The sequence below is a fragment of the Budorcas taxicolor genome, chromosome 2 (assembly GCF_023091745.1).
Source record: "Budorcas taxicolor isolate Tak-1 chromosome 2, Takin1.1, whole genome shotgun sequence".
NCBI classification, from domain to species: Eukaryota; Metazoa; Chordata; class Mammalia; order Artiodactyla; family Bovidae; genus Budorcas; species Budorcas taxicolor.
This window is the reverse complement of record NC_068911.1, coordinates 51,414,997-51,703,354: the sequence shown is the minus strand read 5'-3', so window position 1 is coordinate 51,703,354 and position 288,358 is coordinate 51,414,997. Positions and strand designations below refer to the sequence as shown.

The window sequence follows — 288,358 nt, the reverse complement described above, 5'->3', positions numbered from 1 at the left end:
AAATGATTCCAAGCTACAAGAATGTGTTGCTGATAAGCACATCTTTGTTATCAGAGGCTTTGGTCACCAGACAGCCCAACAATGTAATTCACGAAGGGGGCTTTAGACCACGCCATATTAGTTTGGACTTTGAAAAGAAAACTGGACATTAAAATATTGGCTAAACCTCTGGAATGAAGGGTACACTGGAGTTTAAAGGATCACCCATATGGGTAGTATGTGAGCTTCATTAAAATTCTGTATACCAAAGACTAGAGTGAACTTTTCTGATTAAAACACTCTGAGCAGCATCACACTGCAACACCATCATGCCATCACACTGTCCATGAGGACACCAGGAATTTCTTGTTCAACACCCTCTCAGATTTGACCTGTGTGTCTCTTTTTCAGTTAGTTCTAATTTATACACTTTCACGTAAAAAAATAGTATGATTATAAGTATAGTGCTTGCTCACATTCTGTGAGCTATCTAGCAAATTCTCAAACCTCAGTGGGGTTCTGGGAATACCTCAACTTGTAGTCAAGTTGGTCCAAAGTGAAGGTGGCCCTGGGGTCTCCAGACTTGTGGCTGGTGCCTAAAGTGAGGACGGTGCTTGGGGTATTATTCCTGGAGACTGTGCAGGTTGCCTAAACTCCATTAAAGTCTTGTTTTTAAAGTCATTAAGTTATTATATTAATTAGAATTTTAAGATGAATTCTTTCAATAAAAACTATTAGGGAAGGATCTAACTTCTTCTTAGGCTTTCATATTACAAACATATACATTTGTTTTTTGTGTGTTTGCTTATGTGAGCCCTCCAAAGCAGAGTGCCCATGGGAGGGGTCTCTCTCCCTAGTCAATGCATGATCGTGTTCCCAGGGCACCTGTGTACTTAACTTTGTTCATTGTGTGAATAACTGTATGCAGGTTAGGAGGCAACAGTTAGGAGGCAACAGTTCCATGGACATGGAACAACAGACTGGTTCCAAATAGGAAAACGAGTATGTCAAGACTGTATATTGTCACCTTGCTTATTTAACTTATATGCAGAGTACATCATGATAAACGCGGGGCTGGAAGAAGCACAAGATGGAATCAAGATTGCCGGGAGAAATATCAATAACCTCAGATATGCAGATGACACCATCATTATGGAAAAAAGTGAAGAAGGACTAATGAGCCTCTTAATGAAAGTGAAAGAGGAGAGTGAAAAAGTTGGTTTAAAGCTCAACATTCAGAAAACTAAGATCATGGCATCCAGTCCCATCACTTCATGGCAAATAGATGGGGAAACGGTGGAAACCAAGGTTGACGTTATCTTGCTGCTACTGCTGCTAAGTCGCTTCAGTCGTGTCCGACCCTGTGCGACCCCATAGACGGCAGCCCACCAGGCTCCCCCGTCCCTGGGATTCTCCAGGCAAGAACACTGGAGTGGGTTGCCATTTCCTTCTCCAGTGCATGAAAGTCAAAAGTGAAAGTGAAGTCTCTCAGTTGCATCCGATTCTGTGCGACCCCATGGACTGCAGCCTACCAGGCTCCTCCGCCCATGGGATTTTCCAGGCAAGAGTACTTTATTTTTGGGGGCTCCAAAATCACTGCAGATGGTGATTGCAGCCATGAAATTAAAAGATGCTTACTCCTTGGAAGGAAGTTATGACCAACCTAGACAATATATTAAAAAGCAGAGGCATTACTTTGCCAACAAAGGCCCATCTAGTTGAGGCTATTGTTTTTCCAGTAGTCATGTATGGATGTGAGAGTTGGACTATAAAGAAAGCTGAGCACTGAAGAATTGATGCTTTTGAACTGTGGTGTTGGAGAAGACTCTTGAGAGTCCCTTGGACTGCAAGGAGATCCAACCAGTCCATTCTGAAGGAGATCAACCCTGGGTGTTCATTGGAAGGACTGATGCTGATGATGAAACTCCAATACTTTGGCCACCTGATGAGAAAAGCTGACTCATTGGAAAAGACCCTGATGCTGGGAGGGATTGGGGGCAGGAGGAGAAGGGGACGACAGAGGATGAGATGGCTTGATGGCATCACCAACTCGATGGACATGAGTTTGGGTACACTCCGGGAGTTGGTGATGGACAGGGAGGCCTGGCGTGCTGCGATTCATGGGGTCACAAAGAGTTGGACATGACTGAGCAACTGAGCTGAACTGAACGTTATCCACATTCTCTCTTGTAAGAAATCCATTGTCTGTTGATCACTCCCACTAGCCCCTGCCATTTTCTGCACCTGTGTGTAGTTATCTTCTCTTTTTCTTTTTTAACAGCTTTAAATAGGAATAATAGACATACAATAAAATGCTTATGATTAAAGTTTAAAACTGAGAAGAATTGATATATGTATATATTTATGAAACTATTATCAAAATCAAGATAATAAGCAATCACCCCCAAAATTTCCTTTAGGTCTCCTTATAACCCCTCTCTCTGCTCTTCCCCACCCCCTCCATCCTAGAAAATCATTTATTTACTCTATGTCACTGTAGATGAATTTGCTTTCTACAGAATTTAATACAAGTGAAATTATGTATTACATAATTTTTTAATCTGGCTTCTTTTACCCAGTATGATTATTTTGATATACATCAAGACTGCTAAGTGGCTCAATAATTCACTGCTTTTTATTACTGAGTAGTATTCCATTGTATGCCAAATTCTATAATTTGTTATCCATTGATCTGTTGTTGGAAATATGGATTGTTTCTAGTTTGCGGTTATTAAAAATAACATTCATGAACAAGTATAAACATATTCTTTTATTTACAGTGAGTAAATACCTAAGAATGAAGTAACTATCATATTTTTAATTTAAAAACCTGAAATATTTTTTCTCAGAGCAGTTGTATTATTTTACATGTGTGCCAACCATGTATGAGAGTTTTAATTGTTATACATTATCAACACTTTAACATCTCATCTACACTTTAATTTTTGATTTTCTGATACATGTGCAGACTTATCTCATTGCTCTAATTTCTGATTCCCCAGTGATAAATGATGTTGAGCCTCTTTTCATGTGTTTGTTGCAATCCATAGATATCCTTTGATAAAGTGTTCAAATCTTTTGCCTTTTTAACTTGGTTGTTGTTTATCTTATTATTGACCTTTGAGAGTTCTATATATGTTATAGATACAAGATTCTTACTAGATGCATGGTTTACAAATATTTTCTCTCTATGTGTGATTTTTCAACTTCTCATCAGTGTTGTTCAAAAACCCAAAGTTCTTAATTCTAATGATATTCCATTTATCAGTTATTACTTTGATACCAAAGAAACCTGTACCAACACAGGTCCAAAAAATTTTATCTCATTTTCTTTGAGTGAATTTATGATCTTTGATGATACATTTAGCTCTATGCACCACTTGAGTTTTTTTCTGTATATAAAGAACACTATATATTTTATATAGTGAGAAAGAGAAAGAAATTGGTGAAGGAGATTAAGAGGTACAAACCTCCAATTGCAAAATAAATGAGTTACAGCTGTGAAATGCATAGTGTGGGGAATACAGCCAACAATTATATCTTTGTATGGTGATGGATGGCAAATAGACTAATGTGACCATTTTGAAATGTATAACAATATCGAATCTCTATGTTTTATAACAAGAACTAACATAGTGTAGGTCAATTATACTTCAAAAGCAAACAAACTTAGAAAAGAATGGGATCAGATTTGTAGTTAGCACAGATGGCTTGTGGTGGAGCACAACAGGAGGAAGGCAGTCAAAGTGTACAAGCTTCCAGTTATAAGATAAATAAGTACAAGAATGTACCGTACAAGATGATAAATATAATCAACACTGTTATAAGTTATATATGAAAGTCAGCAAGAGTAAATCCTAAATGTTCTTATAAGAAAATAAATAAATGTTCTATTTCTTTACTTTTGTATCTCTATGAGATGATAGATGTAACTGAACCTATTTTGATAATCATTTTGTGATGTATGTAGTCAAATCTATATGTTGTATGCATTAAATACATATAGTCCTGTGGATCACTTTTATCTCAATAAACCTTGAAGGAAGGAACAAGAAAAGATTCTGAGTCTACTGAAGGACCTTACAGATAGTTCAGTTCAGTTCAGTCACTCAGTCGTGTCTGACTCTTTGTGACCCCATGAATCGCAGCACTCCAGGCCTCCCTGTCCATCACCATCTCCCGGAGTTCACTCAGACTCACGTCCATTGACTCCGTGATGCCATCCAGCCATCTCATCCTTTGTCGTCCCCTTCTCCTCCTGCCCCCAATCCCTCCCAGCATCAGAGTCTTTTCCAATGGGTCAACTCTTCTCATGAGGTGGCCAAAGTACTGGACTTTCAGCTTTAGCATCATTCCCTCCAAAGAAATCCCAGGTCTGATCTTCAGAATGGACTGGTTGGATCTCCTTGCAGTCCAAGGGACTCTCAAGAGTCTTCTCCAACACCACAGTTCAAAAGCATCAATTCTTCGGCGCTCAGCCTTCTTCACAGTCCAACTCTCACATCCATACATGACCACTGGAAAAACCATAGCCTTGACTAGATGGACCTTAGTCGGCAAAGTAATGTCTCTGCTTTTGAATATGCTATCTAGGTTGGTCATAACTTTTCTTCCAAGGAGTAAGCGTCTTTTAATTTCATGGCTGCAGTCACCATCTGCAGTGATTCCGGAGCCCCAAAAAATAAAGTCTGACACTGTTTCCACTGTTTCCCCATCTATTTGCCATGAAGTGATGGGACCGGATGCCATGATCTTCGTTTTTGATGTTGAGCGTTAAGCCAACTTTTTCACTCTCCTCTTTCCCTTTCATCAAGAGGCTTTTTAGCTCCTCTTCACTTTCTGCTGTAAGGATGGTGTCATCTGCATATCTAAGGTTACTGATATTTCTCCCAGCAATCTTGATTCCAGCTTGTGCTTCTTCCAGTCCAGCATTTCCCATGATGTACTCTGCATATAAGTTAAATAAGCAGGGTGACAATATACAGCCTTGACGGACTCCTTTTCCTATTTGGAACCAGTCTGTTGTTCCATGTTCAGTTCTACCTGTTGCTTCCTGACCTGCATACAGATTTCTCAAGAGGCAGATTAGGTGGTCTGGTATTCCCATCTCAGAATTTTCCACAGTTTATTGTGATCCACACAGTCAAAGGCTTTGGCATAGTCAATAAAGCAGAAATAGATGTTTTTCTGGAACTCTCTTGCTTTTTCCATGATCCAGCGGATGTTGGCAATTTGATCTCTGGTTCCTCGGCCTTTTCTACAACCAGCTTGAACTTCAGGGAGTTCATGGTTCACGTATTGCTGAAGCCTGGCTTGGAGAATTTTGAGCATTACTTGACTAGTGTGTGAGATGAGTGCAATTGTGTGGTAGTTTGAACATTCTTTGGCATTGTCTTTCTTTGGGATTGGAATGAAAACTGACCTTTTCCAGTCCTGTGGCCACTGCTGAGTTTTCCAAATTTGCTGGCATATTGAGTGCAGCACTTTCACAGCATCATCTTTCAGGATTTGAAACAGCTCCATTGCAATTCCATCACCTCCACTAGCTTTGTTCGCAGTGATGCTTTCTAAGGCCCACTTGACTTCACTTTCCAAGATGTCTGGTTCTAGATTAGTGATTACATCATCATGATTATCTGGGTTGTGAAGATCTTTTTTGTATAGTTCTTCCGTATATTCTTGCCACCTCTTCTTAATATCTTCTGCTTCTGTTTAGGTCCATAACATTTCTGTCTTTTATCGAGCCCTTCTTTGCATGAAATGTTCCCTTGGTATCTCTAATTTTCTTGAAGAGATCTCTAGTCTTTCCCATTCTGTTCTTTTCCTCTATTTCTTTGCATTGATCACTGAAGAAGGCTTTCTTATCTCTTGTTGCTATTCTTTGGAACTCTGCATTCAGATGGGTATATCTTTCCTTTTCTCCTTTTCTTTTCACCTCTCTTCTTTTTACAGCTATTTGTAAGGCCTCCCCAGACAGCCATTTTGCTTTTTTGCATTTCTTTTCCATGGGGATGGTCTTGATCCCTGTCTGCTATACAATGTCATGAACCTCATTCCATAGTTCATCAGGCACTCTATCTATCAGATCTAGGCCCTTAAATCTATTTCTCACTTCCACTGTATAATCATAAGGGATTTGATTTAGGTCATGCCTGAATGGTCTAGCGGCTTTCCCTATTTTCTTCAATTTGAGTCTGAATCTGGTAATAAGTTCATGATCTGAGCCACAGTCAGCTCCTGGTCTCATTTTTATTGACTGTATAGAGCTTCTCCATCTTTGGCTGCAAAGTAATATAATCAATTTGATTTCGGTGTTGACCATCTGGTGATGTCCATGTGTAGAGTCTTCTCTTGTGTTGTTGGAAGAGGGTGTTTGCTATGACCAGTGCGTTTTTCTGGTAAAACTCTATTAGTCTTTGCCCTGCTTCATTCCGCATTCCAAGACCAAATTTGCCTGTTACTCCAGGTGTTTCTTAACTTCCTACTTTTGCATTCCAGTCCTCTATAATGAAAAGGACATTTTTTGGGGTGTTAGTTCTAAAAGGTCTTGTAGGTCTTCATAGAACCGTTCAACTTCAGCTTCTTCAGCGTTACTGGTTGGGGCATAGACTTGGATGACTGTGATATTGAATGGTTTGCCTTGGAGATGAACAGAGATCATTCTGTTGTTTTTGAGATTGCATCCAAGTACTGCATTTCAGACTCTTTTGTTGACCATGATGGCTACTCCATTTCTTCTGAGGGATTCCTGCCCGCAGTAGTAGATATAATGGTCATCTGAGTTAAATTCACACATTCCAGTCCATTTTAGTTCGCTGATTCCTAGAATGTCCATGTTCACCCTTGCCATCTCTTGTTTGAACACTTCCAATTTGCCTTGATTCATGGACCTGACATTCCAGGTTCCTATGCAATATTGCTCTTTACAGCATCGGATCTTGCTTCTATCACCAGTCACATCCACAACTGTGTATTGTTTTTGCTTTGGCTCCATCCCTTCATACTTTCTGGAGTTATTTCTCCACTGATCTCCAGTAGCATATTGGGCACCTAATGACCTGGGAGTTCCTCTTTCGGTATCCTATCATTTTGCCTTTTCATACTGTTCATGGGGTTCTCAAGGCAAGAATACTGAAGTGGCTTGCCATTCCCTTCTCCAGTGGACCACATTCTGTCAGACCTCTCCAACATGACCCACCCGTCTTGGATTGCCCCGCAGGCATGGCTTGGTTTCATTGAGTTAGACAAGGCTGTGGTCCTAGTGTGATTAGACTGACTAGTTTTCTGTGAGTATGGTTTCAGTGTGTCTGCCCTCTGATGCCCTCTTGCAGCACCTACCATCTTACTTGGCTTTCTCTTACCTTGGGCGTGGGGTATCTCTTCACAGCTGCTCCAGCAAAGCACAGTCGCTGCTCCTTATCTTGGACAAGGGGTATCTCCTTACTGCCGCCATTCATTCTTACTTAATCCCAGTACTTGAATAATATGGATCAAAGTTTGTTTTCTTTATAAATGGATATTCAATTATTCCTGCACAGTATAAGAACTGTTTTTTTTCTTTGTGAAATTGACTTTATACCTTTGATGAACATCAGTTAACTATTTACATGTATGTCTATTTCTGTAATTGTGATTCTATTTCATCAATCTGCTTATCCTCACACCATCACCATACTATATTGCCTTCTATAACTTATAAGTTCTAAAGTCATATCCCTGGTCATTTAAGTTTAATATTTTTTCAAGTTGTTTTGTCTGTTCTAGATCATTTGTACTTATGTACAAAACTTCAAATGACATTGCCAGTTTCCATGACAGAAAATCTGCTATAATTTGACTGAAATTACATTAAATCTATAGCTCAGTTTTGGGAGAACTGGCATCTTAACATTATTGTGTGATCCAATTTGTAAACAAGTCATATATCTTCATTTATTTAGATTTTCTTAGAAATCTTTTATTAGTTTTGTTATGTTGAGTGTACATAGGCCTTATACATGTTTTTAGATTTGCTCTTACATATTTTATATTTTCCTGGAGAAGGAAATGGCAATCCACTCCAGTATTCTTACCTGGAGAATGCCATGGACAGAGAAGGCTGGCAAGTTATAGTCCATGGGCTTACAAAGAGTTGGACATGAGTTAGCAACTAAATCACCACCACCAGTTTATAATTTATTGCCATTATATATTGTATTTGTTTACATTGCAATTTTCAATTAATCTTGCTAGCATACAGGATAAAATTAATTTTAGTATACTTATCTGATATTCTGCACTGTGCTAAACTCAGTAGTTCCAGTTTTTATTTTCCAAACTATATGCTTTTTATTTAGTTTTCTTACCTTACTGCACTATCTAGAACCTTCCACACAATGCTGAATAGAAGTGATGAGATGGAACTGTGTTTCTCTCTTGCTTATCTTAGGGGCAATGTAATCAGTCTTTCTTCACTAAGTGTAAGTTTAGCTGTAGATTTACCATAGAAGCTGTTCATCAGGTTGAGAAAATTCTCTTCTATTTCAACCAAACTGAAAGTTTTTAGTCAAGACTAGATTTGGATATTGCCATATGCTTTTTCTACATCTGTTGTAATGCTTATGTGTTTTTTCTTTTTTCTACTGTGTTAATATTGTTAGCTCTACTGATCGATTTTCAAACTAAAATTTTTCACTCCTTGGTTAAAACCCAGGTGGTCAGTATATTATACAGTTAAAAGCATTGTCAGATTCAATTTGCTATCATTTTGTTAAAATTTTTTGCACCTATTCACAAGGTATATGTTTGCTATTTTTTATTTGTGTATTATCTTGATCTGGTTTTAGGATCATAGTAACACTAGCTTCATAGAATGAGTTGGGAAATATTTCATCCTGTGTATTTTTCTCAGTGAAATAGAGTAGCATAATTATTATTTCCTCTTTACTGTTAGAATTCACCTCTTTTCTAGAAAAAAACTTTAACTGCAAAAATTTATGTAATGATTTTAACTGCAACTTAATATTTTTAAGTAAACCTATGACATTTGAGTTATCTGTTTTTATCTTGAATAAACATTGCAATTTGTGCTTTTCATGTTATTTGCTTAATATAAATTTTCAAATTTGCTGACATAAATTTTTCATAATATCACCTTCTTATCTTTTTAATAATTGTAACACCTGTAGTACTATCACCTTTATCATTCTTAATATGAGCAGTTGGGTTTTTTTCAGTATCTTTTTTTTTCTTTTCTTAATTATCCTGACTAGAGTTTATTATTAATTTTATTGATCACATCACAAGCAACATTTTGTTTCATATTTTTAAAAATTTTGTATGGTATGCTTATTTCCTAATACACTTATTAGGAAAGCTTATTTATTATCTCCTATATTTTGAGTTTCAAATAGGCAACTAGTTGAGTTTGTTTATTTGTCCCTATAGTGTGGTTATGATATTCAATTGAAATACGATTAGGTCCTTTTGATTCAGTGCTCTTTCACTTTTTGAGTTACTTATTTCCTTTCCCACTTATATTAATTTATATTTTAATAGCTATACAAATGGCCTATATATCAAACTAAAATTAGAGCTTTCAAATGTCAAAATTATATAAAAGCATACACTCAAGAAAGTGTTATTCTCTCTCCGTTATAACTTCTACTTCATTCTTCACTCAAGTTTTCCCATCACCTTGTCTTTTCACACTACTGTGAAAGTTCGATTCATAAATCAGAATATGATGGTTTTGACTCAAATGAACTTGAGGAAAATACAACAGTTGTTGTAATTATTAATTACAGTTGCTAATTATGAATTTGACTCCTGCTCTTTTCACTGTTCTCTTAGCTTAACTCAGTTAGAATACTTTCATTTGTTATCTAAAAGCTGTGAACATAAAGACAAGGACTATTGTTTGGCACCACTTGAAACACACTCATTATAAAGGATTACTTATGAACTGAAGAATGAGAAGAGATTCAATAATAATAATCAAATTATGGATATAAAATCGGGTTTGCCTTTTTTTTATTTTGTGTGCATGCTCACTCACTCAGTCATGTCTGACTCTTTTGTGACCCCATGGGTTGTAGCGGACCAGGCTCTTCTGTCTGTGGAATTCCCCAGGCAATAATACTGGAGTGGATTGCCGTTTCCTCCTCAGGAAATCTTCCCAACACAGGGACAGAACCCGTGTCTTCTGCGTCTCTTGCATTGGCAGGTGAATTCTTTACCCCTGAGCCACCTGGGAAGTCCATTTATTATTTCAACTACCCATTTTCTTAACAACTCTTTCTCCTTTCTTCTATTTCACTCCTAAGTGAACCAGGACTCTGATGCATACATAACAAACTTGCTCAATACTTTTTCCATCTCAAAATCTTACTTCAATCAATTCCTTTTCCAAGTTAGGCCATATTTTAATTTCAAATTCATTTGTCTCACTTCTCAGATCTCACTTTAACATACCAAGACTTGTTCATTTCATATTTCTAAGAATCACCATTCCAGTAAATTGACAGTTCTGTGGTGAATTAACATCTAACCTATTATTGAGTCATTTTAATTGTTGCAGTTAAAGCAGAAAATTGGGATGATCCCCTGGGGGTTTGGCAACTCACTAGAGTATTCTTGTCTGTAGAATCCCATGGACAGAGGAACCTGATGAGATATAGCCCATGGGGTCCTAAAGAGTCAGACATGCCTGAAGTGACTTACCACACAAACAGAATTAATAACCAATATCTGGCTTTAAATCATATTCGACAAGCTCTCATTTTCTTAGGTTAATACTTATCAAGTCCTCTCTCCCACATTTTACTCCTTTATTCAGTTAGGGAATGGTTATTATAGATATCTTATGTAAGCAGAACAAGCAAAGCATTACACTAAAATGTGGTAAACTCAGCAAAGAGATGGATTCCAAATCCTTGGCAGAGCTCTGAAAGATGGTAATAATACCTCGGCAAGGAAAAATCAGTACTCATGATGTTTACAGCAGTTTCAAGCTCAGATTGATTCCACCCTTTTTCTTCACCTACATTTCCAGTTTTGTTTCAGAGTGGTTATTATTGCAGATTTGAGATGAGTGGGCAGAGAATCCTTTTACTGGGCTATGAATGTGTGAGGGTCCACCTGGCCCTCTCTATAGCACAACTTCTAGGTCCAAGCAGATTGAATTTGATAATTATCTCAGTATGCTTGAAAGGCAAGAGCAGAAATACTTGATCAAAGTTAGGAGAAATGACAGGGAAGTTAATCATTTGGTGGTTTGGGTGGTTAAAGAAGTCTGGAAAGATTAGAAGTATTAGGCAACTTGGAAATTTTTGAATAGGTAGTGTTACAACAACTGAAAATATTTAATACTTCTCTGATAATTTGTGGAACTTGATTGCCTCAGGGTTGATGTTGTTTGAAGATGGAACAATTTAATAGCTATTTTGAGGAATATGTCCATAATAAATTATGGTTAGTTTAGAAGTACTTGATTAAAAATCCATCACATAGAGATGACTACTGAGAGGTCTCCCATTCCATTCGTTCCATGGAGTCACTATCATTTTCATGGTGAACTGGGCTGGGTAAACCAGGTCCTGGCCTGGAGAGCATTTTAAATGCTCTCACTAAAATAGAGTAAAAATTTACTAAACAAACATTCTGTGCACATTCACACAGATTACATCTTATCTGTGAAAAAACAATAGTCTTGTGTGTTATTTGTTGTTGTTGTTGTTCAGTTCCTAAGTTGGGTCCAACTATATGCGACCCAAAGGACTACAGCACGCCAGGCTTCCCTGTCCTTCAGTATCTCCCTGAGTTTGCTCAAACCCATATCCATTGAGTCGGTGAGATTATCCAATTATCTCATCCCTTGTCATCTCCTTCTTCTGCATCAATCTTTTCCAGTATCAGAGTCTTTTCCAATGAGTTGGCTCTTCACATAAGGTGGCCAAAGCATTGGAGCTTTAGCATCAGTTCTTCCAATGAATATTCAGGACTGATTTCCTTTAGGAGTGACTGGTTGGATCTCCTTGCTGTCCAAGGAACTCTCAAGAGTCTTCTCCAAAATCACAGTACAATAGCATCAATTCTGCAGCACTCAGCCTTCTTTATGGTGCAACTCTCACATCCATACATGATTACTGGAAAAACCGTAGCTTTGACTAGACAGATGTTTGTCAGCAAAGTGATGTCTCTGCTTTTTAATATGCTGTCTAGGTTTGTCATAGCTTTTCTTCCAAGGAGCAAGCATCTTTTAATTTCATGGCTGCAGTCACTGTCCAGTGATTTTGGAGCCCAAGAAAATAAAATCTGTCACTGATTCCATTTTTTCCCCATCTATTCACCGTGAAGTGATAGGACTGGATGCCATGCGTTTTGAATATTGAGCTTTAAGCCAGCTTTTTCACTCTCCTCTTTCACTTTCATCAAGAGGATCTTTAGTTCCTCTTCACTTTCTGCCATTAGGATGGTGTCATCTGCATATCTGAGGTTGTTGATATTTCTCCCGGCAATCTTGATTCCAGTGTGGGCTTCATCCAGCCGGGCATTTTGCTGCATATATGTACTCTACATATAAATTAAATAAGCAGGGTGACAATATACAGCCTCGATGTACTCTTTTCCCAATTTTGAACCATACTTGGGAAGTGTGTCCTTTACTAGATATTTATTTAGAAAATTTTATGGCCTGGGGAGCATATTGGGTTAAATAAAATAAGAGAGTGATTTAAAGGTAACACTTGTATGGCAAAACCAATACAGTATTGTAAAGTAAAATAAAGTAAAAATAAAATTTTTTAAAAAAAGAAAAAAGAAAAATCATGAATTAAAATTCCATCAGGAAAAAAAAAAGGTAACACTGAAACATTTTCTGCTGGATCCTAAATGTGTTTTTATTATCCAATTAAAATTTTTAAGAACATTTATCTCCATGGGCTATCTAAGCTAGTTTCCTTTTAAATACAGAATAAAGTCTAATTTCCCCCACCTCCTTCCTTTCCACACTTTTTTTATTCATTCTTTCTCTCTTTTACTTGCAACAAATAACAAATGCACACCATAAGCTAAGCACCATGCTAAGCTCTAAGGATCTGGATGTGAAAGAAACCAATGAGATGACCGTCTGCACGGCACTGAGACCCCAACAAAGGGTACAGAGGAATAAGCAATTTAAGCAACATGTGACAACTGCCTTGAGAAAATGCCAGTACTAAGGAAGTACTTGTTAGGAACAACTGGCTTTTTTTGTCCTTCACAGAAAATTTCCCAGGGCAAGAGTAACTGACCCTGAAGACTACATGAGAGTTAGGCTAATAGTGTGGATTGTGAGAAGAATGTGTCAAGCAGAATATACGTGAAGATCTGGAGGTACAAAAGAAAGTGATGAGTTGGAGGAAGTCAAAGTAGTTTAGGATGGTCAGAGTGAAGATTTGGAGTGTTAGACCTGAGAGAGCAGAGTGAGATGAGGAAAGCTAATCTGATTCTTCTTAAAATGTTGGCTTTTCTTCTAAAGGGTGGTGAAGTCCATTGGAAAACCATAAATTGGTGAGTGACAGGATAACATTTGGACTTTAAAATAATTTCTCAAGAGATAATATACAGAATAAATGTAAAAAGAAGAAAGCCTAGAATGCAAGAAATTAGAAGGGTGTTACCTGATCCAGGCAAGAGGTGGGCTATAGTGCTGATTTCCAGAGTAAAAAGGTGCGGCACTCAAGAAAGAGGTCAGAGTGAAGTAAATGTTTATGGTTTATTTAGTCATTCATTTATTTTTACAAATATTCATTGCATATCTACCTACTTTGTCTAATGCTTGGTACTTGAGTATTAGGTGCTGGAGTTATAGGAAAGAACAAAAGAAACAAAAGTCTTGTCTTCATGGGATTTATAATTCAGTTGAAAAGACAGCAGCCGAAAAGTAAGTGAAATATTTAGTCTACCAGAGGATCATAAGTGGTTAGAAGAAAAATAAAGCAGGAAAGAGATAGCAGGGGGCTGGTAAGGATATGAGATTTTAAATGAGATAGTCAAAGAAGTACTCATTGCTATTTGAGCAAAGATCTGCAGAAATCAAGGAAGCAAACCATGTACATGTTGGGAAGGAGTGATCCAGAATGAGGAGGAGAAGAAAAGGAAGAAAAACAAAAGATATAAATAAAATAAAATGAATATTTTTTTCAGTTTTATTTATTTTTACTTTACAGTATTGTAGTGGTTTTGCCATACATTGACATGAATCCGCCATGGGTATACATGTGTTCCCCATCCTGAACCTCTCTCCCCATCCCATTCCTCTGGGTCATCCCAGTGCACCAGTCCCAAGCATCCTGTATCCTACATCAAACCTGGACTGGCGATTCATTTCATATATGATAATATACATGTTTCAATGCCATTCTCCCAAATCATCCCACCCTCACACTTTCCCACAGAGTCCAAAAGACTGTTCTATACATCTGTGTCTCTTTTACTGTCTCGCATACAGGGTTATTGTTATCATCTTTCTAAATTCCATATATATGCATTAGTATACTGTATTGGTGTTTTTCTTTCTGGTTTACTTCACTCTGTATAATAGGCTCCAGTTTCATCCACCTCATTAGAATTGATTCAAATGTATTCTTTTTAATGGCTGAGTAATATTCCATTGTGTATATGTACCATAGCTTTCTTCATTTCTCCATTCCTCTGCTGATGGACATACAGGTTGCTTCCATGTCCTGGCTATTATAAACAATGCTGTGATGAACATTGGGGTACACATGTCTCTTTCAATTCTGGTTTCCTCTGTGTGTATGCCCAGCAGGGGGATTGCTAGGTCATAAGGCAGTTCTATTTTCAGTGTTTTAAGGAATCTCCACACTGTTCTCCATAGTGCCTGTATTAGTTTGCATTCCCACCAACAGCATAAGAGGGTTCCCTTTTCTCCACATCCTCGCCAGCATTTATTGCTTGTAGATTTTTGGATAGCAGCCATTCTGACTGGCGTGAAATGGTACCTCATTGTGGTTTTGATTTGCATTTCTCTGACAATGTGTACAAAAGATATTTTAAAGTAAATGACCAACTCAATGGACATGAGTTTGAGTAAACTCCGGGAGTTGGTGATAGACAGGGAGGCCTGGTGTCCTGCAGTCCATGGGGTCACAAAGAGTCCAACACAACTGAGCGACTGAACTAATAACTGAACTGAACTGATACAAAGACTATTCTAAAAATAGACGTTTAGCTAGAACTCTTTCTCCACTGTCTGGGGGTGGTCCTTGACCAGAGCCCTCCCCTCTCCCCTGTTAAACTCAGGGTTTTTAAGAGATCAGGCCTTGCTCTTTTGTGACATCCTAGGCCAACTTTCCCATTTGGAAGTGTCCCGATGCAGAAGAACAATAAAGAATCCTCCTGGAATTCAGGAGCCACAAGAGACTCGAGTTCTATCCCAGGGTCAGGAAGATCCCCTGGAGGAGGACATGGTAACCCACTCCAGTATTCTTGCTGGAGAATTCCATGGACAGAGGAGCCTGGCGGGCTACAGTCCAAAGAGTCACAAAGAGTCAGACGCGAATGAAGAGACTTAGCATGCAGGATGCAGAAGGATGAAGTGTTCTCTGAGCGTTTTTGCACCTTGCCTCTTCCCCACCCCAAGGCAAGGTCTCTGTCCTCGCACATTGATAGACTGTTCTGGAGCCTCTTTGATGGTTCCAGTCTTGGCAAAGGACTGCTCCTGGCTGGAGTCCACTAAGATCTTTCTCTGACACCTTTCTAACTGTGCCACTCCTCTGCTTTGAATGTGACAGCTGCTCCTGAAGACGGAGCTAATGCCCAAAGCACAGAACTGATTTTCAGAATGGCTGCAGCCTCCAAGTGCCAGGGAGTGGCTCCAGACTGAAGAAGAGACCTTCACATGTGAAGGCAAGGCTGAATAACCCAGTGCAGCATCGACTGGGGTGCCCTGGCCAGGGAGGATATGAATTTCGTACTGCAGACCCAGGAGGACAGAATTAAATCTCTCCAGCTTCAGAAGATTGTGGACAGGAAGAGAAAGAAAGAGCAGCCATCTTTGGAAAAATAAAGTGGAGATAGGATTCGCATGGATGTGGACCCTGGTGAGGAGCAGAAGGAGGAAAAGACAGGAGGTGACCCTCAGGCGTCAGGAAGCATCAACACCATCGGCATCCGCGAGGTCACCAGAGTGCCGGAGGGGAACAAGCTGTTCTTGGCCTTGGTGTGTCTGTCGGCCAAGCCAGCCATTGTCACTGCACACGTGAGGCAGCTGAGCCATCAGCGGAAGTACCACCATCTGCTGGATGCCTCAGCCCAGCCAGAGGCTCGCACCCCACCCGGGGCTTAAAATACCTCCTGAGCTGAAAATACGTCCTGGCCTTGGGATTCAAAAGAAATACCAATGCCTTTAGGGACCAACTGAGGGCCGTCATGCCCAGAGACCCCCGGTCTAAATATGCTGTGACCCAGAGAGTACCTGGAGACAGAATCTCTGGAAAGCCTAAGACAAAGAGATTTTGGACACTTCCATTAAAGAATTCTCTAAACCACAAAGAAAGCTCACTGAGGGTCAGCAAGCTGTAATGTTACACCCCTGAAAATAAACTGATTCCAAACCCCCAAAAGATAAGGAAACCACTCAAAAGAAAAAAAAAAAAAAAAAACCACCTTCAAAGTAATCTTGGATAAACTTGCCGCTTCATACTGTTGTAAAATGACACTTCATAAAGAAGTCTTGGGGATGCCTGGGTGGCACAGTGGTGAGGAATCTGTCTGCCAATGCAGGAGACATGGGTTTGACCCCTTGGTGGGGAAGATCCCCTGGAGTAGGAAATGGCAACCCATTCCAGTATTCTTCCTGGGAAGTCCCATGGACAGAAGAGCCTAGTAGGCTACAGTCCATGGATTACTAAGAGTTGGACACAACTGAGAGCATGCATGAGCATTTTCTCAAATGTGTTATAAAATTGCCTAATTCTTTTAATAGAATATAGAATGTAAACTCTCTCTTACTGGTAAGAGCTGCTGTAATAGTTCAGATGGTAAAGAATCTGCCTGCAATGCAGGAGACCCAGATTGAATCCCTGGGTTGGGAAGATCCCCTGAAGAAGGGAATGGCAACCCACTCCACTATTCTTGCCTGGAGAATCCCATGGACAGAAGAGTCTGGTGGGTTGCAGTGTTGGACACAATTGAGCAGCTGACACTTACTGGTAAATATGATTGACAATAGGATGGAATAGGGCTTGTTCCGGAGCTAATGGCTTTTATAGATATGTTTGCTCCAATCTGGAAATAAAGGATAACTAATCTGCCTTTTAGATTTATCTATCTTCTTTCCTACTTTCCTTCCTTAAAAAAAAGCTACTGGGATGCACAACCTGAATGCAAGTCCATTTCTTATCAAGGAGAGGGAAGGCATATTACAAAAGCCCTTTGCTTGTCAGAATCTTTCATTGCCCAATTTCACATTTATAAGAATTTTCTGGATGGTTAAGGAAGTTAGGAACAACACCATGTTCAATCTTTCCCTGATAGTGTAGAGGAGGGGAAGGGTAGCCAAACTGTTAAGGACAGGCCAAGGTTAGGATTTGGATATAACTTGGATGAGCCTCTTTGTGTGACGTTGGTGGAAATTAGAAGCAATGTCATTTTGAAAATTATTTGCTCTGGAAAACTCGTGACAGCTATAGATAGAATCATGTGGCCTTCACAAGTTTCTGTACCATCTTTTTCATAGTATTTATCACTCTGAGTTGAAATTGCTTCTTGTCAGCATTTCAGACTAGACTGTAGGTTTATTAAAGATATATATCAGGTCTCTTTCATCACTAAGTAATATGCCAGGCACAACACTTAGCACACAATAGGTATACATTTAATATACATTTAATACACATAAGTATACATAAAAGTATACATTTAATTCATAAATGAGGGCATAGACCAATTTAACGGCCATATTTCCCTGCTAAGATTGACTAAAACCTACCAACTATTTTTTTCACATCAACTACTAATACTCAACTACTCAGCTCTGTATATTCATTGGAAGGACTGATGCTAAAGCTGAAACTCCAGTACTTTGGTCACCTGATGCAAACAACCGACTCATTGGAAAAGACCTTGATGCTGGGCAAGACGGGGGCAAGAGGAGAAGGGGATGACAGAGAATGAGATGGCTGGATGGCATCACCAACTCAATGGAAATGAGTTTGAACAAATTCCGGGATATGGTGAAGGACAGGGAAGCCTGGTGTGTTGCAGTCCATGGGGCTGCAAAGAGTCAGACACAACTGAGAGTGAAATACAATGACAACTACTACTGGTACACAGCCATGTCTCTTCACCATATTCTTGGGCAACTGATTTTTAATAGATACTTTAATTTTTAATAGCATGTAATAAATGTTAATAGCATGTTATAAATACTATTACAATTATCTCTTACATAGCTTTGTTATGTTGATATCAGCCCACTATGTAATTAGCCCCAAATATGTAGACTTGTCCAATGGGAAGGTAGTAACGTTGAGATTTTTGTCCTATCATTTTAAAGCATATTTACTATTCTCTGCACAAACAAAGGTAACATTATTGTCAGTACTTTTCTAAATCAGAGAAGCTTTTGATTAGAATACCAAAAGAATACATGCTTGCAAGACCTTGAACTTTCTATAGGACAGTATGAATCTGACTCAATTGCTAAGACTGACAAAACAATGTGATGGCCAGATGAAGACTATGCTTGTCATAACTCAACAAAGCAGTCACAAAAAGGCTAACCACCCTATCTCTGGATCATGGATATTAACAGTTCCAATATTTCTTATTTTTAAAACTGCTACATATTTTCATGTGAATATCTTTGATATCTTCCTGTAAGAAACACTTCAGTTGGATTGAGAAGGTAAGTTTCTTTTCTCCTTTTTCTAGGTTTATTTCACTAAAATATATACAATAGAAAAAATAGATGCCACCTAGTAGTAGTGAGAGTTTGTAAGCTTATTGCCTCATTCTGAAGCATCTCATTCAAAATTTATACATCAATGAATCAGGCTGCCTCAATTAAAAACAAAATGAAGTCCAATGTAATTAAATAAATAACAGCAAAAAGAATGAAAAGGTATAATCCCCTATTTTAAAGTAAAAAAATTCTAACATGATCTTTAGGTGAAAAGCATCCATATATCAGTTCCAGAGAGAGCTTAAATAGCTCATAGAAACCACTTCATGTGCAATTAAAACAAAGTGTTTGGTTTTCTTTACCTGTGTCTTATAGTAATATGCTCTAAGAAAAAGAATGAGATACTCTGTGAAGTCCAGAGAAGAGATGCATCTATTTCAGTGGGAGCTATTTGGAAAACAGATACTGCTGTAAAAATACAAAACATATTACAGGAGGGAAAAGCAAATCTGAGCAAATAACTGACATTTTTAATTGGAGAAAAATACATAGTATATGATTTTTTTAAATAAATCAGTCAAATTATGTTTAAACTTATCACTTTATAAATGAATTTATTCTCTTAGAATAAAGGATTTTTTGGACAAAGTGTTTGTTGAATATTAAGTAAATTGTATAATCTTTATAAGCCTAAGAATTGTATTACTTTTCTGTTTATACCATAACAAATTTAGTGTTTTGCTTTGTATACAATAAGTATTTGAATAATGTAATTAATTAATTTATCATAAACTGTTGGAATCATCAAGGAAATACTGCAATCCACCAAGAGGCACTTACCAGAATTGTCGGAAAGTAATTTGGAAGAAAAATTGCAGAAAGTGGACAATCTTCTTAAAAATCCAAATTTATTAAGTGAGAGCAAGTAGCACACCTATCTAAGGGTTAAAGTAACATCAAATAAAAATTGGAATTTGTTAACTGCTTTAACTGTTGGTAATCCATAGTGTCCTCCAACTAACTGTTTTTTATGTTTTTCAATTGCTTCTTGGCACTAAATCAACATGTATGTCAAAATAACAATATTTGCATAAAACCTTTCTTTGCAGAAATTGAAAATTAATAAAGCTTTTTTTAAAAAAAAATGATAGAGAAATCAATAAAGAGAAGACCCAGCTGAGAAATGTTGCACAGTCTGTGAAATACTGTTGTAAAGACAATCCTATGATCCTTTTGGAAATATTTGTCTAAGTATGTCATCTCGGGACAGCTCCCTGCCACATATGTAAGTTTTGTTGGAAACTGTTCATTTCTGCACTGTCAGGATGGGATCATTTTGTACAGTTTACAACGTGGACAGGCCCTGAGGGGAGGGAAAGCCCAATTTTTCACTTTCTGGTTTTACTGGGCTAATCCTAGCTTAATGCTGACTGCAATAAAACTTGGGTTGTCCCAACAGATTCTGAAACAAACAAAAGTCATGTTAAAAAATATAATTTAATAGAAGAATGAGATTCTACCCGAAGATTCTGCTTTCAAAGGTACATTCACACCATCTCAATTCAAGACAATAGACTTTAAGGACTCTTCCACTGACTTTTAAATTCCATAAAACACTGAGAGATTTTTCTTTTATATTCTGTTTTTACTAATACAACAGAAAAAAATACACTTTTGACTACATCTTCAACTGATATATTATTTTAAAAAACACTTTTTAAATCTAATCTCTGGGATTGTCTTTAAAATCATTTTCTGAGACATGAAAAAAAACTGGAATCATTACCAATCATTATCACCATTTTGTTTTTTTATGCAATGTTACACAACTTGACTTGTTTAATCCTACTTTTTCACCAGAAATCGCAGCAAATTGTTTGTGGTGGTTAAAAAAAATTAAGTCTACTCTTAGTGAATTCATCAATGAAAACAGTGAAAATAATATTTCAAACAATATGCAATGAAGAGAAAAAAATGAACTAAATATAGCTACTCCAAAGTTTTCATTGAAGAGAAAAACACTCATTTAAATATACTGGTTCTAAAGATTGACAGCATTCAGGGCTACTAAATTGAACCTATTGTTAATATATGGGTATCAAAAGAATGGATCCTGGAATCAAATTTCCTGGGTCTGAATCTTGGCTCTGGGTTCACTAACCTTGTGATCTTCCGGAAGTCACTTTACTCATTTGCAAAACAAGTATAGCATTCATCATGCTCATGCGGTTATAGTGAAGATTAAATAAATTATATACATATGTATATGTTATATATTTATATATTATATTAAATATGTATAAAAATGAATACATGTAAATAAAACAAAATAATAATGCTGCTGCTGCTATTGCTGTTAAGTCGCTTCAGTCATGTCCGACCCTGTGAGACCCCATAGATGACAGCCCACCAGGCTCCTCTGTCCCTGGGATTCTCCAGGCAAGAATACTGGGGTGGGTTGCCAGTTCCTTCTCCAATGCACGCATGCACGTGAAGTCGCTTCAGTTGTGTCTGACTCTGTGTGACCCTATGAACAGCAGCCCACCAGGGTCCTCCATCCACAGGATTCTCTAGGCAAGAATACTGGAGTGGGTTGCCATTTCCTTCTCCAAAATAATGCTGATATATTCTAAACATTAAATAAAAATTGCTACTACTACTATTATTATTATTAAAGGCTTTGTTTATTGTTTTAATCATAAGACAATCATCCACAATTATTTTTTCACAAAAATAACCTTCTTCATACCAATTAAATTGAAACATGGAAACCCACTTCATAATTCATTTATTATGCTGGAATTTACTGAGCACCTTATATGCCAGGCAGGCTACAGCCCATGGGGTTGCAAAAAGTTGGACATGACTAAGTGACTAACAGTTTCACTTACATGCCAGGAACTGCATCAAGCATTAGATATTTAATATTTTTCAGATTCCATTTTGAGATGATTAAAACTCTCTGCATAACACTCTCTAGGATACGCTCATTTGCTTCAATCATGTCCAACATTTTGCAAGCCCACGGACCGTAGCCCACCAGGCTCCTCTGTCCCTGAGATTATCAAGGCAAGAATACTGAAGTGGGTAGCCATCTCCCACTCCAGGGGATCTTCCCGACCCAGGGATCAAACCTGTGTCTCCTGCATTGCAGGCACATTCATTACCTGCTGAGCCACCAGGGAAACCCCAACAAGTCTTTAAGGCTAAGGGTTTAAATGACACAATCAAAAATAATTTCTGAGAATATTTTAATTGTGGGAGGCACTCTTCCTCTTCCTGAATCCCATTCCTTGCCTTTGTCAAGGTAAACTAACATTTACAAGCCAAGTATTTTCTTATAAGCTTTAAAAAGAATTATCTTCTGGCTGGTGATTCAAAATAAAAATAAGATATTGTTTGGAAAAATGTTAATAAACTTCTATTTGAGTTTTCTTGCATTACTTTCATTTGGCAGGGATTTTATTTGGGGACTAAAAAAATAAGAAATGAAGAAAAATGTCATGACTTTACAGATGGATATTATTATTCTAAAGTAGTGATTATCTTATAAAACCACTATTCCACATTGAAAACTAGGAAGCCTTTCATTTAAATTTGAATTATATAAGTTACACTGGAAAATTAACGAAACCATCGGAAAGCTTAGAATCACTGGTATCGGACTGAATTCTCAGCATCTCATCTGTCAACAGATTCTCCCTGAGTACTTGTTCTTGGAGACTACCTGCAAGGTGCCAGAGAAACAGTGACTATCAGAACCCAGTCCTTTCCCCAAGGAGCTTTCATTTTTGCAGAAAATACAAAATAATAATTATGAGTAATCAAAAAGAAATTATCATAAGTGAATAACTACCAGAAAATGAGTCACTTTGGCAAGTGGCCAATCAATATGGCCCATATTTTGGCATTGTTTTTCAATATTTTAAAATCCTGTGTCTTAAGATTTCTTTATCTCAAACTCTTGATGCCCACTTCCCCTAAGTTCTAAAATTTTGACAAGAGGAAATGAGAAGTGTTCTCTTCACCTTTTTTTTAGCCAAGGAGAAGAAAATTTAATTGTACCAATGTAGTGCTGGAAAAAAATAGCTAGGAAGAGAGCTAACATCATGGTTGGTACACATGGGCACCCAAGGTGCCTGTCATCACTGCTGCTGTTTCTTCTAGTTCACTGGTCACCCTTTCTTCTTGTTAAGACTTCTTATTTAAGTCTTCCTGCTAGGAAGGACTTTGCTAACTGGTATGGCTGCAATCATTAGCAATTTGGTAAAATTCCAAAATATACAACCCCTAGAAATTTTCCTGGATTCCTTGCTTGGAGAAACACTGCAAGCAACTTACGACACACAAATCAGAAAGGTTGGCCTGGAAAACCATTTATGTAATTTCTCTGCTTTTGTTTTGGGGAATCTTCCAAATGAACTGTCTAGAGAATCAGATATAATTTTGAGCAGGGGATGGTAACGTGGCTTCAACAATGATTTTACTTTTCTCATAATTTTGCACTCGACATCATTTTTTCCAGTGATGTGTCATGCTGTCCCAGTTGACCGTCTGGCCATATTTTGTTCTGGTGTTTGTTGTAGCAAAAAGTGCAGATATAAAGTTACCTTCTTCAACTCGATGTTAATTTCAGTGAAATCTCTCAAGATGCATCATCTCCCCTTTTCCTCCACTAAATGTGTATGATCTCGGAGTCCATCCTTTTTTGATTATATTTCAAATAGGAAATAGTAACTCTGATTTTTTGAAATGATTCAAGAGCCTTATTTTAGCTCTGGATTTCTTCTTAATCAGTTAGTCATCACAACTAATAAATAGCAAATGTATTTATTTCTTATTTCTTCCCTTCCCCACCACAAAATGCGTTGTGTACATCACTTCAAATTGGGAGATGAGGGATGAGGAGGGTCAATGAATTTTTACACAACCCTTTGCAGTTTGATCACATCATGCCTCCAGCTATTAATCTTTAACTGTTGGCCTCCCATTGCCTGTCACACCCTAACTGATATTTTAGGAGTGACTGTTTCAGCTCACACCAGGCAGCAATCAAGAGTAATACAACCCTGATGCTGAATCTAGGTCAATGAGGCTTCTCACTTTGGAGCCGACCTTGATGCTAACTATATATTGATGCTTCTATATATTCCTAGGGATACTCAACTAAACCAACTGGCGTTTGCATACATCTCCAAGGAATTTAAGTCAATAAAGCAAGCATTCAACATTTGTCTTATGTTATGTGTGAGGTATCTGTATTTGTGAAAGAGAAGGGAAATTTCAGTCTTTTGATGACTTTACATTTTTTTTTCTTTTTAAAATTTGGACTGCAAGGAAATTAAGTCAAAGGAAGTGAAACAGTTCAAAAGTGTGAGAACTCCTCTTTAAAGTATTTTGTCATGATACTCATTTATATGCCATTTAAAATTTTTTATCCCCAAAATAAAACAGATGAAAATTGTGATCATTTCTAGCTCTATTGTTTAATTTTTTTAAATTAACCTGTCATTCTTTCTTATATTCCTTGGTAAATTACTTATATTTCTTTCCATTAAAAAATTATTTTTTTTAATGCTGTCTTACTTGTAATACTTGTGGGAAACACAGAATTCAACTGCTTTCAATTTGTTTGCTAACTAGTCCTATTGTTTACTTTTTTTAATTTTGGAAATAAATTCATAACATCTGTAAGTTTTAAAAACCCATTATCCAAAGACTTCCTATGCTGGAAAGAGTGACCTTCCTTTTTTCAGGTTGATGGAAATACTGCAAGTAATTAACTTATTAAAAATTGCATCAGTTCTAAAGAATACAAAGAAATAGATTACTTCACATGCATTTTGTTGGATTAAGTGTTTCATATTGTAACTCATGTGACACTTAACATTTACTAATGTTATTGCATATTGTATGTCAGACCCAGCAATCATTACTGTTGGGTATAAAGTGATGAATAAGCCTGAATATTGCCCTGGAGTAGCTTTCAGCCTAGCAAAAAAGATAAGACACTGTAAAAGAAACGAAGAGCCATGAGAAGGCTAAGGAAGATTAGAAGAGGAGGAGAAAGAGAGCAACAGGGAAGATCAAAGAGATTTCCTAAATCAAAGATCTTGAGTTGAGTGTTAAAAGTTGAATTGGAGTCAAGCATATAGAGATGAGGAGGGCTCATTTCAGACAGAAAGGCAGCATAAGCAAAGGCATGAATACAAATAAATATGTTAGGTATTGGAAAAAGAGAGCCTTCAATTTCTTAAGCAGTTAGTGTCTGAATTGGGATGAATTGCATATCAGAAATTATCTAAAAGAGTGTTGGGGTGGGGTTGGTCAATGGCTTCAGTAACTGGACATGAGAGAATAGAAATAAAGTAACATGAATCTACTCAGTATGATCATCCAAAGATTAACACTTTGAATAATCAGGATGGCATAATTTTTATATGGAAACCTTCTACTTGGAGTGGCTTACTTTCATTAGTCAGATGTTTGGACTTAAGTATTTCACGAAATGTAGTTAACATCTGTAAAATGGTGAAGGGCAGTGGTGGATTCCTGGTATAGGTCCTGTAGTTTCAAGAAATGCCCATATTATTAAACTCTAACTGCCCCCCCCCACCCCCGATACTTCCATTTATTTATTTCCAATAAGTTTAAAATCTTGAGGGGTACAGCATCACATAGATTCTGTGTCCAGTGGCTTGAGCAGAAGATTGCTTCAGAATTTGGCACTCACCATGCCACTGTTTCCATGAACACAAGTGAAATGACTTTTCCCCAGATTCTTTTGGTTTTGCTTGGTTTGCCACCAGGAGTCACTGTGTTCTTTGCTTTGTACACAAAAGAGCAATTCTTGTCTAAATAGAATTAAGTTTTATTTCAGGGATTATTATCTTCAATTTTTAGAAGAGCTGTGTGGTGTTCTGTCTGGCTCTAGAGATCCTACTTAAGCCAGGAGAAATGGTCTTGGACTACTGCCTTCCAGACATATCTGCATTTTAGAAAGTCTATTCCCAGCAGGCCTCCACAGGTCCCAAGATGGTGGAAAGAGAATGCCTAATATTTTAACTATTCCATACCAATCCATTCTCTTTTTTTTTACATTTATTACCTATTACCTATGATTGACACAGGAGTGGGTTTACTGCTCTGCATGATTTTTAAAAAGGGGGATGGAAGCAAAAAATAAGAATAGCCTATAAACAAGAATAAAATAAATAAATATATATATACACACACACACATAAAGCAAAACTACTAAAATGGGCATCATCACATGAAAGCCAAGACTCCGAAGTGCAACACTTCAACCTTTTCGGATGAAAGGAGCCTATTTACCACAGCTTTCTTCCATCAAGAATCTAATATTGAATTATTCCATAGACCAATAAAGTCTCAATATAGAGCTTCTCTAAACATGACTTAATGTATAGGCAAAAATGCAGTCTTCAGATAATCAAGCAGAATATTTTTACATGAACATTAATGCTGACCTGAAGAAAGGTTAGTTGTGCAGAGTAACAGTCATAATTTACACCTAGGAAAGCCACATTTACTTCCATTCATTTGGGGAGAGAGAAGCAGATGGCTCTAAATATCTTTGTCCTAAGAAACTATTGGATTAAAGAACCCTAAATATAGCCCCCCATGGAATATCTGAATATAAAAATATTGAAATAAATTAAAATTACTGTGTTTGAAGCATGTAAATCCAATGAGTTTGGCTTTGGCCTATCTCATGCTCCTATCAGAAGACTGTAATTTGGGTCTTCTTTTTATCTTCAGACAAAATTGGCTTCATTTGAAAAGCTATTGCAGCTGTGTTGGATACTGCTGAAAATTCCTAAGTATGACTCAGATGACAAATTCTATTTGATAGAGAGTCTAGCGGGATTTGCAGAGTGGAGCTTCAACCCTGAAAACAATTAAGTTAACTGAAGACCCAACAGAGAACTTCTGATGTTGCATCGCAGAATCTTTAAGACAAAATTTATAATTTATAAATTACAACAGAATGTATAAAATAAAATAAAATAATCACACTGTTTTGAGATGAGTCAGTATGTTAGGTAATTGATTCTAATTTTCTATAAATTTTCAAACATAATTATAAAATTAAGATGGTAAATATCACCAAAACATAAGTATATAAAGACTTCATTCTAGGAAGAAATAATTACATTTCATAAACTTTCACAATTCAAACATGTATATTAAGGCAGTTTCCATGAAATTTTACTTGCTCAAATTTTTGTCAAACTTTAAAAGCATATGTGAATATTTTTTAAAATATATGTTCATGTATATATACACAAAAACCGCGCGTATAGAAACACAAAAACATATGCAAATTCTCTTGAATGCCCTAAGATTAAACTCTATCATTCAGTATAAATTAATAAGGATTAACTCAAAACTTTTACAGTTACAGCAACACCAGAAATTAAAGATTAATGATGAGCCCAAATCAGAATATTCTTTTTAACCAGTCATTAACTCTACAACTCTTTCTCTTCTTTCCATTTTTTACAATCCCTCATTTAAAAAAATGTATTCACCAAGTTCCTAAATTGCATAAAAATATTGTTACCACATCAGTGACTAATTCAAGTGGAAAACATGGTGAAAAAAAATTTGGAAAGTGTGCTATTTAATTCCCATTCCAATTCCAATGAGTAATTCTGAGGGTCATGTAACCTCTTTGAACTTTCTGTTCAGTCTTGGGGTAATTTTCAGCTGAAAAATGCAAGGAGAGAAATGCAGGACCTCAGGCTTAACAACAAAGGAGATTAAAAAAAAAAAAAAGATAAGAACAGAGATACTAGTGTTTCCAAAATGAGCACGTTTCATTTTATTAAACATCAAGGAAATGTGAGTCCTGTACCAAAGTAAAATTTCTGTTAAAGAGAAGTGATTATCAACACAGTTCTATAGGAACAAAAATAAAGGGATGATTAACTGTACTTCAGGGAATAAGAAGACATTAAAGGGTCTTGAAGAACTGATCATAGTAATCATTCAAAAATTTGCCTGTTATATCACATTACCAATCTCATAGCCGCAATCTTAGATAAATCTATGGCTAGATACGCCCAAGTCCTTCACGGCAGCATGACATTTGCAATCACATTTTGGCTTTTCTATATGCATATTAGTATTTGTTTAAATTCTTTTTAAAGGAACACATGATTTCACCACTGACCCACTTCTCTAGGAGTAGTAGCAAAGAGAATTTATGTTGTATTTTACAATTCTATTGTAAATTATCATGTTTTAGGCTGCAATCCTGCTATGGATTCAGTATATTTTTAGGTAAATCTTCCCACAGATACATTTTAAGCATTTTATAGTGGTTTGACCTCATATAGAAAATGTCCATTAAAAATGCATCTCTTTTGCTTAAAGAAGAAAATCACATATGAAGCAATACAAGTGAGAGAGACAGAGAGATTTTCATGTGTTTTTCATGATGCAGGTAATTGATTTTCTTATTGCTATTATAGAGAGCACTGCTGACATTCACTGGTCTATTGAGTTCATCACAGCTGTGCTTATGCATCTCTCCCAAGCTCTGTTTTCCTCTGAACTGGAAAAGATTTGAATTTTTGTTTGATAATCTGCCACACCCTGGCTTTGCCTCATCTTTCTAGTCACCCTTTTTTGTTAAAGGAGAACCAGATTAATCAGTGCTTTAGTTGGTGTGGGTGTTTAGATTTGTGTTCAACTTTAGATGCAAGCCAGAAAGCAAAATGACATGTTCTGTTTGAGCTGGCTAATATCAGAGAAATCAGGGATGTATAGAAAGAAATGTGTGTCTAGGTTACCATGAGGACATCAACTGCTGGATTGCACAGTAGAATTCACCAGTGTATGTATTTCACTCAATCGTGACACCAACTGAGATCCACATCCATCTAGATACCATATTATAAAACATTTTGACTTAAAGAAGAAAAATAGAATCTGAGACATAGACTACAAAGGATCCTGGTGCAGGACCTCAACATGCTCGAAGTAGTGAAGAATGCTAAATCAGAAAATTTGGAGTATGCGATTTATCTCTGGATCTCTCATGGATATCTTAAAACACAATTTGTGTGTGTGTGTACAAAGTATCAGCTAACTTTTCTGATGAGCACATTGGTCATGGATTTTTCTTATGGGTATAAAAACTTTATTTGAATAGATATCAAACAGAATTTTAAGACAAAAATTACAGTAGAAATCATATATGTAATGCCTGAAATAAGGCATAAAAAGCATTATTTTAAAACTAACATATCCAATTTTTCCATATTAGAAAACAATTATAATTATAATGAAGAAATTTAATGCATTTCAACTTTTATTGATCATTTAAAATAATAAGATAATGTGTACAGATAATGTATTTTTTCACACATCAAAGACACCAGGAAAAAAATTAACTATGTTTCTGAATTGGTTTGAACACAAGGGGATCTTTTTAAAGTATAAAATAAAGATGATTGAGAGAGAGAATGATAGATATAACAATCTTTTCCCCCAATATGTCCTCTATGATCCAAGAACAGAGCTTGTTTTCATGACTGTTCAATCATTACCCTTTTTTTTTCCTTTAAGTGGTGACTCTCTGGTTTAAAATCAGAAGATGTACAAGAGATTGGTCCAACTGGTTTTCTTTTCCTGTCACCAGATGATGTCATCTATATTGGAACATCTGCGTGCTTTTTGTAACTGGGCCTATAGGGAGGCCTGTGTAGTACTCTCCTCACTTATAGCATGGATATAACCTGGGATTCTGCAGATATTATGTGAATTGAGTAAAAATTGAGTAACATGAACTGGCAGAAAGAGAAAGAACACGAAAACAAGTTTAATGGAAGAAAGTTTTGAACCAGGCATTAGAGGAGTTACTTCCATGAATTGCTGTGACGTGGGGAGAATTTTATGTGCACATACAGGCATGGAGTTGGCATGGTTAAGTTGACAGGGCAAAAATAAAATAAATGCATGTGATCGTGATTAGAATTGAGTAGCTCTACCAGAATACAGAGATAAATGAAGGAACTATGGGCTGATGATTGCGGTATAAAGAAATATCTTGATTGCTAGAAATAACTTGGTACTGTGGATGAGCATATTTTTCTTGCAAAGATTTATCAAAGACCTATAAATGGTATTTGCCCTTCTTTCAAATACAACCCAGAAGTTACTCCCCACATCCAGAAATAAACACATTGAAAAGCTATGTTAATATGGTCTGGAAATTAGACACATGGAAATCTAAATTTGGAAATATTTATACTAGTATTTATACCAATCCAGATAAAATGAGAACTTCTGGTACTATTTTGATATTTCACAGATAAGGTCTTTCTCTTTCTGTTTCTTACACAGTCAAGACATGAAGGGCTAAATTTTCCTCTGGAAAAATCCATTTCAGCTTTTATAAGCAGCATAAAATTTGAAATCTCACAAGGAATCCTCTTTGGCTGGCTAAAGAAATTTGTGAGAAATAGAAACAGCTCGAGATAAGCATCTAACTTTTCAGGTGTCATTCAAACATACCTTAGATACATAGTCTTTTGACATTTATTTAAAACTGAATTTCTGGGACTCAGAGTGGGTGGATGAATGAAAGGGAAAAACAGAGATTTTTCTTCCAGTTAATCTTTTGCACTTCCCTATTTAAATTGAGTTAAGGGGGATTCTGGCAAAATCCCAAGATAAAAATCTAGGAAGATCAAGGTTGCAAATTAGTCATGCTCAAAATATGGGCATCAGGCAATTTCTCAAAATTATGCAGCTGTTAATGAAGGGTTATTTTAAAATATACACATGTAATTCTTTTATTAAAACTCAAGGCAGAGCATTTTGATATATATTTTAAGTTATGCAAATATACACATGACTAAAATATGTAACAAACATATACATACTCAGATGCACACAAACTCCAGATGTGCCATTTTTCTTTGTGGGTTGTGTCTTCCATAAGGGAAAAAGGCATATTAATCATTTCTTTTACTGCTAAGGGGATGGGTGCTGCTCTCATATTTCAGAAAGGGGCTGGAAAGTGAGGGAAGCCAAACTTTTTCCTATTTAAGGCCAAAGCACAGGAATCTCAGTGGCTGAGTTTTATGACGGGCCCGGTGCTGAAGGGCAGGGAACAACTGATGGTGCTACTCTGACCTGCTTTTCTTTTCTCCTTTTTGCACAAAGAGTCTCATGTCTGATATTTAGACATGATGAGCTTTGTGCAAAAGGGGACCTGGTTACTTTTCGCTCTGCTTCATCCCACTGTTATTTTGGCACAACAGGAAGGTGAGTAGGTATTGCTTTCAAGAAACTTCACGGGGGTTTTGTCTTTACTTCTCCTTACAAACAGGTAGAAAGAGGAACTCTGCCTCATAAATGCTAATTTTGTCTGTCAGCTCCCAGCTGTGAAATGTAGAACTGACCAGGATGGTGCCTTTTATATTTGCTTAAAGAGAATATTGTCATTTCTGTATTTAAAAGTTCTCCAGTCGTTGAAGAAAAAGATGTTCTTGTACTAACTTGTTTTCATGTTAACGGCGCTGGAAACTCTTTAAACGGCTTTAAAAAGTTCCCCTCCTGGATTGTTAACATCTTGGAATGCTTCCCTAAGCAATCTGAAGTTATTGGTCTCTTGTAATACTTTTATGCTCTCCTTTGTATGCTGGGTTCTTTGTCAGGATAGAGTATTAAGCATTGTTTACCCAGTAAGATAAGATAATTTAAAAATAGCATGCTTTAAGTATAGTCTACAGGGAAATATTATATATTATTAGAATCACCGAATATATTTCTGTAAGATAGCAACAGTAACTTCAGTGTTCTTTAACCAGGTTCAAACTGCAAAGAAGTTCCATCATTTCTATTTTTTTCGCTTTCAAGCACTTACATAGTTGATTAACATGTATTTGCTAATACTTTATTGTTAAGGGTCTAGTGTTTTTGCATGTTCTTCATTTTAAGTGCTTTTATGTTGATAAGGAGAAGATTTATGAAAATATTTTCAATAGAATGTTTGACTTTTCTGCAAACAAGGTAAAGACGCTAGTGCTGTTTGACTTCAAAAAGTTGATTTGCTGTATATTCTAATAAGTGCAAGCAGTAATTTTCATGTTGTAATTTCCTCGAAGCCATGTTTGGTTCATTATTTCATTGTGTGAAAACACGTCTTTTAATTTACATGCTTCTCAGAGTCATGAAAATATCTGACATATTAGAATTAAAATTTTCATAGAAATAAATCTTTAAGTGCTAAATTTGAAGATACAAGAAGTTTTTATATCTACATTTCTACACACACATAATAAAAAAGTTTACATTTAAGCCTACTGCTTTGGTGAACATGTGTCTGAAAACAGCTTTTCAATTTTAATATCATGCCTTTAATGTCCTCACAGGTTGTGTATGTAAGTAAGGGGACACACCCAATGATCTCGCTTCAGTTATATTCAGCCCATGGTCACAAAAGAAAAGAAACACCCATATTCTTTGTTCCCTTTATTTCTTCTCCTCCTTTTCCTCTTCTCCCTTCCTTTCTCCACCCCTTTTGGCCTCTTTCGACCTCCTCCCCCTTGTCTTTCCTTCACTTACCACCCCACCCCCATCCTAGGCAAGCCCATGTCTCCTCTTCCCTCTCCTCTTTCTCTGTCACTCTCTCCCGCATCCCCAAGGGTCCTCCATGTGCCTCCATCTTTTTCCTCTCTTCCTTTCTCCTGTCTCCTCTGCCTTTCCTTCCCTTGAGTTCTCAACTCTCTTTCCTCCCTCCTCTCTTTCCCTCCCCATTCTATCCTCCCAGAAGATGTCACAACTCCCAGTCCTTGGCTAAAATACCAAATGACTTCTACCACATCCCCCACCTCAATCAAATCTTTTACCTTTTTAAAAATTCTTAAATTCTCCTAATTTCCAGGGGAAAAAAGATCACAAAGTTCTCATTTACTGGAAAGACTACAAAACTTTTGCATTTAGTTCAAAAGAGTGACAAAATATTTGTGGTTGCTTGGTGGTTACAATCTTCTATAATCATTATGGCTATTTTTCTTCTCATTCCCACTTTAGAGGGGAAAAAGTATCTAATACCTACAGTATCTTTATATCACATAAGTTCTTTTCATTTTTCCTTTAGTTTCAAAATATAGTAAATAGTCATGAAATTTTGCTTTTAGGCTTAAAAGAAGTTGAAAAAGATTTTGTTCAGCTTACTGTTTTTGTCATGAAAAAAATTGTTTTAAAATAGTATATCTTATTTTTCTTACAGGTTTAAAAAAATCTTTCTGATAGATTAGCTATAGGAAGGTTATAGGAGGTGGTTGAATGTTCAACACATTGAGAATACTCATATACAGTTCTGGGGTATGGGTTTCTTATAAATATCCTGAGAATACCAGATAGAAACGGAACAGCCCTAGTAAACACGAACTTCTAGTCAACTCACACGAATTTTCTGGAACATAAAACAGGTCCTTACAAAATTTTGGTCTTTTTACAAAGCTGTGAAAGTTCTATTTAATTCACATGTTTTCTTGAACCAGTGGAGAAATGTGATCTGTTTTATATTTCCTGTAGTTTATAAACATGCCAAGTTTTAAGTATTGATACAAAGACTCGCCACCTAGTGGCTGACAGACAGTTACAATAGTTGCATACTAATGCCAACATAAATTTTACACAGCTGTATTCCATAACTTAGAATGATATTTTAAAATATCACTTGTGAATTTTAAATATTAAATACTACTTTGCTAAGAAAATAGGTATGTTACTGATAAAATATTGTCAAGCACACATACACATGGTAATTATTCAAAGACAGGGAATGGACTTGCATGTTATGGCCATTTTCAAAATTCAGTATATAACTTTACACATATAACATATAACTATTTTTGTGAATATTTGTAAAGTTTCTGATTTTTTTAGAATATTTGACAAAAGTATTTTAGTTATAGCTTATTAGTTGGTAAATAAAAGGATTAAAAATTACTTATATTGATTTATTAGGGCAGGGAAATAAATTTTTATTTTAATTAAAAGTGTTCTAATGTTTCAGCTTATATTTTGTTACTCTGATAATTCCACTGTGATAATGAATTGTGGGCATTTAATTGTTTTAGAATTAAAGTCCACTGTAAATAGACTCAGAGAATCAATTCTTTACCACAGGTTCTGAGAGTCTATTTTCTGTTATGCTTATTTCCATTATGCTTTAAGAGGGCATTTATAACTGATCAATCTCGTTCAAGTTTTCTAGTTTGTGTTGCCCTTAAAATGAAACATGCCAAACTATTGAAAAAATGCAGCATAAAAATCACTAGAAACAATTGTACTTTTAAAAGGAAAGAATACATAATTGGTCACATAAATCAGTGTCAGTCATATAACATAGATTCAGTGGTTTAGCTAAGATTACACAACTAGGAAACAACTAGGGATTAAGACTAGAACAAAAATTCTGTTAAATCTTAGGTAATTAGAGGATACAAAACAAACATTTAATCCAGGGTATCTGAATTTTCTTGTTTTTTAACTGTCATTCATAGGAGATAGTAAAAAATTGTATATTGTCCTAGAAAACATATGAGTTAATGCACTTCTAAGGTTAAAAAAAAAGATAATTTTTTCTGTCTAACACTTTGAATTATTAAATCTACTTTTTAAATAGGAGCTTCCTTTATAATTTAACCAGAAATTATCTTCAGTTCTGTAAAAATACAAATTTCAAGTAAATAAAGTACTGATACAAAATTTTGTGTTTTTCATTCATGATACCTTGCATTTTCTTCCCATCTCTGGAGTATTCATCATCAGATGACCTAAATGCCTATAAGTAAACAGATTCTGACCAAATTCTGAAATTAAACCTTTCTATTATAAGAGAAAAGAGCAAAGCCACGGAAACAATTCTGGTAAAGAAAGAAAGACTGTGGTTATGTGCTTTTTACTAATTCAGATTCTTGGGTTGATGTCTTATCTACAGGCTCATTATAAAAAATCAAGAACTGTTGGATGTGAGTTTTCCAGGAGTAGAGTTGAAATTAAAAACCCTCACGAAAGTCCCCGTTCCACACCTACAGAGTTGCATGCAAGACTTTTTGAGTAGTCACTCAGGGAGAAGAGCGCCATCTACTGAAACCCCATGGTTTCCACGGGGGATGACTGGCGCAGAGTTCCAAACATTATGCAGCTCAGTCTTTCATTTTGTAACATCAAATGGTATCACCACCTTGAAGTGATTAAAGTGGATTGCTTAAGAGTTAAAGTTTTAAAGATGAAAGATGTTATTGCCTTTGCTGGACATGAAGAACATTTGTAAAGTTTCCAGGTCTACAATAACTTTTTGGAAACGTCTCAGAGGGCTGTTTCTTGTAAAACAGTTTTCCTTAGAAAAAAGTGCAGTGCTGTTGTTTTCCACATTTAAAAGAAAAAACAGAAAAAGAAAGAAAGGAGAGGGATAGTGTGGTATAACAAATATCTAGAGTTTTCAAAAGGGAAACTTGGCCTGTTTCATGTCACGATGACAATGGAAAAAACGAGATAGCAAGTCTTATACAAATCATTTGTTAACTGCAGTTTGGGAAGTTACATTAACCACTAGAATTTCTGTCTGCGCCTAATGAAAACACAGCAGAGATGGATTCCTTTCAGATTAACTAATACAACCCTTGTATTTTCCATGACTGAGGTCAAGAACTGCCGTTAAAATGTAATCTTAGTGAACAAAATGAAAAGTTCAAAGAAGAGTGCAAAACTTAGTGTTCCCCAAAGAAGTAAAAATTCAAGATAAAGGATCCAGACCTGTTAAAAGTTATATTTGCTTTGGAAAGTCAGATTAAGAAATTATTGCTTCAGCAAAATGGAATTTATTTTTTCAAAACTTTGTTTTCTATAATATTTGGGGTGGAGAAGAGCAAACAGGGACTGTTTCTCAAGTAAATTAAAATCAGACAAACTCTCTGGAGCTGCCTGATGTGTTCATCTGTGTCCACATACAGAAGGGAATCTCTTAATGAAGTTACAAGTTCATTAATATGACTCAGTTAGTTACTATATGTGCTGCCACTTAATCTTAGACATCTTAAATATATATATTTTTTTCTGCATGGATACATAAGCCTTATCTGTTCATTGTTGTGGCTGCAGATAGGATCCTGGTTTTCTGTATCAAGTAAAACATATGCTGAGTTCCCAGTGCCAGTTAATCCTGTTGGTGGTCTGGATGTCATTAGGGTGGTCTTGGAGATTAAACTCTTTTTCATAAGTTCAGAAGAAAATAAACAACAGAATTCAATTCCAGATGGTGTCTTCTCGTTTTGAGGCCAGATTGAAAAGATTTTCTGTAGAAAAATGTTATTCCTTTAAAAAAAGAGAAAAGAAACCCCTGATTTTTTACCTTCTGATTTCAAGTTTGCTGGACTTAGAAATTATAATGGGACAGAGCCTATCCTGCCCTTGAAACTATAGAAAGGGAATAGAATGTAGTAGCTAAGAATATCAAATTTAGAGAAACCTTCCCTAGGTTCAAATGTTAGCTTTACCTCTTACCATATAACCTTGGGGAAATCACTTCCTGTCTGCCTATCTCTGCTTCCTTATCTGTAAAATGAGTATTGTGATGGCACTCACCTCAGCAGGCTTGTGAGATTACGTAGGATAGATATGCGACACATATGGAACAGTGCTTGCAGTGCAGGAAAGACAGACACAAACTCTGCCTAGTATGAGCTTTACTAACACTGGAAAATAAAATTACTGTAAGGAAGGTGAAATTAAAGTACTTCATAATTCAGTGATAAGGAAAGTAAAGAAGAGCATTTTGGTCATCAGACATAAAATTTAAAGATGTTTGCTAACTGTAATTATGCAAGTAGAATATGTTTTATTCAGTATCCTTATAATTTGTCACTAATCAGATTATATTATAATGCAATGGCTGATTGTTAGATATATGATACTTTTAATTCTAATTCTTTAATTATTTTTATTTTTCACAGGACAAAATCTTAAAGGAAATTTCTAATTGGAGACATAAAAATCATATATCTATAAAGAATAAAACAAGAAAACATCTAGAAATGATTCATAAAATTTCTTGGTCTTTGGTTTTTTTGTAGGGGATAAGAATAAGAAGACTCTACCTTGTCCATGCAAAAACCATTTTAAAATTGAAATTATCCATCTACATAGGTCTACAGATATTTCTTTCAGTCCTTTTTGTTAACTCATCTAACATATTCTGATTAATAATAGCAGCCAAAACATATTTAATAAAAATGTATGTTTTCCAAACATTAGTATCATTTAAAAGCCAAATATATTTCAGTTGAAAACTATATGAACTCCTTTTGTTCACACTTACAAAATATTCAGCTTTCTACAGTAACAGGAAAATGTTATGATAGTTTGCATATCACATCTGTTATTTTTAGATGTTCAGATTAAAGAATACCTTTTCTCTGAGAAAGATTCAGTAAGAAAGGAAGAGGAAAAAAGACTAAACTTGCTACTCAAGCTAAATTAACAATTTGATTGGATGCTTCAAGGCATATAATTTTTACTCCAAAACTAGAATTAAGACAAAGATAACTTACAGTGTATTATAGTTTAGTCACAAGAGTAAAATTTTATCAAATCAGCATAAATTTACATGAAGAATGGAAACCAAAACAACAAAATGAAAACTTTTAAGAACATCTGAAAATGTAAGATTATGTTACTCAATTTTATTTTTCTCTAAAGTTCCAAAGCAAAGAGCTAGAAAATTAAAGAGGCAAAGAAGGGATTATGTCATACACTAGTTTCATTTTGTTTTATAACTTAGATGATGATTTAGTCTAATGCATTGTTGTGTGACCACAAAGAATTCATTTCAGGACTGTTTTTTGTATCAGAAACAAGTGACATGAGAGATGGGGTTTAAAATTAGTTATACATTGGAACAGGGAGACTTAGTTTAAGCAGTAACAATAAAGGAGGGAATTGGAAAATCTACTATTTGTGCAGTAGTAAAAATTAGATTATTTGCCTTTTCTTTAACATATTTGCAAAAGTATGTAACATTTCTTTTCATCAAAGCTTCTCTGAGTTTAGATATCTAGAAAAGAAGGGAATAATGTGAGATGACTATTGTTTCTGAATTCCATTTTCTATTTCATTTCTAAACACTGTAAGTGGCTAACTAGAGCATTTTATTCCTTTTAAAAACAAAACATTTTTTTTCCTTGACTCTGGCATGATTTTCTCACATACGACTAGGCTATGGTCCTAAAACTGAGGACTGTGAGATATTTGTGTAAGAGGTTTAACTTCTAAGAGAACATACTGCCAACCATATTTGGTCATACACAAAACGAAAAGTTAAAGGGAACTGCATAAAATTATCTGTTCTTTCAACAAGGGTGACTGAGATAGAACAGTAAAGAAAAGTCTGACATTCGGGTATAAGTTTCTATAGGAACTGACTTCAGGAGAGCCAAATTTCTTTCAAATGGATGAGAGATAAATTATGGCAATAACTAGAAGTGCATTAATTCTTACTGTTCAACCATTCCAACTTTCTTTTTTGTTTAGAACAAATCATATTTTTTTAAAAGTACACCAAATTAACTCAATCTTTATATTGAGACCTTTATGTTATAAAAAGCATAACACACATGTATGACTCCAAATAAAATTTGAAAACAAAAAACTAAATAATTTCCATTTATGTAACATTGGGCTTAACCCCAATTCTAACAAATTCATTTACAAATTTAAATATCAATATTAGGCTTATTTGTTTACTGGTTTGCAGAGGGAGTAGAAAATACTATGTTTCTAGGTTTGATGATACCTTCAATGAGACACAAACATTGGAGTATGAATACATAAGGGAAATTTTTTATGTTAATTTTAAGGCAGATTATAAACATAGGAAGAGAAGATATTAAAAATATGAGATGCTTGACCCTAGCTCTGTCATCTTCATTTGTCTTTAATACATCATCAGTATCCAGCACCTAATTTTTATAACACAGGCCCTTTGTTAAATACAGAAAGATTACCTTGACCCAAAGGCAAAGAGCTAAAAAAATTGTTAGTATAAACTGATGGTGTCTTTTTTTTCTTTCCTAGCTTGATTGAAGTGTAAATGACAAATAAACTTGTATATATTTAAGGTGTACTTCTTTGATAGCTCAGTTGATAAAGAATCCACTTGCAATGAAGGAGACCCCTGTTCAATTCCTGGGTTGGGAAGATCCTCTGGAGAAGGGATAGGCTACCAGCTCCATTGTTCTTGGGCTTCCCTTGTGGCTCAGCTGATAAAGAATCTGCCTGCAATGCAGGAGACCTGGGTTCGATCCCTGGGTTGGGAAGATCCCCTGAAGAAGGGAAAGGCTACCCACTCCAGTATTCTGACCTGGAGAATTTCATGGATTGTATAGTCCATGGGGTGGTGAAGGGTCGGACAACTTTCACTGAGCAACTTTCCCTTTCAAGGTTACAACATGATGAGTTGATATGTATACACATTGTGAAATGATTACCACAATCAAGTCAGCTAATACATCCAGCATCTCACAAAGTTTCCTTTGTGTGTATGTGTGGTGAAAACACTTAAAATCTACTCTTTTACCAAATTTCAAATACACAATACAATATTGCTACCTGTAGCCAATGTTCTGTACACTAATGATATTTCCAAAGAAGCTGAGAAGCCTGAGAGCCATATTATTTATGAGAAAAATTTTGAACTAAAACCAATCTGTTGAAATACTTCATATAATTCTAATTTAAAGAAAGTTTTTAAATAATTCATTTAAGAAAAGGGAGCCACTGTAAACATTGAAGAGTGTATTTCATGCAATTTTATTAAACAATCTTTCATCTCATCAAAACTTTCAGACCTTTTCTGAAAACCAGTGTACTTAATTCTAAGTATAAGATGTCAGTTCTCCTTAGAGAAAAAGTTTAATGTCTGGATCCTTACTGTTCATAAAATAATACGAAAAAAGATTGCACTCCTCTTAAGCATGTCTTTCAAAACACCATTTCGATAGGCTTACTTCATTCACATTAGGTAAGCATTCTGGTATTCAGCTTTTATGCTCACAAAGTATAAAGGAATGCTCCTTTAAAGCTGAGACAATATTTCTTTCCAATGTTCTCATCTGTTTCAAACATGGAGGAGAAACTAAAATAACTTTTTAAAATAAACAGATTCTTTCTTGCCTACTTAAAATTACAATGAAAAAAATCATGCTTTCTTTTATTAGCTGTAAACCACATAGGGTAATTATAACATGTAAGAATGGACTTTTAAGCCTCTTGAATCCATCAAAGGTGTAGCACAAGATCATTACAGTTGTATGTACACACACAGATGGAAATGAGGAATGGAGGGATCCTGTACAGTCCATAGTTTCTAAAATTCTACTTTTTTTTCTAAATTTTTACTGAGTCAGTTAAACCTCTAAACCCAAAATATTGGGTTGGTCAAAAAGTTCATTCAGGTTTTTCCATAACATCTCATGGGAAAAACCCAAATGAATGTTTTGGCCAACCCTATATTTAAAATTAATTCAGGTATGGAGAGGATACAAAAATGGGAACTTGGAAAAGTTTGTTTCATGTCTGTATGTAGTATCCAGAAAGAAAAATCTAGGATACTCCCAAAGGCTTTTAGGCCATAAGTCACCAAAAAGTGTACTCAAACTACTTGCCTTCTCCCAAGCAGGCCTCTTTCAGCAGGCATTTTAAAGATTATGGCTCTGAGAAAATAAAATTTCACTGTTTCACAAAAACACAAATACTGAACAAGTATATGATTCGTTTGCAAAAATTTTTGCAGATATTTAGTAACTTCTGATTTATTTACTCAGTTACTGGCAAGTTATCATAGTAGCCCTCAAGAGCTAAAGTTGTATTCAACCACAATTCAGAGCCACTGCTTTAAAAATTGAGACCAGTTTTTAGTTTGGCAACCCTTAAGCCGATTCATTGTTAATTGCTACTGAAATTTCAGTACCCTACATATAATTAGGAAACAAGTCTAAAATTTTGGTCAAAGTGAATTTTTGACCATTTTAAGCCACAAATACACATGGTCATGATTCATATTTTTCCCTATTATTTTAACATATTCCTTGCCAATATTTGTTTAAAAAAGTTTAGTGATTTGGAGACCACTTTACATCCATACAGGATATGCAATATATTGTTAGCATATCATATTGACCTATTAATGCCCAACAGAGCTAGTAGTGATGGTCAATACATACAATGAGACTTCCTAAGGTTTTCCCAGGAATCTGGAAGAGTTTTATGTTGCCAAGAGTAGCTCAGTTTTCCCCTGAATTTCTCAACTAGGTTAATAAAATCCAGAAAGTCTTCAGAGTTAGTGACAGAACCATCTTTATAATTTAGTACTTCCATCTCTAGCTAAGGCAAAGAATAGCAATTAGAAAAACTGCTTTTCAATTGCACAATTAATAAATAAATGCTTAAGTGAGCATGGGATTTCCACTGGTGTTAGATTCTTACTACAAGCAAAATTAAAATATCTACTGGCCCTAAGGCACTTTTATCTTGGTGTGCTACTCTGATGTTAATAAACAGATTTGGTATTTTAATTATTACTACATAATTAATTAAGACTACTTAGCAAATTATGTAGGGAGAACATAATATTCTTGATAGTTTAATTTTTGGATTTTTTTTTATGTGAAATATCACACCATCTCTCTCATTTTCCAGCTGTTGACGGAGGATGCTCCCATCTCGGTCAGGCCTATGCAGATAGAGATGTATGGAAACCAGAACCGTGCCAAATATGCGTCTGTGACTCAGGATCCGTTCTCTGTGATGACATAATATGTGACGACCAAGAATTAGACTGCCCCAACCCTGAAATCCCGTTTGGAGAATGTTGTGCAGTTTGCCCACAGCCTCCAACAGCTGTAAGTTTAAAGAAAATCTGTACATATTCATGATTCTTATTTAAACATATGAGTAGTTCCTATGTCATAGGAGCCAGAAAGGAAACCAAGGTAATATCTGTCAAAGAGTCAAATGGGCATTACCAGTAAAAGGTGAACCTTCCTATTTAAAACCAGGGGTTAGATATGATTTAGGGTAAGAAATTGGGACATATTTCATGGAAAAGTTTTCTCTGTGTTTAACCTATATCTTTTCCATTTATTAGCCCACTCGCCCTCCTAATGGTCAAGGACCTCAAGGCCCCAAGGGAGATCCAGTAAGTAAACAGTGAAAGGAAATTAGTTCCTTGATGAGTTATTTTTTTTTTCTTCCTTCTAATAACCTTTCCATACTTGAACTTTTATCATTTATACATTTCCTTTAGCACCACATATTTAAATAGTAACACATGATAGCTCAAACTGAGAATCCGTAACTGTGCATGTAAGCATTTGATCTCCCAAACTTTGTCTAATGTCTTCACTTCTCTTATCAGTTTGAAAAATAAAATAGAGGTCAATATACAAAGGAATAAATTACACTGAAATGATTTACATCATTTGCTTAAAAATGTATAGATTCCCAAGAAAATATATCACATATATTGATTTCTTATAAAGCACAGAAGCTACAATTTGATAATGATTCTAAGTCACTAAGACTTTTCAGTGTTTTCTCTATTTTTATCTCTATTTTTTTAGGGTCCTCCTGGTATTCCTGGGCGAAATGGTGATCCTGGTCCTCCAGGATCACCAGGTTCCCCAGGTTCTCCCGGCCCTCCTGGAATCTGTGAATCATGTCCTACTGGTGGCCAGGTAATACATTCTGGGACTAAAAGATCACCCATTTAAAACTATCTGATTCATTTTCTCTTCTTTAGTCTATATTACATCTCATTTTTGTGGCATCCCTATATCTATTCTCTGATTTTATGTATTTATCAAATTGTTATTTAGTGCTTATGTTTGTGCTAGGCACTGTCCTGTTTTATAAATAAATTCACTTTCTTCATAATTCTAATGCCATTGCTACTATATCTTTACAAAATTTCCCAACTTCTCAGCAGGCATATAATATACGCACTATGTTTGACAAATGAGCAGTCAACTACCCAAAGAATTAACCCTGAGAATTTAGGAAGTGCTGCAACTGTGCCTTGTTCCCCTTATAATCCTCATGGTAAAGCCTCTGAAAGTCTGTACAAAAAGCAGTTGAGGAGTTATGAACACTCCTTAATGACTTCAGGTCAAAAGGATTATAAATGACTAGGCAATTACTCTTGCCCAGGCTTCAGAGCACACCCTGCTCCTCTGGGAAAGCATGGCAACCCACTATCTCTGCATGTAAACTCTACACGTAACTCTGCATGTACACAAATAAATAAATAGGACAATGTTTCTGCTGCATGGAATTAGAAAGAATTAGAAAACACATACACAAATCACTGTGGGTTGGGGAAAAAAAAGAGATTTTAAAAAAATCAATTCAACAGGAGGCAAAGGACAGAGTCTAACTTATCCTTATCATACTAACAAACAGAATCCATTGCTAGGCCAAGAATTCGAAATAAAATAATCTCAAAAACAATCCACAAAAATATAAACCTTTTCATTATTCTTGGGCTTGTTTTCCATGGGGATGTCTATTTTTTAGTGAATCTGCTAGGCATTAACCAAAAACTGGAGACATAAATCTTACTTGTATCAGTAACTTTTGGACAAGTAATTTAACATCTTCATTTTTTCTGCTCAAAGTGAGAGTCAGGTTATTTGATCCCAAGGCCTTAATCTATGATCCTATGTTTCCAAAGCTGTGGATATTACTTAGAAATGATATGCCTGGTAAAAGCATATAAAAACAAATTATTTAGAAAAAAATTGCTTACAGTTAGTTGAACAATTTTTGCATTGCATAGGCAAGTATTTCTGTAGGACATCTAATATCTAAAGTTACAGAGAGAATGAGAAACATAATTAAATCATACATACACTCTCCGGCATGCAGAAAACTTTCTATCAATGAATAGATGTTGCATGCATTTCTACTAAATGCTTTTGAAAAGAACTATGATCTATATAGCAACATGATCCTATCTATCTGGTCTCTTTGCTACAGAACTATTCTCCCCAGTACGAAGCATACGATGTCAAGTCTGGAGTAGCAGGAGGAGTAGGACTCGCAGGCTATCCTGGGCCAGCTGTATGTACAAGTGTTTGTCGGCATTTCTGAGAATTATTTAGCCTTCCATTCTGTTAAACCCTGGTTGTTCTTCTAGTTACACGGTGTTACAGCAGAATTGTACAAAATAGCTTATTTTTGTTAAGGTTGGGAAAGATAACGGTAGGTTTACCATGATCTTTCTATCCAAATTCATTTTTTTCTTCACTGACTCATTTCACACCTGTTTGGCCACTCCTTTCTTCTTTACACAACCAGGGAGCACGCCTGCCTTCATGCGTAGGTCTTACACTCTATTTCCCAGTTTTAACCAAATTTTGTTATTTTTTGCTTCCACTTTTCTTCTTTTTTCATCTGAGTTGTTCAGAATCTCCTTTTAGTGTCTGTTCATTATTTAAATGCTCCTATCTAGACGACAATCCACAGGATAACAATCCATTATCACACTTCATCTTACTTCAAATCCTGAAATCAAATACAAATGTTTCCAGAATTTATCAAGTCGTTAAGTTCATCTACTGTAAGTGGTAGCAATTCACATTGTACCCAAAGGGTTTTCTTCAATGTAAATGACCTAGAGTTTTGATAGAAAATAGCAAAAAAGCACTGAAACGTGGGCATGCGTGCTTGAGGCATGGTGTCCCATGTAAATGATCCTTTTCGAAGAACAGCTCTTAGAAAGAACAGTGCCAGGGAAGGTAATCATTTTACTGCCAGAAACAGATAAGTCTGTGTAAATGAGACATGGAGCTGGATTGCCAGGGATCATGGAGGATTGCTGCCCAGATCATTGGACCCCGTATTTCTAAAACTTCTAACACCAGAAAGTATAAAACCTCAGCTATTAGATCCAAATGATAATTTACAGAAAGCTGCTTAGTAGGTAAAAAGTAAAAAGAGAATTTTTAAGTTTTAGAGCCTGGGTTTTGTTTTATTTTTATTTTTTGTATCTTTTAAAACCAGAATGATAATTGCATTAACTATATAAATGTCATATCTCGTGTTTCTCAGCTACATTCACATTATGAATCCTATTTTTCAGTCAGACATACCATTTTTACTAAAAAAACAAGCAAACAAAAAAAGCTAAAAAAAACTAATACTTATTTTTAAATTACAACATAAAATTTAAGAACTCATTTTCTAAATTTATTATCAGTATTTATAAATAGTATGCTAGAAAACTAAAGATTTTTCATTTAATCTGTATTTATGAATAATGACAAATCATTTATAATTATAATTGATTGTTGCCCCAGGTACAGTGAGTCTTATATACACATCTAAATCTTCATATCAACACAACTCAGTGATATTGGGTTGATTTACATCATTATTTTTAGAAACTTGTGTTTATAGTATGCAGATTAATATTTTTCCACATTGAGTTGGGCTGCCAGGCAAAAGTGTTCTTCTTCACTAGTTGTAGCATCATCTTAATGTTGCCAAGATTCTCATAGCATTTTATGTAGATTTTTCCAGATTTGGAATGCCCCTTTTGGAGAACTCAGGTCAATGTTTTATAACATTTGCCTATAATTTTTATTGACTCTGAGAGAATTTCATTTAAAATGTTTTTGTGATGAGATTTTCATTTAACATTAATAAAATAAATTATATCGATGAATAGTTACTGCATAATGAGGTATGTTGTTCTCATTTTTAAAGATGTCAGCATCATTCCAAACAGGGGCATCTCTGATGCCTGGATAAAGTGTATTTCAGGAACATTTGCTTTGTATTTATCCTTCGAATTTGTGTTACAGGGTCCTCCTGGCCCACCCGGACCCCCTGGCACATCTGGTCATCCTGGTGCCCCTGTAAGTAGAGCCATTCGTGGTGATTTCTTTCTCATGAATATTATATGAATCAAGTTAATACAGATCTTGCTGTAAATTTGCTATTCCAGCAGACATAATCCCAGTTAAGTACAGAAGTAGCAACCAAGAAACTATCACTCCTTTAAAGTTGGAATTTCATGCTTAGTTCCTTTCCACCAACTGTTAGCACTTAAAAGCTTGGCAAAATTAAATCATATTCTTAATTTGTATGTTGTATGGCTTCAAGTCTGAAACAATGCAGTTTCAATAGAATTAAGTGTGTAAAATGGAATGAATGGACTATTCTGACCTGAAAATTTTGGGTTTCCATCTTTACAAACTGAAATAAAATTCACTGACTACATTCACAAATTCTAATTTCATACTATCTTCAAGATGTCAATCAGTTCAGTTCAGTTCAGTCGCTCAGTCATGTCTGACTCTTTGCGACCCCATGAATCGCAGCACGCCAGGCCTCCCTGTCCATCACCAACTCCCGGAGTTCACTCAGACTCGCGTCCATCAAGTCAGTGATGCCATCCAGCAAATCAAGTTAATGTAAAAATATTTACATATTATTCTATCCACTAGGGCGCTCCAGGATACCAAGGTCCCCCCGGTGAACCTGGGCAAGCTGGTCCTGCAGTAAGTAACATTTATAGCTATACTTAATAAATTGACAGTTTTAGATAGAAACCACCTTTATATTCTAAAACATAACCTACGAAATATTTATCAAATTTATTTAAAATAATAAACTGTAATTTTATGAAGTTGAACTGGTTCCAAAGATCTTTTGGACTCAGTCATTTTGATATCTTAGAGACACTATTTTAATCTAGGAGTTTCTTGGCTAATTAGCCACCACAACAGTCCACTTCCTAGTATGAATACAAATCCTCTTTCTGTTAAATATAGATTAATTTTCCTATAGGAACTCAGTTCACCTGCATGTCTACTCTTTTGAAATATAATTTGTAAACTTAATTTTGTTGAAATGAGCATACTGTAAAAGTCCACCAAGAAAACATGCTGTGTAAATAAGATGAAGTTAGTTTAAATTAATATTTCAAAATACCTATATATTTAAAAGTTCAATATCTCAAAAAATGTACAAGTGTATTTGTGTTATATATATATGATGTATTAATATATTTATAATTATAGATATAAATATATATAAAACACAGATACATGGTACTTTTAATTTTCATTAAAAATAAGTTTAATAAACAGTAATAATTGGATTTAATATAGGTAACCTATTAACTCAAGGTGTCATTTTCATAATGAGACACATTGAGAGTATTTTCTAAAAGAATTTTTTTCTAGGAATATGCCTAATTATAATAATAAATTGATTGTAACAGAAAAATCTACAGATATATTTGTTTTTTATTTCCTTTTCTCAGGGTCCTCCAGGACCTCCTGGTGCTATAGGTCCATCTGGCCCTGCTGGAAAAGATGTAAGTTTTTAAGAAATGCATGGGGATACAGTACAATTCAAGCTGGAATGTTCTAAATAATATATCCAATGTTCTAGAATCTCAAAGAAAAACCTTACTCCAAAATTTGTTACTATCTTAATAACATTTAAGCTCATGTTAATCTCTGAATATCTATGCTCTATTTGTATAGGTATATATACCATTTTTAAAATTCAAAACTAACAAAACCCCTCATCCAATGAATATATCACTTAACTAAAGATGTTTCTTCTCTTTGTCTCTTGTAATAAAGAAACTGGTATCAGTGCTTTATGAACTCGAAAACTTAAAAAACAACATTAATATTATTCTATTCTCTTCTTCCTTTTAATTTCCAATGGCAAATTCTTCCCACTGGATTGAGAGTTGGTCATAATATTTGCTTGGAGTGATGCCTCAATTTTTAATAAGTTCATGTCAAGGCGGGAGAAACACGCCTCATTCCTTTTGCTGAGGAAGCTTTTCTCACAACCATATGTTTAGCCTAACCATGTTATGAATCCTCAGTGAGAGAAATACAAAGTAATCAGTTCACTAACTGGCTGCAGTGAGTTTTCTCTTACACAAGCTCCCATATATCCTTTTCTCCTCCATTTAGGGGGAATCAGGAAGACCCGGACGACCTGGAGAGCGAGGATTACCTGGTCCTCCTGTAAGTCTTCAGTATAGAATGAGTTAGTTGCAGTAATCACAATGGTCTTCAGTTGAAATTGTATGATTAAATTTTACTTTAAAATAGAAGGCATTTTACTACTGGTTTGTGAGTCTATTTGAAAATTCATTAATATCTTTTTTCTTCCGTTTTTTTTTAGGGTATGAAAGGCCCAGCTGGTATGCCCGGATTTCCTGGTATGAAAGGACATAGAGTAAGTACAGTTTCTAAATTAACTCTTAAGTTGTTCCATTTGGCTATGTTTATTTACCTAGCCAACTTTATTGGGCAATTGAGTGTGTGCCAAAAATGACTGATTCCCACTAGTTCTTTGTTTTTTCATTTTCTAAATCTATCAACTTTGTTGACCAAGTCAACTACTTATTTTACATTAAGCAATAAAGCTGAACTTAAGTACATGGAAAATATTTGTAAAAGAATAAGTGTCTCATCGCCACTGTCAGAAAAGATGAAAATGAACTATTCATAACTATTCTTGACTTAGTCAATATGATTTACAGATCAAATCAAATGACTTTATCCTATGGAAAATATTAGGTAGAGTCAAACAACTAGATGGAAATTCTATCAACTTCATAGATATAAAATTTATGACACAGGTATTTGCTACTCTACAGTGAAGGCAACTTCCTAACTGAACTAAATTGTACTTTTTAATTAGATCACATTTTTTTTTTACTGTAAAATCAATGTCTCAGTTATTTAGTGCACTTAACAGAGTTTTAAAACGTTTATGTCAGTGTTGAAAAGAATGCTATGTGCTAAAGCTAGCTATAAAAATTTAATGTAAAGTTTTTAACTATTCTGAATTGTTAACAGCTCTTAATATTTTTACTACTTTTGTATATTTCATAGGGCTTTGATGGACGAAATGGAGAGAAAGGAGAAACTGGTGCTCCTGGATTAAAGGTAAATCACAACAAACTCACATTCTGATAAATAAATTTATTTAAATGTTATAGCTATATTTAATGTTTATATTTTAGGGTTTGGATTTTTCTAAAACCTACCTGAGTTTTGCATTTTAGGAGCTAAATAATAGGGAAATATAACTGATGTTCTGTTAAAGCTTCCATAAAAGCTGATAACTTAAACTGTTTAGATTAGAAATGACTAAGTATCCCCAAGTAACACGTTGACTTCTTCTGTTTAGTCTTCAAGTTTTTAAAATGCAAAAATTGAGATTTACAGTATATAAGATTGCTACAAAATTTGATATTGCTTAATGCAATCTTTTTCTTCAGTTCCATATGTTTTTTATAACATACTGTGTTGAAAAAATTATAAATTTTTTTCCTGTTATACAAAATGGTGACATATTTTACATGTTTCTAGGGGGAAAATGGCATTCCAGGTGAAAATGGAGCTCCTGGACCCATGGTAATTATGTTTCTTATCATACAACTTTCAACTTTACTATTAATTTCCATCTAATGCAGAACTTGCTTCCCTGCTTCCCCAGCCATTCTTACATATGTCTTGTTGAAAGTAAGATCACACTTCTAACTTTATCCTCTAGGGTCCAAGAGGAGCTCCTGGTGAGAGAGGACGGCCAGGACTTCCTGGAGCCGCAGTGAGTATTCCTACTGACTCAGTCAGTTTTCAGGCTGTGACAATCTGCAAAAAGTTTTTTATAAAGTTGCATTTAAAGTCACTTCCATAATAAACAATAATTATAAGCAAACAAGTAAGTGTTTTATAGTTATTATCTGGTAAGGATTTTTTTAATGTATTAACTTGCATTCAGTTCTTAAAACACAGAATCCAATTTTTCTACATCAGATCACTGCTGTACATATCAGAATTTTTAATAATTTGCCTTTAAAAGTATATCATTAAGCAGATTTTAATACACTAGAAGAAAAGTCGACTCAGTTGCATCAGATTTTTAGTTAAAATATCACTTCACTTGTGAGCAGTCTTTCAGAAAGAGGAAGATATTTGAGACCAAATTCTCTTTTTAGGGGGCTCGTGGTAATGATGGAGCTCGAGGAAGTGATGGACAACCGGTAAGCAACTTTTTGTCAAACCCTGATGTGCTTAGTGTAACGAGAGATTATGGGATTGGATATTGGAATAATTCGGATTGTGAACCTAGAACTCAACATTTTTCATAAATATCTGATTCAAACTGACACTAATCCCATAAACAAAATCTAGAAACAATTAATCTAAAAACTCTAAGTCCATAAACAGAATTCTGATACTCCTTATTATACTTGGCCAGTTGCTAATATCTGTATGGTGCTTAACAATGTTAGTTAAGAGCTAATATTGGATATGGGACAATTAAGAGTTTTGCAAAGATAGATAATGATGCTATCTCTATTTTACAAATGATATTTCAATGCTAAGCAACCTATACAAAGTCACAGAATTCATGGCATAAATGGTAGGGAAAGGGGGATCCAAATTTTCATTTTATTCTGCCATATTATTTCTCCACATAATAGTCATCTCTGATGATAATACTGTTTTTATCTATACAATTTTCCTCCGTATTGTGTATGTACCCATTCATTATTTACCAGTGTATGAGTTTTCCTTTACTTAAGAGATCTTGAAATGTTTTTTTCATTCTTTAGGGCCCCCCTGGTCCCCCTGGAACTGCAGGATTCCCTGGTTCCCCTGGTGCTAAGGTAAGCATGTATTTCCATAGAAGAATGCAAAATATATCTTGAAGACTTCAGAAAATCATTGGATTGCTTCTTGGAAATGATTTTTTAATAGTCAAGTGGATTTCTTTGATTTATATGGATGTTTGAAGCCCTGTCCTTGACTCCAAAGGGGATGTTATCCCTGACTTTCAGTATTCTGATCTCTTCCGATGTCTTTTCTTTTCTCCCAATCTCTTTCTGTGAACAGAGATAACACAGTTACATACACATTTATGATTTTTTTCTGCCTCTATGATTAATGACACTTCACTTTAATTTTCATACTACTCCAGCCTTTGGAAGATGGATTTAAGCAGGACTGAATAATAAACTAGCTAAGAGATTAGAGGAAATGGCAACCCACTCCAGTACTCTTGCCTGGAAAATCCAATGGACAGAGGAGCCTTGTAGGCTACAGTCCATGGGGTCACAAAGAGTCGGACACGACTGAGTGACTTCAGTAACAATAATAAGAGATTAGAAGTGGAAAGGGAGACTGACTACTGGGGGTTTTATCTCCTAGGGTGAAGTTGGACCTGCAGGATCTCCTGGTTCAAGCGGTGCCCCTGGACAAAGAGGAGAACCTGGACCTCAGGGACATGCTGGTGCTCCAGGTCCCCCTGTAAGTACCAAAAACTATTGAGAGGAAGAGTAGCAACACTTGAAAAGCATGTATTTTAATGTTGCTGTCAATTAAAGTTGCTTTTTGGGGGAAAAAAAAATGCTTAGTGTTCTGCAATGCCTCTATAAGATAAATATTGATTTGATTGTACTGAAATTAATTTTTGAGGTCAGTGCTTTTCTAGAATCTATGAATGTTGTGGTTATATGACACCAAATGAAGCAGAGGATGAATAGCTATCTGATACCTTGAAGACTATGCCCCAAACTAATCACCAATCAGAAAAACTCAGAGAAGAAAACAAGACCAAAAAAACCCTCTTCTTTTTATGTACTTATTTAATAATTTAGTCCAAGTGCATATTATCTTTAATTTATTCAGATAATGATCAGTTTTTGCTACTTTTTATGTGTTGTCCTGTAGTTGGAGGAATCAGCTAATCTCTATAAAGCACAACATGTGTGCATGCTAAGTCGCTTCAGTCATGTCCAACTCTTTGTGACCCCATGGACTGTAGCCCACCAGGCGCCTATGTCCATGGGATTCTCCAGGCAAGAATACTGGAGTGGGTCTTCATTTCCTACCCCAATAAAGCACAACACCCATCAATAAATTTATTTGACAGTTCATATAAGCAACTTCAATGTAGGTGCACTGTTGGCATTATTATGAATATGCTCTTTTCCCCCTCTAGGGGCCTCCTGGGAGTAATGGTAGTCCTGGTGGCAAAGGTGAAATGGTAAGATGTCCCCACAACTCACCCTCATCTCAGTCCAACACACATTACTGGCTTCCTTTGTATTTAGCATGATAAGACATTTAAGTTGGTTATTTAGAAAAGAAAGTTCAAGTCTGGCTCATGTTAATGTCCTTGGATTGTTTCTAGGGTCCTGCTGGCATTCCTGGAGCTCCTGGGCTGTTAGGAGCTCGTGGTCCTCCAGGGCCACCTGGCACCAATGGTGCTCCTGGGCAACGAGGTGCTGCAGTAAGTTGTTTGTTTTCCTTCATTATCTGAGAGCTGCAGCTTCTTTCTCACAATAAAAACAGGCTCTTTGTTCTTGTTCCATTGAATTTATATTGATTTCATTGTTTTTGTAATTGAATCAGCTGTGACTGATGATGATTTTGCTAGTCTATTCTCCCTGTTTACTAAGCCACAATTATGTTCCATTTAGGGTGAACCCGGTAAGAATGGAGCCAAAGGAGATCCAGGACCACGTGGGGAACGGGTAAGTATTGCCTCAACAGATTCAGTTATTTCTTAGAAATATAGAACATAGTTAAGAACTAAGCAGGTAAAAAAAAAAGTGCTTAAAGTTCAGTCATTATTTCTGCCATTTCACAGGGAGAAGCTGGTTCTCCAGGTATCGCAGGACCTAAGGGTGAAGATGGCAAAGATGGTTCTCCTGGAGAACCTGGTGCAAACGGACTTCCTGGAGCTGCAGGAGAAAGGGTATGTCTCCCATGGGCATGGAACACAAAAACAATCATAGAACTTCACCTTCATGGTGAGGCCACCGTGTTTGTTATTAATCTGAGTAGTACTCAATCCCAAAGATTATTTTGAAGCATCTCATACTATGAGAATTATGAAAAAGTTTTCACATTTTGGACTTGAATATTTGCCTTTCACTATGTCCAGGGTGTGCCTGGATTCCGAGGACCTGCTGGAGCAAATGGCCTTCCAGGAGAAAAGGTATAGAAGATTAGTTTCAGTTTTCATAAATGCTTGTGCTATCTAGAGATATATTCTTCTAAACAGTTTCCCATTAATTAAAACCTAAATATCTGAAAGAAATATATTGGAACTAAAAATAATGATAATTCACAATGTAAAACAATGATTCCAGCTCCTGTTCAGCCATTCTCTTAGCTTTGTAACTAAGGTTACTCAACCTCTGTGAGAACTCTTTAACTTATCTTTCAACTAGGAATTATTTATCTCAATATCATTACAAGAATAAATTAAAGTGCCTGAAAGTTCTTTGAAAACTCTGAAGTGCAACATAAATTGGATTTTATAACATCAAAGATAATTGATTTATATGCACCAATATATATTGCTAAGCCCACTAAATAGCAGTTCCTTCAGCATGTGATGTTCATCAAAGTTACCTTAAAATATTACCTAAGCTAATAGATAATGTGCTTTATACTGAGCATGTCGGCAATGTCCCATCTCTCTTGAAGGGGCCAAAAGAAGTTCTCTAGCTGCAACCCCAGTACCATCAATGTCCAGGTCAACAAAGGCTCTTTTACATACATGTTGGTTTATTTCACTACATAGGGTCCTCCTGGGGAGCGTGGTGGCCCAGGCCCCGCAGGGCCCAGAGGAGTTGCTGGAGAGCCTGGACGAGATGGCCTCCCTGGAGGTCCAGGATTGAGGGTAAAGAGAAGCACTTGTTTGATCCACACTGTCATTTAGTAAGAGGAAAAGCAAATGAAGAGCATTCAAAAATAACTTAAGTCAGACACTATGTTTTGTAGGCTTAGATGAAACAAAATTATTTTATGAAAATTTAAGCTGGTATAGATTGAAGAACATAAAATAGAATGCTTCAGTAAGATATTTAAAGACAGAAAAATGTGTGTAAATATGAGGCTGCATATGTCAGTGGAAATCTCAAAATTTTATAGATAGATTTTTTAGTTTTTCTTTAATTATCATTTTTAAATCAGCTGACTGACTGAATTTTTCAATTTAGGGTATTCCCGGTAGCCCCGGAGGACCAGGCAGTGATGGGAAACCAGGGCCTCCCGTAAGTACATTTTCAACATGTCATTTTACAAGTCCAGAGAATAGTTAAATGCACAATTTGGACTAGCCTTCATGTATATTGTATAGCTTTCGTATGTACATTGCATATTTTATCAAATTTTTTGAAATTCCTGTTAATATAATTTTTTCTTATTAGGGAAGCCAAGGAGAGACTGGTCGACCTGGTCCTCCAGGTTCTCCTGGTCCGCGAGGTCAGCCTGGCGTCATGGGCTTTCCTGGTCCCAAAGGAAATGATGTGAGTTCCTCCCTTCTTCAATAAATAGTTAATGGAAGTCCTTTTATTTTCCATATGGGGGTACAGATGGCCCCAAACTTATTTCCACTTCAAAGCACAGAAGAGTATATGAGAAAGAAGCTTCCCTCTACCGTGTGAGAAGGGAGCTAACGTTTTTTTTTTTTTTTTTTTTTTTTTTTGAGTTCTGGGCAAAGAGCAGAACACTTATAGAAGCCTAGTCTAGAAAGGAGTTTTCAGTTCGGGATATATACGTGTGTGAGTAGGGAGCAGATCAAAAACACGAGAGAACACGATAATGAATAATTTCCTTTTGAGATTTAGTAAATACTGGCTACTTCTTTAGGGTGCTCCTGGAAAAAATGGAGAACGAGGTGGCCCTGGAGGTCCTGGCCCTCAGGTATGTAGCTTTTATCCACTTATTTCCAGTCCTCTGACAGTACTCCCCAACCTTTTTGGCCCCAGGGACCAGTTTCATGGAAGACAATTTTTTCCAAAGACTGAGGGAGAGGGGATGGTTTGGGGATGATTCAAACACACTGAATTTATTGTGCACCTTATTTCTATTATTATTACATAAGCTCCACCTCAGGTCATCAGGCATTAGATCCTGGAGGTTGAGGACACCTGTTGTATTAGAGGCATTTCTCTCCAACCCCACGACTTCTGTTTTCTTTATCTCTGCTTCCATAACTGCTTTCTTTTAGGGTCCTGCTGGAAAGAATGGTGAGACTGGACCTCAGGGTCCTCCAGGACCTACTGTAAGTTTCCTCGTGTGAATTGGAAATGGAAGTGGATGGGAGTGGGCCTGAGGGAAGACTTTGGGAATTATACAGCCTCTGACACTGTATTGTTACAGTTCACCAAAGCAATTATGAAGATTATTTATTTAATCAGCTAGCTAAATACTCACATTGAGTAAAGTTTATGTCATATATGTCTTCCTTACATCACTTCCGCAAGCCAGACTCTGCCTTCCGTCATACCATTAATTTTTAAATTAAGCAATTGGCCTGATGAGATGAAAAATATGTGGATAAATATGAAAGGATATTTTATAGTGAAGCATCTCGTTGTATGTTTTTACATAGGGGCCTTCTGGTGACAAAGGAGACACAGGACCCCCTGGTCCACAAGGACTACAAGTAAGAATTTGTTAATTAAATGTCATTGGGCCCCTATTTTTATCAGTAGTTTCGTTTGATAGCTATATTTGTTAAGTTAATCAACACTTCAATATTTTTGTGACACTGAAAGATAATTCATCTTAAGCTTAAAATGTGTGCATCTGACTTCTACTTTGAAGTTCACATGATTCAATATGCTTATATTTATTTTTATTGTAATTTAAATGTATATAGCTAAATTCACCTAATCATAATTCATTTTTATATACAACAAGAGAAAGAATAGAGGGAGATGAACATAAGTTTCTAAGATATGAATATCACCTCTCTGTCACAGGATTTTGAGGGCTACAAATTTTCTACACCTAAAAAGACTGCTAGAACTGTTTTTTGAATACTCTGCAGAAACATACTTTCTTAAGAGAAGCTTTCCTATAATCAACGTTTGAAGTGATTATACAATACAAATATGATTCTTAATAGGGCTTGCCTGGAACAAGTGGTCCTCCAGGAGAAAATGGAAAACCTGGTGAACCTGTAAGTTGCATGTCACGTTTTCAAAACTCAGAAGCCAAAAGAATAAACAGTAATCATTTATAAATGATTAGCTTTCACATTTTCATGCCACAGTATCTGAGTTTTAACATTTAGTTTTGAAATAACAAATGTTATTTGTTAGTTCTTTAACAAAACAAAGAACAATTATTGAATCCTAACTATTCCATGAAAAGTTTGAATTTTATCTAAAAGGACCTTAAAAAAGAGAATATAGCTCATGACTGGATAAACTGAACGAGTCAAGTGTGTATTTTGCTTATTTATTTATATAACAAATATTCTGATAGAAGCCTAATCATGCAATGTCAACACTGTCCTAGGGTCCAAAGGGTGAGGCTGGTGCACCTGGAATTCCAGGAGGCAAGGTAAATATTTCAACTTACTTTCTCATTTCTTCAGCATTTTTAGTATATCAAACCAAAATATTCCTTTTTTAGAAACACAACATTGAAAATGTTTGATGAAAACATTTAGGGTAATCCAAGACATTTCCAATATACTAAATTTGCGTCATCTAGAAAATTAAATTTTCTGACATCAATAAACAAAGTAGAGTCACCTATGGGCCTGAAATTTCAAAAGAAAACCTTTCTAGTGCATTGCTTCTCTACAGGAAAATGGTTCTGATAGAACAACTTTGAAATTTTCCCCTCATGATAAAATAATAATAAGTGTCAAAGCTAGCTCATCAGATCAGGTATAAAAATTCCTTTGCTTAGAGTAACTCATTTTAAGTTTCCATTTTTCACTCAATTGATCAAATGCAGTTTAGAATTATTAAAATTTCCAGATTATTCAAAAAATCAAGAGCATTGTGGTCTGTATCAAAATAATACAATGTAGGGTGTTTTTGTTTGGTTTTAAGCCTGAGTTTCCTAACAGGGATTTTCTGTTTTCCTCCAACAGGGTGATTCTGGTGCTCCCGGTGAACGTGGACCTCCTGGAGCAGGAGGGCCCCCTGGACCTAGAGGTGGAGCTGGCCCCCCTGGTCCTGAAGGAGGAAAGGTAACTCCCCCATCCAATTCAATTCACTTAGATTTTACAAAATGCATTTTGTATCTTTCTTGTGAGTTATGACTTCTCCTTTAATTTCAGGGTGCTGCTGGTCCCCCTGGGCCACCTGGTTCTGCTGGTACACCTGGTCTGCAAGGAATGCCTGGAGAAAGAGGGGGTCCTGGAGGCCCTGGCCCAAAGGGTGACAAGGTATCAACCTATTTTCTATTAATTATGTAATATGACAGACAAGTAATCCATTTCTAGAGAAACTGTTTAATCGGAACACCTACGATACATTGCAGTGAATCTTGAGGGTTGCTCCTCTTTTTGTCATATTTTCACTGGAGCTACCTCTAATCTGATGCCATTGTTTTTTATTTGACAGGGTGAGCCTGGCACTTCAGGTGTCGATGGTGCTCCAGGGAAAGATGGTCCAAGGGTGAGTACTCAAACAGGGGAGAAGCAAAATTTATGTAGTATGGAACAGCCCTTCACCTCAACTTATTTTTTCCAAAAACTCTTCATGATAAGTTAGATCATACTTTGCCACCTTCAGGGCATTAAAAAAGAACTAAATGACATGATTATTAAAATTTCTGATTTCTATCACTAACAATTCAACAATGACCTGAGAATGGAAAAATCTCAAAAATATGAGAAGTATTACAAGCTAAAGTCATAGTAATTCACTAAAATCCAAGATAATCAATACTGCTCATGAAGGAACTTTTTCATTTAAAAAAGCATTGAAATTCCATGATATATTCATACCATGGAATACTACTTAGCAATAAAAAGGAGTGAACCATTGATACATACAACAATGCGTACAGACCCCAGGGACATCATTCAGTTAAGTTCAGTTGCTCAGTCGTGTCCGACTCTTTGCGACCCCATGAATTGCAGCACACCAGGCCTCCCTGTCCACTCCTGGAGTTCACTCAGATTCACGTCCATCGAGTCAGTGATGCCATCCAGTCATCTCATCCTCTGTCATCCCCTTTTCCTCCTGCCCCCAATCCCTCCCAGCATCAAAGTCTTTTCCAATGAGTCAACTCTTCGCATGGGGTGGCCAAAGTACTGGAGTTTCAGCTTTAGCATCATTCCTTCATGCTGAGTCATAAAAGTCAGTCTTGAAAGGATCCATACTGCATGATTCCATTCATGAAACATTTGAGATATGGAGCAGTTTTATGGTTGCCAGAAGTTAGGAATAAGGGACAGGGAGAATGATATAACTGTAAAGAGATGACATAAGGGGGTCTTTTATGATAATTGGATATTTGAATATCTTGATTGTGATGTGGTCATGCAAGGTTATACAAAATAAAATTGCATTAAAAATTACATACACATATACACAAAAAAATAAGTGCATGTGTAACTGGTATAATCTGAAAAACTCCATGGATTGTACAAATGTAAGTTTCTTGGTTTTGATACTATACCATAGTTCTGTAAGATGCAATCCTGAGAGAGGCTGGGAGAAAGATGTACAGAATTTTCCTGAATATTTCTTTGCAATCTTCCATGAATCCATAAAACTATTTCAAAATAAAAGTTTAAAAACACATTACAATCAATTCTGTTCACATTAGAGAACACCTAGATATGACTGTAGCAAATAAACATGATAATTAAGCCATTAGATAGACGTTATCTTTACTGAAGTTGCCTTGAACAAATTCATAAATACTTCACTTTTAACAGACTAGATAGGAAAGCCATCATCCAATATTCTAAAATCTAATATTTTATTTATGTAATACAAGTAAACCTTAATGTTTGAAAATTTTGATGTGAAAACTTTGATATGTGCAGCAATACTTTGAGTGGTTAAATTAAATATTTTGAGTTATTATACAGTTAAATAAAGCAGTACACTTTAATTTTAAAAGATACGACTGTAAGATCTTACATCATGTCTTATTTATCTTCTGCAATAGATACAACTATAAAGAGATGACATGAGGGGGTCTTTTATGGTAATTGGATATTTGAATATCTTGATTGTGATGTGTTCATGCAAGGTTATACAAAATAAAATTGCATTAAAAATTACATACACATATACACACAAAAATAAGTGCATATGTAACTGGTGCCATCTGAAAAACTCTATGGATTTAGTAAACTGTGCAGGATTTGCACATTGAGTAAAGAGTATTTAATTCAAGCCATCACAATATATCCATATATATGCCTTTTGATTAATAAGGAAAGTGATGCTGTGCATCTTCAATATTAAAGTATATTTCTATTTCTTTAGGGTCCCACTGGTCCCATTGGTCCTCCTGGTCCAGCTGGTCAGCCTGGAGATAAGGTAACACTTAACACTGTTTAGAAACAGAAAGTGTCTTTTGTTGCTGTTTAGATGAAGGACAATTTTTTTTTTTTCTTTTTTAAGGGTGAAGGTGGTGCCCCTGGAGTTCCAGGTATAGCTGGTCCTCGCGGTGGCCCTGTAAGTGTTACAGATGTTTTAACATCATTTTAGCCCCACACAGGCAGCAGCTACCTGTGCTTCCCTCTTTAGCAATTCTGTCCATGGCCCTAGTCTCAATGGTGGGATACTACCTGTTAGCATCATATGACATACAAGGCAAGGTTAAAGTTCTTAAAGCTAAGATTCACAAGAGACTGTGAGACCATTTCCAATCTTGCCATCTTTCCTAAGTAATTCTGGAAAAAAAATATAAAAGTTGCATAAGTAATAATATGCATTTGTAAAAGAGTATTTCTTAAAGCCATAGGATCTTTGCCCGAGGCTACTTCTAGATCTAAAATTCTCTGCCTTCAGGGTTTGCAGACTCAGGAGAGATATTTAGTAAATGTTTTTAACTAATTGAATGATTTCTCAACACTTTAACCTTATTTTTATTTTTTTAAACCCTTGCATTTTTAGAAGTTATACAATTAGGTTTTTTAAATACTTCAAAATTCTCAAATTATTTTTCTTACAAAAATAAGAAAAAAATTTGCTACTTCGAATTCTATTGAAAAATGGAAAGGTCTTTAGAGGTTAAGCTCTGTTAGCTTTGCACACTAACATTATCTTTCCTTAGCTTAAAGGAAAAGATAAGATGATGTAGAGGATGATATGTGCTCCCAATAGGAAGATATTTCACTGTCACTAATGAGGATATTTTTCACTTAAGGGTGAGAGAGGCGAACCGGGGCCACCAGGACCTGCTGGCTTCCCTGGTGCTCCTGTAAGTATGATCATTAAAACATGCATGTCACATAGCCCAGAATCACTATCTCAGTAAGAAATAGTAGGAGAATAAGTCAAGTCTGAATTCTAGTCTATCTCAGCCACTCATTCCCTATGAGGGTTCTTTTATCCACCTCCCGTGTTTTTTTAAACTTTATTCTTACTGTTTAAAAGATGGATACAAAAACACCTGGTTTGCCTTTACGCCAGATTAATGAGCCTAACACGGTCTCCTAGACTTAAAGCACTCTGAAAGTTTTTATTAAAGTTCTTCCATTTTTAAATGGCACTAAATAAAATTTCTTCTAAGCCCCATCTTTCTCAAATGCATTTATTGGTGCTTGCTTTGAAATGCACAATCCTTAGAGAGAGTTTCTCCCTTATAAAAAAATTATGGAAATCGTACCACTTTCTGGACAATTTTCTTTTATCGTGGAAACTCTTTTTATTTTCTGGTGGCTTCATGTGGGGTATGGGACCTTATTCCCCAACCAAGGATCAAACTCATGCCACCTGCAGTGGAAGCATGGAGTCTTAACCACAGGACCACTAGGGAAATCTTTATCATGGAAACATTTTCATTGACTTCGTTTCTTCCGTGTCTTCAGAGATGGTTCCAATTTTATTTCAACATGTAAATATATCCACCACTATGTATAAAATAGAAAACTAATAAGAATCTACTATAGAGCACAAGGAAATCTACTCAATGCTCTTTGGTGACCTAAATGGGAAGAAAATCCCAAAGAGAAGAGATACATGTGTACATGTGGCTGGTCCACTTTGCTGTACAGCAGAAACTAACACAACATTGTAAACTATACTCCAATAAAAATTAATTTAAAAATTGAAAACAGATTTAAAATATCTCTCTGCATGAAAAATTCTATTTTCTGAAGAAAAAGCTAAGGATAAGCCCAGTGCATCGTGAAGGGTGTCAGCTCACAGGCTGTTTTTGTTTCTGAATGCAGGGCCAGAATGGTGAGCCTGGTGCTAAAGGAGAAAGAGGGGCTCCTGGTGAGAAAGGTGAAGGAGGCCCTCCTGGAGCCGCAGGACCCCCTGGAGGTTCTGGGCCTGCTGTAAGTATCTCTCTTTCTCTAAGCCTTCTAAAAGAAAGTACTTAGGTTTGTCAATAATTTAATATTTCGCACCGAGAGAGAGCTTGTCATGGTGACAAGAATACAGTTTTCATAGGAATACAGTTCTGAGTTTGAAGCTTGGCTCCAACAATCTAGTTACCTCCATCAAGTTACTTTCATGTCCTCAGAGAGTTACTATTTTTGTGTTTTGATGTAGGTTCTCATTTCTGTTGTAGTGTTTTCCCCCAGTTTTATTGAGATAAAACTGACATATACATTGCATTGTATAAGTTTAAGGTACAACATAATGACTGTATGTGTTGTGAGATGATTGTCATGATAACCAGAGTTGCTGATTTTTCAAAGGTTTAAGGCTAATCCCAAATTTTGATTTTGATACTATTCTTATCAACCATTTCCATCTCCATTCCATATAGGGTCCCCCGGGCCCCCAAGGTGTCAAAGGTGAACGTGGCAGTCCTGGTGGTCCTGTAAGTAATGATCATCTGAACTATTATTGAAAAGCATTAATCAATATCAATCTGTATAAAAACTGCTTTGAAAGCCCTAGTTTCCTACAGAGAGTATAAAATTATGATCACGTATTCATGTGTGAGTTATATGTAAATTCCAAGAGGAAAAAACAAACCATAAAATGCAGAATAGAATGCAGTTCCTACCACATTTCTTACATTTCATATGTGTTTTAGTAGTTAATTATTTGTTCTCCTTGATTTTTGATATTCAAAAGTACATTTATCATTTCGCAGGGTGCTGCTGGCTTCCCCGGTGGTCGTGGTCTTCCTGGTCCTCCTGGCAATAATGTAAGTACTTTTTAAAATAATTTTAAGCCATATAATCCATAAAGAGTACTCATATGTGCATAGGTTGAGAAACTTATCCACTGCAACTTCTCTTTTTATAAAATACCATATAAAATTATTTGAATCCAGGTGAAAGAGGGAAGAAAAAAATGTACTTTTTCATTATAAAATATTCAAATATCAAACATTTCTTTGTAGGGGAACCCAGGCCCCCCAGGCTCCAGCGGGGCTCCAGGCAAAGATGGTCCCCCAGGTCCACCTGGTAGTAATGGTGCTCCTGGCAGCCCTGGGATCTCTGGACCAAAGGGTGATGCTGGTCAACCAGGTGAGAGGGGAGCACCTGGCCCCCAGGGCCCTCCGGTGAGTGCTTTCTTTGCTCTATGGATTAATAACAGTTTTATTTTCAATCACAAATCAATAGAGGAAAACATAGTCACATAAAGAGTAACCAGGATTTCATTATCCATCACAACAGGGAGCTCCAGGCCCACTCGGAATTGCAGGAGTTACTGGAGCACGAGGTCTTGCAGGCCCACCAGGCATGCCAGGTGCTAGGGGCAGCCCCGGCCCACAGGGCATCAAGGTGAGTGTAGCTGTCTTTCACTGGACCTTTGTTTCCTTTATGAAGTCTGATAGTCTTTAGACATCACATGACCATAGCAAGTATGTAATGAACAAGTTTCCCTGTAATTAGATGTAAATTCTTGATATTTTCAGTTTCAGGAAGCATGCATATTATTCAAAGGCTCTGGAATCGGAAAACAATGCACATCCAGGACCAACACAAATAGATTGATATCACAGGAAATATCTTGTCATCTCAAATACCTCTATTAGGAACCTTGTCAGCATTCTTCAGTTTGCTGACTGTCAGTCTTGAAGGGGAAAAGAATCTCAGCTGTAGACCTATGATTCCTTTAATTGATACCAATTATCCATCAATTCAATTCATTTTATTCTCCTGACTTTCTTTCACTGATACTTCTATAACATCCTGGTGCTTAGCGTCTTAAATATCCATTTAGCAAATAGAGAAATAAAATTGCATTTTATTAGGGCTCACATTTTGACACTTTGAGCACCCTTTTAAACTGAAAGTCATATAATATTGTAGTGAAATTACAATATAACATTTAAGTCTATTCAATTTATATGAACATATCCAATAAATGTATGTTCTTTAAATAGAGGCAAACATTCAATATAACTTAATTCTAATGGGCACCATAAACCTGTGGTTTCATGATGATTAATCATTATTTTTTTCTTATAATAGCCACGTCTACTTATGTACCTCATATTCGGATGTATTCTAATATGATAATAAATGTAATTGCTCAGGCATCCAGGTTCATTGGACAAGTTAGAACATACAAGAAGTTTGTTCACAAAGCATTTTTCCTCTGGCAGGGATAGTTTTAGGAACAAATTCAATAAGAATTGAATAATACAAAGTTCATCCCTGGGAAATAAAGACATCTAAAAGTATCATATTAATTGATTTCCTGGAAAGAAATATGTATTTCTTTTATTTCTTTGTACACAGGGTGAAAATGGTAAACCAGGACCTAGTGGTCAAAACGGAGAACGTGGTCCTCCTGGCCCCCAGGGTCTTCCTGGTCTGGCTGGTGCAGCTGGTGAACCTGGAAGAGATGTAAGTACTAGTTCTCAGAAAATATCCAATGAAGCACGCTGTTGTTGTTCAGTCGCTAAGTCATGTCTGACTCTTTGAAACCCTTTGGACTGTAGCACAACAGGCTTCCCTGTCCTTCACCATCTCCTGAAGTTTTCTCAAATTCATGTCCATTGAATCAGTAATGCCATCCAACCACCTCATCCTCTGTCATTGCCTTCTCCTCCTGCCTTCAATAACTTATTTAAGCAAGGGTCAAATTGGCCTTGCTGCTGCTGCTGCTAAGTCACTTCAGTCGTGTCCGACTCTGTGTGACCCCAGAAACGTCAGCCCACCAGGCTCCCCTGTCTCTGGGATTCTCCAGGCAAGAACACTGGAGTGGGTTGCCATTTCCTTCTCCAATGCATGAAAGTGACAAGTGAAAGTGAGGTGGCTCAGTCGTGCCCGACTCTTAGCGACCCCATGGACTGCAGCCCACCAGGCTCCTTCGTCCATGGGATTTTCCAGGCAGAGTACTGGAGTGGGGTGCCACTGCCTTCTCCGACAAATTGGCCTTACTTGGGTCTAAAAGTGTAAATATTGCCACATGTCAAAGTTCACCTTTTTTCTCTAATAATAAATATTCTTTCTATTACAATTTATTACAATACAGCCTTAACCGTTCATGTTCATTAATATTTACCCAGTGAAGGATCATTAATGGAGAAGGATATAATATTTAGCTAAATAAACAAAAGAGTTGAGGATTTGGAAAGCCCCAGTTTACAGCATTCCTTCTGGGTAAAAATATTCTACATATTATCTGTGATTAGTCCTTTCTTAAATTGTAGATTTTCATTATCTGCTTATTACTATGTGTCAAGCTTTTACGTCTCTCCTAAGAGCCCTGTTTACTTTGCTAGTCACTTCTCTCTCTCTCACCCTGTGAAACTGTAGTATCACGGGTGTACTGCCTCTCCACGTAGGCATTGTCAACCCTTGCAGGGTCATACCCATTGTCACATCTAAGATTTTTCACTCCCAAGAACCAACTTTCATTCTCTTTAGGAATGATATTTTACCCATTGAGAATGCATGGCTTCAGTGGTATTTAAATAGTTCCAAAAATTTTGATTTCTTTTCTTTTTCTTTTTTCTTTAATCAGGGAAACCCTGGATCAGATGGTCTGCCAGGCCGAGATGGAGCTCCAGGTACCAAGGTATAACAAACACAAGTACAGTAATTTTTTTTGTAGGTTTTCATTATACCTTTTAATAGATGTAATTAAAGCAATAAGTGCTGAGCAGATCAATTTTGGAACTGTGAACTTGTCCATAGGGTGACCGTGGTGAGAACGGCTCTCCTGGTGCCCCTGGAGCTCCTGGTCACCCAGGCCCTCCTGGTCCTGTCGGTCCAGCTGGAAAGAACGGTGACAGAGGAGAAACTGTGAGTTCTAAGGAACACCATCTTTCCTTACTTACCCATTTTCCACAGTAAAGAACTCAGGAGACAAAAGATAGAATGTCATATCCGCCAACCGAAAGATCTACTCTCATTTGTTTCACAGTTTTGTATACTAGTCATTCCTTAGACAACGGTGGTGACGAAGATATATGAGAAATTTCTGGCAGTAGTCAAGGAAGAATTCATTTTTTAAATTCAAAATGCTATTAATCACACCAAATGTATATCCGCTTGGTCAACATATAGTTGAACTAACAGGATGTTCTCAGTTTTCCTGTTTAGACCCCCCCAGGTAAAGCTATAAACAGGTCAAGGATTTGTAAGGAAAATGTAATCCTAACTTTCAGTAGTATCAGCAAGCATACCATTATTCTCTCACAATGAAAAGATTAGCATGTAAATAAAACAAATCTATATCAAAAAGTAAACACTTCCCCCATGTTTGTTCATTTGTGTATTTTTATTTTAGGGCCCTGCTGGTCCTTCTGGGGCCCCAGGTCCTGCTGGATCAAGAGGTGCTCCTGTAAGTTTTTGTTTGTTTGTTGCCTATTTTAACTACTCTATGGTGTAGGAAACAGTCTATTTTCTAGCATGTACAGGAAAAAGGGATGAATAAATACATAACTATGGAACCAAATTTAAACTTTCGTTTGATGAAACAGAAAGCAATTTAGGATCTAAAATGTCGGCCTTGGGTATACATGGCAATTATTGGGGTTCTATACAACTCTCAGTCCAGAGTCCAAACCACCACAACAGTTCACGTATGCCATGTCTGTCGATGGGACTTCTAGCTTGCAGAATATTATAAAATGGACTTAACTGTTATGAGTTCCAACTTGTTTTTCCGATGCGTGTGTGTGTGATCCTAATCTGAAATGTGTTTGTAAAGGGTCCCCAAGGCCCACGTGGTGACAAAGGTGAAACTGGTGAGCGTGGTGCTAACGGCATCAAAGGACATCGCGGATTCCCTGGCAACCCAGGGCCCCCCGGATCTCCAGTAAGTGCATCCGCTTTGTTAGAAAGTCCTCTCAATGCAGTTTCGCTGATGAGATAGGCACACCTTAGAGATCAATAATAGAAAAATGTTCATCTCTGAAAGCCTATGCTACAAGAGATTAGAAATCAATTTAAGAGCTTATTTGAAATAGTAGTTGGCATGAGACAATGGGGAGAATAAGGAAAAAGAACTCATGTTTCATCTTGACCCTCAAGTTTCTCGATCTGACCTTGAAAATACAGTTTCCTGAGTGTTTTGAAGGCATCACTCAAATGCACCTTCCTTTCCTTTCAGGGTCCCGCTGGTCACCAAGGTGCAGTCGGCAGTCCAGGCCCTGCAGGCCCCAGAGTATGTACAAGAGAAAGATATTGGAAGTTCCATGTTTAAAAATTTTTGCACTGCAGGGAAGTATTCTACCATTGTGATGTCATGATCATTTCTTAGGGACCTGTTGGACCCAGTGGGCCCCCTGGCAAGGATGGAACAAGTGGACACCCTGGTCCCATTGGACCACCGGGGCCTCGAGGTAACAGAGGTGAAAGAGGATCTGAGGTAAGACATTACTTATAAACATGTGTATCTAATTTGCTATAATCTGCACATTTTCAGAAACACTTTGCAATATTTTAAAATTGAGATAGCAAGCTAAACACAATACAATTACCGAACTTAAGTTAGGGACTGAACAATCACTTTAGGACATTCTCCACCATAGGAAAACTTTCTCCATCACACTGCCCACAACAGGGAGAAAACGAGAAAACCTTCCTTACAGTTTGATCAGATAACAGTTATATCAGAATGAAAACATAGCGCAGTTAATAAAAAGAACTCTGCCAGTGCTGATCTCATGTTAGACAGCTCACAACTATGATCCTCATAATGACAGGCTTAAAGTACGGATGCATTCCACTGCTCAAACAGCTTCAGTGATTATTCCTGTTTTGCTGCTTACGCCGTCATTTCTAACACATTCCTATCCCACGCCTTTGGGGTAAATGGAAGAAAAACTATTATCCCCACAAGTTACACAATTAAACACAAAGTTAAGTGGTTAACCCCAAACCACAAGGTTAATGATAAATCTGGGGTCAGAATCTAGGTTTCCTGATCATAACTCCTCTGGCATGTCAGCATTAGAATTGCTAACATCTTAGAAGAACACACGCTAGAGTAAACTTTGTGATCTAACACCACTTCTTCCGATACAGTAGAACACAATAAACTTCATAATAATGGATTATAGTTATAAATTGGTTAATATTCCTTCAAAAACAACCCAAGTAAACTTGTATCAAAATAATTATGCTGACACAATGTATTAATTCTTTGTAAGACATTTTCTTGGGCTAGCAATGTATTTTTTCAGTGGATACCAAACAAGTTCACATCACTGACGTATGTTCTTACACATCAGTGATGTATGTTCTTACTCCTTCTAGGGCTCCCCAGGCCACCCAGGACAACCAGGCCCTCCTGGACCTCCTGGTGCCCCTGGTCCATGTTGTGGTGCTGGCGGGGTTGCTGCCATCTCTGGCATTGGAGGAGAAAAAGCTGGTGGGTTTGCCCCATATTATGGAGATGAACCGATAGATTTCAAAATCAACACCGATGAGATTATGACCTCACTCAAATCAGTCAATGGACAAATAGAAAGCCTCATTAGTCCCGACGGTTCCCGTAAAAACCCTGCTCGGAACTGCAGAGACCTGAAATTCTGCCATCCTGAACTCCAGAGTGGTATGTTGGGGAAACTTTCACTCTCATAGCAACGGGATAACAGAAAAAACTGCCTGTATTCAAATTTAGGGAAAAGGAAAATTTTACTGTGAGTAGAAGATATTGTATAGCAGGAATAATCCTTAAATAGTGTTAGTTGAATGGAAACTCCTTGATGTTGTAAGAAAACATGAATTTTGTAGATGTACTTAAACTGTAACATAAATTCAAAATATTCCAATATAGGAAAATTTAAAGACAATTTTGTAGAAATTTTAGAACAAATCATGTTTGGGCACATTTCTTCATATCATCACGAAGTTCTTTGAGTTATAAACAACATATATCACTATGTTCTCAGGATCAAATATTTGTTATTTGATGCAGGCATAATTTGCAATTTAATCATTGTAACCTATTTACTAAATTTTTCAAATTAAGAAACTATCCAGAAGTTCCTCTATTATGCTACACTAAAAGTGGAAATATGTAAAATACAAAGACATTGGCAGTCAACATTGTGAATGCCTCACTCAGTCACTCCAGTTGTGTGTATGAACGCCTTACAAAATCATTTTGGCCTAAATCCCATTACTGAACTTTATAACCAATTCCATTGTCCTTTTTGTGACTATTCAGGAGAATATTGGGTGGATCCTAACCAAGGTTGCAAATTGGATGCCATTAAAGTCTACTGTAACATGGAAACTGGGGAAACGTGCATAAGCGCCAGTCCTTTGACTATCCCACGGAAGAACTGGTGGACAGATTCTGGTGCTGAGAAGAAACATGTTTGGTTTGGAGAATCCATGGAGGGTGGTTTTCAGGTAAGAAAAGATATGCCATTTTTCTTTAACTGATTTATCTTTGCTTCCCTAATTTTTTGTTCCTCCCATTTATTCATCGCAAAGCAAAGATAGTCAATAAATAGAAAAGTGCAAAAAATTGTATATACCCAGATAGCTATTATAACTTGTTTCTCAAAACTAAATTAGATTAAATGATTAGTACACAATCACCTTTCTTTCAAATTTAAGATCTTTATGCTGACACTATATATTATACATGCAATAAGAAGTTGTAGATAAAATACATAAACAATTTACAGTATAGTGACCATACTCTCTGTATAAATCCATTAGGTATAATTGCAGCTAAAATGTTTGATCAGCTTTATTTGTTCCCTACCACAGTTTAGCTATGGCAATCCTGAACTTCCCGAAGATGTCCTCGATGTCCAGCTGGCGTTCCTCCGACTTCTCTCCAGCCGGGCCTCTCAGAACATCACATATCACTGCAAGAATAGCATTGCATACATGGATCATGCCAGTGGGAATGTAAAGAAAGCCTTAAGGCTGATGGGATCAAATGAAGGTGAATTCAAGGCTGAAGGAAATAGCAAATTCACATACACAGTTCTGGAGGATGGTTGCACAGTAAGTATCAGCATTTTTATAAGCATGCCTTATGATGAGCTCAGCTTGCTCATTTAATCATGCTAGTTTTAAAAGAAGGAATAAAAATAATGAGTGTGAACAAAAGATGGCATACGGTGTGAGTTATGTTGAATACTGATTCACTCCAGGGAAGGTTAAATGTCACAGACAATGAGTTTATCTTCTCAACCTCCAGGTGAAAGCTAGTTACTATGAAAGCAATTGAAATTTAAACCCATGGTATAAACTTTATCAGATAATTTAGATGATTGCTCTCCATTCTACATAACTGCCATCATACAATCTCAATCTAAAATCTGGTTTTAATTTTACTTTAAATCAACCCTTTGTTATTATCATTTATGAATAGAAGAAGAATTCACTCCTAATATTAATAATATCTCACAAGTTCCAGTATAAAAGACCTATCTACTTCTTAGTAAACTAGCTCCCTACCTGGTAGCAATGATCAGAACTGAGGTTTCTGAGAAGGCACTGGCATGTGGCAATCTCCCTGTTGGGTTTACCCTGAAGTACTGTAAGGCTTTGGTTAATGATATGGTTTATCTGCTGGGAGGATTATCACTTTGAACTGGAGCAAGTCTCATATGTATACATTGCAAGTTGGTAACTCCGTTTAAGCAAAATATTTTTAAAACTTCATCAGAAAAACTAAATAATTATAATGTCATTATCACTTACATTTTTTATTTGCTCTTTTTTTTTTTTACAGAAACACACTGGGGAATGGGGCAAAACAGTCTTCCAGTATCAAACACGCAAGGCCGTCAGACTACCTATTGTAGATATTGCACCCTATGATATTGGTGGTCCTGATCAAGAATTTGGTGCGGACATTGGCCCTGTTTGCTTTTTATAAACCAAACTCTATCCAAAGTCCCAGAAAAAGCTTCACACTCCATATGTTCCTTTTGTTTTAATCTTGTCAGCCAGTACAAGTGACCAAGTTCCAGTTATTTATTTCCAAAATTTGGGGAAAAAAGTGTAATTTGACCAAAAAAGGATATTTGTTTTTGCTATTACACCAAATACAGTTCAAATGCTTATTGTTCTATTTTTTTATCAATTTCAATTTCAAAATGTCTCAATGGTGCTATAATAAATAAACTTCTACACTCTTCCAATAACACTGCGTTACATTCTTTGAATCCTAGCCCATTTTCAGAGCAATGATGGTGCTTACCATTAAAAGATTACCTTTCTTCTGAAACAGTCAAGCAAGAAATTAGAAAAGAACTTTCTGTTTCAACTACCTCAACCTGGTCAGAAACACAAATGAATTCTATAAGTCCCAGAAGATGAAAAAATTTGTATAAAATGCCAAAACTTATAAACTTCACTGACTAAGTTCCTAAAATATTGGTTTTTAAAAAAGTAGAATATAGTGAAAAACTTTAAAGAAATAGTTCTGAAGCCATAATTAATCTTGAATATCAACTGCTTTTAAAGGTGCTTTTCTTTTTTCTGGTCATTGCTGGTCAAGTTTACCAATATTCAGCAAGTCTTTAAAGACACATGGTCTGGTGCTAATGTATTTTCACTTTTAAAACTCTAGGTCAGAATTGTTGCCTTGCATTCAAAACATAGTTGCACCATCTGTACTTGTCTCCTGTCAAAAATGTTTCCTGGTGTATCACTGCAGGAGACACTTTCCCTGCATCCTGTGAAAGTCAACAACAACAAAAAACTAATAAAGGGGCTGCTTTTGTCACAGTAACACAGAGAATGTGTTGAAATTAAACTTTGTAAGCTTGTATGTGGTTGTTGATCTTTTTTTCTGACAGACACTCATAATAAAAGATCATAATAAAACATTCCTGGTTTTTGTCAGCTTTTCATAGATGTATGAACTCCAGTGATTTTTCCTGGAAAAAGCATATTGAGTCTTAGCTCTCTCACTTAATAATACAATAATGCTCCTTCAGGAATATGAGATAATATAACTCATGATGGAAAGAGAGATAATGCTCAATGGGGAATCTTGCAGATTTTTAGATCATATTTAGTAGAACTCCTTGGGACATGTTGAAAACCGAAGGCTTCTATTTGACACAATCCCTGGAAATAGTAACATGGTAAATTAGTGAGTCCCTAAAGTAAGAGTAATAAAGGAGGAAATTTCTGGTAATTTAGAAGAAAGCAAGCTGGGTCTAGCCAAACAGACTTTAATATTGAGAATAATTGCAAGGTTATTCTACTGCTTCTAAACACCACCTCATTGCCCTCTTGGGTCAGGGCAATGCAAGTTATTAATTTTCTCCACCAACACATTATTAATTTTTTAGCTACTGTAAATAATAGTAGTATCATCTTACATACCTGACTTTATAGTTTGAAATTTATTCACTCTATGATTAATAATAATACCTTCAAAAATAAAAAGTCCTTCAATCATATGTCAAGACTCTTTGTCCACCTACCCTTTAAGCTCAGCTCAGTTCAGTTTAGTCGCTCAGTCGTGTCCGACCCCATGGACTGCAGCACTCCAGGCTTTGCTGTCCATCACCAACCCCCAGAGCTTGCTCAAACTTATGTCCATCGAGTTGGTAATGCCATCCAACCATTTCATTCTCTGTCGTCCAAATCCCCTCCACCCCCTCAATCTTTCCCAGCATCAGGGTCTTTTCCAATGAGTCAGTTCTTCTCATCAGGTGGAGTTTTAGCTTCAGTCCTTCCAATGAATATTCAGGACTGATTTCCTTTAGGATTGATTGGTTTGATCACCTTGCAGTCCAAGGGACTTGCAAGAGTCTTCTCCAACACCAGTTCAAAACCATCAGTTCTTTGGTGCTCAGCTTTCTTTATAGTCCAACTCTCACACCCATACATGACTACTGGAAAAATCATAGCTTTGACTAGATGGACATTTGTCTGCCAAGTAATGTCTCTGCTTTTTAATATGTAGGTTGGTCATAGCTTTACTTTCAAGGAGCAAGCGTCTTTTAATTTCATGGCTGCAGTCACCATCTGCAGTGATTTTGGAGCCCCCCAAAATAAATTCTGTCACTGTTTCCATTGTTTCCCCATCTATTTGCCATGAAGTGATGGGACCAGATGCCATAATCTTCATTTTTGAAGAGTTAGCTTTTCTTTGTTTTTTGAAGAGTTAGTTGATTAGAAAACTTAATTTTATATGCAACTTTAATTCTTTCATGTCTTGCCATGTAACATGGCATATTTCCAAAATCCAGGGCTTAAGATGTGGATATACTTTAGGAGCTATTCTGTCTAATTGAAAACTAATACAAGTAAGAAGAGTGATGGTGGTCATAGCTGTAGTCAGGGCAGAAACAGCCAGGTTCCTAAAAGAACTTGGCCAGTAATGACAGAAATGGTATCCAGTGCCCAGTTCTTTGGTTTTACCAGGCTGCTTCTGGGGTGTGATTTTGAAGATGGCTCTGAATGTCAACATTCTCTTCATATTTGTTCATTTTATGAACCTGGGTTCTATAGCTTTCTCTGAATTTTCCCAAACTTCAAATAAAATCTATAAATTACATTCCTACTTAAATCAGTCAAAGTTGTTTTAGGCTTTTGCAACTAAGAATCCTAATTGGACTAGCAATTGATAACAGAAGTGATGGCAGGGAGCAGGAAAATGGAAAGTTCGAGGACAAATGTCTGTACTGGTTAGGGATCAATGTAAGAAAATCCAGGTTGTATCCTGGGATGAGAAGTCAGTGGTCCATGGGAATAGGATTTATCATCTCTGATTTCCTGGAGTGATTTGCACTTTGAAGTCAAGGCTTAAGAAGATGAATAGCCTCTGCTATATAACAATATATTTAAATTTCATGAGAAAGGGCAGGACTCACGGGGGTATGGCTGTTTTTCTAGTGATGCACAGAAAAAGAATGATAAGTTCAAATCCCTAACTTCTTGACTCAATGTGCGGAAAGAAAAGCTATAGACTTTCTCTGTACTACAATAAAAACATAAATTAAAATGTATTTTAAAACTCATCTCTTTGTAGAAGTCTGAGATAACTGAAAGGCAAATATGAATTGTAATTCTGCAGATCACAAAACTTCACCATAAATCTAAATGGATTTTCTGACTGTTAGATTGTTGTATAATTGGGAAATAAGAGGATCCAGGAATTTGCATGGGGTTAATGCTTTTCAAACATTCCTGTTTCACATTAAATTTCTCTAGCCTTCTTAAATAAGACCCTTTATTTCCTGTCTGGTAATAATTCTGCTTCTCTTGAAACACAAGATGCCTATGAGAAAAGACCGGTTCTCCCCAAACCTCACTTCCACCACTGTTTATTGTCTCCAGATTTATAACTAAAGTCAGATTCCAGAATGCTTCAGGGGGGTAACAATCAAAAGGCCAACCTCAGGAGGAGGCTTATGCATAAAAGAATGGAAGAATTTAGCTAATTAATGTTGTCTAAAATTTGAGCCATATGTGTGGAAGTGTGTGGTGAGGTTACTAGACAAAGGAGAATTGTGCAATCCAGATCAGACAAAATTTATCAATGTGTCAGGGTAACAGAGAGTTCTAGGAAGATTATGATTATGAACATGGCTGGTTGACTGAACCAGGCCTCAGTGACAGCCCAAAGTAAATGAATTTGAGATATCAAACTGGCAAAAGGAGACTGTAGCTCAAAAATTTAAGATAGAATTTTGGAATGGTTTATCATCTGTAACATACCATTCACCTTTGAATTTATGTTCTCACGGTGGACCACCAAGGTCTTGAGAAATGAAAGGCAAGTGTGTGACAGCACCTTTGAAAATCTTCTTGTAAGAGTGTCTTTAGTCTGGAGATGGAAGCAGAAAAAACCCAGCTGACATAAACTTCTTGGAGCTTAAGTTTCAATGGAGTTGACAGGATTACATAAATTTCAATGGAGTTGACAGGATTACATGCCAGAGGCATCTCTAGATTACCAGAAAGGAAGTGAGAAGAACTGCAGGGTGGCATGGTTTAAAAAAAAAATCTAATTCTGAAATGTCTTTGGTGTTGGCTAATTCATAATTATAGCCTATTTGATAGGCCCTAGTAGATGGGCTGCCTGGGGCAATTTTACTTGTTTTTTCATAAACAAAAAAATTCAAAAAATGACCAAAAAATCAGTGAAGGTGAAAGAGAGCTTAGCTGAGCAACCACACAGGCCATAGTACTTTCACCCAATTCCCAGACGATGAGTTCATAGACCAGCACCTTCAGTGAAGAAGCTCAGTGCTTTGAAGGCTGTCCTGTGCAGAAATGACATAGCTACAGGGCAATTACCAGGGGTCAAGCACCATCTTAGTCACTTTACACATTAATATCCCTCACTTCAATATCCTGTGGGGGTTATTATCTTCATATTAACCAAAAAAGGGAAAATAAGGCATCAGATTTTGGTAACTGCCCAAGTTCACCTTGTTAGTAAGAGGGAGGGCAAAGATTCTAACTCAAGCAATATAACTTAGAACTAAAACTCTAACCATGTAAATAAACATGTTTATTAAAATGCTTATTATAAAATGCTTATTAAACTGTTTCTACAAAAGGAGTCTAAGCTACCATATAGACACACTAGGGAAAAGAAAATGCAATTCTTGGAAGAAATTACTGAAGGGTAATTATAAATTATCACCAATTCCTAGATATTTAGAATGTCACTGTCAGCTTGAGCTGGGATTTTGATTATGTACATCCAGGATGATGCTGATTCATGCTTATTTCGTACGAGCGTGGATTTATTTAGTAAGCCACTGGTCATCTACTGTGTACCATTCATTGAGAAAATATCCTACTGTAAGTGAATTACCTACCATTACTTGACCATCCCTCCTCTCTCTCTTCTTCCTCTATCCAGTCACTAGATGGATTAGTCATTCTAGTATCTCTCCCTGACAGTCTCATCTATTTCCACATCTTTAGTTATCACTTCCATTGAAGATAGTTCACAAATCTATATCTGCATTTCATGGAACTAAAGACCATATAGTTTATGCCCTAACTAAGATAAGCAATATTCTTGAGGATCTTGAAGATCACTCCCAGCAGTATGTGGTAAGTCACTTCAGTCATGTCCAACTCTTTGTGACCGTATGGACCATAGGTTGCCAGGCTCCTCTGTCCATGGGATTCTCCAGGCAAAAATACTGGAGTGGGGTGCCATGCCTCCTCCAGGGGAACTTCCCGACCCAGGGATCAAAACTTGGTCTGTCTCCTGCCTTTGGCAGGCGAGTTCTTTACCACTAGCACCACCTGAGAAGCCCCCATTCCAAGCAGAGTGAATAGCAATTGCAAAGGCCTTGAGAGAGGGATATTCTTGGTGGGTTCAAAGAAGAGCAAAGGCAGCATGTTTGAGGCAGAGTTAGCACATGGGAGACTAGTACAAGAAAAGATGACAGAAATAGTGAGGGAGTGACTTCCCTGGTGGTCCAGTGATTAAGAATCTGCCTTGCAATGCAGGAGATGCAAGTTCAATCCTTGGTCTACAATTTAAGATCTCACATGCCACAGGACAACTGAGCCTGTAGGCCACAACTAGAGAGCCTGCATGCCACTAGAAAAGATCCCGCATGCCACAACTAAGCCAAATAAATGAGAAATAGTGAGGGAAACAGATTGTATGGCATAATATAGGAAGGATGACCAAAGGTCTAGGTTTGCTGGGGAAAACTCCAGTGTATGCAAATTCTTTTTATGTTTCATAGCATTGAGGATTTGGGGACTCTCATAAGTATTCTGATTTGATAATATTATGTGACCACCCTACTTTCATTTGGCTGCTGTGAGGATTTTTGCCTTTGCTTTCAGTGAGATGAGGATCCATTGAGCAAGTGGATGACACAATTTGGCTTATGGGTTTAGAATGTTGCTGCATCTGCTCTCTTGAGACAACAGCATGTTGGAGCAGAATCTATGAGAGTAGTTAGGAGTCTAGTGCAATAATCTGGGCCAAGGATCATGGTAACCTCCACCAGGATGGCAATAGTGGAAGCGATGAAAAGTAGTGGAGTTATGGATTTATTTTGAATACAGAGGCAACAGGAAGTGCTAGCAAATTGGAAGTGTGGTCTAAGAGAATGAGAGATGCCATCATGAATTCAAAAGTTTTGGCCTGAGTAACTTGGAGAATTGCTAATAGCTACAATTGAATACCTGAACAAGAAGATGGATGAGATTATCAAGGTAAAAGATTTGAGAAGATAAAAGAGTTTACAGGGCTTCCCTCTAGCTCAGTCAGTAAAGAATCTGCCTGCAAGGCAGGAGACCCAGGTCTAATCCTGGGTCAGGAAGATCCCCTGGAGGAAGAAATGGCAACCCACTCCAGTATTCTTGCCTGGAGAATCCCATGGGCAGAGGAGACTGGCAGGCTACAGTCCATGGGGTCGCAAGAGTTGGACACAACTTAGCAACTAAACCACCACAAAAGAATTAACAAAACAGGGCATGTTAAATTATAATGCCTGTCAATCACCTAAGTAAACTTGATGAGTTAGAAATTATATATAAATCTAAAAGTTAGAGGAAAGGTCCAAGTTAGAGAAATAAATTTAGGAATTTCAGCATATGCATGGTTTTTGTATCCATGGAAGTGGGTGCAATCATAAAGTAATTGAGTGTGGAAAGAAAGGAGAACATAAAACTGAACTCTGGAATATAGGAATATTTACTGGTTGGAGAAGTGAGGATGAAGCAGCTAAGGAGATGGAGTAGGAATGAAGGGAAAGCAGGAAAGTGTAATGATCTAGGTGTCAAGTGAATAAAAATGTTTGTTACTTAAATTTCAGAATTATAGCACTTCAAGAGGATAAGGAAACTTAAGGTTGATATATCCCAAGGCCACTAAGTATGGATTTTAAAAAGCGAGATCAGGTGAGGTTATATCAGTTTTCTTATGTCCTATAGATGTCAAATAATTATATTATCAAACCTTCTAATTCATGGTTATAGTATCACTTTATTATCTCTTTGTTGATGAACAATTGAATACAATTCTCTTTACCTTCAAGGTAACATTTAAGCAAAAATTATTTCACTTATAAAATTTCATCCTCAAGGATGAAATTAACAGCCATTAACAGCATTTCTGAAAATTGGAGAAAAGTAAGAAGAAAAATTAATTATCTTCATCTCACATCAGTGGATACTTCCTTAAAATCTTCTTTATATATGCTGATATAATTGTGACAAACTACATGTGCAGTTTTGTATACTGGTTATTTCATTTGACGCAATACCATTTTATCCATGAAAAAAAATTTTATTTGGGTTAAAATTTGGAAAAATATAGAGAAAAGTTAAAGTAATGGCTCCAAAGTTAGAAATAACATCAAAGTGACTGTACTTTTATCTAGTTTATATTAAAATTTTACTTGTCTGACTTCTATCTTAGAGGAATGTACTTATTTTTAAAAGTAAGTCATAAACTGTGAAAAACTTTATTGGTTCAAACATAACTTTCCATTGAGTCATAACTCCCTGAGCTTGATACACATCAGTGAAAATATTTTATATAATGGAACATACATGAAAGCTCTTCCCAAATCTTTGTTTCCCAGTTTACCACAACTGAGGTTTTCAGAAATTTTTGAAGAACCACTTGTAGAGTCAATGCCATAAAGATTAAAAAGAAGCAATCATCTATAGCCAATATTTTTTAAACAAATTCTTATCTGATTATATTTTTCCTCCTCCTTTTCCTTCTCACCTCTTTAAATCTTGTTCAAAAAATGTTTTCCTTTAAACTCCTTGAATGTTTTCACTAAAACACACTACATGACTTAGCATCTTTTAACCTGATATTTATTAACAGAAAAAGGGCTACACTATGTGCTCCATAAAATCTATAAATGGGGGTTATTATATTTCACAGTTTTTAGTGACAATGGGAAAGCAATAATATGCTTGTCTCAATTTTGAAAAGGAGATATTTCATAATTAAATAGGTGGGAGAAATAACAAAAAGATTTAAGCTCTGTTTTAGACTGGGTTCCCTGGGAACACTCTGAGATGATGACTTAGATGCATATTTAATGGGGAATCATCTCCAGTGTATAATTGACACTGCTGCTACTACTGCTGCTAAGTCGCTTCAGTCGTGTCCAACTCTGTGCGACCCCATAGATGGCAGCCCACCAGGCTCCCCTGTCCCTGGGATTCTCCAGGCAAGAATACTGGAGTGGGTTGCCATTTCCCTCTCCAATGCATGAAAGTGAAAATTAAAAGTGAAGTCACTCAGTAGTGTCCAACTCTTAGCAACCCCAGGGACTGCAGCCTACCAGGCTCCTCCACCCATGGGATTTTCCAGGCAAGAGTCTGGAGTGGGGTGCCATTGCCTTCTCTGATAATTGACACTAGGACAATCCAAAAGAAGCTCTGGAACCAAGATGACCTTTCAGAGTGGTTGTAATTCACAGTAAGAGGGATGTATCTGTGTATCTTTGACTCAGGTGGTAATCGACTCTGGCCAGAATCTGGAAGGTGGAGGGAGTGGGAGGACCTTCTATAAGGCAGTCTTGTTGACTGAAAGAAACTTTCATTGAGGAGCATGCCTGTGAGTCATCAGTAACAATATTTCCAGGAGCTGATGCTTTAACTTTAAAGAGAGACTATGAATGGAGCAACACATTACCTACTGTGAGCTCCTACTCCATTCTCAGCATTTTGCCAAACACTAAAGGGAAATATAACATATGATTCCTCCTTAGGAATGTCTTGTCTAGAAAAGATAAGTTGAACCCATACGAAAAGGTACAAAAGCCTTCAACATGATGAACAATTAAGTGCTATATTATGCTGGGCCAACCATCCAAGATATAGCTAGTAGATGAGAAAAGGAATTGGCCAGTGATGATTATATTGTTATAACAGTCTTGGTTAAGAAGATAAAAGTTGAGTTGTGCAATAAAGAAGGGGTAAGATTTTGGTAAACTGTAGAGAAAAGGAAAGACACTTCAGGAGACAAGAAAAAGAGGAGAAGTCAAATTAGGAATGCTTATTCCATGCCCACAGGATAGTGAAGAATCCAGGCTACCTAAATCTATCTATTTCTATCCGCAGCATTGTCGAGCAATTAATAAACCTCAGAACCAAGTACTCAAGAAGCTTCAAGGAGAATGAGATTCCATGAAATTTAGAAAATAACCTATCACAAGACTCAAAGTAATAAGTTGTGTTAGAGAGGTCTAAGGCACTTAAGGACACAAGAAAGGAACCATCATATCTACTTGGAGGCCCTTGGGAAAGGCTATGTGAAATATTTGGCAGCTTATATTAGCCTGGTTTCAGATGAAGCATGGGTTTCATGTGGTGGTATAAGAAATAGGCTGGAAGTAAAGTCTGGACCAAAGAGCTTAGCAAAGCAATAGGCTTTGTCTTTTTTTTTTTCCCTTAATCTGCATCTCAATGTAAACCCATATAAACCTTTTAAATATTGGAAGGCTTTTGCTTGAGGAATGCACAAGGTCAAGGGAAGTCAAGTGAAACAGAATCGGATTTTACAGCCAAAGAGGAGATACCTACAAAACCTACTATGGAAGGAAGAAGGATGAATGGACATTTTGGGGAAGAAGAGGATGAGACTAAGGAACCTTGGCACGGGAAAGAGCACATTTATTTTCAAAGACTAGACTGAGAAAAGACTCACAGAGTGTGGACATACTTGCTGGGAAAATTGGGTTAAGAGGGGAAAATGAGGACAGCAAAAGAAGGACATCAGAAGTCATGGAGAGATGTTTCTACTTAACACAGACGAGCCCAGTGGAAAGTTACACAACTCCGGTCTTACTCACCACCCTCTACGTGGCAGTTCACCATGACAGTGATTCATTTGGAAGGGTGGTTGAACATGATAAAATGTGTGGCTGATTGGAGTATACTAGGTCAGGGGCGGCTAAGTAGATTTGGAAAGTATCCTTATACAGATGGTCGATGAAATCATCTGGCTCCAGAACAAAACCATTAGGGAGCAAAACTTCCAAAGGAAAGGGGAAAAGGACAGCACAGTGCGTCTGTGATGAGAGGGGTGATGGGGAGAAAGCATCACCAAGAGTCGGATTTGGCATCCTGCGGTTCTTAGTGGTTTAAGAAAAGGAGGGTTTAATTTTGAGGACTAAGGTTGTGATTAATTCGGTGATTAATTCATGGGAGACAGAGGAGGAGGAGATGGAGGAAACGAAACAGAAGGGGGCTTATCATTTGTGCTGTTGATAAAAATGATTTGGGTCTGATTTTCACATCTTGTCTTGAACTTAAACCACCTGGAAACTTTCCTCCGTGGCATCAGCAAGAGCACGGAATTGAAGGAGTGAAGGCTGAAAGAACCCACAGCCCAGCACTACGCAGAGAAACTTGTCAGATGTCTCTGGGAGGGGCTTGGACTGCAGCTTCCTATCTGAATCTTCAGGGCTTACATTTGGACTACAGATGTCTTCAATTTCTGTTGCATTTTTTTCTCATTAAAGTGACTAACAATTGTGGTCATTCTGTACCTCCAGCTGCCTCTCATTATAAGATCTATCTCATAACAGTTTCAACTCTTGGGAAAATTGTTCACATTGCAGTTCTACCTTCCTCTATTTACCATATGGAGCCACATTTATTTTACTTCACATATGTGCAGACCAATTTCTTATAGTATTGATGGCATTTAACCATAATTGCTTATATACATGGGCCTTTGTTACACACTCCTTAAATTGCGGTGAATCATTTCCTTGAAAAAATAAATGCACTTTTTTTGGTTTTGATTTATTTTGACTTATAAGAGAGTCCCATGGTAAGACATCTATATGAATTAAGTATCTTTTGAAGTGTTTGTTAAAGGCATCAAAATAAAATCCAGCAGAGAATAAAAAGCATGAATTATATAGGATTATGCTTAATTAGTACAATTTCATCTTCAGGGTTCCTTATTATAATGGTCTTACTGGTGTCTTTGTTTAGACTGATTTTCAACCGGAACGTTCATCTTTCTTCATATTTCTTTCTATTGGTATTCTTGAATTTAGTCATGAAAGTGTAAAAATGAGGAACTACATTATTGACAAGCACCAAGGAAGGCTTCCGGCAAGCTTTTCCAGAGTTCATCTCATACCTTTAACAACCAAGGTTCAGGACACTATAACCAAGAAATAATATTCCTAGTAATAGGAAAACAACTTTTCTTTCTCTCTTTTCCCCTTAAACAGCAACATTTCCCAGTATCTGCTCTGGCTCACTGCTCTCCACTGACATCCTTCTTGAGTGATCACATTTCCACCCAAAGCTTTAACAACTCCTTGATGTGATGGCTCCTATAAATCTCTTGCTGCCTCACTCTCTCACTCTTGAATCAGAGTTTGTTGATTCTATTTCTTACATACCTTCGAGTTCATCTCTTTCTCCATCTTCAGTTACATTGACTTCTCATTCCCTGTTTCATTTTCTCCAATTTTGTTCTAACTAACCTCTCCATCGTCAGTTTCACTCAGGTTAAAAATTTTCCCTGAGTAATGCTGCCAAGGTGATCTCTCCAATATACAAATCACAACATGTATCTTCGTTGCTTAAAACTTCAGTATTTTGCAATAAAGATTATATTGATATTTTGGGTGGTTTAGATTTTGTTCAAAGGGATTGGTCTGCATGCAAGATATTCAACATCATTAGCCCAACCACAAAATGCCTAGAATATTTCCCAATTGTTACAACCATGAACACATATTTCCTAGGCCCCTCTGGAGAATATGATTACGCTAACCCAGCTGAGAACCAAAAATAGTTACCCAAGAAAAAAAGACTTCTTCAGAATAATTTTTAATCTCTTTAGCTTGACATACTTTCACGGTTCCCCTTGCTGCTTTATTTCCAAACAATCCCCATGACAGCCTACATGGGGTTCCCTGAACAAGCCACATCTCTTAAGAACTGCATGCCCTCGTTTATGTTCTTTACATCTGGTGTACCTTCACTGCTCAAGACACTGTCTTTATCCTTCAAAACTCATTGAGGGAAAATATTTTCCAGATTGCCTTCCTTGCTCCACCTCCTCTTCAAATCCTCAGCCTACTTTAGATGGCTTAGTTCTGTGGTTCCACTATCCATACTTTATTTACATCACCTATCACTACTTATTTACTCAATTCAGTTGCTATATTGGTCTATTTTACCCACAAAATTATAAAACGGTAACACCAAAGCATAGAATGTCTTCCTGTAGCATCAACAGGATATTACATTCCAAACAAAATATATGTACCGATGTTCTTACATTAACTACGCAACCAAAACATGCACTCACAGCAGATTCTCAGGCAGTAGTGTGAATTAATTGGGCTTCCCTGGTGGTTCAATGGTAAGAATTTGCCTGCAATGCAAGAGACACACAGGTTCAATCTCTGGGTCAGGAAGATCCCCTGGAGAAGGAAATGGCAACCCACTCCAGTATTCTTGCCTGGGAAATCCCATGGACACAGGAGCCTGGCCAGCTACAGTCCAGGGGGTCATAAAGAGTGGAACACAACTGAGTGAGCACACATGTAAATTAATTGGTCACTACTGTGAAATTGATTGTGTAATGTGAATTCTAAGTTCTGTTCTATTTTATATTTGTGTCTGTAACTTTTACAAATATTTTAATGTGCTCATCATCTATTAAAATTCATGGTCCTGGAAGAGATCCCAGTATATCCTGTTCTTTCTCCTGCCCCCAAATCACTCTGGTGGCAATATCTACTCACATTTATAGGAACTGTAAGTAAACCACTTTGATAAAATGACGTTAACTATACTTTCCATGTCCAGTGAGAACAACAGGCAGAAGTGTATGTGAGTGTTTTCCTGCATCTTCTTGTACACCTAACACAATCAGATATTTTAGTGTTTGTTAAATTCTGATAGAATTTAATATCTTACTGTTTTGATTGCTTTTTTAATTTCTAATGACATTACATATTTTCCACATGTTTATTGGCCTTTATATTATGGCTTTCTGAATTAGCTATATATCATTTTTTATGTACTGATTTTTAAGGAGTGTTTTTGCAAGTAAAGATATGAAGTCTTTTCTGTCAGTTATTACAAAAAATTTTCCCCCATTTGAACAAGCTCTTAAGCCCACTTATTGAGAATTTTATAGTAAGATTTAAAATGTAGATTTTAAATTTTGGAATCTTATTGTTCAATATTTTAAAATTTCCAAGATTATTAAACTACTGAAAATATGTTATGCAAATATTACATTTAGAGATTTTTCTAAAAATGGAAATATTCGGTCCATTGGGAATATGTCTTGGTTTAAGGACTAAGGGAGGAAACCATTCTTTAAAATGTTGAATGTCTATCAAGTAACTGTAACACCATTTATTGAATTAATAGTGCAGGACAGAGGAGCCTGGTGTGCTTCAGTCCATGGGGTCACATAGAGTTAGACACAACTTAGTGACTGAACAACAATTTAATTATATATTAAATTGTACTATAGATTCATGTCTAAATACTTTTCTTTCATCATGGTCAGTAACTTTGTATTATTTTTCATATCTAATAGGAACAATGACTTTCTTACTCACCGTTTCTGTTTGGGGAGGATTCCTAATCACTTGCATATTTTTTATTCCAATGAGCTTCAAAATGGTTTTGTCACGCTTCAGGCTTTTAGCATCATACAGGGATTTTGAGTAAGATTGTACTTAATTTATGCTTTGATTTAGGAAAAAGAACTGCATTTTTCAAATACCAAGTTTCTCTATGTGAAAAAAAGAAGCAATTATTCCCACTTTACCTTATTTTACATATCTTATTGCTTTTGTGGATAGAATCATTTCTTCTGATATGTTTTCTATTCAGTAATGCAAATACAAACAGTAATCATAATACCATAGTAATAATGAGATATGCTTCACACTAGTACATAAATCAAGCATTAATATCCTCTAAATATACATTTTCAGTTATACAGTATTTATCTTCTCATCATTCATCCAATGAATGTATTTCGAACAAACACAAATACTAAGTAATATGTTGATCCTTGTAAATAGCCCCCTGTTCTTTAATTAATAGAGAAGACTGACATTAATCAAATAATCATATAATTATAGAAAGCATCATGATTTGTGCTATAAGGAAAAGAATACAAGGTGCCAAGAAAATTCTTAATGGGACATGCTATCTAATCTGGGGGGCTTCCCTGGTGGCTCAGAGGTTAAAGCGTCTGCCTGCAATGCGGGAGACCCGGGTTCGATCCCTGGGTCGGGAAGATCCCCTGGAGAAGGAAATGGCAACCCACTCCAGTATTCTTGCCTGGAGAACCCCATGGACTGAGCCTGGTGGGCTACAGTCCACGGGGTCGCAAAGAGTCAGACACAACTGAGCGACTTCACTTCACTTTATCTAATCTGGGAGGTAATGAAGGGTGAGGAGTCCAAGAGGAGTTCATGAGGACGCAACGCTGAACAGAGCTCTAAAAGGTGAGTACTGGCACACCAGGCAGAAGAAGTGCAAATGGCCTTTATCAGGCTGGGGAGCTTGGTTTAGGAAAGGGACAGAAAGACATTGTGTGTCGAGCAGAGAATACCAAAATGAAGCTTGAGAAAAAGGTAAGAAGTCAGGTCATGTCAGAGCCCTCATAGACTGTTAGTAATTTTGTCTTAATCCTACAAGATACCACTGAAGCTTTTAAAGGTTGTGTGTGTGTGTGTGTGTCTGTGTGTGTGTGTCTGTGTGTGTGTGTCTGTGTGTGTGTGTCTGTGTGTGTCTGTGTCTGTGTTGTGTTGGTTGGTGGGGGAGGGTGAGGTGATGTATTCAGGTTTATGTTGCAGATTGATCACTTTGGCTCTCCTGGGAAGAATGGATCAGAGGAAGGCAAGAACGGATGCCTGAAAATCTTTTAGGAGTCTACTGAAGGAACCCAGTTGAGAAGTAATGATACTGTGGACTAGGACAGTGACAGTGGAGATGGAGCAAAAGGTATGGGCAATAAGGAACATTCAGGAAGCAAAATTCAAAATATTAGCAATGAGGATTCTGGCATGGTAAGGGAGAGAGGGATGACAGGAATGACCACCAGGTTTCTGGCCTGTCTAGGGCGATGAATGGTGAGGCTCTTGCCTGAGATAGCAAATACAGAATATAAATCAGCTTTGAGATATAATTATTGTAATTTTTAGACACAATGAGCTACATAAACTCATCATAAACTTCTCAGGTAGCACAGTGGTAGAGTCCCTCTGTCAATGCAGGAGATGCAGGTTCAATCCCTGGGTCAGGAAGATCCCCTGGAGTAGAAAATGGCAACCCGCTCCAGTATTCTTGCCTGGAAAATTCCATGGACAGAGAAGCTTGGAGGGCTGTAGTCCATAGGGTCACAGAATTGGACACGACTGAGCGACTGAACGCTCGTGCAGGCACTTGCTACAAGTACTTCTGAAATCCAAGTGAAGATAGTGAGCTAAACATTTACACAGGCAATTCTTGAACTCTCAGGAAAGATTTACATTGCATATATACATGGAGCTACTAGCATTAGATAGACATGATATGAATAAGGGCCAGTGATGAGAGTATTGCCTGTAAGAGTAAAGAGAAAAGGGCAGACCCTGGGGAATGCTGACACTGAAACATGGAGTAAAATGACGCATTGATAAAAGAGACTGAGAAGAAAAGCTGCTCTTGGGTAAGTCAGCCAGTCTGATTAAAAAAAAAAAAAATATATATATATATATATATATATACACACATACATACACTGGCATGCCCCACACGCCATGCCACAAGTTTTAGCTGTCTTTGCAGAATTATTGCATTAGTTTGCCACTGTTGGATCTCAACCCCCAAATCAGTTTTTAACACATTATTCTTAGTCTCTCCTAAGACTAATGGATGGTATCACCGACTTGATGGACATGAATTTAAGCAAGATCTGGGACTTGGTGATGGACAGGGAAGCCTGGCATGCTGCAGTCCACGGGGTCGCAAAGAGTCGGACATGACTGACTGAACTGAACTGAACTTAGTCTCTCCTGAAATTTTCATAATTTCAAAGAAAGGAGTTATCTTGATATGTTCTTTTTTCATGGTGGGATAGAAACTCTAAGTGAGGTGCTTCCAATCTTCGATTTTGTTTCTTCCCAGATTTTTTTTTTGCCCTTGCTTTCTGCTGTATGACAACATTCACTTGAAAAAAGATGTTCTGTATTCATTTCAATCTCTTTTTTTCAATTGTAATTCATTTCAATCTCTTTTAAATTTAGAATAAGTTACATTGAGTGAGTGAGTGAAAGTCGCTCAGTTATGTCTTTCTTTGCGACCGCATGGACTATACAGCCCATGGAATTCTCCAGGCCCGAATACTAGAGCGGGTAGTCCTCTCCAGGAGATCTTCCCAACCCAGGGATCTTACCCAGGTCTCCAGCATTGCAGGAAGATTCTTAGCCAGCTGAACCACAGGGAAGCCCAAGGATACTGGAGTGGGTAGCGTATCCCTTCTTCAGCAGATCTTCCTGAACCAGGAATTGAGCTGGAATCTCTTGCATTGCAGGCAGATTCTTTACCAACTGGGCTACCAGGGAAGTCCAAGTTGCATTGAAACTGACTATAATTTGCCAAATTTTGTGTTATATGACTTTGGGACTTTTTTGGCCTTGTTTGTGTTTTCTTTGCTGTTTTTCTCCTTTTTCTTCATTTCAGTTCATTCAGTTTGGGGAATTTTCATTTGTATTTTTTAATAAAGTAATAATAAGTTAATGTCACATCCTCCCCAGAGGCAGATTATTTCACTTCTGGTGATGTAGAGTTGGAGGTGTCTGTTGGACATTAAGGAAACCAGTACACTTCTCTAATGGAACCTATATATCTGGAACTCAGGCAAAAAATTTGAGGGCTCCTGGAATGGTCTGGGACGGCTTTTATTTATAACATTCCTGAGCTCCAAGTAAGAAGTGATATTTCTATAGCTGGCAATTGTTAGTGCGTTGACTTAAGGGAATCATTACATTTTTCTGGCTTTTCTAGCTGAACTTGTGCAAACTTGAATAGGTTGAACTTGGAGGAAATTTTAATACAAACAAAACTCACAAATATTTAGGTATATACATATTCAAATATTCATATTCAAGATGTGGAGTTCAAATAATAACCAATTTGGAGAGAAATAATACTGTGAAATAAATGTTGAAGATAAAATTCTGAACACATTTAGGCTAAATTCATATGTGACACACTGAGACATATATTATCACAATTTATTCAACTATGAAAAATCAGCTGCTTTTCTCTTGTTATCAATAATAACTACCTTGAGATTTTTAAGGGCATCGATGGTGAAATCAGTGTCATGCTGCCTTTGTGAGTGATGTTGCAAACTGATTTTCATTATAAGCCAGTATCTACGTGATGAAAGGCATTTGTTGTTTTATCTTTTAAACAAACAGCAAACAAAGAATCCCACAGCACCTAACTTTTTACTACTGAAAATGAAATGGATCTAATATGCTCAAAGGAATTCCACAAAACAAAAACCATTGACATGACAAAAGCGTGCATTTAATTCAATGCTTTGCAGAGATACATGACGAAAGTTGTGTGCATGGCTTGTCCTTTGGGATGGTCCCAGTTGTTTATTTTTAAAGAAAAAATAAAAAATGGAGCCAACAGAGAATTAAAGGAAAAAAATCCTTGAGACATCAGGGGACCTACATGTTCTAGTCTAAGAAACATGCAAGTATTACAGAACAGTATGACACAGTATGACAGATGAACAGTGGAGCGATGCCCCTTCTTTCAGAAACGGGAAATCTAACAGTTATGTTTTCACAAATGGTATTGATGAAACCATCTTTATTTTTAAAGAAATTTATAGAAGGAATTTTAGCACCATCATTAAAGGATAATAATAACAATACATTTTAGCCCTGCCTATCTCCAGTCTTGGAATAATCACAGAAGCATAGCACCTTTTAGTACCTAAAATATAAACAAGAAGAGTAAGTCCATCCCAGCTTCTAGAGATGAGGTAGCTCATGCTAAAAAATGTTGGGTCATTTTTCCTAAGAGAGTTCAAAAACCAAATGTTCTAATTCCAACCGTCACGTTTGATTAGAGTCAGCTCCACAACTCTGAGTTTCTAAACCTTTTTCTTCATTATAGGTTTTAGGAAGATGAGATTGTATATGTGGAAGACTCTCAACTAAGGGTCCTGAATATTTGTTTCTAAAGTTGTATGGAAATTATTTTTCATTCTATGTCTTCTTAAACAAGAAAGTGCAAATATATTCAATGGTATATTCATTTAATTTCTATCTATATTGATAGATTGAGTCAATATAGGGAAAGGTAGCTTTAAATTTGAATGCGAATGAAGACTAGATTTACCATATTTTACAAAAATTTAAGATCTTTTTTTTTGATCAGAAATCCCATTGAATATATACTACTTTAACATTCCATTTAAGACAATGAGAAACTGATATTTTTTCATGGTTCTCTTTAAAGAGTCTGTGTGTTAGTTATACAATATCAAGACAAGCATTCAGTTTCAATCACAAGGATAAACATTTTGATTTCATTTTTAATTGATAATCTGTAAATGAGAGGTCACAAAATTGCATTTTTCCAATTGCAGCCACGTGAAATAAATGTGTTGTGATTTTATATACCCCACTCTTTAAGCTATCTGCCAGGAAGAAAGGTTTTCTCATAAATACTAAGCAACTTTGTCATTACATTGAAATGAAGAAAACGGAGATTTATTTATTCAATCAGTTTACTTTTTTAAAAAGGTGGTCATTGTCATTGGTCATCTTAAACCTAAACTGTTGTATTGAAAAATACTTTAAATCAATTAAAACTTGAGGATTGTAAGTAAAATAAATATTCTGAAGGATAAGGAGGCCAGGCACTTAAGACCATATATACAATGCTGATGCAGAATCAGCCATTACTTCAAGAGTCTCAGGATCAGCTTCAAACAGTCAAAGTCTTGTGAATGGTGGTGGTCACTGATGGTAGGGGTGGTGCTCTTTGTCGATGTACCTCGGCTTGCTTTACACAAAACAAACTGGCCCAATTTCAACGCCAAATTCTTGGTCTGTACCGCCAACATCCACAGGGGCAAGATCTATGATGGGCAAGCGTGCCACATTCTGCGTTCTATATTCAAAGATGGTCTTGCCCACGTTTCCATTTCGTTTCTGGAATTAAATGGTGCAATGGGTTAATAGCATACACAAATTAGTACAAAAATGTTAGACTTCCAATTTTTATAATGTAAAAGCAATGATTTTTAGAGCACTACTTAAAAGTAAGAGCACTGCCAACATCAAATGAGATACTGTCATAGCTGGCAGGCATTTTTCTCTCATTCTTTGAACTGGGAAAAAGCCCTTTATTCTTTTGCAGCCTCCCAAATGGTCACTAACAACATAAATTATGAATGCATTTTTGGTTTTCATGATTGAACCCAAAATTCATCATTAAATATTTTCTTTTTTATATATACAGATATGCAAGAAGAAAGACATACCAATCAGTGAAAGACCATAATCTTAGATGGATTATATATTTTAGATCCAGGAATTTTAAGCATAGAATTGAGATTAAGTAAACCAAGTAATCTGCAGAGAACTAAAGTGAGTTTGCAAAAGAGCTGCAAGGATCCAGTCTTTGATGTTTTTCTTAAAGCCTCTAGCATGTTTCACATACCAACACACATTCAGGTTTATCCTAAGGAACAACTAATTGCTGTCGTGTTTACAAACAGGGTAAATTTGCCCCCACCTCTAGTGCCATGACAGTATTTTTAACAAAGTATTTTTTTTTCTTCAACCAGATCAATATGGATCAAAGGTTCTTACAGAGCAAGACTCAAAAGTACTTACAGAGCAAGAATCATGAAGAACTATGTATCTGAATCTAACGTTTCCCTCTGCTTTGATTTCTAAGTCATTTGACCCTTTGAGAACCACAGCTTTCTTCAAGTTCTTAGCTTGATCATCCATGTATCCTACACTGTTTTTACAGATGTAGGTGATGTTCTGGGAGGCTTCTTTTGATAAAAGGCGCAAGAAGGTCATCTGAGTAATGGCTGCATTAGGCGACTGGTGGTCTCCATAAACAAACTAGAAAAACAAAAAGAGTCTTTGTTATACATGTCTACCCCTCCTGAGTTCTTGTGATTGGACTAATTGACACAAGACAGATTAGCCAGAGAAAAAGAAATAACTTTAACTTGGGACACAGAGGTCAGAGGTCTCCCAGAAATGGGACCTAAGTAGGAGCCAAAGAAACAATAAATTTAAGAGGAATTGACAGAACAAAGAAACCTAGGTTTGGGTGCATAATTGGTAAGGAATTTAAAGTTTGGGCTTGGGTAGTAAATTAATAAGGAAGTAAGGATGTTTGTTTATACAGGCGTCTTGGTTCTAAATTCCCTATCTGTGGAGATAAGGTTGTCTTTCTACCCTGAGTACAGGGAGGGTTCACATGGGAGATTTATTTCCTTCTTTCAGAGAGACAGAGAGCAGGATCAAAGCATTCCTCTTGCAGCAAGCATTACTTAAATGACTTTAACTGAAAATGATCAATGTGTCACTGAAGCAAATTTTAGAGCAGCCTGCCCTGAGCCCCAATATATGTAACACTGATGGGTTTTATAGTGCTGTGTGAGTATGTGTGTTGGTTTCAGACAAATTAATTTTAAAGGGTATTGCGTCTATTCTTTCACATAACAAGATATTCTACCCATATATATATATATAAATACCTTAAAATTTCTATGAATATTCACAAGTAAGAAACTTCATCCTTTCTATCCCAAACAAATGGTGGTGAAACCAAATATAATTATAATTCACCAGAGAAAGTTTAAGTATTTTAAAATTTGCTTCTCTATTTCTTTAAAAAAATATTGAATATTACTTTTTAGAAGTTATATATTTAAGCATAGGTTTGGATATTCAATCATATATCAAAAATAGCTGATTGCTTTTATTGTCAATTATGATAAAAATTTGGACTTAACTATTGGTAAAATTTTTTTTAACCCAACTGTTACATACTTATAGGAAATATGAATTACAAGTTTCCATTAGCTAACAAAAACAAATAATCAAAAAGAATTTTCTATAGGATATTTCCTACTTATCTTCTAGTTTGAGCTATATTTTAAAAGCTCCTATTTGAACTTTTTACATAATATGTTAACTAAATTATATTCCAATTAGGTAGGTAAATTTAAAATTTTTTCCTGTTCTTTAAATAATGGTAGATCCTGCATATACCCATAATGTCCTCATACCATGTTAGTATGAGCATGAGTTCTGAGGAAAGGTCCAGAGCAGAGTTGAGAAGAAAACTGCAAAGTTAAGCTGCCACAAAGAGATGTGGAATAGAATACTCATATTGCAATAGGAAGCGGCAAGACTAGTTAAGAATCTTAATACTGGACCATGAAAGAAACAGAGAGGATAAGACTCAAGAAAAAATATTACATAATATTATAATTATAACTATAAAAGTGTTAAGTTTAAATAACTATGAAGTTTACAAAGGGATTCAGTTATCAAAAGTATCATAATAAGTATCTAATATTTATCCATAACTTACCAAATACCAGATACTATATACTTTATATACACATGCTTTATACACACACAGAAGCTATGAAATTAATATTATCACTCTTACTTTAAAATGGCAGAACTGAAAACAAAAAAAGGTTAAGTGACTTTCTAGGTCCCAGAGGTAGTAACAGATCCATGTATGAGTAACCTAGGTTTCCTGATGCTAAATATAATCCCTGTCTTCCAGCTATGGCAAAATCCCTTCAACTCTACTCCACAAGCAGTGTCACAGGCATTAATGGAGCTAATATGAAAAATAATTACTTTTTTACATTCCATCAATTGAAAAAGTATCATTCAAATCTATATTAATTTAATTCATAGCAATGTTTATGCAATGATATTAGAAATGCAACTAATGAGAATCTATCACTTCCAATTATTAATAAACATAGTAAAATAAACATGGTCAAAAAAATAATTACAAAAGTTCTAAGCCAACACTAAAATACAATAAATAAAGACAAGCAATGAATACAACTTTAAGCAAGCATATTAAATTACCTGAGATCCTCGATTCATATCAAGACCATACCAAACAGGCTTATTATCAGGAGATTTGCTGGCCCACCAGGTTTTACGTGGTACACTGGATGGATTTGCTGAAATACATGTTTCTCCCGTTTCCATGTTGCAGTGAACTTTGATTGCATCTTCAGCGGATCCCTGGTTAGGGTCAATCCAGTACTCGCCTGTTTTCCAAAATAAAAATATTTGCTAAATAAAAAGAATCTCAAACATGATTATGAGTCTCTAAAATAATTGACAGAAGACTAACTCACTGATTAAGGACTCACTCACTCTTTTAAAGTGAATCCCAGTTAAGGAAATATCTGCAGCTAAGAAAAAAGTAACTGTTATGCATTCAGGTCCTTTCTCCTTTCTATTCTAAGGTGACTGGCCAAATGTACCTAAGGCTCAAAACACAAATGTGAAGGATACATCATCACACCCATTTTGTAGAATAGAAATTATACCAAAAAGATAATCCACGGTGAGCAAGTGGCTTTGCCAAAATGGATGGGTTCTCATTAAACTTACAAAGTCAATATTTTAAAACAAATAATAATTGAATATTAAAAAAATAATGTCTTTTCAAAACTATTAAGTGAGTCAAACTGCAATCAGAATGCTATGAATTATCTCACTGGCCCTATTTATTTATTGAGGCCACATCGTGTGGCATGTGGAATCTTTAAGTTCCCCCGGCAGGAATTGAATACATGTACCCTGCAACAGAAGCATGGAGTCTTAACCACTGGACTGCCAGGGAAGTCCCTCAATGGCCCTAAAATTGATCTCTGTTCAATATTATGTAGCATCCTATCCTAAATGGGAAAATAATTTGAAAAATAATAGATACATGTATATGTATAACTGAATCACTTTGTTGTCACCAGAAACTAACACAACATTCTTAATCATCTGTGCTCCAATGTAAAACAGTGCAAAAAATTGATCTTATCTTAGGAAGAGATCCTAGAAGAAGGCTACACCAAGTTAGTGCTTGGTGCTAGAGATATAGTTTAATAAATATACAAACAAATACTTTTTTGTATACATATCTTTATGTATATATCTGTGTATAAAGGTATACTCTGTATATATATGTAAAATATATGTATATAGATTATATTACATGTATATTTATATAAACATGTATAAATATATATAATTTATATAATAGCATATGTAATATATGTATAATAAATATGAATATATGTATATATGTATAAAATACATGTCTGTATATATATATATAATATGTATTAAAGACTGGATTTTAAATGAATGAAGGGGCATTGATGGTGGGATATAAAGTATAGACTTGGTAATCAAATGGCCTGTTCTGCAAAGATAACAATTTTAGCTATGCCTGTCAGCATCATTGCAAAGTTATTTGAAACACTTAAGCATTTCATAGCTCATTCCCATGGCCCTCTTATGGATCTTTCTTTTCCAGGTCTTATTAGATTAACCAAAATGATAGAATTTTGCAAACTTTAGGCATAGTGTTTACAACTAGGGTAAAAGATTTTAATTTCAAAATATTTTAGAAAATAACCATAACACAATTCTGCAGCAGAGATTATTGACGTATGATTTGTAGAACATTAAAGTATATGAAAAGAACTCCGTATTCAAATAAATCTGGGAAATAAGGCATACTCTATTCTACTATCTCTGTTGTTGGAGTATAATTGCTTTACAATGTTGGGTTAATTTCTGCTGTACAACAAAGTGAATCAGCTATATGCATAAGTAAATTCCCTTTTTCTTGGACCTCCCTCCCACCTCCCCTCCATGCCACCCACCTAGGTCATCACAGAGCACTAAGCTGAGCTCCTGTGCTTCAGAGTAAGTCCCCACTAGCTATCTATTTTATGCACAGTAGTGTATTCGTTGTTTCTTTAGTCGCTAAATTGTGTCCGACTCTTTTGTAACCCCAGGGACTGTAGCCATGGACTGTAGCTGAGCGCTGAAGAGTTGATGCTTTTGAACTGTGGTGTTGGAGAAGACTTGAGAGTCCCTTGGACTGCAAGGAGATCCAGCCAGTCCATCCTAAAGGAAATCAGTCCTGAATAGTCGTTGGAAGGAATGATGCTGAAGCTGAAACTCCAATACTTTGGCCACTTGATGAAAAGAACTGATTCATTGGAGAAGACCCTGATGCTGGGAAAGATTGAAGGCAGGAGGAGAAGGGGACTACAGAGGATGAGACGGTTGGGTGGCATCACTGACTCAATGGACATGAGTTTGAATGAACTCCAGGAGATGGTGATGGATAGGGAGGCCTGGTGTGCTGCAGTCCACGGGGTGGCAAAGAGTTGTACACAACTGAGTGACTGAAGTGAACTGAACTGGACTGTTGCCTGTCAGGCTCCTCTGTCCATGGAATTTCCCAGGCAAGAATACTGGAGTAGGTTGCTATTTCCTTCTCCAGAGGATCTCCCCAAACCAGGGATCAAACTTGTGTCTCCTGCATTGCAGACAAATTCTTTACCATTGAGCCAACAGGGCAGCCCGGGAGTGTATTTAGTCTCCTAATTCATCCCACTCTCCTCTTCCCCAACTGGGTCCACACATCCATTCGCTATGTCTGCATCTCTATTCCTGCCCTGGAACTAGGTTCATCTGTACTATTTTTCTAAATTCCACAGTATGAAGGTTTCTTTAAAAACTAAAAATAGAACTTTATTCTACTCCTGAGGATCCAACTATATATTAGCATATTAAATCACTGAGAATTATTGAGAAAACTAAACATATTTAACCTTGCTTAAGCAAGTATTTTCAACATTTACAGCACCACAAAATTATCCATATTTTAAGACTTCTGGATGGAAATGAAAATACCACCATGAAACTGGGTCATTAATAGGATATGTCCTCTATTACAGTACTTATCTCACACCATATTTTTTCATATCAGTGACAGTTCCCATTAGCAAACCTCAGACTCTGTGATTGGCCACCATTCTGTCTCTTGTGTCTATCACTAAATAGGGAGTAAATAAAATATTTTGGAATGCATTGGAGAATTACACATCAGAAACAATGAGCTTTGCTCAAATGGCCAACTGTCTACTCACCGCTCTGCTTTGCAGAATGGCAAAGCTTTAAGTCATCACAAGTCCGGGCAGGATGCTTTCTAGAGCCATCAGGGCTGCGCATGGTTTCAATTTGACTACTGAGTGACTTCAGGGTCGCATGTACCCCTGGGTCCGTTTTGTTTTTGTCATCAGGAGCCGCCTGATCTTCTGTAAACTCCGGAAGTGGGTCTGGCATGCTCTCATCATAGTGCCCCATGATATCCCCAAGAGCAGCTGTAAGGTGGCCAGGGGGTCCCGGAGGGCCAGGGGGACCAGGCTCACCAGGAGGACCCTAATTTTTAAAAAATCGGAAATATATGTAAAACAGTTTTTAGTTTTTGCTTTTCCATTGGACACAAAGGCACTGATGGGACTTAGTGCAAAGGGGGTTACAGTGCAAAACCTCAATTTGATGGCACTGAGAGATGTCTGTGGCTTGAGTCCTTTTTTAACTAGATGGTTCTGGTCTGCTAACTTATAACATTCCAAGAATGAGAAATGATGCATAACTGTTTCTCAGACAAGATATCTGCAAGTTGGCATCTGAGGTTGGCATCTTTATTTAAAGATTAAAACACAAAATATTTGCTTTGATGTTTACGCATGAAGATACAATACATTTTATGTTAGGTATACATAGATTTGTACACTCATTTTCAAACTATTTTGGCAAGGCACAACTAAAATGTTTTAAAAAGATGTATAAACAAAGGCTGTACAAGGAGATGCAGAGGAGTTTGTGGGTGCTACTTCCATAAGACTGTCCATCAATACCAAGGGAATTCATGAAGAAACACCCACAAGAGAATTTCCCCCATATCTAAATAAGGGAAAAATCACAGGAAATCTTTTTATGTGCATTAATTAGTGGGTAGATCAAAATTATCTCTACTAAACAAAACTGGAGAAAGTTATCCTAGCCTAAAAAGCTTTTTAATAATTATTATTATTTTGCCAAATAAGAACTACTGGAGCAAAAGGGAGATGAGCACACAAAATATCAGAGACTAGAAAAACAGATCCTCTCTATCCTTCTGCATTTTCCCAAGGAAAAACTCAGCAACTTGAGCGAATTCTCCACAACCTGAAAAGATGTATGGTCCACATCTCTCTTGGGGAGCACAGACCTGGCAAGCAGAAGGCTGGAGTTCTGGTACTGGCTCTGCCACTCAAATGGGTCTGGACAAGTTGCATCAAGTTCTAGTGCAAACATTTCCTCACTATCAAGCAACCATTAAATCCATTTTTTTTCTTTAAGGTCATCTCATGATTCCGTATATTCCTTTATGCTAAACTCAGGGGAAGAGATTTTTTTTTTTTTGCTATCAAGGACCACTAAAATGCAAGATAAAGTCAATCAAGAGCCACATAAGTAAGAGGTATTCCAATTCTGCAGCTGTTTTCCATGTAAAATTAGAGAAATAAACAGAAAATATTTCTCTTGACCATAGGAAATTTAAGGCTATTCTTTCTATGTAATAATAAATATTTGGTTGAATGGTATTATTATTAGGACAGACAGAATAAGAAATGGAAAATAAAGCAAAAGAGGAAGAGACACCAGGGAGGGATACAGAACCTCACATCACACATGCACACACACACGCACGCATGCATGGCAGATAGAGCAGACTGTTTCCCAAAGTCTGGTTTCTGAGAAGCCTAACTAAAGTCTAGCTAAAGCAATTTAAAGCTTTACAAGTCAATACTACTGAAATATTCTATTGAAAGTTTCAATATGAATCCTTTCTGAATTTCTTTTTCAGTAAATAACGCTTTAATTTCACGGGCTTCAATTTCCAACATTTTCATGAATGAATACACTCATCAAATCTCCCATTTAGTCTATTGCCACTTAGAGCAAAGCCACATTGTCATAACTCTAATGATAATACAATCATAACTTACTATTAGCTCTCATTGATATCACTCCATTGCTCTCACTGAAGTCAAGGCCTAGGTAGCTTAGACTCTAATTTTATGTATTCTGAATAATCTGTGTTAAAATGTTTGAATTAGCTATTATACAGACAAGCTACACGTGATTTCCAGGCTTGTTTTCAGAGTTTCTGAAGTCTTTTGTCCTTCATACTGCATAGATCTTCCTTAGACAGAATCCAAGCTATGGGAATCAATAGCATTACTCACATACAAATCTCTGTGATTTTACCTCAGGGCCTGCTTCTCCAACGCTGCCCCTCACACCAGGAGGCCCAATTGGCCCAAGTGGCCCAGGGCTTCCTTCTTTGCCTGAAGGACCAACTGGACCCGGGGGTCCCTGCAAGAAACAAAGACGGTATTTTAGATCCTAGGAGGAAAACCTCTACAAGGTCTTTCTCTGATCAAAGAACTATTTCTTTTTGGAGTTGTCTCGTTGATTTCTCATATTTGTTTTCCTAATGACTAATAAATGGACTTCTAGTACTTTCTAATATTTACTGCTTCATTACGCATGAATTCTCCACCATCCATGCATGGGAAAAGACCAGTGTCAGTTAAAACATTAAAGGGCTTGTCATCTACTTTTAATGGACTAGTCATCTACTTTTTAGGGCTTCCCTTGTGGCTCAGCTGATAAAGAATCCACCTGAAATGTGCGGGAAACCTGGGTTCAATCCCTGGATTGGGAAGATCCCCTGGAGAAGGGAAAGACTACCCACTCCAGTATTCTGGCTCGGAGAATTCCACGGACTGGGGTATAGTCCATGGGGTCACAAAGAGTTGGAAACGACTGAGCAGCTTGCACTTTCATTTTCTTTCATCTACTTTCATTGGCAGGAGCTGTTTCATCTCATTTCACATATTGTAAGCTTAATTAGACGACCCAATCAAAAAATGGGCCAAAGAACTAAATAGACATTTCTCCAAAGAAGACATACGGATGGCTAACAAACACATGAAAAGATGCTCAACATCACTCATTATCAGAGAAATGCAAATCAAAACCACAATGAGGTACCACTTCACACCAGTCAGAATGGCTGCGATCCAAAAATCTGCAAGCAATAAATGCTGGAGAGGGTGTGGAGAAAAGGGAACCCTCCTACACTGTTGGTGGGAATGCAAACTAGTACAGCCACTATGGAGAACAGTGTGGAGATTCCTTAAAAAATTGCAAATAGAACTACCTTATGACCCAGCAATCCCACTGCTGGGCATACACACCGAGGAAACCAGAATTGAAAGAGACACATGTACCCCAATGTTCATCGCAGCACTGTTTATAATAGCCAGGACATGGAAACAACCTAGATGTCCATCAGCAGATGAATGGATAAGAAAGCAGTGGTACATATACACAATGGAGTATTACTCAGCCGTTAAAAAGAATTCATTTGAATCAGTTCTGATGAGATGGATGAAACTGGAGCCGATTATACAGAGTGAAGTAAGCCAGAAAGAAAAACACCAATACAGTATACTAACACATATATATGGAATTTAGAAAGATGGCAATGACGACCCTGTATGCAAGACAGGAAAAAAGACACAGCTGTGTATAACGGACTTTTGGACTCAGAGGGAGAGGGAGAGGGTGGGATGATTTGGGAGAATGGTATTCTATCATGTATACTATCATGTAAGAATTGAATCGCCAGTCTATGTCTGACGCAGGATACAGCATGCTTGGGGCTGGTGCATGGGGATGACCCACAGAGATGTTATCGGGAGGGAGGTGGGAGGGGGGTTCATGTTTGGGAACACATGTAAGAATTAAAGATTTTAAAATTTAAAAAATAAAGAAAGAAAGAAAGAAAGAAAAAAAAATAAAATGAATGAAGATGCACTATTAAAAAAATAAATAAATAATAAAAAATATGGTGACTGTTAAAAAAAAAAAGAAATTTAATTAAGTAGGAGTAAGAAAATCACAGAAGTTGCACTGTTTGACATAAATTAAATTTGTGTCCTTGTACTCCAGAATTTTATCACATCTCAGTAATTTTGATACTGTTCTCAATTTTATGTGTGACTTGTTTATACTGTATTTAGATATAAGAGAAATTCTTTCTAATTATTTTCCTAAATAATTATCTTGTGGCATTAATGACCTATTAGACAGCATTAATGCTAAATGTAGAATTTCTACAACCTTTAAATATTTGTTTCACTTTATGATTTGCTTCCTAATTAGCCTTATGCCAACTACTTCTGAGGAACTATCGCAATTGCTTAAATGAAAACAGTATATCCAGCTCAAAATCTCTCTCCACTTCATGGTAAATCCTAGAGTACCATCTCAAAGAGTACAATTAAACGGAAATTTCAAAAAACATAGAGTAAGAAAATGAACAAACAGATGAGTACATCTACCCTAGGTAAGAGATTTTAAATGGGCCTATGAAGTAATATGGGGCTTCCCTGGTGGCTCAGATGGTAAAATGTCCACCCACAATGTGGGAGACCTGGGTTCGATCCCTGGGTTGGGAAGATCCTCTGGAGAAGGAAATGGCAACCCATTCCAGTATTCTTGCCTGGGAAAGCCCATGGACAGAGGAGCCTAGTGGGCTATAGTCCATGGGGTCGCAAAGAGTCGGACACGACTGAGCAACTTCACTATGAAGTAATATATTTCAGGCTATGTTTACTTAAATGTAAATTCTGAATGGTTTGTCTCTTATGTTTGTTGCCAGCTTCAGAGAACCGAAGCCAACTCCAGCTTCAATACCATGAAAATGATACTCAATCACTAACAAAACGTCCCCAGGTGCATTAATATTTACACCTGCAACTTATTGTTAAATTTTGTTACTTACTCTTGGGCCAAATGGTCCAGGGATTCCGGCACTGCCTTGTTCACCATTTGGACCCTAAGTAGAAAAAAAAAAAAAAAAAAAGCCAAAATATTTATATCCTATATTTAACCACTCTAGCTTTTAGAAATGTCCTGTCATTGACTTTAGCAGCATATACTTCATTCATCAATCTCTATGTCTACATGAGTTGACCAATACTAAAGACAATTGTAGGAGTAATAGTGCATATACTTTTGGTTTATTTCTTTCCTATAAAATTATAGCAAACATATGAACAATTATATTGGGTACTTAGGTAACGACTTATTCATCAAGATATTCTTTACAATGAAAATAAGATGCAAAAAGTCCATCCATTTTATAGACAAATAAATGTTCATGTCAAAATACCTTTGCATTTTCACATGGAGAGCAAATAATACTTAAAAGAATAACTTACAGGAGGTCCAGGAAGACCCTGAAGACCAGTAAAGCCTCTGTGACCCTTCTGACCTCGATCACCTCTGTCTCCATGATCACCTTTGTCACCACGAGGTCCTTGCGGTCCCTAGAAATAAAGTCATAGCATGAGCACTGCCTGTTGAAACTACAATTTACAGTTTTACTTTGTGCAACTGTATTTGCTACAATTTTGAGCATTTTATTTTATATGAACTAATATATTTACTTATCTAAATAGTATTACTAGGAATTTTAATCTAGGAACTTTTATTTTTTTTCCTCAAGGAATGAAAGTGATCACTAAAAGCATAGTATATAATAACGTTTTCTAAAGATTCAATTATTTAAATGTTTAACCTACATTTGGACTAAAATGAGGTATTTTAAGTTTAATCTAGCCTGAGATATTTTCCAAAGTTTGGAAAGTTTGGATTCTCTTTCACATATTTAGATTATATCATTATGTAATGATTTAGCTAAAAATAAAATATACTTGAATAGTACTTTTCAAGTTTACAAAGAGCTTTCAAACTCATTTGCCTACTTAATTTTTAGAAAATCTCAGAGAATGGCACTGCTACCCTTGCTATTGTGGGAGAAAATTGTGACTAAAAGTTTTAATTGACTATTGAAATAATTCATAGTAGAATTCAGAAGAGTTATACTAACACTACAAAAACAAATATAAACTCCTGGGTGCTATTTTAAATTAATATTTTGTCTAAGGCTTGAAGAATTTGGTAATTTTCATTTATGAATCTTAAAAATTAAGTTTTTCCTTTGGGAAAATATTTTATGTAAGAAGTCTTTTTTTTTTTTAAGCCAAGAACTTACAAGTAAACCACGTTTCCCAGCTCGGCCAGGTGGTCCTATAGGACCTCGAGAACCCTAGAAGAAATTTTCACAAAATTAATACAAGAAAAAAATATGGATATATTATAGAGATTTAGAATTCAAGAATATATGTCTGTAGTTGAATACTTTTATATGTGTAAGTTTATCTGTGTATACACTTATGGCTAACTAAATAAAACCAGGCTAATTTCCCTAGGTATAAGAATATGCTCACTATAACCCCAATCACATCTCTATAGTCAATTTTATTAATGGACTTCTCTGAATGAAGATCACTTTAGTTAATTACATAAGACATTACTTGCTTAAATTTAATATGATCCATACTACTACATTTCCTATAAATCACAACACTTTTAGATAATGAAAGCCAAAGCATCAAGATTTTTGAAGACCTATTAGAAATCAAATTTTTAAGACTAGAAAAAATAATTCTAAGCACACATGTCATCGCATGCATGCATATATGCATACTCATAATACAGTATGTTGATTAAAAGTGTCAATACGAAACTGACTCTCCTTACCGGGTCTCCTCTTTGTCCTGCATCTCCCGGAGCACCAACAGGACCAGGAGTTCCAGGGGCACCCTGAGAGCCTGGCAGACCTGCAGGCCCAGGGTCTCCACGATCACCCTGACAAGGAAACCATGATATTACCTTTTTAATATTCATTATAAAACAGCAAAATTCTATACGCTTATGTTATTCATGAAAGGAAAAAACACACCTTTTAAAACATTCTATTTATTAATTTATATATTACTTAAATGTTCTACTTATATTTACATATTAATAAATCAAACTGAAAAGGGTAAGATATTTTCCCCCAATATCATCTGTCCCCTCACTCTCATCCTATTATTCCCATAGTCAAAACTGCTGGATTATGGAAGTGGTCACCTCCAGAATTCAGCATGTGACTTAGACTCACTGGGATATCTGTACTTTTAGTATAGCATAAACAAAAATTTTCCAGAGTGTGAAAACAGGGAAAATTCTAAGGAAACCACTTTCCAAGTTTACAACTTCATATGCCTTCTCTCAGAAAACTAATTTGAAAGATCTTTTCCTACTTCCTCTTTAACAATCACCCTTCTCCCATTTTATGAAATAAAAGCATATATCATACCATCTGCAACCTTAATACAGCACAATGCTCCAAGGAATAAACCTCACTGGGCATCAAACTAAGGGACTTTTCCAGAATGCACAGTTCACTTGATAATAAAACAAGGAGGTATTTGGAAAGAAAAGCTGCTCTTTATTTTGCCCAGTCTTACTTGGCTCCAAATCTTAATTGTCTCTTTAAGAAGTCAGAGATGAAATTATAGTTACATGAATGTGTATTAATATAATTATTTGACTTGAAGAATGGAGCCAGATCTTTTTGTCTAATAGAAGTTAAGTCTTATTTGGCTGATTAGTTTGGCAACTGGATAAACTTTGGCAATTAGGTTAGAGACTGGACATGTAATAAAAAAAAACATTGAATAAGCTGAATTGGCAACTCCAAGACTTTAAAAAATATATATGATGAAAGCACATATACATTTAGAATTTATCAGAACTACTTCCGTTGTAACTGTTAGACAGTTAGAACAGGAAAAAGGAGTCCAAGATAGCAATTACAGACAGTAGCGACTAGAAGAAACATCCAGAAGGCAAACAAAGAAAAGACAAAGCTCATGAAAATGGGAAATCACTTCAGGCTGGAGTGAAGACCTCCAGCAAGAAAACATGCCCAAGCATGCCCCCTTCCCTGATTGGCTGAACATACACTATATTTGCATTTCCTTCCCTGATTGGTCTTGGATACAAGCCCTATTTTGCATGGGACAGAACTAGTCAGGCTCCAGGGTCTCCTTAGGACAGGGAACAAAGGACACAAAAAGTAAACCCTAAAGTGCAGCAGGACCACTCCTACAGGACTGGTCTGCTCTGAGAGTGTTACTGTGTGCCTGCTTGAGCTGTCTTGGTCTGTTGTTTCAATTCTTTGCTACAAGGAGACAAAAAGTGAGGGAAAAGAAGTGACCCAACATAACTATCAAAACTTGTGATTAAAATAAAATGTGATGGTAACTTAAAATATGCACAGAGGTTCAGAGATTTTCAAAATTATATTGGGGGTACATCAGCAAAACCTCTGAAGACTACTACACTGGACAATATATACCAACCCTGGGAAAAACTTAGATCCCAAGAGAATCTGCATTTCCTTGGCTTTACAGAAGATGGAGGTGGGCCCTTGCCCCAGGATCCCTCAAAACTCTTTCTTTCCCTCTCTTTGAGTACCTATGAGATGCTTTGAACATGATATTTAAAACATAAGTGCTCAGTGCTATAAATATTAATCACATTTGAAGTATTTAAAAACTGAGGTTCAGAAAAGTTGTTCAAGATTACATAGCTAATTACTTAAAGAATCAAGATAAAAAAGAATAGTTTTTTTACTCTTTAGTATTACAGAGATTTCAAATGCACATTATTTCAGATTTTTTGATCACTAAAATTGCCCTTACACGTTCTCCAACAGCACCATCCCGTCCTGGAGTACCATCATTACCAGCTGGACCCTATAAAGAATCATATTTGAAAAATGAATTAACTGAGTAATAAAAAAAAAACTCACATTTCAATTGCCAGAAAAATTACAGCATATTTTCCACCTCTATTCCACATTACAAATTAGCATTTATGGAAACTTCAGTAGAAGAAAGTTTCTGCCATATTTCTATTATTCTGATTTGCTTGTAAAATTATTAACACATTCTTACACTTTTGGTGCCAGTTTTAAATAGTTTTATTTAAGACACTATTTTCCACTTACAGTACAGTGCTTATAAAGTGCAATGTTATTTCATTTCCCTGTGTACATATTCCTTAGTCAAGAATTAAGGATGCCCAGTTATTTACCATAACAGTTCAACTTTAAAACTGTCCTGGAATTGCTACAAATTTGGGCTCATCAATGTTTGTTGTGAAACATACTAAATCTATACTCATTGGCTTAATCAACCTCTTTAATGGTGGACCCAGAGAAGCTGCAACCAGACAGAGGAGCTCCATCACCAGAGAAGCCCCCAGACATTTCTTTTACTGTGCCTCCCACACTTAGTCTAAATTCATCTTTTTTTATTTTTATTTTTAAAATCAAATTATTCAAAATAAATAGACAACAATTATATTCCTTGTATTTTGTTTTCTTTATATTACCAGTGAATGGTTTCCCTCACTTTTACTTACCCAAAATAATATCCTTAAAATTTAAAAATAAAATATCTGTGTTTAGACATTAAATTACATTTTAAAATATATAGTCTTCCTTTCCTATTTTATTTTTATTTTTTTCCCACAGAACTATATTTTTACCATTTGAACAAAAATTGTTCTGAAAGGCATTAATTGTTTCTTTTAAGAAAATGTGACACTAAATGTTTGGCAATTTACTCATTAAAGCCCTGAAAAGAGGAAATTTCAACCTATAACTTTTCAAATCACCTTCCAAAAGTTGATTTCCTCTCAAAAGAGCCTAAGGGAACTGGATATCCAAAATGTTATATATAAGGATATTTAAGTAAAATGATCTCTACTTACTTGGCCCTCTTCACAAGCTTTAACAATTATATTAATCCTATCACCGTAAAACTTGGCAATTTTGACAAATATGCCATTACAGAATGAAATAATAACAAGAGAAAAGATAAGCAGTTGTAACCTTTCACCTTCAAAACAATTTGGCAACAACCTAAACCAACTAAAATACTTGGCTCCTGACGAGATGAAGGCCAGTGCAAGACACCAATCTTATTACCGTTTCCCTACGTCATCATTTAGTCAACTCTCTAGGGAAGAAAAACACATCAAAAAACAGCACTAGAAAACTTCCTTCAGGTCAAACGTACAATTTCTAGTTTCTAAATTAATTTCCAAATTTCAAAAATGTCCCCATAACACCCAGATAAGGAGGGGAGGATGATCTTCACTATAGTACTCACTTCCGGTCCTGGTTCCCCCACAGGGCCGTTCGAGCCCGGGGGCCCAACAGGTCCAGGTGGACCTTTATCTCCTGGGGCACCAGTTGGTCCTACTTTTCCTGGTGTGCCCTGAAATAAAGTATAAATAAGTCAGCCACTCCTGAAGAAGCTTGAGGGGACAGTTCACATAAAGGCCATGTTTAAATGGCACCCAGTGTCTCCCTCTAGAGTAATAACTGTCAGTTATCACGCAACACCAGTGTCACTGCAGGACCTTCCCAGAGGTGCGCCCGCTTCTTATCACACCCATCCTGATGTATCGATGGCACCATCCGTTGCACCAATTCAGGTGCATTTTGGGTTTTACTCAGAAGTACTGTTTTCAGAGCTGGATGCCCGTCTTGAATCTGTGTCACTAAGATATGCTCATCTTTACTCTTCTGCTTAGTCTCCTCACTTTATTTCTGTATCCTGACAGCTTGATCTCACTGTTGGGAGACCAAGTATTCCAGGTTCCTTGGCTCACTCCTGAGAACAATAAGACTGCTCTGGACTCCCAGTCTGCTGGTTTCACATCTCCACCCACACGTCCCGAGTTCCAAGTCCCCAACAGTAAATCTATCTCCACATGCCATATAAAAACATCATCTTTTTTTCCTCAAGCATGTAAACTTTCAGCAGTAAAATTTAATCTCTTCAAAGCTAACAGTGAGTTAAACTTTTATCCATACTCCAGGGAATATGAAATTCTTAGCACCCTCCAGGGACTAGGAGATTGCTTTCAGAATCCTTCTTTATAGTTCACCCCACTTTCACCTCCAGTATTACTTTAGCTCAACTATTTCTTCCCTTTGATGGTTTATGAAAACTTAGTCTCTGAACTGTGAAATATGGATTTTTCCATTAGGCATGTTTATTTAAAAAGAGGCTACCTACTCACCAGGAGATTATCCCCCTTCTCTAGCTCCACGGATATTTTTAATCTTTGAAGAAAGATTTAGAGTCACCAAAAATCCATATCCTTATTTGTCTAAGTTTCTAGTCCCAGGGTTAAATAAATATATTTTTCAAAGGTACTTATGAGTTTGACATTTAAAGTCAAAAGTTTTTTAAAATACTCTGTATTTGTGCCTTTAAAAGATTTTGAATTTAATAAGAAAAAAAAAGATAAATTCTCCATTCACAAACAGTATTACACATAATCAGATGAAGTATTGACCAGTGCAGCTACTTACTGCTGGGCCTGGAAGGCCGGGCATCCCTCTCTCCCCACGTTGCCCCGGCATGCCGACGATTCCTCTTTGCCCAGTAGTTCCAGCTGGACCAGGGGGACCATCTGGACCCTAATATTGAAGACAAACTATAATAAGAAATTCTCTAGGGAAAACTATACTCAAGCACTTTATAATAGATGACAGCTTTATAGGTTATTTAGTATGAGTATTATTATTACTCAGTAATATATTAAGTCAGTAATATTAAGTTAGTATTAAGATTCTGTTCTACAAAATCATACTATAGATGAGTAGTCAAAATGAGTAATCCACACCAAGCCTCTAACATTATTTAAAAGTGAGAACTGGTTAGAATTAAACCAATTAAACCATTATTAAAGCTGAGAATTAGTTGAAAAGAATTTGAAGATAATTGAATATTGACAGAATAAAAGAGGTAAATATTCAGGCAGTTTTCCTTCTTTTAAACTGACAAGAAAAATTTTAAAACAAAGAAAAGAAGTTGGGCTCTACCTAAACATATTAATGTTGAGGCATTTATATATTCAGTAAATTGCTTTAAAATTTTTTCTTAATTCAGTACAGATATTTAACAAACAATTGTTTTCTTATTTAGTTTTTGAATACCATATCCATTACTGTTATATTTTTATACCTGTACATGTACTTTTTCCTAGAGTAGAGAATTGTAAATTAAAAACCTATAGGGAACAATGTACTCAATGCGCTCGGGGTAATGTATAAACAGTTTCTTTGTAGCAGTAGTTACTATGAGTTTCTAGTTAGAAGTAGTCTAGAACCAAGATGCCAAACTTACAGGTTGCCCGTCTTCTCCTGGGTCCCCTTTATCTCCTGGGCCACCAGGAGGGCCAGCTGGTCCTCGATCTCCTACTCGTCCATGAGACCCGGGGTCCCCACGAAGACCTGGAGGTCCTTCCTTCCCGGGCTCCCCTAAAGGCCCCGCAGGTCCTGGAGCTCCCTAGTATAACATGGAAAGAGACCCAGGGGGCAAAGTGGAAGCCATGTTAGAATACCTAATATGGGGATATCTGCTTCAGAAGCAGAATCCCACACTTCACAGGTCCATTTTTCCTGTTAATCACTCAGTGGATTTAAACAAAAAATAAAATACACAGCTGTAGGTTCATTTCATTATCTGCAGACAATTACCTCTGAGTTATCATGAAAAGTGTACTGACAATATTATAAATCAGCTAAACTTCAACTAAAAACTAAAAGTGGTTTGAAATTGTAAAGGAAAAAAAATGTGTTTGAAATTAACTTGAATTTTCAAACTCCATAAGGCTCTTCACCAACAATGAATATGTATTTTCTTCTATCTGATTTGATCTTGTAATGAAAAAATAACTTTTATTATAGATAATCTCAGAGATTCTTCCTAACTGAAAGGAATGATTATTACCACACAATACTGTGAGTGTTCAGTACCTAAACGAAGTAATAGTCAAATATTGGCGAATATAGTCAAATATAGGCAAATATAGTCAAATAGTCAAATATAGTCAAATAGTCAAATATTTTAATAGTAAAATATTAAAAGGATTTGTAAATAAGCTCCTCGAAGAAACATTCAATGATTAAAGATGATTCACTTGACAACATACCAGTATGAATTATTGGGACAAGAACTGTCAACATGGGATAACAAATCATTAAGTGATTAAATAAAAGAACAAATAATAACTCAAATGTATGTGTACATATCATTATAATACATATATGTGTGTATTTGTGTGTACTTTTATGTGTTGTGTGTAATTATTCCACTATCAGTGATTTCAATTATTGAATTGACTTACAGCAGGACCTGGAGGTCCAACTCTGCCGGCAGAACCAGGAAATCCTGTAGCACCCTAGAAATATAATATCAAATAAGCAATTTTAAAATAAAAATTAGTTATATATACTTTCTAGGGCTTACCTATTTTACAGGGATACCTAGGACTTTATATCCCTTTTCTTATTGTGAGCAATAAATTTTTTTCTTGTATCCCTCTTTTGTGAATGGATCTGGATTAACTGGTAGGAAGGATGCTAGTTTTCTCTTGCCACTTTCCATTTATCTTGAACATATACAAGTATATTGAAGAGGAGCACTAGGATCACATTAGAATTTCTTATAACAGAATTACATAAAGTGGTTCCTGTTATTCATTCCCTCTTCCATAGTAATCTATTATTTAGATTATATATGAGGCAACTGGATCTCCAAAGTCATAAAACTAATTTTAATGCAGATTGTCATCCAAGTTAAGCACTTTTTTTTTCCGCTGCAATATATACAACTAAAAATTGGTTGTTACAGCTTCAAAGGAACTTTAAGATGGCTATAAAGTACTAGATATCTGTGACTAGTTATGCATAATTCCCAGAGCTTCAAACCAACTTACAGGTGGACCCTGAGTTCCTCGACCACCTTTCAGTCCGGGAACACCATTAGGACCCTAAATAGAAAGAAACAAACAAAAGGGTGCTTCAGTAAAGAAAGATGGTCTAAACACAAGGTCTAAACAGTGGGTACTGGACTCAAGTTGTATCTTGTTTTACTTTAAACTTACATGAGGCCCTGGGGATCCTGCCAGCCCTTGTGGTCCAGGAGAGCCAGCATCTCCCTTCTGCCCAGGCTCTCCAGGTTCACCTTTCACTCCAGGCTGCCCATCAGGACCCTACACCAAAGAATAAATAAGGAAATGGTTGCAACACTTAAAGACAAATATTTCATAGTAATTATCATTTATTCATATATTATAAAGTGGTGATTTGTAATCAGTATAAAAGCTTAGAAGAAAAAAAACCACCCCAATGAGATCTCCGAAGACAGTCTGACAAAGTAAGTTATGTCACCATAGTATTTATTATAACAAGTAAGTATATAATTCAAAGTAATGCAGATGCATCCATTTTGTGCCAGTCCATGAAAAAAAAAATGTATTGAAAATCAGGCTATTGCCTAGAAAGCTATGTTTTCCAGAATCTTGAATATACCTTCAAAACAAATGACAGTGATAATTAATTAAATTCATTGCTATAGCAAGAAGAACAATCATTTGTAAATTCAGGACATTTAAAAATCATACCTGGGGTCCAGCAAAACCAACAGCTCCAGTTGGGCCATTTTCACCACGTGAACCCTAGAAGACAAACAATTGTAGCTTTCACACATGATTCTAAACAGGAACAGTATTTTAAAATACACTTTTATAAATCGGTAGTGTCTTGAAATGTACATATAGAGAAATTAGACATGTTGCTTGAGGAAGACTCCTAAGGGTGATATAGAGATGAGGGTCATAGAAAAAAATTGCCAAGGCCCAAAGTCTCAAAGGAGCTTCTGATTATTTAGTAAATGAGCTGCTTACATAGACTGTATAGAAATAATACACTGATTTTTTTAAAAGTGTAATAAGAAAAGTAAAAGGTGAAAACCAGGAAGTTAAAAGTAACCCAACCCAACAGGCATGGTTTCATATAAATATCAAGATAAAATGATGGCTTGTTTTACTGCTCAATCTCATACTAAAGAACATCAAAATACTGTCACTTACGGGATTGCCACGGGAGCCAGGTGGGCCGACTAAACCTCGAGGGCCAGGTTCTCCCTGAAAAGCAGATTTTAGATGGTTATTATCCAAAGCATGGAACAACATACTGGTTCCAAATAGGAAAAGGAGCATGTCAAGGCTGTATATTGTCACCCTGCTTATTTAATTTATATACAGAGTACATCATGAGAAATGCTGGAATCAAGATTGCCAAGAGAAATATCAATCACCTCAGATATGCAGATGATGCCACTTTTATGGCAGAAAGTGAAGAAGAACTAAAGAGCCTCTTGATGAAAGTGAAAGAGGAGAGTGAAAAAGTTGGCTTCAAGCTCAACATTCAGAAAACTAAAATCATGGCATCCAGTCCCATCACTTCATGGCAAATAGATGGGGAAACAGTGGAAACAGTAGCTGACTTTATTTTTCTGGGCTCCAAAATCACTGCAGATGGTGACTGCAGCCATGGAATTTAAAAGGCGCTTACTCCTTGGAAGGAAAGTTATGACCAACCTAGACAGCATATTAAAAAGCAGAGACATTACTTTGTCAACAAAGGTCTGTCTCATCAAAGCTATGGTTTTTCCAGTAGTCATGTATGGATGTGACAGTTGGACTCTAAAGAAAGCTGAGCAGAGAAGAATTGATGCTTTTGAACTGTGGTGTTGGAGAAGATTCTTGAGAGTCCCGTGGATTGCAAGATCCAACCAGTCCATGCTAAAGGAGATCATTCTTGGGTGTTCATTGGTAGGACTGATGTTGAAGCTGAAACTCCAATACTTTGGCCACCTGATGTGAAGAACTGACTCATTTGAAAAGACCCTGATGCTGGGAAAGATTGAGGGCAGGAGGAGAAGGGGACGACAGAGGATGAGATGGGTGAATGGCATCACTAACTCAACGGACATGGGTTTGGGTGGACTCCGTGAGTTGGTGATGGACAGGGAGGCCTGGTGTGGTGCAGTCCATGGGGTCGCAAAGAGTCGGACATGACTGAGCGACTGAACTGAACTGTCCAAAGCAATGGCAAAACACAGTATAACTGTAGGATGTGGTGCCCTATCTGTTGGGTGGATGGGAGGAGAACTCAGAAATGATCTAGCCCAGCTATCATATTTTATGAAAGAGAAAACATTACGAAAAAGAGCCAGCATTCAGATCTCAGAATTTTGAGTCCACAAGATAACAACTTTTGACATTACCTTTTCTCCAGTAGGGCCTGAAGGACCTGGAGGGCCCAAGGGACCTGGTAGACCCTGTCAATGAACGTAACATAGGCATATTGAGGAAAAGAATGCACAGAAATCTCCACGTTTAAACAAACAAACCAAGAAGGTACTATTTTGTTACAGATGACTGCTTTTGTAAAACATCACCTGTAATAAATGATACAATCTGTATATTCTCAATATTTTTATATCTAGTCTAAAACAATTCCCAGTGATTTTTTCCACAAAACATTTCAATCTGTTTCAGCCAACTCACTCATCTATATACATAACACTGTCTTCAAACATTAGTCTGAAACCAGTGCTATCCTTCAACAATGCTTCTTAGCTTGTTTAATTTTACTAATCTCTATTTGAAATTTGACAATAGATTGAAGAGGCTTTTCTTATTTTGTATAGCATACTTTGTCATTCCTTTATTTTTTATAAAAGTGAAATTGTGCTAAAGCCCTCAGTTTTCCACATTCCTCTGTGATGAAGATGAATGGAACCACCCCACTGCACTGAAGGTGAGGGCGTTCTTTGGCTCAGAGTATAGCAGAGTGACACGTGGGTTTTTCCTGACACACAAGCACAGTTTTTAAACTGCTGCACAGCATTGGAGCCCTTCCTAAAACAGGTTTTCTCTCTGATATTTGTGTATTGCTTTTTCATAAGAAACTCAGGTATTCCTTTGCCGTTTAATTTATGTATGCATTACAGAAGAAACTTAGGGAATAAAATGACTTTTTAATTTTATGTTGTATTTTAAGACAAGAACATGAGAAAACTGTGATCTTAAATTCTCTAGATCTATAATGAAACAATATTCTGCCATTTACCTAATGCTGCTGCTGCTACTGCTAAGTCGCTTCAGCCGTGTCCAGCTCTGTGCGATGCCTTGAATATAAAGGTGACTACACTAAAATTTTTTCCCTTTAAATGAGATAAATTCTCTGCTTCTTGCCTAAAACAACGTATTTCCCTCACTAAAAATTAAGCAGTCATTGCTTAAGTCTTGATCCTATTGCACTGCAGCTTCAAAGTATTCCATAGCTCAAAGGAGCAATAGATGGATGTTTCTCCTTAAAATAAACTGCCAGCACATCGTTCCTTCAAACAGCTCTTCACTATTTACTGTGCACTCCAGACCAACTGTGATGTGAAGCACAAACAATAAACCAGGCTCACTTAGACCACTTTTGAAATATTGAATTGAATGTTAGATTTAATTAAAAGGCAAAGATACTTTGATTTCATAGTTTGCTAAATTGTTTCACCTTGAACTAGCTTTCAGAAAAAGAAAAAGGAATCGTTATAATAAGACTAAAACTTTCCTATAATGTACTATTTTTTATCAAAGGTTAATATAATCAGTGTATTAATAGTGACTCAATGGGCAGAATCAAAATATTAACAGCGGCTCAGTGTCATCTCTTTTTTTAATAGCAAAACTGCTTTTGTCAGGGGACAGCATGACAACTAACAGCAAACTAAGTCATACTGAATCAGAAACTATTTAGCAAATATCAGGAGCTATTTTCAGAAAATGTTGACTATCTGAGTGATTAACTATCTGCTCTTACCTGAGAGAATCATTCATGTCTGAAAATATATTTTCGTTCTGATTGTTTGATTATCCTTAGAATTGCAAATACATTCTAGTTTTGAGGTCACAAAGCTTGTTAAACATCAATTTCTGGAAGGGCATTAAGCAATCCTTCTTTACGTTTCACTTGTTCAGTCTCGTTAATGATGATTCATCATGCAGTAATTTTCTCACCCCTGACAGCTAGCATATTGAGAAACATTTATCACACCTTTGGTTACTCTGTAAAACTCTACTTGCCTATACTGGAAGGAAGTCTAAGATGACTCACTAGATTAGCATTTTAATAAACAGAAACATTGCATATGGAATAAATATTATAGAGAAGGAAAAAGAGGGCCCCACTGCTTAAAGCATCAATTTCACGTGCACAATAAAAATGTATCTTATTTCATTCTCTCAATAATGACTTAATTTTTTTGGCTTGTTCTAATTCAAGGTAAGCAAATGAATATCCACAGGCAATCAATGTCAAATCTCAGATTTCATCATTCTCCCAAATCCTGACCACCATGGGAACATGAGGTTTATTCTAGAAAGTTCAGGCAAACTCATACAGTAATGATGATGTTGATTCCTAACCCTGCCACTGAAAAGAATTATTTCACTTACTCTTGCTCCATCATTTCCAGCTGTACCTTCAGCACCTTTTTCTCCTATGCCGCCCTGCGAAAACACACAAAAGGCCATTTAGTCACTTAACTGTCTTTTTCCTACACTGGCATCTCTAATGTTCACAACTGCATCCCCTTGGGCCTAGAACAATGTTGGGACTGTGCATTTTCTCAGTACATGTGCTGAAAGAATAAATGACTTGCAACTTAGGATGGCAGAAGTAAAAGTCTGCCCAGAAAATCAGTGTCAGTAGAAAATCTAAATGGATGAATAAAATAAATAAATAAACTTACTCTGTCACCCTTGGGGCCAGGAGTTCCTGCAATTCCTCTTTCTCCTGGCATACCTTGGAGACCCGGTGGGCCTGTATCTCCAGGGGTTCCAGGTGGTCCTGGACTGCCCTAAAATGAACCAACAATAAGTAAGCTCATCTATATATTATGGTTTAGCCACATGGAATCCCTGTTTTGGTAAACCCGAAATAGTAGAATCTTGGCAATTACATATGGTTCAACCTCATGTTCATATTTTTCATTTGGGAAAACTGTCTCTGAGGTCATTATTTTTTCTTTAAATAATACCTTTCTGTTTTGATTGTTGCTTTGTTTTCAGATTTTCTCTTTGGGAAAATTGGGTACTGATTTAAACAAAAATGATAGAGTTGCCTTTTTATTTTCTTTTATTGGCAACATCATAAGGATTCTAATAAGAAAAAGAAGACATTACATTTAGAGAGTACATTCATTCTCTCACTAAAGAATCCATGAAATGAAGCTGGTTTTCAGGCTTATTCAGTAGTGAAATTGAAGCAGATCTTATACAATCTCTGGCCCTTGAAGGTGATAAGGTATCTAACATCTGATCACAAAAATTTCTGCTCTGGTAGTTTGCACTGAAAACGGCCACATTATCTTCTATCAACTTTACAACGGCACCCAAAAGGAAATGGTGCTGATTTTTGCCTTATAATGCACTGTATTTTCAGATTTCAAAAATGACATACTTTTATATATTTAGTGAGCAGAACTACAGAAACTGAGACAAGGGAAATGGAGCATATGATTAGGAACATCTCCTAATAAATTATGCAATTTTCCATTTCTTGCCTCTGCTTATAAATAAAAGTCCTTAGGAAAATATATAAATAAATTTTAGAAACAGTTTTGAATATGAGGAAATATCACTGCCTCGTGTACTAGATCATAAACCCCATCAAGGAATAGACTCCTTTATACCTGACTCTTTAACGTCAAAGGAAAGTCAAGCAGGTGCTCTTTAAATATTTGTTACAGAAATTACTTTGGAAAAACAAGAGAAATAAATTCTAGTACCATCATGTGTTTATTGACCAATAAACTAGAAATCAGCACAATATTGTAAAGCAAATATTTTGAAATAAAATATTTTTAACAATTAAAAAAATAAATTAATAAAAAATACTGAGCTCACTACCACACTTACTTTTGGACCATCAGGACCATGTCCTCCAGCCATTCCTTTCTCACCAGGAAGTCCAGTTATTCCTGGTTCTCCTCTTTCCCCTGGATTTCCTCGTTCTCCCTACACAACACAGAAATGTCAAGCAGTCTCAGTGCTTGATCTGAAAATGGATTTAAATTTGTTTCCAGAAATCTGAAAAGTGATTTCTGGGAAAAAATTTAGAAATAAGCGACGATTAAGATTCAATTTTCTAATTTAGTGATAAGAAATGAACTTGAAGTAAGCATATGCTGGCTTCACAGCACAGACTATTTCTCATCAGACTGATTTTCATCAAGTAAAAGAACTGCAATGATTAAAATACAGCCAAGTTTAAGATGAAAGATGGTTTTATAAACTGAAGCCAATGGAAACACAGTTAATCAAAAGAAAAAAAAAGAAGAAAATACTTACTCTAGGTCCTAATGGGCCAACTGCCCCAGGATCTCCAGGAACCCCCTATAAAATACATTTTTTAAAATGAAAAACCTTAACTAAATTTTAGATATTTATTAGAAAGTTTTCCAGACCATATACCTAATTTCTTCTAATACGTTATTGGACATCTAAGTCCATAATATTGAATAAAGAAAAATGTGTACACTTTTATAAATGAGGGGATATCATATACATGACATGGAAATACCTGGATGATTATTTTTTGGCAATGAGCACAGGCAAAATATTATCTCACAAAGATAGTACATTAGTTAGTGACAGTTAAAGCAAAAGAATTTAATTTCCTAATGGAATGTGAAAAACTTTTAGCAGAGGAAAGTGAAATTAAAACTAATGAAGTACTGATCTTTTAAATAGAACCAACTTAATTCAATTTACTAAATATTTCTTGAACACAGAATATAGACAACACACTCTACTAGAAACTGTAAGTTCAAATTAATGCAATCATGACTATGTTAAAAGTCTTAACCAAAAGGAAATTTGTCACTTAAAATTACAAGTACAATTTTGTATTATAATAATGATACAAATGTTATTTGCATTTAATACAAATAATAACTGTATCAAGTAGGCCTCCAGTTTTATCCTTTTAAATGTACTGTCTTCACTGTGGCGTGATCTTCCTAAAGCCCAAATCTCACAGTATTTCTCTCTAATTAAAAGCCCTCCCTTACCTTCCCATTACTCTAGTAATAAGAACAAATTAGACTCAAAACATTCCCTGTCATTCTCTAACCTCATTTTCACCCTCCTCAAGGTGTATACGATATTTCTGACTTACCAAAAATTCTCAGAGCCTAAATTTGATCAGCAAGCCTTTGCACTTGCTGTTTCCATTTCCTAGAATGTTTTCTTAACTTCCTTCCTCCTGACTTATCATCATTCATCCTATAGATTACATAAAAGAATATACTTTGTTGGGGAAACTTTTTCTAAACCTCCAATGTCTGAATTCGGAGAAGGCAATGGCACTCCACTCCAGTACTCTTGCCTAGAAAATCCCAGGGACGGGGGAGCCTGGTGGGCTGCCGTCTGTGGGATCGCACAGAGTCGGACACGACTGAAGCGACTTAGCAGTGTCTGAATTAGGCGCATCCTCTAGCTTTATACAGACACAGTGCCTCCCCGACCACTGCACTTAAAACACGCAATTGTCATAACTGTCTTTCTATACTTTCTGTCACCTATTAAAATAAAAAGGCTAACAGAGTTTTTCCAAGAAAACGCACTGGTCATAGCAAACACCCTCTTCCAACAACACAAGAGAAGACTCTACACATGGACATCACCGGATGGTCAACACCAAAATCAGACTGATTATATTCTTTGCAGCCAAAGGTGGAGAAGCTCTATACAGTCAGCAAAAACAAGACCAGGAGCTGACTGGCTCAGATCATGAACTTCTTATTGCCAAATTCAGACTGAAATTGAAGAAAGTAGGGAAAGCCACTAGACCATTCAGGTCTGACCTAAATCAAATCCCTTATGATTATACGGTGGGAGTGAGAAATAGATTTAAGGGCCTAGATCTGATAGATAGAGTGCCTGATGAACTATGGACGGAGGTTCGTGACATTGTACAGGAGACAAGGATCAAGACCATCCCCATGGAAAAGAAATGCAATAAGCAAAATGGCTGTCTGGGGAGGCCTTACAAATAGCTGTGAAAAGAAGAGAAGCAAAAACCAAAGGAAAAAAGGAAAGATATACCCATTTGAATGCAAAGTTCCAAAGAATAGCAAGGAGGGATAAGAAAGCCTTCCTCAGTGATCAATGCAAAGAAATAGAGGAAAACAACAGAATGGGAAAGACTAGAGATCTCTTCAAGAAAATTAGAGATACCAAGGGAGCATTTCATGCAAAGATGGGCTCGATAAAGGACAGAAATGGTATGGACTTAATAGAAGCAGAAGATATTAAGAAGAGGTGGCAAGAATACATGGAACTGTACAACTAAAGATCCTCATGACCCAGATAATCATGATGGTGTGATCACTCACCTAGAGCCAGACATCCTGGAATGAGAATTCAAGTGGGCCTTAGGAGCATCACTACGAACAAAGCTAGTGGAGGTGATGGAATTCCAGTTGAGCTATTTCAAATCCTGAAAGATGATGCTGTGGAAGTGCTGCATTCAATATGCCAGCAAATTTGGAAAACTCAGCAGTGGCCACAGGACTGGAAAAGGTCAGTTTTCATTCCAATCCCAAAGAAAGGCAATGCCAAAGAATGCTCAAACTACCGCACAATTGCACTCATCTCACATGCTAGTAAAGTAATCCTCAAAATTCTCCAAGCCAGGCTTCAGCAATACGTGAACCATGAACTTCCAGATCTTTTCAAGCTGGTTGTAGAAAAGGCCGAGGAACCAGAGATCAAATTGCCAACATCCGCTGGATCATGGAAAAAGCAAGAGAGTTCCAGAAAAACATCTATTTCTGCTTTATTGACTATGCCAAAGCCTTTGACTGTGTGGATCACAATAAACTGTGGAAAATTCTGAGAGAGATGGGAATACCAGACCACCTAACCTGCCTCTTGAGAAACCTGTATGCAGGTCAGGAGGCAACAGGTAGAACTGGACATGGAACAACAGACTGATTCCAAAAAGGAAAATGAGTACGTCAAGGCTGTATATTGTCACCCTGCTTAGTCAACTTAACTAATGTAGCTTAATCAATGCAGAGTACATCATGAGAAACCCTGGGCTGGAGGAAGCACAAGCTGGAATCAAGACTGCTGGGAGAAATATCAATAACCTCACATATGCAGATGATAGCACCCTTATGGCAGAAAGTGAAGAAGAACTAAACAGCCTCTTGATGAAAGTGAAAGAGGAGAGTGAAAAAGTTGGCTTAAAGCGCAACATTCAGAAAACTAAGATCATGGCATCTGGTCCCATCACTTCATGGCAAATAGATGGGGAAACAGTGGCTGACCATTTTGGGGACGGCTCCAAAATCACTGCAGGTGGTGATTGCAGCCATGAAATTAAAAGACGCTTACTCCTTGGAAGGAAAGTTATGACCAACCTAGACAGCATATTAAAAAGCAGCGACATTACTTTGCCACCAAAGTCTGTCTAGTCAAGGCTATGGTTTTTCCAGTAGTCGTGTATGGATGTGAGAGTTGGACTCTAAAGAAAGCTGAGCACAGAAGAATTGATGCTTTTGAACTGTGGTGTTGGAGAAGACTCTTGAGAGTCCCTTGGACTGCAAGGAGATCCAACCAGTCCATCCTAAAGGAGATCAGTCTTGGGTGTTCATTGGTAGGACTGATGTTGAAGTTGAAACTCCAACACTTTGGCCACCTGATGTGAAGAACTGACTCATTGGAAAAGACCCTGATGCTGGGAAGGATTGAGGCTGGGAGGAGAAGGGGACAACAGAGGATGAGACAGTTGGATGGCATCAACGACTCAATGGACATGAGTTTGGGTAAACTCTGGGAGTTGGTGATGGACAGGGAGACCTGGCATCCTGCTGTTCATGGGGTCGCAAAGAGTCAGACACGGGTGAGTGACTGAACTGACCTGAACAGAAAATGGACATTATAATAGTACCTAGTACATAAGAGTTATTTTGAGGCTTAAAACAGATAATTAACTTCAAGCAAAGCAGAACAAAGCCTAACACATAGTAAGTGATATTATAAGTCAGCAATTTTTAGTATTACTACTCTTATTATTTAAAAACTTACCTGATCACCTGGCTTTCCACCTTCCCCAGGAGGCCCTGGAGGACCAGGAAGCCCCTAAAATAAAAGTAAGAATATAAACCTGTGTCTCCATAGAAATTAATAGGCCACTAGTATTAACCCTTCACCCTTTTCAATGTATGGAGCTCCCTTACTATTTTCAAGCAAATGATACTGTTTAAACAAAAGTTGAGCATAACAAAACTAGAAACCTATACCCTCTAATATAACACAGCAGCTAATCCTTTTATGGGTATAGATTTACATTTGCCCACCACTTAGCAAAATGATAATGTAGCAATAAGTTCTTTATATTTGTGAAGTATTTAATGGCTCTCAGAATAACATTTTAGGCTGATAGAATAAATATGAAAAGTTAGCCTGAAAGTTTTTCCCCAAATGATGATCACCCAATGCTGTTAAATATTCTACTAACATATTTAGATACATCATGAAAATTTGTTCAACAAAAATTATGACTGAGCCCCTTCACCTAAAAACTGTCACAACATTGTTAATCTGCTATACCTCAATACAACATAAAAATTTAAAGGAAAAATTTTAGACACCAATACATTAGATAAGCCTTAATATAGTTAAATAAATCCTACTGAGATATCAAAAGCATTTTATAATTTTTAATTTGTTAAAGGTTTGGGTTTTGGTCAGTTTTTCAGGGGAAGTCTATTCCTGTTCTTTGAACAAAAATGTTTGATTTCATCCAAATGTCTATCCTATTTACTAAAAGAGGAGTTGCTTCTTTGAAAATTATAAAATTTCACATCATTCAACCATATACTTTCTATAAGAAAAAGCATTTTATCAGGAGAAGAAGAAAGGGAAGATGGAGTCAGTGCGTACCTGAAAGCCAGTGGGGCCTGGAGGACCCTGTTCTCCTCTCTCCCCGGCTAGACCCTGAGTCACAAAGAAAAGAAAACCATGAACACCAGGAGCCAGGTCTACTTGCTTCCTCTCTGTGTGAACTACCCAAGTATTCATATTTCTTTGCATTTCTTCCAATTACAAGTTTTTCACTTTAGCCAGATAATATACTAGTTCTAAAAATCACCTAATGGTATTGTTTGAAGTCCTTGATGGTGAGAAAATACCTCCTAAAGCCAGCAAAGACAGAGATAATGTGTTCATTTTTTTATCCAAACATTAGTGTCTAGAGTCAACTGTAAAATTTGTGGGAAAACTGACTATTGGGCACAGACAAATTCATTACTTTTATGTATCCAATCTAATGTTTCCATTGTAGTTTCTCAGTGTTATAAGAAGTATTAATCAAACTTTCAAAACTAGAGTAACTAAAGAAAGCAAAGCTAACATTTTAGAAAGATATTTAAATTGTCCCAGTTCAAAACAAATAAACATGTCAAGTATTTCTGATAAACACAATTTTAGACTCCTAGGATGAAAATAAACCTCAAGAGATATTCCTTTGAGGACTAATAAGTAGGAAATAATAAATGTATATAAGTTTATATTATATAATTATAACTTCTATCATAATAATTCATAATTATATATAACAGAGTATATTATTATTATTCATAATTATCTTCCAGCTTAAATAAATTTCTATAAGGTATAATATTATAAAAACAGGCATAATTGAATATTTACATATTTTAAATAAAATACATTATAAAATATTTGTCAGATACTATTTTCCTAGCTGCTATATTTTTCAGCTGTGACAACATAGAGATGATGAGGTAACTTTTGCCATTAGTATTCATAGAAGCTTAAAATAATAAGGCAGGAGATACCTTTTTATTTCAGCTCTCAAAAGATATAGCTGAAATTCTTTCACCTTGCTCTTTTTTATTTGCTTCCCCCTGAAACTTATCCATTTGTAAAGTCAAGTCTTACAGATAAGACAACCATCATTGAAAAATGTAATGTGAATATGTTCTCAATAAAACTTACCGGGGGCCCCACAGGACCAGAAGGACCAACTTCACCATCTTTTCCAGGAGCTCCCTAGCATCACAGAGAGATAATATATGAGGTGAGGCCAAGAGAATTTCGATAATTTCATTTTGTTTTTTTCCTTTAACAGAAAATGGGTAGTTACCCTCTGCCCAGGAACACCAGCATTTCCTGCTTCTCCAGGTTTTCCAGGATCACCCTAGAGAATCAATACAAACTAACTTAAGTTTCAATCAGTTTGCTGATTGACAGTTGTTATGGCAAGTGAGGATTATGATGAGATGGCAACATTATACACGGTACTTACACTGCTACCTTTGGGGCCTGGAAGACCCATACTCCCAGGCTGCCCTCTGATTCCTATGGAGCCTGGAGGACCCGGCCGGCCATCTTCTCCTGGAGCGCCCTACAAAGTTGACAGGAGCAATGCAAGTTTCACATCAGTTCTCTATAAATGTCACATCGCCCAAACTGGGACTCGTTTTTGCATACCATAAAAGATATATAAGCTTTAAATTATCCTATATTTTTATGCTAGCGAATCAGAATAGTTGAGTATTAAAAATAAACTGCTGAGATATTTTAATATTTAGAACAGAGACTTAATTCTTATTCTATATACGTTTCATCTTTATATCTCTTTACACTCATATTAATAGGGGAAATCTTTCTCTTCTTTCATTTACTCTTATGTATGGTAATGAAAACTCAGGACTTCTGTTTCACATGTACAGTATAAAGGAAGGGCCCAGAATATGTGAGTTGTCAAACTTTATACCTATTCATCTCTTAAATGTATAAGATTAGAAGGATATCAAGAAACAAGATTGTTACTAATAGACAAATTCTACCAATATTCATAAATACATCATTTCAACTTTTTCATTTGTGTCAGAGAAGCAGTCACAATCTCAAACATTTATTTCAATGTGTGATCAATTTTTGGTCAATTTGAAAATGATCAGAGCCTTGGGATTTGCTTCCAGGAGGGGAGGGTGTATTTCAGACATGATCAGCACCCACATAATCAAAAACATTGTTTTTGTTCAGTTGATGGGTCGTGTCTAACTCTTTGCAACCCCATAGGCTGCAGTGCACCAGACTTCCCCATCCTTTCCTATCTCCCAAAGTTTGCTCAACATACACCAGCCTTAACTAAGGATCTTACCATTTAAGCTGCATGTCCATTGAGAAATATTAATGGTGGTGGACTTTTGTTTAAATCACTTACCAAAGGTCCAAGTTTTCCTTCAGGACCCTGGACACCAGGATTTCCTGTCAGACCCTAAAAATTAAAAGCAACTGTCAGTTTGCTGCTGACCTACCACTGAAGCAAAGTTTCTAAAGAGTAAAACTAGCACTGCATTTAAAAGGTCCAGTCCTGTTTTGCAGTGCCCACTCTCGGGAGCCTTAGGCTCCTCTAGACAAACTCAGAGCTCCGTCATGGACTTCACCCAAGCTGGCTTCAGGGGATACAGGACAGATAACACAATGTGCCAACAAGGTACCACAGGTGGAACCCTCCATTGGGAGAAGTTTGCACAGCACAGCCTGCAGGGCCAGTCTCTAAGCTTCCTGTAATGGGAGGCCCCATGTGAGGAAATCCATCTACACGGGAAGTGCAAGGGGCCACCCTGGTTTGAAATCTCAAGGTAACCAATTTTTTTTTAAACAGCACCTTGGACTTAGCTTACCAGTCCTAGCAAGGTGAAGGCCCAGGTACAAGTCTCTGCAAACTCAAGAAATACAATAGCTATGCCTCCTACCAGGTTCTTAATACCCTTCAGAGTCCTCCAAGTTTAAAATCTATAATCAGGGGTCATTATTACTAAAAGTAATTGGCCATTCAGTAGGCATTCCACCTTTATGAGGCATCTAAGGAAGATTATCATAGCAGAGGAACCCAAGGACTGGTTCTCACATAGAAGGAGAGATAAAGAGTTGTAGGAGACTTTTACTCCCACCTCTAACCCAGGGTTAAAGATAAAGAACTTACATTGAGCCAAATGTATCTTTCCAAGCAACTTTTGTATAATTTTTTCTCTTTAAGGGGCATTGTTAACAACTGAATATGAGTATTTACATAGTTCAAATGAATTTTCAAATGACATTTTGTTAAAATGAAATTTACCAGGAACACTCTCTGGTAAAAGTCAAATTGTTGTTTATCAGCGAATAAAGGAAAATTATAAAAATTGATAAATTGGATTTTTTTAATCAAGTGGTAAAGTTACTAATACATACCCCTTTGAAAAAGGATTAGAAGTTACTATACATGATAGCTACATGTATACATATAACTATACATGTATATAAGTTTCTATACATGATAAAAATAACAAACAATTCATAAGAAATAAAGTCAAATCCATAAAAACAAACCAAAAAAAATGTTCCAAGTTGTGAAATCAAGTTACTAAAAAATAAAACCTTTAAAAAGCCTTTAAAAAATGGATTCTCAGGCGCATATCCCTTGGGTTGATGTAGCAAAAAATTGCTGTGTTCTTACCCGAGCACCTGGAAGCCCAGGTTCACCTGGACGTCCTGGATCCCCCTGACCTCCTTTAGGTCCTGAAGAGCCAACAGGACCCCTCTCTCCTTGAGCGCCCTGTTCCAAAGCAAAGTAGAACACGTCAGGAAAAAAAAGAATGCAGGCAAACAAAAGCAACTGTATGTAAAACCCTTGTTTTATAAATCAAACCACTAGTATAAAGGAATTGGTCAAAGTGGGTACAAAGACCTCTGTAAACCATGTCACTTCACATTTTATTCACATTTGGATTCCTTGGAATAAAGGTTTTCCAACATTATTTAATGAGAGTTGTGTTTAAAGCCTCACTCCAATCACTTAGATTTAGAAACCCCAGAATTTTAAAAGAGTCTAAATTTCTAAAGAAAGGAAACAAACAATATCAGCTAAAGGAAAGATTTATGGTCTGTTCTTTTCAGGACCTTCAATATACCTCCAACTATCATCCTTCTCCCTGAGGCCTCTATACTGAAGAACTTGCACAAGAGGGATCTGGCATTAGGTCTAATGTCTGTATCCAACCCTTTTCTAGATCCAGAACCCACGTGAGCCAAAGCTAGATAACCACTCCGGACAATGGCATCTTTTGCAACAATACCCACAAGAGTGTCAGTCTTGACAGGATAAACTTACCTTTGGTCCAGGTAAACCATCAGAGCCTGGAAAGCCACGATTGCCAGGAGCACCCTGCAAGTGACCAAAGCGTGATTCTCAACTGTGGGCGTTTATGTAACATAGAATGAATGGGGAATTTTTATTCTTAGTATTATAAGATTTTAGGAGCTATGATCAAGCCAACACAGCAATAGATATGTGTTTAAAAAGTAACCTGACTAAACAGGAAGAAACTTTAAATTTTGAAATATATATATATAAGTACTGAGTCAAAATTATTCAAATCAAGAAATATTCTAACGCTTCACTGTAAAATCAAACTTCGAGAAAACCTGATACCTAGATACAGAGACAAGAGGTGAAAAAAAAACGGTACCATGTTTGGTAATCACAATGTCAGTGATTGCAGGCATTAGTATTGTCTTGGATGCGAAACTATTTACATTCTCTGAAGTTCTATACAAAAGTCAGGTAATAATGTTAATCTCCCTTGCAGACCGGTTTCATTATAGTCCAGTCACAGCAATTTTTTCTGATCGTTGAAGTCACTCAAACTTCTCAGGCTTCCTGGATTTGCACTTGTTGCTTGCTCTGCTGAAAATGTTTTTTCTTTCAAGTTTCTTGCTGGCTCCTCCTTATCTTATAGATCTTATCTAGGTGCCAGCTTTTCAAAGAATCTCATTTCCTAAACACCTAATCTAATGACACATGACTGTCATACGGTTACGCTCTACCACATCACCCTGTTATTCTCTAAATGTAAAATGTGTGATTACACTGAGGAAATCAGAGTTGAAAGAGACACGTGTACCCCAATGTCCATCGCAGCACTGTTTATAATAGCCAGGACATGGAAGCAACCTAGATGTCCATCAGCAGACGAATGGATAAGAAAGCTGTGGTACATATACACAATGGAATATTACTCAGCTATTAAAAAGAACGCATTTGAATCAGTTCTAATGAGGTGGATGAAACTGGAGCCTATTATACAGAGTGAAGTAAGTCAGAAAGAAAAACACCAATATAGTATACTAATGCATATATATGGAATTTAGAAGGATGGTAATAATGACCCTATATGTGAGACAGCAAAATGGACACAGATGTAAAGAATAGACTTCTGGACTCTGTGGGATGATCTGAGAGAATAGCATTGAAACACATATATTACCACATGTGAAACAGATCACCAGTCCAAGTTCGATGCATGAGACAGGGTGCTCAGGGCTGGTGCACTGGGATGACCCAGAGGGGCGGGATGGGGAGGGAGGTGGGAGGGGGGTCCGGGATTGGGGACACATGTACACCTGTGGCTGATTCATGTCAATCTATGACAAAAACCACCACAATATTGTAAAGTAATTAGCCTCCAATGAAAATAAATAATTAAAAAAAATTAAATGTGTGATTATATTTTTATTTATATGTTGACTTATTTATTGCTTACCTCCGCACAAAACTATTATTTACTAGCCCTCCATGGAGGCTGGGACCATAGCAGTCTTGTTCACTGATGTGTCCCAAGCACCGTGTATCAAAATTGGCATGGAGCAGTTGTTCAATCAATATTATTGAATGAATGACTAAACAATGATTAGACAGTTGGCTCCCTTAATTCACAGACAGCCATACTGAACTGTGTAATATACCTGCTAGCATTTCTCTTAACTGCCCTAGTTTTCCTCAATTTCCCAAAAGTTCCTCGAGTAATCTCCCCACAACTATAAGAATTTATTTTGTTATTCAAATTTTACCCTTTCTCCCATTGGGCCTGGAGGACCAACTGTTCCTGGATCACCTCGGGGACCTCGTTTGCCTTCTTCACCAGGTGGGCCGATTGGACCTTGGATACCATGTGGCCCCTATTGAAAACAGAAGATAACAGAGACATCCATTCAGCAATCGAGTTACAGTCAAAAGAATCCAGTTAGTCACAAACTTTAAATTATATTAAGTGAACTGTTTCCATCAACAAGTATAATTCTCTTTATCATCCTTTTACATACTTGAGTATTTTGTGCTTATACTTTGGGATTACATTCATGTTCCCCTTATCATTGAAAAGAAATAAAACCTTACCGGTTCCCCTTTTGGTCCAGCTTCTCCTTTGAAACCTGGGACTCCTGGATCACCCTAAAATAGAAACACAGAAAACTATAAGAACCAGGATATTTATCCAGCCCGACCTGCTCTAATCGTTACAGTGAATGGGCCTTGACAATTTCTGAAGCAGAGTCTGTACTGAATCAATAATACAGTAATTTTCTTAAATGTACACAAATCTTATAGAATGTGAGTGAAATTTTATAAAATCCAGTATAGTTAGGTAGCAATTTGTATATTTTACAGTGATCTTCAAGAGACTTACCCTTAAAGTCTTATTTTTAATCATGCATAGTAGGATGATTAGAATAATTCAATGATTCTTCCAATTTGATAATAAATATTGGAACTAACAATGACAGCTTCAACAGGTATATCTATTTAAGAGTTTATTTTAGAAAATAGATTTTGTTCACCCAAAGCCAAAATAATTTTTTATCTATGTAGTATTTATTAAGATTTGACAACTTCAAACAGGGTATTTTATGTTTAGAGTATTCTAGGGTTTGGGGGCATGTATAGGATTTTGGTCTTTATATACCAAGTGTACTTTAATTTGTGGGAATCAGATTGCTAAATTGAGAATATCATAAAATCAAATGTAAAATATCAGAAACATTTATATTTTTGTAAATTTGTCATCAGTATTTGAAAAGGACTTATCAGTGTAGCAAAATTACTTATAACAGGATCCAAAATATTTGTTTTAAGTAGTACTAGCAAAAGTTTTAATTTTTTTATATCAAGCTAAAAGATACATAGTCACAACTTCTCAGTGTGTATTTCTTAAGAACTAACCATACTACTTTACCAATAGATGAATACACAAATATAAAATATACAAATTTCTACAAAATATGGATATTGATTCCATATAAACAATATGTTGGAGTCACTCTTCAAGAACTAATCTCAAGATATAGTTGCTGAACACACGTTAGCCACACTGTTATTTTAAATTCCCATTCATGTTAATGTATGGCAAAACCAATACAGTATTGTAAAGTAAAATAAAGTAAAAATAAAAATAAATAAATAAATAAAAATAAAGTGTCCCCCAAAAAATAAAAATAAAAAAATAAATTCCCATGAAACTTCCATATTTCCCCATATCGGCTTGCAAAATATTCTCATAATATTTATCATTCAACTATTTATGAAACTTTATGAGGTGGATCATGAAGTTATGACCTTACTATTTTAAATAAAAGAACACTAAAATTGAACAAAAAAGCAGTAATTTTCCACTTTGAATTTAAACACATAAATTGTACATGAACATTTGGCTTCCACTTTACAAAAATTTCTATCTTAATTTGCCTCATTCAGATAAGTTACATTATCTATGTCTCACTGTATTTCATAACCTATTATTGATATCGATATTTCTCTGGTGATATTAGATGTATATTATACAGGGTGATAATTCTTTGAAGGACATTACCGGTTGGCCTCGAATTCCGGGAGGTCCGGTGCTACCCTGAGGTCCTGGAGATCCAGGGGGTCCTGCTAAGCCAGGAGGACCAGAAGTGCCCGGAGAGCCCTATTGGAATGCAAGAGTGAGAAGCAGAGATCTCAGCACAAGTCTGTGGCCACTGTCCAAAGTTCACTGTGTCCCTGCGAACTTCCCGTGGCTTCCATGTAGGTAGTTACTCACCGTCGGGCCTTTGGCACCAGGTGTACCATCAGTTCCTACTGCACCCTAAAGGATACAGGAAAAGTTCACAAGATAGTAAGCCGTATGTTGGGTAGTATTCAGATGTCCACCCACCTTCCAAAAGGAAGCAGAAAAATTTAACCAAAAAGAAAGGGGGATAAAGAAATCAACCATTATATCATAAAAGTTACTTTTATGACTAATTCTCTTTTCCATAAAATGGACAAAATTTGCAAAGTTGACAGGGAAATTTTTTTTTTTTTCTTGTGAGTTCTAAACACTCAATCAGAATTGAAAGAGAGTATATTAAAATATATTGCCTTTGTTCTGATGTTATAAAGCATGTCCAACTTGGAGTGACAAGGAACTTACAGGAAGACCTTGGGATCCAACAGGACCAGGTGGCCCAGTTTCGCCTCTTTGCCCCTGAGGACCTTCAGGGCCTCGCGCCCCAGTGGGACCTGCTTCTCCCTAAAGGGGTACAAGAGAGAAATGTTAATTTTAGAAAAACCTAAATGTGATGTGGTTCAAAGCTGACTGCTTATTTGGAATTTTACATTTTACACCTAATAATTTAAAGAGGTCAAGTACACAAAGCAGTTTATAAGGGGTGTACACCTAATTTTTCCTCAAGGGTGGGCATATTTTCCCCTCCCTTTGGATGCGGTGATGCCTACAGCATGTTAGAGCAGAGCACCTGGTCAAGGTCACCTGATAACCTTCAAACACCCCAGTTTCCAACACCAGATAGGAGTCTAGACAGTAAAAATACAGGATGCTTGGTTAAGTTTTAATTCAGATAAAACACAATGGATCTCAGGGTCACTCTGTCCCAAACAATGTCTGGAAAACACTTATACTGAAATTTTATTCTTTATTTATTTGAAATTCAAATTTGCCTGGGTTTCTGCATTTTATCCAAGATACTAAATACCTAATGTAGGTCAAATCCTAGAGGAACCTGGACCTGGAATTTTAGGCTAAAAATTCTAAGCTTAGGGGGGGCTCACTGGTACCAATAAACATAGAAAATCTCTATTGAATCCAATTACCCTTCACTGAAATACAGAGAACTAGGTGTGAAAGTTTATTCTTCATGCAGAGAGCCAGAGACGCTGGAAGGACATCACAGTTATGGCAGAACTGGACCGAAAGGAGACAGGGGGTGGCGGTCTTTGTGCTGGGGGTTGGGAGTGGAAAACAATTTCTGAGAGAAACAGTTTCTCATGGTGTTCAACTTTATTAAGCAGTTCTCAGTAGCCAACAGACAGTACTAGAAAAACCCAGGAGGAGAGGGAAGTATCCAGGGTGAATCATGATATAAACTATGACAGCTAGTGAAGTCTGGATCAGAAGCTACAGTAGGTGCAGAAACCACTTCCTGCCAAGTCAGGGTCCTGGGCTTTGTGGGTATTCTTTCCTGAATTCTCTAGCCAGAGCTCAGTCCAGAGCTCAGTTTGGGGGTGGAGAGTCTCACAGTGTGAGAGAGAGAGGGAAGGGATTTTGCATACTTTGATTGAGGTACACAGGGAGGTTGGGCACTCCAAGGTCAAGAGTCAGGAGCAGCAGCCTCGGGACTTCAGGGAGCAGATTCAGAGGGGAAGAGAGAGGGTCCTTCTCAGCTGAGCTCACAGTGAGTTCTCAGTCAAAAGAAGGACTGCTTCCTGAACTGTCCGAGGGCACCATTTTAAAATAAAACAGCCACATCCCTGCAGCACAGAATTTACAGTCAACATTAGAGAGAGCCAGAAAAATAATTTGACTTGATGACTCCCACATTTCAAACAGCACATGAAATGTCAACTATAGACTGTCTGCTCATTTATTTCGAAGTTCAAATCCAGTTTGAGTGACCCCACTAACTAGAAGCATGAGCCTATACTGAGGGCATCGTCTGCCTCTGGCACTATGCTGTGTGTGTGGGCTAAGCCCAGCCATGTCCAACTCTTAGTGACCCCATGGGCTGTAGCCCACCAGGCTCCTCTGTCCATAGGACTCTCCAAACAAGAATACTGGAGTGGACTGCCATTTCCTTCTCCACAGGATCTTCCTGACCCAGGAATTGAACCCCCATCTCCTGTGGCTCCTGCATTGCAGGCGGTTTTACCGCTGAGCCAGTATTGTGTTTTTCAAAATTTGAAAGTAGTGTTCTGAGTTTATTCACTGATTTAGCTTATATAATCTTAATAACCTCTTACTGCAATCCTTGAATTTATCATCCAAAATTCTTGGGAGAAAGAACAAACTGTGACTCACTACAAATGTAAATCATCCCAGCAGAATATTTAATCCATTCCCACGGGGAGAGCCAAATAGCCTCCCTGCCCATTCCTTTAATGATTGTGTAAGTTGGGGGTACAAAGGGAGTGGGGAGGCAGATGTGAAGGACAACATTGCATGAGAGAACAGCCTTTTGTCAACCCCTGATTTATTTTAATCTCCTATTGTTTAGAGCATTATGCTATTTATTACTGCCAGACACAGTATTCAAGAACAGAAATACAATTCGAATTAAACATTTTCCTAGCAGCTGTTAAATTGTCTGGCATTAGAGTCCTAATGCAATCAGATTCTTTGATATTACAACCGTATGATTATAGGTAATTCTTTTTAAATTACTTATATAATAATCTCATTTTTTTTAATTTTCTATTTTTTTCCCCTACCATAATGGACATTGAGAGCACTCTATGTGCTTTACTTAGCTAACAGCAACTTCCATACTCCTCAGTGAATTAAATGACATTCTTTATTTGGGGATTCATGTACTTAAGAAGCAATTCATGTCATCAAGAGCTACATATATTAACATCTTACCTTCATTCCAGGATTTCCTGGAAAACCAGCCGAGCCAGGTATCCCAAGAGGACCCTATTAAAGAAACCAGCAAAGTGATGAGACATGTATTTTAATCAACATTTATCAACATGTAATCTTTTATCCTTTGAACATTCTGTACTTTGATATATAGGAATAATCCACTTGGTATTTTAAAACCACAAGGATTATATTATAATTTTATTATAAGAACCTTGCAATATTGATATGAGACATTGGTAGTAGAGGTGTCCACTGGTATTAAACATAACAGGATCTCCTAGTTGTAGCATATGAGAGTAAGTCAGTCACAAACACAAATTGTCTGAAACAATTGCTTCTTGAGAAATTACTTTCTTTGTGTTAATCAAGTAATAAAGATAGCTTTTAGAAAGTTACACATTGTACCAAAACCTATAATCTCACTTTATAAAAATGGTGCTTAATCAGCTGAATATCTTAGGGTGATTTTTTTCAGGCTAATAAAAATGAACATGTGTCACTATACTACATTTGGAAAGGCATGAATAGAGTCTAAACCCTTGATTTAAAAGCTGAATTTAAAGGAAATTAGTGTAGGTGAATTTCATTCTAGGTTATCCTGATTCTTCTTGAGGACTGCATTTTAATGCCATCAAGTTTTGCATTAATAAAAGCCCTTTGAAGTGACACTTATTTTTCTTCCTACAGTTTGTTTCATTTTTGTGAGTAAGGGAGAAGAGCTGTTAAGGACAAGTAATTTCAAATCCAATTTACCCTCATCGTATTTCCCTGAGTTTACTGTGTTTTTACATCAGTCCATCCTGTGGACCACACTTTACTCTTACTCTCTTCATATGCTCATCTTTGGAGACGAGGCTTAACAGTTGTTCCTCTTCAAGTCGTCCTTGAGATCTTTGTCTCACTGCTGGTGTCAGTGCAAGTGGGTCCCCATACTTCAAGTTGCTTTCCCTATTACAGCAGTTAGCAGTAACATTATGGTACTGTATTAATTGATATCTCTCTCTTCTTTGATAGGGAAATGTTCAAAAACAAGCACAGTGTCTTTTTACTTTTTAAACAGTTTTTACAGTGTCTTTATTGTCTTTTTACTCCAAGCGTCTGGGACACACTAGGTGCTTCATAAATGTTAACAAATGTACAAATGGAAGAATGAGTGAATAAGTGAATGAATGAATGTGAACGCAATACACTCACCATGGGCCCAGGTTTTCCAGGCATACCATGAGCACCTCGTTGTCCCTAAGTAGAAGAAGAGAGAAGATCAGAGCGCATTTCTATAGCACTTGCTGACAAGTCATTTACTTCACAAAAGTTTCCATGTTAAAAAATTGGAGAGTATCTATTAAGGTTAACTGACAACAACCTTAACTAGGTTAAGAGCAATAAAAATACACATTTATACAGCATGGGTAAGGGAGCAATAAAACACATCTATCCAAGGACAAGAAATAAAAATCAAAATTGGAAATAGAAAACTATGTAAAATGATTTTGTTTTTACTTGAACACGTCACCTTCTATCAAACGAGCTCAAAGACAGAGAAACTATGAACGCTGGGCTCTTCTTAATAGCTATAATAATAATAATAATAACGTGTTTGGAGTAAAACAAAAAACTGAAGCTCACATGCACTTGCATGTACTCACCCACAAAGGAAATTAAGTGATAGTGAATGCTGTGTATGTCACCCAGATGCTCCTTCAGCACAGAAGTAAGCATCCTATCACCCCTGGAAGTGTTGTAAGCTGACGGCTCACACTTGAGACCCTCCCCACAAACCGCTGCAAGATGGTAGCTATTCCAAGATTATGCGTGTGCCCTTCCATGGTCAATGCAGTGAAACAAAGGATTCGCAGTCTGAAGAGCCATTTCAGCTCCATAGTTCTCATGGAATGGAAGATTCATGGAGACTGAGGCCTCTGTTGCAAATGTAACACAGCTTTGAATTTCTCCTTGTAACAAACCCTGCTTATTTCATTAATTTCTTCATAGGTATAGTTTCTGAGTGCACTCCTCAATAAATTTCCTGCACACAAGTCTTTGTTTTGATGCCAGTTCCTTGGAAAACTGACTCATATACCATTGGTGCCAGAGATAGTCAAGAGAGCAGATGCTAAAATGGAATTTTTAATCTGACTTCCACACTGGCCAGCTGGTGATAGATGGGGTATGGAATTCTCTTGGCTTGCTGCAGTGATGCAGTGGTAACTGTTGTTTCCAACGGTGAACTGAGATAGGGGACACAGGTAAGGGAATGGGGGCTTCCCAGGTGGTCCTAGTGGTAAAGAACCTGCCTGCCAACATGGGAGATGGAAGAGACAGGTTCAATCCCTGGGTTGCGAAAATCCCCTAGAGGAGGGCATGGCAACCCACTCTAATATTCTTGCCTGGAGAAGCCCATGGCCAGAGGAGCCTGGTGGGCTATAGTCCATGGGGTCACACAGAGTTGGATACAACTGAAGCAACTTAGCAGGCACACAAGGGAATGGGCTATGGGTGCAATAGCTCATGTATTTGAGAAGGTCTAGAGGATGTAACAATTATAAAGTTAATGCAAATCTATGAGTCTTGTTGAGTGAATCCATTGGAGAAAGAGGTTGTAAGGCTGATGGAAATTAATCATCAATATAAACCTCCTTAGCAGCATTTAAAACTATTATTATCTCCTACAGCTAGAGGGAAGAAAAGTTGAAGATCAGCTCAGGACTTAATGCTAAAGGTTTAAGTACTCTTAAAAAGGTTGAATTCCAAAACATGGAAATTCTGCTCTGCCACGGTCAAGGCCCTTGATTGGAAGGATGGCCACTGAAATTTGGCACTGGGGTATATTAAGAACTTTGAAATCTCAGGGACCCTGAAGCCTCTGGGTCTACAGAAGTGATCCTTTCCCATTAAGTCTATACTTCCCTCTTGCTTAAAGGTGATAGCCCTCTACTTTAGCAGATAATATATGCTTCCACCACCACTACCCGTTTCTCCCCTGGCCACTAGACCAAGAACTAGCATCAAGTCACAAAATAGCTTGGTTGAAGGAACGCTGTTTCTGATAAAAGAATGAATAGATCCTTTACCCAAAACACTGTAAGTTCTATGCCTCATGTAAAGGCAGGATTCAGGAAAGAACACATGGGACTAGGTCCTAAAGGTATGGGATTGAGAGGGACAGGGTATGAAACGGGAGAATTTTAGTGATTTGGAAGCGCTCTACCATAATATATATTTAACAGCTGAATCAAGACTCTGGGAAACAGTATTAATAGGGAAAGTAGCTTTTGGAAACTTGGAAAGAGCAATGGCCCAAACTAAGTCAGGTAGAAATGCCAGAGCTGCCTGGGCAGGCAGTAAAATAAAGCACAGAGAAGTGAACACAGTAGATTGGATATAATACATATGGCTGGCTAAAGTAAGAGCTGGCTATGGCTGACTTTATTTTCCTGGGCTCCAAAGTCACTGTTGGATGGTGACTGCAGCCATGAAATTGAAAGACGCTTGCTCCTTGGAAAGAAAGTTATGACCAACCTAGACAGCATATTAAAAACCAGACATTACTTTGTCAACAAAGGTCCATCTCATCAAGGCTCTGGTTTTTCCAGTAGTCATATATGGATGTGAGAGTTGGACTCTAAAGAAAGCTGAGCATAGAAGAATTGATGCTTTTGAACTGTGGTGTTGGAGAAGACTCTTGAGAGTCCCTTGGACTGCAAGGATATCCAACCGGTCCATCCTAAAGAGATCAGTCCTGGGTGTTCATTGGAAGGACTGATGTTGAAGCTGAAACTCCAATACTTTGGCCACCTGATGCAGAGAGCTGACTCTTTGGAAAAGACCCTGATGCTGGGAAAGATTGAGGGCATGAGAAGGGGACGACAGAGGATGAGATGGTTGGGTGGCATCATCAACTCAATGGACAGGAGTTTGGGTAAACTCCGGGAGTTGGTGATGGACAGGGAGGCCTGGCATGCTGCAGTTCATGGGGTCACAAAGAGTCGGACACAACTGAGTGACTGAACTGAACTGAACTGATATTCTACAATATTGTTTACATTTCCAGGGGACACTCTGCCTATAAGTGATAAGGAAATGTCTAGTGAGAGGGTGTCACTTGTTCTGAACCAAGGTCCTGACTTCAGTACCACTGAGAAGCTCTAAGGTGGTTGTCTTCTGTGGGATCATAGTAGGGGATATAATAAACCTGAGACTCTTAATTCTACAGGAGATGATATTAAAATAAGAAAGGTCATATGGCAGTCCTTAATTGTCAAAAGAAAAGTGGGTGTAATGTAATGAACAGCCTGACTTCCAGAGAGCTGTGAAGAGAATGAATATAATAACTGCCCCTGCCCCAGGTTTAAGGTAGATGGGCAGAGAGCAAGAGTATTTCTCAATCTGTACAATTAAAGGGCTTCCTAGGTGGTACTAGTGGTAAAGAACCTGCCAGGCATTGTAGGAGACATAAGAGATGGGAGTTTGATCTCTGGGTTGGGAAGATCCCCTGGAGAAGGATATGGCAACCAACCCCAATATTCATGCCTGGAGAATCCCATGGTGGACAGGGGAGCCTGACGGACTACGGTCCATAGGGTTGCGAAGAGCATGACGTGACTGAAGCAATTTAGCAGGTAAATTAAAATCAATCAAGGGAAAATGATCAGGAGACTCTAATCTTTTAAAGGGTTTATTCATAGTATTACCTTTTAGGATTGTGAGGAACAAGAGATAAAGAGTTTTAGAACACTTGGTAAATACTAATAAAAAAGTAGGCAAGGAACATACTTTGGTTATGTAAGATGTTAACATTAACAGAAGGTAGGTAAAGTGTACCTGGGAATTCTCTATACTATCTTTGCAACTTTCCTGTAAACTTAAATTTGTTTCAAAAAGAAAAGTGTAAAAATTACAAAGTAAGCAAAGTAAAGTTTATTCTCCTTTAAAAGGCATATTCAACAAAGTATTTGAAAGAGCTGAAATACACATACTTACAGGAGCACCCTGTGGTCCCAGCCTTCCTCTCTCTCCTGGCATTCCTCTTGGACCCTATAGATGAGAGAGAGAGAACATTTCTTGAAACATCATATTTGAATCTGAGAGTACTTTCATTTCACTCCTCAAATCAATCATTAATATAATCACTACCTGTTATAATTGGCCTAAATAGATTTCACTTAATCTAGCATTAATGGTCTAAATCTATAATAATCCGTATTTGGTCACTGGGTACAGAAAAAGAAAAGTGCATTCAGTAATTAAGAAAAATAATGTAATGCAGGAAGCCTTTTCTATTTGAAGGGGCAGCTCTTACAGGATGCTTGCCTTTCAGCTGATAATAAAGAATTATTTCACCAGCTAACATATACTCTCTATGTCTTTTTTTCCATTTAAATATTCTCTTAGCATAATCTAAAAAGCAAAGAAACAACGAATTAAATTGATACATACCATCGGACCCATGGCACCCATTGGACCAGTAGGGCCGGCTTCACCCTAAAGCGAAAGTGAGATCTCATTACAATACAAGAAGCCTACAGTTGATATTCACAGTATTCTCTTCCAAGTGTGTTATCTTAAAGGCTTATTTTCAAAGTTGAGCATTTGAAAGGCATACTTGCAATAAAGGGCCTCAAAACTATGCTGTATCACCTGTTCTCAAAATACAATGGAAATCTACTGTCTCCAGAAATAAGTCTAAAATCAAACTGGTAATTTAAGCAAGACTTAAGGGACTATCTTTTTTTCACTTTCATTTTCATTACACCTAGCCACATTAATCAAATTTTAATACAAATGCTTAGTCTATGTCTGATAATTAAAGTAAAATTTTACAAAACTAAAATTGACTATAATATTCCTTTAAGATCTCTTGTAGGAAGCTTAGAAATGATAAAATTTAAAGCTAAATGCTTTTTAACACATATATCTCATTGTATTTTCCATTAAAAAGTCATCTGCACTTCTGGGATGTTCTCTTTCCCTCTAGAAGCATAAATAAATTTGGGGAAGAAACAATGGTCAAAAGGCCCTAAAATTTAAAAGGTACTAAATAATGGGATCAATGAACCATCTAAACCTCTCTGATATTATTAAAGAAGAATAAAGAGTGAATGTGTTTCAGAGAGTGGACTCATAGCGCATCTTTATATAAAGATAACACTCATCTTACGTCGGTAGAAACCTAATTGCATGGTAGGGGTTTCTAGTGACAAAGTAAGGTCGTACCATGTATCTTCTTAAATCTACCACTCATCCATGAAAAATTATATTTACCTACCTAAGTATTCATTCTTTATACTACTCTTTCCTTTAGAACTATTTAAGGGGGACTTGAAAAAAATTTTAGACTTGAAGCAGAACAGGAATTCTGTAGTGAGGCTGTATTGAGATAATATTCAGTTACCTTGGAACCGGTTGCTCCAACTTCACCTTTAGGGCCTTCAAGACCTTTGTGTCCCTGAGAAGAAAAATATAAATTTGTATTTAATAGCTTTTTTGAGCTTCAAGCATGTAAAAGCAGAACCAAAAACAAGTTCACAGGAAGTGCCTTATGAAAATAGATTGCAAATTTAAAGTCCTTACTCAAATGTTCCCAAATTCTCATCTCTTTTTTTGAAAATCTATTCAATGAAGATTAAAGTAGCGTTTCCCTTCTTTAAATAACATTTTCAATTTGCAATGGGCTCATCTTTCAAATTTTTGTGACTTCATAGAAATTTAATTAATAGAAACAAAAAATGTATGGTAGTTTTAGGAGAAACAAATGGTTATAGAATTTAGTTACAAAATATGGTTCATATCCAGGAGTGATTTTAAAAATATTTAATAACTAGTACAGCACAAGCATTCTAATCATAAGTTCAACCACTCTAAACAAAGGCCAGCCAATGTACACTAACTGAATATCAACTATGCTTTCAGATAGATGTGTAATTTCTATATAAGTATGTATGTAACTAATAGTTGCATATTCATTATCTTGAGTTAAAGAGAGAAGCATTCTACAGCCTTCTGTGTCTGAGTTGGATCCGAGTTGACTAGGCCCCTGTGATCCAGTACACTTTATGGTATTATGTAAATATTCCACTATGTAGCAGTTGCCTATTTTCTTAAATAAATCTCATTAGACTGAAGCTGAGAGTCATGACATTTCTCATTTATCACTACTTTCTTATTTATAGCACAGTATTCAGCACATTGTTAAGAACTCAAAATACATTCGTTTATAGAATCAAATGAAATTCTGGAAATGTAAAAATGCATTGTGATTTTGGTAAGTGACATCTACTGTAACCACAGCCAGTTAAGGGCAATTGACAAATGAAATTGTGAAGATTTTGAGGGTAATGCTCCCCTGACCCTACTCCATAAGCCAGGGTATCTAAAAGGATTACAGAGGATTGAACTTACTCGGTGACCCTTCAGGCCTGGAAGACCAGGAGCCCCAGGAAATCCTCGAGCTCCCTGTCAGAGGAAAAGGAGATAAGGCATTTCAGAGTCATTAACTGCATAAGGCACTTTTTTTTTTTTTCCCAAAAAAGATATTTGTTGTTTTTTTTTTTTTACCAACAAACCTAAGAAGAAAAAGGAGAAATATATTTCTATATGTCAAAATACATCTAGGTTAGCAAAAAATTAGCAAGGCAAATGGAAACAAGTCTTACACAGAAACATGGATTAATTCTAGGCGTTGATTTGATGACATTATTAAATTTTCAAATGATATTGCTGTGTTATAATTAGTAAAGAATAAGCAATAAGAAAATAAGCCTGAATCTACATTCTCTGTGTCTAAATCAAGTAGGTCAAGGTAGAGGAAAAATAATCAGGAAACTTAAGGAAAATTATGCTTTCTCTCTTTTATATTGTGTTTTATTTGTGGTAGAATAATAAATACATTTGTAGCAAGTAAGTATAATCTATTTTTTCTGAACTTCTAAATATTATCAGTAGAATATGATTAGAAAGATTATACAAAAATGTTATCAGAATTTTTTAAATAAAATAGTCAGGAGGAGCTTATAGATTCGTGATTGTTTAAAAAACTGAGAAAACGAAATATCCAACAGAAAAGAAAGTCAAGCAATACAAAGAGAATGGGTTGGTTCCTTGACTCAACTTCTTACTTTCTATTAATTCTATGCATCTTTCGCCTAACTGTAAAAATTAAAAAAAAAAAAAAAGAAATCAGACACTAAATAAAATCCAAAATGGCACGACTTCTTTGAAATGACGCTTGAAACTTTTTCCTCATACCCTCTTTAAATAGTTAAGGATCCAGTGACTTAATTACTCACTTATTCCAGTTGCCGACATTAAATAGGTTTTGTGTTGAAACCTATCTACTGCCACTTTGATAGCACAGACTGAAGCTATCAATTATTATTAACAATCTGCATATCCCTAACACTTTGCCTTCTGCCTTATTAGTAGGCATTCAAGAATAAAAACTGAATAAACAACTGAATAAAGAAATGGCTTCACATTCATCATCTTCTTCATCTTCTTGACACTCATAGAGCTTTTCCTAAATCTTTCAAGGAACATCTCTTGTCTTAGTACAATCTTACAGAGATGGCAAAATCCTTTTGTTCTGTATTACCATACCCTTTACTTAGTGTTAACTAAATGAATGAGCAAATAACTCAATAAACAAACTTTGTATGATGAAAGCAAATCAATAATTCTTCCATGACCTCTTTCAGGAAAAATGTTTCTGTAGTGTTTTGTAGGGGGTTATCACAGTAAGGGCACATCAAACCCTGCACTCTGAACACATAAAGTCCCACTAAATCTTCTGTTTACACAGCCCTACTTAGGAATTCTTTCACTTCAAAAATGGCCTTTAAGTTTTTCCCCTGGAATCCTGCCCTTTACTGAGATTCGTCTCCCCACCATCCTTCAGCATACATCCGTGTAAGCCTATAGAGGAATTACTGAGCTATGCTATTTGAAACGATTAGTAAACTTTTGAGTTTTTGTGGTCTGCAAGGGAATTCTCATGTGATTACATATCTCTAATACAGCAAGAAAATAAGCCAGATGTACTAGTGCTCATAAAATTTTTCTCATTCTGCTGACCCAAGACTGTCATCACACCCCAATCACACATCGTTGCACTGCGCTTGCAGAGTACATCTGTGACATGCTGGCAGGGCGCCTTTCCTCCCCGTGGAGGGCCCACGCTGTGAGAAGGTTCGAGTGTGCTCAGGGCGGGAGTCTCAAGGCTGGATTGGTTCACACCGACATCTGTGCTAATGACTAAACCACCTGTCTTTGTCTGCAGGCTTTGTTTGCAGGCTGATGAGGATGAGAGAAGAAAGGAAAGAGAGGACGGAGCTGCAGGCCTGGTTTTGTGTTCGAAACTAAAAGATCCTTACAGTCCTGTGCTTAAATTCCCATAAAAGATTATTAACATTTGTGTGTCCAAAAAATCCCTAGCATTGAACCTCATCAATGTTCATAAAGTAAATGGACAATAATTCATTATTGTTGTATGTATATGGTGGTAAAAATATTAGGATATTATAGGAGATATAATAAGTAGGAAGTTGAATCAGTTTAGGGGATTCTGGACCAAGAGAAAGTCTAAGAGCAGGAATGTTAGAGCATTTATGCTTACTTATCATTTTCTAACTTCCCCCACTGTCTCTGTAGCACATCCCAGGGGAGCACCTATCAAGGTAACATGAGTGAAAACAGACAGGTGGGTTCAGGGCGGCCAAGTGACCCAGGTCTTGAATTCTGGTAGAGCTAGTTACTCTCCCTGTATTGAGCCAAGTGAGAAGAAAACAACTGTATTAGGAAGGCTGGTGATTAATACATCTGGTTATAAGCTTTCCGGGGCCAGAACATCAATAAAGAATTTCAGTCAACAATAGGGTTTGGGGAACAGCCAAAGAGGCATCCTGTCCACAATTCATTGTTCTAGCATAAAAGAAACAAATCAACAAACTCTTTAAAGCTGTCATTTTTGACAAATGAATACAAAATCTTTAAAAAAAACTAAAAATATATTTAAAAGATAAATTGGGATTGAGATATTATGAAAGGTAAGTAAGTGAAACTGGTGATTTATCTGAAAATTTGGTACTCATTTGGTACTAACCATGTTAGGTTATAATTCTCTAGCTCTGGGAGGGTCATTCACATGGTGGCAATGCAAAGCCAGGAACTCAAATAAGCTCTCATCCTGGCAAAATGTCCTGTTTCACAATGACAGAAGGGAACATGTCTTGGTGACAGTGTCTACTGCATGTGCAGGGTTGAGTTAGTGAATGAATGGTGAGTTAGTTTTAAATGTTCTTCATTGTTTGAATTTTGTCTTTGTATTGTTGTGTTGATCAGTATAAACTTACCGGAGATCCTGCAAATCCCACTTCACCAGGTTTTCCATTTCTACCAGGCTCACCCTTTATAGGGAAAAAAGCAAAGTGGAGGAAAGCAAAGAGGGATTTAAAATTTTCTCTCCTGAGACTAAATGACAAATCAATTGCAGGTGAAAAGTCTTCCTTAGAAAGCTCACATCCAATGGTCTAAGCAGGGTGAGAACACAGCCCTACTCCTGAGGGCAATCCATTATAGCAAGTCAGTCTGTGGAGAGTCCATTCGTTTATCAGAAGAAGAAATAAATATAAATTATACTGGTCTGACCTAGCTCTCCATTTTATTCAACATCAAAATTTGCACACACACACACATACACACATGCCATGAAATTCTACATCAACATGCAGCACTGAAACAGTGCTTCTCAAAATAACTTTACCACTTATTTCTTGTGATGAAAAAAAATTTAAGAACTACCAGAGATATTTTCTGTATCCACTTAATTCACTGTAATCCACTTAAATAAATCTCACAACACCCAAAGGAAAATATTTTCTTGGTTTAATGTCACATAGACATTAACGGCCTCCCTAATGATTTTATCCTCAACTTTGGTGCAACTAACAGAGGAATTCAGGAAAGCAAATCTGTTGTTATACCTGGTTCTTAAATGTTCTTAAGAACACTGATCACATGTTCTTAATGTTAAAATCTGAGATTTAGGCTTAACTTTAAATATTCAATTAAAGAAACAACTTTTTGAGCATTGGAGAGCAATACTGACACTATTCTGTGGACATTTTTAAAAATCCATTTAATGAGGGCCTCATAATGATCTTTTGGGATCAAAGAAATGTGTTTTTCCTTAAGATCACTTCAAAAGCTCTGCCCACCAAATGTTGTTGCTGTTGTGACAGCAATTCTAGTATCCCATGGAGAAATCATAATGGAAAAACTGAGCAGGCCTACAATACCTACCGTACCTAACAATACAATACCATCACAATTAAGAGCACTTTCAGATTTTATAAAATTCCATTCTAACCTCTCCTGTTTTTATTAAATTTAATGACAGTAAAAAGGAGAGGAATGAAATGGGAACCAATGAATAATATTCATGTTAATGTTGCAGCTCTTTCCTAGCCAAAATTTTGCAAATTTTGAAATTTGACAAATTTCAAAGCAAAATGAAGAAAAGCAGCTTACATCTTCACCAGGTTTTCCAGGAGGGCCCTCTGGTCCTCGTGCACCAATTGGACCCTAATAACAAAATGAAGCAAAAGGGAAGTAAGGATATTTACCTTTATTTACCCATATCCATCAATGATACAATCCAAAATACTGTTGAGACAAATGAAGAATATCAGAGAAAACAACGTCATTAATATTCTGAAGTTTATGTTGTATCTTTCAGATTATGTGCTCAAAGGAAAAAAATTTAATTTCACAGATGCACATATCTTAGCACTTTCCGCTGACCACATTTAAAACCTCTGAATTTAAACACTATGCCACAAGAAATATGTAGCTTAAGCACAGTCCATAACACAGGACTCCTGAACTGGACTAGAATATATTGCTACATTAGGAAAGAGGTGGTAGCATAAATAACTCTTGACATCATTGTAATGGTGGACCCATAGTTAACTGGGTCTACATGCTTACTTGACATTTACCATTGGGCCAGGGTCACCAGGTTCACCAGGTGGTCCTGCTGGGCCAACACCACCCTAAAAAAAAAATTGTATAAAATTTATATATAATACACAAATTATATGGACAAATCAAAGAAAACACAATACTGAATCCTATACTGTCCACAGTACAGTGCAATTGTTCAAAATGTTGACTCTGCCACTCTCCAGCTATGACTCTGGATGAGTTATTAATAACTTCATCTCTCTATATCACATTTCCTAATCTGTGAGATGAGAATAATGTGGCACCTCCTTCATTAAGCTGCTATATCTCTTTGGGTAACGAATGCATGTTGAGAGCCTAGAACAGTGCTGGCACAGAGTGAGTGTCGATAGTGGTAGCCATCTCCCTCTTCTCTTCCTCCTTCTTTATCAGCTACATTTTCCATTCACAATGGCAGTACTGTATAATAGCTTGGAGTAAAACTCCACACACATGATAATGAAAATACGGCATGTTTGAGCTAGGAATTCTTCTCTCTCTCTTTAGAAAAAAAAAACACTTTCTACAGCCTGTCAAATCACTACAAAAATTAAAATAGCTCTACATCAGTATTTTATTAGTATTTGAAAGGTTATAGAAGGAAAGTACAGAATTATTTGCTTTATAAAGATTTCATAGAGTGATCATTGTTGCTGTTATTTCTAATAATACTACGTGGTGATATTCTTCTATGACCTCATTTCATAGCTCCAGAGTTGGCACATAATTAATTATAAGGATTTTCACCATGACATGAGATAATGATCTGTTATTTTACAATCACAGGCACATAAAAATTCTTTGTATTGGAGGTCAGTCACATAAAGAAACCAGGTGATAAAACTTCAGCATCACGAAAAATCTTTGAAAACATATTGAACATATTTCTAAGTGCATGAAAATTAATTGAATACAGCCCATTCAGTGAGTATTGTTGCTATTGTTCAGTCACTCAGTTGCGTCCGACTCTTTGCGACCCCATGGACCGCAGCATGCCAGGCTTCCCTGTCCTTCACCGTTTCCCGGAGCTTGCTCAAACTCATGTCCATTGAGTTGATGATACTATCCAACCACTTGGTCCTCTGAGCATTACAATATGCAATTTAAAGCCTAGCCAAAAGCAGTCATGTCCCAGAGAACTTACTTATTTTTCTTTTTTTTTTTAATGATATGTGATTTAATTATAAAAAGACTTACCTGCTGTCCTTGTAAACCTTGAGGACCCCTTGGGCCAACAGGACCCTTAAAAACAAATGAGAAGAAAAGTTGCTTAGTGTTCATGACAATTAGTTCACAGCTTTCAAAAATGTTGAATTTACTTTAGAATTTGGAAAAATGAATGTCTGACAGTGAAAAGGTGATGACATTGTCCTTCTGTATTCACCTGGAATACAGCTAAATTCAAAAAGATTAAAGCTTGGATAATGTTTGGGATGATCTTATACACACATTCAGAGTCATGAAAAGAAATAAAAATGCCTGTGCACACCCAATGTCTTGGGATGAGAACTCTTGCATACTTAAGGGGTGGTTTAATTGAAGCAGAATAACCAAGAAAGAGAAATCTTGGCAAGTATAAATTGTTATCAAACTGTCTATTTAATTCTTCAGCTTCACAGCAAATAACTCATAATTTCAATGAGCACACTGAATTAAAGGCTTATGAAACTATCAACAATAGCAACTGGATTATTTTAAATGTAAGTTTTAAATGATCTGGGGCACTGAGTTTTGTAGGTTATTTCTTTCTTTCATGGCACGCATCTAAAGTATCCAGTTTTCCCCCATTTATTATGAAACGCTTACAATGTGACATAACAAAGGTAAGAAAAGGAAAATGCTATTTTTAAAAGTTGTTAGTGAATGTCTATGTAATTTTTTTAAAATGTCACACTTTAAAAAGCAAAAGCAATTAAATCAAAATCTAGTTTGTTCTTATGGTGAAAACTTAAATTTTTGTTTTGGATTGATCAGATTTTAGATAGCAAGAAAATAAGAGCTTCATTTAAAAAAATAAACACACCTGTAACTTGAACTTCAAATGATTAAAAACATGTATTTCAGAAAAATATCCTCAGTTAATCATTGAATGAGACCATACTGCTACTGACTTAAGAATATGTATAATCAAACAATGTTTAAGTGACTTAAAATATATACCAACAATGTTTAAATTACTCACTGGCCTTAAGGATGGGTGTGTGTGCTCAAACATTCCATTTTGTCTGACTATTTGGAGTCCCATGGACTGTAGCCCACCAGGCTCCTCTCTTCATGGAGCTTCAGGCAAGAATACTAGAGTGGGTTGCCATGCTCTCCTCCAGGGGATCTTTCCAACCCAGGAATTGACCCAAGGTCCCTTATGTCTCCTGCATTAGCAGGCAGGTTCTTTACCATTAGTACTGCCTGGGAAGCCCAAAGGATAGGTAGAAGGGGTGTTTATCTATGCAGTCTGACTTTACATTGTTTGAAATGTCATTAATCTGGAATGCCTTTGAATTACGTTATGAGCAAAAAAGTATGGAAGAGTCGCTATGCAAAGAGTTAATTCATTTAATAAAATTACATTGTTCCAAATACCCAGGTTAAAGTAAAGAAAATGGGAATCTTTCTGGCTGTTGAAGAAATGCAAAAGAGAATGCTAATGGCCCAGTGAGTAAATTTTAGAGTTGTCAGCATAAGGCAACCAGAGAAAGGAAAATAATATAAGGGAATAATACATTTTGCCAAATAACTTTCTAACAATACCATAAAACAGACTTTGCTTTGCTTTTTTTTAGTTTTTAGAATGTACAGTTTTTGTTGTGGTGGTTATAAATTAGGTGAAAAATACAGACAGTCCTTTATTAATGAAGACAAATAACTTTGCACAGTTACAAATGGAACACCACTGGGCTTTCAAATATTACACAGCAGAGTTTGATAAGTAAAGTGAATGAATGGATGGATGGATATATTTTAAGAAGATACATATTACTTTACTAGCTAACTCAAACCTCTCTGCATAATGGTTTTTCCAAAGTACTTTGATTATCAGTAAAATCTACACTTACCACAGATCCAGGCATCAGTCCTACTTGACTCCCAAGTCCAGACTTTTCATCTAACCCAGCCATCTGAGCTGAAAATGGCTGTTAAAGAAATGTGTTGACATTATTTCCACAGTAAAAGATCTATATCAACATACTTTTTAAACTGAGAAGTGTACGATCTCTGGGATCCTTAAAGAATGGCTCTTTTGAGAATCATTGTAAACTTTTGACTTTAAAGCAAGGAAAAAGATTCAATCTGTTTTCCCTGTATGTGTTTTTGAGTGAACAATCTTCCTCACTATGTTGCTTCAAAATAACTACTGCAATGGGCCAAATGCCTGATACTTGATAAAAGCATGGATCATTCTGATAAGCATTTAGCCAGTCTAATCAATTTCAGGTTTAAGTCTTTTTATTTGCTTTTTTCCCATTGTTAGTGCATGCCAATTAAAAGTGCCTTTAAAACATTTGTCCTAAAGATTTTTCCATTATACCAGACTGCTTTACTCAGATGGTATTATTTTTTCTTTGTTAGTAGCCAGTAAATTTTAACTGTATTTATATAAGTTGATTAAAATTTTATGATCTTTTTAATGAATCCTGGAATATTCCAAAATCAGTAACAGTTTTACCTTCTCTCCTTCACATCTAAAAATCTCTGGTAACCCAATTGACTAAAACTGTCCATTTTCATTCCAGGAGTTCTATCAATTTCCAGATTTTAATGGGAAAAGAAGGTGCATAATTTTAAAAATAAATTGTCAATTCCTTCTACAATGAGTTGAAAAGCAAATGTAAAAATTGTTGTAAAACAAAAATCACATTTCAGGGTTCCATACTTTCCCTTGTTGTACTACGCAATTTGCTCACAAATCTACTCAAAAATCTGCCACTAAGAATTCAAACAGGCAGGCATAGAAAGACATTTTATTTTACTTCTGGTAGGAAATTAACACTCAGAGACATAACCAGAATGCATTTTTTATGTCAATTCAGTGGCCCATTTGCAAGCATCATCCCGGATGTGCCATCTTTCCTTGGTGGGAGGACATGTCACAGGTTCTTTCAACATTCTGAGCCAAGAGAACAAAACAATAAAGGAGAACGACGTATTTCTCTTTCCAATTCACAGTGGGAACAATATTAGTGGTCCTTTAGAATCAACAAAGAACAAAATCCCAATGCCCAGAACTGACATTAAGAAATACAAGCCATTTGAAGCAGCATCTTTAAAAAGTGATACTTTGAATTTTCCAACAATTCCCTGTGGATTTCTTAGTTTTGTTGTTATTGTGTTCATTTAGCTGCTCTTACAGATAAGGACCAATATGTGAACTAACACAATTTCAGATCCTAAAAATATACCATAAACTTAATATATTATCTACAGAAGATATTAAGCAATGCACACCACTCACCCTGCTCATGCCATCCGGTCCTGGGTGAGATGGATGCCCAGGAGGTCCTGGGGCACCTGGCTGACCAGGAACACCAGGTTCTCCATCAATTCCCTGAGGACCACGAGGCCCCTGGAGAATAAGCCAGAAGAAATTAGAACCCACTGCTAAATATGTACCTAGGAGAAAACAAAAGCCACAAGCTTCTTGATGGAGATGAAGTGTTCATTATTTTTTTAAAAAAGAGCAAGCCAGCAACCCACAGTAATTTCATCAGCTACACCAAACCTGCAGATTTCAGCACTGGTCACAGCCTCTGCCGTCAGGAGAGGACACACTCTGCATAAGAATTTTACTCTTGATGTGTTAAATTCCCAGTAATCAGATTTTTTGGAATAATTATGAGTGTATTCAGTTTGTCAATATTCTAGAATAAGTTTCCTTACTTGAGTTTTGCTGTTTAAGGGTATTTAGTCAATGATTTCTAAATTCACTCGTTTTAAATTAACTGTGTATGTTCCTGCTTAACTTTCCCCCACTTAAGAAAAGAACATGATGGGTCTTTGAACAGTGTTTGTGGTTTTCCTCATCTAATTTTTTAATGTTTTACATAGTTCCTGGCTCATAGTAGACAGTCAGTATATGATTACTACATTTTCGCATTTCAGTTTCTTTACTCTAGTACTTGAAGTCTGATACACTTTATTTTCCCTACTACTCCCAAAGGTGGACCAGACCCATGAGAAGCAGAGGAAAGGCATGGGGATGCAGCCAAGTCTAGTTCTCAAGGAAGTGAGCAATGAGTTACAGCTGCCAAATTCCACCCTCCTCCTAACCCACATTCTGAAGGCAGCTTGGGCAACGGCCACGTCCCCAGTTCTGGAAATGCTCCATCTCCTAACCTCATCATTCCCACAAGTCTTGTTAAGTATTTTCTAGCTTTTTAACCCTGGAAATTCATAATAGGACCAAAGAAAGGAAAGGAAGGATCAAAGAACTCAAAATGCAATATGATTCTACTAATTAGAAGCAAGGATCAAAAGTAGATATAGATATAGATATGATGAGTTAAACAGTAAAAGAAGTTTACCAAGCCTACACCTGAGACTATCTCTCAGCACACAATAAGCAAACACGAGCTGATACAGTGGAGGGAGGAAGCACAGGGCAAGCAGAGTGGGGAGGAGAGGTGGCTTGCAGATGATGGTTTGGGGGAGGGTGGCATAAGAGCTATTCCGAAATTTAATTAATATATATTCTTACATATTCAAACACTCTGTTTGACATGTTTACTTCTTGGAGTAGTGGCATAATTAAGGAAATTTATCTATTCAAACAGAAGTAGATAACAGCCTGAAAAAAAATTTTGAAAACTGATTTCTCAGAAACTGACTACTCACTCTACTCTTTTTTCATTGTATTACATAATGGAGGCTAATTTTCCATTGCTGCCTAAGGCTTCTAGATCATACAAATGTGACACCATGGTCTGGAAATGTATGCTGTCAATGGTGGCATATAAAACATAGCAGTCTGACCTACTCAGACCACTATGTGTGGAAAACTTAATGTGTTTTTAAAATGTGAAATTGCTAGTTAATAATCAGGTATTGTTAATACAAAAAACTGAGCTAAAACATTCTCTCTGCTCCCAAAGAGATTTCCAAAGCAAAACCAAAAACTACATTTAGTGTCACTGGGAGTAGAGAGAGGTTTGGGTAATATTAATCCTCAAAAATTGGGTCTTTTCCCCAGCCCTCTGTGATTAAAAATCCTGTTTCAAAGTCTGCTCTGAAGATAGCCCACTTTTTCACTGACTTCATGATGCATTCTATGCCTCCATGCTATCTCCTCTAAATAGCCGACATGATCTACTTTTATACAAATTGAGGTTAAAATGAATAAAAACCTGTGAAAATCATCCAAAACTAAGTGAACATAATAAGCAAGACTGTAAATGAAAATAAGGAAAAAAGCCTATAATACATGATATTTTACTGATAAATATTTAAACCAAAAACTATAACCGCAAAACACATCAAAATACATATTTTCATATTTCCAGGTGTGACGAATCACAAAAGTTTTGTATGAAGGCAAGCATTCTCTCTATAATCATTCTTTCCCCACCCACAGGATACTTCACTGTCGCAGGAGACAATCCACAATAAAAAGTACTTGTAGATTGTCACTAGGTGGCAACGTTTAAACATTCACAAATAGGAATAATAATGCCCCCAAATCAGAAAGAACTTTTCTCACTGATAGTTAGTAATATCACACACACCCACATTATGAAATATGAGAGTTAGTAATAACTGGTATATTCTCCATTTTGCAGATGAGGAAAGAGACATGTAGAGGTTAAGTGACAGGCGCGATTAGAACTCAGCACACCACTGATTGCCGTCCATCTCCTGACACGTTGCTAGTTTGTCAGTATGAAGTTACCAGGACAGTACACTTAAAACTAAGGGTATGTGTGAGCGAGAATCATGATGATCACTGGCTAGTAATGAGGGCTTCATGAGAGGATCTCTGCATCAGTAGTTCTCAGTCTTAAGCAATTTGCTCCCCTCCCCACTGCCAGGGAACATTTGCCAGCACCAAGAGATATTTTTATTTGTTACAATTGTATGGCGGAGGCGGGGGCAGGTGTTCCTACTGGCATCTAGTGGGTCGACAGCAAGAATGCTGTCAAATTACCCTCAAAACACAAGGAATTATCTGTCCCCAAACATCAGTGGTGTTAAGAGTGAGGAACTGCTCTATTTTATGAGCTTTCTGTACCGTTTGATGGTAACAAAGGGGAGAAAAGTGTCATACATGATTGCACTACCAGCCTATATCGCAGCATCCACAGCTTTTGTCCACGTAAGGATCTTAGGACCAGCCAGTCTTAGGACCTGAGGTAAAACACTCTGCCTGTAGGCATTTGTGACATCATGCCAGTATCTTGGAAAAAGTTGTGGTGGAAGTATTTACACCAGAGAAATCAGCAACAGCTATAGGCATTTTTTTAAAAAATAAATCAGTTATTAAACACTTGGCCATCACACCACTGCTTGCTAGGATTAGAGAGGAACAGATTTCCTACTTGGGTATCGACCAGAACTGTCTTGCTCAATTCCAAATAAATAATTACTTCTCACTCTTTTTAACACACACACACACACACACACACACACACACACACACTTCCCATTGATTGTCTCAGACTAAACCAAGGCAGGAAAGGGAGCCTATCACATACTAAGTCGAGAAGAGAAGAGAAAGGAAAGAGAAGACAAAGAGAGTGGGGAGTAGATTCATTGAACCCTAACAAGAAATTCTGTAATCCCACCCATGAGTTTCACAGCAGCGTCCACCTACACTTAGGACTCAGTTTTATCAGTTATTCTGGGCACAAGTACATCGAGCTATAACCTTTCCTGCATGACCCCCACCGTCCACCCAGCTGAAGTCATGTCCCACCTGCCTCTGACATCCCAGACTTCTGGACAGACATCCGAATATCTACCAGCAGGGTTTCAGCTGGCAATGCTGGTGAGGCAGCATGGCAGAACACCATCAAAGAATGGGCCATGAGGTAATCGGAAACCAGCTTTACTGTCCACCTACATGGCTACGACCTTCTTCCTTGGGACCACTGTCATTTACCTGCATGCCTGCAAATACTTTCCATAACTTCAGCTGCAGTTTGGAAAAAGTACTGGCATCATCCCTTTCTTGGTGAAATGAGTAGAAGCGAAAAACAGTATCAAAGATGAAACCAGGGGCAAGGGTTCCTAGTAACATGATCTAGAATATGTTTTTTTTCCTTACTTATATATTTAAGGTGGTTTGTTGCTTCCTTGCTCATCTATTTTTCCCATTTAGATATGGATAAGTACATATTTGGAAGGTTAAAAACCCATAGAAAGTTATATCTTAGTAGATATCATTAGACAGAAAATTAAACAGCAGAATTTTTTCAGGTTGAAACATAGGATAATGATAGATTCATCTGAATCTATTTTTGATACACAAATTCATCTAAGGATTTGCTATTGATATATAAAAGACAAATTTTGAGGGTAAGATATAAAAGAGAAAAATGATTGCTATAATAGGAATTCTTAATAAGAGAAAACATTTAGCATGTATTATATAATAATCTCGAGGCTTATCTCAAGAACATAGAGTTGATTATTTAAATTTAAAGGTATTCCCTATGATAATGAATTTGCTGATGTTTAAAATTACTCCTTTGATTAGCTTTGCAGCAGCTGCCCAATGAAAAAGGCAGCATTACTTGGGAAATAAACTCATTACAAAACCACTTGAAAGAAAATTTTGTCCTCTAATAATTTCTTTTTCCTTTATCCAATTTGGTTATTCCTGGAGCAACCACAGATCACACAGCTTGGGTGTTTTCTCTCAAAGATGCATTGTTGGCACTGTTTACTCAAGAGTTAAAACTTCTGAAAACAGTATGAGGTATTCATTATGTTTCCTTAGATTCTACTTTAATTCGACCTCATAAAGGACACATGGATATCATCTGTGTCATCTGAGAGATCATAGGTAATTATTAGCATGTGATGCTTTCCTCTGAATCAGGATCAATGCACAATCACTTCATGACCTGAACTCTATGTCATGTTTAATAGAAGGGAGAAAGGAAAAGTGCCACTGGCTCTTTGCTGCATCCATGGAACTTGGCATGGATGGGCTTACTTGTTAAAGTTCACAAAAAGGGAGCTCCACTGTCAACTCACAGGTTTTCCTTTGGGGCCTCTCTCTCCTCTCGGTCCTTGTGATCCCGGTGGTCCCTAAAACAGAAGATGATGGTTATGTCTGTAAAACATGTATACTTCAGTTAATTTTGCTTTAAAGGTTACTGATATAAGAAAACCGAAAAACAGAAATATCATCTATTTTAAAATTTCAGCTGAAGAATACAGAAAATAAAGCCATGTATGTATAAAAGTTCTGTGTATACAGAAAGGCTGTTTATTTTCACACTGAAGCTTAAAGACTTGTGAAGAAGTAAATATAACAACATCATACCCAATGAGTTGTATGAATTAGTTCAAACAATAGTTGAAAATTTGCAAAGATCATTTTTTTTTTTTGCTCTCTTGTCTTAGACACAAAAACTTACAATTCAAATTTTGAGAACTACATTATTGTCCAAACTCCAAATCTTCAATTTTTCTAAGGAAAGGTATGAATTCATGTTGGTACATGGTATCCCAAACTATTCATTGCTATTCAAGTTGCTGATGAAAGCAATGGCAAAAAAAAGCTTATTCTGCTCCTACCTTGTGTTCCTTCAAGTATCCAATATCATTTTTTAGCTTTGCCTCATCTCCATTGTAAATTTAAAACCCACCAAGAATTTTCCAAATGGTAACTGCAATTGCAGTTATTTTTCCATTAAAATAACAAATGATTATTATATTTCAAAACTGGCATTTCGTGCTTATATCTTAAATTAACTTTTTTCCCCAGAAAATGGCAGTTGCCAGGAGAATTTTATTTCTCTTCAAAAGAGTTTCAACTGAGTTATAAAAATTTGATTGTGCATTTACTCAGTCCAAAACACAATGTTGTTTAAAAGAAAATGCTTCAGAATGACTACAGCAGGTCTGTTGAAGTATATCAGTATTTCACTTATATTGACCTAATGTGCTTTAAAATTTACAGCAGTGTGTGTGTGTGTGTGTGTGTGTGTGTGTGTGTTACGCATCTGGCCACCTGTGCATGCTACCACTAATCCAAACCTGAAATCAGTAGTCTTTTATGCTGAACCAGAAATATGCCATCCTGATATATATCTTCTCAAACCCTACTGTAATATTTACTGTTATACCAATATAATACATATTAATATACTGTTATGTAATAGTAAATATTACAATAGAATATATCAAAATATATCAATAATATCAAATTCTATTGATTTAATTTTAATAATAGATGAAATTAACAGTTTATTTCATGAAATAGATAAAAGTAGTCTATCCTTAATCATTGTCAATAAGACTAATATGCCCTAATTTCAATGAGTACAGTTAACCTAAATAGGGTTCATCAATTTCATTCACTGCTGCAAAGAAATGTTTAAACTTTAAGGTGTTTCAGAACAAAACGTTTCAAGAAACCAAGCACATCATTGTTTTATAATCTATTGTCTTTTCGTGGACATAATATCCATAAAGATTCAGTATCTCAAAGAACTTCAAGAATACCATGAATACTGGAGGCAACTACTTACTGCAGGTCCTGGGCGTCCACGGATGCCTGTCACCTAAACGATAAACGAGACAACACGCAGAGAGAAAGTTTCAAAGAGTTTTAGAAACTCAATAGTCAAATGGATAAGAAGAACAAAAGGCCCGGTTATTACTTTAAAACAAATGGATGTTAGCAATTGGTGCCCATTCCATCCCCAACTTTCTTATAAGGCTAAGACATTAATTTAAATTCTAATACAAGGAGGCAGTACCGGTATAGTGATTAAGAGCTAATGCTGGATCCAGGAAACCTACGTTCAAATCCTAACTCCAACCCTTACCAATTGTATGACCTTGAACTAATTAATTATCCTCTCTGTACTTAAGATTCCTCTTCTGTAAAATGGTGATAATGATTATGAAATTAACTCCCTCTCAGAGCTGTTGTGAAGACAAACAAATAAATATTTAGGAAGGGCTTAATACAGTACCTTATGCACTGTGCTTTTAAATGAACACAACCAATATGAATGGTTTCACTTTTTAGGTAATCTTTGCTAAAAACAAGTCAATTTAAAAGCAAAGCAAAAATGCAAATATTGTCAAATAAATCAACATGTTCTACTTTTGTCTTAACAAAATGATAACTCCTTTAAAAGCAAGAAGAATAGTGAAGAACTTTCATCCTACATAATGACATACTTTATGATCATCTCCAAGTCTAGATAACGCTTAAGAACTCTATACACTGTGGACTTTACATCATGATAATAACATAGCATAGTTCCAGAAGTGTGGCACATTAAATCATGCCTCTCCATTTGGATGATATAGCTAAATATACTATAAAAATATACATCTTAATTATCACTTTATATTCACATACAATATATTTAATTCTGTAAAAGCTTGATTTACACCTTTAGTCATGGGAAAATAAATTAAAGTCAGGAAAAATAAACATGAAATATATTAAATTAAGAATTGATCTATTTTATTTTGCTTGCTTTATACTAAAAGTTTGGTTATAAAATAATTAAATTCCCTATTTTTGAAAGTATGTATATAAGTAATAATATACAATGATGCTATAACTAAGTTTATCAAATACATGAAAAATGTATATACATGTATACTTACAACAGGTACTAATCCTGGTTCTCCCTTTTGTCCCTATGAAGTAAAAAAAAAAATGCAATTAGCAAAATATAGTGGCTTACTGAGCATTAACATGTTATATCAAAATATTCCATGTAAACAATGGAAATTTGTATGTAAGAAAGGTAAAAAATAAAATGAGAAAAAGGTTAATCAATTTTAGAATAGTTAGTCAGACTGTATTCATGAAAAAAACACTGCTTCTCTCAAAAACATGAAAATAAAATTAATCCACTGCGTGAAATGTGTAAAGTTTCCGTTCAGTTTTTACGGCAGTCAGACCCAAAGAGATGATTAGAAATGTCACTGGTGGTTCAGTGGATGGGATACAGGTTTGATCCCTGGCCCAGGAGGGTCCACCCGCCACGGAGCAACTAAGCTCGTGCACCGCAACTACTGAGCCCGCGAGCGGCAGCTACTGAGACTGAGCACCTGGAGCTCACGCCCTGCAGCGAGAGAAGCCACTGAGGTGAGACCCTGCCGCTCAACTAGAGAGTGGCCCCACTCGCCGCAACTAGAGACAAGCCAGGGCACGGCAGTGAAGACACAGCGCAACCCAAAGCAACAAATAAGTATCTTTTTAAAGAATAAGAAATATAACTAACAACAAAGAAAGGCTTGTGATTAAAAAAATGTAAAGTCAAAGCACCATAGGAAAAACCACCCAAAGACAAAGCACAAAGGAAAATCCAGAAATATGTTTATATTTGAACTCTCACACTCATATTACATGCCATTTAGTTTTTAGTAACTTATCAGATGCCAATTCCAAAACACCTGCCATCGTTTTCTTTTTTAAACTCATGGAAGACTATGAGAAATAACAAGAGATATGTGATCATCTTTTAAAGAAAAAAAGGAAAGAAAATAAAAGACATAATGATATTAGGTAATTCTCAATATCTGAGGAAAACCTAGAAAAATTATTTGAACAGGAAAATAGAAAATAACAAGAAACTATCATAACTCAAAGTAAATAAAGCATAATTTGCTTTTATCTTTATCTTAACACCATCTTTGTATCTATATCTTAACACCACAGATATAGATGGAATTTCTTTTGATTCTTAGAACTTTAGATTTTCAAAAATTGTATTCTTATAGCACGATGTCGAGTATGTTGTTTAAATAACATTGGTTGAATTATATCTTTATATACCTCTACTGTGAACTCCCCCAGTGGCTCAGATGGTAAAGAATCTGCCTGCAGTGTGGGAGACCCAGGTTCAACCCCTGGGTCGGGAAGATCCCCTGGAGACAGGGATGGCAACCCACTCCAGTATTCCTGCCTGGAGAATTCCATGGACAGAGAAGCCTGGTGGGCCACAGTTTACGGGATCACAAAGAGTCGGACATGACTGAGCAACTAATACACACATACCTCTATTTTATCACATATTCACTTGTATCATTTATTTCAGTATTTGTCTTCCAATAGATATTGGTCTCCCCAAGGTAATAATTATCTACTTTATATTCTCAGTTGGGCACACAGAAGTTCCCAATAAAATTAATATAGTAATTATCATTAATACACTATAAAAATGCTTTTTCCCAGGTAATTATAGAGAATGAATGCATTAGGAATTATATCCAAACTATAGGAAAAACAAGGGTAATGAATTCTACTTTATTTAACTTCTTTCATATACACTGTTTTTACATATGTTTATAAAAATAATAGGAGTTCATAGTAAGGAATTAGGATGATAGAAAATAGATAAAGTACATATCATAGTCAGTCAGGAGACAATCACTGTTAACATTCTGACAATCTTAGTTTTTCATCAAGTACCTGAGTTTTACCTAAACAATGCTTCAATATTTTACTTTTAGATTTTGTCTTCATTTAAAAAATTATTTTACAATCTTGATAGTCTTAATCGTGGACTCAATAACAGAACAATACCCTGATCATACTTGCTGATTCTAATGCTGAGGTAGCTAATCCTCAGGAAGTCAGGAATAAATTGAGAATTCAGAAGAATTGGAAATGGCTCTACAGAGGCAGGCAGATCCCTCAAGGCAGAACACAAGAGACTGAAAAACACCCACAAAAAGACTAGAGGAAGAGGGGCCAACACACATGAGCAGCAAAGCAGAGAAGCTTATCTCTGCATCCTCCCTCTGCTAACTTCTAGACTAGATCTTTCCGTTTTTAACATGAAAGTAATACAAATTAACCTTTTAAGAGTTTTAAAAAAACTTTCTTTGAAATATCAAGAGAATTTTACTTGTTCGGAGAGGGTATGTAAATCTGTGTCTAATAAATAAAGGACTCTAGTGGCTCAGATGGTAAAGAATCCACCTGCAATGAGGGAGAGCTGGGTTCAGTCCCTGTGTGGGGAAGATCCCCTGGAGGAAAGCATGCAGCCCACTCCAGTATTCTTGCCTGGAGAATTCCACGGACCAAGGAGCCTGGCAGGCCACAGTCCGTGGGGTCACAAAGAGCTGGACATGACTGAGCAACTAAGCACACACATACATGAGAATAATTCCTTTTTGGAACAAGTCTAGAAATACAAGTAAAAAGGGAGGAGAAATTATTTCAGCCAAAATTAGAAAAACGAGCCTTCTACTGTTCCACAATACTTGATATGGGATTGAATGTTCTATAATCAAGTTTTGATAACAAATTTATCTAATGATTCTATGTATTTCTTATTTTGGAAATAAGTCAAAAATGAAAATATTTGTCATTTTGTTAATATGAGCTTTGAATAAATCAATTTATGTGGAATGATTGCTTTACTAAATTTGATTCTCATACCCCTGGGAAACATAAAATTCAAGTATTCATGTTCAGATGAGAATTACAGTTTAAGTTTACTTCTCATCTGTTACTCATCACTTAATGGTATGTGGATATGCCTCATCACTTTTATAGGAGCCTTTACCACAAGAAGCAGTCACAGTTATTTTTCCCACCATCACGTCATCTGCATTATTTGCCTCCTACAGGATTTTAACAAAGGTTCAGTAATCATTTGGTGCTTAACATGAGTGAATGAATAAATTATAAATAAAAATCAATATTATATAAACCTAGCACAAAGTGTGTTTATACAATATCGCTCTGCTCTCATATTTCTGATGACTTGATAATAAATGGCAGAGACATGAAGATAAGCACATAACTAGAATGTGTTAAATTAACAGCTGCTTTGAGGATGTCCTTCTCCAAGCTGTCCCACACCACCTTTGGAAAGAGGCAGTAAACTAGACGACACAGCCTGGCAATTGTCCCTCAATAAACTGGATGATTACTACCCAAATTAAGTTCATTACATCAAAGCAGTTCTCACAGTCAATTCCTTTTTATTTCACAGATTGTTTAACTATTTATCTACTAATTCATCTATCTATCTGTTTGCAGGCTATATTCAAACATTTAAGTTTCATAATTTTTCAGCTTTCAAATGTAAACCAAATGTGAGCTGGCATTTGCAGCCCTTCTCCTCTGACATACATTGACATATAAATAGCTTCACTGATATTTATGACAAATGAGATGAATTTAGGGTATTGCCCTCTGAGCCAAAAATGTAAAAAATGACCAGGACCTCCCCTTGATGACATCACTTTTGCTTACCATGAAGGTATTGCATTGAATTGTACAATTATTAATTTACTAAATTTCCATTGCATGCAAAGGCAAAGAATTTAAATTTGCTGTCTAATATCTCCCATGAAAATTAAGATGACCCTTCATTTTCATTCTTAATTCCTGTGTCTGTTAAATTCCTGTTTCATTCTTAATTCCATCTGGATAAGACTGAGTAAATGTCATACTTTTCAGCTTTACCAGAAAACAAAGAACACTTCCAAGGGGATGGAACTCTCTCACTGAATGGGATCACCCATGTCCAATCACTGGTGACTCAGACAACAGTCCATCTGCAATGCAGGAGACCTGGATTCAATTCCTGGATCAGGAAGATGCCCTGAAGAAGAGAATGACACCCACTCCAGTATTCTTGCCTGGAGAATTTCATAGACAGAGGAGCCTGGCCTGCTATAGTCCATGGATCGCAAAGAATTGGACAAGACTGAGCGACTCTAACACACACATGTCCAGTTAACAAGTGGCTAAACTGAGTAGGTATACCAAGGTCTTGGCTACACCCCATTATTGTCCTGTTGAATGTAATGCTTGTTTCTGGGATTAGATTTCAGGGTCCTTCAATAAGAAGAGGAGAGAAAGGGAGATGATGTGTGTCAAGTCATTCAATTAATTCTTTTAATTGAATCTTTGTGTGTGAAAGTCGATCAGTCATGTCTGACTCTTTGCGACCCCATGGACTTTACAGTTCAATGAATTATCTAGGCTAGAATACTGGAGTGGGTAGCCTTTTCCTTCTCCAGGGGATCTTCCCAACCCAGGGATCAAAACGAGGTCTCCCACATTACAGGCAGATTCTTTACCAGATGAGCCACAAAGCAAGCCCAAGAAATCCAGAGTGGGTAGCCTATCCCTTCTCCAGCAGATCTTCCTGACCCAGGAATCAAACCGGGGTCTCCTGCACTGCAGGCTGTTTCTTTACCAACTGAGCTATCAGGGAAGCCCCAGTCAAATCTTTACTTCTCAATTGCTGGGAGAGCGACCACAATTCCACTGAAGTAGAACAAATACCCTCCCACCATTTCTTTCTTCTTTTCTTCATTCCTTACTTCATTCAATTAAACATTTATTGCAGGGTCTACTGCATTGCAATTAGACACTTATTCTATTATATATAAGGTATATGATTAACATGACATAGTCTCAATCCCTTAAGGATTCACAACCTTCTGAAAGAACCATCTATAAATAAAAATTTTAAAAGTGAAGAAAATAGAGACATCTATAATCTATAATCAAAGTAGCTAAACTATGCTCGTATAGTTATATTCGTATGGTACTTTACAAAGGGCTTTCAAACTCTTCAAAGCCAGAATTATGTAGATGTCATTAGAATTTTTTAAATTTACAAAAATGAAACTATGCAAAGTAAAACTTACCTTTCTTCCTCTTCCTATAAAAAATAAAAGAATAAATATATTATTTTATGCATACATAGTTATTAAGAATCTCAATATTTATTTCAATAATTTTTATAGAGTCAGAATTTAATTTAAAAAGCTTTCCCTGTCACCAGTAGATAGAAATCCAAATTATTTTGCACCAATATTTTCATAAGAGGCAAAATAACATACCCTTAGAAAAATTCTGACATTTGAATATTCTTCACAGCCTTTATATAAAAAAAAATTAACTATTAAAATTGTAACTAATTATCTTCAATCAATATTCTCTATTTTTGATTTTTATACTTTTTTGAGTAGGTTATTCATTCACATGATTTTTAAAAAACCTAAAATATATTAATAAAGGTATAGATTGTACAGTGAAAATTTTCCTTGTCCCCTTTTCTCTATGTCCCACATTTCACTTCTCATCAGAGGTCACTATTATTGATTTTCTTTTAGTCTTCCTAACCAAGAACATAATGGAACATTACATGTATTAAAGTCATTATTTGAGTTAGTAGTGTTCTAAAGTTTTCTTCAGATATATCTTAAATATTTTGTTTTGTTTATCCTTAACCCCTTTATCCTATATATTGCTACTATAAATGAGATATTTTTATTCCTATTACTCATTCTATGAAGTAATATACAAATATATATAGTTATTCCAATTATTCATTAATATTCATAGAATGAATAATAGCAATAAAAATATAATATTTATAATAGCAATATATAGGTGACTCAGATGGTAAAGAATCTGCCTGCAATGCTGGGGACCAGGGTTCAAATCCCTGGGTTGGGAAGATCCCCTGGAGAAGGGAATGCCAGCACACTCAAGTATTTTTGCCTAGAGAATTCCATGGACAGATGAACCTGGAGAGCTACAGTCCAGAGCCTCACAAACAGTCGGACATGACTGAGCGACTAACACACATACATTCTATGAAGTAATTGTATAAGTATATCTATTAATTTGTTAATTTTATATTGCACTATCTTACTAAATTGTTTTGTAGCATTTCCTTACTCCATTCCCTAAGGTTTTGTAAGTACACAATTATATTTTCTATAAATTGATCATTTAACCTCCTCTTTTCTAATATCTAAACTTCTAACTTCTTGTTCTTGTCTAATTGTTTGTTCAGGTGCAGTTAATAATGTTAAATTGTTCTGTGATAATGGAAATTAGGGTTGGTCAGAATTTTCATCTGTCCTGTGATGATATATTTATTGGTGTGTTCTTTATCTCATATATTTAGTTAAACGGTCTCATCTTTGCCTTATAGTATCTTCGTATCAACACTGTTGTCAGTACTTTTTAAAATTATTCATCATGGAATAAATTGGGCTTTCCTAAATCACCTATTTTCAGGAAGTCACGTATTTTGCTTTTTTTTTTTTAATATTTGCAGGAGGTTGTGTATTTTGCTCTTTTTTTTTTTTTTGCTACCATTGTCTCAACATGCACTTATCCCCACAGGTTTAATTTTGCTTTACTCCTGGGGATTCTGTGCAGATCATATCCACTTCAGGCAGCCCTTTAGTGCCTTGTTTATCATTCCTCCCATTATATCTTCCTTACTGTGTGCATGCTAAGTTGCTTCAGTTGTGTCTGACTCTTTGCGACCCTATGTAGTATGTAGACCACCTGTTGTAGCCCACCAGGCTCCTCTGTCCGTGTGATTCTCCGGGCAAGAATACTGAAGTGGGATCTTTCTTATTACATGGCTAAAAGTTAAGTTTGGGTATTTATTCCACGCCAACTGTTACTGTTGAATGATATCCAAGAGGCTAATTGGTAAATTACTGTGTAATGTTTCCATGAAAATACTTTTGAGCACTTCATTATATTTTCTGTTATTTACAGTGAAATTTAGGGGAAAAAATAAAGCCTTGACACTGTCTTGATGAGGGTACATGCAAGCCTCCATTCATGACTGCTAAAACAAATAACCCAAAAGCTTAATATTAATCTTATCTGGTTCACTAAAACAGATAACCATGAACTTGTTTCTCTTATAGGTAAGTTTTCTAACATGTATACTCAAATACAGTCTTTGTTAAACACAGACACTTTTCTCCAAAAAAGAAGCTTTAAGAACCAATAATTTATATTATTGTTTTCTCCAGAAAACCCATTCCATTCTCTTGTTTCTCTTAGCCAATATTAAAAGCATTCTGCATTTATGAACCTGTGTAACACAGGGTGCTGTGGCACTAAATTACATTAGAAATTATTACTCCACTTCCAAGGGTAAAGTTGGCACAGGGAAGAGAAATGTGTTTTTTGATCTCCTCTTAGACATTAATGGACTTCATAGAAAACCAACAAACATCTTGGAGGCACGAGCATGGATAGGGTAACAAAAGAACATCATAAGTAGTACAAGGAATTCCCAAATTAGACATAAACACTTAAATGCAGCCCAAAAAATTCCTCGCTTAAGAAGAAATAGCTTTCTTTTCATTACTGTTAGATTAAAGTGGGTGAGTGAAATTATTATGCCAAAGACTACTGAATAGCAGCTTAATTATTCTCTTGGGTTGCTGAATTCTGAGAGCAAAAAACACTGTAACTATAAAGATAAGTCACTGGACAAATTCTGAGTTGGCCTTATGCATTCTTACCAAAATTGGTATTGCCACCTCCAGTTGTATGTGGACAGACAGGACAGCATTCCCCAGGGGGAGTTACGGGGTCAGCACATTCAAGCACATCCTGGCACTGTATCTTGTCACAAAGAATGGCGCCATTGTCACAGACACAGATCTGGCAAGGGGCAGGTTTCCAAATGTCCCTGTTTAAGTACATCTGACCATTCTGGGTGCAGGCTATTTCTTCACCATATCCTTCTAGAATAAGAAGAAAAAAAAAAGAGGTTAGTAATCTGAAATTTCAGAATCTGGGAAATATTTAGGAAGGTAAATTATCTTGTGGGTTCTAAAATATCTGGGCTAAGTGGTAGCCTCCTAAAGGAGCCAAACACAAATGAGCTTACTCCATTAGTATTTAAAGACAAACATGTAATTCACAATTAAATTACTATGAAACTTATATTGTAGCATGATGGGGGCAGGGAAAATGATCCAAAGTATACTAAATCAGAGTGCTTACCAAAATCATTTTTGAAGATACAAATAATCAAGCAATGTAAGATCATGTTTGAGGGATAAAAGTAAACCATTTGAAAAGAGGGGGAAAAGAAGAGTCCTAAACAGAATACATAATTTCAGTGTTTGGTGAACCCTATGTGACTTTAAACTGACTTGAAACTTTCCATTAGTAAATCCCACAACAGAAAACAATAAGTATTCATATATCATGAAGAAAAACTTAAATTCATTTTAAACATTAAGATAAAAAAAGCTAATGGTTACCCATTCATGGAGTGGATTTCCGCTAAACATTTGAAAGTAGTTTCCTAAACTGTAGTGGAAATGAAAAGCTTATACAGCCAATGCATTAATTATCTTTGTATCGAAATTAACTAAGTCAGGACCAAGACAACATGGTAACCTATTACATAATATCTGCCAAATACTTTTCTATATTTAGATTAAAATTTAATGCAGATTTGGAAATATATATGCACTTTTATACACATAGCAATTCTATTATACATTTACTATAAAATAAACACATACATCTTTAACATTGCGATTCTCAAGAAACAAAACTATAGTATTTTAAAACACAATGTGGATCATAGATCCTTGCTTAATTCCTTTCATTTCCAATTACTTAAATTCAAAGCTCCTTTTTAAAGCCCAAAAGTCCTCCAGTCCCTTCCTCCCAAAGGAATCAATACAACTTGATCCCTTTGCCTGACACTGCATTTCCCTTCCTCAACTCCAACTCCAATAGCTCACTATCACAGTTTGCTACCTGCCTCCCACAATTCTTCTCTAATCTCTAAAAGTAGACTTTCTTTATCCGATTGATATGCTTTATAGAAAGCTTTAAACAACTCATTCATCCATCCATCCATCGATTCATTCATTTTGTATTATAAGCAAGATAATTAAACATTTACTAAAATGGAACCTCTAGGCAAAAATGACTGCTTTTATAAGGTTTATCACAATTAGCATTTTTTAATTTATTTTTACTTGTTTATTTTTTTATTTCCACCACCAGGCAATATAAAAGTGAGAACTAGTGTATCTTGTTCAGCATGGTATTTCTAAAGCTTGACATCATACCTTGCATAGAATCAACATTCAACAAGTACTTTTTCAAAGGATGGACATGAATGAATGAGTGAATCTAAATTATGGTTCACTAAAATTGTACCACTACTTTACAAAAATAAAACTCAAAAAATTTTTTAATGCATTTACAATACCTTTTTGAAAAAATAGTTACATTTAGTAACATTTACATATCTTTCACAATAAATATAGTCAAATGCTAATACAGAACTACAGACAGAAATGATTTCAGTTTAAAGAGACATTAGTCTAAATACCCATCTTCATAACTTCAGAAAGTTTTTCTTGGATAACGTTCTTCTCACTGCTCTATGGAATACTTTGCCTCACATATTTAGTCTCTCATCACAGATATTTGGTAAATGGAAAATTGTTTTCAAAGCATGACACCACATCCTGGCTTTTGTGCCATACATAAGAAAAGCACAAAATTTCTAATCTGTCTAATCTTCACCAACAGATGTTTATCACATACTATGTAGCTCATCAGTAAAATAAAATTGGCTCTGTCTATCCAGTGTTACTATAGGCATGCTCAAGGAAGGAGAAAATAAATATCTAGTTTTAACATGCTTTTCTGCGGAACTATTTTGAAAACATAAGAAAATAGTGCCTCAAAAAAGCAGTGCTACTTGTAGATGAAAAGTCACTTTGAAACAATGTAGTTCCAAGGTGAATGTTTCCATAAAACACAATTTCCATAGAAACGGATTCACACCCATAGTCCATTGAGCTAGTCCATTAAGTACAAAAAAATACTTTTGTTCATTAAGTTTCATGATTAAGACAGAAATATCTAATCACAAGGACTAAGTGCCATTGGCTGAAAATGAGATACACCACAAGTTCAATTTGCTTGCTTCTCACTTGCCACACCCTGGGAGGTAAAAGTGTTCACATGTATTTACAGAGCGTTAAGTGGGCATTCTGAAGGAGATCAGCCCTGGGATTTCTTTGGAAGAAATGATGCTAACGCTGAAACTCCAGTATGTTGGCCACTTCATGTGAAGAGTTGACTCATTGGAAAAGACTCTGATGCTGGGAGGGATTGGGGGCAGGAGGAGAAGGGGACGACAGAGGATGAGATGGCTGAGTGGCATCACTGACTCGATGAAAGTGAGTCTAAGTGAACCTCGGGAGTTGGTGATGGACAGGGAGGCCTGGCGTGCTGCGATTCATGGGGTCGCAGAGTCGGGCATGACTGAGCGGCTGAACTCAACTGACTGAAGTGGGCATGTGCCTAGTACTGCATATGCCAAATATTAAAAGCATTCTGCTCTCAAAAATATATACTATCATTGTGAAGTGAATCTCAATTTCACTGATGAAACAATCATAAATGGGGAAATAGAGAATATGGAAAACAAACAACAACAAGACGACATACAATGATGTTGTTGATTAAATATCATTAAAATGTGTGAGAGCCTCTTCAGGGGTGAGTTATTCTGCTCTCTGTGTCTCCTTCAGGGTTGGGATAAAAAGACACACTCTTTCAGACTTGTGTTAACTCATAGGTCAGTTTCTTCCCTGAAAGCTTAAAACAGTTTTGACCTCAATCCAACTGACAAAGAAGTGGGCCACTATCTTACTTTAAATGACAATGTTAAAAGTTAGTTTTATACTCTGAGTCATCACTGGTCCGTTTCCCCGTGAGGATTTATAATTAAATTTAGGATGATGTGGAAAGTTAGTTGGAATGCTTTTAAATGGCAAGGAGATGAAAAACCACATTCGCTGCTAAACCCTGCCTTCTCTTCCCCCGCACAGAATCCATGCACATCCCAGAAGGCACAAAAACTCAGTGAACTCTCATTGTTCATGTCTGAATGAAAGACATGTACAAAGAAACCCTGGGTGGAAAGTACAGGGTGGCTTGCAGTTCTCAAGTTTGTACAGGGCAGCTGTGTACCTTATGCTTATGTTGTCTTTTCTGTTTTCTACATAGATGTTTATTTAAATGGAAAGAAAAGTAAAATAGAGGAAGCAAAATTGCAGCCAATTTGCAGTGAAGCAGTCATGACATAATTATTTTATGAATGACAATATTATTAAAAATAACTATGAATTTTTATATGACATTCTGAGAGGGTCAATACCATCCTACTGATTCCTCTATAGAAATCATAAAACTAATGCAAGCTGACATTAGCCTTTATTGAAGGCCCAGAAGTTTAAAAATCATTTCTTATAAAATCTGAAAAAGACCTCCAAAACCAAAAGTACTTTGACACTTGTATTTTTTCTCCGTTTATATTTTTTTAAACTTTCCTATAATTGAGGAGGACTGATAGATATCTGATTATATTGCCATTATTTTGTAATCTCTCATCGTGTTGTAACTTCCAGAAATTTTATCTTCCAAGCTACATGTTTCTTTCACTCTTACCAAATGTTCCAACAAACTGAATCAATCCATTGCAAAGTCATTGTCACAAACGTCTTGGCACTGATCTCTTAAGAGAGAAGAGATATATTTTATCTGATCATGTTTTGTTTGAGAGTAACTCAGTTGTTCTGTGTTTCTCAAACATCCTCAAAGATTTGTCTTCTCACAAAGTTTAGGTGCTTTGGAATTTGGCTGTAAGAATTCAGTTCTTAATCACTAGATGGCAGACCAAATCCACCATCTTATTATAATAAACAATTAAAAACTCAGCCATCAGAATTGCTGTTTGACAACTATGGGCCACACCCTATGGCTACATTTCTTTATAATTATACTTGTGTAAAAACTTGTGAATAGAAATGGCCTTATTGAAACCTTTGACTGTTCAGGAGAGATGTAGTTCTATTTTTATTATTAAATTATTGGGCTTTACCTAAAAATTTTGAAAAATACACAAAATAAACCTTCCTAAGCCTATGCTGGACATTCTGTAGACATTGACTGAAGAACTTTCTTGAAGAAATAATACGCTCATCTATCACAGAAATTTTAAATATTTTATTCAGAGAAGTGTTTGTTCAGATCATTGTATCTCACTAGACTGTGAGCTCCTTGGGAGCCAGACATGTATTCATCTCGGTAATCTTCATACCCAATGTTACATAATCAGGATGTGTACTATGGACCTCTATTTTGAAGGAAAGGGAAATGGGTCACTTGGTGGTTCTTGCTAAGTGTACCCCTGACATCTAGACTTGTGTCATAGCAGCTCATATTTTGAAACAAAAAAATTTTAAGTTAATAACAGTCCTTCAGCCTTCCTTGGCTTCCCTGGTGGCTCAGACAGTAAGGAATCCACCTGAAAAGCAGGTGACCTGGGTTCAGTACCTGGGTGGGGAGGATCCCCTGGAGAAGGGAATGGCAACCCACTCTAGTATTCTTGCCTGGAGCATTTCACGGACAGAGGAGCCTAATATGCTACATGACTGAGTGACGAACACACAGCCTTCCTGACCCACTTGGTCTAGGTCCCTTTGGAGGTTATGGAAGTCTGGGCTGACATTATTTAAAGTTTCTCTAATTGCAAAAGTTTTTGCAGGGTTAGAATCATGGCAGAGTCAGCTGGTGGCCCCTTGAAGTGGGCAGAGAATGCTTTATGGGGCAAAGAGAAAGCAGCAGGGCAGCCTCTCTGGTCCCTATGGCCCAAACCACAGATGCTGCCTTTACCAATGCACAGCAGAGCCCCAGCTGCTGGACTCAGTTCTGGAGACTCTTCCAAGGAAATCCCTCCCTTCCTTCTGCTCTCAAGCACTGTTTATCATCACAAGAGAGAGCCAAAGAGGTTAGAGTATTGAGTCCTTCCTTTAGACCCTTCTGACTCAGTGCCAACAGCTCTGCACTGATCATCTCTCTTTCCCTGTCTGATCCCTCACATTTAGAAAATTAGATTCATATGAGGCCACCAGAGATAGCTGAGGGGGTTGTGTCACATACTTTGACAATACTTTTCCACCTCAGCCTCCAGGTCTGAGTGGGTGGAGAGGTGAGTAAGAAGCAGACCTGTGAAGTTTTGCATCTTTTGTTACTTCAATCCACTTACAGATTTTTACTTTCCAATAAACCGTCTGAATTTAAATCTCCGTTTAGGATGATTACACAAATTATTACTTTCTTGTGTCCTTCTCTATATTTTTCTTACAATTGAATAAAGTCACCTCTCAATGATTATTTAAGCTGAGTTGAATTTCTTTCCCACTGAGATAACATACTTAATATTCTAAAGGAACATAATAACAACCAATTATGAAAACTTATCTTGAAATTTGAGAAAGTAAAAAGAAGACAACCAATACATAGTATTTCAGTGAAACACAGAGGTAAAGATAAAATGAGATTAGATAAACTGTACAAAGGTAGTTAGTTTCTTCAATACAATCATGAAAGTTTTCTGTCTCATGTCCAAGGGCTTTTTAGTTAACTAGTAAAGCTGCTGTTTTTCCTTTACTTAAAATGGAAAAAATACAAAGGAAACTTTTATATTGGGTACTACTTAGCTTTCCATGTATCATTGGGAAATCTAAATAACTGTGGCCAAAATGTGAAACTAAAACTGCACAGAATGCGCATGCAATGCTCATCTATGGTTTTGTCTGGAAAACCAACTTTCAGTCTGTTAATCCATTTGACATAGATTTTTTTTTCTCCAAACACAAGGCTCAATAATGAATAGCTGTAAAAACACCACAAAAAGAATTGAGCCTGCCTTATATTGAATACACTAGAAACGTTAGTAATAATATCTCTAGCAAACTCTAGTCCTATTCTCAAATATTATATTAACCCTAAGTGAATAATTAAGTAAAATCTGTGCCATGCAAAATGTGTCTGCTTGCCTAAATGCATGAAAGGTTTTGAATTGTGTTGGATGAAGTCTGGGTACTTAATCTATCCCAGCAATGACATTGCTTAAAATAAAGAAGAGAATCAAAAATCTGCCTAGCCCTTTCTCTCTTCAAATGGGTACTATCATGAGTTTTATGTAGTCATGGATATAAATTTATCTCCTGAGACTGCGGTCCTGGAGTATCTGGAGATAAGTAAGTAGCAAATCCTGAGCAGTGTATAGTACCCACATTAAAGATTTCCTTCATTTCCTTTACTTTTAGCTCAAATGTCACTTTCTCCATGAAGCTACCCTGACCACCTTACAAAAAATTGAAAACTACCACACACAAACCCATGTCTCTCTCCATCCAACAATCCCTGCTCTATTTTTCTTTAATGTGGTATTTAGCACTTTTGAACCTACTATATGATTGTATTTTTGTCTATTTTTTGCCTCCTTGTGATAGATTTATGGCTCTATAAGGACAGATAGCATTTATTCTGACTTGTCCATTGATATATCCTGATATAGCCTGGGATTTTAGAATAGTAGTCAGGATCATAGTATATGCTTATTAAATATCTGTTGAATTAATTTTAAAATTATAAGTTATTTAGTTATTTATTATTTAGTTTAATTATTAGTTATTTATTTATTTATTAGTTTTAGCCACTTTAGGTGGTAGTTGTCTTATAATTGTAGAGTTATTGTATGACTAAAAAGAGTTATTGTTAGAAGAGAATATCTAGTATGGTATGTTCAAAAGAGTATAAAATTAAATATTATATATAATAAGACTGTTAGAATCAAGACAACTCTGTATCTTATGATTTCTTTGCAGGTGCATTTTGCCTTCTTTTCCTATCTTTTCTCATGCAGAGGAATATTAAGGCTTCTAAAGAAAATCTAAACATCACTGTAGTCAGTTTATTCCTTCTACTTCATTCTTTATTGGCTTATTTTTTATTCACTGCCCTCACTCTAACTAAATTGAACTTGCTCTTACACTGAGCTAAACATTCCACAGTTCTCAGTGGTTCTTTGACCACATTCATTTTACTACCGATGATTCTAAAGTATTTTGAAGTGTCTAAAATGAACCTCCCAGCATCAAGGTCTTTTCCAATGAGTCAACTCTTCGCATCAGGTGGCCAAAGTATTGGAGTTCCAGCTTTAGCATCAGTCCTTCCAAAGACCACCCAGGACTAGTCTCCTTTAGGATGGACTGGTTGGATCTCCTTGCAGTCCAACGGACTCTCAAGAGTATTCTCCAACACCATAGTTCGAAAGCATCAGTTCTTGGGCGCTCAGCTTTCTTTACAGTCCAACTCTCACATCCATACATGACCACTGGAAAAACCATAGCCTTGACTAGACAGACCTTTGTTGGCAAAGTAATATCTCTGCTTTTCAATATGCTATCTAGGTTGGTCATAACTTTCCTTCCAAGGAGTAAGCGTCTTTTAATTTCATGGCTGCAATCACCATCTGCAGTGATTTTGGAGCCCCCCAAAATAAAATCTGCCACTGTTTCCACTGTTTCCTCATCTATTTCCCATGAAGTGATGGGACCAGATGCCATGATCTTCGTTTTCTGAATGTTGAGCTTTAAGCCAACTTTTTCACTTTCCTCAAGAGGCTTTTTTCGGGGCAGGAGGAGAAGGGGGCGACAGAGGATGAGATGGTTGGATGGCATCACCGACTTGATGCACATGAGTTTGGGTGAACTCCGGGAGTTGGTGATGGACAGGGAGGCCTGACGTGCTGTGATTCATGGGGTCGCAGAGAGTTGGACACGACTGAGCTACTGAACTGAACTGAACTGAAAGTGAACCTGAAGGAGCTATCTCTTTGTGCACTATTATCTCTCGAGCTAACTTCTGAAACCCATTTCTAGCGCTTTCACTCTGAAGACATAACTTCTATGTTTATCCACTTGAGTATATCTAGAGACCCAAACTAGAATCCATAATACCTACTTTTGTCCTGATCTACCCTTGGCTCAGATGGTAAAGAATCTGCCTGCAATGAAGACCTGGGTTCGATACCCAAGGATCACGGAAAGTAATGCAACCCACTCTAGTATTCTTGGCCTGGAGAATTCCATGGACAGAGGAGCTTGGCAGACTACAGCCCATGGGGTCGCAAAGAGTTGTACATGACTGAGTGACTATCACTATCACCAAGACTTAATTTATGTCTATTTTGTAGCTATTACAAATTAGAAGGTAATTTCTCTGAAGAACAGGAATGAAATGTTTTTTACCCTTCTTTCTGGTATTCCCTTACCATCATTTCAGAATATAAATCTATCTCTTTAATTTCATGCTCAGCTTACCTACTATAATGCACATTACTGTATAGAAGTCACCTTATTTAAGGGTCAAGCCTCAACATCAGCCTCAACAGAGGACAAATGCTCCAGGAATATTCAGGAACAGAAAGAGAAGTTGTGGCCTTTCCTGGAAAGTTTTCTTAATAACTTTCTAGATGTACAACAAAGTTATTCATTGTAAAATTTCTGTGCTTGTAAGGAGAACAATAGACAAGAAAAGCAAAGATAGAAGGAGCACGAAGAAGAGGAGGAGGAGGAGAAAAAGGGAGAAGCAGAGGGGGAGGGAAGGAGGCTGAGAAGATCAACAAGCAAGATAACAATTTCTTCTCTGATAAACTTTTACTACATAGAGAAGGAAGATCAATTTCAAATTTCTTTAGCAAAATACAGAACTAACCTAGTGATATTTCATTATCCTATGTTTGAATAAGAAAAAAAATTTTTTTTTCATGGAATCTAGGAATTTGACCTGTAAAGCCATGTGCTTCTGAGAAGTTACTATCCTAAATAACTAAATGATAGTCTCTCAGTCGTGTCCAACTCTTTGCGACCCCATGGGCTGTAGCCCACCAGGCTCCTCTGGAGTTCTCCAGGCAAGAATACTGGAGTGGGTTGCCATTTCCTTCTCCAAATAAGCAAATGAGTGGAGAAGAAATTAAAATACCCTTATGTAGAGAAAATGTGAACAAAGACAAGCTTTATTACAATTTCAAAACCTTTAAACTATTAATAATAATTAATAATTATTCAATACTAGTCCTTTTAGTTTTAGATTACAATTTTTTAAATTTCTCTTTATTTCATATTTTAATTTCTTATAACATGATGACTATAAAAAGTATATAGAGGAAAGGAACACATATTATTTTCTTAAAACATCTGTTGAAAGATTTAGAGTTTTCAAAATAATTTTTGTTATTTGTTCAATCCCAGATAGCTATGGAACACATTTTTGGGCTAATGCAATGGGTTAGCAGATGCTGAGATCAGAAGACAAGAATGTAAAACATTTGCTGATGTGGAGGGTAAGACTTAGGTTGAACAAAAAGATTAATTAGGCTGTTTGTTAAAGGAAAATGTGCCTCAATTTCTCTACTCATGAATGTATAAGAAAAGATAAAATATGATCCTTCACTTTCAGGTGGGATGAAATATACTAGGATATGACAAATAAAGGAAGAAAGAATGAGTGCTGCTGCTGCTGCTGCTGCTAAGTCACTTCAGTCGTGTCCGACTCTGTGTGACCCCATAGATGGCAGCCCACCAGGCTCTCCCATCCCTGGGATTCTCCAGGCAAGAACACTGAAATGGGTTTCCATTTCCTTCTCCAATTGTCCCTTAGTTTGAACATTTCACATGCTAGTAAGTTTATGCTCAAAATCCTTCAAGCTAGGCGTCAGCAGTATGTGAACTGAGAAATTCCAGATGCACAGCCAGATTTATAAAAGGCAGAGAAAACAAGATCAATTTGCCGACATTAGCTGGATCACAGAAAAAGCAAGGAAATTCCATAAAAACATCTACTTCTGCTTCATTGATGATATAAAAGCCTTTGACTGTGTGGATCACAACAAACTATGGGAAACTCTTAAAGAGATGGGAATACTAGAGCACCATATCTGTCTCCTGAGAAACCTGTATATGGGTCAAGAAGCAACAGTTAGAACATGGAACAACTGACTGGTTCAAAACTGCAAAAGCAATATGACAAGGCTGAATATCATCACCTTGTTTTTTAACTTCTATGGAGAGTACATCATGTGAAATGCTAGGCTGGATGAACTACAAGCTAGAATCAAGATTTCCAGGAGAAATATAAACAACCTCAGATATGCAGATATTAGATGCCACTCTAATGGCAGAAAGCAAAGAGGAACTAAAGAGCCTCTTGATCAGGGTGAAAGAGAAGAGTGAAAAAGTTGGTTTAAAACTCAACATTCAAAAAACTAAGATCAAGGAATCTGGTCCTATCACTTCATGGCAAATGGATGGGGAAACAATGGAAACAGTGACAGACTTTATTTTCTTGGGCTCCAAAATCACTGCAGATGGTGACTGCAGCCATATAAATTAAAAGACACTTGCTCCTTGGAAGGAAAGCTATGCCCAACTTAGACAGCTTATTAAAAAGCAGAGACATCACTTTGCCAGCAAATGTCCATCTAGTCAAGGCTACGGTTTTTCCATTAGTCATGTATGGATATGAGAGCTGGATCATAAAGAAGGCTGAGCACTGAAGAATTGATACTTTTAAATTGTGGTGCTGAAGAAGACTCTTGAGGGTCCCTTGGACAGCAAGGAGATCAAACCAGTCAATCCTAAAGGAAATCACTCCTGAATATTCACTGGAAGGACTGATACTGAAGCTGAAGCTCCAATACTTTGGCCACCTGATACGAAGAGAAAGATTTCATTGGGAAAGATTTAATCCAAATAAGTTAATCCAAAAATGAATAGAGGCATTACTTAACCCATTTAGTTAATATATATTTATCTAAAAAGTTTTACTGAATACTTGTCTAGTACCACAACACAGTTTAAGTCGTAGGATGAGACATTTGGAGTCCGGCTTCCTTGCCCAAAACAATCAAAATACATAGAAGCTGAAAAAGGTAATGAAACTTTCTTGTAGGAGAAAAAGTAAATTTGCTCAAATGTATATTTCAAGAATTCATTTTGGAAAATTTGCATACACATTGAAATTTTTATAAACTTCATCCTACTTTCTCCTTGACCTATATGAGCCCCAGGCCCTTTTGAATTATCGTTTCATATCCTGGAAATCTTCCTCTGTGTGTTGGAGAGACCTCTGTCTAGTGCTATTTATTTCAATTAACTAGAATTCTCAGGAATAACAACCTGAGGGATTCCTAGGATCCCAAACAAAAACAATCTTCAATCATTTGGGAGAAAAAGTTAAATTTATAAAAGCAGACTTCAAGTAAGCTAGGAGTGAAAGGAATGCAGAATTCCAAAAGGCATTAATTTGTGAGTAGATTGATCATGTATCAGCGGTCCTTGAAAGTCCTATTTGGTAAGAACATGTATTTCAAACTCTAGGACAGTCTAAATGCGTATCAGTGAGAGAGTGGACAGCCACAGTTTACACCATCCATTGAGCCCCCACAGTCCATCTGCTCCTCTCTGCATGTTTCAGGCTTCCTTGGATGTTTTAGTCATCCAATAGCTTTGAAGTTAAGATAGCTTTAAATTATAAAGTAAATGTACTGACTCTTGAAACAAACATCAGAAGAGCATAAAATATGCATTTTGATAATAGAGTTTATTTATTTAACAAATATTTATTATCCATCTGTTATTTTGCCAAACACTGGGACTACAGAGATAAGGTAGCAAATTCCTCCCCATCCTCAAGAAGCTCACAGACTTGTTAGGGAATCACTCCAGCAATGGACTAGCAGGACTTAGTTCTTTAAGTATAAAGCTAGATGCAAAGCCAGGTTGTTGTGGGAAATTTAAGAGGGGCACTTCATCTAGGCTAGAGGTCTGAGAAGTCAAAAGCGTCCTATAAATGTCCTTACTTCCTTTAATTTAATCCTTTTCAGGTATTTTTAAAGGGCCAAAACTAGTATCCAAAATGGTTTCTTCCAAAAATTCACTTCCAAGCTGTATAATATTGTCACTCCTGGCTCACTTACTGGCATGTAACTCCTTCTTTCTGCCAACTGGCTGGGATGGGTCTAAAGGAGCATGGGCACTTCCTCTCACTCATTTCTTCCTGTTTTCATTTCTTTGGCATGTGGTCTCCTGTCTGAGAGTCAAACAACAGCACTCTTGTTTCTAAACCTCCGGATGCCTTTAGGTGGGTGCCTAAGAGTGGGGCAGGGATGCGGCTCGTCAGCGGATGGAGCTGACCAACAGCGCAGAAGCCAGGACAGCGCGCGCCGCAGCGCAGAAGCCAGGACAGCGCGCGCCGCAGCACAGGAGCGATCAGCTGCCACCAATGACTAAGTCTGGCAACACTGTGATGAAATAGAAACGTGTTTTTCCAGGTCCAGTTCAACAGCCACTTGGAAATTCAGCACAACTGAATTAAAATGCCATTCCTCAAAATTAGATACAGAATTCTGGATTATGCTCCCTTGACACTTTAGGAAATCAAAAATTGTTGTATTGTATAACATTTAGCTTGAAAGACAATGAGCTTCCAGTTTATCTGGATGCCAGTTTATGATTTAAAAAACAGTAAGAAATAAGATATTAAATAGCTGTACTAGAAATTCACTTTTTCTATTTTATACTTAGCAAATCCATTCAAATCCATTTTCATACATTAGATAAGTATATATCAAGAGTCTGTGTTTGACCGTATCCCAAAGAGTTACAAAAGTAAAAGACATATATCCTACTCCAGAAAAACTTTTACTTGAGTAAATAAGAAGGAAGTTTACAAAATCATGCATATATAAAATCATGCAATATAAAAACAAATATTTACTAAGGACTATCTAAACATAAATTATCTTCTATCCAGTTATTTCTCCAATGACCACAATTAGTCAAGAAAGCTCATTGTATATTCTAGGTTTGAGAAATTATGGGTGAGAAATCTAAATGATGAGATCAAGATGAGCTGAAATTATCTGAGCAGAGTGAATAAAAATGGGGTCTAAAGTAGGTCTTGAAAAATGCAAACTCTTTGAGATAGTGGAGGTAAGGAAGATTGCCTGGAATGGGAGCAGGAACCACCTAAAAGAGGCATGGAGAGGAGGGCAAACATGTCATATTAGTAAGGAAAAGAGAGGGCATGTGAATTCTTGGTGTGAGCAACGCTTTTTCCTCTAGGAGGGTTTTCTTGACTTAACACTTTCCCACATGCTTCTCTGTGCTCTGATTTTATTTTATCCATACACCTAGCAAAATACCTGCAAAAATCTGTCTATTGTTTGTTTATAAGTAAACACTACCAGGCTATACATTTCATGAGGGAGAACACATTTAATTTCTCTCTGCATTGTGAACGTAGAACAGTGTCTGACACACACAACATGTCCAACTCTTTGTGACCCTATGGACTGTAGCCCCCCAGGTTCCTCTGTCCATGGGGATTTTCCAGGCAAAGATACTGGAGTGGGTTGCCATGCCCTCCTCCAGGAGATCTTCCCATTCCAGGGACTGAACCCAGGTCTCCCACATTGCAGGCGGATTCCTTACCAACTGAGCTACGAAGGAAGCTCAAGAATACTGGAGTGGGTAACCTGTCCCTTCTCCAGGGGATCTTCCCAACCCAAGAACGGAACTGGAGTCTCCTACATTGCAGGAGGATTCTTTACCAACTGAGCTACCAGGGAAGCCCAACAACATGTCCAGTAAATGCTTATCGAATAAATGAGTAAGTGAATAAACAGAAGAATGTATAAGTAGCTTTCAGGAATATTAATCTAACAAAAGAATTGAAGATGAAAACAAATGAGACTAATGGCCAGTACTTTTTAAAATATTATACTGTAGTCAGGAGAAATAGTCCTTCTGGGAATAAGAAGGGTAAATCCACAGGACACAAGATAGAAAATACGTAGAGTGTGATTAACTATGGATGGGATAAGGTATTAGAAAAACTAGAAAATAACTTTCAAGGTTAATAATAACTTCAGGAAAGAATGGAGGAATTAACATCTATTGGATACAGTTGTAGATTGAATGTGTCCACCCAGAGGGTATGTTGACCTTTCTTGGAAATAAGTCTTTAGAAGATGTAATTAATTACATTGAGGATGAATTAGAATAGAGTTAGTCCTTAATCCAACATGACTGGTGTCCTCATAAAGAGAGGAGAAGAGAGCACACAGAGAATCACAGACATGCATGATAGAAGCAGAGGGACTAAAGCGTGGCAGCTGCAAACCAGGGAAAATCCAAGATTGTAAGGCAGATCCCAGGAAGGGCCAAACAAGGCTAATCTTCAGGTTTCTGAGAGATCACGGCACTGCCGAAACCATGATTTTGGACTAAAGCCTCCAGAACTGTGAGACAATACATTTCTGTCGTTTCAAGCCACTTAATATGTTATACTTTGTTATACGGCAGTCCTGGAAAACTAATACAGATAACTGCAGAGAAGGAGGATGGCCTTGACATTGAATGAAATGAAAGTTTTGGATAGATAGATAAATTTGATTGGAAAAAATTATAAACCCTGTATAAGTCATAGTTGGATGAATATTAAGGAATAACAATGAAGTATAAATATTAGTAGCTACTATTTATTCTGTTGTAAGAGCTATGCTAAATTCCTACGTACATTTTATATTTAATCCTTAAACCACCCTGGTAGAGGCTTGGAGTCAATCAGGATTACAAAATTAGTGAGTAGCAGAGCCAGTATTTGAGCAACTACATCCTCCTAACTACAACATTCTAAATTAGACTGCTACCTTAGAGAGTATATAAAAGAAAGACAATTTTGTATATATAGGACTTAAACATCACACTCTTAACTATAGATTTTGAATATTGAGAATAATAACCTGACAATCCATATGAAGGATGATGAGCAAGAGGAGTCTGGACTGACTTGAAAGAAAAATGTTAAAGAGTAAAACACTCTTAGAGATGAGGACAGGGAGAGGGAGTGTTGTGTGTTTTTTTAATGAGTTTGTTATCAAAGGGAAGCAAATGAAACATACTAAGAATATGAACTCCATTTTTTCTTTCTGTTCAGCTCCCAACTCTAGACAGTCAATATTTCATTTCCTGATGCTATGCCTGCGCAGCTACCAAATGTTACCATTCTAATATCCTGTGAAATTTCCCCTAGCTTTTCTGAGGCTTCACAGGATATTGACGGGGAAAACTAGCTCCACGATACAAATAAGCTCTCAGACATTTTGATGAGCATGGGTAGTTAATGACTGCATACCAACTATTATTCAGTTCTTTTTCAGACTGGTTTATAGAGCACAGGAAATGAACATTTCCCCCAGAAAATTCAGCTTACGTTGCATAAAGGTGATTTTCCTCATATCAAATGATGTACTTTATTCTATCTACTTTATTTAAGCTAAAAAAGGATGCTGAAAAAGCCATTGGGGGAAATTCAACATTAAAAAATACAATTTAGAAGCAAACCATCAAACACCGGCTTCTTAAATTACATCATATTCAGTTCATTTCCTTTCATTTTCCTGAAGTCTGAACTAGTCTTTACAAAAGTTAACTATTTTCCTTTTTTAACATCTAATCTTCTCTTAAGAGCTTTGAAAATAGAAATTTCCTCAAAGAACAAATCTACAACTTCAAGTTTTTCCTGTTTAATAACTATCAGTTCAGTCACAGTCTATTTGACTGGCAATCATGATTAGAAATAAAAGGAAATAATGGAATAGATGTGATTGGACGTTTTGCTTTATGTTAAAGAAAAAAGAGAATGTGATCTAATAAAAATGTAATCCTGATCCATTTGCGTCTTAATCAGGAAATAATTGGGTTAATCTGGATATCTTATGATATTAATGGAACAGCAGTGATTAAGATTTATTTAATGGAAATTTTTGGCTAAATATCAAATATAAAGACTGATGGGATTTATCATGAGCTCAGTCAAATTTTCATGACTGGATCACAGTATCAAATAAGACAATTAGGTGAAAATGTGGGCTATATATAAAAACAAACAAATGAACAAAGAAACAAAAACCCTTACAGTATATCTCCACCAATAGAAATCTCCCTGGAGTTAGAGATTCAACCACAGGAGAATCAGGTCATTCTCAGCATCTAAATTGCCAAACAGAATAGATTGAGAGGCATTATGTCATGCCTGTAAACATTTACAAATGACTTCTCTTAGAGTTAGGAATTCTAAGGCAAAGACAAAATCATTCACCATATTCACACCAAACTGTATGTCCTGTATAGCATAATTTATATATTCAAAATTATTGTACTACATCTCATAAAATTAGTCTTTTCATTTCATAGGCTCCCAAGTTTTGAGTCCCTAAACTGTCCCTTGAGTAAGTAAAGAGTTTATCCAGAACTTAAAGGAATATGAAATATGCAGAGATATTCCTCTCTCAGCCATGACTTTCTGCTATTTTATGCCCATGTATGACAGACTACAAACTCCATTATATAGAGTGTTCTACACATGTCAGAAATTTAAAAACTAATTCTTAAGAACTAGATTATACTTAAAATTATTGGGGGTTAATTTAGTTCAACAATCATTCAGTTTGTCAATCTTAAGACTGAAACCATTTAAAATTTCAGTAAAGGAAAAAAGCCCATATGACAATAAGGTAGAAAATGTATATTATCTAATAGGCAATATGTGTAGATTCTTTACAGGGTGCTATTTATTGTGATAGAAAGAGATTATGGAAAATTTCCCTCAGTCATGATCATTAACACCAAGTCACTATTTTAAAATTTTGTTAATACTTAGGAATTATTTAATAATCAAAAGAGTATTTCTCTTCCTTATAACATTTATAAAATTGTATTTCTTTCCATGTTGCCAAACAAGGATGAATTTCAAGAAAAGTGATATAACACTTAAGAGTACATCAAGTGGAACATTCTGCAGACTTTCTTAAAAGGAAAGAGGAAATAAGCTCTTTGGCAGTTATACTAAGACATCAAAAAGTCCTAAAACTCAGGAGGAATAGCTTATGTGTCTTAGTGAAATATGTAAATCAAATAATGTAAATCAAATCTTATTTCCCCTATGAAGTAACATTGTAATAAAAATGCATTCCAAACCAACAGCAATGACAAAAATGATCATATTTCATTAAATGAAATGTATACAACTAAATGTGCTACAGAGGGGCTTTGGGCAGTTAAACAACTAATTAGAGTCTCCAAAGAAATAGCCACAGAAACACTCCAAGGAATGCTAATCCCATGTGGAGAGGTAATATGGTCTTTATCCTGCCAACAAATGTCGAGCACCTACTATATGCCATTTCTCTACCAGGTACTAGAGCTGAACAAAACAAAATATACCATCCTAATTCCAAATAGCTACAGCCCAATGAGGAAGACAGGCAGATAAAGAAGCAATTAAAGTATGTAATGATAAGTACCTTGATAGAAATAAATACAGAATGCTAAGGGCCTCCCAGGTGGTTTACTGGTTAAAAAAAAAAAAAAAAACCTGGCTGCCAATGCAGGAGGTGTGGATTTGATCCCTGGTCAGGAAGAGTCCCTGAAGGAAGAAATGGTGACCCACTCCAGCGCTCTTGAATGGAAAATTCCATGGTCAGAAGAGCCTGGCAGGCTACAGTCCAGGGGGTTGCAAAGAGTTGGATGCCACTAAACAGAGCACAGTTAATGCCACGATACTTGTACCTGCCCACAGCAATAGACCAGCATTTAATGTAATCACAGTTAATTATATGGCATTTTGACAAGAGGCTTTTAAAGTTGTCACAGTATATTTTGTGATTTCAGCCAATACGACCCATAACTTGCTGCTTATGTTTTTAAAAAGTAAGTGGTATTGAGCCTACAGGGTTGGGAGGCAAGCCCCAGTGTCATCTTTCAGAGCCATTTAAAGTTTCGGGTTATTTTTATGTCCACAGTTCACGATTTTTCATTTCTTTCTTCAAAGATTTCACCCAAAATCATTTCTATAAAAATTATAAATTTTTGTGATTTTAAATGCTGTGAATGCCTCAAATTTAATTTCAGCCTTGGCTTTAAGTTGATAAAGTAGAATCTACTCAGACGAATTTTTTTGAAATACCAGTTCCTAGAATCTACCTCTTATGATTCCAATTTTGTTTTGCAACTGGAAATCTCTATTTTTGTAAATGCTTTTCTGTATTTTGATGCCAGATTTGGGATACTGCTGTCATCACAATGAGCTTCCCTGGTAGCTCAGCTGGTAAAGAATCCATCTGCAATGCAGGAGACCCCAATTCAATTCCTGAGTCAGTAAGATCCCCTGGAGGAGGGCATGGCAACCCACTCCAGTATTATTGCTTGGAGAATCCCCATGGACAGAGGAGCCTGGCGGGCTCCAGCCCAAGAGGTCACAAAGAGTCGGACATGACCGAGCGACTAAGCACAGCCTAGCAGTGTCATCACAAGCATTTCCAGTGATGCACCATATTCTTTAAGTGGAAGAAACAATAGAAAAACTATTGTTGCTTAGTGTAATTCTGCTCATTTAGGACCTTTCCTTCCTTATGGACAAGTTAGTAAAGAATATATTTTCTGCTGCTTCATTATAAAAACACAGATAAAAGCTAGACAGCATTCCCCTCCATAGAGGATTTACTATGAAGAATGACCACAAAGCTGAAATCTCACTCAATAATCATCCTTTTAAGGTGTAAACACCTTGAAGTTTAAGTTGCTTTAATAATTACGACTTTGGTATTTCAGTAATAAATCTCACTAGAAGAATGTCCAATGTTGATCAGTACAATGAGACTCTGGTGTGACTGTAAGAACTTGCAAAGTTCCTTGAGAATCCAGTTGGGTTTTTATGGTCCACTAGTGAGTCCTATCACTGGGCAGATTTCATACCAAAAGAAAAATCTCAAGGAAAACATTACAGGGAGAATTTAACAAGAAAAAATAACAACTAACTTATAGAAAACAGATGCTAGTGTTCGTAAAGCTGGAAGGCTGTCAGCTGTACCTTCAGCCTATTTTCTGTGCCTTTATAAATTGGCATGGGAAGTCCCTTACATTTACCAAAAAGGGTACAGCCCATAAAGAATTGTTAAAGAAATCTGAAAATCCATATTTTGGATATGAAATATGTTAAATGATTGAAGAATGACTTCTTAGTTCCTTTTGAGAGATGATTCTGAAACTTTCCTCAAGTACGCAAGAGAACATAGAGAAAAACAGTGTAAACGAAACTGTAGGGTCTATGATGAATATCATTTTTGTTGCTGTCTTTTAAAACACTCTTCTCACTTTTACATTCAAAAACTACCAGGAAATCACCTGTTGCTGCTGCTGCTGCTAAGTCACTTCTGTCGTGTCCAACTCTGTATGACCCCATAGATGGCAGCCCACCAGGCTCCTCTGTCCCTGGGATTCTCCAGGCAAGAATACTGGAGTGGGTTGCCAGTTCCTTCTCCAATGCACGCATGCATGCTAAGTCACTTCAGTCGTGTCCGACCGTGTGTGACCCTATGGACAGCAGCCCACCAGGCTCCTCTGTCCACAGGATTCTCTAGGCAAGAATACTGCCATGGGTTCCCATTTCCTTCTCCAAGGAAATCACCTACTTAATGTCAAAAAGACAAAGTTTATAGCCTAGGAAATTATTTTCAAGTTAGGAATCAAAGAATGACTTAACTGTATCATGTGCATTCATTCAAACTTAATATATGCAAGGACATAGGAAAAGAGGTTGGATTATAATTTAGCCATTTACTAAACAGACATGTTATGGAATATAGTATGCTAGGTTTATCGTGATATAAAGTTCATGCCTCCATGTGGTATGAAAGCTTTAGCTGTTTTAAATTTTGCCCTTTTAATGGTCCTGTCTAAAGTAGTTATGAATTTTATGACCATAACTGCCACTGAAGCAAAGAAATATGAAAGAAATGAGCAGTTAACTAAAGTAAGACATCTCAACTGTGATATCTAGAGATCTTTTTGGCCACAGAATTAAAATACTTTTCCTCCCTTATATTTCTTCAGTTCAGTTTGACAAAAATGCATTTTCTATATTCTCTGTGTCAAGCATTTTCCTGGACCCTGGTAATACAGTGATGGACAACACATGTCTGAATAATTTTACTTCTCACCTGGCTTTGCATGATAATTCTCCTTCCTTTAGTAATTCATGGAAAGATGACAGTATTTGTAGGTAGAATTCATGTGTGTACTTTTGGACAATTTAATACAAATCTTATTAATCACAGAGATATCATGAGAGGAGATTCTATGAAAAAAAAAATGTTTGCTTTTCACTAATAAGTGAAAAGAGTAAATTTTGATTGAGAATTTTTAAAAATTCATTTACTCACTCATTTAACATTTATTGAGCACCTAATATGTGATTCATTTAAAAAGATACTTCTGTAAAAAGCTCATCATATTCAACCCTTAATTTTTGCTCTAATACCTCCCAGACTAAGCTCTCCACGGAGGCAAAGTAACTCTGTTCTGTTCGCAGCTGAACCATTGACATCTACCAGACACCCTGAGACCTGGTGTTCATTATAGCTGTGTAGTAAACTAAAAAGGAAGGAAGAAATCAAACCAGAGGATTGCTACCATATTTAAATAGCCACTTTGGCCCGGAAAAGATTTCATACATACCTTTCATTTCTTATAAACGGATGTGTCCATTTTCTAGATGAAGAAATATTCAGAAGATAAACCTGTCTGCAATCTTATGTTTAGCACAGTAACTGTGAACTGTGAGTCTGGATTTAAAGTCCCAAAAAGCTTAATAGATTTCCTTGTCATTCATTTGATAAATATTGAGTACAGCTCTGTACTGGAACCATACCAGTATTAGGAAAGTAAGTATGGACAGAATTTAAAAAGATCTCTTCCTCAAAGACCTTACAAACTAATGAAAGGAAAGAGAAGATAAGCAAATTAACTACACTATCACACGATCTGTCTAACAGAGATGAGCAAAGAAAGCTGTAGCAAGGAAGAGGCAAAGAATGCTAGAAGAGAAAAGAATTGAATAGGGAGAGGAAAGCAGGAAATTTTTGAATAATCAGGGATGATGTCACAGATAAAGTAGAGTGTGAACAGAGATCTAAAGGCAATAATATAGTATTTTAAAAATGAGCATTCTTATTAGAAATGTCATCTTCAAAAATTGTAATAATAAACAGTGATATCAAGTTGGTTCTTGGGTTATATGAGATGACTTTGACAGTTAAGTGTATTGAAAGCTCATATAATGGGGCATTTAGCAAATGTTAGTTAATAGCATATAGAATACAAAGCATTTTAAGAATTCTGTTTTGCCCTTAAGTTGTTCATACCATTTCAAAAATTTCATGAAAATATGACAGTCATTAAGAGAGGAAATTTAACTTTTGCTTAAAGAGTTCTCAGCTGAAAAAAAGTTTAATGAATTAGATTGCCTTAAACCATCAAAATAGACAGTCTTAAGATATTTCATTGGGCAAAAGATTTAAGAGTCAGAGGTTGGATCTGAACTGCTGCTGGAAACTGAAGGCAGCTTTAAGCACTCTGCTTAGTTCACAGAGAAAGGCATGTGATGTGTGTGTCACAAGCAGGTAGAATTCAGTTGAGCAGAAACATTAATAAATTAGGCTTTGAGCTCACTAATATGATGCTCTGGCTGTCTGTACCCTGGAGCATGAAAAAATGTATGATACTTCTTGATGCAATTGGGCTTCAGAAGAATACACTAGTGATACTCTCTTCAGCTCTAAAAGGTGAAAATTTAGCAACTCTAGTGAAACTTGAATTTAAAAGCTGAATTGTTGAAAAGAATGAAAACTATGATTCAGTTAGTTTTATAGTCTCTCCAAGAGAATTTCTTCATATATATTCACTTTAGCTAAATTCACTTTAGCTAAATTCACCTCTTGTACTTGGCAAAAAAATTAGAAGGGAAAGGGAGAGACTGTGTATGTTAATCATATTTCTCATAATACTATTTGAATTTTAAACATAATATTTACATTTTGAACAAAATAATCCTATGTACTATAACTGATAAAACAAAATATGGATGTTAAATTTGGGTTAACTCAGAGGATATTAGATTTTTATTGTAAGATATCTATAATTCATACACTGAATTTCATATTTTGCTTTTCTTATGTAAAATGCCTCTTATTTGAAAGGTTAAGTCATTGAGACATACGGACATGAGATTAAACATGTTCATGGCAAGCTTCTTTGACCTCAAGAAGCCAGAATAGCCACGTTTTACATCTATTTTTATGATATGTAATCATGGCCTACTTTTTAGAGACATAAGTAGAAGTTTCCTACCACATCAACATTCCAGAATAACAGCATCATTTTGGTACAGACAACTTCAAAAAATCCAAGAAAAAAAGATGGTGTTTTACTAAGAGTTATAATCTTGATTAGATGTACCTTTTTATATTAAAAAAATTTGTTAATCAGATAAAATGAATTTTGCACACTCAAGGAAGTTGTATAAATTGTTTTAGCCCTGGTTTCAAATTTAAAGTAAAAACTATCCTGACTTTCTAATACTATGACTGTACTTTTATTTAAGCCCAAGCTATGAATTTTTTAAGCATAATAGAATTAAAAGCAAAAAACAAAATTCAACTAGCCAAATCATAATATATAGCAAAAAAAAATATGTATAATAACCCCTATTAATTTATTGTCAAAACTCAATAAAACAATTAGGTAATTACTGCCCATAAATGCCTGTTAGGAGTTTCAGAAGCAACAAATGGGGAGATACTCAAGCAATTACTCAGAGATCAGGGGTTAAAAATGGGATATGCTTAGGGAGCACTGCAGAAATTGGTTTGCCTGATGCTGAGTATTCTTATATAGGGAACAAGTGGAAGAAATGCCAGAAAGTGCCAGTTACTTCCAATCATAGAACTCCTGAACACCAACAAACAGTGTTGTATTTAACTTGATTGATGATGACGTAACAGCACTGAAGTCCTTTCCCTAATTGAGCAGAAAAATGAAAGGAAGAAGATTGAATCTCCTGGCTTGTAAACAGGGAGAATCACAGAGGAGAGAAAGATTCCAGGCAGCAAACCAGGTCATTATTCTGGTCCTAGTATGAACTGAGGAGGGTTCAGCCTAAGGACAGAGGAGAGAAAAAGAGAAAGAAACTAGAGAGGCCATGGGAAGCCAAAGATTGGTGACGGAGCCAGAGGAGTTCAGAAATTATGCTTCTTACAAGACAGGATTTTCAGGAGCAGTTTGTCCCGCCTCCAAGAGTGGATTGACTAATTCGTTGTTTAGGTGTCTGTTTCTGAAGAGGAGACTGAGGAGAGATGAACAGGAAATCACTCCCCTGCCCTTAGAGAGCTTACAGTCTAGTGAGGACACAGCCATGCAGACTCGGTTCACCATTCCTGAAAGCTCTTCTCTGACTAATAAAAACAGAAGCAAACACTGAAAATGATATGCTCATCATGTTCTTTGGTGTCAAGAAAGATTCCTAGATCTAACTTTCTCTCCATACTGATCTGAGAGTTATAAACACTTCTAGCCCTCCATTCTGTTCCAAAAGTCACTCACTTAGAACTTATTCTCTCACCAGCCAGTAGGTAGTCTTTACAGAGTTGATAGTTATTATATCTTGAGATTGAAAATTATTCTATCAAAATAGTTGACAAAGAAACATAATAATCTCTCCGAAACTTGCTAGAATGTGCTGGAGTGCATCATTTTCAACAGTTTTGCAGAAAGCAAATTTAAATTCGAGAAATCAGAGTTTAAAAAAAAAACTATATAAAAACATCTTTTTAGAATTTGGGAGCTGCCAAATACCGAGAAATGAAGGGCAAGTTTCAGGAAAGTGAGGCAAATTATATAATAAATGGCAATGAAAAACCTCCATTTATATGTCTTAAGCCTGTCTATAAAGAAGAAAGTGGTGTGAATAATCAGTTTTAAGATTCATAAAATGAAATTTCCCTGGTCCCAATTATTCCATTATTAGTAAAAACACTAACACCTACATGCCTTATCAACCACATGAAATTAGTACAATCTGAGAAGTTATAAGAAACATTAGTTTCAAAGTTTTGGAAAGTCACTTTGCCCTTAGAACATATCTTCAGCTCCACAATCTAGGGTTAGCTGGAATATACATATAATTGTATATAATAAATCTTTGTATATAATAAAGTAATTTTTATTTTTTTCTCCTATTTCTATTATCCATTTCCACTTACATTTATGGCTGAAGTCAAATAGTAAATTACTAGCTTAATTTTTAAAAAAATTTCTAATTCAAATCACCTGTTTGGTAAAAACAGAACCTATCACAGTCATACATTTCTAGAGTATTATCTCAACCCCTTTAGAAACTATTTTCTTCTCAAACTTGGATAATAATATGCAATATGTAACTTATTGAGAAGATATTTTTGGACAAAACATTGCCACACATGGTGTTCTGAACAGCACCCAAGTATTTTCAATTCTCCATGAAGCTGCAGGGTACCCGGTAAGAGAAACACTACCTAAGCTTGTAAATGAAGTACTATAAAGATTTCTAACAAATTCTACTCTTCCATGTCATAAATATTGGAGACAAACAGTGAACTGGAAAACCCAAGGCAGTATTCCACTTGGAAATTTATTGTTCATAATAATCTGCAGGCCAAAATATTTCAATTGTTGCAGCTTCCAACAATGGCAAACACTACGGCCATACTTACAAACACTTAGGAAATTTCTGGATTAATGACAAAGAACTGGTGGCTCAGCATTTTGACGCTAATCTTTTTTTTTTTTTTCTAAGAGTTATTAAAATAAAAGACAGTTCAGTTTCAAAGGACTTTATTTAAAATGATCGTCACAGTAATGTAGCACTAGAAATAGTGATAGGAGTTTATATTTATTGAATACTCGATATGTGCTAAGGACTATCCAAACTGTTTTATACTCTTGATCTCATTTAATCCTAAACATACTTTCACCCCCAGTAAGTAACTGATAGTAGCTCATAGTAATTAAACAACTTACCCCATTACCAAGATTTCCACACCTCAGAAGTGATAGAAGTGATAGATTTGAAACCAGACTGCATAGTTGGTTTTATCTTTTTTATGAAGAATGAAAAATCAGCATAGAAACAAGATGTATTTAATCAGACATTTTTTTTATCAGCCACATTCATTTTCTGGAGGGGATGTAGTCGGATATTAGTACAGAATGATTGGTAGCATGACATCTGCTGAGACAGGGTCATGACTCGAGCTCTGGCTTCTCAGCACTGAAAGGCCAGAATCTTGATGGTTACTCAATCTATAGTCATCAGATTTATTTCTCTAAATGTTAATTTACGTGGTATAATTGCACAAGAAATTAATTTGCATATGAAAAACCAACACAGTGTTCTGCAAACCAGAAGTTTCCATTGAATTCAGCAGCATCTTCCAACGGAAATATTACTATTATGTACATAAAAATGGACTTCACTGGTAGCTAGGATGGTAAAGTGGCTGCCTACAATGCGGGAGACCTGGGTTCAATCCCTGGGTCAGGAAGATCTTCTGGAGAAGGAAATAGCAGCCTGCTCAGTATTCTTGCCTAGAAAATCCCATGGATGGAGAAGCCTGCTAAGCCACAGTCCAGGGGGTCACAAAGAGTCGGACATGACTGAACAACTTCACTTTCACTTTTCACTTTTGTGTAAAAATAGGGCTTTCCTGGTGGCTCAGATAGTAAAGAATCTGCCTGTAATGCAAGAGACCTGGGTTTAATCCCTGAGTAGAGAAGATCCCCAGGAAAAAAATGGCTACCCACTCAGGTATTCTGGCTGGAGAATTTCGAGACAGAGGAGCCTGGCAGGCTATACTCCATGGAGTCACAAAGAGTCAGACACAATTGAGTGACTAACACTTTCACATTCATGTAAAAATATCTAGTAAAATCCATATGTCATATATATCATTATATGTGCATATATACTTACACACACATACACATACACACACACACACATATATAAAACATAGTTTCATACTGTGTACTGTGTTTCTGTTCAGTTCAGTTGCTCAGTTGTGTCCAACTCTTTGTGACCCCATGAACTGAAGCATGCCAGGCCTCCCTGTCCATCACTAACTTCAGGAGTTAACTCAAACTCATGTCCATTGAGAAGGTGATGTCATCCAATCATCTCATTCTCTGTCATTCCCTTCTCCTGCCCTCAATCTTTCCCAGCATCAGAGTCTTTTCCAATGAGTCAGCTTTTAACATTAGGTGGCCAAATATTAGAGTTTCAGCTTCAACATCAGTCCTTCCAATGAACACTGAGGACTGATCTCCTTTAGGATGGACTGGTTGGATCTCCTTGCAGTCCAAGGGACTATCAAGAGTCTTCTCCAACACCACAGGTCAAAAGCATCAATTCTTCGGCGCTCAGCTTTCTATATAGTCCAACTCTCACATCCATACATGACTGCTGGAAAAATCATAGCTCTGACTAGATGGACTTTTGTTGGCAAAGTAATGTCACTGCTTTTTAATATTCTGTCTAGGTTGGTCATAACTTTCCTTCCAAAGAGTAAGCCTCTTTTAATTTCATGGCTGCAATCACCATCTGCAGTGATTTTGGAGCCCCCCTCCAAAAAAGTCAACCACTGTTTCCACTGTTTTCCATCTATTTGCCATAAAGTGATGGGACCAGATGCCATGATCTTAGTTTTCTGAATGTTGAGCTTTAAGCCAACTTTTTCACCCTCCTGTTTCACTTCCATCAAGAGGCTCTTTAGTTTTTCTTCACTTTCTGGGATAAGGGTGGTGTCATCTGCATATCTGAGGTTATTGATATTTCTCCCAGCAATCTTTATTGCAGCTTGTGCTTCATCCAGCCCAGTGTTTCTCATGATGTACTCTGTATATAAGTTAAATAAGCAGGGTGACAATATACAGCCTTGACATACTCCTTTTCCTATTTGGAAACAGTCTGTTGTTCCATGTCCAGTTCTAACTGTTACTTCCTGACCTGCATACAGATTTCTCAAGAGACAGGTCAGGTGGTCTGGTATTCCTATCTCTTTCAGAATTTTCCACAGTTTATTGTGATCCACACAGTCAAGGGCTTTGGCTTAGTCAATAAAGAAGAAATAGATGTTTTTCTGGAATTCTCTTGCTTGTTCGATGATCCAATAGATGTTGGCAATTTGATCGCTGGTTCCTCTGCCTTTTCTAAAAAATTGCAATATATACAAATATTAACTCATTATGCTATACACCAAAACTAATATTATATGTCAATTATATCTTTTAAAAGTTTCCACTTTTGATATTGTTGAGTTGCTTTAGGCAATCTGCACTTATGATTCATCAGCCTTGTGTTAGAAGAATGTAATATTTGAGATAGTGAGTTGTATTTTATGTACAATCCTTGAAAAAATAAATAATGAATTTCTCTTCAAAAAATAAATAAATAAATAAATAAAACCAGCTTGAACATCTGGAAGTTCATGGTTCACGTATTGCTAAGCCTGGCTTGGAGGAGTTTGAGCTTTACTTTACTAGTCTGTGAGATGAGTGTAATTGTACGGTAGCTTGAGCATTCTTTGGCACTGCCTTTCTTTGGGATTGGAATGAAAACTGACCTTTTCCAGTCCTGTGGCCACTGCTCAGTTTTCCAAATTTGCTGACATATTGAGTGCAGCACTTTCATTGTATCATCTTTTATGATTTGAAATAGCTCAACTGGAATTCCATCACCTCCACTTGCTTTGTTCATAGTGATGTTTCCTAAGGCCCACTTGACTTCACATTCCAGGATGTTTGGCTCTAGGTTAGTGATCACAACACCATGATTATCTGGGTCATGAAGGTCTTTTTTGTACAGTTCTTCTGTGTATTCTTGCCACCTCTTCTTAATATCTTCTGCTTCTGTTAGGTCCATACCACTTCTGTCCTTTATTGAGCCCACCTTTGCATGAAATGTTCCCTTGGTATCTCTAATGTTCTTGAAGAGATCTCTAGTCTTTCCCAGTCTATTGTTTTCCTCTATTTCTTTACCCTGATCATTGAGGAAGGCTTTCTTATCTCTCCTTGATATTCTTTGGAACTCTGCATTCAGATGGGTACATCTTTCTTTTTCTCTTTTGCTTTTCACTTCTCTTCTTTTCACAGCTATTTGTATTGTGTTTAGAGATATTTTATTTTATATAAATTGTTATTTAGACTCATTAGGCAGCTGTAATTTTTCATAAATACAAATATATACACCTAATATTATACATGCATAAACAGGATAAAAATCTTTTTTTAATTTGCAAAAACATGGTAAAATTTATGATATTGACAGTTACTCAATGACACTAGGGAAGGGAGGTGGAAAAATTGCTAAACTTGATTTATTTTATATACTTTTAAATTTTGTTTTATACTATACTTATTTTTGTGGGCATCCCTTGTTGCTATTAAAAGACACTTACTCCTTGGAAGGAGCTATGACCAACCTAGACAGCATATTAAAAAGCAGAGACATTACTTTGCCAACAAAAGTTCATCTAGTCAGAGCTATGGTTTTTCCAGTGGTCACGTATGGATGTGAGAATTGGACTATAAAAAAAGCTGACCATAGAAGAATTGATGCTTTTGACTTGTGGTGTTGGAGAAGACTCTTGAGAGTCCCTTGGACTGCAAGGATATCCAACCAGTCCATCCTAAAGGAAATCAGTCCTGAGTGTTCATTGGAAGGACTGATGTTGAAGCTGAAACTCCAATACTTCCTGATGAGAAGAGCTGACTCACTGGAAAAGACCCTGATGCTCGGAAAGATTGAGGGCAGGAGGAGAAGGGGACGACAGAGGATGAGATGGTTGGATGGCATCATCAACTCAATGGACATGGGTTTGGGTGGACTCCAGGAGTTTGTGATGGACAGGGAGGCCTGGCGTGCTGTGGTTCATGTGGTTGCAAAGAGTCAGACATGACTGAGCAACTGAACTGAACTGAACTGAACTTGGCTCAGGGGTAAAGAATCCAGTTGCCAATATAGGAGATGCAGGTCCAATCACTGGGTTAGGATGATCTCCTGGAGAAGGGGGTGGCAACCTGCTCCAATATTCTTGCCTGGAAGAGCACATGGACAGAGGAACCTGACAGGCCCTAGTGCATGGGATCGCAAAAGATTTGGACACAACTTGCAACTGAAAAACATACTTATTTTTATACTTAAAACTTTATTTAAATCCTCCTTACCTTTTCCAGGTAATTATAATCTTTTCATTGTTGTCGTTCCTGCCATAAGTCCATTGTCTTGCCAAATATATCTAATTTAGTTCAATCAGTAAAACAGTAAATTATAAGCTTGTTTCACTTCCAGCTATTTATAATCCCAGCTTTATTTTCATTTTAACTGTTAATTACTCACACTTTCTAGTTTGTCATAATGTTCATCATTTTAAAAACAGAAGATAAATGCCAAATAAAATGCTAAGTCCATATTCTCTATATTTAGCATACCAGAAATCTATATTCTACAATTAATAAATGTTGTCTTTATTCATTTCCTTTCTGAATAAAACTAACTAGGTTGATCTTTGCAACCAAAAAATACAAATATAGTGCTTTAAATATAGCAGTAAATGTAGTTTGTGGATCTTGAGTACATTATTTTCATTAGCCATTTACACAAAATAACATTTTCAAGATTTACAAAAATTGCCACGAAAAACTATGACATTAGAGATGTCTTCTAAAGATTTAAAACCTGGCTATATAATAATAGTATATACCTTTAGGCCACACAAAAATCCACTAAACTCTGTGTTAGGTCATAATACTTTATAGAGTCATATTATAGAAGTGGCAGGAAGGAAAACATTTTGTTCTGATCCTCATTGAAGAACCAAGGATTAGGGGAAACCTACAAATTTAGTGGACAGGGCTTATTTTGCATTAGAATTTTAAGTGGTATTACTTTGATGCAGTGACACTTTGCAGATCAAGCAAATAGGGATATTTCTCACTTGCACTGAGAAATGTGCTTTCTCTCATTTTACTTAAAAAGCATATGTCATAGACAACCTTTTGTTTTCCCGATGTGCTAGTCACGGGTTCAAGACTATGTGAAAAAACAGCGCATGTGGGGTGAAACCTGAACTGGCTCCTCAGTGTCCAAGTGTGCAATCCTCACCAAGGTTTCAACCACCATTCAATGCAAGGTGTTTAATACATGAACAACATGGGGCCACAGTTTCTCAGACATGATAAATTTTAAAGCAACTCTGGAAATCAATACTTGTGTGTGACATCTCTCAATTTTCAAATGGTAGTTTTATAATTCAAAGAGTTAAAAGAAAACACCATGTGGTCAAAACAAAACATATATGCCGGCCCATTCAGCCTGTGAAATTCAGGTAGGGATCATTGACTTAGAGAACCATATAGAACAAAGAGCAACACAAAAATCTTCCAGATCATTAAAACACAAAAATCATGCCCAAGCAGTCAAAGAGGAACACAGTCTTCTGAGTTCCACTCTAGAGCTTTTTCCTAAGGTCCAAGTTGCCTTCACCTTCTTTTATTTCTTCTGTGGAACAGATTAGAGGACTATTCTGAACATCAATAGAGTTTAAGCCTGGAGACACATTTGGCACATTATTATGAAGTATAGATTGTTTTTAGAACAGACAAAAGTGTTTGTAGAACAGATAGCTAAACAGAGATACCACTGAAATGCAACAAAGCTAATGATAAGGATACAGAAATTCTATGTGTGTGCATGTGCCTAACTGCTCAGTCATGTGTGACTCTCTGTGACTCCTTGCACTGTAGCCCACCAGGCTCCTCTGTCCATGGTGATAAGGATGCAGAAATTGTATGTGTGCATGCTTAGTCACTCAGTCATGTCCAACTCTTTGCAACCCCATGGACTGTAGCCCACCAGGTTCCTCTGTCCATGGAATTTCCTGGGCAAGAATACTAGAGTGGGTAGCCATTCCCTTCTCCATGGGATCTTCCAGACCCAGGGATCAAACTCAAGTCTCCTGCACTGCAGGAGGATTCTTTTCCATCTGAGCCACTGTACATGTATACAAAAAGGAAGGGAAAGAATGGGGAAGTTTATCTTTGCTTAAAATGCATACCGCTATAGTGTCAGAGCTTTAAATATTCATACTCCCTTTCCTCTTGTTTTTATTACGTATTATTTCCCATTGTAGAGTTTTAATGTATACTAGGAAAAATCATTTCTAACATCTAAAGATCCAGCTCTAGAAAATACTAACAGGGACACCTTCAGTAAGTTATTTATTTTTCTAAGTCTTAATTCTTCCAATTCAAAAAACAGGTTTGATAATGCTTACCTCAAATTGAGTGAGATAAGTTGTGTGAAGGAAGGTACTGCACTCTACTATTCACTACAAAAATATTACTTGTTCATGAATAAAGATTCAAATAGCCTATTCTAAAATGTACTAAAAAGCATACTTTGCCCATTTGATATTTAAAAATATTTTTAAAAATAAATCATTATTGTTTTATTGAAAAGAACTATAATACAGTCAGATGTATTCCTTACCATAGAGACATGCTGAAAGTGTAACAGTCTAAGAATTAAAACAGGATTGGCAGGCAGACATGGGAGATGAGTAACACGAGCTAAAGATTCCAGATGGTTTAGTGTGGAACTATAGTGTGCAACAGAAAATGAAGATACTGCTTAATTTAGATGATCAAGGTCATCAGTAATCATAAGAATTACTTATTAACTGTTTACTTTTTTCAACGCAGTTTTCAGATGTTATTTGATAAATGTTCACAACTATTTGAGATAGAAATTATTTTCCTATTTCCCCATTTTACAGATAAAGGGACTGGGACTCACAGAGGCAAATGATTTCCCCAAAGTACTAAAGAGTCAGTTTTCAAAGGCTTATTTATGTGACTGCAGAAGGTGTGTTTTTTTCTATTACTTTAGCCAACAACTATGTCACTGATATACAGTAGAATGTCCAACTGTCTAGGATGATTTATTTATGGCTCTGGTTAAAGATCTCCTCTCATGGAATAAATAAAATAAGTTTACATAGTCACTTGGGCTACACGGTTAAAGCAACCTTTATAGTTTACATACTCTCATCTCTCAACTTTCCCCAGGATTCTTGAAATTTATCAGTGCTGCAAGGGAAAGAGTGAACAAATTCACTGCTAAATTTCCTCTGGATTCTTAAGGTAAGTGCTGACCTGTAGACAAAGTCAAGTGGTCAGTTACTTGGATCAAAGAGATTATAGAACTTACTACTGAAGCCATATCTTCTAAATGTGAAGAAATACAGTTGTGCAATAGATTTCACTTGCTTAATTTCATAATGACGTTTACATCAAAGACTAAAGACCAAAAATTAAGCTTTGTGATAGCAAGGAAACAATTGAGATGTTTTATGGATACTATCAAATTTTTCTGGAATCTCATGGTTTATGCTAACAGATTATATAAATTTGATATGTGACAGCTAAATTTATGTAAATATTAAAAACTTTGCATAGAGATGACAGTCTACAATTGGAATATATTCAAACTATTCTAAAAGATTTAAATTAAAACTATTTTAAATGTTTTGGTGATTGAAAATTATTTTTTTAATTGGAAGATGATTGCTTTACAATGAAGATAACTTTAAACCAAAAATTTCCTTAAAATAGTAAAATTCTTTCTATTACAAGTTTTCTCTTCAACTAAATATGTCTGAACATTTATGGCTATGCTGCGCTTAGTCACGCAGTCTATCCGATTCTTTGCAACCCTATGGGCTGTAGCCCACCAGGCTCCTCAGTCGATGGGGATTCTCCAGGCAAGAATACTGGAGCGGATTGCCATGCCCTCCTCCAGGCTAAACATTTATAATTACCCCTGATTTTCTTTAATCTTATTTTTGAGATACATGCTTAAAATTTATGAAATAAGTAAACTATAGATTAGTATTTCCCCTTTGACAGTCAACTAGTTCACAATAATCAAAAATTTTCTGTACTTGTTTATATTACATACCATTATTTCTGTGTATTTTCCATTAAAATTTAATTTGACGCTTCTATTTTTGAAGCTTTAAATTTTTAAACTTAGTTCTAAACAAACCTCAGATTTGATAAGCTATACAATTTTTTTTTCTAACATACATATAAACACATAACTGCAAAGTATAAAATGTGTGCTACCAGAAGTTATCCTGTGTATCATTATAGACCAATATTCTATTCTTTGGGAAACCTTCCCACAAGATCACAGAATTTTAGAGTGTGAGTAGTTTTTGAAGCTAGTTTATGCCATTAAAATTACAAGCAGATTTTCAATTAAGGAAAAGAAATGATCCTTTATTAAAAATGAATACTTTAAGCCTATACTGAGGAGATCATATTTTTGAATACCAATTCAGTACTGTTTTGCTTTAAGAGTGCTTAATAATTGAGTGCACATATTAAGAACTCAATAATCAGTACTCTCAAAACAATAATAATAATTTTTATATTCATGAATATCCAAATAGAATAATAATTTAAGTCATTACTATCCATTCTATCTCCTCAACTTTCAGAGCACACATCCTCAGATTTTATACCCACATAGAGTCAACCAGAAATTTTTCTCTATACTTTATCTTAATCACTCCTCTTGAGAGAGTCACTTCCTAGGCTGGTTGATAAGGAGTCTAGGGGTCCCCAAGGAGAGAAGGGTCTGGAATTTTCAAGGAGGAAGAAAGGACAAATTTTTTTTCCCTCTACATTCCTGAGGATTATATAACAATAATGTATCCTGCTTGAGGACAGTTTCTAGGAAAAAACCTTCTGGCTAATCCTGTTATCTTAAAATGTAAATTATGGGAGTGGGTCTAGTAAGGTCTTTACAACCTCCAGACATTCTTTTGATTCACTGTAATACGTAATTTAAAAGTATATAACTCCACTGCTAACACTAGCAAGGGGGTCCTCTTTCTGCCCGCTTCTGATGTCTATGTCAGAAGCTTCTCTATCCCTTTTATACTTGACTAAAACTCTATTACACAAAAGCTCTGAGTGATCAAACCTTGTCTCTGGCCCCAGATTGAATTCTTCTCTGGATGCCAAGAATCCCAGCGTCCTTCATGGTTCAGCAACATCCTTTCACCCTTTTCTTTCTGCTTTCAATACCATAGACATCTTGCAAATTTTTTTGTACTATTGTTACCCTGCAACCTATTTTAAATGCAGCTTCAAAAACTGTCTTCCTCAACGGCACTCAACCGTGTCGTCTTTGTAGAATCTGAGCAATAGCCCTTGGTTGCACTCTACGCCAGTAACAAATGCATCCACACCTTCAGCACTGTGTCATTTTCTTCACTCTGTTGCTCACACCCTAGAAACCTCACCTACTGCTCCCTTACTTTCCTACCTATCTCTGGCCTTTTCTATCTCAAATATTTCTACAGCTATTTTAAAACCTACCTTCTTAAATAAATCTTTTTCACAACAGCCACAACTACTCACAACTCTCTTCCAGCATGTAACTCATAAAATGTCCTGGGTTCATAGCCTCTAGCTTCATGACACAGAGTAAATCACAGTGTAGGCACTTCCTAAACTACCAAACTTCCTCTACTTTCAAGCATCATCCGTGCCACTATCTAGAGGGCTGCTATGTATCATTTGCATTTTGGACACTTCACAAAGCTCCAACTGAGGGGCCCAATGGGAGCTGAAATTAATTCCAAGTTCCCTTTGTCTTGTTATGAGCCTTAGCTAGAAGGTTGCACCACTGGATGAAAAGCATACTGACCTCTTACCTAAGGTCACCCAGAGTTGACGCCTGTGTAAATGCTAGACCCGGCCCTGTAATTGAGGTTAATATTAATCCCTTCCTAATATAGTCTCTTCTGCATTCTGTTATTAGAATGAGGCTTCTTCAATGGCATTAATTAATATTTATTTAACAATGAGGTCTTGACTATCCATTGTGTCTCTTACACTGTCTCTTACACTTTACAGAATAAAACAAAAAGAATCTTGCTATCAAACAATTTACACTCTGATTGAGGAAGCAAACACTTGTGAAAGATTTAAACCAACATACACCATGATTTGGTGCAAAAACAAGTCCTCTGGCCGATGAAAGAGAGATGCATGAAGGTTAGTTTAACTAGGAAAGACTTCACAAGAAAAAAAAAAAACAAACCCTTAAACCAGCCTTTGAAAAAGGAGTAAGATATGGCCAGGCTATGGAAAAGAATGAAGACATTACAGCACCATGGTAAATGTCCTACAAATGGAATGTCATAGGTAGTGTGCTTCCTCCTTAAAAAACAGGTAGCTGGAGAATTGAATTCCTGGAGAATCTGACACAGTAATGAAGATTATTATGTTAGGGATCATCAGGGTAGAATTTTAAGTCCAATCTCTTTCCCTGATCATTAGGGGGGGAAAAAAAAATCTAGTGCTTGTATTTTTCATCTGCAAACCAGATGGTTATGGAAAGAGGTGCGGACTCTCAAAGACATTCTTCCCCTGCAAGAAACATGTTGTTTTGATGCAAGACTTAAAAAACAGTGAACTCAAAAGTACTTGAAAGTTTTCTCAACAATTCAAGAAATCAGAAAAATAGACAAAGGAAAGAAAGAAATATGCTGTTTGACACATATGAAGAATAGGAATCTCAGTTTCAATAAGTGAGTACATTGTTGGGAATTTGTTTAGTTTTATCTAGGTAGGGAAGCAAAAGTTTTATTTCCGAGCAAGAGTTTTCTAAAAGGAGAGGGAGGAAAAATAAATAATCAGTGCTTGTTTATTGTAAATGCTGGATTAGAAAATTGGACTGTGATTTTATAAATATATCTTTAGCTTCATCAAGACTCAGAAGACTGCAATGTCTTTGTGGTAACTACAAAATGCTGAAAAGTTTGGGAGCAAAAAAAAAAAAAAAAAGATACACCTGATATGATATGTGACACTTTTTCAAAAGACTTTTGACTGAATGAATTCCATGAGCCATCTTGTTAAATGTTTTAAATATATACATTTTCATCAAAGTTATTTTAAAGTCATAATGAACTTGAGAAATGGCAAATGCTTACTATTCCAACAAATAATGTGAAACACTAGCTGCACTAAGTAGTTTATATGAATAAAACATTCTGAGCAGGAAGTACAGTGTGAGCACTGAACAGTCCTGACTTGCTGAGGTGAATGAAGAATTCTCCATTTGGTTCTGAGTAGGAACAGATGCCTCATTTTCTTTTAGAGAGGAAATTACATTCTACGTAAGAGGAACTCAGCACTGCCAAATTAATAAGATAAGAGATTTCATCATCTCCTGGAACACTTTAGCACGCAATTTTCTTCCTATTACAGTGATTCTTATTGAATTAGCCCTTCGAGTTTGGAAACTCACGGAAAGCTGAGCTATAGTCCTCAATCAGCATTGCCTTCAGAGCATGGCAGAATTCCTTCTAAATTCTTACATTATGGAACAATGGAAGCCATGAGTGTTTCTTTATTCTCAAAAAGACTTCCTAAATCCCAAACTCTGAAAAAAAAAAAGGGATATGAGAGGACAGAAGGATTCTTTCATCTGGAAAGCACTAAAAATACTACTTGGGGACTATGAATCCAATATAAACCTTATTTAAATGAGTAAAATAATGTGAAAATTCACTTACATTAGAAATTAAGAATAACGTATTTCCTGAGCATCTGTTCCTTGTTTAATATTTGTACATAGGTTCAAGGCAGTGTTCACTGGATTTCTTATTTAATAGTAAAATTATGGTAATGAAAATGCACTAAAATAATGAAACTAATCTGAAAATATAAATGATTAGTTCCTACAAACCCAAATATTTATTAAATACTTATTAAGTATAGCATTATACATATATAAAGGTGCAACACTCAACTCTGAGAATTGCAAAGTGAAATAAGACATCATCCTTCTTTGGAGTTTACAGACTAGTAGAGGTTAACCCACAAATAACCAAATATAATAATTCATGGTTACCTGTAGGAATAGAAGTATGTATTGGATGCTATGGTAGCCATAGGAATGACATCAAATCCAACGAGGGATCCAAACCAAGTAATCTGTAACCATGTGTGGTTGTTTGGATGACATACTAAATTAGAAACTCCAAGAAGGCAAAACTTTCATCTGACCGTTCACCACTGTAGAAGTGCTGTCTACTACATTCCCTAGATCACTGTGGGTACTTTAAAAATTACTGCTAGGTAATAAGCTGAAGAAGATTTTATTCAGTAAGATTTCTATTGGGCAAGCACAACATTGCAAAAGAAAGAACACATTTGCTAAGTTGTTTAGAGTATAATGGAGAAGGAAACGGCAGCCTGGAAAATCCCATGGATGGAGGAGCCTGGTAGGCTACAGTCCTTGGGGTCGCAAAGAGTCAGACATGACTGAGTGACTTCACCTTTCACCTTTTGGAGTATAAAAATAGTCTGTATAGAAGGTGAGGTCAGACTACAAAAAATGTATGAAATAAGGAAAGATTATTACTATTATTATTATTTTTTTTTTTGAGAAGGAAGGTATGGGAGAAAAAGAGATAGAGATAGAAATAGAGAGATGGAGTTAGAGGCAAAGAGTGATGAAGGATGAAGAAAGAAATTGTGATCTTAGTCCTTAATAACATGACTCTTTGCTAGAATCCCAAATTTTCAATTAAATGATTAAATTCTCAGACACCTGGTATGAATGGTCTTTATTGACTTAGCAAGCGACATGCTGACTCTCACAGCTGGGACTTACACAGGGCAAGGCAGTAGAATTACATAGAAGGCAAAGGATCATAGTGACCCCATGGACGGCAGCCCACCAGGCTCCTCCATCCATGGGATTTTCCAGGCAAGAATACTGGAGTGGGGTGCCATTGCCTTCTCCGAGATTTAGGTAAAGTTATATGTAATTTAAGGGATTCCCTGGTGGCTTAGATGGTAAGGAATCTGCCTGTAATGTGGAAGACCCGGATTCGATCCCTGGGTTGGGAAGATCCCTTGGAGAGGGGAATGGCAACCCACTCCAGTATTTTGACCTGGATTATTCCATGGACAGAGGAGCCTAGAAGGCTGCTGACCATGGGATCTCAAAGAGTTGGACATGACTAAGCAACTAACACATACATATGTAATTTAGGGCTTCCCTGGTAGCTTAGCTGGCGAAGAATCCACCTGCAATGCAGGAGACTCTGCTTCAATTCCTGGGTCGGGAAGTTCCTCTGGAGGAAGGCATGGCAACACACTCCAGTGTCCTCGCCCAGAGAATTCCCATGAACAGAGGAGCCCGGCAGGCTGCAGTCCACAGGGTCAAAAAGAGTCAGACATGACTGAGCAGCAGAGCACACATGCACACACATATGTAATTCAGCTTCCCTGGTGGCTTAGACAGTAAGGAATCTGCCTGCAATGTACTGAAAAGTGGCCTACAGATAACATTTTGATTACAGTGGCCATCTTGATTATATTTGAATACATGAAGATAGAAACAAGTATTCCAAGAAGATCTGGGAGAAGGTACAGAGTTGTGAAATTATACCAACTACAAAGAACTTCACTGGCAGAGCAAATCAAGAGTTTGTGTGGGAAGTAAATGATGATATGTAATTAGAGAATAAGTTTTCAAAGCCTTGCTTGTTAAAGAATATAAATATTTTATTCTAAATGCTATAGGGAACCATTTTAAGCAAAATAATCAGAATAGTATACAACAACATTAGGAAAGTGAAAATACTTGATAAATTAATGATCATGTGTTTTTATATTGTCATTCTCCCACAGGTAGATAACCAAGAATATAAGGATTACAAACATCCGCTTGGTAAAACTGAAATTTCAGAGTATCTAGACAGAATTGAGCAGGAATTGGTGTAGTAGACTATATCATGAGTGCCTGAGTCTGTCTACTCATTATTTACAACAATTAGGCTCAGAATTTGGGCAAAAGAAGGAATGCCATATTAAATAATTTAATTATAGGAAAGAAAGCCTAGGAAAATGTGGCCATTATAAAAAAAAAAAAAAAAAGGTAAAAAGGAATAGTTTTAAATAAAATAAACCACAGGAAGTCTGGAGACTATTTTCAAACACAGCATTAGAAGCCCAAGATGAATTTTTTGTCCTGAATCATAAAAACAAGCCAAACGCAAAAAAAAGAAAAGAAAAAATGCTTTAACAGCAGATTGCTATAGTACAAGCTGACTTCATAGAGAGTAAAGCAGTAAGCATAAAATGTAAATATTTCCAAATCAAGAGAGAAAAGGGAAAATTCCAAAATATGAGAGATCAGATACAAATAGAAATTAAGCAGATCAGAAAAAATATCTGGAAATTATGTTACAAGGAACATTATAGTCAGTAATGAAAAGGTGTCTTAAAATTTTTCAAAGAAAAGAAGAAATCCAACCACAGCATTCAAAAGAATGCTAAATATAAAACAGTATATTGGAGTAATTCTCTGTTATTTTTTTGTTTTGATGTATTCATTTTATGATTTCAACATTTAAACTGTATATTGAGTTACTAGATTCAAGTTGCTAAAAAATATATTAAGTGTTTTATTCATTAGGAAACTGGGCAGAGATAAATACCTGTGATTATTTATTTTATTTATTTATTTATTTATTTATTTATTATATACAGGTATTATAAATACTTGTGATTTTACCTTCTACCCAAAAATTATGAAAGAATTTAAGAGTGAGTGTTGGACAGTGAGCTAAGAAAGACATGTGACTTATCAATAGCAAATTACACCAAGCCAGAAAAGGTAAAAGATCAATAGTGACCTCATTCATAAACACAAAGTTCAATGAAGACCTTGGAAATCTAAGACTGATTTCTACCCAGGTGATCTTATGGAACCTATTATTAAATGGGGTATAACTATGTACTTAATACAACAGAACTCACAGAGGAATCATTGTCCTGGAAGGGCAAATGATGCTTGACTAATCTATTAGAGTTGTCAGGCTAAGTAAGCAATTTGGACAGGAAAGACCTGGTGGTTGTAATTTATTTATATTTTCAAAAAGACTCTGACACGATTCATACCAAAACTACTTGAATATTGAGTCACCAAGAGAATTGGGAAGATGTTTTGACTTGCATAAGGAGCTAGCTTAGAGTCAGGAAACAGTAAGTAGGAGGGGCAAATAAGTACTTCTTAAGATAGAGAAGTTCAAATACTGGAACATTTTAAGGAGTAGAGTGCTCTGATTTCTTTAGACAAAGTAGTGCCCCAAGAATTCTCTTGATTCATGAGAGTGATTTTTACCTTCGAATCTGTCTACAAGTCTTCCCCAATATTCCAGCACCCCAGCAAAATCTCTTGGGTAGGGAGATGAGAGTGACAGGGTGGAAGAGATGGAGGAGGAAGAGGAGGGCGTTATAGGAGGAGAAGGATGAAAAGAAAAAGAAGCCTCATGTCCTCTCTCATGCTTTCTGGACCTATACCAAATGAGCTGGTGGAAAAAAATTTGGACATTTTATCACAAATCCTTAGAACTGCTAGTAAACAATCCTCAGCCCTCTGAAGATTAAAAAACCAAATTATGATTATCAAGGAAAAGTTCTGTGATGCTCTAAGTAGACAGATAAAAGGACTAATGAACTTATTTGTGGAAAATATGGTTACATTTACAGAAAAACAAATGTCGATTCATTGGGGGAAGGGGGAATCCTTAGACAGAAAACTATGCTCTGATGGAAAAGACTCAGAAAAGTAATCTGAGCTTTTGCACAGTTACCTGGGAAGATATTCCAGCAAGACACTAGTTTAAAAAGACAACATATTTGTGATGAGAGGAAAGTATATAAACAAAGTAGAATCTGACACTAAAAGTCAATGTATCTGAGCCTGGAACATGTAATGTAGCTTAGGTTGCTACAGATATATAGAGGTAGAAAGAATATAGCAAAGGCTAAGCACAGATCCAAGGGAGGCTGGCATCTGGATAAATTCATTCATACAGAAGAGATGAGGCTTCCAGGCTGAGATGAAGCCAAGAAGAGTGTGATAAACTGAGGCTTGAAAGATGTAAATATAGGATTGAAAAGAAAAGAACATTATAAACTTGGTAATAAACATAAAATCCATATATGCCTCCTATGTATTATTAGAAAATTACAAAGTACTGCAACAAGATTCAGCTAAACTTAGGAATGCTAAAAAAATACAAATATGTTTAAAAGAATTTTTAAATGTCTTCATCTCCATGAATTATAGATTAAGCTGAATCTTCATTTTGCCACAAAGAATTACTACACAAACTTGAACCCACATATAGATTGATAGTTTACATAGACCATGGCCTTAACCAAAGATTGAATTCCTAAAATATGATCTGCATAAGAAATATTGATTGTTCTCCAATAAAAATTTGAAAAAATGGAAAATTTTATTTCTCCATCAAAGTCTTCTCACTTCTCCTTATCAGAAAGAAAACTAGATATGTGATTTTAAAGTTAAGATTTTCTCACCATTATATCTTTCAAGTTGTTTCAGAAACTAGTGATGAAGTCAACTAGATCTAAATTTCTACAAAATTCAAACAAGATTAGAGAGTGAAATAAATACATTAACTTTTGCTGATTAATAACCTTGGAACATTAATATTTTAATTGATAACTTAAATTTTTGGCTTTCCACAATCTAAAATAAATTAGTTTTAAATATTTTGGTTTTTTAACTTATGTCAAGAGCACATAATGTGAAATGCTGGGCTGGATAAAGCATAAAATGGAATCAAGATTGCAGGGAGAAATATCAGTAACCTCAGAAATGCAGATGATACCACCCTAACGGCAGAAAGTGAAGAGGAACTAAAGAACCTCTTGATAAAGGTAAAAGAGGAGAGTGAAAAAGCTGATTTAAAACTTAACATTAAGAAAACGAAGATCATGGCATTCGGTCTCGTCACTTCATGGCAAATAGATGGGGAAACAATAGAAACAGTGACAGACTTCATTAACTTGGGCTTCAAAATCACTGAGGACAGTGACTACAGCTATGAAATTTAAAAATGCTTGCTCCTTGGAAGAAAAGCTGTGACCACCTAGACAGAATATTATAAACCAGAGACATTACTTTGCCAACAAAGGTCCATATAGCCAAAGCTATGGTTTTTCCAGTAGTCATGCATAGATGTGAGAGTTGGACCATAAAGAAGGTTGAGTGCTGAAGAATTGATTCTTTCGAACTGTGGTGTTGGAGAAGACCCTTGAGAGTCCCTTGGACTGCAAGATCAAACCAGTCAATCCTAAAGGAAATCAACCCTGAATATTCATTGGAAGGACTGATGCTGAAGCTAAAGCTCCAATACTTTGGCCATTTGATGTGAAGAGCTGACTCACTGGAAAAGACCCTGATGTTGGGGAAGATTGAAGGCAAGAGGAGAAGGGGACAGCAGAGGATGAGATAGTTGGATGGCATCACCAACTTAATGGACATGAGTTTGAGCAAACTCAGGGAGATGGTGATGGACAGGGAGGCCTGGCGTGCTGCAGTCCATGGAGTCACAAAGAGTCAGACACAACTGAGAAACTGAACAACAGCAAGTATTTTTAATATTGGGTCTAAATTCCATTTAATTCTGAGAGTATATGATTCTTTTAATAGTTAGATGAAATGCAATTTTATTTGTAGAGGTCTAATAGAATAAAAACTAATGTGATACTTCACATTAAAAAACCAATAATCTCCCATATTATTAACAAAAAAAAACCCACAAATGATAAAGGTTAGTTATAAAATTAAACTGGACTTGGCTTAATATCAACATATTCTGATAATGCAGAAAGTAAAGTGCATTAAAAATGAGTGATCTTTCCAGTGTGTTAGGATCTAAATTCCGTGTTCTCCTTTTCCTTTTTAGTAGTTGCTGGCTTCCAGACAGCTTGGAAGGCTAGCATTAGGAACTTCTATCATCAAGTCATTAACCTCCAGAATAAAAACGTGGGCTTCTATTGTACAAACTGACATTCCTCTTTCATAGCCAAATTTTTCTAGAGAAAAACTTTATGATAACAGTTATTAAAATAGAACCTTTTATTTAGTGTTCTTTGTGAAGTCTTAGAAACTTAAACATACACTTTGCAAAAATGATATATGTACCATATAGCTATATAATTTCAAGCTTAGTGCAAGAGCTTTAAAATCCCTCTGTGAAGTGTATTTTATGTGTACCCTCAGTTGTTATGGTTTGCTTTAATTTATGTAATTATGTATGAGGTCGATATGGAAAAGTGGCCCTCACTCATTACTGGCAAACATTCCTGAAAAATTTGTGTGCCTTCAGAAATCAAACTAACAGGCTCACAGTCCATAACAAGGTCAAATGAAAGCAACCAACTGTTCAGCCACTGAACGCCTGTGATTGTTTGCTAAATTACAACTGCACTTTGCAGATGGCTTAACAGGCAATAAATTATGTACAAAATACTCTCAGATGACAGCTACAGCACAGAAGTGAATAGAGTTCATGCTGTTGTCACATACAAAGGCACAAACACAAATTTTCTGTTACATCAACATAAAAATCCTTGAGACACGGTTCACAGAAGAGATTTCTATTTGAAATTTAGTCAACTAGAATTCTCTGAGACACAAATAGTTTTGAAGATATAAACTTTAAAGTCCTTTAAAAGTTCTCAAAGATTGAAATGTTAGTTTGAAATGTTACTATCTTTGTAGGCTATCATTATTTTCTATTTTTTAAGAAAATAAATCTAAACCAGGCTTGGGTTCTATTCCTTGTTTAAAAAGATCCTTGAAAGATAAAGAGTTTTGTATATGCAATAAATGTTCCCTGATATTGGTCTGCTTGGTTACTTTAAGAGATGGAGAATTCACCATCTAAACTGTAAACTATTCTATTTTTCATTAGGTCAAATCATTAAAAAGATCTTCCACAGGGAATCCTAGAGGGGATTTCAGAGTATATATGTATAAATACACAGCATGCTATGTATAAATACACAGCAGAGCAGTCTTTGATGTAATACAATGAACATGTCATGGATTATGCAGCAACCAAGTCAACCTACCTGTACTTTCTACCATTTGGAGCTACCGTGGCCTGTTGGAGTTGCGAGAAATAAACCTAATTCATTCCCACACAGATGATCCCTTAAAATATTTTAAGATGCACTAACAAGGCCACCACCTTATTATCTTCTCTCATACATACTCAATCACTTTACCCTTTGTTTTACAATAGAATTACCATATTCTTCCCTGAACATACTTCCAAAATGTACTTTCTTTAAACTAAAATGATCTCTTTGGCAAATGGTCTTACAGTCAGTCAATCCCAAGATGGTTTTATGGTTTATATTCAATAAAGGCATGATGACAAATGAAGCGTCTTCAGAGTGAAGACACTCATAATCAAGATAAAAGGTCCTCTCAAGAAAAGTAATAGTGAAAATAACTGAGTTTTGTTTGACTCTTTTTTCTATGGTACCCATGACTGAAGACATGGATGCATGGGAAAGCTTAAAGAGAAATGACGGTCTAGATAATCTGAAAATCAAGTAAGCATCTGACATTTAGCTACTGCTTATATAAGATTCCTTTTCAGTTAGCTTATTCTCCTTTCACAATGAGTTTTAAAGGTGTATTTAAATTAAACACACTTTACATAAGCCAGTAAGAAATTATATAAAAGCTATTTTTATTTTAAGAAGCACATTGCTTCTTTAAAAGATCACATAACTATGGAATTCATCTGAAAGTTGTATTGTTGGGTCTATGATCCTAGCATTTATATTTGAAAGAGAGCTGTTCTGTTCCTTTGCTTACTTAGAAGCTTACAAAGATAACACCTTATAATTCAAGGCATAACATTGTTTTTAAACTTCTAGAAAAATAAAAACCTTAATCATCTAATCTAATGTAGAAGAAAACATATTTAGTTAAAAAAATCTCATTAGAAACATTTATTTTAAAAAGTCACTGGTTACCCACAGTCAAAATTAAATCTAAGAGATTTTGTGAGTTTAATCCATAGTACACATTGTGTTAAGTACTGTAAGTATATTCTCTTGTTTGATAAATCAATTAGATAAGTGATGACTTTCATTCCATTTTACAAATGAGATAAATGAGGCTTCCTGAGGTTAGATTCCTGCTCAAAGTCATACAGAACAAGGCAGCCTGGGATGTGGATTTGTTGCAGCTTGACTTCTGAGGCCCCACTCAAAAATGTTGTATATACCTCCCCTGGATCAGCCAAGTACTAGATACTGTGGCTGTGACAAATGCACAGAAATAGAAGCGATTTCCATCCTTTAGTCACTAAGCCGACAGAGTCAAGGGGCTCCCCGGTAGCTCAGCTGGTAAAGAATCAGCCTGCAATGCAAGATATTCCGGTTCGATCCCTGGGTCAGGAAGATCTCCTGAAGAAGGGATAGGCTCCCCACTCCAGTATTCATGGACTTCCCTAGTGGCTCAGATGGTAAAGAATCCACCTGTAATGTGGGAGACCTGGGTTCAGTCCCTGGGTTGGGAAGATCCCCTGGAGGAGGGCAAGGCAACCCCTCCAGTAGTCTTGCCTGGAGAATCTCAGGGACAGGGGAGCCTGGCAGGCTACAGTAAATGGGGTCGCAAAGAGTCAGACACAACTAAACACGAGCACCAGACAGAACCAAATAAATTACAATGTAAACAGAATCATTCCAAATCTCAGAGAACTGAGAAGGAGCCACCCACTCTGCTTCAAGTACTTCAGCACACCTGAGCTCCTTCAGTCTGCACCCAATGCAGGGCAGTCAGGGCAAGTCTTCTTATCTTCTGCACTTGATAGGTGTAGAATCTCAGGCTTATGTATATGATTTAAACTGGAAGATCATGCAGCTAGTCAATGGAAGACCTAAGAGTTGTACTGAACATTTTTAACTCCAAGTATAATCACAGGTAAGGGTTTCCCTGATACCTCAGTTGGTAAAGAATCTGCCTGCAATGCAGGAGACCCCAGTTCAGTTCCTGAGTGGGGAAGATCCACTGGAGAAGGAGTAGGCTACCCACTCCAGTATTCTTGGGCTTCCCTGGTGGCTCAGCTGGTAAAGAATCCACCTGCAATGCGGGAGACCTGGATTCAATCCCTGGATTGGGAAGATCCGCTGGAGAAGGGAACAGCTACTCACTCCAGTATTCTGGCCTAGAGAATTTCACTATGACCTTCGGACTACACGAATCATGATACAAAAATGTTATGAATTGTATGCCTGTGCTGTTTCTGCAGAGAAACCAGGATGGCAAGGTCCATGGGCAACTAATGTGTAAATTGAAGTGGCAGGAAGATCGACACAGGTGTAGCTCAAAATTCATACTTCAAAGCTTCCACAGCAAAGTCACAGAGGAACGTAGCCAAAGGTCCAGATGTGGAATGACTAGTTCCCCGTGGGGATCTCTTCCTGTAATCCTGGCTCCCTTTACTCTGCCCCTTGGGGAAATAGTTGGAGTATAAATTATGTCTTTAGGTTCTGAATCCTGCAGAGGTTGACCTGTTGGAAGAACCTGGCTTTTTCTGCCCCAGGACCAGGCTTAGCGCAGAGGTTGGGAAAGAAAAAAAAAATCTCTATTTCACAAAAGATCTGGGGCAGAAGGATAGTAGCTGCTACTGCTGCTGCTAAGTCACTTCAGTCGTGTCCAACTCTGTGCGACCCCATAGATGGCAGCAGAAGGTGAAAATGAAAATGACTTAAAAAGGGAAGTCCAAGATCTCACCAAGATGTGAAAGCAGATGGGGAATTTATCTGTCTGGAGCTGGTTGACTAATTTGGTAGGGCAGTTACCAGTCTTCTATTTAAAATCACCACATGAGTTAAAAGAATGCTGGAGGAAAAGAAGCATCCTGGCTATTCAGTGTATAAAAGGAAACTTAACAAGGACGGATTTGTGTTTTCATGTTTTCCTCACCCTTCATGAAACATTTCCAAGAGGATGCCTGATACATAGAGAGAATACATGGTTGCCCGTGTGATTCTATTATAAGAGCTCGCAAAAAGTCAACCTGGCTAAAAATATCCAATTGGTAAGTCAGCCAACATCACATATATTTAACATTCAGATGTCTTCTGAAAATGTCTTTTTCCTAACTGGACAAAAACATAATGCTAATCCTGGAGGTTGGCTGAAGTGGACCAAAAGGAGAAAAAATTCATTCATGCATGCACTTCACATACATTATTTCATTTAATTCTCACAACAGCCCTTTGGCAATGATATCATAACCTCTACTGTACATATGAAGGAACTGGACAGCTTAGGGGTTGAACAACTCGGTCAAAACCACCCTGGTGGTAAACAAGGAACCCAGAATTTGAAGACAAATCAGTTTCCCTCCGGCCACACGGGTTTTATTAACCCCGTAATATGTGACAAACATGTTATCCAGAAAGAGTTTCTTTATTAATATATTGTCAAAAACAGTTATAAGAAAGATAACGAAGGCACAGGAAGGGGCAAGTGGGGTGCACAGCTGTGATAAGCTTGTGTGTGCATCCCAGGACAAAGGCAGATATATTTTCACTACGTGCAATTAATAGGGGCACCAAATATTGATCTCTTGGCTCATCTATCATCCCTGTCTCTACTCTCTGGGTTCTTCTGACCTTGCTTTCCATGGGCTTGATCCTGCTTACATCAGGGCTTCACATCCCTTCTGGTTGTTCTGGCAAGACATGCTTCAGCTTTTTTGGAGCAAATGCCAAAACAAGCATTTCAACATCTGGAAATCATCCCCCATCACTTTCCCTGGTAAAATGCGTTTGCCTTAAAAGGTAGTTCCCATATAGACCCCTGGAGATTCCACATTACCTCTGAGTTAAAACTTTTCAGTGTTTCCTCACTATGGAAATTGAAATCCACTGACTGCAAACTCTGGCACTTTGTATCAGCTGAATAATGATGTATTTTACATGTCAATACTGTAGCCTCCTAAAGTAAAATACTTTTAAAAGGAAAAGTTAAAACAAATGATGAAGCAAACAAGAAAGCGTGCAACAACAGACACACATAGACATACACAACTCCCTGGATTCCTTAAAGGAGAAAGCCACACCAGAAACTATTGCTCATCCCAAAAGACATGACAGTGGAAAGTTAACATCACTAACATAAACTGCAAAACAACAACGGAATGAATACTTAGTAGCAACAACAACAAAGATACACTATGAAGATAAAGTGCTAGTTCAAGATTTACTAATAGAAGGGTTTGAGTTTTTCTGAAGATGAGCCTAATCAGCTAAGGGAGCCTTAATTCCCAACTCTTACTTCTGCACCTTTCAGTGATGTGAACTTGTGCTTTTGGCAGGGATGTATCCGTTCCAGAAAATGACCAAGAAAATGTCTTTGATACTGGACAGGTGGACAGTTCCCAGCAGAGCAGAATTCTGACAACCCCCTCTTCCCTCACCCTCCCTAGAACAAAGCAAAGCTATTAGTTTAACTCTCTACCTCCAGAGAGACTCTAGAGAGACTCACTAAGTTGTGTCTGACTCTTTGTGACCGCATGGGCCACAGCATGTCAGGCTTCCCTATCCATCACCAACTCCCAGAGCTTGCTCAAACTCATGTCCATCAAGTCGGTGATGCCATCCAACCATCTCATCCTCTGTTGTCCCCTTCTCCTCCTGCCATCAATCTTTCCTAGCATCAGGGTCTTTTCCAATGAGTCAGTTCTTTGCATCAAGTGACCAAAGTATTGGAGCTTCACCTTCAACATCAGTCTTTCCAATGAATAATCAGGACTGATTTCCAATGAACAATAATTTTTAAAAGGAGAATTCTACCAAACTGTGAGTTCCATGAGTCTAACAACCCTGCATATCAATTTTTTTCTTTTTTAAAAAATTTATTATTATTATTTTTACTTTACAATATTGTATTGGCTTTGCCACACATCAACATGAATCTGCCACGGGTGTACATGTGTTCCCAATCCCGAACCCCCCTCCCACCTGTATGTATGTTATCTGACATAGTCTTTAATGCAAAATCAGGCTGTCAATAAATGCTTGCTGAGTGGATGAATGTTTCTTTACAGGTACTTACAATGGAAACCATGTCTCTAAAGGACATTGAGAGATGCTCTGCACCTCATTTGTCTGTTTTGCTTATTTTATAGCATATATTGCTCTGAATTCCACACCTTCTGCCAGAAATGCCTTTCCTTGGCCTTTCACAAGCCCGATCCCTTTTTCTCATTCAGATTTTCACACAAACTAAACCCACCTTACGTTAAGTAGCACTACTCTCCAGCTCTCCTGAAGAGCACAGCCCAAGAGGCCATTCTGTTTTGATGAAACTTCTCTTGCCTGCGCTGTCCAACATGGTAGTGTCCAACACTACTAGCTACACTAGTAGCACTGAGATTTTAACTAAATTAAATTAAAATTGTTGAAGGTGGATAGTGAATATATACTAGCCAGCACAGCTTCAGGATCCTACTCTTCCTTTATGCCAGTAAATAACTGAAATTATCTCTTTTTTTAAGAGAAATATTTTACTCATGTTATTGTCTTTTCCCAGTGTATTAATTTTTAACTGCTACTGTAACAAGCTATCACTGAATAAAGAGTCTTTAAAATACCACTAACATTATTTTATAGTTCTGGAGATAAAAAAATCCCAAACGGGACTCACTGACTAAATTCGAAGTGTTGGCATTCCTTCTGGTGGCTCTGCTGCTAAGTCGCTTCAGTCGTGTCCAACTCTGTGCGACCCCATAGACGGCAGCCCACAAGGCTCCCCCGTCCCTGAGATTCTCCAAGCAAGAACACCGGCGTGGGTTGCCATTTCCTTCTCCAATGCTCTAGTAGAGAATTAATGCCAGGGCCTTTTCCAGCTTCCAGAGACTGCCTGTGCTCCTTGGCTCATGAAGCCATTCTAAATTCAAAGCCAGCAACAACAGGCCAGTACATCCAATCCTGCCATTTCTCTGCTTCTCCCTTCCAGTTCCCTCCTCTACTTTTATATTGCTGAATTTGCTTCTCATTGCTGCGGTAACAAACTGGTACAAATTTACTGTCTTAACACCATAAACGTATTACCTTGCAGCGCTGGAGATCAGAAGTCTGAAATAGGGCTCACTGGGCTAAACTCAAGGTGCCAGCAGGGCTACACTCACTCTGAGGGCCCTAGAAAATTATCCGTTCTATTGCCTTTTCCAGCTTCTGGAGCCCTGCATTCTGTGACACATGGCCCCTTTCTCAATTTTCATAACTAGCAATGTAGCATCTTCATATGTCTTTCTCTGACTCCGACCCTTGCTTTAGTCATCATATTTTTCCTGATTGCATCTCTTCTGCCTCTTTTTTTCCTCTTATGAATATTCTTGTGATTACATTGGGCCCACTCAGTTAATCCAAGTTAATCTCCCTCTCTTAAAGTCAACTAGTAATACTATGGATCCATAAGGCCATGGATCGACTTAATTCCCTTTACTGTGTGAAGTAATATATCCACAGGTCACAGGGATTAGAGCATGGACTTCTCTGGAGGGCCATTATTTGCCAGCCACACCCTGGAGCAGAATTCCAGTTCCACATGGTCAGAGCTCTACTCCTTGCCGCATTCCCAGAGTCTCAGAATTGTGTCAGTCACATTGCACTCAATAAATAAGTCAATTCTAATTTCTCTTTTAAGGAATAATATTTGGGGGGGGGAGGAGTGGGGAGCGCATATGGCATGTGGGATCTTAGTTCCCCGACCAGGGATTCAGCCCAGTGCCCTCTGCAGAATCTTACCCACTGCACTACCAAGGAAGTCTTCAGGGAAAAATTTTTTACTATATATACTAGAGATTAGAGAATTAAAAAATACAAGAATAAAGCATACCATAAATCATAATTTACATTATTTGAAAAGAAATCAGTACATTATTTCTTCTTTGCAACATATTGTCCTTTAATAAGGATTTGTCAAGACCTGAAAGTTTCAAATATACTCAGTTTTCTGATACATATTAGTGGTCTTGCCCTCATATATTAATTTAAAAAGAGTCTGGCTATCCTGCTTTGTTGGAGAGATGCCCCAAAGAGTCACAGGCATTACATAAGCAGAAAAATATCACACATAGATGCATTAATAGAATAAAATTAATGTTACTTTTGCATACCTCAAAATGTATATTGGTGTACCACAACAACAATTGTGTGATAAATGTTTGATTCTGTTATCTAAGAACAATTTCCATTAAATTTTCAGTGTTATGTTATCTTCTGAAACTTTCCAAAAAGCTAGTGCAAAATCCAGTGTTAATTCACACTAGGGAATATAATAAGCATATGGTCTATTAAGCTACTCTTATAATTTGCAATAAAATAGTGGAAATATGATGGGGGGGTTAGTTGCCATGGTAGATGAAGAATAACATCTGGTAACAAAATGAAAAATTCTGCCTACGAAGCTGTTAATATGACTAGGTAATAGCTTTGACTGCCTTCTACTTCTATATTTTTCACCCATCTTCCAGGAGAGAGCCCTCAGCACTCAGGCTATAATTTAGCAAGTAGCTAAATGTTCTATATCGATGAAGATTAGAGAGCTAAATAGATTACATTACAACGCACAGTACAATGTTCTACATGAGTTTTTGTGAGATAATATGAAGATCTGAATACAACCAGTGCTAAAACTACTTAATCACATTAAAAGTGACAGCTGTGTAAATTTGCTTTCTTTTTTAAAAAATTTGTTTCTTCCATGTTTGTTAAAGCATATATAAATGGTAACACATCTAAGCTTGACCTAACACCAAAGTAAAAAGCAACACAGTGTTACAGAAGAATTTAAAATATTCCTTCCGTTACCAGGGCATTCTAAGAACATTTCAGTAAAAAGTACACAAAGAACAGGAATTCAATTTCATCAATTATCTTGAAAGACAGTTACAAACAGAGGATTTCGTTATTCCCTATGCTAAAGGAAGGCCCAGTCACACCACTTTGCTGAACTGACTGGATGGAGTAAACAACATGGAATTCCAGCCCACACTATTGTCTGCTTCAAAGTGTATTTCACACATACCAGTCAGTTACAGGAAGTCTGGAATATAAAGTGCTCTGGATGACAAAAATAAAATGTGGGCTAATTCTTCAGTGGAACAAAATATTTTGTGGTATTCTTGCTTGAAATAAAACTTTGCAGAGAGTTTGGTCAAAATGCCTTACTCCCTCTGGTATGTCCTGGTTTAAAGAAACAATATTTTTACCATCAATGAAATCACTGAAGTAATAAACAGTTTTTACCTGATATTAGTTACAGGGTTTCCCAGGTGGCGCAGTGGTAAAGGATCCGCCTGCCAAGATCCCCTGGAGGAGGAAATGGCAGCCCACTCCAGTATTCTTGCCTGAAAATCCCACAGACAGGGCAGCGGGGAGGGCTCCAGTCTATGAGATCCAGCTGCACATGACTGAGCACGCACTCACACATGCAGAGATACATATATGACTTCTTGATCTAAATAGAAAAGTACTTTATTTGTGACGATTAAATTTTTAAACATCCCCATTCTATGTACTTGGTTTTTCCTCTCTCTCTAGAGAAACTATATGTCTTATCCACTGCAGTATCCCTCAGTTCCATTCAGTCGCTCAGTCATGTCTGACTCTTTGCGACCCCATGAATGGCAGCACGCCAGGCCTCCCTGTCCATCACCAACTCCCGGAGTTCACTCAGACTCACGTCCATCAAGTCGGTGATGCCATCCAGCCATCTCATCCTCTGTCGTCCTCTTCTCCTCCTGCCCCCAATTCCTCCCAGCATTAGAGTCTTTTCCAATGAGTCAACTCTTCGCATCAGGTGGCCAAAGTACTGGAGTTTCAGCTTTAGCAGTCAGTCCTTCCAAAGAATACCCAGGACTGGTCTCCTTTAGGATGGACTGGTTGGATCTCCTTGCAGTCCAAGGGACTCTCAAGAGTCTTCTCCAACACCACAGTTCAAAAGCATCAATTCTTCGGCACTCAGCTTTCTTCACAGTCCAACTCTCACATCCATACATGACCACTGGAAAAACCATAGCCCTGACTCCAGCTTCACATAATATCTGGACCACAGTAGTGTCGAATAAATGTATGTATAATTGTAATAAGAAAGTCAAGATTTTTAGGTAATCATACCAATATTTAATAGATTAGTCTCTGAGTATCAGCACAATGATAGCAGAAGATATGTGCAATGACTGACTTCATAGGGATGACTTTATTGAGTAATCTATGGAAATTTATGCTACTTTATGGTAACAACAAGTATTCTTCTCACATATAGATTAAATATCATCAAGCCAAAGATAATTTTATGCAGCTATCTACCTAATCCAAGATCATCATTCTCTATTTTTTGTAATACCTAGCCTGAACTACAAACATTTCCTGGCACTAAAAATATTCACATAATGGAAATACCAACAGATTATATCTATCATTTCATTAATGACAGCCAATAAGCCATTAGAATTAGAAAATAGCACAGAACTAAAATTAGCTGAGTATAGTCTAGTTAAATATATGACCTAAATGGCTACCACATGAAATTAGTTCAGAAATCAGTATATTTAGAATATATAAGAAGTCTGACCTGTGGAAATTTTGCTTTGGTTCTTAACTGTTTGGACAACCACTCTCAAAGTTGAGCAGGAAACTCCACACTGCCAGACCCAGAGCTTTGTCTCTATCACCCTTCCCTTGGCTCTCGGTGATACAAATGACATTGATTTCTGCTTAGGACACTTCTGATATCTCTCACAACACTACATCCTCCAGTCAAAACCTTCATTCATTTCCTGACAACTCCAGTTGTTTTTCCCCCCTCCTGAACTGACTCTAGGTTTATTCTGAAAGGTTCAATGTACTTTAGTTCATGTTACATATTCTATTTCTTAGCCTAATTATTTCAAGCGTTTACTTTCCAACTAAATTAAAAACTCCTCATGGTTTGAAATCAAGGATTCTACTTCCTAATTTATTAATAAATATATAGGTTAAGTGCACCATAGCACTTGACTTGGTATATAGAAGTCAAATAAATATTTCTTATTGGCAGCTCAAGTGATTATCAATGGCAGCATGTACACACATTTGTAAAACATTTTTGCAGGTGATTAAAGTTTTAACTCATTTGTAACAGCATCAGTGGAAACTCTTACAAATGTTTTGACCAAAAATGTCACGGCAGAGGGAAGAAAAATATTTTCTTAGAAAACAAATATTTTCATTGCAGATACTCCCACTGAAAGTGTTTGGTTCAGATGTCTGATATATATCATTTTTGACTAATTTATAAACCAGCTTAAGATGGTCTATACACGTTTTACCTATACATCTATCACGTCTTTTTACAAAAATGCGTAACAGATTGGGTCTCTCATAATGGGATTCTTCAATATAAAGATCACTTATTATTTTTCTTTCTGCTTCATATTTTTAATATGGCACTTGGTAGTTAAGGATCAATGAAACACTTAATAAATACACGGCCAATGATGGTCTCCTTAATTTTATAATCAGTGAGGTACATAAAGCCAGGACAGAAAGCCTAATCGTTAGAGGGATCTCACTAAATGCTAAATCAGCATTAGTTTTTCTTTCCAAAAGTCACTTTTGCCTCTTGCCCTGTAACACAACCCGTGACTGCATTTGCTTTCACAGCTATGCAGATTCCAGATTACAAGGTTTCCTAATACATCTCAAGTAAAAAATTTAGTTGGATAAATCAAAAGTTGTTTGGTCCTTTCCTCCTCACTACAGTCTTCATGAAAATCCCTAACTTCCAGGTTTAAAAAAACATATAAGCTTCTACAAAATAGATTTATACTTTCCCTAATCTTTGCCTGTCACAGGTTTGGTCTTACTGAAGTCTTTAAGGATGTGGCACTGCATAGAAATGATTTTCATATAGTAGTGTGGAGTACTTTTCTTGGTAACTAAAACTGTCTTTCTCTTTCCTTTTCTCCTCTCTATGAGATACAATTGAAAGAGTCTTGGACAGGGAGCCAGAAAACCTTGGTTCTCTGCCCAATGTCTCCTGCATCATCTCTGTCTATGGATCTCAATCCTTCGTCGGTAATCTAAGGTGTTTGGTGTTTAGGTTTACAGGGACATCAAAAGAGTGGATGTGAACTGTATGATTTTTTTTATGTATAGTGTGATATTATCACTAATAAAAGCAGAAAAATCTAAAAATAAACATCAACTGAATATAATCTACAGGCCTGTAAAGGCTAGACTACTCTAGCCTTGCCTCTGAGAAAGTGAATCTCTTTTTATTGTTGTGATTTAGTAACAGTTGACCTTTAGTGGGGCTGAAGTGGGGGGTGGGGAGAGTTAGTAACTGATGGAAATTTGAAACTGACTATCCCAAAGCACAACAGGTTGCCTAGTCAGAAAAAGGAACATCATGTGTCATGATGCAAGCATTTTGAGCAACTGTTTGATATCTAATCGACATTCACAATAAAAACAAATGATTTATTGATAATTTAATCTTTACATGATGCTAGCACAAGCAGAGCAATAGGGGAAACAATTGGTCTCAAACAACATCCTAGTTAGAATATGTACTGTGTTTAAATTAAGTGATTCAATTTTAATTTAAATTAAAATAGTTGCATTAAAATGATTGTGACATTAAAAATGATTGAGACAATAAAAAGAGTTGATGTGCTCAAGCATGAACAATCACACCCTCACCTCTTGTACCCCAAACATATCTCTTTCCCCTGAAGCTACACCTGCATCTTTACCTCCCTGTATCTAAAGTCACATACCATAGCCAACCCCTCTTAGACTCTAACTCCTCTCCGCTTGCACCCAGTGTTGCATCTTTCTAAATCCAGAGCATTCTATCCCCTCTTTCTTTCTGTATCTTTGACATCTGACATTTGTCCCTCCAAGGGACTCTTTCTTTCAGTTTATGAACTGTCATCTGAAAACAAAATAAAACAAAAATCCTCATTTGACTCTACCTAACTATGGTCCTATATCTCTTCTTCCCCCAACAACTTAAGTTGCTTAATAAATAGGGAAAGAAAAAAAAAGTCTATACTCTGTCTCTGTTGTTGTTGTAGTATTAAACTTTAAAATAAGTAATAAATTATCCCAAAAAGTCTTTAATAATAAATGGGGTTTCCCTAGTGGCTCAGTAGTATCCAAGTATCCTTCTGCCAACGCAGGAGACGCAGGTTTGATATTTGGGTCGAGAAGAGGCCCCTGAGGAAGAAATGGCAACACGCTCCAGTCTTCTTGCCTAGAGAATCCTACAGACAGAGGAGCCTAGCATTACAGTCCATGGGGTCACAAAGAGTCAGACATGACTTAGCGACTAAACAGCAATGATTAATAATAAATGAGATCATGCTGCATCCCATTCTCCAAGTCATCAAAGTAGTTGTAGTTTCCTGTGAAACAATACTAAATTTACTTCTGAGTATTTCAAGCATTTTTTTCCTATCTACATACTATTTACTTGCTCCTCTTATCTCATTTTGGTTACTGTGCATTCATCATTCATATTTTAGATTTATCTCCTCCAGGAAACCAACGTTTGCTCTAGTGGGTGAGTTGGATACTCCCATGCAATTCTTTTTCATCATATTTATTATTATATTGTTTTATAATTATTTGTTCATATGTCTATTGCTCTCATTAGGGTCCCTTAAATACAGGTAGTATATCTTTGCATCCCTATAACCTGAGTAAAATCATGATAAATAAAATAGGTAAGTTATAAAATAACTTACGTTTGTATTTATTAGTCAATTGTATTTATTAGTTTGTATTTATTAGTGTGCTTTGAGGTATGTATTTTTATGTGGCTTCACACAAAAGTGCACTAAATACAGCTAACCTATATGTAAAAGCTGGTTCCATTTTTTAAAATTTGCTGTTATGAATGTAAAAACAAGCAAGATTGAGTAATATAATTAGACAACAATCTGACAATCAATGGAAAGAAGGCATTTGATTTGAATCATCAAGAGAAATATAATTTGTTCAAACTTAATCACAAGCGTTTATTGAGTAGCTGATATATGCATAGAACTGAATCTGTATCTGACTTTCTGGATTTGAGAAATGGTCTTTACACTCAAGGGGCATATGATACAAGTAAGGAACCAATGACATTTATTACTGTTGTTGTTTATTCACTAAGTTGTGTCCGACACTTTTGCGACTTCATGGACTGTAGCCCACCCAGCTCCTTCTGTCCATGGGATTTCCCCAGGTAAGAACCCTGGAGTAGGTTACCATGTTCTTCCCCAATGACATTTAATAAGTGAAATTAAAACAATGTGTTATACGGAAAAGGTTTTTATTAAATGCTAACTATGTCAAAGAAAGGAGAAGTGCTACAGTTAAGAGAAAAAAGCATAATCAAAAGGTTTCAAAGAGGATACACATCGGACTTGACTATGATTTGAAGGATGTGGATGTGTTAGAAGAGGATGACATACAGACAGAGGAAATAATGGGGTGAAGGCAGGGGAAGACTGCTCAGGTATTCCCTCCTCTGAGACCTTCCCTGACCCTGCATCCCGCCTTCCGCCTCTCAGGCACTGTGTGGTAGGGATGCCTCCTAGACACCATCTGGCATGTAGTAGTCAATTGTTCTTGATTCTTATTTGTACTCATTAGACAATTAGCTCCCTGAGCCAGAGGTGGTGGGAGGAAGGGGTGGGGCAGCGGGGAGATTAAATACTTGTTTCTGTATCTTTCAGTAAAGTGCCTGGTTAACAATAAGTACTCATTAATCATTATAATAAATAATGAAGGGATGAAAGTAGGTTGCACAGTGGGAATATACTGCTCTGCAGAGAAAAGCAGGTCAAAATCATCCTTGCTTGAGATCAGAGAACTATTTCTTTAAAAAAAAAAAAGTCAAAATTTTCAGAATCATCTGAAGCAAATTCTATCACTAAAACACTTATATAATGTTTTTTTGGGAATAGAATGAGATTTATATTCCCCAAAGAAGTAAATTATCTTTATCTGCTTTAAGATGACCAAGTATATCTCATTATCAAAGAGTACATTAATCTAAAACCTGACAGCTTTCTCCCACTGGTATTTCTGATTTTAGCATGGATTATGAGCATTTTTGAGTGCCTTTTAAAAATCTTGTCAGATTTTTAACTTAAATTTTTCCCGTATCTTAATTAAACAAATATACTTCTTGTAAAGACATTTTTTAAGGCCATTTTCTGCCCAGAATGGCTGGGAGTGAAATTCTAGCAGATCTTGGGTACCTAAATGTTTAGAGAACTAAATCACTATCAGTGAAGGAGGAAAACTGGGGAATAAAACACAAAAATGGAGTTCTTCATTTTCCCTGAAGGACATGGGAAGCAAGTACCATGTTCCAAAAAGTTCTCCAGTATTCTTGCCTGGAAAACCCCACAGACAGAAGAGACTGGCAGGCTGCAGTCCAGGTGGTTGAAAAGAGTCAAACGTGACTGAAGCAACTTAGCATGGTGTTGTTGAATCACTCAGTCATGACTGACTCTTTGCAACCCCATGTGCTCAAAGCATATCAATGGATTAAATCAAACCTTCTAAATATTCAAACTAAATATGTACATATCTCCCAACAAACATTATTAATAAAGAAAAATAAGGACTCGGGAACAGGTATAAGGAATCAAGAACAATCATGATAATCTCACGATCCACTCTTCAGGGAAATCTCATAAGCTTTAACTTCTCCTTCCTTCTATCCTTCTTTCCTTCCAACTTTTTTAAAAAGGCTAGATAAAATAGCAGTTTAGTAGGTTCCGCAGATTGCCAGGAAAAGTAAGCAATGTCCTCACTGCAAAGACAAATCCATCAGCTTTAAGGGCAAGAGCCTAGGATGCCACTAAACTTTGACCACTATCCCACCAAAAATATTTATAGAGCATCAAATCTTATGATTGAAATAGTATAACACAGCACTGAATGTATTTACATATTTTCTAATTGAAAAATTCAAAGTTACTCTGAAATATACAAAACTTATTGCCAGATTATTGTGTTTTTTTTTTTTTTCACAATTACCTTTACAACAAAGTCTAGAAACTTTGTAAAGCCATTTGTGCATGTGTTTGCTAAGTCACTTCAGTCATGTCTGACTCTTTGTGACCCTATGGATTGCCAGGTTCTTCTGTCCATGGAATTCTCCAGGCAAGAATACTGGAGTGGGTGGCTATTCCCTCCTCCAGGGGATCTTCTCACCCCAGGGATCTAACACAGGTCTCCTGCATTGCAGACAGATTCTTTACTATCTGAGCCCCCTAGGACATATGAAAAGCCATTCACTGGAAAACAGACCATTTTGGAAGTTGCGTTTCTTAAATAAATCATAGTAAGGCAGTCTCCTGCCAACCCAAGGGACGTAATACTCAGGTTCAATCCCCGGGTCGGGAATATTCCCTGGAGGGCGGAATGGCAACCCACTCCAGTATTCTCACCTGGAGAATCGCATAAACAGAAGAGCCTGGCAGGCCGGAATCCACAGGTTCACAAAGAGTCAAATATGACTGAAGCGACTTGGCACATTGTTGTTGTTGTTCAGTCACTCAGTCATGTCTGACTCTTTGCAGCCCCATGAATGCAGCATGCCAGGCATCCCTGTCTTTCACCATTTCCCGGACCTAGCTCAAATTCATGTCCATTGAGTCAGTGATGTCATCCAACCATCTGTCCCCTTCTCCTGCCTTCAATATTTCCCAGCATCAGGGTCTTTTCTTGTGAAAAGACCTTCACAGACCTTCGGCTCTTCACATCAGGTGGCCAAAGTATTGGAGTTGCAGCTTCAGCATCAGTCCTTCCAATGAATTGTCAGGATTGATTTCCTTTAGGATTGACTGGTTTGATCTCCTTTCAGTCAAGGGACTCTCAAGAGTCTTCTCCAACACCACAACTCTAAAGCATCAATTCTGCAGCACTCAGTCTTACACACAGGTAAATAACCAGAAACCTGGATCAGAACTTCAAATCCTAATTTAAAAGTACAAAAAGATATTACCTACAGAAATTATGCATAAGGCCTCAACCTACCAAAACTTACACATGAAATTCTTCATGGTGGTATAGCACAAATCTAACCTATGTGAGTAAGTTTATGCAAACCTTCTATAGTCCTAGACTTTCAGAGTAGGGAGTAGCCCTGGATAATATACCACAGGTCTTACAGGGGAGGAAACTGAGGCCCAGAGATTTTAAATCACTTCCACAAGATCAGCAATTTAGTTCATGATGGAGCTACAATTAGAAGGCAGATTTCCTGCAACCTGGTCTAGTTTAATTTAGAAAGTTTTCTTTAAAATTATTTCAACAATTTATTCATGAAAGAAAGAAACAGTCTATTTAGTTGAGGCCTTCATCTCTTTAACTGCATGTTTCTCTCTGAACAAGTAGAGAGTCTTAAAATATACCAGAAAGTAGACAGGCTTGAGGGATGATGGAACCTTTGTCTAAACACTTGGCTCAGATTGCTGTGGATATTTATCATCAGTTTAAACTTCTGTCTCACAGTCACCTTCTGACCCAGGGAAAAGGGATACCATGCTGCAAACAGGCCCTTAGAGCTTAACTTTGATTTTGAGACAGGCTTCCTGATGGGAGATGAATAGGGAAAAAGTAATAATAACAGTGGATTCAGCCTTCTGCCACGAAGCTACATTTTTGCTTGTAGAGAGACTGCAGTCCAGTTATATTAGAAAAATCACGTTTTGTTTTTCCATCTGTTCTGTTTATCCTGAAGGCAAGGTCTCTATTCTCATTTTTTCCTATTTAATTCCTATTTTGGGGCTTTGGGAGTTTTCTAGATGGTTATGTAAGCAAGGTATTTTACTCTCTGCAATTCAAGGTTTTAAAAAAACCCACTAACTTTGCTTTCTTTCATTTTCGTGAAGAATTTTCTGTTCCTTTGGATTATAAATATTCTCATTTACCTAAAATAAACACTTATTTTATATTCATCTAGAATTTAATTACAATAAATCATATAGACCTTTACTGAGGCTTTTAAATCTGACACAGAATTTCTGCAGACATTATTATTAATTCTTCATTCTGAACCTGTGAGATAGAAAAATAAAAAGTTATCCGTGTTTTATAAATGAGGAAATTAGGGTTCCAACATATTATATTTATAAGGAATTTATGAGGAAAGAATCAGGACTTTACTAGAGTTGTCTGACTCAGAGCCAAGTGCTCTTTGGACCCTGTTGCCATGTTGAATTAGAAATGGAATGAGCTCACACAGCTCCTTCTTCCACCTTGACCACCCAGGTGGAGGTGCACACCATCCCTCATAAAAGCATTGCCAGGGTCCAGATAAGTTTGTCTTTAACCAGTGAAATCTCAGGAAAGGAAATAAATGTTGTATGTATTGAGCATACTTTCACTTTTCTGAAACAACTCTACAGGAACCAAATGTTCAAACAATTACCAAAATCATTATAATAGAAAAAAAGAATAAAATCAAATGAGTATATGTACCACTCAGTTTGTGAATGCGAAGAAAAACTTTCAGGAGTTGGCTGGTTTGCTTTTCCTTTGTGAATGAATAATCAAGAGCTGAGCACAGGCCTGGCCCAAGGGAAAAGCACGAAATAAGCAAAATTTCTTATCACCATTTCATTCCTCCCCACCCTATTCTCTGGCCCTGTTCTGCTCCAGGAATTCTGCTCCTCCATCGTTTCTCTTACCATTTTAGTAACTGGGAATGGTCTGATAAAAATTATTTCAGTTATGGGGAAAACTCTAATGGCCCAATCCGAGGATTCATCCTAAAAGAATAACATCCAATTTTCTTAGCGCCTATAAATTGCAATTCAATTTTTCAATATGCAGATGAAAATACTCATTCTCAAAGATCCGTACCTTGCTCAAGTTCACAAGGTTGCAAAAACACAGGATGCAAATGTGAGACTCCAAAGACCCAGGCTCTGTTAATTGCTTTTTGAAACTAAACGGAAAAAGAGAAGTTCTAAATGTAGAAACTGTTCACTGTTAAAGGTCCTAAGTGTAGAAAAATGGTAGTAATTGAGAGTTGAAGAAATTTCCCAGAATTAAAAAAAATCTAACTGTGAGATGCTACCCTCTTCCTACTATTTCTATGGCCTATTTGGCCTAGTTATAAGTATCTATGTTGTTAGCTCAAAATAATAGATATACAAGACTGTGGTTGTGTTTATGTGTTCTTTCCAAAATGAACGTGTCTTAGGCATATAGGGTTAAAAAAATTAGAGAAATCTAAGAAAAAAATATTCAGAGATATCACAAATTTTCCCAGCCTCTTTGAAATTTTCCAAATAAATCCCACAAGACATGATAGCCTTCAATGAGGCTGTCTGTGCCAACTGTTAATTGGTATCCTTGGGTACCGCAGAAAACTCATCTTCCCAAGTACTTATACCTTCTATATGATGCACAATCATACAGCTCTATTCCGAAGAAACTCAAATATCCTCTTCAGAAACAGTGGGACTCCTGCAGACAAATTTTCCATTTTGATTATATGACATCAACTTTCAGTTTCTCTTAGAATGGATTTGAAGTGATTCTAATGTCGTGACTGTGGAACCATCCTTTGCGACCTCATGGACTGTAGCCCATCAGGCTCCTCTGTCCATGGGATTTTCCAGGCAAGCATACTGGAGTGGGTTGCCATGCCCTTCTCTTGGAGATCTTCCCAACCCAGGGGATCTTCCCCATCCGGGGATCAAATCCATATCTCTTAAGTCTCCTGCATTAGCAGGAGAGTTCTTTCCCACCAGCGCCACCTGAGAAGCCCATATTTGAGAAGGAGACATCCAAATAAACCTCCAGTGTGAGACCCTGATTCTCAGGTAGATTTCTGAATGCCTTTCCTTCAAACTGAAAGTTTAAAGCATATTTCCCTTAAAAAAAAATTAAAAGTCATCTACTTCAAAACTGTTTTCTTAAAACTGGAACTGCTTGTCCTCCTAGGATTTTAGCAACATTGCATCCACAGAATAGATGTGGAGGGGGTACAAGGTAGATCAAGTGAGTATAGCTTTAACAGTTTTATGAAATATTTATATCATGAATGTACCAAAATATCATGAAAATACTAAGTATCATAAAACACTTTATTTATTTTATTTCATCATCCTCCACATACCCAAACACAAACACTGCCAACGGAACTTTGAATGCATCCACTGATTAATTTCTTTAGAACTCATTGTTTTAATCTTGATTCATAAAGGAATTATCCCACTCTTTTTTTTTTTTTTTTAATGAAATAGACTACAAGTATCCTGAAATCTTCCCAGGCTGATGAGACTGCCATTGGTTCAGGAACTTATTAGTTGTTTCTCAGTAAATTTCAGTTCAGTTTTATTGTGCCTGAGGAAGAAAATAAAAACACAAACACACACATGCCTAATCTAACATGTAGAGACCAAGATTTAGAAGGAAACGGGGAAGGGATGAAAAAAGAAGTCATTTTTTTGTGAATACTCAGAAAGACATAATACATGTAGCACCTGAAAGCTTTAACACAAGCTGTCAATGGAATGTTCAATTGTTCCTCCTTCATTGACTCCAAGTGTTTTTTTCTTTGTTTCGGCACAAACTCATGTAAAAGAAGATTCCTATATCAGAATCACTCATTTGCCTTAGAATGGCCAGTGCCCTTCTGCCTTTCAAAAGAAAGAATAAGCTTTCTTTATAAAACTTCAGAGGGTTTGTGTTTGTAGCCAAAGACCAGAAAACTAGAAACTTTTTCTTTGCAGTTCATCTTCCCATGGTAACCAGTTAACCTCACTGTTCACCCACCAGTCCATCCTATCAGAAACTCTAGATAAAAGTTGAGCACTAAATGAGAAGCATAATATTCTGAATTAAATTGTAACTTAATCATTTCTTCAATAGAAAGCTCTGGAAACAATGAGAAAGAAAAAATTTAAAAATAATTTCAAACTAGCATAAATGACTCTGATAGGTGCTTCTACATCAAGAGAAAATAATAAGTATATAACTGCTATTTAATCAGTTAAACTTTTTAATGAAAATATTAAATCTCTATAAATAAGTTGTATTTGCTATGGGAAGTATCCACATTTTTAAATTCCATAATGCAAAACTCTAAAGCTGATGGCGACAAAACAGCTCTATTGAATAAAAATAAAAATAAATTAATTAAAGTAATTCATAGCTACTAATTATCTGGTGAAATTCCATGCGCATACCTTCTTCCAAGTGAAACCCATCATTTTGTTCAAGTTTAAAAAACTGCGAAGAAAAAAAATTGCAGCAAAATAAGGAAAGTGTCAGCATGAAGAATGTGCCTACATTTTACATCAGTGTCTGCTTTCCGGAGTCAATTTCACAAAAGTCTCCCGGGAGTGAAGGGAGTGAAGAACCCAGCAGCCTTTGGGAAATGAGGAGACTTGCTACAAAATCTGGTAAAAGATGGTCACTCCCACTACTGTATCCAAATAGTCCAGGGAGCTGCCTTGTAAATCCCCGTGCAGTGAAGCAATTCCTCTCCTTCCAGATGCAATCCAGAGCAATGCAGGGTGGAAAATAAGATTCCAGTTTTTAATACAGACTTTTATGACTATCGTATTTTCAGAAAATAAACTCTGAAACAGACAGAACTGGTAGACAGACACGCGGCAGCATTGCAGCATGGAACGGATCGTGCTTGGCTTGCGCACATCTTGGAGACAGTTGCAGAGAATGAAGTGTGTGTGGGGTGTGAAACAGGAGAGCAGGAGTAATGCTTCAAATCACATGGCCTCTAGAAAGTATTTAATGGAAAGAAGTTTTTGTTTCTTTTTTTTCCCATAGTAAACCTACACAAGAAGACACTACAGTAAAGCTCTTCTATTTGAAGGGCAAAATGTATAAGTAAGCTTAAAATATAGCCTATTTAGATATTAGATAAAAATACTGATTCATTGCCTAAGTGACTGTAGTAGATACAATTTGCATTTTAAGTTTTACAATAATTTTAATCTCTTTGAGAGAAAAGTTGTTTCTTTATTTTTTCTGTAACATCTAACATTTTGGTTGATAATTACCCAATAAGCGTTTATCATTATTGTTATATTATTAAATAGTTGAATAATAATATCAACTGGATAATTATGCTGGATAATAGTATCAATAATCATTCGATGAGCTCCTACTCTATGTCAGGAATCATACTACTATGTAGGTGGTTTAATACATAATAGTCTTAAAAATAATTATTGAAGGTGAATATTACTATTCTAATTCTATATATGAGAAAACTAAAACATAGAACTCTTAAGAAAATTACTCAAGAATATGCAAATATAACTTGAAAAATCTAAATCTGAAATTGGTTCACTCATATTTGAATGAATAAATAGTGGGAGAGTTTTTTTTAGATTAAAAAAAATAATATTCACTTGGCCTATGTGCAACGAATAGCAATCATATACCTAATACATAAAATAATTTTATGATATGCAGTGGAACCTGGGAAGTAAACTAAGGAAAAGTGTGTGTGCATGTACATCATGGGAGGTGAGAACTACAGGCAATTCCTTATTTTGAGGCAAAGAATGATAGCCACTGGACTAAAATTCTAGAAATGAGACAGATCATGAAAGGTCTTGTATGCTTTGCTTAGGAGCTTCCTCAAGTTATGGGAGTCAATGGAAGGTTTTAAGGAAAGTAATGAAGTGATCACAGGTCAGTTTTATAACACAATAGCAACAGAGGTGGTCCCAATAGGTACAGATGGGAAGTAGCCACATGGGAGGCAAAGAGACAAACTTACATGCGATTGCAGTAAAAGGCAGTAATCAATGAGAGCTTAAACTGGGGTATTTGTAGTAGAGATGGAGAGGAGGTATATTTGAGAAATATTTAGCAGGTACAATGGTAGAATTTAGTAACTGATCAGAATTTTGCTTGAATAACCGAATAGGATGATGTTGCCATTAACTGACATAAAGAATACATGAGAAAGATGATCCTGTCTGGAAGGAAAGATAACATGTTGAGTTTTGGGTGCACGGAACTTGAAGTGGTTATGGACCAGCCAGTGGGAAATTGGGGATTCCGAAGGAATATGTTCATATGGAAGGTCAGGGTTGAAGAGAGAGATTTGAAAATGATCAGCAATTAGTTGTTAAGCAAAACCCTGGGAGTAAGATTCCTAGATAATCTAGGAAGAGAATAGATGGAACCAGTGGACTAAATTCGATGAGAAAACAAAGTGCTAAGGGATAAAAAAGAGAGAGAGAGAAGGAGCCCATGAAACTGAGAAGGAAAAGTCAGGAAGGTAAAGCGAGAACCTTCGGAGCACAGCCTTTCAAGAAAGCTGGGGTCGTTAACAGTAGGTGAAAGGAGTCCACTGGAACGTCACACATTACTGGGCAAGCTTAAGAGGAATAGAGGGAGCAAAAGTGAGGGTGCATGGGATGAGCGAGGGCACGGAATCAGACAGAAAACTGTTCTGCTCCTTTAAAGCAGCTAGGCTAAGAATAAAGAAAGGGTGAAAGCCGGACGCAGGCCCTGGGAAAGAGCTGAGCTTGTTTACAGGCTAAGGGGAAAGAGCTCATAGGAAGGAAGCTGTTGAAGTTATGGAAAAGAGAGCATGATTAACGAAGCAACTTGCCCCAGGAGGTAGAGAACAAACAAAATACAGAAGGAGGACAAATCCGGAAGTTTCTTCAAAACGAATTCAAAGATTTGGTAAAAGTAGAATTTATGCCACCAAGATTTATAGCTGTGATGACTGAGATCAGACCAAAATATCACTTTGTGAGTCTCATGTACGTGCTCTAAAATTGCCTTCAGGTAAATTTCCCAAATGACCCTCTTAAGAATTCCACCAGATTGACAGGGGTGTGTTTAATTTCTTCAATTTCAGATGAGGACCCACAGGTTTGGTAAGGTTTGCTGTTGTTCGCGCACTAAGGCGTGTCTGACTCTGTGGCCCGCATGGACTGCAGCATGGCAGGTTTCCCTGGAGTTTGCTCAAACTCATGTCCATTGATTCGGTGATGTCACCAAACCACCTCACTGTCTGTCGCTCTCTTCTCCTCCTGCCCTCAAAAGAAAAAAAGGAGTCTAAAGGTTGCGGAACTAAATAGCAGGGATGGATCAGAATCCAGGTGTCCTCCCAGTGATGGCAAGACCGTGGCTTACTTTACTTACTAAAGTATGTAGACTACAACAGGGCTGTGATGCTTAGGTTGCAAGCAACAGTGTCATCTTTAAACTGAACTTATAATTCTGATTGAATAGACACCCAGAAAGAAAAAGGAAAGAAAACCAACTGTGAGATTGTCTTTCCTCCTTCCCAGATGTACATTAAAAAAAAAAAACATAAAAAAAAAACTTTTTAAAGCACACAGACATTTTTGAGTTTGAAGATTATACCAGAAAGCTATAGAGACAACATTCATTAATTTATTGATGCTAACTTTTTAACAGTGTTAATGTTACTTCTCTGTAGAAGACAACAAGTGGGTAAGGGAATTCTTGTGCTGTCGTAATGTCCCTGATACACTGTTCCTTAGGAAAAATACTCAGTATAAGATGGAACCATCATGATTTCTGTTGAAGAGTTTAGTTTTAAACATACCCATAAAACAAAGTAAAAACACTAAAGCCACCAATGCAGTCACAACTTCAAAGAAAAATTTTCCACTGTATAGATTACTTCTCACACAAATGCCAAGAATAGATATTCTGTGTGTGTAATAGCACTTCACCAGTAAATAAAAGTTAGAAAAAGCCACATGAAATTTACAGGAAAAGAAATTTAGAGGAAAACTGAATTGTCAATATATTCCTAGCAATTCCACTGTCTTATATACACTTGTTCAACTTGCCAAAATGTACATAGTAGGTCAATTAATAATTAATAACTTTAGTCCTTTTTCCTACTATTACTATGTCTCTCATATATAAATCTAAACTTTTCAGTGTTGTAATCTCAGAACACAAAACATCAGTCAAAAAGTGACTGATCCAATTTTAAATATTTTTTAAATTGCCATGTAAGACTAAGAAATGATACATGAATTCTCCTTCAAGTAGGAACAAACTATTTGATTAAAAAAAGAAAAAAAATAGACTAACATAACTTTAATCTCTAAGTCTCCTCCTCTCAAAACAAAACTTCCTCTTGATGTTTTTACTTAACATATGGCATTATGCGCACTTCTAGAATGATCAACGTGATGAGTCTTTGGCCTTCGGGGATATGATAATAGTGTAAAGAGCAGGAAGTAAAATAAAGAAAAAAAAGACTACATAGTCACCTGGAAATACATTTTAATAGTGTGGCCTTTGTATAGTAGAATGATTCATCTAACTTGCCATAAGGAGGATTTGGGTCTTGATTATTTTTTCCAGAAATGATTGTGAATTCACAATGTCTTATCTATAAATTTTCAATAAGCAGGCTTATAAGTGAAAGGAATGACTAGAATAGCAAGTTATTAGCAAAGTCACAGTGTGTATCCTTAGAAGAGGAAGCCAGCTGATGCCACATCAAGATCAAGAGTCTAGGCAGAGACTTAACACAGTGGTTCACCAATATGAATCCATCACCTAGAAAGCTTCCCAAATCCCATCCACAACCACCAAATCAGGATATTTGGGAACAAGAGGAGCCTAAAATCTATACTGGCAACAAGCTCTTCAGGTGTTTTTTTTATGCAATCAGCTCAGCACTGATCTGTGTGGATTGCTTACCAACTAACCTAAAGAGTCATGATCAAAGTCTACCCTGCATTTGTCAACATAAAAAATTGACTGTACCTATCAGTCTACCAATCACATATATAGAGAGATACTCTCCAAAATAAAGCCTCATTCTAATTTTTATAAAAGTAAAGTTTATTTGAAGAGACGAAGGAAAGAGTTGTAAAGAATAAAAACATAATGTTTAAGTGCCATCCGGTGTTCTTGGCTTTGTATTCTACCTAGGAATGAACAATAACCAGGGTAAGTCTGGTTACTCAACTATATTCTGTCCATTGAAACCAGATCTATTCCACTGAAAGTGGTTGACAATTATGCCCACTGTGGCCAGGATTACAGTTGCCTCCTAATAGCTATTCTCTCTTTTATATCCTTCATAACTCTGTTCAACAGAGTACATTGTCAGTGTTACCCAGCTAAGACTACATTTCCCAGCAGCCCTTGTAGCTTTGTGTGACCACATGACTTACAAGTAAGTAGAAATGATATGATGACTTAACAATCTCCATTAAAAAAGAATCACAGCCTTTATCTCCTATTCTCTATCTAGAAGCCGGGAAAGTAAATATAATGGCTGGGATTCCAGTAGCTGTCTAGGAATTTAGAACATCAAGAACTGTACCCTAAGAATATAAGAGAGCTAGAAAAAACTGAATCCCTGATGATTCTGTAGAGTTGGTAAACCAACCTTTCCCTACTAAACTAGAAGCTTATAAAATAAGAAAAAAACACTTTTTTGTTGTTTAAACTACTGCACTCTTGTATATGCAGGTGGCCCTAGCTTAAAACATTCACTGTAAAAGAAAAGTGTGCATATCCTATGTGAGTATGATCCAAAGTATCCATTTCAACAGTAAAAAGTTTTTGTAATTTATGAGTGAACAAGTATCTTAAACTATATATTTGCATTCTCTACTGCCTTTAAAATGATCCCATCCAAGTACTGCTGAGTATTAAGCATTGTTTCTTATTATTTGTATTTGAATGATGAGATAAATGCCAGACATAATATAATAAAAATGCAGGAGGCCATGCTATAGAAAGGGCTTCCCTGTTGGCTCAGACAGTAAAGAATCGGCCTTCAATGCAGGAGGCTTGAGTTAGATCCTTGGGTTGGGAAGATCCCCTTGAGGAAGATATGACAACTCACTCCAGTATTCTTGCCTAGAGAATCCCCATGGACAGAGGAGCCTGGCAGGCTACAGTCCATGGGGTCGCAAAGAGTTGGACGCGACCGAGCGACTAAGCACACACGCTATAGAAAGAACTGTGAGCCCCTCAATTCAGTTCAGTCTCTCAGTGGTGTCCGATTCTTTGTGACCCCATGGACTGCAGCACTCCAGGTTTCCCTGTCCATCACCAACTCCCAGAGCTTGCTCAAACTCATGCCCATCAAGCCAGTGATGCCATCCAAACATCTCATCCTCTGTGAGCTCCTCATCTCTTAGTAATCAGAAGTCAGCTTGGGTCCATGATACTAGTATAGGGTTACAAATAAGACGGTTGCAAATTTATGGTCCATGAGCCACACTTGACATTCAAAATATACTGTATTTGGCTTAGGTAATACTTTCTGAAAACATTAGATATGAATGGCTTCAAGTGGGAATGCATCTTCAGTTCTCCACAGCCCTACCATCACCTGTTGATATACACTCTCTTGCTTCACTTGCTGATGTCACCTTCATGACCTCTGAGAAGCACTGACATTTATAGTCTGGAAATAAAACAGTATGCATCTGTAGCTTTCCTTCTCTCCACTGCTTCTCTGTTGTTGAAATCAACGATTCATACCAAAGATTGTTTTCCAAGATTAAGTATGTCCACTTCTAATAACAAGAATGTATTTAAGTATTAGATATTAGACCTTTATTAGGTATTAGACCTAGGTATTAGACCTTTATTCAGGAATATAAAAATTAGTATAAATGCACTAGTATTTTCTCCTACAAAAAACAAATGGGAAAATCTCTTCAAGCAGCTCCCCCAAAACCAACACACTTCCACACACACACAAACTCATGAAAAGCTGATTTTTGTTATCTTAACTCATTTGTTTACTTAATTTTACTTAATAGCCCCAACTACACTTAGTCCAACTCTCAAACTTTCTCACTTTTATGAATTTAAAAAATCAACTCAGTTCTTAAAATTTAGTGAGAAGTAGTAACAATTTTGGCCTAAAAGGCCTAAAGCTTTATTTGTTTTCTTTTATCTCATCATTCATAAGTATTTCTATAAGACATTATATATGTAATTTATGTAAAATATAAATTTTAAATTTCCAGTAAAAATAATCAGTCAAACAGAAGAAAAATATACTTTGAAGTCCTGAAAAGAAAAAAAAGCTTATAAGTATGTACTTACATATGATAATAAGTCTCTACATTTCGAAGAGGACATATTTGTACACAAAGTCAGCACCACATTATATGACTTAGAGCTAAAATTCGAAAAACATATTGTTTTGCATTTGTGCCTTAGAAACTTCTTTAGTTTAAAACATTTACCTTACTCTTCTCCAAACTTAAAATCACATGGAGTTTCAAAATTCTGATTCTTCTATTTAAGTTTGTGACAAGCCTGAACAGGAAAAATAAAGTATTGCCAAGTATTCACACAATATAACTTAAACTAAAATATGCATGGTAAGTTCAAGTTATGTAGTTCTGAATATCCTGGATTATGGAATTCTTTTTTATATCACCTTTAATTAAGACCTTAACTATTTACTTTTGCTATTGAATTTTTATTACACATATTCTCTTAGCTTGAGTAACATAATGAGCAATTTACTCTTTTACAATATGTATGCAAGCAATTTACCTTTTTTCTGTAAAATGTTTGGAATTCCATGTTCTATGCTATTTGGATATATGGGGGAGAGAAGGCTTTTTTGCACCAAGCATCACATTTCTAACATTTATATAAATTAGTATTAGGGTAAATTGAACTCTGCTCATTTTTCAGAAACACCTACAATGTAATTACAGCTATTTGAGAAAGTCTTTTAACATTTGGCCTACTCCATATACTTTAGGAAACATTCATTTATTCACATGGTCAATTATTTTCATACCTTATAAATGAAATTATTTATCTTAAAATGTAGTAACAAGGAAAGTTGTGTAAAATTTTGAATGAAAGTTGTTGGTTTTTCTGGTGGGGAAGGGGAGTCGACTTCTTTTATATTCAGATATTTCTAATTTTGTGCATTTTTCCCTCCCCTTTCCTGACTTCTACTTCTTATTCTATTATCTCCCCAGCCCTTCCAAACTAGACATGCTTTTTACAACATTACAAGGAAACTCAAGAGGTTTAATCTTCTATGAATTGTCTCATTTTTTAAAATACAAAAAGTAACATAAAAGTTTCAAGATTTCAGAAAGTGCCCCCTCTATGGGACTCTGGACAGATTCTTGGGTATTCATCCCAGATTCTTATTTTCATTCTAAATGTTTTTTAGACCTCGGGGTTTCTAGATTAATTTTATGAACATTTATAGAGCAAAAATACACAGAAACAGGTTTTAAATATATATACACACATGTGTATATACATATGTGTGTATATAGCCATAAAATATATGTGAAGGACAGTAACAGAAAAGTTTAATAAGTGTGCTAAATTTTAAAAGCTTGAGTTTGATGTTAAATTGTTATGAAAATCTTTAAAGCCTATTATGAAAGAGTACATGTCTGTATTTGAAACTTCAGGCCTGGAGGGTAAGGATTTAATAATGTGAAACCAATTTAAATATTTTCTTATATTTGCTAGCAGCCACACATTTTTGCTTAACCATACCATAGAAAGCAACCCTAACATATGCAAATTTCATAGGAAAAAAATTGGTAACCAGGCAAGATTTGTCTTACATTTTTAAAAAAGAGAAGAAAGGAAACTTGTGTCTCATGAATAATGCCCATGCAAATACTCTGTGATAAATAAATTATATAAGACATTCCGATTTCCTGCCTTCCGCCTCCAACAGGGAACCACCACTGTCCTGATAGTCAAGTCAGTAGGGTGGGAAAATAAGAAATCTGGCTTCTATCAGCCTCTGCCATGGAGAAAGAAAGACTTGTCTCACAGAAAGCAAAAGTGATTGTAAGATCACAAATGAAACTAGGAGAGATGCAAAAATCTGTAAAGAGAAAAGAATAAGGAGCCAAAGACAAAGAAAAATCAGTTGTGACTGGCTACAGAGGTTTTTCTAAACAAAGAATTTTATGAAGCAGCTGAAGTTCAGTACAAAAAAGGCTCCACCCTACTCTGCTTCTGCCGCGACTTTCCCTTGCTCTAAGAATTCTAGCCCACAGAACAGACCTCCTCTAAGAGTGTCTCTAGCCCTCCGTTTCAAGCCCTCTCCTTTTCTTTTAAACTTCCCACTCTCCACATTCAGGCAAAAGGACTTATCCTAGGCTTTCCCCAAAAGAATTCAGTAGTGTACTCTTCGAACGGCAGAGGTAGAGGCTCCGGATTTACAAATGTCCCCGATTGTCTTCCGAGCCGTTTCCCAGGTGCAAATCTGTCAGCCCTCTTCTCAACTTTAAACCAGAACCTCCTCTTGGTGCTCTTCCTGAGGCTTAATATTCCACCCATTTCCCAAACTGTGCAATAAACACCAGAAGGAAAGCAAACGGCAAACTTACCATCCTCGTCTTCTTCCTGGGCTTTTATTGAGACGAATTGCCCTAATAAAACAGTAAGAATGAGCAGAGGTCTTGCTTCCACCCAGTTTGCCATCATGTCTAAATATTAGACATGTGGGTCCTCCTGGGAGTTAAAAGTATATTCTAAGGTTATTGTAGCACCATGAAGTCAGCTGCGGGCTCTTCTTTCAGCACCAGCCCCAGGGCAGCCTCTGCAAACCCCCTTTTTCAGCACCAGCTCCAGCACAGTCTGCGAAAACTTTTTTCAAGCGATGCAGCTTTAAATAGGAAGAATGCTGCCTCCACTTCTTTTCCTGCCCCTTTTCAGCTTGTTCAGGCTCATAACCATCCAGTGTCTGCCAAGCAACGGTCTGATTGATGGTAAACAACCAAATCAGAACACAAGCCCCTGTGCCTTGAACTGTCCCTATTTCATTTATGTTTTAAACATAAATGTGGCTAAATCGCAGAAGCAAACGTTTGTTTCTCTTTCTTTTTCTTTTCTTTTTTTTTAAAAGAAAGACTGTTAGAAGGAAAGAGTCTTTTTCTTCTCTCCCTAACCCTTCCCCCAGACACACACCCCTTCACTTTTTCCCTATAAGCTGAAAAGACATCAGGAAGGAAAGACAGCCTTTCAGCCTAGTTTTTGGTATCTAGATAATTAAGCCTTAAACTATCCACGTTAAACTTTCAAAGGGTCAAATTTTAACCCTTTCTTTTTTTTACTAAGAAGGACTTATTCTTGTCCCCTTGCTACATTCTGTTTCTTTTCCCAGATTCTGGACCAGGACCGTTAAATGTCCAGGTGAAGAAATTATTTTAGACAAATGCATCATACTTGGGATTAAGATCATCTCCTTATCTCTCCGTCTCTCTTTTTTAGAGAAACACATCTGCATCTCCTTCTTGTCCCAGAGAGTTTTATTATGCAGAAAAGCAGTCCACTTTGTCAGGGTAGAGGGATGGTAAGGACACTGTATTTGGATGCAGAAAGCCTTGCTTCAGACATCAGCTCTGCCACTCACCCGTTTTGTAAACACTAAGCCCTTTATCTCTGTGCACTCCAATTTTCTCATTTGAGAACAGAGCTTGGCTCTGATCAGAAGACAGAGTTTAGTGACATTAAAATGAGTAATACATTATTAACTAAGTTTCAAGCTGCAAAGAACTACCTAAAAGTAGTTACAGTGGTGTGATTACCCCTAAACTAGCTTTGCAGGGAATTTGGTAGTTCCAGTTGTACATGTCATTCAGGAGCACTGTTCAGGAGTTTTTGTGCCACGCTCATGCTTGCCAAGATCTTAATGACCTCAGAGAGTTCCACATAATCTAGTAGATTTGCTATCTCGAGTCCACGAAGAATGAGAATGGCTGTGCTACACAGCACAGGTGAGTCAGTGGTTTAAAATTACTCAGCAATGACCAGGAACCCTGCATTATGCTAAGCATTGGGAGGAGAGGATGACACAAAATAAGTGAAAGACATGCCCACTGTCTCCAAGGAACACATGTAGACACTAAAAAAAAAGAAAAGATTTACGTAAAGCAAGAAGCATAAGTCAGAGCATATACATTAGACCCAGCAGAAATACAGAGAAAGGAGAGATTATAGGGTAAGATTAGGCAATTAATGCGTTATCCTTACTTTTTTTTGTAGAAGAAATCCAAGAAACTTTGCATTTTCCCTTTGGAGCTATAATCTCTGGAGAAGTATTGTGGAAGAATATATGGAATGCAGCTATACCCCACAGTCTAACTTTTCACTTCGACCTGTCCCGTTTCAATTGCTTCTGGCACCACGACATTTAACACAGGGCCCTGCTTCCACTTAAATGAATGTATTAAGTAAGGATCAAAAAGTCATCCTTCTGCTAAGTCTAACTAGAATATCTGGGAGAGGCCAGAACTTGAAAAACACTTTGCCAAATATTCAAAAAGAATAACTGGAAAATGCAGAGAAAAAAAAAATTAACTACTCCATGTGCTTCCTACTTCTATTCTACTTTGAAACCATCTTGAGACACCAATACCACAATACCAAAGGGTTGGCTCAATTTTCAAGCATCTTGTGTGGAATCTTTACTGAGCCACAGAGACTAAGGACATTTATGGAGAAGTTGCAATTCTCATAAATTATTTTAGGTGCTGAGGGCACAGAGATGGTAACAGGACTTGTAGCAGAATCAGTGTCCATGAACACTCAGTGCTTGCATCTCAGTATCTGTTAGTAAAACAGCTATCATCAGCATAACAATACAGCTATTTTCCATTTAAATGTAAGCAGAGTTTTTATAAAAGTGATTAAAAGTCCAAAGCAACCTCTCCTGGTTTCCTCCAGCTTCAGTCTCCTCTTCCCATCATACCAAATGATAGGGACCAAACAATATTTTCAGGAGAACTAAGATAAATTAGCACTCTCTCTTATCTTTGTATGTTTGTGACCTGGGCTTTTCTTCTATGGTTGGCTTTAGGGTCTACATTAAAATTTGGAAAAAAGTGAAACATATACAGGTGTTGACCAGGTGTGTCTGTTTAATAGATGTGGCTCAGTTCAGGAAAACTTGACCATTTCTTGGTCCCCAAAGAACTGATTCTAGGCCTCAGTGCTTGAGTGCAGAGCTCAGATATCTGTCACAATTCCAGTGAATTGTGCATATTATAATAATATGTGCCAAGTGGGTGAATTTTTACTAGTCCAATTTTTCACAGGAACACTGAAAGGTATTTATTATTTTTCTCAAGTCATATATGAGGGGATTATGCTTCAAAGAATTTTCAAGTTTGCTAAGCTAATAAGCGGCAGATTCAGGATTCTATTACTCTAAAAACGAGTGTTCTCACCACTTCCTAGATTTTAGATCCACTGCTCCTATTTAGTCACTAAGTCCAAGTCCAACTCTTTTGTAACCCCACGGACTATAGCCTGCAAGACTCCTCTATCCATGGGATTTCCAAGGCAAGAATACTCCAGTGGGTTGCCATTCCCTTCACTAGGGGATCGTCCTGGCTCAGGGATCAGATCCACGTCACCTGCCTGGCAGGCATGTTCTTTATCACTGAGCCGCCTGATCTGTGCTGTGCTGTGCTCTGCTTAGTTGCTCAGTTATGTCCAGCTCTTCACGACCCCATGGACTGTAGCCCACCAAGTTCCTCTGACCATAGGGATTCTCCAGGCAAGAATACTGACGTGGGTTTCCGTGCCCTCCTCCAGGAGATCTTCCCAAGCCAGGGATCGAACCCAGATCTCCCGCATTGCAGGCAGATTCTTTGCCATCTAAGCTACCAGGGAAACCCAAGAATATTGGAGTGGGTAGCCTATCCTTTCTCCAGGGGATCTTCCCAACCCAGGAATCAAACTGGGGTCTCCTGTATTGCAAGCGGATCCTTTACCAGCTGAGCTACCAGGAAAGTCCTGCCACTTGGTCTACTTGCCACCAACACTTCCAAGCTCAGATGTCTCAGCACCTTAAGGCTTAATCCCTCCCTCTGCTCTGTTTATCCCTTCTCTTTACATGTCCTTCAAGACATTACTATGTGTCTTCCTCAATTTCTTCAAAAGAGAAACAAAAAACCAAAAGTTTCCTTTAACTCCACATCTTCTACCATCTTTTTTTTTCCCTCTTGGTTGTCTCCTGGTTATACTTCACCTGTGCGTCAGGATATCATTACCAGCTCTGCAAAAGACACCTGTACCCCTTTGTTGGACTTCCCTGGTGGCTCAGATGGTAAAGCGTCTGTCTACAATGCGGGAGACCTGGGTTTGATCCCTGGGTTGGGAAGATTCCCAGGAGAAGGAAATAGCAACCCACTCCAGTACTCTTGCCTCGAAAATTCTATGGACGGAGGAGCTTGGTGCAGGCTACTGTCCATGGGGTCGCAAAGAGTCAGGCACGACTGAGTGACTTCACCTTCACTTTTCACTCCTTGGTTGATCAATCCAAAGGTTTTTCCTCTTTCCTCATGTAGTGTCTGATATTCAGACTACTCCCTCCTTTCTGAAACTTTTCCTCCCCATGGCTTCCTGGCCCCAGATACTATTTCTAATCCTCTGCTTTTGGGGTCCAATTTCCTCTGCCAATCCCTCTCAAAAAGTTACTGTGCTTCCTAGTGCTGTATTACCAGCGTTTTTCTCTCCTTGCCCATTGTCTTTATTGTGAATTATTAGACCTCTTGACTTTGTGTCTATTTACATTCTAATAACTTCCAGTCAAGTTTCAGACCCCAAGTACTTGCACTGAACATCTCCTTCTGGACAAGTCCATATAGTTCAGAGTCCAGAATGAGACAAACCATGATTTCCCATTGTTCTTAATACCAGTTAACACTACCACAATTATCCTCATCCCAAGATGAGACACAGAGGACACTCTTCTTTCTCCACTCAGCCCACACACAATTGTTCACTGAGTCTTGTTAGCTTTGTTATGCTTTGGAATTTTTTTTAATGGAGTTTATTGACAATATTATATTAGTTTCAGGTGTACAACAGAGGAATTCAATATTTTTATACATTATACTCCATTTAAACTTATTATAAAATATTGGCTATATTCCCCGTGCTGTACAATATATCCTTGCAGCTTATTTTATACATAGTTTGTATCTCTTAATTCCCTACTCCTGTGTAGCCCCTCCCTCCCTCTCCCCAAGGTAAACACTAGTTCATTCTCTGTATCTATAAGTCTCTATTTTATACTTGTTAATTCCTAAATAATTACATGAAGTAGCAACATGATATTTAAAATAATAATAAAAGAGGAGAAAAATGCCTAGCTCTTGGTCTCCATTTTCCTCCGCTTTCCTCTTTTGGCTTCAGCCATTGGAAACACAGATTTTCCCAGGAACATAAGCAGTTTCACACCTCCAAATTTACTCAGGCTCTGACTTTTGCCTGAAATAACCACCTCCCAGGTTTAATTTATTTTCTCATTCAACAACTATTTGTTGATTGTATATTATTTGCCAAAGGATACAGTGTGAACAACACAAACAAGATCTGCAGTAGAGCTATGAACAACACCGACAGGGTCTCTGATGCTACAAAGCTTAAAACAGCAAAAAATAAGTGGGCAAGCAAGGTGATTCTGGACAGCGATACGCCATGAAGGAAGTAAACAGTGAGTTGTTTAGAGTTGCTCAGGAGTCAGGTGTGGAAAGGATGCTACAGATAAGGCCATAAGAGTAAACCCCTTTAGGAGGTAACAATGAATCTGAGACCTAAAATTGGAAAAGGAGCTATCCCTGGAGAACTAAGGAAAATGGCATTCCAAGCAGAGGGGACAGCAAGTGGGAGTGGCCTGGAATGATGTTAATTTTCTATGGCTGCCATAAAAATTAGCACAAACCTAGTGGCTTAAAAGAACACAAATGTATCATCTTATTGTTCTATAGGTCAGAAGCCTAGGTCTCATTAAGTGAAAATCAAGGTGTCAACAAGACTATGTCCCTTTTCAGAGGATTTAAGGATGAACCCATCTCTCTACCTTTCCAAGCTTCCAGAGATCTCCTGCGTTCTCACGGCCTCTTATCTTCAAGCCAGCAATGTAGAGCCTCTCTGAAGCTACTTTTGGGGTTATGCCTCTTTCCCTGACCATTGCCAGGAAAGGTTCTCTGCTTGTAATAATACGTATGACTGCGTTGGTTCTACCTGAACAATCCAGAACAATTTCCCCATCTCAATATCCTTAATCATATATCACAAAATCATTTTTGACATGTAAAATAACATATTCACAGGTTCTAGACACCAGGACATGGACATCTTTGGGAGGCTATAATTCCTCTTTCCAAAGATAGGAATAAGCTTTGAGTGTGAAAGAATAAAATAAAACTATTATGACTAGCCTGATATGATGTAAGGTTGGAGATAAGGTCTGTGTACCTTACTGTAAAGTACCCACTGTGTGTACCTACTGTAACGTAGGTCATGTGTAAGAATTTAGATTTTTTTCTATATGCAGTGAGAATCCAATGACGGGTTTTAAACAAAGGAATGATGTTCTCTAATTTACTGATTTTTTAAAAATCTGAATGGCTTGTGAGAAATGTATTATAGCAAACAAGAATGGAAGTGGGGACACAGGTTAGGAAGCACTTTTAGTCCAAATGAGAAATGATGGAAATAGAAGCAGAAAAATTCAGAATATATTTTGGAAATAAAATCCCTAATGAGTTATGAGAAGTTAAAGTATGAATTTGAAGAGGAAACTTCTGCCAACTAAGTGGATAATAGAGCCAGCAAAGCTCAAGTGTTGGTCCCCCGACAAATCAGCCTTTCCCTTCATAAGGTGACCAGCGTGTTCTGCATGTTCCTTCCTGTGCTGTGCTGTGCTTAGTCACCCAGTCATGTCTGCCTGCTTGCAACCCTATGGGCCGCCCGCCAGGCTCCTCTGTCCATGGGGATGCTCCAGGCAAGAACACTGGAGTAGGCTGCCATGCTCTCCACCAAGGGATCTTCCCAACCCACGGACTGAACCCAGGCCTCCCTCATTGCAGGCGGATCCTTTACCATCTGAGCCACCAGGGAAGGCCAGGGCCCTCCCTAACCTCACACAATATTTACAAGTCTGACTTCCCTGTCAGACTGAAAGCTCCTTAAGATTATGGCCATTGTCTGATTATTTATATTTATTGTTGTTTCATCTCTAAGTTGTGTCCGAGTCTTTTGCAGCCCTATGGGCTGTAGCCCACCAGGTTCCTCTGTCCGTGGGATTTCCCAAACAAGAATACCGGGGTGGGTTGCCATTTCTTTCTCCAGGGGATTTTCCTGACCCAGGGATCAAACCTGTGTCTCCTACCTCAATCAGATTCTTTACTGTTTGAGCCACTGGGAAGCCCATGTTAAGTATTTATTATGGGTCAAGTACTACGAAAGTACTTTGTATGGACTCATCAACTTAATCATCATATCAATACTGTGGAATTAGTCCTATTATTTTCTCTGTTTTACAAATGAAGGAAGGATATTGAGGCTCAGAGAAGCTAAATAACTTGAGTCAAGTCATACTAAACTAGTCAAGAAATGACATACTAGGCAAGAAAAGGCTAGGTCCTGGTTGGAACTCTGATTTCACAGCCTTTTATCTTAAGGAGATGTGGTGCAAAGAAGTTATATGATAATTATTTATTTAGCTTAAGCTCCATCACTAATTTTTTTAAAGCAAATGACAACACTTGGAGAATCTTTCAAAATGTCTTTAGCATAACAGCTTTTCAAGTAAACAAATATATGAATGAATTAATTTAATTATAAATGCTATCTATATTCAAACTTTTAAATAAAGGTTAGCTCTATCTGAATATTTGTATTAAAAATGTAATTTTTTACAGGTAGGCATAATAAGGAATATTTTCTTTTTAACTTCTTAAAATATGAACTTTCATTTTAATCTGAATCTTTATATTTTAGAATAAGTAATATTTTAAGAAGTTTGCGATTTTAAATTTTAAAATATTTTCTTATCTCTTAAGACAATCAATGGTCACATTTAGAAGTTATGGAGAGTCCTGTAAATGAAAACCATAAAATGATCTAACAAATAATGTTAGCTCATATAGACCTAACTGCTTACATACTCTTCGAGTACATGTGCTTTGAGACTAACAATAATCCAGTGAAATAATATGAGCAAGATAATCATTCCCATTTTACACTGGGATTCACTGAGATTAAGTGACTTTTTAGACAATGCAAACAATAGTTATAAAATGGTTTCTAAATCCTAGCAGTCTAGGCCCTGTACTTCATGATAATTGAACTATAATATAATTTCATTTTACTAAGTAGGAAGATAGCATCAAAAAATTCTGCAAGCTGGGCAAAAGAGTAGGTCTTAATTGTTCTCACCATTAAAAAAAAAAAGGTAACTGTTTATTAAGGTATATTTTAGACAGTAAAGTTTACCATTTTAGATGTACAAATCTTTAAGTATGACAAAGGTATACAGTTGTATAACTACCATCACCACCTAGAGGACATTTTTTTCATCCCCAAAAGTGCCTCCACTTGTGAATTCAACCTTCTCCTCCCAACCCTACTCCTGGCATCACTGATCTGACTTCCATTCTCATAGCTTTGCTTTTCCAGAACATCATGTAAGTGGAATCAGACATAAGCATACTTTTGTATCTGGTCCTGATTCATTCATGTTGCTGCATGTATCAGTAGTTCACTCCTTATTTTTAAAGAACTATGTTCACATTTTTAAAATTTGACCCTCCTTCTTAACCATTAATCCATTATTTATTAAGCCTAATAAATCCTAAAATGTGGATGATTGTTTGAATTGGAATAGACAATTCTCTGTAGCTAAAATGAGAGTCCATGAGTCAGGGCTCCCCTAAGGGAAACTTGTTAGATGGCAGGAGTACATATAAGCTACAAAGGGGAAATTGTCCAGAAACTCAGTGACACCAAAGGCCACTTATACCAAATGAGCTTGCATGCTCCGTATACTGTTTTGAAAAAATTAAAGGCCTGAGAATCCCAAGTTGTTTCTCAACAAAATAAGGACTCTTTCAGCCCATAAGACTTTTGAGTTATTATACTGTTCAGTTGACAATTATATGGAGATCAGAAGTCTGGAAAATTGGTCCTTGGTATGGAGAGGGCAGCAGAAGGCAAAGAAATCAAAGTGATACATTTTATCACACTTCATACCTCCATCAGTATTTTGTTAATTTTCTACATTTTCCTTGCTTGGGGCAAACTAGCCTTCAGACACTTTTATAACTTCATTTTTGTTTTACAGAGCTATGGAATTCTCTGCTTTGAAAGGTCATAAAAGAAATTTTTGTAAAATCGGCTGCTTGAGAAAGTATAGCATTTTATATAGCCTGCTGTTTCAAGTGTGATTTATGCTATAATTTTGCTTGATGTTTTACATTTGTGTCCAGAATTTGAATATGAAAAATAACTACACCAAAAATTACATCAGTTGTCAATATGTCAGAAGTATTTGATGCCAATTTTTAAAGCACTTTTTTAGACAGTCTATGAGCAATAAAAACTCATCCCTAACTCCCTATTTCCAATGTGCATATATCAAATGGGAAATGGCCAAACTTCTGCTCACAGTCTCTACTGTCATAACTATTTGTCGTATGCAAGTACTTTAATAATCATGAAAAAGCTGAAATATATTGATTAAAAACATATGACACATTTAGATTATAATTTTTGTTTGAATATCTCCAAGTAATTAATGAGTTCACTTTGGAATGAATTTACAAGTATAAATTAAGATAGGCTCTGACCACAGTATTAAAGTCTTAATTAATTATTAAAATTAGTCACTCTGTATCCAAGTTTCTCAGTCTTCAAAATACCACAGAGACCCAGTGGCTCACTGACAATATGCCTGAGAAATCAGGAGCATTCTATATATTTATCACATATTGCCTTAATTACTATTCAATTAAAATATGTAGGTATCTACACACATATACAAAGAGTTGGCAAGGGAACAATTTACAAGCTTGACTTTTAATATGTTCTTGAGTTATTTTAGCCACATAAATTTGAGTCCTGAACACCCAAGGATAAGAAAATTATAGCCTCCCATGATCACTTACTGTCAAAAAATGGGTCATTATTCCTAATATATAGAAAATACTAACGTAGGTTTCACTCACCAGTTGAATAATGTTTTATTTTAATTTTTTAAGTATGTGAGTGATATCGTCTCATGAGATTAGAAGGAACACATGGATCTCATTTTCTGTTTTACAAAGACTTACTTTTGTTTTCTCTGGAGTAAATACAATCATAAGATACTATTGAATTAGTGAAATTTTACAAATGTGCCTTGTCTTCTCTTTCAGTATCATCTCCACTTCCATGATTTTGGAATGAGAGGAATCCAGAAAATTGTTCCTGGGACATTAGAAATCCCTTCTCCATAAATATATAGCTAAAACAATCAAGGAACACTTAGAACATTTGGCCATTTCCCTTCCTGTTAAACTAGTTGGCATTAATTTTATACACATTTATTTGTAAGAAACGATCATTTATTAATTCACATCTTGTAGTGAATCTCTAAGGCCCATCAGTTGTCTCCAAAAGCCACAATGCACTTACTTGACTAAATTTATTCTGGATTCTGCTCAACTTTTATGAATCTGTTAAAAACTCTAAAAATTACTTCAGTTATCTCTGACATGGAAATCAACAGTAACACGGGGAGTTAATAAGTCACTGTACTTCTGAAGCATGAGCAGTATGCTTTGCCCATCCTAATGTGTCCATTCTAGTTAGGGAAGAGGAGGTTCTGGCTTCAGAAGATATATGCAATTCAATATAAGGTACATTTGTCAGGAAATTACTTTGAAGATGCAAATATATATAGCACCTACTCTTGGTCCTCCGTGAGCTTACCTGGTTTGGTGGTAATAGACATAAGCCCTGGTATCTATTGATATAACCCACATGATATTGGCATGAGTTCTGTATTGTAAAAGTGCACAGAGCAATGGAAGAACAGAGGAGGGCGGGACAGAATCGCAAGGAATCTGGGAAAGAGCCCATGGATGTGATGGAATTTAAGCAGAGCATCAAAGAATGAATAATGCTTCAACAAAGACTGACTGAAGGGAGGTTAGGGAAGACACAGAGAAGACTCAAGTGACTTAGAGAATTTGATAGTAATCTAACAGATTTAAATCAGAAGCCACTTAACACTACAAAAGAGGGAATAAAAACTCAGTGCTTTTAAAAGAATGAAGTATTAAAGAAAAACACATTAACTTATACTTAAAATCTTATTAGTAAAACTCAGCCATGACATTAAAAGACTTTACTCCTTGGAAGAAAAGTTATGAGCAACCTAGATAGTATATTCAAAAGCAGAGACATTACTTTGCCGACTAAGGTCCGTCTAGTCAAGGCTATGGTTTTTCCTGTGGTCATGTATGGATGTGAGAGTTGGACTGTGAAGAAGGCTGAGTGCCGAAGAATTGATGCTTTTGAATTGTGGTTTTGGAGAAGACTCTTGAGAGTCCCTTGGACTGCAAGGAAATCCAACCAGTCCATTCTGAAGGAGATCAACCCTGGGATTTCTTCGGAAGGAATGATGCTAAAGCTGAAGCTCCAGTACTTTGGCCACCTCATGCGAAGAGTTGACTCATTGGAAAAGACTCTGATGCTGGGAGGGATTGGGGGCAGGAGGAGAAGGGGACGACAGAGGATGAGATGGCTGGATGGCATCACGGACTCAATGGACATGAGTCTGAGTGAACTCTGGGAGTTGCTGATGGACAGGGAGGCCTGGCGTGCTGCAATTCATGGGGTCGCAGAGTCGGACACGACTGAACTGAACTGACTGAATATTTTATTTTTTAAACCTTTTATTTTATATTGGTGTATAGCCAATTAACAATACTGTGATAGTTTCAGGTGGACAGCAAACGGACTTAGCCATACATATACATGTATCCATTCTCCCCCAAACTACGTGCCCAATCCAGGCTGTCACATAACATTCAGCAGGACCAGTAAGTCCCTCTGCTATACAATAAATCCTTGATGATTATCCATTTTAAATATAGCAGTGTGTACATGTAGATCGCAAACTCCCAAACTATCTCTTCCACCCGTCCTACACTTGGCATTTGTGTTCATTGTCTAAGACTATGAGTCTGTTTCTGTTTTGTAAATAAGTCCATTTGTATCATTACTCTTTAGATTCCATATATAAGAGATGCCATACAATATTTCTCCTTCTCTGAAAACTTGATATTTTAAAAGTATAAGGTATTTACAGTAAAAAAAATAAGAAGATGAGCCAAAAAATATTTAAAAGCCAACTGCAATAAATCCCAACCTTAAAAATACCTTTATTTTTTAAAAGTCTATTTAGTATTTCAAGATAATATCTATGGGAATTACTATATTTCAGGGTACAATGATTTTTAAAATGATTTCACTAAACTAATAAACGACTGTGCTGGGCTCTGCAGTACTCTCTGTCATTCGAGAAGCACAGAAAGACATTGATAATATCCCCACATCTTTAGTCTTGTAGCAAAAATAAAAAACATTTCTAATACTTTGCATGGTTTTGTTTCGTGTAGAACCACACCCATATCTTAGCTTCCAAAAGAAGACATAGTTCAAGAAAAAATGTGCGTGAATCAGTAACCATACATAAACTTGAACTGTTTTTCACATAGCAAACTCATCTCATCTAAGCTCACTCCAAAGTGATTTTTCAGCAGCTTGAGTCAACATACCAAGGAGAAGTAGAAAATACACATCTGAAGATCCCTATCGTATCTGTCTATGAGTGTTACTATCCCTTTAAAATATTTGGAAAGATAAATACCGTTTCAAATTCCAAATCTGGAAGAGAGGGAATGAATAGCTAGTACAATCAAAGTAATTTTAGATTACAAAAAAAAAAGAAAACTGCAAAAATTCATCGTGTGTCATTAAGAACTTGAAGTGTGATATCTCTGAGAGAACTGATACACAGACTATTAGCAGCAGCAGTACTGGGCCTTGAGAAACACAAGCCTGGTCCTGGGACAATCTCTGATCAACCTCTTGACCTGAGAAGCACCCCTCTACATTATCAGAGTCCAGTTTCTAATTTACAAAATGAAGTATGAGAAGTCCCTTCATATTGCCAAGTATTGTCACAGAGGCTATTCATGAATGAGCATTAAAAATTCTAAAAATTAATATGAGCATTAAAAATTCTAAAAATTAATATGAGCATTAAAAATTCTAAAAATTAATAAAATATAAGCTATCATTCTCATTATTAATACACTTAAAGAATGATTAAATATAAACAGACCATTTAAGAAAAATCCTATCCCTTTCTTTACTTAGGAACAGACAGTGAATCCTAAAGCTATTTTTTAGCCATTAAATGCATATTTTCAATGGGTAAAAGGACAAGACAAGTGAACAATGCGATGTTCCTTGGTGTGGCAGGGTTCCCTTTAGACTGCCTAAACTCAGAAGGAACTTCCAACTGAGTACTGATCTCATAGAATGAGCTAAGAGGAGAGCAAGAGTTTGGAGAGAAAGGAGGGGACAGAGTAATGAGGGGGACAGTCCAACAGCCTTCTGAAAAAACAGAAAAGGTTTTTCCTTTTGCATAGAAGTAATGAGCAGAATTAAAATATTATTCCTTTGCCACTTACGACTATGAAAGCTGCAAACATAACTACTACTACTATCTGATTAAACAGAAAATAGGGAAATGACATATGTTGTATCTCAAGCCTTTGTTTTGAAAATGCAAGGGAATTTCACAACGACTTTTCTCAACCACACAGTGGAATACAAATCTCATTTCACAGATAACATTTAGTTCAGTGGTGTTAAATGAAAGGTCAGAATTACACAACTAATAAATAAATCACTTATTTAGGACTCAAACCCAGATCTGACTCCCAATTCTTCCTGTACCTCAGAGGAAGGTCTACATACTCAGTGCTCCCAGGACTTTCTACATTTAGGGAGTTGGGGTGTAAGAGTGTGAGAGTAAGTCTGTGAAGCTTTCCTTTTTCCAGTCACATATCTGTATGAGTCCATGTTTTTCAATATGCTTTAACCATAACAAAACATGGCAACAGACGGAAATCAGATACAAATATGAGAATCTGCTGTATTCTATTAAGCCAGACATTTATGAGATTTGCAAAAATTTTAAATAATGCCACTCACCTAATTAAGTTCTCATTTTGTTAAATATGGTTGTTTTATAACAACACATCTTTGATGTTAACATAAAATAGGTATATTGTTTTCAATGAATTAATAACTTTTTAAAAATTTCTGAGATTTAACTTCTAAAATTGTAAATATCAATAAGTATAAACTGTTAAATGTTATTTGGAGTCCTTGATAATTCTGCAAGTGAAAAAGGCTCCTGAAACCAAACTAAAAGTTCAGGAAACACTGCTCTACACCATGATACAGGCATGTCCTATTCTCTTCTACATTTTTAAGATAGTAAGTAATTTTCATGTTTACAAGAGTAAACATAGCACACACTTCCCCATCCCTAGAAAATGGAAAATATAGAAAGTACAAAGAAAATGATTTCATTTAATAAACCCTGACATAATAATTTTTAACACACTATTTGTTTCAATTTTTTTCATTTGAAAATGCATGTTATGTGCAATCTCTTGATGTAGTACTAGTTTCCTAGCGTCTATGAACAGCCCTTTTAGTGACTATGTAATATTCTATCATACATCTAATCTATTATTTGTTTAGTCGTTCCCCTGTTGTCAGATATTAAGCTGTTCCCCAACTTAGATATTATAAATAAAGCAAGGTGGGAAGAGTTCCTGGAAAGATTCTCTGTTTCTGTGTGATAGATAAAGCCACTGGAGACAAGTATATGCTTTATTGTGGTTAAGAAAAGATATATTAAAGCTGTTGAATTGGTTTAAAAAGAATGTTTATTTAGGTTTATTTAGTCTACTAGCGATGTTTAAACTGAGAGCCAAATGACAAAAAGTAGCTAGCCATGAAAATTTTCAAAGGTGGAAAACTCCAGCAAAAACTCATACAAATGCATTAAGATAGGAACTGCTTGATATAGTTAAGAAACAGAGAAAACCAGTATGGCCAGAGGCTTCCTATTACTGTTCTTTTATGTAGCAGAAGTTTCTTATAAGCCCTTGTTATTTTTCATTCTGCAAATTTAACCTTTAATAAAATACATATTTAGATCTAGGGGTATATCACTCCTACCTGGAAGAAGTGTATATTATTCTTTAACATCAATTTTCCACATGGAATTGAATATATAAATATTATCTTTATACAATACAGATAAAGATATATAGACATAAAGATAAGGAATACACTTAAGCACAGAATCTAGTCTGGTAATTACTCATCTTTGGCAGTGCTGTTGGAGTAACGTGAGATATTTTACCCCCATGCATGGTGCGTGCTAAGTCTTTTCAGTCGTGTCCGACTCTTTGCAACCCCGTGGACTGTAGCCTGCCAGGCTCCTTTATCCATGGAATTTTCCAAGCAAAACTACTGGAGTGGGTTGCCATGCCCTTCTCCAGGGGATCTTCCTGATCCAGGAATCGAACCCATGTCTCTTATGTTTCCTGTATTGGCAGGTGGGTTCTTTATCGCTAGTGCCATGTGTGAAGCCCTTCTTTTGCCACCACTCTGTGATTATTTGATTATGAGCAAAAGATCTTATGAAAATGAAACTGTATGAAGCTCATCTTTAAGTGGATGAAATGTGGATAGCAAAAGGGAAACATAGTGGAAGGTATCACATTTTTGGAAAAATCTAGGGAGAAAGGATAGGGTAGGTAGAATATTTGCTAGAAAAATGGATGGAGGTATGATTTGTTGGTTTGTTGACAAGTGGGAAACACATGCTGACTAGAGCCACTTATCAGATACTTCTATTAATGATGTGTCTAAAAAGTTAATTAATCATCCAGAAGTTGCTTTTATAATAGTAGATGGAAAACAAATTAAAGGTCTGAAAATCAACCCTTTACCTACTGTTGTAGAACATATATAAGTCACCCTCTTGAGGGATAGACAAAAGTGATATTAATAAATAAGCAGAAGAAATGATAGTCAGCGTTAAGCCACCAATCTATCAACTTGAGATATAAACTAATTTTTTGTTTCAGCAATAGTCGTTTTTTTAGATTCCAAGTTGGAAAGCAAGAGAGAGTTATTGATTTTTATTTTCAGAGCAATTCTATTCTAATTTCTAATTTATTCATCAACTACTTCATTGACGTATTCTCTCATTCAGCCACATTAATATTCTTCCTTTTCTAAAACTATGTTTTTACATGATGTTCTATCTTTTCAATAAACTATGACTCAACAGAATCAAGACCAGTTCTTTTTGTAACATTTTTGAGTTGGGTTCTTATAAATACAAATTGTTGAGCAGGCCCATGATGATAAAGTAAAATGAGTATTTTGTTAATTCTACTCTTATGTAGTAAAAATTTTTATAATTCACACATTGGTGGTCATTAAAAACTGAAGTGTGAAACTAGCTGCTACATGTTAGCAAGGGAGATGAAACATGAGATAATGCTATAACCATCTATACAGTAATATTTATTAAGGCAGCATTTAGTCAAGTTTTTTTCTCTTCTCTATAAAATATAGAACAATCCGCAATGTTGTATTTGTTTGCTTTTATTTCAAAACACAAAGCTGTAGAGTGGCTAATTTAAAAATTATACCCAGAACTCTAGAAAGTCAGGTGAAAAGACTATTCAATTTAAAGTCTAAACTATGTACAGATATAGTTCTATAGACTTTTCTAGTTAGAATATTTATTCGGATACAATAAATTCCCAAAGATAGCAACAGATGTACTTGGTTTTCTCCTTTCGCCCCATCAGATTCATTCTTCATCTCTCTCTATACATCTGTTTGTCCCAAGAGGCTGACATTTACACTTCCATCAACAGCCTCATTCTCTGGCTTGGCCTGTTATGGTCTGGGCATTGGGAAGCACAGTAGGGGATTGGAAAGCAGGAAGGGAATGAGGTCAGAGTATTTATTCTCCTGGCCCCCGCCTGCCAGGCTGTGGTTAGAGAATGGCTACATTCCTGCGGGGTAGCTTTTTCCTAAAGCAACATTTCCCCAGGTTCCAAAAACTGTTCTCCTCTTTTATTTATCCAGGCCCAAGGATGATAAACACAAGTCTTGGGTGCTTTACCATTTGTTGTTGAACATACTTTCCTTCTCACACGTTGTAAATTTTTCATTTATCATCCTCTATTGTGTCCCAGAGGATCTCATCTGTTTCTTGCCAGGATCCTGGTATACACAATCTATCAAAAATACAATTCTTCCAAGTGTTAGATACAGCAGACTACTGGAAAGAAAAAGAAAAAAGAAGACTAAGAAAAAGTGATCCAGATGAGATCAGGGGAAGTTTTGACCTTAGCAACTTGTAGGTAAGGATTTCACAAATTTATAAGTGAGACGAAATGAGTAGTTGAAAGCAAAAGGATATGATAAATACAAATTACTAACAGTAATAATAATAATAAATTTATTGAATACTTTGTGCCAAGCATTCTACTCAGTACTGTTTGGGAATTAATATCATTTAATACAAACATCATGTATGAAGTAGATTCAAAGTTAAGAAAACCAAATACTAGAATGGTTAAGTATAATCAGCCAAAGACAGCGGTTAGAACTGAGTTTCAAAGTCTAGTACCTTCAGCTGCAAGACAACAGTCCATTCCCTCAGCTACAAGACAATATCAACACAAGATAATTATTTAGTCACAGAATTTCTACCTTTTTCAATTATTGTATTTATATATAACATTTACACAAGGTGATAGCACAGCACTTACTCAAATGATCTATAACATTTACCAGATCAAAGCTCAGAAAGTCTGTGGGGAAAGGATGGATGAACAGGAAGGAGACCCTCACTGTAAACATCACTGTCAGTCATACCAATTTCATGGATGCTGAAAACTGAGTAAGGATGTACCTTGAAGGAGTGCTCAAGAAAAGAAATCCAAAAAAAAAGTCACAGGCTCTTCCAGCTTGTTCCTTTGTCACTACTTTTCTTTCTCCACTTTATCTTTCAGCAAATTCCTAGCCCTGTTAGTGCCAGCACGGAAACTAAAAAGAGAAAAGGAAAAATAAAAAGAGAAAAGGGAAGAAGCAAAAGGTAGAAGAGGAAGAATAGGAAGGCACGTGAAAAAACAAAGCCATAGTTCAAATAAAGAATTCTTCAGACTCTCAGTAAAATTAGTGTGAGAAATTTCTATTAACAAATTATACTACTAATAAATTATGAGTTCAAATGTTACATGTCTATAGAAGATGAAAACTGAGTGTATAAGTGCTCGAAAAGGGAATGGAAGATAAATACAAACAAAAGCCATAGTGAAAGCAAAAGCAATGGAATATATATTACTGAAAACAGAAAAGAGAGTGAACAGGTTAAACACACTAACACAAAAATAACTGAAGATAATACAGTTACTAAAGTACATAAAGACAATGATAGGTATTGTAAAACTAAGGAAATCAGAGATTCAATATACATGTAACTGGTGCTTCTGATTTTAAAAAAGAAACAGAAAATGTATACACACATATGAGAGGAAAAGCATTTTTAATAAAGAGAACATCCTGAACATACAATATATATATCATATATATACATATCTTGGACAAGAATATATATATCATAACAAAAGTTGTTACTGAACAATCAACACAAGGTTACATCTTAGTGGACGTATTGAGTTTCCATGATATTAAAAAAAGATCTGAATATTGAGGTAGAAAGAAAAAGTTCATTCAGTTCAATTCAGTTCAGTCACTCAGTTGTACCCAACTCTTTGCCTCCCCATGGACTACAGCATGCCAGGCTTCCCTCTCCATCATCAACTCCTGGAGTTTACTCAAACTCATGTCCATTGAGTAGGTGATGCCATCCAACCATCTCACCCTCTGTTGTCCCCTTCTCCTCCTGCCTTCAATCTTTCCCAGCATCAGGGTCTTTTCCAGTGAGTCAGTTCTTCGCATCAGTTGGCCAAAGTATTGGAGTTTCATCTTCAACATCAGTCCTTGGAGCAATCACTAACAGTATATTAAAATCATATATTCATAAAAATTCCATAATGGAGGTAAAATGAAATCATACAAAATGACCAGTTAATCCAAAAGCCAAGCTATTAGACACAGCTAAAGAGAAAAGTAATAAATTAGAAAACAGAATATAAGAAAATATCTAGAATGCAATATAAAAAATAAAATAAAAATATAAAAGGGACATTAAGAAATATATAACTTAAGATTAGAAGTTCTAATATACATCTAATTAAAATCCCAGAAGGAGAAAATCAAGAGAATGGAAAAGAAGCAATATTCAAAATGATAATGGCTAATAATTTTTTCAGAATTACTCTAATCCTCAAAGATAAAAATTTTAAATACCTAAATAGGATAAATAAAAAAAAACTCACAAATATGTGCATTGTATTGAAACTGCAGCACACCAAAGGCATAATATTGTAAGAGCAGCAAGAGAAAGATGAATTATCGTGAAGGAAACAACAAGTAAGCAACAGCTAATTTCTCAACAGCAAAAATAGAAGGCAGAAACCTGTGTGACAGAGATACACTATAAGAAGAAAACAAACATTATCTGAGAAAAACATTTGAGACCCAAGCAAAGAAAAATGTTATTCATATGTGTAAACCTAAATAATGATTGACCATATAAGCCAATTTCTAAAAATTCCAAAGGATTAATAAATAACTAAAATTGTATATATTATCATTTCATATTAATTATTTTATATATGTTATATTGTATGCAATGTATTACATAGTATATGATAAACATACATATTCTATGTATTATACAATGCAGATAATACATATAAATATTCTACATAATAGATAACATTATATGTGTACATTATATATGTTGTATTTTATGTATTATATAAAAAATATAACCATCATAAATATATCTATGTATATATAGTCCATATATATATGTATATATAGTCCAATGCATGAGACATGGGTTTGATCCCTGAGTTGGCAAGATCCCCTGGAGAAGGAAATGGCAACCAACTCAAGTATTCTTTCCTAGGAAATCCCATGGACAGAGGAGCTTGGCGGGCTACAGTCCATGGGGTCACAGAAAAGTTAGGCACAACTTAGTGACTAAACAACAACGTACACTCATACACATAGGTCTTTGGGAGTCAAATGTTTTAAGCTGCTGTTATAATTGGTAAGAGATTAAACATATTAATCTCTTCAGACTGTTCATCTTAATATATGTGTAAAAAAAGTAAAAAATAATTTTAAAAATAAAAATTAAATGCATAAAATACAACCTAGTTGGGTGAAGGGGAATAGAATGTACACAAACACAAAATCCACTTATCTTCTCTCTGAAAAAAAGAAACTAAAACAGAAAAACAAGGTAAAGCAGAAGAATGAAATGCAACGTTAAAAATGAAGACATAATAAACGTAAATCAGTTGAATTATACAGGTTAAAGCCATAGATTGTCAGAGAGGATCTTGAAGAAAAGTTGGATTTGCAATGAATAGAAGAAAGAGATGAGGAGAATAAGTGCAGGGAAAGAGTAGAGGATGGAATAACTTCTATTTATTCAAGTTGCAGTAAGTGAACAGGCCAAGAAGGCAGAGGTTTCATAGTCAGAGGCTCAGAAATCAATTTCTACAGATTTAAAATCAATGCGATGGAAAAGTGAAAGCTCCTGAGCAAAAGATCAAAAATGAGAGTAGTACATAAATAAGCATGTAAGGTGAATTTCTGATACATTCAAGGTGGCCATGATGAATTTGAGTTACCATTAAAATTATTGCCTTTGGTGGGAAATGCAGCCAGATAGTAGAAATTTGGATGAGGGGAAAGGAAACCTGAATCAGAGACAAAAAGCTCATTAATCTTTTCTTAAGATCAATTTCAATCATTCATATTTTATTACTTATGTACATTTAAACTTACCAATATTTAAATGAAATTGTTTTTTCTACAAAAGAGTTTTGCCTAACAGCTCAATTACTAGAACAATATTATTACTGATAGATTCCAAGCCTCTTCTCTGCTAAATAATTTTTCCTCTAATAGCATAGAAATGGTAAGAAGAAAATTCAAGTTTAATAACTTCCCACTGGTACAGACCATAAATCTGAAATGGAGTCTTTAAAGGCATATTTTGGAAACAAGAGACTGTATGAGTTCTTCAAACATATGTACAAGTCAAAGACATATAATGAAGATAAGGCATGACCATAATATAATAGTCCTGCCTTATTTCTTTGCACCCTCCCAAATCTAAAAGTGGCATTGCTTTCAAGTTCCAACCAAAAAAACTCAGAATGAACTTAAGTACAATGTAGTCAAGAACCAAACACCAGAGCTCTAACTTACAATCAACACACCCATCCCATAAATACAGGAGAAACTCTCGTGGCGTGGTAGAATTACAGGGAGCAGACCAGTATTTGCTTTGGCAGATGTGAAGTCTGTGCAAATAGGAACACAGCTGTATGCTGAGCATTTTAGCATTTCTAAAACTGCTGAATCAGGTATAAAACAATATCCAAAGTTGCGGTGTATCAGCAAGTTTAGAGAACAGAGTGCCATTCTAAGTAATTTTTAAATTTTTATATAACAAGTGACCTGTAATAAGCATTTTTGTCACCATGTCAGTTGTAATATAGTACTTCAATCTTCAAGACCCAGGGTCACATCTTACTTACATGACTACAGTCCTTGTTTCACTTTAGGTCTTTTACTATTTTTTCTACGGTGTAACACCAGCAAACTCCAGAGGAACTAGTGACCCGTTAGCCTGAGAGAATTTTACCTGAACATATAAAACATATGTATGAAAATTTCAATAAAACTGAAATATCTTACACTGATATTCTGAAAAGCAATACTGGAAAATTATTGAGAATAATATTGGAAAACTTGACCCAGGACTATCCCTGTCTAAAAACTAAGGCATTTTCACATACCACACTTTAATTCTCCAACTTAGTCAATTATACTATTCTTGTGGAGAAATCAAGCTCACTTTAACATTTTCAAAAACCAGACTGAAAAAGAAGCACCTTCAGTCAGTTCAGTTCAGTTCAGTCACTCAGTCGTGTCTGACTCTTTGTGACCCCGTGGACTGCAGCATGCCAAGCTTCCCTCTCCATCACAAACTCCCAGAGCTTGCTCAAACTCATGTCCATCAAGTCAGCGATGCCATCCAACCATCTCATCTTCTGTCTTCCCCTTCTCCTCCTGCCTTCAATCTTTCCCAGCATCAGGGTCTTTTCCAAAGAGTCATTTCTTCGCATCAGGTGGCCAAAATATTGGAGCTTCAGCATCAGCATCAGTCCTTCCAATAAATATTCAAGAATGATTTCTTTTAGGATGGACTGATTGGATCTCCTTGCAGTCCAAGGGAGTCTCAAGGGGCTTCTCCAATACCACAGTTCAAAAGCATCCAAACTCAGTATTCTTTACAGTTCAACTCTCACATCCATACATGACCACTGGAAAAACCATAGCTTTGACTAGAAGGACCTTTGCTGGCAAAGTAATGTCTCTGCTTTTTAATATGCTGTCTAGGTTGGTCATAACTTTCCTTCCAAGGAGCAAGCGTCTTTGAATTTCATGGCTGCAGTCATCATCTGCAGTGATTTTGGAGCCCCCCAAAATAAAGTCTTACACTGTTTCCATTATTTCCCCATCTATTTGCCATGAAGTGATGGAACCAGATGCCATGATTTTACTTTTCTGAATGTTGAGTGTTAAGCCAAATTTTTCTCTCTCCTCTTTCACTTTCATCAAGAGGCTCTTAGTTCTTCCTTGCTTTCTACCATAAGGATGGTGTGATCTGTATATCTGAGGTTATTGATATTTCTCCCAGCAATCTTGATTCCAGCTTGTGCTTCATCTAGCCCAGTGTTTCTCATGATGTACTCTGCATATAAGTTAAATAAGCAGGGTGACAATATACAGCCTTGACATACTCCTTTTCCTATTTGGAACCAGGCTGTTGTTCCATGTCCAGTCCTAACTGTTGCTTCCTGACCTACATACAGATTTCTCAAGAGGCAAGTCAGGTGGTCTGGTATTCCCATCTCTTTCTGAATTTTCCGTAGTTTATGGTGATCCACACAGTCAAAGGCTTTGGCATAGTCAATAAAGCAGAAGTAGATATTTTTCTGGAACTCTCTTCCTTTTTCTATGATCCAGTGGATGTTGGCAATTTGATCTCTGGTTCCTCTGCCTTTTCTAAATCCAGCTTGAACATCTGGAAGTTCACAGTTCACTCACTGTTGAAGGCTGGCTTGGAGGATTTTGAGCATTAATTTGCTAGTGTGTGAGATGAGTACAATTGTGCAGTAGTTTGAACATTCTTTGGCATTGCCTTTCTTTGGAATTGGAATGAAAACTGACCTTTTTCAGTCCTGTGGCCACTGCTGAGATTACTAAATTTGCTGGCATATTGAGTGCAGCACTTTCACAGTGCCATCTTTTAGGATTTGAAATAGCTCAACTGGAATTACATCGCCTTCAGTAGGTTTGTTCATAGTGATGCTTCCTAAGTTTAAGGCCCACTTGACTTCACTTTCTAGGCTGTCTGGCTCTAGGTGAGTGATCACACCATCTTGGTTATCTGTGTCATGAAGATCTTTTTGTATAGTTCTGTGTATTCTTGCCACCTCTTCTTAATATCTTCTGCTTCTGTTAGGTCCACACCATTTCTGTCCTTTATTGTGCCCATCTTTGCATGAAGCAAGCAGCCGTGAGGAGATACCCCACATCCAAGGTCAGAGAAATCCCAGTAAAATGATAAGCACTGGAATAGCTATGAAGAGATACCTCACACCTAAGGGTAAAGGAGAAGCCCCAGCAAGATGGCAGGAGGGGCAAATTCACATTTAGAATCAAACCCCATTCACACCAGAGATGCTCAGAGGGCTCAAACAAATTTGTTTGCACCAGGACCCAGGGACCCCACAGAGACTGAGACGGAGCTGTGCCTGGGTGTCTCCTGTGGAGGAAAGGGTCAGCAGTGGACTGCCAAAGGAAGAGGGGCTCTGGTGCAGCAGACTTGGGTATGGCACAAGCCCTCTTGGAGGAGGTCACCATTAACCCTGCCACAGAACTGCCAGAACTTACACAGGACTGGGAAATAGACGCTTGGAGGGCACAAACAGAACCTTGTGTGCACCAGGGCCAAGGAAAAAGGAGCATTGACCCCACAAGAGACTGACCCAGACTTGCCAGTGAGTGTCCAGGAGTCTTCAGTGGAGGCGTGGGTCGGTGGTGGCCTGCTGCAGCGCTGTGGGCACTGAGTCTAGCAGTACAGGCATGGGATCTTTTGAAGGAGGTCTCCATTATCTTCATTACCTCCACCATAGTTTGGCCCCAGGCAAATAGAAGGCAGGGAGCACAACTCCACCCATCAACAGAATATTAAACATTTACTGAGCATGGCCCTGCCCATCAGAACAAGACCCAGTTTCCCCCTCAGTCAGTCTCTCCCATCAGAAGGCTTCCATAAGTTTATCATCCTTCTCGATCAGAGGGCAGGCAGACAGACTGAAAACCACAGTCACAGAAAACTAACCAATCTAATCACATGGACCACAGCCTTGTCTAACTCAGTGAAACTATGAGCCATGCTATGTAGGGCCACCCAACATGGATGGGTCATGTTGGAGAGTTTTGACAAAATGTGGTCCACTGGAGAAGGGAATGACAAACCACTTCAGTATTCTTGCCTTGAGAATCCCTTGAACAGTATGAAAATGCAAGAAGATAGGACACTGAAAGATCAACTCTCCAGGTCGGTAGATGCCCAACGCTCTACTGGAGATCAGTGGGGAAATAATCCCAGAAAGAATGAAGAGACTGAGCCAAAGCAAAAGCAACACCTAGTTGTGGATGTGACTGGTGATGGAATCAAGGTCCGATGCTGTAAAGAGCAATATTGCATAAGAACCTGGAATGTTAGGTCCATGAATAAAGGTAAATTGGAAGTGGTCAAACAGGAGATAGCAATAGCAAATGACATTTTAGGTAGCAGTGAACTAAAATGGACTGGAATGGGTGAATTTAACTCAGATGACCATTATATCTACTACTGTGGGCAAGAATCCCTTAGAAGAAATGGAGCAGCCATCATAGTCAACAAGAGTCTGAAATGAGTACTTGGAGGTAATCTCAAAATGACACAATGATCTCTGTTCATTTACAAAACAAACCATTCAGTATCATGGAAATCGAAGTCTATGCCCTGACCAGTAATGCTGAAGAAGCTGAAGTTGAATGGTTCTATGAAGACCTACAAGACCTTCTAGAACTAACACCCCAAAAGATGTCCTTTTCATTATAGGGAACTAAAATGAAGAAGTAAGAAGTCAAGAAACACCTGGAGTAACAGGCAAATTTGGCCTTGGAGTACAGAATGAAGCAAGGCAAGGGCTAATAGAGTTTTGTCAAGACAATGCACTGGTCATAGCAAACACCCTCTTCCAAAAACACAAGAGAAGACTCTACACATGGACATCACCAGATGGTCAACACCGAAATCAGACTGATTATATTTTTTGCAGCCAAAGGTGGAGAAGCTCTATACAGTCAACGAAAACAAGACCAGGAGCTGACTGTGGCTCAGATCATGAACTCCTTATTGCCAAATTCAGACTGAAATTGAAGAAAGAAGGGAAAACCACTAGACCATTCAGGTATGACTTAAATCAAATCCCTTATGATTATACAGTGGAAGTGAGAAATAGATTTAAGGGACTAGATCTAGTAGATAGAGTGCCTGATGAACTATGGACGGAGGTTCATGACATTGTACAGGAGACAGGTATCGAGACCACCCCCAAGAAAAAGAAATCTAAGAAAGCAAAGTAGCTGTCTGAGGAGGCCTTACAAATAGCTGTGAAAAGAAGAGAAGAGAAAAGCAAAGGAGAAAAGGAAAGATATACCCATCTGAATGCAGAGTTCCAAAGAATAGCAAGGAGAGATAAGAAAGTCTTCTCCAGTGATCAGTGCAAAGAAATAGAGGAAAACAACAGAATGGGAAAGACTAGAGGTCTCTTCAAGGAAATTAGAGATACCAATGGAACAGTTCATGCAAAAATGGGTTCAATAAAGGACAGAAATGGTATGGACCTAACAGAAGCAGAAGACATTAAGAAGAGGTAGCAAGAATACACAGAAAAACTATACAAAAAAGATCTTCATGACCCAGATAATCATGATGGTGTGATCACTCACCTAGAGCCAGACATTCTGGAATGTGAAGTCAAGTGGGTCTTAGGAAGCATCACTATGAACAAAGCTAGTGGAGGTGATGGAATTCCAGTTGAGCTATTTCAAATCCTAAAAGATGATGCTGTGAAAGTGCTGACTCAGTGTACCAGCGAATTTATAAAATGCAGCAGTGGTCACAGGACTGGAAAAGGTCAGTTTTCATTCCAATCCCAAAGAAAGTCAATGCCTAAAAATGCTCAAACTACCACACAACTGCACTCATCTCACATGCTAGTAAAGTAATGCTCAAAATCCTCCAAGCCAGGCTTCAAGAATACATGAATTGTGAACTTCCAGATGTTCAAGCTGATTTTAGAAAAGGCAGAGGAACCAGAGATCAAATTGCTAATATCCATTGGCTCATGGAAAAAGCAAGACAGTTCCAGAAAAACATCTATTTCTGCTTTATTGACTATGCCAAAGCCTTTGACTGTGTGGATTACCACAAACTGTGGAAAATTCTGAAAGAGATGGGAATACCAGACCACCTGACCTGCCTCTTGAGAAACCTGTATGCAGGTCAGGAAGCAACAGTTAGGACTGGACATGAAACAACAGCCTGGTTCCAAATAGGAAAAGGAGTATGTCAAGGCTGTATATTGTCACCCTGCTGATTTAACTTATATGCAGAGTACATCATGAGAAACGCTGGGCTGGATGAAGCACAAGCTGGAATCAAGATTGCTGGGAGAAATATCAATAACCTCAGATACACAGATGACACCACCCTTATGGCAGAAAGTGAAGAGGACTAAACAGCTTCTTGATGAATGTGAATGAGGAGAGTGAAAAGTTGGCTTAAAACTCAAAATTCAAAAAACTAAGATCATGGCATCTGGTCCCATCACGTCATGGCAAATAGATGGGGAAACAATGGAAACAGTGAGAGACTTTCTTTCCTTGAGCTCCAAAATCACTGCAGATGGTGACTGCAGCCATGAAATTCAAAGACGCTTGCTCCTTGGAAGTAAAGCTATGACCAACCTAGACAGCATATTAAAATGCAGAGACATTACTTATTGACAAACGTCCATCTGATCAGAGCTATGGTTTTTCCAGTAGTCATGAATGGATGTGAGAGTTAGACCATAAAGCGACTGAGTTCTGAAAAACTGATGCTTTTGAACTGTGGTGTTGGAGAAGACTCTTGAGAGTCCCTTGGACTGCAAGGAGATCCAACCAGTCCATCCTAAAAGAAATCAATCTTGAATATTTATTGGAAGGACTGATGCTGAAGCTGAAGCTCCAATACTTGGACCACCTGATGTGAAAAACTAACTCATTGGAAAAGACCCTGATGCTGGGAAAGATTGAAGGCAGGAGGCAAAGTGGATGACATAGGATGAGATGGTTGGATGGCCTCACTGACTTGATGGACATGAGTTTGAGCAAGCTCCGGGAGTTTGTGATGGACAGGGAAGCCTGGCGTGCTGCCGTCCATGATGTTGCCAAGAGTCGGACAGGACTGAGTGACTGAACTGAACTACCTGAAACATATAGCTTTTCTTTGTTTCCTATTTTGTCATCCAAATGAAAATAAAGCTATTTTTTGAAAGCCAAAATGTCCAAATTAAAGAAACAACAATTATTTTATGTTTACTCTATACCAGTCACCAGCTGCTTTACATGTATTATCTGATTGGCACAGGCAATCCTGGAAGAAAGGAAATATTATCATCTTCGCCATTACCATCCCTAACTTAAAGATAACAAAATTGAGTCTTGAGTATGTTAAGTGGTACACTCAGAGCCTCAGTGCTGATGAGTAGAAGAAAAGGGATAGAACCTAGGAAATCTAATTCCAAATGCCACATTCCTAATTACAGTGGGAGGCTACATCTATAAATGAGACATTGGGCCACATTTCAGTTCAGTTCAGTTCAGTTGCTCAGTCGTGTCTGACTCTGTGACCCCGTGAACTGCAGCACGCCAGGCCTCCCTGTCCATTACCAACTCCCAGAGTTCACTCAAACTCACATCTATTGAGTTGGTGATGCCATCCAGCCATCTCATCCTCTGTCGTCCCCTTCTCCTCCTGCCCCCAATCCCTCCCAGCGTTAGAGTCTTTTCCAATGAGTCAACTCTTCACATGAGGTGGCCAAGTACCAGAGTTTCAGCTTTAGCATCATTCCTTCCAAAGAACACCCAGGACTGATCTCCTTTAGAATGGGCTGGCTTTATCTTCTAGATCCTAGTAAAAAAACTGAACTGAATGTTAATGTTACAGGACAGTTTACATTTGGCCGTGACTTAGATTTCTGTGTTCATGCTGTATTTGCCACCCAGCTGTGTCTTATAAAGCTACCCTTATCTTACATAAAATATGGAGATAATGTTTCCTATATTGTGAAACAATTATGAAAATTAGTAAAATAACTGCATGTAAGATATCTGGCCAACAGTTGATTTCAATAATTGTTAGTTTTCCACACTCATATTTTAATTTCTTACAGTTCCTAGAAGTAAGATCTCTAGGTTTAAAAAGGGACCTATAATTCATTAGCTAGCAAAAGTCATGAGCATTTTTGGTGATTTATAAATTTGTATAATATGCCAGAACCAGAGTATCACATTTATTAGAAAAATTGGTGGATTTTGAAGTAATAATATGGTACAACGTCATATTTTCCCACCAAAATTCCAATTTCTTAAAATGACTTATTTAAAGTAAACAGTAATTACTCCCTTCCTTTTCCAAACTGCTGTTAGCATCTCTTAAGTCTATATAAACTTTTCAACGTTCACTCCATGTACATGTCACATCAGAGCCTGGGGGCAGAGGACCACAGTAGGGCATGGAGAGGGATAACACGAGGTGTGTCGAGATGCTGAGCCTAAACATGACACCAAGAGCAGGAAATGAATAAGGAGCTGGTTCAAGTGAGTTCACGATGGACTCCATAAGAAGGGTAAGTGGTAGAAATATGTCAAAGTCAGGGATGGGATTATAACCAGACAAGCAGATGGCAAGAGTTAGAGCATCCAGTCTTAAAACAAATGCTGAAAGGAACTTCGGGGGAGTCAGCTCAACAAAGAAGTACAAGTACAGAGGCCCAGACCAAATTCCACCATCCTTATCTGTCACAGCACTCTTAGGTCCTAAAGGCACTACACCCACTTTGGTTGGACCAAAGGCAGATGTGGTTTTATTTTGGGTGTAATGCCCTCCAGGCCAGCTGCATGCAAAGGCAGAAATAGTAGCTGCCTGTATGTTGTGATTTGTAAGGAAATAAGAAGCTTCTTCTCTAAAATATACCCTGTGATGAATAAAAGTCCTTTGAGCTAAGGGGTGGCTCTCTGTTAAAAACATGAAGGGTAGAAGCGAGCCTGAGCAACCATTGGAAAGGGAAGAAAAACCACTAATCTTTATTTGTCATTTATGACTTACTTTAAAAGTATTTGCCCAACAAAGTCACATTGACAGCGATTTTGTGAAAGTTATTTAAGACTGGGAAACAGAGAAGAGAAGAAGAACCACAGGGGATGACAAGGCTATGAAAGGTGACACTGAAAGGTTTTCATAACAATATCATTTATTTGACAATTTTGTGTAGAATTGGGCCAAATAGCCTCTGATAATTCTTTGTGAATTGCAATTGCGAGTAGCTATTCAATAAGAACATCAAGGAAATATTAAACTTGGAGGGACCCCCCTGGTGGCTCAGAGGGTAAAGAATCTGCCTGCAATGAAGGAGACCCAGGTTTGATCCCTGGGTTGGGAAGATCCCCTGGATAAGGGAATACCCATTTCAGTTTTCTTGCCTGGAGAATTCCATGGACAGAGGAGCCTGGCAAGCTATAGTCCATGGAATCACAAAGAGTTGGACATGACTGAGCTTCACTTGCAATATTGCAGATATTTTTTATACGTAATTCAAATGTATACTTTTAAAAGTATCACAAGTTATTTTGCAACATAACCTTGGACTTCGCACAAATGAAAGACAAAAATTAAGATGCCTATTACTCCTTCCTATAACAGTGGAGAATACATGTTGAAAGAAACTAGTAATACCACTGCAGATCAAACTCTTCTTGTACATGTTAAGTCAGAATAAAACTAGGGTACACCTATGACTTTTCAAACTTAAACAACAGGAATATGGATTAGAGCTGAGAGGTTTATGGCATTGTGTTATTTTCAAAAATTGGCTTTATTTTCCCATTGATTCCTCTACAATTTTTAACCTTTAACATGCAAAGTTTTTTTGAATCATTGAAATTTATCTTCAAATTTAGGCCAAAAATAACTCAGGAAAAAAAGTAACAAATATTTTAGCTTCTATTCTACTAAACCTAAGCCACAAAAACTTGCTCTGTGCCATGACCTGAATGTGCATACGTGCGTGTTTGCTCAGTTGCTTCAGCTGTGTCCAACCCTTTGTAACTCCATGGACTGTAGTCAGCCAGCCTCCTCTGTCCACGGGATTCTCCAGGCAACAATACTGGAGTGGGTTGCCATGCCCTCCTCCGGGGATCTTCCCGACTTAAGGATTGAACCCATGTCTCTTATTTCTCCTGCATTGCAGGTGGATTCTTTAACCTCTGAGCCACCTGGGAAGTCCCTGAATGAACCTAACCCCCTCAAATTCATATGCTGAAATCTTAACCCTAAACATGATGATATTTGTTGGTAGAGTTTGGGAGAGATGCTTAAGTCATGAGGGAACCCTCATGAATGAAAATAGCCCCTTAAGAGGCCCCAGAGTGATTGCTAGTCACCTTCTATCTTGTGAGGATACAGTGAGAAGTCTGTGACCCAGCAGGGGACCTTCACCAGACTATGACCAGGCAAGCATACTGATCTCAGATTTCCAGCCTCCAAAACTGTAAGAAATAAATTTCTGCTGTTTATAAGCTTCCTGGTCTGTGGTAGTTTGTAATAGCAGCCCAAACAGACTAAGATACCCTGTTATTTTATAGTTTTAATTAATCCCCTTTAATAACCCTCAGCAGTCATACAGCTCTTAACAAGTACCTAGTAGGTTCCAGTTGCTGGTCTAAGTGGTAAGGTTACATAAGGCACCTGCAGAAAGTACACGCTGTAGCTGGTTAGAAAAACTGGAAAAGAACTCTAACACAAGAAAATAAGTACCCTGGGTCTTGTTCTTCAAGTCAAATTCCTGTTAAGTTATTTAGCTGTCTCCATTTTCACTCCCTCGTTCTTATTCTATGTGTTGGTGCCACTGCTTCACTGAAAAAGATCTCCCTGTGATCACTATGAGGTCATTTAAATCCAGTGCAAAAGTCTGCATGCTCATTTTATTAAACCTCAGCAGCATTCAACACTGTTTCTAATTCACATTTTTGAAATGTTTTTTTCATTGTTTCTGCTTTTAATCCTCTCAATTCCCCTTGACTCAGCCTTTAATTGTTTAAGCTATTAAAAATTTAGAAACTGTCTCTTCTCTTTCCTCTCCTCTCTTCCTAGGACTGTGATTAGAATGTGTCTGCTGTTGCTGCTGCTAAGTCACTTCAGTCGTGTCCATCTCTGTGCAACCCCATAGATGGCAGCCCACCAGGCTCCCCCATCCCTGGGATTCTCCAGGCAAGAACACTGGATTCAGTTGCCATTTCCTTCTCCAATGTATGAAAGTGAAAAGTGAAAGTGAAGTCACTCAGTCATGTCCGACTCTTCGCGACTCCATGGACCGCAGCCTACCAGGCTCCTCTGTCCGTGGGATTTTCCAGGCAAGAGTACTGGAGTGGGGTGCCATCGCCTTCTCCCATGTGTATGCTAGAGAGTGTCAATGTACTCTTCCAGTTAGCCCTAACTTTGACCCTACATGCTCAGTTATACAATAGTTGTATCAATTCTCTTGGATATATCAATCCCAGTTTCCGCCAATCCAAGTTCAAAAATAATTTCCTCAGGAAACTCCATGTAGCAAAGACCAAGGGCATTTGGTTCATCATTGAACTTTGGTTCATCATTACACTATGCTTTGCACAATGGCTATTATATAATATAGAGTCAGTACACACCTGATTTGAATGAATGCACCAACAATCTATGGAAGTACAGAGGAATACATCGTTAATTTTGTCTAGAACTCAGTTTAATGGAAGAGTTGACTCTAAAAGAATGGACAAGATCTTGTCAAAATATGAAAGAAAGTCAGAAGAGGCAACAGAGTAACACAATGGAAGTAATTAATGTTTCAGAAGAAATGAATCAAGGATCGCACAGCAAAGGGCATGGTGAAGAGGCAGCTGAAAGTTAGGAGCTAGGGTGAAGACAGAAATAAGAGAGGAAAGGGAGGATGGGGGAAAGAGCGGAAGTCGATTTTGGCTGGAGAGCAAGGAGTCTAAAACTCTGTCCCTTAGGTAGCAAGGGGCCGCTGATTGTTTTCAAAGTGCAGAGGGGAGGTTGTATTTCCAAAAGCACACTGTACTGATTATTAAGCTCTCCACTCTCGTCTCCAGTCCATCCTTCTATACTCTCTCCTGGAAGGCTAGTGCTTGGGATTCTGCAAATAACTCTCTTTTGCTATCTGGTTCTTTTAGAGTCTTCAACAGGGGGCTGGACTAGAACTGGGGAAAGGGACAGGGACTCTCTCCTTTCCGGTGACTTCGTGGCTTTGTCACAGTCACCCTACCACGGCACTCAGGCTGCTTCTGACTTTCCCAGACTCTCCTCATGAGGCCCCTTGGTGGCTACCAGTACCTTCCAGGTACTCTTCCTTCCTCCAAGTCTGAGTCCTCTCCTCAGGGCCTTTCCCCTAATCATCCAGCTTCCAAAATCCCCAGCCTAAGGCCTCTCTTCACTCAGCCTTAGGAATGGTAGCAGCTTCTGCAGTTATTCCTCTGATTACTTCTTTGTTTTTTTTTTCAGTTCTCTAATAACTATTATTCAATACCTTGTCAATCCTGTTAAAATACCTAGTATAACTTCAGTTGTTCTGACTGAGCCCTCACATTTTCCTTAGATAAGGAAATTGAGTGATTAAGAACTGGAGTTAGAAGGCTACTTAAAAAATCATTTCAATATTCTAAACAAGAGATAAAGTAAGTCAGTAAAGCAGTGAAGATTATAATGATGAAACTAATAATAACTAATATTTACAGAGTACTTACAATATACCAAGTACTCTTCTAAATTCATAATCTCTATGATATAGATATTATACTTATTTCCTTTTCACAGACAAGAAAACTGAGACCCAGACAGGTTTTAACAAACAGGTTAAATAACACAGATAGTAGTGGGTGGAGACAGGATTTAAACCTGGTTCCAAAGTCCTTCCTTCGAACAATTAGAAAGGGATTGAATTCTTGAGTTCTTTCTGAAAAGGAAGCAATAGTTTTTGAACACTTATTCAACAGGAAGGATCGCAGAGAGGGAGGAGTTTAAAAAGACATCAGAGACTGAGTTTTGGAAATTGGGTGAATGATGAAGCTATTAATATTAACAATGAAAAATTATTTTTAAAAACCAGGTTTGGGTGCTCAGTAGGAATAATTAATTCCATTTTGATATTTGGAATTAAAGCAACAGTTAGAACTGGACATGGAACAACAGACTGCTTCAAATAGAAAAAGGAGTCCGTCAAGGCTGTATCTTGTCACCCTGCTTATTTAACTTATATGCAGAGTACATCATGAGAAATGCTGGACTGGAAGAAACACAAGCTGGAATCAAGATTGCTGGGAGAAATATCAATAATCTCAGATATGCAGATGACACCACCCTTATGGCAGAAAGTGAAGAGGAGCTAAAGAGCCTCTTGATGAAAGTGAAAGTAGAGAGTGAAAAAGTTGGCTTAAAGTGCAACATTCAGAAAACGAAGATCATGGCATCTGGTCCCATCACTTCATGGGAAATAGATGGGGAAACAGTGGAAACAGTGTCAGACTTTATTTTGGGGGGGTTCCAAAATCACTGCAGATGGTGATTGTAGCCATGAAATTAAAAGATGTTTACTCCTTGGAAGAAAAGTTATGACCAACCTAGATAGCATATTCAAAAGCAGAGACATCACTTTGCCAACTAAGGTCCGTCTAGTCAAGGCTATGGTTTTTCCTGTGGTCCCGTATGGATGTGAGAGTTGGACTGTGAAGAAGGTTGAGTGCCGAAGAATTGATGCTTTTGAACTGTGGTGTTGGAGAAGACTCTTGAGAGTCCCTTGGACTGCAAGGAGATCCAACCAGTCAATTCTGAAAGAGATCAGCCCTGGGATATCTTTGGAGGGAATGATGCTAAAGCTGAAACTCCAGTACTTTGGCCACCTCATGCGAAGAGTTGACTCATTGGAAAAGACTCTGATGCTGGGAGGGATTGGGGGCAGGAGAAGAAGGGGACGACAGAGGATGAGATGGCTGGATGGCATCACTGACTTGATGGACGTGAGTCTGAGTGAACTCTGGGAGTTGGTGATGGACAGGGAGGCCTGGCGTGCTGCGATTCATGGGGTCGCAAAGAGTCGGACACAACTGAGCGACTGAAGTGAACTGTGGGACATCTGAAGAGTGGTGTCAGTTGAAAGTTGAATTTGAGTCGGGTACTTTAAATGCTTTATAAAAGTAAAGATTTCAGAGCTCTTAGAATACAGATGTTAGATGAAGTTATAAAAGCAGATATTGAGGTACATACATCTTTTTCAATCATCATTTTCTCAAGGCATATGCCCAGTAGTGGACTGCTGTGTCATATGGTAGTTTTATTCCTAGGATTTTAACTGAAGCGACTTAGCAGCAGCAGAGGCAGCATACTGGCTGTATCAATTTATATTCCTACCAACAGTGCTAGAGGGTTCCTTTTTCTCCACATCATCTCCAGCATTTATTGTTTATAGATTTTTTTGATGATGGCTGTTCTGACTAGTGTGAAGTGATACTTCATTGTAGTTTTGATTTGCCTTTCTCAGTACTATTTACAATAGCCAGAACGTGGACCTAACCTAAATGTCCACTGACAGATGAATGGATAAAAGACGTTGTGGTGTATAGACAAGAGAATATTACTCAGCCATTAAAATAATGAATTTAAGTCAAGAGTAGTGATGTGGATGAACCTAGAGCCTGCTACACAGAGTGAAGTAAGTCAGAAAGAGAAGAACAAATATCTTGTATTAATGCATATGTATGGAATCTAGAAAAATGATACTGATGAATCTGTTTGCAGGGCAGGAAAAAGATGCAGACATAAAGAACAGACTTGTGGACACAGTACAGGGAGGAGAGGGTGGGACAAACTCAGAGAGTAGAATTGAAACATATACACACTACCATGTAAAACAGATAACTAGTAGGAAGTTGCTGTATAACACAGGGAGCTGAACCTAGTACTCTGTGACAGCCTAGAGGGATGGAATGGGTGGGAGGTGGGAGGAAAGATCAAGAGGGAGGGGACATATACTTACGGCTGATTCGTGTTGTTGTATGTCAGAAACCAACACAACATTGTAAAGCAATTATCCTCCAATTAAAAATAATTTTTAATGAAAAAAGAAAAGAAAAGCAGATATTGATAGTAATGCCAGTCCTGAAATGGAGGCTATGGAAAGAGAGTGAGCCGAGTTTTCAAGCTGCCAAATATAAATCTCATAGCTCTTTTTCCTACACAAAGCATAGCCAACAGTTTTTAGAAGAAATATATATTAAGCAGTGGAATGGAGACATGGGGGTTGAAAGGAAATGTATGTGGTATGACACACAAGCGAAGTATGAAATTATTCAAGACTTTTTTTTTTAAGGAACGAAAAAGAGAGGGAAAGGGGAGATAAAGAGTTTAAAACAAAATGCTTTAGTTCCTACACTAAAATGCAGGCTTCTCTAGATGGATTTTTCCCCTTAGAATGACTTGGCAGCAGAGAATGAGATGACATCAGCAGGCCAATCCCTAGCCGAGTAGAATGAGTCACATTTTGTCTGTTTTCACTTGATTAAAATATTTTACATTTGTTGAGCTTGAAAAAAAAAAGGGACAGAGGAAGCCATTGAGAAGGGAAAATTGAAAGTCCAAATACGGTGTGTTTCTGACTCACTACAATCGCAGCATCACAGGAACTAATAACTTTGACTTAGAGAGACATTAAAAAAAAAAAAAAAAAAAACTCTTCTTTAAGAAGTAAGTCCCCAAATAGGATAAAAGTGCTTTACAGCTTTTTTTAACTTTTAACTTAATAGCAAGCAGAGAAAACCTTATAAAAGGGCAATCTTCTATAATACTTTAAAAAATATAAAGATCTTGTCAGCTGTAGAAAAAATGGGTAATATTTAAATATCATCTGGTCTTTATAACTGATTTGGTTCAGATTAGTAGAAACTGCTCGTTTTGATGGTTCAAATGTGTCTAAACGTTTCCGTCTTTGGATCAGAGCAGGGCAAGAAAAGTAGACTAAAGTAGCGGAGGGCAGATTTGCTTCTTCACAGGGCTTTATGCCAAGTAATCTGCAAACAATCCATTTCCTGGCAAATGTCTCTAACTGGTTTGTCCATGATTTTTTTTTTTTTTTTTTTTCTGTACTGTAGTTACTAATACTGACCTTCAGATCCCTTAACAACAAGAGAGATTTATAATTAGGCAGAATTCACTTGGAAAACAAATCCACTGCTGCTGATTTTAGGCAGTTCTTTTTCTAAGAACATGAATTATCATGACACAAATTATATAAGTGAAAGATGTCTTTAAATAATGAGGCACTTCAAAAATCTTAGTTATTGCTTGTTTAATAGATAAGAACATGTAGAGATCATCTATGAATAGGAGTAACACTGTTGGGGGCCATTTCCTAAGAAAATGCGCCACTTTCCAAGATTTCATTTTTTTTTCATCCTGAAGTGGCATTAATTAAATATTGTTCATCAGTAAAACTTACCAAGCTGTTTACCAACTAGTGGGTGAGTCTTCTAGTTTTATTTTTCTTTAATTGAAATATAATTAATTTACAATGTTGTGTCAATGGGTCACTAAATATAGCTAAAAACAACATAAAAAATTGAGAAACTTATTCACTTAAAACTATATTATGTCAAAATAAATTTAGATGATAAATACCACACTGTTAAAAATCATTATCGTTATTATAATCATCATTATTATCATTATGTGATACTTAAGAATTAAAATGTATATCTTGAGTTCTTACACATTAAGGAAAAGGCCATATACAAAAGAAAAAAAATTCTCAAAAGGCTGATAATCAATACATACATAATATTGTAAAATCATTATCAGGTTTAGTAAATATCAAGAAAAAAATTTAAAAGCAGTGAGATGCCATTCTCATATTTCATATTGACAAAGATGAAAAATGAAAATACTGAGGGGGGGTCTGGAAAGATGACTGAAGTAGGGACAGCAGAGGTTTTGGATCTTCCAGACAACCTGTATGAAAATGGACAGAAGAGCCAGAGAGTAAAATCAAGAACCCATGGGCAACATGTTCAACCAAAATGAAAGTGCAAAAAAAAAAAACACACACCACCAGTAGCCTCAAACCCTCAAGAGAAGGGAAGCTGTTCAGAAATCAAGGGAGGACAAGAGGCATCTGGTGGATTTGACAAAGGAGACAATCCCCAAACAGCTGCCAGCAGGTATTCCCTGAAAATTCCAGTAAGCCAATTTGGGATCAATTGCTTGGAGGGGGAGGTGGCTCTGTGAGACTGATCTATCTAAGTAGAGAGAATTATTTTGTCAATGACATTGTGTCAGTGGAGACTAATAATGTAAAGCAGACCAAGTTTTAGTAGCTCATTTTAAAAATTTTCTATAGCCAATGTGACCCTTTTGGGTCAAGCCGCTGTTCTCTACTAACTGCTATTAGATTCATTCAGCAATTAACTAACTCATTCATTCATTCAGTGTTCTTTTCTCTAGGAGTTCGGGGATTAGAATTCAAAGATGAGAAAGCTAAATACCTGCAGCCTGGGGATCTCAAAATCTAGATTATAAACAACACAACAAACTATAATGTGATTAGTGCTACAGTAAACAGGACTTCCCAGGTGGTGCTAGTGGTAAAGAGCCTGCCTGCCAATGCTGGAAACTTAAAGAGAGAGATGCAGTTTCGATCTCTAGGTGGGAAAGATCCCCTGGAGGAGGGCACCACTCCAGTATGCTGTCAGGAGAATCCTATGGACAGAGAACCCTGGTGGGCTACAGTCCATAAGGTCACAAAGACCAGGCACGACTGAAATGGCTTAGCATGTACACAAAGGCTATACACATCACCGCTGCTGCTGCTGCTCAGTCGCTTCAGTCGTGTCCGACTCTGTGCGACCCCGTAGACGGCAGCCCACCAGGCTCCCCCGTCCCTGGGATTCTCCAGGCAAGAACACTGCAGTGGGTTGCCATTTCCTTCTCCAGTGCATGAAAGTGAAAAGTGAAAGGGAAGTCGCTCAGTCATGTCCGACTCTTCGCGACCCCATGGACTGCAGCCTACCAGGCTCCTCCGTCCATGGGATTTTCCAGGCAAGAGTACTGGAGTGGGGTGCCATCGCCTTCTCCGATACACACACACATCACTAGGATAAATTAATCGATTAAATAGTAGTCACGTTAAAGAGCAGACAGTGGGATTCTAAATAAATAACAACTTATAACATAACCTAATATGTTAAGATCACAAACGCTAGAGTCGCTAGTTGTGGGTACCACAAGAAGGACATGACCTCAGTGAGGAGATGCTCTACAGCTGAGACCCAATCTGAAGAAGTTGACAGCTGGGCAACAAGAAGGGGGACCAGGGCAACACCTCCGTGTCCGTCACTGGCATCACTTACTTACTCCATGTTGTGTTGAGATCTTATCACAAGACTTTAAAGATAAATTTAGTTGCCCAATTTTTTCCTTCCTGTTGTATATGTAAAGATTCCCACAGTCTAAGTCATTTTCCAAGTCACAATTTCTTAGAAAGTTCTTTACTGGGAAAACTCAAATTTATTTGAAAATTACTCTTTCAAACATATTTTAACTGTATTTTAAGTTTACAAATTTAACATTAACTCAGTGCATTCAAGAAAAAAGATAAGGACTAATTTTCTACAAGGGTTTTAATATGCCAATCATTCCAATACAATACAAATACAGTAATCAATACAAACAGACAATTTTCAGGCTCTGTCTTTTTCAAATCAAATTTTGCTCACATTGCAAATGGACTAATTTAGATAAGGACATACTTTAAGAAAATCTTGCATTTAGGGAATTCTAGAAATAAATCAGTAATCTTGGTTATAAATTAGGAAATAAACCAATGACAGTTATTGTATGTAAAATGAAAGACCCAATGCAAACAAGATTTTGGCATACCAAAGTCATTTCTGATGTCCTGTGGTATGTAGTAAGCACAATAATAATCATGAGGATCATCACCCAGCCCTCCTCTTTCTTCTTACCCTGCTGACATTTTTCCATAGCACTTATTTCTTTCCAAGTTACTATTCACATTTGTTTTTTCCGTTACCTGTCTCCTCCCTTTACAATAGAAACTCTATGAGGTCAATGCTTTCTGTCAGTTTTGGTCATTGTTGCATCCCCAGTACAAAGAAGATTAGCTAACCCACAAGAGGTGTTCTAACATAAGCTGTTGAATGAACACATGCATGATTAAGTCCATAGAAATTTATAGAATTGTGACTAAAAATATAAAGTGCATAAATTCACACTTGTATAAATCAGCAAAGGCTAAGTGCTATTATACTACAACTTGACAAAAATCAAAATGGAGATCATAACATACTACTCATACCCTTAAACACCCCAAATTATGAAAAATAGTTACAGCACATACCCCTTTGAAGCTCAGCTTGTTTGTGAATGATTTAAATCTACTAAGGATCATGTTTTTGTTGCAATCTAAAGGGTATCTTTCCCATGCCCGAGGGGCGGCTGCCAAGAGGAGTTACCCCACGTCCGAGGCCAGGGGCGGCGGCTGAGAGGAGCAACCCCACGTCCAAGGAGTGGTGGCTGAGCAGGAGAGGGCCTAGAGGAGCTATTCCATGCTCAAGGTCATGCGGGGCGGCAGTGAGGAGATAACCCTGGTCCAAGGTAAGGAGCAGGGGCTGCGCATTGCTGGAGCTGCTGTGAAGAAATACCCCACGTTCAAGGTAAGAGAAACCCAAGTAAGATGGTAGGTGTTGCAAGAGGGCATCAGAGGGCAGACACACTGAAACCATACTCACAGAAAACTAGTCAATCTAATCACACTAGGACCACAGCCTTGTCTTACTCAATGAAACCAAGCCACCCAAGACAGGCGGGTCATGGTGGAGAGGTCTGACAGAATGTGGTCCACTGGAGAAGGGAATGGCAAACCACTTCAGTATTCTTGCCTTGAGAACCCCACGAACAGTATGAAAAGGCAAAATGATAGGATACCGAAAGAGGAACTCCCCAGGTCAGTAGGTGCCCAATATGCTACTGGAGATCAGTGGAGAAATAACTCCAGAAAGAATGAAGGGATGGAGCCAAAGCAAAAACAATACCCAGCTGTGGATGTGACTGGTGATAGAAGCAAGGCCCGATGCTGTAAAGAGCAATATTGCATAGGAACCTGGAATGTCAGGTCCATGAATCAAGGCAAATTGGAAGTGGTCAAACAGGAGATGGCAAGAGTGAACGTGGACATTCTAGGAATCAGCGAACTAAAATGGACTGGAATGGGTGAATTTAACTCAGATGACTCAGTTGACCATTATATCTATTACTGCGGGCAGGAATCCCTTAGAAGAAATGGAGTAGCCATCATGGTTAACAAAAGAGTCCAAAATGCAGTACTTGGATGCAATTTCAAAAATGAAAGAATGATCTCTGTTCATCTCCAAGGCAAACCATTCAATATCACAGTTATCCAAGTCTATGCCCCAACCAGTAATACTGAAGAAGCTGAAGTTGAATGGTTCTATGAAGACCTACAAGACCTTTTAGAACTAACACCGAAAAAAGATGTCCTTCTCATTATAAGGGACTGGAATGCAAATGTAGGAAGTCAAGAAACACCTGGAATAACAGGCAAATTTGGCCTTGGAATGCAGAATGAAAAAGGGCAAAGACTAATAGAGTTTTGCCAAGAAAATGCACTAGTCATAACAAACACCCTCTTCCAACAACACAAGAGAAGACTCTACACATGGACATCACAAGATGGTCAACACCGAAATCAGATTGATTATATTCTTTGCAGCCAAAGATGGAGAAGCTCTATACAGTGAACAAAAACAAGACCAGGAGCTGACTGTGGCTCAGATCATGAACTCCTTATTGCCAAATTCAGACTTAAATTGAAGAAAGTAGGGAAAACCACTATATGACCTAAATCAAATCCCTTATGATTATACAGTGAAAGTGTGAAATAGATTTAAGGGCCTAGATCTGATAGATGGAGTGCCTGATGAACTATGGACTGAGGTTGGTGACATTGTATAGGAGACAGGGATCAAGACCATCCCCATGGAAAAGAAATGCAAAAAAGAAAAATGGCTGTCTGGGGAGCCCTTACAAATAGCTGTGAAAAGAGAAGCCAAAAGCAAAGGAGAAAAGGAAAGATATAAGCATCTGAATGCAGAGTTCCAAAGAATAGCAAGAAGAGATAAGAAAGCCTTCCTCCACAATCCATTGAAAGAAATAGAGGAAAACAACAGAATGGGAAAGACTAGAGATCTCTTCAAGAAAATTAGAGATACCAAGGGAACTTTTCACGCCAAGATGGGCTCGATAAAGGACAGAAATGGTCTGGACCTAACAGAAGCAGAAGATATTAAGAAGAGGTGGCAAGAATACACAGAAGAACTGTACAAAAAAGATCTTCAAGACCCGGATAATCACGATGGTGTGATCACTCACCTAGAGCCAGACATCCTGGAATGGGAAGTCAAGTGGGCCTTAGAAAGCATCAACACAAACAAAGCTAGTGGAGGTGATGGAATTCCAGTTGAGCTATTTCAAATCCTGAGAGATGATGCTGTGAAAGTGCTGCACTCAATATGCCAGCAAATTTGGAAAACTCAGCAGTGGCCACAAGACTGGAAAAGGTCAGTTTTCATTCCAGTCCCAATGAAAGGCAATGACAAGGTATGCTCAAACTACTGCATAATTGCACTCATCTCACATGCTAGTAAAGTAATGCTCAAAATTCTCCAAGCCAGGCTTCAGCAATACGTGAATCATGAACTTCCTGTTGTTCAAGCTGGTTTTAGAAAACGCAGAGGAACCAGAGATCAAATTGCCAACATCCGCTGGATCATAGAAAAAGCAAGAGAGTTCAAGAAAAACATCTATTTCTTCTTTATTGACTATGCCAAAGCCTTTGACTGTGTGGATCACAATAAACTGTGGAAAATTCAGAAAGAGATGGGAATACCAGACCACCTGACCTGCCTCTTGAGAAACCTATATGCAAGTCAGGAAGCAACAGTTAGAAGTGGACATGGAACAGACTGTTTCCAAATAGGAAAAGGAGTACCTCAAGGCTGTATATTGTCACCTGCTTATTTAACTTACATGCAGAGTACATCATGAGAAACGCTGAACTGGAAGAAACACAAGCTGGAATCAAGATTGCCGGGAGAAATATCAATAACCTCAGATATGCAGATGACACCACCCTTATGGCAGAAAGTGAAGAGGAACTGAAAAGTCTCTTGATGAAAGTGAAAGTGGAGAGTGAAAAAGTCGGCTTAGAGCTCAGCATTCAGAAAACGAAGATCATGGCATCCAGTCCCATTACTTCATAGATGGGGAAACAGTGTCAGACTTTATTTTGGGGGGCTCCAAAATCACTGCAGATGGTGACTGCAACCATGAAATTAATAGACATTTACTCCTTGGAAGAAAAGTTATGACCAACCTAGATAGTATATTCAAAAGCAGAGACATTACTTTGCTGACTAAGGTCCATCTAGTCAAGGCTATGGTTTTTCCAGTGGTCACATATGCATGTGAGAGTTGGACTGTGAAGAAGGCTGAGCACCGAAGAATTGATGCTTTTGAACTGTGGTGTTGGAGAAGACTCTTGAGAGTCCCTTGGACTGCAAGGAGATCCAACCAGTCCATTCTGAAGGAGATCAGCCCTGGGATTTCTTTGGAAGGAATGATGCTGAGGGTGAAACTTGAGTACTTTGGCCACCTCATGCGAAGAGTTGACTCGTTGGAAAAGACTCTGATGCTGGGAGGGATTGGGGGCAGGAGGAGAAGGGGACGACAGAGGATGAGTTGGCTGGATGGCATCACTGACTCAATGGACATGGGTTCTGTGGACTCCGGGAGTTGGTGATGGACCGGGAGGCGTGCTGCAATTCATGGGGTCGCGAAGAGTCAGACACGACTGAGTGACTGAACTGAACTGAACTGAAAATGTATCTTAAATATCTGAGCAAAGCAAAATATCTGAGGAAAAGTTACTCTGATTCTTTTTTTTAGATAAAGTAAAACTGAAAGAATAGTGATGAAGTGAAGTGTTAGTCTCTCGGTCGTGTCTGAGTCTTTGCAACCCCATGGACTGTAGCCCGCCAGGGCCCTCTGTACAGGGATTTCTCCAGGCAAGAATACTGGAGTGGGTTGCCATTTCCTTCTCCTAAAGAATAGTATCCTGTGCTAGTAATAAAACTTGTTTCTATTTTTCTGATCAGGAGGTGATTAATATCTTATCTTTCACTGAGGCATAGGGACTTGAATCCTCAGAGGTGGGGTTAGCAGTGGGAGTGAGGAAATAAATGCTTAAAGGGAAAAGGATAATAGTCAGGCTAACATTAACACTGAAAGTACATATATGGTATGAAGCTTACATCCAAACATTACAACCTCTTTATCAAAAGGTATTTATTCAAGAAATATAAATATATAAGCTTACAATTAAGTAAAGGAAAAAAGACGTGAAAGTTACATAGGAGTATCTTAACTCTTGTAAATAGGGGTTTCCCATTCTAATAAATCTTATTCTTAAGAAAAATTCACTCACTTTTCTCATTTTCTCCTCTCCCCATCTGCTCCTCTGTGGCAACAGAGTGAAAAAGTAATATATGGCAACAATATAAAAGTTGGACTAGAATTTGGCACATGAACGATACTGAAAGTCCACTTCATTGTCTACAGAATAGAATCTTCTATAATGTGGATATAGTCAAGATGCAAATCGAAGGACATTTAGTTTCTGAAATATAAACATGTTCATGAGACATTCACACCACACTCAGTACATTCCAAGTTATAGCCTTAAGGCTTTGAAAAATATTCCTAGAGTATTACTAGAATTATGGGTAATTAATGCTTAGCCATTTAAATTAATCCATGTAAATTACCATCATTTTGTTGCCATTTAAATTTCCTCTTATTTTCAAATGGATTCTAACTAGCAGAATAAAGTCAACTGACTGTGCTTTAAGGTTTCAGCCAAATGTCTACAAACATTAGTGTATGTCAGAATCATCTGAGATGACTGATAAAAATGGAAATTCTTAGGTCCTTTTCTCAAAGATTTAAAAATAACAGGACAGGATGTGTGGTCTACATATTAAGAAACATTGGAACAAATAGCTGTGAATTTCAAGCCTTTGTGAGAGATAGAAATAGTTTTAGAAACACTATTATATAGCAAAGATAAGGAACATTTACTGGATGAAAATGTTATCAAGTATGACGTTTCATAATATATCCTTTAATACTTCTAGGTCAATGAAAATCAGTTCGTATCTCCTACCAGTTGTATCTTCCTAACCAGGAAAAGTGCCAGTTCAAGTTTGTTCTCCTACAAAATCAAAAGAAACATCTGTGTACTTATAAATGCCAGGACAAAAATGACTGGGTAATTTCCTTCTTAGTCTACCAAGCAGCCTGATCCCCAGAGAACCCAGACTGGGCACTTGGAAAAGCACTTAAGGGCTTGACTCTGGGCCACTGGACTTTGGCCAAGGCAAACCTGTCTGCTTTCCTCCTCAGAAGGGGCAGTCATGTTTGTAGTTTAGGAAAGGAAATCACTGATGCCCAGTAGAAAGCCTCCCAGAATTCCAACAGTACAGTTCTGCTGCAGGCTGACTGCAGAACATCATTGAGCATATGAAAACCAGATCTTAACCAGAGTAAGTCAGCATCAGTCCTGAGAGCGACTTTACATGAGGTTGCTTCAGTCTCCTGCACTGAGAAATTCTCACTCACCCAGCTCAAGTATTCCTAGGCTGTATGGCAGAATAGTTCATGGATAACATTCAAGGACTACAATAAATAAATTCTACATTTCAATCAAAAAGAACAAATATCCGAGTTTTCCTTAAGTCAGCCCAGCTAAAAATGTACTCCAATATAAGTTAGTTTTATACTACAATATCTTACTGTGTTCATTAGGAAACAGATTTCTCCAAATAACTTAGCACACAAGAAACCTTCACCAAAAGAACTTCTAAACACAGCCATATTTAAAAAGGAATCTTTCTCATCCAAATTTTTCCTCATCCAGACTCTTTCACATGTAAGATTGACTTCAACAAAACTGTTCAGACAATATTTTGTGCACAAAGCTAGTCTGGCCTACACTTGCCTAATCTATAGTCTCTTCCTGTTTTTCCAAATTCAGATTTCATTCTATTCAATCGCTGGATCTCTGTGAATACTAGACCAAGCTAGTCAGTCAAGTTGTAATGAATGTATGTGTGTGTTCATCAAAAGACATACATGAGAACAGTCATAGCAGAACGTATTCCTAATAGCCAGAAGCTAGTAGTCACCCAAATGTGAATCAATTAAAGAGTGGATAAACAAATTTACGGTTATAATCATACAGCAATGAGAATCAATCATCTATAATTATTCACAGTTGAGTGAAAATCTTACAAACGTAATGTTGAGTGAAAGAAGTCAATATTATGTTGTTAGTACATAACTATATTTCTAGTTATATAAAGTTCAAACTCAGAAAAAAGTAATTTATAGGGTTCTAAATCAAAATAATGGTGAACTTGAGTGGGGAGGAGAAAAGACATGAATAGGATGTTGGTACAAAGAGGCTTTCTGGGTTGTTAGATGGTTTGTTTACTTAGCTGGCTCCTGAACACATGGGTCTGTTCACTAAGAAAGCTTATGTGTATTGTGCATAAAAGATATAACACTTTTCTATAGTTCAATAAAAAGTTCATTTTAAAAACTTCTGCCATGTTGTGCAACCTCTGAGGAAAACAACATGAAAATGGACTAAAGGAGATGAGAGTAAAGGACAGGGAAATGTTTTATCAAGAAAGCTAGAAAAGGAACAGATAGAAGAAATGTATCAGAAAGTGAATGCCAGGCTTCTTACTGGGGAAGTCTAACTGAGGGTAAAATCCAAACCGAGGATTTCCCTGACCGTCCAGTGGTTAAGAATCCGCCTGCCAACGAGGGGACAAGAGTTTGACCCCTGGTCCCTGAAGATCCCACATGCCTCAGAGCAACTAAGCCCGTGCACACAACTCCTGAGCATACACACTCCAGAGCCTTCACGCCATAGCTACTGAATCCCGCAAGCCCTAGAGCCTGTGCTCCACAACAAGAGAAGCTCCTGCCATGAGCAGCCCATGCACCGCAGCCAGTGAGCAGCCCCTGCTCGCCACAGCCTGAGAAAGCCCTCACCTAGCAGTGAAGACCCAGCGCAAAGTAAAATGAATGAATAATTAATTTAAAAAAAACACACCTAAACCAAATGGCTGGAGAACACTGAAAATCATGCCCCACCACCGAATCCTCAAACCAGTTTCTCCCTTAATAAGAGAACACGTCAAAAGTCAAATGCAACTAAGAAAAATAAATGGCATTGTCTTCCCTAACCAATGATTTTTTTAAAATTGTGAGCTGCCTAGTTCATACCATGCAATCTCCCCAGAAATCAGTTGTGCTTTTGATTTAGATGAAATAAAGTACAAAAAAAGGAGACAAATAAAAGAAGAGTCAATTCTTAAGTAAGCATGAGTTACTGTAAACATTGTTTTGTTATTGTCCAATTGCTAAGTCATGTCTGACTCTCTGCAACCCCATGGACTGCAGCACGTCAGGCTTCCCTGTCCTTCACTATCTCCCAGAGTTTGTTCAAACTCACATCCACTAGTCGGTGATGCCATCCAATCATCTCATCCTCTGTTGCCCCTTTCTCCTCCTGCCCTCAGCCTTTCCCAGCATCAGGGTTTCTTCACAACAGGTATAAATACTATTTTTTCAACTTGAAAAATCAAAAATATCTATACACCTAAAAACCAAAACTGGAAGCAAGAAACTTTTAAAGAGATTTGGGGAAATATCTGCAACTTATTTGAAAGGCAAAGAGTTAATATACTTGATTTGCTAAGAATACTCACAAATTGATAAACACGTCTCAATAGAAAAATAGACAAAGTACATAATTAGGCATGTCATACATGAATACAAGTAAATGAAAAATGAATCATTTTCAATGCATCTCAAAGCAATTATAGCATTTTGCAATTATAAAGTTGGCAGGGGCTTTCATAAATGTTAATCATCAGTGTTGGTATAATACAGAGATACGGTGAAGACACAAGTATTAAAACCATCTTGGAGGAGAGCAAATCTAACTAAATCAAAACTCTGTATACTGTACACACAAAGTTCAAGTTTGACCCTCAGTAATCTTCAAAGAGAATCAGGAAGAGGTGGTTGTGTATGGACAGCGATGGCAGCAACTCAGATCCAGAAGCTTCTGGGCTGCTGCTGGGCATAAAACCAGTGAGGAAGAAGATGGCTGGGCTCTCAGGACTTCGGATACAGCAGGAGCTGGCCCCTAAGGAGACTAAAACCAGAGAAAAATATTCATGACAAACCATCTCAAAAGGACCAGCTGCAAAATGATGAAAACTTCTCTCATCTTGCATATCATCTCCAATATTATTTTAACCTAAGTATGTCTTATCAAGCTGAATCATAACAGTCAGACTCAAGGAAATCTATATCCAAATTTGGCAAAACATTAGCTGTGTTCTCTTCACACCATTTTGCTGAAGAATAAAGCTGATATAGGAGTTTTATTTTCCTATTTACAACAAAGAGAATATAATCAGTGTGTTAAAATGTTTTAAACAAAAAGGATACTTTTAATTATGAAAAATAAAAAAAACTAACTGTTTTAAAACACAACTAAAGCAAACCACAACAACAAAACCAAACAAGCAATTGTATATGCTCCAAGTTGGGCACTGAGTTCTAGGGCTATTTATGTTGTTGTGTTGTTTTGTTTTTTTCTATTCTGTTTTATTTCTAGACCAGCCCCTGAGTTAAGCTACACAAGTATGATGGTTACCATGCACTGTCTCTGACTCCAGGGTACAGGTTCTGTAGCTAAAGTGCCTGGGTCCAGTTTCCAGCTCTTCTGCTAATAAACTGCATAAATTTGGGTAATTTGGGGCTCTCTGGTGGCTCAGACAGTAAAGAATCTGCCTGCACTGTGGGACACCCGGGTTTGATCCCTGGTTTGGGAAGACCCCCTGGAGAAGGAAATGCAGCCCACTCCAGTATTCTTGCCTGGAGAATCCCACGGACAGAGGAGCCGGGCAGGTTACAGTCCACGGTGTTGCAAAGAATCGGACATGACTGCATCAGTTTCCTCCTCTGTAAAGTCAGAAAAATAATAGCAACATATCTTCAGTGTTTTGTAAAAATTAAATATCACTGAATAAACACTAAGGATAATTACTGGTGTAGTAAAATTCTGTGTAGATATTGTCTGTCAGTATGATTTGTATCTCTTAGTTTCTGTTATTACAGATAAAAAGCATAGAGCATGACTTGTTTGTGATAACATTTTCAAGAACTCAAACCAGGGAGGCATATGTAAGTACCAAGGAGAGGGTGGGACGAACTGAGAGAGTAGCCCTTACATGTACACACTCCCTCTCCCCGGGCACAGCACCACACAGCTGGGAGGAGACTCTCTTCTCCTGGCTTTTTCTTAGGAAGGGAAAGAGAAGACTGGACCATACATCTAACATTCCGACTTCTCAGAGAGGCTTCCCAAGGGATTGGCTGCTATCTCACTGTCTCGGAGTGTTGCTGAAACCCAGTTACTCTAGTGGGACCACTGAGAACAAAATAGCTGGGCGCCACACTGATGCTGCAGGGGACACACAGTACAGCACGCAGAGGCTAATATGGCTCAGCAGCCTTTCTCAGTGGAGAAAGAAAAGAGCAGAGCGTGTGGCCAATTTTCCAGCTTTGTGAGAGCTTCCCAAGGCACTGGTTTCTGTACAACCCAACTCAGAGCTCTGACAGGACCCACCATACCACTGATGACACTCTAATAGAAGAAAACCATAAGCCAGTATTCCTGATGAATATGGATGCACAACTTCTCCACAAAATGTTAGCATATTAAATTTCATAGCATATGAAGAGAATCATTCACCATCATTAAGACGAATTTATGTCAGGGATGCAAAGATGGTTCAAGATATAAAAATCAATTCATATGATACACCATATTAACAGAACAAAGGGTAAGATGCATAAAAAGCATTGACAAAACTCAATGCCATTTTAATATAAAAATACTTCATAACGAGGAATAGAAGGAGAGTACTCCTACATAAAAAAGACCAAATACAACAAGCCCACACTAACACCATACTCAGTGGTGGAATACTGAGAGATTTGTTTTTATGGTCAGGAAAAAACAAGCATGTCTCCTCTTACCCAGTTGTCGTCAACATAACATTGGAAGTCCTAGCCAGAAAAATTAGGAAATAAAAAGAAACAAAAGACATCCAAATTGGAAAGAAAGATTAAAATTGTCTCTGAATACAAATGATAAGACATTCAAGATTCCATTTAAAAAACCATTAGAACTAATAAATCAATTAAACAAAGAAGCAAGATAGAAAAACAACATATAAAAATCATCAGCATTTCTCTACATTAACTACAAATAATCTGAAAAGGAAATCAAGAAAATAAACCCATTTACCATAGCATGCAAAAGAATAAACTACTTAGAAATAAACCAAGGAAGCAAAAAATGTGTACAATGAAAAAAAATGAAAACTTTGCAAGAATAAATCAAGAGGATACAAATAAATGGAAACACATCTGTGTTCATAGATTGGGAGGCTTAATATTGCTTAAATGTCCATATTACTCAAAGTGAGCTATAGATTCAATGTAATCTCTTTCAAAAGCTCAATGATCTGCAGAAATAGAAAAAATAACCTTAAAATTCATGAGGAGGCACAGTCGTGTCCAACTCTTTACGACCCCATGGCCAGAATACTGGAATGAGTAGCCTTTCCCTTCTCCAGGGGATCTTCCCAATCTAGGGATCGAACCCAGGATTCCCACATTGTAGGCAGATTCTTTACCAGCTGAGACACAAGGGAAGCCCAAGAATATTGGAGTGGGGAGCCTATCCCTTCTCCAGCAGACCTTCCCTACCCAGGAATCAAACCAGGGATTCTTTACCAACTGAGCTATTGGGGGAGCCCTGATGACCCCAATAACTAAAACAATCTTGACAAAGAACGAAACTGGAATGCTCACACTTCCAAAAGGCTGGTGGTGATGGTTTAGTGGCTAGGTCATGTCCAACCCTTGTGACCCCATGGACTGTAGCCCACCAGGCTCCTCTGTCCATGGGATTTTCCAGGCAAGAATACTTGGTGTTAACTAATTTAAGATGAACGCTTGCCTGCTCAGTGCAGGGATGCATACTGTCAGTGTTTTATATGACTTCTTTCTGAGCTGCTCTTGCCAATCAGTGCCTCTTTTAATTGGCTTATCAGATTTTACTCATCTTATTGACCCAGTGGTCATCCAGCGTCTTTAAGACAGTTTTATAGATCTCTTTCCTACAATATTATGGGCTGCTCTCATAACATGACTCTCAGAGAGTATCTTAATTTATTTCCAGGTTCTCAGAGTTACATGTTAACCCTCAAGTGTAGTCAATACTAGTATATAAGTATATTATATAAGTTAATATAAGTAATGTATAATGGGAAATTAATGAATCAATTAATTAGTCAATAATCTGTGGAGAGAAAATTCAAGCCATAAAACTATACTCATAAATACACAACATGAACAGAAGCATAGTCATAACATTTTGCCTCTTCTATCCACGGGCATTTGCTTCCTCAAATTGGACTTCAAGTCATATATTGTTTTATCATTAAAACCAAATAGCTTTCCACTTAGACAAGAAGATCCATTAACTCCCATTTTATGTTACAGATATTAATGTTCCATAGAATTTGCATTTTCTTTCTTCAGTTTTCTACAGTGTTCAATGATGCCCTGTTTTCTTCCACATCAAATATAATCATCAAAAAATAAATTAATTAAATAAATAAATTTTAAAAACAAATAAAAAAATCAACTTTCTTCACCACATATCCTCATTACTCTCTGAAATACAACACAGCTCTTGAAGAGGTTCATTGAGCTCCATTGTCTTGCCCAATTAAATAGCTAGTAATCCATAGATACAGGATTCAAACACAGCTTTCAGTTCAGTTAAGTCGCTCAGTTGTGTCCGACTCTTTGCAACCCCATGAATCACAGCACGCCAGGCCTCCCTGTCCATCACTAACTCCCAGAATTCACTCAGACTCACGTCCATCGAGTCGGTGATGCCATCCAGCCATCTCATCCTCGGTCGTCCCCTTCTTCTCCTGCCCCCAGTCCCTCCCAGCATCAGAGTCTTTTCCAACGAGTCAACCCTTTGCATGAGGTGGCCAAAGTAGTGGAGTTTCAGCTTTAGCATCATTCCTTCCAAAGAACACCCAGGGCCGATCTCCTTTAGAATGGACTGGTTGGATCTCCTTGCAGTCCAAGGGACTCTCAAGAGTCTTCTCCAACACCACAGTTCAAATGCATCAATTCTTCGGTGCTCAGCCTTCTTCACAGTCCAACTCTCACATCCATACATGACCACTGGAGAAACCATAGCTTTGACTAGACGGACCTTCGTCAGCAAAGTAATGTCTCTGCTTTTGAATATGCTATCTAGGTTGGTCATAACTTTTCTTCCAAGGAGTAAGCGTCTTTTAATTTCATGGCTGCAATCACCATCTGCAGTGATTTTGGAGCCCAAAAAAATAAAGTCTGACACTGTTTCCACTGTTTCCCCATCTGTTTCCCATGAAGTGATGGGACCGAATGCCATGATCTTCGTTTTCTGAATGTTGAGCTTTAAGCCAACTTTTTTGCTCTTCTCTTTCACTTTCATCAAGAGGATTTTTAGTTCCTCTTCACTTTCTGCTATAAGGGTGGTGTCATCTGCAAATTTAGCCAACATCAAAACCTTCTTCTTTTCACTGTATTTAATATTCCTCACAAACAAACATGCCTTACAATGGCCCTACTTCACTGTGTTCACTCTTAATTAAAAACTCAGTTGTTCAGATTTCACCTGCTTTTTATGGTCTAACTCAAACTTTGCTGCCTTCTATTCAAA

At 36.9% G+C, this 288,358-nt stretch overlaps 2 protein-coding genes and 1 pseudogene across 2 annotated transcripts; 2 read left to right on the top strand and 1 right to left on the bottom strand.

Annotated features, from left to right (window-relative positions):
* Window positions 1–13,037: 13,037 nt before the first annotated feature.
* LOC128060420 (ribonuclease P protein subunit p38-like) lies at window positions 13,038–16,650 on the top strand (annotated as a pseudogene).
* Window positions 16,651–30,995: 14,345 nt separating this feature from the next.
* On the top strand, window positions 30,996–71,130 carry COL3A1 (collagen type III alpha 1 chain). Its single transcript, XM_052636178.1, has 51 exons — window positions 30,996–31,171; window positions 41,615–41,817; window positions 42,063–42,113; window positions 42,538–42,651; window positions 43,952–44,035; window positions 45,781–45,834; window positions 46,426–46,479; window positions 47,247–47,300; window positions 47,920–47,973; window positions 48,134–48,187; window positions 48,850–48,903; window positions 49,330–49,374; window positions 49,514–49,567; window positions 49,959–50,003; window positions 50,580–50,633; window positions 51,175–51,273; window positions 51,968–52,012; window positions 52,160–52,258; window positions 52,449–52,502; window positions 52,619–52,726; window positions 52,916–52,969; window positions 53,561–53,659; window positions 53,979–54,032; window positions 54,189–54,287; window positions 54,631–54,684; window positions 54,992–55,045; window positions 55,376–55,429; window positions 55,895–55,948; window positions 56,290–56,334; window positions 56,876–56,974; window positions 57,065–57,172; window positions 57,351–57,404; window positions 59,235–59,288; window positions 59,373–59,426; window positions 60,121–60,174; window positions 61,148–61,255; window positions 61,693–61,746; window positions 62,026–62,079; window positions 62,278–62,439; window positions 62,555–62,662; window positions 63,626–63,733; window positions 64,857–64,910; window positions 65,030–65,137; window positions 65,625–65,678; window positions 66,048–66,155; window positions 66,450–66,503; window positions 66,600–66,707; window positions 67,598–67,895; window positions 68,514–68,701; window positions 69,068–69,310; window positions 70,044–71,130. The coding sequence occupies exons 1-51, from the start codon at window positions 31,093–31,095 to the stop codon at window positions 70,188–70,190; spliced, it is 4,404 nt and encodes a 1,467-aa protein (XP_052492138.1). The 5' UTR covers window positions 30,996–31,092; the 3' UTR covers window positions 70,191–71,130.
* Window positions 71,131–88,752: 17,622 nt separating this feature from the next.
* COL5A2 (collagen type V alpha 2 chain) lies at window positions 88,753–236,405 on the bottom strand. Its single transcript, XM_052636177.1, has 54 exons — window positions 236,165–236,405; window positions 162,489–162,713; window positions 159,849–159,862; window positions 154,830–154,862; window positions 153,731–153,763; window positions 152,229–152,282; window positions 147,490–147,600; window positions 146,093–146,170; window positions 144,237–144,281; window positions 143,036–143,089; window positions 142,566–142,619; window positions 141,389–141,442; window positions 138,441–138,494; window positions 137,434–137,487; window positions 136,479–136,523; window positions 136,023–136,076; window positions 132,237–132,281; window positions 131,040–131,093; window positions 128,595–128,693; window positions 128,223–128,267; window positions 128,010–128,108; window positions 126,542–126,595; window positions 126,217–126,324; window positions 124,478–124,531; window positions 123,824–123,922; window positions 122,546–122,599; window positions 121,622–121,720; window positions 121,460–121,513; window positions 121,312–121,365; window positions 120,238–120,291; window positions 119,380–119,433; window positions 115,633–115,677; window positions 115,201–115,299; window positions 114,033–114,140; window positions 113,737–113,790; window positions 111,510–111,563; window positions 110,311–110,364; window positions 109,843–109,896; window positions 109,324–109,431; window positions 109,156–109,209; window positions 108,565–108,618; window positions 107,562–107,723; window positions 106,745–106,852; window positions 105,531–105,638; window positions 104,055–104,108; window positions 102,061–102,168; window positions 101,513–101,566; window positions 100,677–100,784; window positions 100,238–100,291; window positions 97,651–97,758; window positions 95,481–95,772; window positions 92,392–92,579; window positions 90,145–90,384; window positions 88,753–89,457 (listed from the first exon to the last, which is right to left on the bottom strand). The coding sequence occupies exons 1-54, from the start codon at window positions 236,259–236,261 to the stop codon at window positions 89,311–89,313; spliced, it is 4,500 nt and encodes a 1,499-aa protein (XP_052492137.1). The 5' UTR covers window positions 236,262–236,405; the 3' UTR covers window positions 88,753–89,310.
* Between the last annotated feature and the right edge of the window lie 51,953 nt (window positions 236,406–288,358).

Excerpts from the sequence above, each read along its gene's own strand:
- COL3A1 (XM_052636178.1), top strand. The coding sequence starts at position 31,093 with ATGATGAGCTTTGTGCAAAAGGGGACCTGGTTACTTTTCGCTCTGCTT. Across the intron at positions 60,175-61,147 it reads CTGGCTTCCCTGGTGCTCCT|GGCCAGAATGGTGAGCCTGG; the intron begins GTAAGTATGATC and ends TTCTGAATGCAG. Across the intron at positions 67,896-68,513 it reads CCATCCTGAACTCCAGAGTG|GAGAATATTGGGTGGATCCT; the intron begins GTATGTTGGGGA and ends GTGACTATTCAG.
- COL5A2 (XM_052636177.1), bottom strand. The coding sequence starts at position 236,261 with ATGATGGCAAACTGGGTGGAAGCAAGACCTCTGCTCATTCTTACTGTT. Across the intron at positions 144,282-146,092 it reads GACTGATGCCTGGATCTGTG|GGTCCTGTTGGCCCAAGGGG; the intron begins GTAAGTGTAGAT and ends TTTGTTTTTAAG. Across the intron at positions 109,210-109,323 it reads CAGGATCCCCAGGGCCTCAT|GGTCCTAATGGTGTTCCCGG; the intron begins GTAAGTTTAAAG and ends CTTTCTATTTAG.